Genomic DNA, 288,358 nt, shown 5'->3' with positions numbered 1-288,358 from the left:
CTTTCCAGGAAGGGGGAGATAGATAGATAGATAGATAGATAGATAGATAGATAGATAGATAGATTAGTGTGGGTACGTGAAACCATAGATGTCAAACCTAGGGATGTACTTTATAAAGTGTGCTATCCATGCATTTCTCTGTAAAATTAATATATTACTGTATTCTCTGCATTCATAAATTATACAATGCATAAGTTTGTGTTTTTATAACGGGTCCACACCCTAAAACACGAGATTGCTTTAGCATCTCATTTAGTCAATATAAAATTAAAGGTTTTCCAATCCTCAAGTGGGGAATCTTGTTTATAATAAGGATCAATATCCATTGTCTATGAAAGACAAGCTTTCTGGTCCCCAATCATAGAATTGTACAGTTGGAAGAGACTACAAAGGCCATCCAGCTCAGCCCTATTCTGCAATGCAGGGAGACACCATTAAATCACTCCTGACAGATGGCCATCCAGCCTCTGTTTAAAATCTTAATGGTTGATCTTAAGCTATGAAACTCCCTCACAAGGATGGTTCTGTTGTCCTCTTTCAGCTGGCAGGCAGCCCCCGGTGGTGCAGTGGGTTAAAGCCCTGTGCCGGCAGGACTGAAGACCGACAGGTCACAGGTTCAAATCTGGGGAGAGGCGGATGAGCTCCCTCTATCAGCTCCAGCTCCTCATGAGAGAAGCCTCCCACAAGGATGATAAAACATCAAAAATCATCTGGGCGTCCCCTGGGCAACGTCCTTGCAGACGGCCAATTCTCTCACAACAGGATGCTCCTGACACGACAAAAAAAAAAAAAGCGGCAGGCAAAGAGTTTCTTATTTAAATAGGAATTAACCTGAAGCCACTTTGAGTCCTCTTTGGGGAAGATAAAAAGGGTATAAATAAATAAATGAATACATAAATAATACTTTATTTGTATTCCGCCCTATCTCCCCAAAGGGACTCATGGCGGATTCCAGCATACACAAACACAATGCCTAGAAACAACCAAGACACAGATAATACAGATAAAGGTAAAGGCTTCCCCTTCCAGCTCTGAGGGGTGGTGCTCATCTCTGGCTCCGGGGGTGGTTCTCATCTCCATTTCTAAGCCAAAGAGCTGGCGTTGTCCGTAGACACCTCCGAGGCCATGTGGCCAGCATGACTGGATGGTGATCTGTTTCCTTCCCACCGGAGCAATACTTATTGATCTATTCACATTTGCATGTTTTCAAACTGCTAGGTTGGCAGGAGCTGGGCCTAGCAGCGGGAACTCACCCCACTCCACAGATTCGAACCGCCAACCTTCCATTCAGCAAGTCCAGCAGCTCAGTGGTTTAAGACAGACTTGCTTCTCCCAGGGAATTAGAAATAAGGAGCAGGAGGAAAGGTGCAGGCAAAATGATCTCATGGGAGGGTCGGCTGCTGTCTTCACCTTGTTGCCTTGTTTTTTACTCGTGTTCTATTTTGAAATGGTCATATGACTGATCAAATAAATAAATATTATTATGATTTCATGGGAGGGATTCTGGCTTTCAAAAAAGTGGTTCATGCTGGTACAATCCTTGTGAGAGCAATGTTGCATTCAGGTGAAGAGCTCTCAGTTTCTTGGGGCCTACGTTCTTGGAATTCGTGTATTCAATTTTCAAGCTGTTCCTGCTTTAATAATAATAATAATAATAATAATAATAATAATAATAAACAACTAGTAGGGGCAGAGAGAGATGCCATTGGGGTGCTGATATTTAAAAATGTAATATGTGACCATGGCTCTATCAGTCACAAAGAAAATACATAGCCAAGTCCCCTGTGAACAAATCTCGTCAAGAAAACCTTATAATTGAATCCAGACAAGACAGAGGTACTCCTGGTTAGTCACAAGGCCGAACAGGGTATAGGGTTACAGCCTGTGTTAGACGGGGTCGCACTCCCCCTGAAGACGCAGGTTCGCAGTTTGGGTGTGATCCTGGACTCATCGCTGAGCCTGGAGCCCCAGGTTTCGGCGGTGACGAGGGGAGCATTCGCACAGTTAAAACTTGTTTGCCAACTGCGACCGTACCTTGGGAAGTCTGACTTGGCCACGGTAGTCCACGCTCTGGTTACATCCCGTCTAGACTACTGCAACGCTCTCTACGTGGGGTTGCCTTTGAAGACAGCCCGGAAGCTCCAATTAGTCCAACGGGCGGCAGCCATGATACTAACAGGAGCGGGGCGCAGGGAGCATACAACTCCTCTGCTGCACCAGCTCCACTGGCTGCCGATCTGCTACCGGGCTCAATTCAAAGTGCTGGCGTTGGCCTTTAAAGCCCTAAACGGTTCTGGCCCAACTTATCTATCCGAACGTATCTCAACCTATCAGCCCACCAGGACCCTAACATCTTCTGGGGAGTCCCTGCTCTCTATCCCGCCGGCTTCACAAGTGCAGCTGGCGGGAACGAGAGACAGGGCCTTTTCTGTGGTGGCCCCTCGGCTTTGGAACACCCTCCCCATAGAGGTAAGATCAGCCCCCTCGCTGATGGTGTTTCGGAAAAGATTGAAGACATGGATGTTTAAACAAGCATTCGGTTAATCCGTTGCAACGAATTATGATGACTAAAGGACTGGTAATCATGGACGATGAATTTGGATTGCGACTCCAGTTACGAGATGTATTGGATGGTTATTGGTGGCCCAATAATTTGTATTGTATATGTGTTTTATGCTTTTAAACTGAATATTGTTGTTTTTTAAGTGTTGTAAACCGCAATGAGTCGCCGATTTAGGCTGAGATATTAGCGGTATACAAGCACATTAATAAATAAATTAATAAATAATAATTGGATTGCTGTAAGTCAGAAACTATTTAAAGGCACACCAACATATGTTCTACATTCTTTTCAGATACTATCGTCAAAGTTGTGTTTTGAATGGATTGTGTTGTGAGTCAGCTTTCTGAGACCTTACCTACTACTGATAGTAGAAGGAGAAGAAGGAGTGAGACAGAATCAGAGGAGAATCAGCGCCAGCTGAAACGTATTCGAGACATCTTTCTGGCTTCCTCTGATGAAGAAAGCTTCGCAGGGTTCAGGCCAGAGGAGGCTTTGCAAGTAGATTACAGGGGAATGAAGAGAGTGGCTAGTGACTCTGGCAGTGAGAGTGACACCATGTCCAAAAGACTTAGGGACACAGCAGATAACTCCAGTGACAGTGAGGATGAGATGGAGGAGGCTGTGGACTGGACCTTAGTGCAGAACATCAGAGACATCTGTAATGAAGCAACATCAAGCGATGACTTTGAAGGTTTCAGGGATAATGGGAATGAGGGTACTGACTGGCAGGATCAGGCACTAGATCAAAGGTGGCAGGCTTGGCGTGGTATAGATGCTGCAGCTGCGGAAGCAGAATCAGATGCGAGCAATGAATCTCATTGTTCTGACAGTGAATAAAATAAGCACTCTGGGACTTACTCCTTGCAGACGACAAAGCGTTGTTTGGGTGTTCTTGTCTGCCGTTAATCTTGTTTTGGATTCCAGTATCCTGCTTCCCTGCCGTGCCTCGGACCTTGGAACCTTCGTGAGTGTACTTCTGGCTTCTCGACCATCTGGACTGATTGACTACGCGTTTGTATTCCTGGATTCAACTTCATGCCTTGCAACGTTTAAAGAGACTGTTTGTTTTGTGTTTTGCTTCTTGCTCATCGCATTTTCTGTTATTTTTTGGCTCAACTCAAGCCTGCTAATCTAGTGTTTTGTGTTCCTGTTTAATTACGCTCCTTGAACTGTTTGCACTGACTTTTAAGTGCCATATTTAGTTTGTTTTACATTAAAATACCTTGAGTTTGCCCTTCAACTGCTGTTAAAGACTTTTTGTGTGCTGTGGGTCACGACAGATTGGCTGAGTAAAGCTTTCTTTAAAAATAGTATCTCTTTCCATCTGAGTTGTTTTGCTTTTACTAATATTTGTAAGTCTCTTTGTAACTTCATTTGGGAGCGAAAGTAGGATATAAAACAAATAAACACCGATAAAAATAATCTCCAAAAAGAGGGATTCCACCATTATCTGGGTGCACCTACATTATAAAATGAATGTAGTTTTACACCAGTTTAATAGGTAGAATAATAGGAGTTGCAATTTTACAAAGGTTTTTGCCTTCTCTGGCACCTCACCAAACTGCAACTGGTGGCAAGTTGTGAGCTCAGAATGCAAGGCCAAGGAAACGACTGCAAACAGCTGAGCAAGCACAATGCAAAGAGGACAATTATTCCTATTGATCCCTTCCATGCCATGGGGCTTTATCTCAGAGCCAAACTCTTTGAGGATTGCGAAAGTCTCGCTGGCACCAATTCTGTCCCCCGCCCTCCCTAAATGCACAATCTCTTTCCACCTTGTAGTCATATCAGCCACTTGCCCCATACTCCCTTACTCCGCAGCAGCCACATCATGGTTGCCAAACGCCGCACTGGGTGGATCGCTGCTCCTTAGACAAGAGACAGTAATCATCTCAGATCCAGCCGCCAGCAGATAAGGAGATGTCTGAACAACTGGGAGTAGGAGACCAGGCCGAGGGGAGCATTTGGGGGCCTAATTGACTTCCCCATATGGATAAGAAGAATTTTGTGGGCTTGATTATTAATGGATTTGACATATTACTAGGTCCTCCAGTCCTTCTGGAAGACCCTTGTATCGGAACCTCTAGGTCCTCCAATACGATTCTGTGTAAAAGTTTCCCCAGACATTAAGTCTAGTTGTGACTAACTCTGGGGGTTAGTGCTCATCTCCATTTCTAAGCTGAAGAGCCAGCGTTGTCCATAGACACCTCCAAGGTTATGTGGCCAGCATGACTGCACGGAGCGCCATTACCTTCCCGCCTATTAATCTACTCACATTTGCATGTTTTCAACCTGCTAGAAGCTGGGGCTAACAGCTGGAGCTCACAGTGCTTCCTGGAATAGTACTGTTTAGCAATATTGAGTTTATATTTTAGATTTCCAATACATAGAAATATTTTGATTTTCTATCTTCAGATCATAACTTTTGGCATCAATGTGATACGAGCCTTATAAATTATATGCTCAAATTTAAGGCAGACTTTTAAGGTTATTACGAATTATTCCTGACCTTTTATAGGTTCCAATAAATAAATAAATAACAAGCTATTATGGAAGCAAAGATTACTATTGAAGGGGAAAATACTGCAAACCAACTTCTGGCTGTCATCCTTGGTGTTTTTTCCTCAAATGAACTGTATTAGAAGTATTGTTGAAGGCTTTCACAGACAAAATCACAAAATACAGCAAAAGCAAAGTATTGATGTCTTCCAATTAGGTAAAGGTTTCCTCTGACATTAATTCTAGTAGTTATGTTTGACTCTTGGGGGGGATGGGTGCTCATCTCTATTTCAAGGCAAAGAGCCAACGTTGTCCAGAGACACCTCCAAGGTCATGTGGCCGGCATGACTGCATGGAATGTCTTTACCTTCCCGCAGAAGCTGTACCTATTAATCTACTCACATTTGCATGTTTTTGAACTTCTAGGTTGGCAGAAGCTGGGGCCAACAGTGGGAGCTCACTCTGCTCCCTGGATTTGAACCACTAACTTTTCAGTCAGCAAGTTCAGCAGCTCAGCAGTTTAATCTGCTGTACCACCGGGGCTCCAATTAAAATTGTGTAATTTCTTTGTATACTATAATATTAAATTTTAAAAAATACCATTCCAGCTGCATGCAGAAAAATAAGCTGAGCATCAATGCTCGGGGGAAGACCGCCCATAGCAACACTCATTGTTCTATGTCACTGAAACAAATGATAATAATAATAATAATAATAACACTTTATTTGTACCCCGCTACCATCTCCCCAAGGGACTCGGTGCGGCTTACATGAGGCCGAGCCCAAACACAACAATACAAGCAATAATAACAACAATACAAGCAATTAAAAATAAAAACATAGACAATAAGATATGCAACATTAACAATATGACAACACACAATTATAACTGTGGGAAGGCCAAATGTAAAATTAAAACTTAAAGTAATGCTGGTACATGGGCGAAAAGGTGATACTGGCGTTTGTGAAAAACATACAAGCAGACCTAAAAATGTAAAGTGCTTTGGAGGACAAAGTGCTATGGGATCATTATTCTGGGAAGGCACACTGGAACAACCACGTCTTCAAGCTCCTCCTAAAGACTGCCAGAGTTGGGGCCTGCCTGATGTCCTTAGGAAGGGAGTTCCAGAGTCGAGGGGCCACCACTCTTGTCCCCACCAATCACGCCTGCGATGCAGGTGGGATCGAGAGCAGGGCCTCTCCAGATGATCGAAGAGACTGCGTGGGTTCGTATACAGAGACGCAGTCACGCAGGTAGGCGGGTCCCAAACCGTTCAGGGCTTTGTAGGTAAGCACCTGCACCTTGAATTGGGTCCGGAAAATGAATGGCAACCAGTGGAGCTCCTTGAACAGGAGGGTTGACCGTTCCCTGTAAAGAGCCCCAGTTAACAACCTGGCTGCCAGCCGTTTTCAAGGGCAGCCCCACGTAGAGTGCATTACAGTAATCCAGTCTAGAGGTGACTAAGGCGTGGACCACCTTGGCCAGATCCGCCTTCCCGAGGTACATTCATAGTTGGCGCACAAGTCTTAATTGTGCAAAGGCCCTCCTGGCCACCAACGACGCCTAAGCTTCAAACGTAAGTGAAGAATCCAGGAGGACACCCAAACTGCGGACCTGTGACTTCAGGGGGAGTGTAACCCCATCCAGCACAGGTTGCCACCCTATACCCTGATCCGGTTTACGATCGACCAGGAGGACCTCCGTCTTGTCGGGATTAATCCTCAGCTTGTTCGTCCTCATCCAGGCAGCCACAGCGGTCAGGCACCCGTCCAGCACCCGAGGGGCTTCCTTGGAGTTAGGTGGGAAAGAGTAGTAGAATTGTGTGTCATCTGCATAGAGATGGCACCCAACTCCAAAACTCCGGATGACTCTCCCAGCGGTTTCATGTAGATGTTAAAAAGCATGGGAGACAAAATGGAGCCTTGTGGGACCCCACAGGTCAAAGGCCAGGGGTCCGAGCAGGCGTCTCCCAGCTTCACCATCTGCGATCGACCCTCCAGGAAGGACCGGAGCCACGACAAAGCCATACCTCCAAGGCCCATCCTGGAGAGTCGTCCCAGAAGGATACAATGATCGATGGTATCGAAAGCCACTGAGATGTCCAAGAGAACCAACAGGGTCACACTCCCTCTGTCCAGCTCCCTACGGAGATCATCCACCTAGGCGACCAAAGCCGTCTCGGTGCCATGGCCGGGTCTGAAGCCAGACTGTGACTGATCCAGATAGTTGATGTCATCCAGGAAGCCCTGGAGCCGAGCAGCAACCACCCGCTCCAACACCTTGCCCAGAAAAGGGAGGTTTGAGATTGGTCTATAGTTATTCAAGACCGTGGAATCAAGGGAAGTCTTTTTCAGGAGTGGTCTGACCACTGCCTGTTTTAAGCCTGATGGAAAAATTCCTTGCTCCAACGATACATTGATGATTAACATAAACCAGTCAATCAGACCATCCTTGGCCGATTTAATTAGCCAAGACGGGCAGGGGTCCAGAGCTGACGTAGTAGCTCTCACTATAGTAGCTCTCACCAAGGGCCACCTCCACGTCCTCAGGACGAACAAGCCAGAAGGAATCCCACAAAACCAGACAAGCAGATGCGTCTGGTGATAAAACGATGGATCCCATTCCTTGTGTAGGGTTAGGGTTAGGGTTAGGGTTTCTCCCATTTCCAAGAGTATCAGGAGATCAGAAGACGGTTTGTCCCCAGCTCCTCTTTCCCCTGTTTCTCAAGACAGTTACGCAATTGTAAGATATCACCACTTTGCTATCGCTGTATTTTGTGATCTTGACCGTGCAAACCTTCAACAATACTTCTAATACAGTTCATTGACAAAACACCAAGGATGAAAGCCAGAAGTTGGTTTGTGTCATGTGAAGGACTCTGACATTTCATAAGAAGTGTGTAGACGTGGTTGCGGGGATGTGTTTGATGAAGTCCAAAATATCACAGCTTCCTCCCAACACTGGATTCAAGACAGTTTACAATCTTTTAGAAACACAGCACAGCTCACAATCAATATATAAGTTAAAGAGCAGGCATGATATCAAGCTTTGACTGTTGGAATATGACGTTGGCTTTAATCTTAGGCAAGTCACACTCTCTCAGTTTCAGAGGCAGGCAATGACAAATCACACCTGAATACATCTCAGAAAATGCTGTGATAGGGTCATGACTTGAAGCATTTTCAGCTTATGGCTTGAAGCATTTTCAACATATGGCAGAACAACAGTAAACATGAATCAAGAAATACAAGTCAAAAGCAGTTTTAAAAATAAAATAGAAATAGAGTAAATATACAGATTGCAATCTCCATTTTAATGGAAAGGAGGAGTGTCACGCAGGATCAGAACTTCAGCAAAAGGTAAAATGAGTGTCATATATTGAGGGTTATGTAATTCCATAATGATAATTACGGTACTTTCCCCTTTGCTATAGGAGAAAACCAATATTGCTCCACAGTACTATCCTCTTTATTAAAACTTCCCAAAGTGCTGTTGAGGAATGATTCCACACATAAAAGCATGTGGCGCAATAACTCTGTGCAAAAATTCATGCCCAGGTCTTTTGTGTTAAGAAAGCCATATGTTTCTGTGCATAATTATTCTCCTCAACAGATGGCAGTACTGGTATGCGGCAGGTACTGGCTTGTTCAGTAGACTCTCCTCTACAGTTCTATTTTGGCGGAAAGCCTTAGCATCGAAAAGTTGTGTTGTTAAAGTGCAAAGTATGGAACCCTGCACAGATGGTCGGTCGATGCAACTTAAGCAACGTGTAGTCATTGAATTTTTGACAGCATAAGGTGTCACCCCAAAGGAGATTAATCAGAGAATGCAAGCTATTTATAGCTATTGTGTTGATGTGACTACTGTGTGTCATTGGGCAAGAAAGTTTAAAGATGTTGAGGTGGGAACATCTGACTTGCGTGACAAACAAAGAGTTGGATGTCCTGTGACAACAACCACTGAGTTTCACAAGCAAAAGGTTGACAGATTGATTCAGGACAATTGTCTTATCACTCAGAGAGAAATTTCAAGCATAATGGGCATTTCACAAGAACACATTATTGCTTTGTTTGACTATCAGAAGATCTGTGCATGATGGGTACCCAGGATGAGAAAACTGTGAGACGCTGGTTGTGGAAACAGAGTGTCGACTTCTTTCATGACGGCTTCAGAAAACTTGTTCATCGTTGGCATAAATGTATCCAATTGTCTGGTGATTATGTGGAAAAGTGAATAGTGGTAGTTAAAGCGCACATTCTAAAGATTATTTCTGCGTTTGATTTATTAAAATATTCCCATCCAAACCCAAGTAACGAAAATAGAGGCATTACTTTTCATTCAACCCTCGTATATTAAATTACCCTTCCAAGCTTTGGAAAACTCACCCAACATTTCCCAATTGATATCTCCAAGCTCATTGTTTCAGGAGGAAATTGAAGAAATGTTGACCAGGGACACCTACCACTGGGCTGCTTGTACAAAGTCTTTTTGAAATGCTTCCAGAGTAAACCAAGATGTTTGCTGGCTGATTTAAGCCTGTCCTTCAAATACAGATGAGTGTACTGTATGCAGATCTAATAAAAGGTCAGATTAAATATTGGCTTGTATTTTCCATGAGTTTGCTAGCTTTGTTTGCTTTTCTAGCAACCCAATTCATTTCAGCTGAAGTTAATGGTTCAGTAAATACAATTTTCAGAAGTGCTCCATCCATGTTGCCTGGAATTGGCGAGGGTATATGTTTGGGCCCAGATTTTTCAATAAGTATCCTTCTACAGCAGTGCTTCTCAACCTTCCTAATGCCGTGACCCCTTAATACAGTCCCTCATGTTGTGGTGACCCCCAACCATAACATTGTTTTTGTTGCTACTTCATAACAGTCATTTTCCTACTGTTATAAATCATAATATAAATATCAGATATGCAAGATGTATTTTCATTCACTGGACCAAACTGGGCACAAAAACCCAATGCTCCCACATGTAAATGCTAGTGGAGTTAGGGGAGGATTGATTTTGTAATTTGGGAGTTGTCGTTGCTGGGATTTATAGTTCACCTATAATCAAAGAGCATTCTCAACTCCACTGAAGCAGGCTTTTTCTTTCCCCCGAGCAATTGCTCAAAGGCTCAGCCAAAAATGCTCCGTTTCAGTTCAATTGCGGACGCAGATGAGTCAGGAAAGACGGCCAACTGGGTTCAGCAAGAATATCAAAGTTTATTTATAGCAGCTGCTAGAGGCTTTCCGACACAACAATGGTGTCTCCGGGGAAAACCTACCAGCATCAAAGGGTAGTGTTCTTTTATACATCAAAAGGGGTTCGGCTTTAAGAGCCGCCCCGAAGATTAAATCATTGGTTAAAAAAAGCTGTCAATATTATAATTATATTAAGCAATTAGCTCATATATTTTTAAGTTTCGCTTCGCAATAAGCCAGCCCCTTCTTGGAAACATCTCAAGACGCTGACATGCAAAATACAGCCGAAAACATCTGCTGACCTTGGCAAGTTCCAACTTTAGCCTCGGCTACTTCCTTTCTGCAGAGTTGGCAAGTCTCATGACCGATTTTTCACCCTTTCACAAAAACTCATCTTGTGTCTCCCATATATGGTGAAGTCCATCCGTTCTCTTTTCTACACGTACCCCTGCAGCTTTAGTAAAACTAAAGCTGTGCTTTTTGCCTTTTCTATAGCTGTACCTTTCTGTATACCTTTCTGCCTTATTCCCACATGTTTTTGTTTTGCGAAGCGATTTTACAAAAGCGAGAGCAAATCAGCAAAGGTTAGATATTACGGATCTCTCCAATTACGCCCTTTAATGAGAGCTATCTTTTCTACCGAAGCTGTCTGATGCATATATCTCTGGCAAACTTGAAGCAAAATTGGAAAACAGCACATTAGCAACAAAAAGACAAACCCGCATAACATAATCACAAGTATTATTTCTCTAAGCCATGATGCTGAAGGAAGCAAAGACGTCAACCATGAAAAAGGTTGCCATCCATCTTCTTTTACGTTATGATTTATTAACTCTTGCAATTTTTCCAAATCATCTTCAATTGTTTGGTTCAGATTATGAAACTGGACCACGCACTGGCCCTTTATTATAGAACAGAATCCTCCTTTTGTTGCCAACAAATAATCTAGGGCTAGCTTGTGTTGCATTGCCATTTGGCTTAGTTCTTCAATTTCTGATTGTAATTGTCTAACTATTTTTCCTGTGGCATTTATGCTTTTTTCTAATCTACATGTGAGTCCCATGATACTCTTTCTGTTTTCTTGGGCCATTATTCCAGGATAGGACCCGAGAGTTAGGAGCCCTGTTATTAATCCTCCTCCTATCCTTGAGCCTCCAGTTTCGGACAGTTGTGAGTCTATAATCACTTCGTCTGAGCACTCAGGTCCTAGGGGTGCTATGGCTTTTAAAGATCTCTGAAGCCTCCTAGGATGTTTAAGGACTCGTACAGGGAACGTCAGGTATCCTACCCCAACACACTGGTTTTTTCCTGGATGAAAATTGGTTGCCCATTTATCAAAGAAAAACCACATATTGGGATCTCTAATATGCCATCCTGAACAAATACTGCCTCCATTTCTCAGGGATGTGTAATTTGACTCAAACAGTGGGTATTCAGGGTACAGTTCTTTCCAGTCCGTGTCGGCCAGATTTTGTTTGTTAACATATGTAGAGTTATAGGTCCCATATAAATAAAACTTGTCCTGACAGTGAGTGTAATTTGTCAACCTTGTTAGGAAGGCTTTTCTGTGTTCCCAGCCTTTCCATTTTTGATTCCATGTACCCTTGTTTGCACAACAAAAACACATTCCCCTCGTGGTGGCAGTATATCTTATTCGTCTAAATTTAATGTGTTTTAATCTATCGGGGACCTGAGAAAATATGGTGGGATTTTGAATAGTTCCTTGTAACCCCCCGAGCACCACCTGGGGGTCAGCTATTAGGGAAGGGAGGAAAGAGAAGTCACCTACTTTCTCTGGATGTTCATATAGGAGTGTCACATCTTTTCCATGCTGATCAAACATGAATCTAGCATGTTCTTTTAGCCAATTTCCCTGTATCATAGTGATCATGTTTATAAGCATCATATATCCAAAAACCGTTCGAACTCCTATTGGTTTTCTAGGGCATCTTTCCCTCCTCCCCATTATAATCTCTATCCACCACTTCCAAGATAGGGCTTTCGTTGGGCCACACTGCGTCATATTTGACCTGCGACGATCTGTTGTTCCCGAAGAGGTCAGCTTCATGGCCTTGTTGACCCCTCAGGGAGTTGCCGGACGATCCTGAGTCTCAGGTCACTCTGATCTGCCTTTTTTATCTCCCACATGGGGGGTGCCAGCTTGGCACGGGTGTAATGTATCCAAGGTTTAACTTCCTTCACTTTAATGGCAGTAGGGGTTGATATCAGCACAGTATAGGGCCCTCTCCACTTAGGTCCTAGTGGGTCAATCTTCCACTCTTTCACAAGCACCTCGTCACCTGGCGAAAAACAATGCAAAGGTGTGGTAGGATAGGGTGGATTTAACTCTGAAGTATATTGTGCAATTTGTTTTATCTGTCCAGCCAGGGCTTGCACTTGTTGAATGGTTTGTTTATCTCCAATCACATGTTGGTCTCCCCCTTTGTCCAGTATCGACCTCAAATTTAATGGTGGTCTGCCATATAGTCTCTCATAGGGGGTCAGACCTGTTCTTTTGTGAGGGGTACACCTTACTCTCAATAGTACCATGGGCAGTATTACAGTCCAACCCAGCCCTGTCTCTTGACAGATTTTGACATAGCAGTCTTTAGAGTCCGATTCATTCTCTCAACTTTAGCTGAGGACTGGGGCCTATAAGCGCAATGCAATTTCCATTTTGTGCCCAATATTTGACTCAGTCCTTGAATCACCTTGTGTACATAAGCTGGACCGTTGTCAGACCCTATTTCTAATGGTATTCCAAATCTGGGGATTATGTCTTTCAAAAGTGCTCTTGAAACTTCTACTGCCTTTTCAGTTCGGGTTGGGTATGCCTCTACCCACCCGGTGTAGGTGTCCACAAAGACAAGCAGATATTTGTAGCCCTTTTGCGGGGGCATCTCAGTAAAATCAGTCAAAATTGCCTCGAATGGGACGTTGCCTATGTGTTGAATTCCTGGTGGCTTTAAGGGTCCTTCTCGAGGATTATTCTTGGCGCATGTCCAGCATCTGTGCGCTGCTGCTGCTGTCAGGCTATGGAGTCTATCAATGTACATTTGCCGTTCTAGCAGCTTAGCTAGGGCTGTCTTACCCAGGTGTGTGTTGGAGTGCATATGTCGGACTATGTGCCACGCCATATCCTTAGGGACATAAACGCGGTTATCTGGCATCACAATGACCTCTCCCTTCCATTCTCCTTTTTCCCCCAAAGCCCAATTCTCCTCTTCTTTTGTGTATGTAAACTTTTCTAATGGGGGATCTCCTATTATCGTCACAGCCAACAGGTGCTGCTCATTGTGGGGGTGCTTAGCTGCCTCTCTTGCGGCCAAATCAGCTAATCTATTACCCTGTGTCACTGGGTCTTCTCCCCTTTGGTGTCCTTTGCAATGCATTACAGCCACTTTGTCCGGGTCCCAGACCGCCTCCAGGAGGGCCACAATCCCAGTTGCATTTTTAACGCCCTTTCCAGCCGACGTAAGGAGTCCCCGCTCCTTGTACAAAGCTCCATGGGCATGGAGTGTAGTAAAGGCGTACTTTGAGTCCGTGTAGACATTGACCCGTTTTCCCTTTGCCAACTGCAGTGCTCTGGTGAGGGCTATCAATTCAGCCCGTTGAGCGGAGGTTCCCGGAGGGAGCGACTCTGCTTCCAGAATCTCTCCCCCCCCCTGTACCACCGCATATCCTGCACGCCTCTCACCATTTTCCATGAAGCTACTGCCATCTGTGAACAGGGTCATGTCTGCCTTGGACATTGGTACGTCTTTTAAGTCAGGTCGGCTGGAATATACCTGTTCCATCACTTGAATGCACTGGTGGACTGTTTCCTCTCCTGGGGCAGGCAACAAGGTGGCCGGATTTAAGGTGGCACAAGTTTCTAGGGTCACCATCGGGTTATCACATAACACCCCCTCATATTTTGTCAGTCTCTCATTTGTGAGCCAGCGCGGTCCCTTGGTGTCTAACAACGCCTTTACATGGTGTGGTACTTTGACGGCCAGTGGCTGTCCTATGGTCAATTTACTTGCTTCTTTTATCAAATCTACTGCTGCTGCCACTGCACGAAGACAGGGCGGCATTCCCTGTGCTACCGTGTCTAACTGTTTTGACAGATAAGCCACTGGTCTCTGCCATGATCCTAATGTCTGGGTAAGCACCCCTATAGCCACTCCTTCCTTTTCAGACACGAACAAGTCGAACGGTTTTTCCAAGTCTGGGAGCCTGATCCTCCATTCTTCTTTCATGGGTATTGTCAATTTCATTTGGCCATTGTCTAAAAATTGGATTTGTGCTCTTAATTTTGACAAAATGTCTCTTCCTAATAATGACACTGGGCAATCAGGGTGATATAGTAATTTATGACTCACATTATGGCCTGTCAGATTACATGTTCGTTCTTGTAGAAAAGGGCATTTCTGAATTTTTCCTGACAGCCCCACCACTTTGGTGACTTCTGTGTTGGTAGGACCAATAAGTTTGTTCACCACTGATCGTTCTACCCCAGTGTCCACTAAAAAGTCAACTTGCTGGTCCCCTACTTCTATAGTGACCATCGGCTCCCCGGGGTCCAGCAAAACGAGAGCCTGGTCGGTTCATTCTTCTTCCTCTGCATCCTCCCATTCTTCTTCTGCTATTGCAGCCACTACTGCTTCCCTCTTCTGGTGTGGAGTATAACCTCCACTGCCTCTTCCACATCCTCTATCTCTTTCTCTGCCTCTGTCTTGACCTCGTCCTTCGCCTCCTTCTTCTCCTGACACCTTCTCTGTACATTCTCTCTTTTAGTGCCCATAGCCACTGTTAGCGGGGGCGCATTGGGAATTGCATATCACTGCCCCCGGTAACTATGTTCTTCCACCGGCTCTTCTTCCTGGGCAAGGACCTTAACCTTGACTTTCTTTTCTTTCTTCCTTATCATCATACACTGCACTTTTACACTTCCGGACCCAATCAGGATTTTGGGTCACCACGTTGTCCCAGGCATCAATATAAATATATTGATCCAGATGATGGTTAGCACAATTTTTCCTACCTGCCTAATCTTCTTTAGGTCCCATGACCCCTCTGCAGGCCACCCAAAAGGAAAGGTGGGCCATTCTCCTGTGCACAGATTCCTTAATCTGTAGTCCTTAAAATCTCCTGGATCTCCCTGACTCGATGCAGCTACAAACTTGTCAAAGTTGTCTAGCATACACTGAAGTGGAGACACTGCCTTTGAGTTCCTCCCACCCATGGCCTCTAGTGGGGAGCAAAACCTTGACCTAGACGCCCGGACACTCGACGGCACGTTTTAGGAACTGCAAGGTTTGCCCCGTCCTCCCACTACCCCACGGGATACTTAGTGGTCCCCCTTTCCCCCCAGCGCTGGTGTGTGTGTTACCTAGTGTCTTACTTGACCACTTATACTTGCCGGGCCTCTGTAGACGTTGGAACAACCTTCGTCCCCCGGACTTTCCTCCTTTTGGATCCTTCTTATCACTCCTCCACTCCCAGTTGATTTCTTGAGAACCCGAAGAGTTGCGATTTACCTTGATCAAGCAGCACTGACAGAAGAGGGGAGTGTCGCAGCCGGATATCAGTCGGGGGCCCCCTTTGGTCTCGGCTCACGGCAATCGCCTCTCGCGCCCCTGATGCTGATCAAAAATCGTCTTGCCAACAAGATCCGTCTCCCCCGACTCTGGCCCGTCTGAATGAAATCTCGGTGGAACCTCCAAAAATGAAGCAGGCTTTTTCTTTCCCCCGAGCAATTGCTCAAAGGCTCAGCCAAAAATGCTCCGTTTCAGTTCAATTGCGGACGCAGATGAGTCAGGAAAGACGGCCAACTGGGTTCAGCAAGAATATCAAAGTTTATTTATAGCAGCTGCTAGAGGCTTTCCGACACAACAATGGTGTCTCCGGGGAAAACCTACCAGCATCAAAGGGTAGTGTTCTTTTATACATCAAAAGGGGTTCGGCTTTAAGAGCCGCCCCGAAGATTAAATCATTGGTTAAAAAAAGCTGTCAATATTATAATTATATTAAGCAATTAGCTCATATATTTTTAAGTTTCGCTTCGCAATAAGCCAGCCCCTTCTTGGAAACATCTCAAGACGCTGACATGCAAAATACAGCCGAAAACATCTGCTGACCTTGGCAAGTTCCAACTTTAGCCTCGGCTACTTCCTTTCTGCAGAGTTGGCAAGTCTCATGACCGATTTTTCACCCTTTCACAAAAACTCATCTTGTGTCTCCCATATATGGTGAAGTCCATCCGTTCTCTTTTCTACACGTACCCCTGCAGCTTTAGTAAAACTAAAGCTGTGCTTTTTGCCTTTTCTATAGCTGTACCTTTCTGTATACCTTTCTGCCTTACCACCAGTGATGATTTTGAACCTAATTTGCCACACAGAACTGCCATGACCAACGGAAAACTCTGGAAGGGTTTGGTGGGCATTGACCTTGAGTTTGGGAGTTGTAGTTCACCTATATTCACAGAGCACTGTGGACTCACGCAATGGTGGATCTCGACCAAACTTGGCACAAATACTCAATATGCATAAATGTGAACACTGGTGGAGTATGGGGAAAATAGACCTTGACTTTTGGGAATTGTAGTTGCTGGGATTTATAGTTCACTACAGTCAAAGAACATTCTGAACTCCACCAACGATAGAATTGGCTCAAACTTCCCACATGGAATCCCCATGACCAGCAGAAAATACTGTGTTTTCTGATTGTCTTTGGCGACCCCTCCGACACCCCTTCACGACCCCCTCAGGGGTCCCGACCCCCAGGTTGAGAAACACTGTTCTACAGGTTGCCATGCTGGTCATGCTGGCCGAGGGTCTCTTTCACACTACATAATTGTAGCACTTTAATACCACTTGAAGAACCACATGGAATCCTGGGATTTGTTGTTTAGGCAAGGTTATTCAATATCCTTAGCCAGAGAACTCTAATGCCTCAGCAAACTACAGGTACCAGGGTTCTCCAGGATACAGTTGTAGCAGTTGAAGTGTGTTGGAGTTCAGCCTGTGATTGTGTTTCAAGATTACTGTGCTTTGGATGTGGGGAATGATGTCAATGAGGTTCAAGATGGTAATGGTTTGGTCAATGATATTGATACAGAGAATGACATAGAGACACCGGTTCAAAGTTTCCCATGAGAATGTTCCTACAGGGTATAGGGATGATGGTTTACTCCCTGAATTGCTCCCAGAGAGTTCTCAGGATTTGAGGCTTGAAAACAACTTGGCACCTGCAGAAACGAATGAGCATGTAGACAGGCGGGTGGAAATTAGCCAAAGCAGACAGCTCAACCAAGGATGAGAGGCATTCAGGGAAAACAAAACCAATTTCTGAGTGCTTGGAATGGCTTAACGAGGGGATATAAAGTTCCAAGCGTGGGAAATATAGTCAGATGAAGCATCGTTTTAGAATCCTGCTAAGTTCTGGTTCTTGCCTCGTGGAAGTTTTGCCTGGGAGATTCATGTTTAAGGATTTCTTGTTTTGTCCTTTGATGCAGCACCAGTACTCTTTAGCAAAGAAGGCTAAAAGCCTTGCAAAATAAAAATTCCCATGTTTCCATAACATTGAGCTATGGCAGTTGAAGTGATGTCAAACTGGATTAATTCGACAGTGTAGATCAGGGGTCCTCAAACTTTTTAAACATAGGGCCAGGTCACAATCCCTCAAACTGTTGGAGGGCTGGATTATAATTTGAAAAAAAAATGAATGAATTCCTATGCACACTGCAATATCTTACATGTAGTGCAAAAAAACACCTAAAAACAATACATTAATTAAAATGAAAAACAATTTTAACAAATATAAACTTCTTAGTATTTCAATGGGAAGTGTGGGCCTGCTGATGAGATAGGATTGTTGTTGTTGTTGTGTGCTTTGAAGTCATTTCAGACAAGTTGACCCTGAGTAAGGGCCGGGCAAATGACCTTGGAGGGCCGTATCCGGCCCCCGGGCCTTAGTTTGAGGACCCCTGGTGTAGATGCTACCTTGGTTCCAAAGCAATTCATTCTATAGTGTACATTTACTTGCACTGCTATAGCTGAGTGCACTTAATATACATATGTATTCTACTGTTCTTTAAAAAAAAACCTTCAAAAATGCTTCGAAAATTCAAAGTATAATTACATTTTGGTTGGATGTCAGTCCCAGGCAGCATGAGATGGGTAAGTTCGTGTTCCAATTTCTCCTACCTTCCTAGAAGAAAGTCAAAATCCCACATTTCTTAGAAAGCCCGAGAGATCACAAAATGGTCCCTAACAACATATAATGGACATTATTACATAGCATTGAACCACGGCAATTATATTGCACATTACCCCCTCCTTTCTCCTAATTTCCAGTTATTGGCCGTTCTGCTTGCCTTTTCATGCCCCCACCCTGTTCTCCCCAAGCGATGGCAGAGAGTCCTTCTTTTTCTCTCTCTTTGGCAGCTGAGTGCCTTCTAATGTTTGGTGTCAAATTGTTCCCCATCTATAATTTCTAAAAACGTCTGTATTCACCATAGGAGTGAAATCTCTTTCTTCCTGTGGAAGTTGGCAGTGGAGTTGTGCTGGAGGATTTAGAGCAGCATTTCTCAACTTGGGGGTCGGGACCCCTGGGGAGGGGTCATGAGGGTGTTTCAGAGGGGTCACCAAAGACCATCAGAAAACATATTTCTGATGGTCTTAAGAACGGCTTTGAGAGAAGATCTCGCCTTCTGTCCTTCTCTTCCTTTTTGGAAACAGACGCCGAATCCTCCCACCAAAATCCCTCTTCCACTGTGATTGGCCGGCCTCACAGCCAAGTGGAGGGCTGTTTTTGAGACTCCATGCAGGGAGAGCAGACATGCTTGGCTCATAGCAGTGTGGTGAGCATGTATGGGTGAGGGAGAGCATGCAAGGCTGGAGGGAGATTTGCGCCAGGTAATCCCTTCAAGGCATGGTGGTTCTGTGTGGGAAGTTTGGCCCAATTCTGTCATTGGTGGGGTTCAGAATGCTCTTTGATTGTAGGTGAACTCTAAATCCCAACAACAACAACTCCCAAATGTCAAGGTCAATTTCCTCCAAACCCTACCAGTGTTCACATTTGGGCCTATGAGTATTTGTGCCAAGTTTGATCCAGATCCATCATTGTTTGAGTCCACAGTGCTCTCTGGATGTAGGTGAACTACAACTCCAAAACTCAAGGCCAGTGCCCACCAAATCCTTCCAGTATTTTCTGTTGGTCATGAGAGTTCTGTGTGCCAAATTTGGCCCAATTCTATCGTTGGTGGAGTTCGGAATGCTCTTTGATTGTAGGTGAATCTCAGCAACTGCAATTCCCAAATGACAAAATCAATCCTCCCTCAACCCCACCAGTATTCAAATTTGGGTGAATCTGGTATTTGTGCCAAGTATGGTCTAGTGAATGAAAATACAGCCTGCATATCAGATATTTACATTACGATTCATAACTGTGAGTACCTTGGACTCAAACAGTGATAGATTTGGACCAAAGTTGGCAATGAATACTCCATATGCCAACTGTGAACACTGGTGGAGTTTGGGGGAAATAGACCTTGACATTTGGGAGTTGTAATTGCTGGGATTTATAGTTCACCTACAATCAAAGAGCATTCTGAACTCCACCAATGATGGCATTGAACCAAACTTGGCACACAGAACTCCCATGACCAACAGAAAATACTGGAAGCATTTGGTGGGCATTGAGTTTTGGAGTTGTAGTTCACCTCCATCCAGAGAGCACTGTGGACTCAAACAATGATGGATCTGGACCAAACCTGGCACAAATACTCAATATGCCCAAATGTGAACACTGGTCAGTTTGAGGGGAAATAGACCGTGACATTTGGGAGTTGTAGTTGCTGGAATTTATAGTTCACCTACAATCAAAGAGCATTCTGAACTCCACCTATGATGATATTGAACCAAACTTGGCATACGGAACTCCCATGACCAACAGAAATACTGGAAGGGTTTGGTGGACATTGAGTTTTGGAGTTGTAGTTCACCAATATCTAGAGAGCACTGTGGATTCAAACAATGATGGATCTGGACCAAACCTGGCACGGATACTCAATAAGCCCAAATGTGAACACTGGTGGAGTTTGGGGGAAATAAACCTTGACATTTGGGAGTTGTAGATGCTGGGATTTATAGCTCGCCTACAATCAAAGAGCATTATGAACCCAATGGATAGAATTGGGTCAAACTTCCCACATCGAAGCCCCATGACCAACAGAAAATATTGTGTTTTCAGATGGTTTTTGGTGACCCCTCTGACACCCCCTCACGACCCCCCTAGGGGTCCCCACCCCCAAGTTGAGAAACGCTGCCTTAGATCAAACATAAGTTTGGACCATTATCATTCTCTACTGGTTTGAGGGTTACTCTGCATTCCATGCATCTATAGAGAAATTTGTGACATCTAAGAGGGATGATTTGGGGCACGCTTAACCTACAACCCAAGGCCTGTAGGTGGTTAACCTCACGCCTTGCGTCTTGCTGACTTCTAATCAAGCGTCAGGAGCGGGTGTGGGTGCCCTTCTTAATAGGAAGAGGTCTTAATTGAACTCCATGGGAGGAGGCTCCAGCGTCTTCCGAGCCTTTTTCTCGGCTCCCTGAAGGTTTAGCATACATGACGTTGGCCTGGAGGAAAGTCGCTTGTCCGGTTTTCCTTGGCCGTTTCCTGCTGCGCTGGTGTCTTTTTGGAGTGTCTGCCCAGTTGTGTCAAGACCATTGATTTCCCACTCGCTTGTTGTGGACAAGAAAGCCTTGCGTAATGCGTATGCTTCTGAAAGAAGCACATTGCAGACTAGGCACCCTTTCACTTGGATTAAGCTCGGCATGAATTAGGGATGGGTTTTAGCTCCAGGCTGGTTGGCCTCCGCTGGTGTCTTTCGTTTGATACCAAAGTGTGTGTCTGAGAGCTATTTTTGTCTTTTGCACAGAGAAACCGACCTATTTATTTATGCTTCGTTGCAGTACTTTAACTCAATGGTCCAAGGAGACAAGGGTTCAAGCCACCTTTGGAGTTCATTGGGTGTCCTTGGGGCACTCTTCCAATGTGACACCACTTGAGCTCAATGCTAGAGAATCGTGGAAGATGTAGTTTTTCAAGGTTTTTAACCTTCTTCACTAAATAGCACCGGTACCTTGCTAAACTACCAATCCTAGCTTTCCATAATATTGACTCATGGTGGTTAAAGTGGTGTCAAACTGCATTAATTCTACAGTGCAGATCAGGCATGGGCAAACTTAGACCCTCCAGGTGTTTTGGACTTCAACTCCTACAATTCCTCACAGCCGACTGGCTTTGAGGAACTGTGGGCACCAGGCCTGTAGCGAGGGAGTGGTTTTAGGGGTTCAACCCCCCCCCCCGAAATGTTTCAGATTTTTTTTAAAAAACCTGGTTTACTCATGAATTTTAACTGGTTAACCAAATCCCCATGTTAAGTCTATAAGATGCAAAAAATTAAGAGTCCCTCCAGAACTGTAAGCACTACCTCAAGCAAATATTGACAATTTATTCACACTGTCATTACTTGCAGCAATAGCCGATGTAGTGAAGCAACCAAGTTGGGTGTGTGTGTTGAATTCTCTCATTAAGGAGGCCAGACTTGGTGGAGGTGATTGACAGGGGTGGAGCTGCAGGCTATGGAAGATTGCTCTGCCCCCTGCTGTGCTCTTTGTTTCAGCGTGAGCTAGGGGCAGGTTTCAACCCCCACCCGAAATTTTCTAACCCCCCCCGAAATTGTCACCCCCCCTCGAAATTGTCAACCCCCCCCCCTCGAAATTGTCAACCCTCCCCGAAATTTTTTTCTGGCTACGGCCCTGGTGGGCGCTGAAGTCCAAAACACCTGGAAGGCCAAAGTTTGCCTATGCCTGGTGTAGACCCACCTCTCTACACTGCCATCTAATTCGGTTTGAACTGCATTACATGGTCAATGTAGACTCATAATGCAGACTGAACTTCATTGAACTGGATTATATGAGTCTACACAGCATTTATCCGGATGCCTGACCACCGTCTCCCAAATCAGTTGCTCTACTCCGAGCTCAGGAATGGAAAGCGGAATGTTGGTGGGCAGGAAAAGGGATTTAAAGATGGGCTCAAAGCCAACCTTAAAAACTCTGGCATAGACACTGAGAACTGGGGAGCCCTGGCCCTTGAGTGCTCCAGCTGGAGGTCAGCTGTGACCAGCAGTGCTGTAGAATTTAAAGAGGCACGAATGGAGGGCAAAAGAGAGAAACGTGCCAAGAGGAAGGCCCATCAAGCCAACCCCGACCGGGACTGCCTTCCACCTGGAAACCAATGCCCTCACTGTGGGAGAGGATGCAGATCAAGAATAGGGCTCCACAGTCACCCACAGACCCACCGCCAGTACACTGATCCTGGAAGACTATCCTACTTGGACAACGAGGGATCGCCTAAGTAAGTATATGGGTCTACACAGGAGCCAGGCTTAGCACAGCAAATTAAACCGCTAAGCTGCAGAAAATCCTGCCAATCGAAAGGTTGGCAGTTCAAGCCCGGGTTGAGGTGAGCACCCACCATCTGACCCAGCTTCTGCTCACCTAGTAGATCAAAAACAGAAATTTAAGTAGATAAATAGGTACTGCTTTAAGCAATGAGGTAATAAAATACACCCTTAAGGACATGCCCGCAATTCAATCGGGAGGATTTCTGCCGACGATAAAGCTCCTCAGCATGGAAGATGGAGCAACAGCACCCCCTGTGGCCAGAGTCGAGCACAGCCTCCAGATGCTGAAAATGACAGTGTAGAGGGGCCTCAGCTAATGTTGTCACAATCCATTGGATTAGTTTTGAAATGAAGATTCACTATGCAGTCATTATTTCCCAAAGTAATTCACTACTGGTAACTGCAGTAATTTGACCATCACTTTTCAACTCTGAATTACTTCCAGAATTTCTATGTGGCTTTTTTCCTACCTTGGACAAAAGGGGGACTAAATATATGATAGAACCAGAATAAGAATGATATGGTTTAAAAGGACACATATAGAGTAATGTTCTTCGTGGTGTACCTATGGTCCAAAGGGATTCTTTTTCTGACATCTCTTTTCTGTCTGAAGTCACAAGTCCGCAGTCTGGGTGTCCTCCTGGACTCATCACTTATGCTCAGGTGTCGGCGGTGGCCGGGAGGGCCTTTGCACAATTAAGACTCGTGTGCCAGCTGCAACCGTACTTCGTGAAGTCGGATCTGGCCAAGGTGGTCCATGCCTTAGTCACCTCCAGATTGGATTACTGTAATGCACTCTACGTGGGGCTGCCCTTGAAAACAGCCCGGAAATTTCAATTGGTACAATGGGCGGCAGCCAGGTTACTAACTCGGGCGACTTACAGGGAGAGGTCAACCCCCCTGTTTAAGGAGCACCACTGGCTGCCATTCATTTTCCGATCCCAATTCAAGGTGCAGGTTCTTACCTACAAAGCCCTGAATGGTTTAGGACCTGCCTACCTGCGTGACCGCATTTCTGTGTACGAACCCACATGATCTCTTCAATCATCTGGAGAGGCCCTGCTCACGCTCCCATCTCCTTCACAGGCGCGATTGGTGGGTATGAGGGAGAGGGCCTTCTCAGTGGTGGCCCCCCGACTCTGGAACTCACTTCCCAGGGACATTAGACATGCCCCAACGTTGGCAGTCTTTAGGAGGAGCCTGAAAACGTTGTTGTTCCAGTGTGCCTTCCCAGAATAAGGAGAACTCTCAGAAATATGTCCTCACAATGCACATTAATACTGACTTAGGATGGACTGTGCTCCCTCATCCTATCCAAAAAATCCTATCCTAGTTATATTTTACCTTGTTCATGTCAGCATATTTTCAATGTTAATCTATTACATTTGGCCAGGCTATTTTAAAAATTGTTTATGTCACTATTGATTGTTTTTTGTTTATGTGATTTATATGATTTGTATTTTATTGATTGTTTATTGATGTTGTGTTTATTGATGTTTTGTTTGATGTACTTTGGGCTTGGCCTCATGTAAGCCGCACCGAGTCCTTTGGAGAGATGGTAGCAGGGTACAAATAAAGTTTATATTATTATTATTATTATTATTATTATTATTATTATTATTATTATAGGAGCCCCCGGTGGCACAGTGGGTTAAACCCCTGTGCCGGCAGGACTGAAGACTGACAGGTCGCAGGTTCGAATCCAGGGAGAGATTCGAAGAGCATTCTGAAAGTTAGAATTGGGCCAAACTTCCCACACAGAACCCCCATGACCAACAGAAAATACTGTGTTTTCTGTTGGTCTTTGGCGACACCCCCTCGAGACCCCCCCCCAGGGGTCCCGACCCCCAGGTTGAGAAACGCTGAGTTAAATCCTTGTGCCAGCAGGACTGAAGACCAACAAGTCGGAAGTTTGAATCCAGTGAGAGTGCGGATGAGCTCCCTCTATCAGCTCCAGCTCCTCATGCGGGGACATGGGAGAAGCCTTCCACAAGGATGATAAAACATCAAATCATCTGGGTGTCCCCTGGGCAACGTCCTTGCGACGGCCAATTCTCTCACACCAGAAGCGACTTGCAGTTTCTCAGGTCGCTAGTGACACGACAAATTATTATTATTATTATTATTATTATTATTATTCTGTCTTCACCCCTGAGAGGGCATGCAATGGGCAGTTATGGAAACAGGCTGGCGTCCAATGCAAAGAAACAAGACCATTAACAAAAAGTTAGCAATGAACTTTTGGCTTGGTCTCTGATTCTGAATACCTGCCAGGAAAAATGCCCTTCTATACAATGAACAAGGACAGAAATGCAATGATAGCTATGAAAATGCTGCTCCTTTGACCTTGGTCCCTAAAACAGTTAAGCCACGAAGATAGTTTCCATTCCAGGATCTCCTTACGGACAACTGTAAGCCTTTCCCCAGTGCCAACAAAACAGACAAGAATTGGGTCCCTGTGTTCTGAACCTGGAAGGGAAATTGAGGTCAGGAGAGGAAAAAAACACCAGCATTTTCATAGCTGTCATTGCAACATCCAGTTGTTCTTGGCAAAGACAGAAAAAGCATTGGCAAAACTGGAAATGAGAACTCTCAGCCTGCTCCCTCAAATTAAATCTGGGAGAAGCCTCCATTGAATCAGGTGTATTTATAGCAGAAGACTTGTGTTTCTTTGGAGAGACTGTTGTCTTTGGGCTGAGCGAGTCAACCTTGGGAACGGAATGGAGTGCTAATGCTCACTTGTCTATTAATGCCCATCGAATTCTGTTGTTGTTGCATATCTTCAAGTTGCTTCTATTTTATGGGGACCCCAAAATGACCATACCACATTCACACCTAGCTCTAGCAGAGAACAGCTCTTTGCCCCACCCCAGCCATTCCACAGATATATAAACCCATTGTCCTATTTCCAACAGATCTCACTACCTCTGAGGATGCTTGCCATAGATGCAGGCGAAACGTCAGGAGAAATGCCTCTAGAACATGGCCCTATAGCCCGAAAAAACCCACAAGAACCTAGTGACCATATCATACCTTTTTCTATGGAGCCTCTGATAGCTCAATGGGTTAAATCAGTGTTTCTCCACCTTCCTAATGCCAAGACCCCTTAATAAAGTTGTTCATTTTCTGGTGACCCCCAACCATAAAATTATTTTCGTTGCTACTTAATAACTGTAATATAAATACCTGATATGCAGGATGTATTTTCATTCATTGGACCAAATTTGGCACAAACACCCGATATGTCCACATCTGAATACTGGTGGGGTTGGGGGAGGATTGATTTTTGTCATTGGGAAATAGTAGTTGCTGGGATTTATAGTTCATCTACAGTCAAAGAGCATTCTGAACTCCACCAACAATGGAATTGAAGAAAACTTCGCACACAGGACTCCCATGGCCAACAGAAAATACTGGAATTATTTTATGGGCATTGACTTTGAGTTTGGGAGTTGTAGTTCACCTACTTCCAGAGAGCACTGTGGACTCAAACAATTAAGGATCTGGACCAAACTTGGCACGAATACTCAATATGCGCAAATGTGAACACTGGTAGCATTTGGGGGAAAAAGACCTAAACATTTGGGAGTTGTTATTGCTGGGATTTATAGTTCACCTACACTCAAAGAGCATTCTGAAAGTTAGAATTGGGCCAAACTTCCCACACAGAACCCCCATGACCAACAGAAAATACTGTGTTTTCTGTTGGTCTTTGGCGACACCCCCTCGAGACCCCCCCCCAGGGGTCCCGACCCCCAGGTTGAGAAACGCTGAGTTAAATCCTTGTGCCAGCAGGACTGAAGACCAACAAGTCGGAAGTTTGAATCCAGTGAGAGTACGGATGAGCTCCCTCTGTTAGCTCCAGCTCCCCTTGCGGGGACATGACTGAAGTCTCCCACAAGGATGGTAAAACATCAAAAACATCCTGCTGTTGCTGAGTTGGTTCTATTGACTGTTCACACCAAAGCCATTGGGCTTGTGGAGTAAGGTCTAAAGCAGTGGTCCCCAACCTGTGGGCTGCGACCCACTGGTGGACCACAAGACCTAAAATACGGTTCGCGCCTCTAGATTATTAAATATGTTTTTTTGTCTGGCCAAATATTCTGTATCAGAAACTAGAGATGATGTGGCCTATCCAATGCAGTTTTCTGAATCAGCACCCCAAATCACAAAAGCAAATCTAATGTTGACCAAAAACGGATTTGTAACCTTTTTTGGTATTAATGTTGGAGAGTGGTCCCTGATCAAAGTGGTCCCTGGTCAAAGTGTTCCCTGATCAAGTAGTTCCTGTTCAAGTGGTCCCTAGTCAAGTAATCCCTGGTCAAAGTGGTCCCTGATCAAAGTGGTCCCTGGTCAAGTAGTCCCTGGTCAAAGTGGTTTCTGGTCAAAGAGGTTCCTGGTCAAGTAGTCCCTGGTCATGTGGTCCCTGGTCAAAGTGGTCCCTGGTCAAAGTGATCTCTGGTCAAGTGGTCCCTGATCAAAAGATAGTTGGGAACCACTGGTGTAGATGCATCTCTAGTCTCTGGAGCAGTAGCTCCCTCTTCAATTTGACACTCTTTCAAATATTTGAAATCAGCTCTCATGTTACCTCTGAACTTTTTGTCCTGCTTCCCAAGATGCCCCTTCGAGGGATTCATGGCTTCCAGACTTTTGACTATTTTAGTCGCTGTTCACTGTGCACATATCCTTCCTGAAGTTCTGTTGTGCCCTGTACTGGAGACAGTATTCCAGGTAATATGTGTTTATTTGGTAATTATCATGGCTTTCTCCCAAAATGGGACACAAGGTCATCCATGGATTGTGTTGGTGATCATGGGGAGTGGAAGGAAAGCACCACGTCTACCATCTTGAGCAGTCATAATTAAACAAAGCAAGGAATAAAATAATTAACAACAAGGAGGGAAGAAATTATACACATAAACAACTCAAAGGTGAAAATAATATATTAGTCAGTTCTTGATTACAGAGAGTATGATCGTAGACATGTCTATTAAAAAATCCAAAGCAATGCGGATTGGTAACACCCAGCGGAAGGAATGTAGAGAAGAGACAAAGTCCCAAAGTGTCAGGACCCAGAAGCCTTAAACAACGCCAGACACAGATAAAAGGTTCAAGCACAGCTTTATTGAAAATAGAAGGACCTACAAAGCACTTAACTTCAGTGCTAAGGCCCGCTGGAGCAATTTGACACCAAAATAAAGTCAATAGGAGTAACGAAAATATAATCCAGATTATAGTGCTGCCTAATAATCCAGATTAAACCAAAGATGAAGCGAATTGCTTAAAAATCAAAATAGGACAAAAGCACAGTCTCTGAAGCTGGAAAAGCGTAGTTTCAAAACTCAAAGTTGTTAAAGTCACAAAGATATTAGCAAACAAAGTCGAGAAGTCCAAAAGCGAAGTCAAACCGGTCCGTAGTCAATTCCGTTGAGAAGCAAGGCTGGAACGCTGGAGTCACTGAGGAAACAGGAGCACAGGAACACACAAAGCTATAACCCAGGACCCAAGGTGGAAAGTTGGCAGGTACAAAGAATTATGTCCCATAAAGACACTTTGCCTTCTGCGACTTGTAGTCCAAACTGAACCCCCTTTTATCTCAAAGTTCTTCCTCAGAGCTTGATGAACTCCTCACCATATCGTCATCACTCTCAGCTGCTCCCAAACCTGCAGCTGAATGCCCATCCCTCCACCTCTGCCAACGATTTTCAGGGTTCAGATCCTGCCAAGAGTCCCCTGGCTGCCAATCCCCAGTAAACCCCTCAAATTCCTCACTAGAGGTGGGCTGGTTACAAATATCCCTTATGTTTTGCACACGGGTCCAATCTAACTCCTCTTCCTCTTCCATATCACTCCCAGTCCCAGAACTCCTTTCAAACCCAAGGAAATCTTCATCCTCTGTTGGTGCACAAAGTATTTCCCGAATACGCTACCTTTGTAATTCCCCTTCAGACTCTGGCTCACGAGCAGCCCTCTTTACACCTCTGCTCACTTCCCCATCCCCCATCTCACAATCGGAGAAACCTAGGAACGTGTCAGTATCGCTTGGAGCCATAATGATTTCTCTAATGTGCTGACACTGCTGTTCTCCTTCCGACTCTAAAGTAGACCCGTTCTCCCTGCTACTAGGAGTAGCAACTCGAGCAACACGCTGAACTACAACACAGTGTTGAAAAAGATGGTTTTGTTTTTTATTTTTCCAAGTGGCCCAATGCATTTCAGCCTATTAATACTGAATAGCCTTCTTGAAGGGTTGATAAAAAAAATACAAGGAAAATGTCCTCCTACTTCTCAAACTAGCGATTTCTAGACATAATGTTGAAAAATTGTGATGGGAGTTAGATTTTGGTCTTGTGTGAATTTATCTGGATTCGTGGGTGTTTTTTAAAATATATATACAATTTTGATATAAGATACATATAACTGGGACTTCAATTGTAACTTGTCTCTTTTTATAATTTTAGTCATGGCGGTATTGTCTCCTTTCTTTTGTTTTGTATCCATTCCTGAAGAAGGCCATTCAATATTACAAGGCAGAAATACACTGGGCAAAGTGAAAACATTAAACAAAAATTCGACATCTATTCCAGCGTTAGTCAACCTGGGGGTCGGGACCCTTGGGGGTTTCAGAGGTATCACCAAAGACCACGAGAAAATATATTTCTGATGATCCTAGGAACCCCTTTGGCAGAGAAGGTTGAAGATCTCTCCATCTGTCCTTCTCTTCCATTTTGGAAACAGACAGCGAATTGTCCCACCAAAACCCCTCCTCCGCTGTGATTGGCCAGCCTCTCAGCCAAGGGGAGGGGTTTTCTGAGACTCCAAGCAGGGGAGGGGAGAGCAGGCGTGCTCGGCACACGGCAATGTGGTGCGCTTGTGTGCATGATGGAGAGTGTTTGAGGTTGGATGGAGGCTCACACCAGCAAGTCCCTTCAAGGCATGGGGGTTCTTTGTATGAAATTTGGCCCAATTCTATTGTTGGTGGGGTTCAGAATGCTCTTTGATTGAAAGTGAACTATAAATCCCAGCAACTACAATTCCCAAATGTCAAGGTCTATTTTTCCCAGCTGGAGCTGACAGAAGGGGCTCATCCGCACTCTCACCGGATTCAAACCTCCAACCTGTTGGTATTCAGTCCTGCTGGCGCAAGGATTTAACCCAGCGTTTCTCAACCTGAGGGTTGGGACCCCTGGGGGGGGGGTCTCGAGGGGGTGTCAGAGAGGTCACCGAAGACCACCAGAAAACACAGTATTTTCTATTGGTCATGGGGGTTCTGTGTGGGAAGTGCGGTCCAATTCTAACGTTCAGAATGCTCTTTGATTGCAGGTGAACTATAAATCCCAGCAACTACAACTCCCAAATGACAAAAAAACCCAATCCTCTCCCAACCCCACCAGTATTCAGATTTGGGCGTATTGGGTATTTGTGCCAAATATTTGAATGAAAATACATTCTTTTTGATTGTAGGTAAAGGTAAAGGTAAAGGTAGTCCCCTGACATTAAGTCCAGTCATGTCTGACTCTGGGGTGTGGTGCTCATCTCCAGTTCTAAGCCGAAGAGCCAGCGTTGTCCGTAGACACCTCCAAGGTCATGTGGCCGGCATGACTGCATGGAGCGCCGTTACCTTCCCGCTGGAGCAGTACCTATTGATCTACTCACATTTGCATGTTTTTGAACTGCTAGGTTGGCAGAAGCTAGGACTGACAGCGGAAGCTCACGCCGCTCCCCGGAATCGAACCTGTGACCTTTCGATTAACAAGCTCAGCAGCTCAGTGCTTTAACCCACTGCGCGACCGGGGTTTTGATTGTAGCTGAACTATAAATACCAGCAATAACAACTCCCAAATATCAAGGTCTATTTTCCCCAAACTCCACCAGTGTTCACATTTGGGCATGTTGAGTATTCGTGCCAAGTTTGGTCCAGATCCATCATTGTTTGAATCCAGAGTGCTCTCTGGATGTAGGTGAACTACACCTCCCAAAATCAAGGTCAATGCCTACCAAACCCTTCCAGTGTTTTCTGTTGGTCATGGGAGTTCTGCGTGTCAAGTCCGGTTCAATTCCATCGTTGGTAGAGTTCAGAATGCACTTTGATTGTAGGTGAACTATAAATGCCAGCAACTACAACTCCCAAATGACAAAATCAGTCCCCCACAACCCCACCAGTATTCAAATTTGGGTGTATTGGGTATTGGTGCCAAATTTGGTCCTGTGAATGAAAATACATCCTACATATCAGATATTGACATTCTGATTCGTATCAGTAGCAATATTACAGTTGTGAAGTAGCAATGAAAATAATTTTATGGTTGCGTGTCACCACAACATGAGCAACTGTATTAAGGGGTTACGGCATTAGGAAGGTTGAGAACCACTGATGTATTCAAACATAAGCTTACTTGCTTGTTCTATCTGTATGTCTGTCTATCCATCTATCTCAGTGGTTCTCAACCTTCCTAATGCCATGACCCCTTAATACAGTTCCTCATGTTGTGGTGACCCCCAATCATAACATTGTTTTCGTTGCTACTTCATAACAGTCATTTTACTACTGCTATAAATCATAATGTAAATATCAGGTATGCAAGATGTATTTTCATTCACTGGACCAAACTGGGCACAAATACCCAATGCACCCACATGTAAATGCTACTGGAGTTGGGGAGGACTGATTTTGTAATTTGGGAGTTGTAGTTGCTGGGATTTATAGTTCACCTGTAATCAAAGAGCATTCTGAACTCCACCAGCGATGGATTTGAACCTAATTTGCCACACAGAACTCCCATGACCAAAGGAAAACACTGGAAGGGTTTGGTGGGCATTGACCTTGAGTTTGGGAGTTGTAGTTCACCTATATCCAGAGAGCACTGTGGACTCACGCAATGGTGGATCTGGACCAAACTTGGCACAAATACTCAATATGTGCAAATGTGAACACTGGTGGAGTCTGGGGAAAATAGACTTTGACTTTTGGGAGTTGTAGTTGCTGGGATTTATAGTTCACTACAATCAAAGAACATTCTGAACTCCACCAACGACAGAATTGGCTCAAACTTCCCACATGGAATCCACATGGCCATCAGAAAATACTGTGTTTTCTGATGGTCTTTGGCGACCCCTCTGACACCCCTTCGCGACCCCCCCAGGGGTCCCGACCCCCAGGTTGAGAAACACTGATCTATCTATTTCTAACACATATATAGTCCTGAGTAAGGCTTACTCTCAGCTAAGTGAATGTAATCCTAGATGTAACTCTATCAACAGGTTCATGCAAATACGATATTCCTCAAAGTAGCAAACATGGCCATTATTTTCATTTAACTGGGAGATAATTTCATGCAGAGACACATCATAATAACCGGCATAATTCCCCATGCAAAGGCAGACTAAGATAAATATGCTGGCAGCTGTAGAGCTCTTCCTCAATAATTCTGTTAATTTAAGTCTTGCGTTTGACTCCTTCTGCCTCGGTTATCCTATCTGTACAATGATTCCAGGAGGCCTCCCTGTGTCAAAGAATCTGCTAATTTAAAAGTGACATAAAGTAGTCAGAGGATGAGGGACATAAGTAGGACAGCTTGGAAGTGAATGGAAGTATTTTATTAAAAGCAGTTGCCCACATCCCTAAAGTGTAAGTCAGTGTTTCTCAACCTGGGGGTCGGGACCCCTGCGGGGGTCGCAAGGTGGTGTCAAAGGGGTCGCAAAAGACCATCAGAGAAAAAAGTGTTTTCTGTTGGTCATGGGAGTTCTGTGTGGGAAGTTTGGTCCAATTCTATCGTTGGTAGGGCTCAGATTGCTCTTTGATTGTAGGTAAACTATAAATCCCAGCAACTACAACTCCCAAATGTCAAGGTCTATTTCCCCCAAACTCTACCAGTGTTCGCATTTGGGCATGTTGAGTATTCATGCCAGGTTTGGCCCATATCCATCATTGTTTGAGTCCACAGTGCTCTCTGGATGTAGGTGAACTACAACTCCAAAACTCAAGGTCAATGCCCACCAAACCCTTCCAGTACTTTCTATTAGTCATGGGAATTCTGTGTGTCAGGTTTGATTCAATGCCATCATTGGTAGAGTTCAGGATACTCTTTGATTGTAGGTGAACTATAAATCCCAGCAACTACAGCTACCAAAAGTCAAGGTCTATTTTCCGCAAACACTAACAGTGTTCGCATTTGGGCATGTTGGGTATTCATGCCAGGTTTGGCCCATATCCATCATTGTTTGAGTTCACAGTGCTCTCTGGATGTAGGTGAACTATAACTCCAAAACTCAAGGTCAATGCCCACCAAACCCTTCCAGTAATTTCTGTTAGTCATGGGAATTCTGTGTGTCAAGTTTGATTCAATGCCATCATTGGTAGAGTTCAGGATACTCTTTGATTGTAGGTGAACTATAAATCCCAGCAACTACAGCTACCAAAAGTCAAGGTCTATTTTCCGCAAACTCTAACAGTGTTCGCATTTGGGCATGTTGGGTATTCATGCCAGGTTTGGCCCATATCCATCATTGTTTGAGTCCACAGTGCTTTCTGGATGTAGGTGAACTACAACTCCAAAACTCAAGGTCAATGCCCACCAAACCCTTCCAGTATTTTCTATTAGTCATGGGAATTCTGTGTGTCAAGTTTGATTCAATGCCATCATTGGTAGAGTTCAGGATACTCTTTGATTGTAGGTGAACTATAAATCCCAGCAACTACAACTCCCAAATGACAAAATCAACCCCCTCAACTCCATTTGGGTGTATTGGGTATTTGTGCCAAATTTGGTCCAGTGAATGAAAATACATCCTGCAGATCAGATATTTACATTACGATTCATAACAATAGCAAAATTACAGTCATGAATTAGCAACAAAAATAATTTATGGTTAGGGGTCACCTCAACATGAGAAACTGTATTAGGGGGTCGTGGCATTAGGAAGATTGAGAACCACTGGTGTAAGTGGTTGATATTGTCACAAGGAATTTAATATGCAGATTTGATAAATGTGGATTTGATATATGGTGTGAATGAATTGAATGAAAGAAATGAATGAATGAGAGCTAACAATTCTGGAGACACCATTCTAAATGATTAAGGCCTGCAATGACTAACTACCTGCTTGCTGAGACTGTTATTAAAAGTTGCTAATGAGAACTGAAATGGTAAACTGTGATAAGAACTATGAGTGATAAGAGAAATGTTTACATTGTTAAGAAGGAAGTCAACACAAGGCTAACACCAATCAAGAAAAGTCAACATCCGGCCAGGAAACTGAGATGGAGCCAGGATGGAAGACATCTGTCATCAATTTGGACCAGGTTGTGGTGCAGGAGATTGGGAGTCAACTAAAATCACTACTGACTGAAAGGTCATAAGTTCGAAACCAGCCTGGGTCAGAGTAAGCTCCCGACCAACTGTCTAGCTTGCTGTCAACCTTTGCAGCCCAAAAGACAGTTGCATCTATCAAGTAGGAAATTTAGGTACCGCTTATGCAGGGAGGCTAATTTAATGAATTTACCACGCCATAAGAATCTCCAGCAGCGTGCAAAAGAATGAGGAAGTACTCCATCGGTGTCACAAGTGGATGGTGAAGCAACAGCTCCCCCAGTGGCTGGAATTCAAAGCATACCCTCATGAAGCTGGAAAGTTAAATAGCCTCTGTGTGTCTGTCTATTTATGTTGTGTGTCTATGACTCTGAATGTTTGCCATGTATATTTGCATTGCAATCCGCCCTGAGTCCCCTGCAGGGTGAGAAAGGTGGACTATAAAAACTGTAAATCTATATAAATAAAAATGTAATGTTCGTTTGTGGGATTGACATAACTCAAAAACCACTGGACGAATTGACACCAAATTTGGACGGCATACACCTAACAACCCAATGTATGTCCTTCACTCAAAATGTTCTGATTTTGATATTTGGGAGTTGTAGTTCTTGGGATTTATAGTTCACCTACAATCCAAGAGCATTCTGAACCCCACCAGTGATGGAATTGAACCAAACTTGGACTTTCATGGCCAACAGAAAACACTAGAAGGGTTGGGTGGGCATTGATGTTGAGTTTGGGAGTTGTAGTTCACCTACATACAGAGAACACTGTGAACACAAACAATGATGGATCTGGACCAAACACTACATGAATACTCAATATGCCAAATGTGAACATTGGTGGATTTTTGGGGAAAATAGAATCTTGACATTTGGGAGGTGCAGTTGCTGGGATTTATAGTTCACCTAGAATCACAGAGCATTCTGAACCCCACCAATGATATAATTGGGCCAAATATCCCACACAGAACCCTCATGACCACCAGAGTGGGCCACAGCAACACATGGCAGGGGACGGCTAGTCTATATAAATAAAAATGTAATGTACGTTTGTGGGATTGACATAATCCAAAAACCACTGGATGAATTGACACCAAATTTGGACACAATACACCTCTCAGACCAATGAGTGACCATCACCTATAAAAATACTGGAAAACACAGCAGAAGGGACTTAAAAAGACAAAAAATAAAATAAATAATAAGAAAAGCAGCACTGCAAAGCTAGGCTACTGTTCCTGAGCATGCGCAGAGGGTCATAGAAATATAATAATAATAACAGAATAATAAATATATAATAATATAAATAATACAATAATAAAATAATAATAATAGAATAATAATAGAATCTATATAAATAAAATGTAATGTTAGTTTGTGAGATGAACATAACTAAAAAACCACTGGACAAATTGACACCAAATTTGGACACAAGACACCTCTCAGGCAAATGAGTGGCCAACGCCCATAAAAACAATAAAAAACACAGCAGCAGAGACTTTAAAAACAAAACAAAAAAATTACAACACATGCACAAAACCACATATATATACACACAAATATACATATATACAGAAATATATACACACACATACACATATATACACATGCAAAACACACATACACAGACTGGGCCACAGCAACGCATGGCAGGGGACAGCTAGTACATGATAAATAAATTTACAACTTTAGGACCACATCAGCAGAATATGCTTATAAGAGACTCAATCTAATAATTTCAAATTGTGACAGACAGCAGAGCTGTTGTTTACCCGCTATGCTCTACTCCATTGGGAAGGAGATAGTGTATATATCCATGATGGCAAACCTATGACACGTGTGTAGCCATTTTCGATGACACACAACCGCATGCAGCTGCATACAGAGAAGATGGGGCTGCATCCCAAGGAGGACATTTCATCCTCGGCTCCTACACCATCATTTTTCTATAATGCTGAGATATATGGCATTATAGAAAAAGTAGGTAAGTTAAATAATTAGTTTTTGGTTTATTAAATACAGTTATATATTACAATAATATATTTTTGTTATTAAACTATAAGTATCATGAAATTATGGGTTTTTTCTCGAAGTGACACCCCACTCGAGTTATGCTCGGTTTTTTGGCGAGTATTGACACACCAAACTCAAAAGTTTGCCCATCATTGGTATATATGGAGAGTGTCAGGTCTGCTATGGGAAAGCCAGATTCTGTACACTTTGGGGCTTCTACAACTCCCAAATGATAAAATCAACCCCCCACAACCGCACCAATATTCAAATTTGGGCATATCTGGTATTTGTGCCAAATTTGATCCAGTGAATGAAAATACATCCGGCATATCAGATATTTATATTATGATTCATGACAGTAGGAAAATTACAGTTACGAAGTAGCAACGAAAATAATGTTATGTTTAGGGGTCACCACAACATGAAGAACTGTGATAAGGGGTCGTGGCATTAGGAAGATTGAGACCCACTGGTCTAGGAGAAGGTAAATGATAGGCCGGAAGGGACTTGAACGCCCACAACGTCAATAAAGTGTAGTTCTGCATGCAGAATTACTATGTTTTGCATAGCCATGCAGAATTGCAGCATTTGACTTTTACATCCATTTGCAAAATTAACTTCCAAATTTCCCCAGTATTTCTGATCAGCTTGACCTGTATAAATACTTAAAGGCACCAGACCCTGTTGAATCTTGGAAGCTCGGCAGGGTCAGCCCTGTCTGGTATGACCTGGCAGGATTCCTTGCCAAAGAAAACCCTATGAAATTCATGGGGCTGCAAGCCGACAGTCAGCCTGAAGGCACATACTGTATACACACACACACCCAGTTTACCATCTTTAAAACATTCCAACATTAATCTTTATTGAAACGTCAGCACTCAGATATTTATAAAAGTGCCAGATATGACAGCTACAGATTGGCAATTTTATTCAGTGTATTCATTCATTGTTTTGCTTGCCGTTTGAGTGTGTGGATAATATCAATTGTTCCAGGCTAACTTCTCATCTTTTGGCTAATTGCTCATGACATCACTAGTACTAGCCAATGTTTGCTGGCAAAATATCCTGTCTGGAGCGTGAAGCAGAACTGGGAAGTGTTGTCTTTTGGATTGGGAGTTGTCATCCAAAAAGGCAAATTTTCCACTTTTAGAATTGCAGTGCCATAAGCAGGGTTCTGTCCTGGGCCCGGTCCTTTTCAACATCTTGATTAATGCCTTAGATCAGGTTGGGACCCCGGGGGGGGGGGGTCGTGAAGGGGTTTCAGAGAGGTCACCAATGACCAACAGTAAACACATATTTCTGATGGTCTTAGGAACCCTTTGGCACAGTCGTTTGGGTTCACAGTGCTCTCCGGATGCAGATGAACATCTCCCCTAAAAAACTGTCAATTCATCCCGTTGTTGTTCATTCGTTCAGTCGTCTCCGACTCTTCGTGACCTCATGGACCAGCCCACGCCAGAGCTCCCTGTCAGCCGTCACCACCCCCAGCTCCTTCAAGGTCAGTCCAGTCACTTCAAGGATGCCATCCATCCATCTTGCCAATTCATCCCAACTCCCTCAAGTATCAAGAACCCCCATGATCAACAGAAAATACTTGAGGGAGTTGGCAATTCATCCCAACTCCCTCAAGTATTTTCTGTTGATCATGGGGTTCTGTGTAGGAAGTTTGGCCCAATACTATCGTTGGTGGGGTTCTAAATAATAATAATAATAATAATAATAATAATAATAATAATAATAAATTTTATTTGTACCCCGCTCCATCTCCCCAATGGCTTACATGAGGCCAAGCCCAAAACAACAATTACATGAAATAAAACAAAACCAACAATGCAAATAATAAACAATAATAATGCAATTACATAAAACAAAAGACAACATAGCAATATAAAATTACAATAAACACAATCACGGAAACATGGGTGAGCTACATGTAATGGATAAAAGAAAATTGGGTAGAAACTAGGCTTGGGTAACCACGGAAAAATTTGGTTCTAAACTCGTTTTGTTTTTAGGGGGCCCTTGCGTTTCGTTTTTTTAAATAATTCCGAAATTTTCCTTTTAAAAATTTCGAAATATACGAAATTTCGTATAATTACGAATCGATTCGTTAATGGCGGACGCGATTGCGCAATATGCTAAAAAACCCTCCAAATGGGACAGGGGGAACTTCTGAAGCTTCCCTCTCCCTCTGTTGTTGACTGTTGGTGTGATAAAACAAACAACAACAATAAAACTTGCACCAGAGATGCGAAAATAATTACGAAATAATTACAAAATAATTACGAAATAATTACAAAATAATTACAAAATAATTACAAAATAATTACGAAATAAATTGAAAAAATTGTTTCGAATCTAATTTACTCCTCACACTATTCCTGCATGGCTCAATATTGGATAGTAAGCTAATTTAAATACGAATTAATAACGAATTACGAAATTAACGAACGAAACCGCCCAAGCCTAGTAGAAACATTAAAAACTCAGGCGAGATAAACACGAGATAAACAAGGACAGATTATTTGCGGAGGAGAGCTCGTTTTAGTGGAGGTTGTGGAGCAAAACTTTCCTATGGGGGGAATGCACTCCAATAACAAAAATCATTAAACTAAACACTAGTATGAGGATGTAGATCTACTCATCAAATGCGCAGCGAATGAGCCAGGTTTTGAGGTTCTTTTTAAAAGTTTCTAGGGTAGGGGCTTTCCTAATCTCTCCAGGGAGTGAGTTCCAGAGTCGGGGAGCCACAGAGGAAAAAGCTCCCTCCCTTGTACTCACCAAGCGAGTCTGGGAGACTGGCGGGGGCGAAAGAAGGGCTCTATGATTGTCAGTGAGCTATAAATCCCAGCAACTACAACTCCCAAATATCAAGGTCTATTTTCCCCAAACCCCACCAGTGTTCACATTTGGGCATATTGAGTATTTGTGCCAAGTTTGGTCCAGATCCCTCATTGTTTGTGTCCACAGTGTTCTCTGGATGTAGGTGAACTACAACTCCAAAACTCAAGGCCAATGCCCACCAAACCCTTCCAGTATTTTCTGTTGGTCATGGGAGTTTGGTATGCCAAGTGTGGTTCAATTCCATCGTTGGTAAAATTCTGAATGCTCTTTGATTGTAGGTGAACTATAAATCCCAAATGACAAAATCAACACCCACCCCCCTCAACCCCACCAGTATTCAGAGTTGGGTGTATCGGGTATTTATGCCAAATTTGGTCCAGTGAATAAAAATACATCTTGCATATCAGATATTTACATTACAGTAGCAAAATTACGTTGGAACATGTAAAAATCAGTTGGTGAGTGTCTTAACTGAAAAAATGCAAAGCACGAAACTCATTGGTTGGGCTACACCTGGGATGCTAGCTGAGCCTGGGAGTTTTGGTAACAGTTACATATTTAGGTTTTCTGTGCAGGAGCTTGCCAAGACAAGTTAGTATATATTTTCTGCTTCTGAGCTGCTGGAAGAAGATCCTTCACATGGACACCCAAGGAACATTTGAATCTCTCTCAAAGGACATTGCGTGATTCAATGCAACTGTTCACATGACTTTATATATGTTGCTCTGCATAACAAAGAGTAAACACCTTATTCTTTACTGAACATCTGTGTGGCATATATTTCTCCAGCAAGACAGTGCGTAGATTGGTAAAAATGTGAACTACGCATGATTTTCATTCTGCCACAAATTACAGTTATGAAATAGCAACGAAAATAATGTTGTTGTAGGTTTTTTTGGGCTATATGGCCATGGTCTAGAGGCATTCTCTCCTGACGTTTTGCCTGCATCTATGGCAAGCATCCTCAGAAGTACCTCACTACCTCTGAGGATGCTTGCCATAGATGCAGGCAAAACGTCAGGAGAGAATGCCTCTAGACCATGGCCATATAGCCCAAAAAAACCTACAACAAAACAGTGATTCCGGCCATGAAAGCCTTCGACAATACAACAAAAATAATGTTATGGTTGAGGGTCATCACAACATGAGGAAGTGTATTAAAGGGTTGTGGTATTAGGAAGGTTGATAATCACTAGACTAGAACATGGAGCAGTGGCGTCAAACTACAGCTAAAAATCTGGAAGAACTTCCTGACAGTAATTTATTATTTATTTATTTCGGGCACTTCTACCTCGCCCTTCTCAACCCACTAAGGGGGACTCAGGGCAGCTTACAACCAGCACAATTCGATGCCAACAATTCAACAGATAAAATATATAACAACAATAACCACAATAGTTAAAACATTCAATTAATACAATAACAACTAAAAAGACAATCTAGTGGCCAATGTTCACCGAGTTCTAAAATCCGTAAGTCCATTCAGCATTACCATAGTCCTTTCCAAATTCTGGTCGTCATTATCTTGTCAAACTGCCAGATTACCCAAAAGCCTGGTCCCATATCCATGTTTTCAGCTTCCTTCTGAAGGAGAGGAGGGATGTTGATGACCTAATTACCCCGGGGAGTGAGTTCCACAGGCGAGGGGCCACCACTGAGAAGGCCCTGCCCCTCATCCCTACCAGCCTCACTTGTGATAGAGGTGGGACTGAGAGCAGGGCCTCCCCAGAAGATCTTAAACTCCAAGATGGGACATAGAAGGAGATACGTTCGGACAGGTACACTAGGCTGGAGTTGTATAGGGTTTTATAGGTCAAAACCAGCACTTTGAATTGTGCTCAGAACTGGATCGTAAGAGCTGTTCTATAATGGAATGCACTGCCTGTGAGTGTGAGGGAGTCTCCTTTTCTGGAGGCTTGTAAATGGAGACTGGATGGTCACCTTGTAGGAGTGCTTGGATTGTGTCTTCTTGCCTGGCAGAATGGGGGTCTCTTCTAGCTCTAAGATTTTACCAACCTAAGTGTTTTTTCGAACCTGGTTTACATCTCTATCCCTTTGCTCTGCCTTATATTAATTTGGGGATTGCTTAAACATGTTGGTTGCTCAAAAGACTTGGTGCCTTCTTCCTTGCTCAGCAAAAGAGTAATCCCTTTCAGATGAATGCAGCTAAAACTAACAAGCCCCAGGGCGCAACAATGTCCAAATGTACCCTGCATGAATTCTAAATTAATTTTTGTGTGTCTATACAAGTCTGTTGACTAATGGATTGGCAAGGAAGGAGGGAAAGTTGGTTCAGAAATACTTTTTTTGCAAGTCTATCTATGCAAGAACATTCCTTGTCAGGATAACTGCAGTGGACTCAAGCCATCGCTTCTATGGCATTCCCACCTCCAAGCGTTTTATGCAGCCTGATCCAACGTCTATACAGTAGCACTGAAGCACAAGATTGCAATTCTTGCAATCTCAAGCACATGATTTCCAACCAAAGCACTATATAAGCTCCCCAACTTGTTCTCCAGGCTGGTTTAGTGGTGCACGAAACCTCATCAGCAATATTATGCAAACACTGTTTCCCTCTTCTTTTCTGCTTTTAGTGCTGATCTTTCAAGAGGTCTCCTGGAAAACCCATTTGAGGGAGCCAATAGTAGGAAAAACCCACGACGAAGTGAATAAGAATTGAATAAATTCTATAAGTTTTATTCACTAGTTAAAATTGGAGGGCATGAACAAGGCAGAAGGTAATATCTGTCAGAGGATTGTGCCTGTTTTTCAGTAAATTATAGGCAGTCCCCAAGTTACATACATCTGACTTACAAATGACTCACAGTTAAGAACGGGAGTGTTGTACTCCAGAGCAGGAACACCTCTGACCTTAAACACGACACCAGCTTGGTAAAATCAACAAGCAGATTATTGAAGACTATGACTGGACTGACCTTGAAGGAGCTGGGGGTGGTGACGGACAACAGGGAGCTCTGGCGTGGACTGGTCCATGAGGTCACAAAGAGTCGGAGACGACTGAACGAATGAACAACAACATATGTAGGCAAAGCAGTATAGTCCCAAGATAAAGGATAGTCCATGAGCTTCAAGGCACAAGGCAAAACACAAGATTCAAAGGCACTGTTGCACCTCAGCAGGAGTTCACCTTGCTCACCACACTCACCAGGAAACCAGGTAATAAACAGTATTTTGATAAAACACATATAAAAAAGGGCCAAAGGCACCATAAGTAAATAATAGGGTAAAAATCCAAGTGTTAATAAAGAAAGCAAGTCCCAAAGGCAATAGGTAAATCCAAAAAACAAGTGTTAAAACATGAACATTAATCCAAGAAACAAGGAACAAAACAAGAATGTGAATCCATAGGTAAATCCATAAAGCCAGAAGCAAAACTTGACCAGGAATCTTGGGCCTTGAGCTAAAGCATGAACCAGGAACAAGACAGGAGTTTCTCACTCCAGTAGCAACGTTGCTTGATCTGAAATCCTACCAGCTTTCTCCCTAATTTAAGGGCTGCAAAATATTAACGTATTCCTTTGTCCTTGAGATGCTCACTTCTGCCTCTCTTTCTCATGGCTTTTCTTGCACCTGAATTTCTGCCCCCTCAGAAGCAGTCTGGTATCTCTGTCTAAGTTAGCTGCTTCTTCAGATGAACCAATGTTATCCTCTCCTCCCTGCCTGTTGGCTTCCAAATCAGTTTCACTCTCACACTTTGACTTAGCCACAGCATCTTGCTCCAAACCCCCCTCCATTCTTTCAGCTGGAAAACCGTCTTTCTCTAAGACCCCCTCTGTCTGGGCACCCACAGAACCATCAGGCCCTGAACCCCCAACCCCTCATCTTCAGCAGCTGGCTGAACCACAACAGGTACAAAATCTACAGAACGAGGCAGCAAGTTTTGCCAGGCTCCAATACACAGATCAGGAGCCTAGCAAAACTTGGTACACGAAACTAGGAACACTAGGAAACAAGTTCCAGCATTGATGAGACTGAGGCAACTATTTCCCATGAATCCATATAAAGCTTTTCCTGACCCCAGAACCGAAAGGAAAGCATTTCTCTTGCCCTTACAACCAGACAAGGGTTTCTTATCTCTTTTCCTCTTTTCCTGCAAACCAATTGACTTTCATTGCACCTGAGAACTTTGTCTCTGTTTACAAAAGATTTGCTTTGTGTCTTCACTCCCCTTAAATTCTGCACCTGACAAATCATCTTCAGAAGACAGTTTCTCAGAGAAAGACTGTCGAGGGCCTCTCCCAGAAATGTGATCTTGTGAATCTTCATGAAACACCTCAGGTCTCTCGTCTGGGCTTAACTCGGGCTCAGGCAAACCCTCATCCCCAGTGCCAACAGGCCCAGGCCCAGAAAACCCTTCATCCCCATTCCCACCATGAACATCAGACACAGTCACAGGCTGAACTACAACAGGGGGTGAGACAACAAGAAGTGAGAGAAATCTACCTCTCGGAAGGGGAATTAGCCCCTGGAAGAATTATTATCAGGGGGGAAGGGGGTCTCCACTGAAGCTTTATTCCCAATTCTTGTTTCCACAACCGGCCATTTTTTTTTTTTCAAAATTCAGTTCTCATAGGGACAGAAAGTAAGGTGAAATTTTCTGAACACGGGCACAAACAGCGAAACAATCAGGACAGGAGTATTCACCCTTCCCTGTGCTTTCCAAAGATTATATATAGGGGGGGGGGGGAGTTACACTTAAAAATATACCTGTTCTGACTTACAAACAAATTCAGCTTAAGAACAAAACTACAGAACCTATTTTGTTCTTAACTTGGAGACTATTTGCATTACCTTCTGATGTCATCTTCTAGTTTGTTTGTATCAGGGTGCATTGAAAGTTAGAAGATGGAGAGCAAAGGGATTCTGGAAGTTGTAGTCCAAAATTAACTTTTCCCAGCCCTTTCCCTGCCATGGACTCAATCCATTTGGTCAACAGTCTTGTCGTGTGTGTCATAGCAGCCTGAGCAAGTTACTAGAATGTATGAGGGTTATCTGGAAAGTAAAGTTACAATTTTTTTTAAAAATATACAAAGAATGAGTATATTTTAATAAAACTTACATGGATTGTAGCCTAGGTATTACATTATTTTTCCACATCGTCACCATTCAGTTCAATACATTTTATCATCCGTGGGACGAGCTTTTGATACTGTGTCATAGAAGTTTCCCTCTGCCTTTTTCAGCTAGTTCGTGACTTTGATTTTCACCTCATTTTCCACCCAGGTGTTTCTTCAATTTAGTAAACAGATAACAGTCTCTGGGTGTGAGATCGAGACTGTGAAAGGGGTGGCTTGAAACATCCCAACCAAAGGAAGTCAACAACTCTTGTGTTGCATGAGTGGTGTGTGGATACGCATCATCATGAAAGAGACAGACTCCCGCTGTCAGCATCCCACCAAGTTTGTTTTCGATGGCTCTGCGAAGTTTCTTCATGGTTTCACAATATATTCCGTCCCATTTTGTCACATGCTGTCTTGACATTATGTCCTCTCCATAAACTGAAACGATTTCATGATGAATCACAGCGGCGTTCACGCCCTTCGCATTTAGGTAGAGTCTTACAGTGCGAACTTCACAATTGAAAATGGAATGAGGACGCTCATCTCTAACCTTCACCACAATGCCAGTGGATGAGCTACTGACAACTGGCACTGTTCATTAGCTCCTTCTGGCTTCCCGCTACATGGCAGTGATACCAACTTCCCCTGCGAAAATTCCCCTTGAGAGCTACATGCCTTGTAAACTTACTTTCCGGACAACCCTTGTATATCATACTAGCTATCCACTGTCACGCGTTGCTGTGGCCCAGTCTGTTGATCTGGAAAATAAAGTAATGAGAAAGTGTTGGTTTCTAATATATATAATTTTTATGCTTGTGGGTAAACGTTATTTCTTGCTGTTTCTTTGTCAGTGTTGATGTGGAGAGTGTCTGGTTTGACCACCCTGGAACATGCAACATATCATTGTCCTTCTTTAGGGGTCCCTTTCAAATCTATGATACTATATCTGTGTGTGTGTGTGTGTGTGTGTGTGAATCATATCTATCTATATCTACGGCTGGATGGCTCTTTGTCAGGAGGTCTTTGATTATGTTTTCTTGCCCTGGTGAAGGGAGTTAGATTGGATGGTCTTCAGTATTTTCTGTTGGTCATGGGGGTTCTGTGTGGGAAGTTTGCCCCGATTTTGTCGTTCGTGAGGTTCGGAATGCTCTTTGATTGTAGGTGAACTGTGAATCCCAGTGACTACAACTCCCAAATGTCAAGGTCTATTTCCTCCAAACTCCATCTGTGTTCATATTTGGGCATATTGAGTGCTTGTGCCAAAAGTGGTCCAGATTGATCATTGTTTGAGTCCAAAGTGCTCTCTGGATCTAGGTGAACTACAACTCCCAAATTCAAGGTCAATGCCCACCAAACCCTTCCAATATTTTCTGTTGGTCATGGGAGTTCTGTGTGCCAAGTTTGGTTCAATTCCATCGTTGATGGAGTTCAGAATGCTCTTTGATTGTAGGTGAACTATAAATCCCAGCGACTACAACTCCCAAATGACAAAATCATAATTTTTCGAGTGATGGTCTCTCCTTGTGTTGTGATACATTTTCTTGCCAAATTTGGTGTAATTTTGTTCATTGGTTCTTTTGTTTTTAAGGTACTCATTATGCACAGAGCATTTTTATATATATAGACGGTATGCTGGCCTAGGGATCCATAGTTTCCAGACCTTTGATCATTTTGGATTCTGTTTCTGGTTGAGATGAACCCGTGAGTTTCCACAGCCCTCCGTTCTGGGGCTACCGGTTCCCAACATCTCTGCTCGGGGTTTTGGCTTTTCCTCCTTGCACTATTATTGCAGAAGAGCAGACTTTCCTGCAAAGTGCTGTGCTCTTGCACATCACAGCCATTGTGTCATGGTCACACTGTTGATATGCTTGGGTATTGGCCCCAGTGGTGCAGCTATAGCAATGCTCCCTTCCTGGAAATATAGTCAGTTTGCAATGCTGCAACTTTTAATGATTTATAAGTTGGTTTATGATGTTGTAAATCCGTAGAAGGGTGCCAGCCATTATGCTATTAACTTTTTAAAAATGTTAATGAAGGTGCAAATGAGCTAGATAGATGAATTCACTTTAGAGTTGCTCAGTCGCCATCATCTTTGTCATGACTGGGATAATGGGATAGAGGGCATACCTATCAAATTTGCAGATGACACCAAAAAAGGAAGAGTAGCTAATACCGCAGGGGACAGGATCAGAATCCAAAAATGAACTTAATAGCAATGGAGCAAACCTAGCAAAACGAATCTCAACAGGAAGAAATGTAATATGAATTTATCAAAAACAAGTCAAGCCAGACTAATCTGATCTTTTTTCGATAGAGTTACGAGCAGTGTAGATGCGGGGAATGCCATGGATATAGCGTACCTGGATTTCAGTAAGGCCTTCGACAAGGTCCCCCATGACCTTCTGGCAAACAAACTAGTCCAACGTGGGCTAGGCAAAACTACGGTGAGGTGGATCTGTAATTGGTTAAATGGACGAACCCAGAGGGTGCTCCCCAATGTTTCCTCTTCATCCTGGAAAGAAGTGACAAGTGGAGTGCCACAGGGTTCCGTCCTGGGCCCAGTCCTGTTCAACATCTTTATTAATGACTTAGATGAAGGGTTAGAAGGAAGGATCATCAAGTTTGCAGACGACACCAAATTGGGAGGGATAGCCAATACTCCAAAGGACAGGAGCAGGATTCAAAACGATCTTGACAGATTAGAGAGATGGGTCAAAACTAACAAAATGAAGTTCAACAGTGACAAATGCAAGATACTCCACTTAGGCAGAAAAAACGAAATGCAAAGATACAGAATGGGGGACAATGCCTGGCTTGAGAGCAGTACATGTGAAAAGATCTTGGAGTCCTCATGGACAACAAGTTAAACATGAGCCAACAATGTGATGTGGCGGCAAAAAAGCCAATGGGATTTTGGCCTGCATCAATAGGAGCATAGTGTCTAGATCTAGGGAAGTAATGCTACCCCTCTATTCTGCTTTGGTTAGACCACACCTGGAATATTGCGTCCAATTCTGGGCACCACATTTGAAGAGAGATATTGACAAGCTGGAATGTGTCCAGAAGAGGGCAACTAAAATGATCAAGGGTCTGGAGAACAAGCTCTATGAGGAGCGGCTTAAGGAGCTGGGCATGTTTAGCCTGAAGAAGAGAAGGCTGAGAAGAGATATGATAGCCATGTATAAATATGTGAGAGGAAGTCACAGGGAGGAGGGAGCAAGCTTGTTTTCTGCTTCCCTGGACTAGGACGCGGAACAATGGCTTCAAACTACAAGAAAGGAGATTCCATCTGAACATGAGGAAGAACTTCTTGACTGTGAGAGCCGTTCAGCAGTGGAACTCTCTGCCCCGGAGTATGGTGGAGGCTCCTTCTTTGGAAGCTTTTAAACAGAGGCTGGATGGCCATCTGTCAGGAGTGATTTGAATGCATATTCCTGCTTCTTGGCAGGGGGTTGGACTGGATGGCCCATGCGGTCTATGATTCTATAAGATACTACACTTAGGCAGAAAAAAAGAGAAATGTCCAGATACAGAATTAGAGAATTAGCTTCCAAACAGTCCATGTGAAAGGATCCAAAGTGTCTGGATCGAGGGAAGTCAAAGTCCTATTCCATTCTGCTATGGTCAGGCCTCACTTGGAATGATGCCTTGTAGTTCTGGGAACTACAATTAAGGAAGATATGGACATGCTGGAGTGTCCAGAAAAAGGTGACCAAAATGGTCCAAGGTCTAAAAACCATTAATATCTCTAAGGAGCTGCTGTGGGAGCTTGGTATGTTTACCTTTGTGAGAAAAGCGGAGAGGGGATATGATAGTAGCGTTTACATATTTGAAAGGCTACCACATTGAAGATGGAACAAGCTTGTTTTCTTCTCATCCAGACATAAGGACATGGAGGAATGGAGTCAAACTAGAGCAGTGTTTCTCAAGCTTCCTAATGCTGTGACCCCTTAATACACTTCCTCGTGTTGTGGTGACCCCCAACCATAAAATTATTTTCGTTGCTACTTTGTAATTGTAATGTTGCTACTGTTATGAATCGTAATGTAAATATCTGAAATGCAAGATGCATTTTCATTCACTGGACCAAATTTGGAACAAATAACCCATACGCTCAAATTTGAATGCTGTTGGGGTTTGAGGGGAATTGATTTTGACATTTGGGAGTTGTAGTTGCTGGGATTTATAGTTCACCTACAATCAAAGAGCATTCTGAACTCCACCAATGATGAAATCAAACCAAACTTGGCACACAGAACTCCCATCACCAACAGAAATACTGGAAGGGTTTGGTGGACATTGAATTTTGGTGTTGTAATTCACCTACATCCAGCCAGCACTGTGGACTCAAACAATGATGGATCTAGACCAAACTTGGCACAAATACTCAATAGGCCCAAATGTGAACACTGTTGGAGTTTGGGGGGAATAAATCTTGATATTTGGGAGATGTAGTTGCTGGGATTTATAATTCACCTACAACCAAAGACCATTCTGAATGCCACCAATGCTAGCATTGAGCCAAACTTCCCACACAGAACCCCCATGACCAACAGAAAATACTGTGTCTTTGGTGAGTCCTCTGACATTCTCTCTTGACCCCCGCCCCCCAGGAGTCCTGACCCCCAGATTGAGAAACGTTGTCCTAAAGCGACCATATCACAGGGATATGGTAGAGAAACACTGCCCTAGGCTAAGGGACCTGGCTATGCTTAGCCTGGAGAAGAGAATGCGAATAGGAGACATACTAGCCATGCTGAAATATTCGAAAGGACGTCACATTGGAGATAGAACCAGTTTGTTTTTTGCTGCTTCAAAGACAAAGATGTGGAGCAACAGATTCGAATTGCAGGGAAGAAGATTCCAACTAAATATTCGAATCGCCAGAGCTGTTTGATAGTAGACTACACTCCCTAGAAGTGTGACAGAGTCTTCTTCTTTGGAGGTTTGTAAACAGAGGCTGGATGTCAATCTGTCAGGAGTGCTTTGACTGTGTCTTCCTCCCTGGCCGAATGGGGTTGGACTGCATGGCCCCTAGGGTCTCTTCCAACATTATTTGCTCACCTTTTGAAAGTGTCCCATTGGGCAGTGGGCCCCTGTTTCATGGCAGGCACTCTATTGCTTGAGAACACAGTCGTCTGAAGTGGTTGCACATTGTTTTGTTGACAGAGTTCCATTATCATAAAGCGATTCTCCACAGCCCATAATGCATGAGCAGTGGCAACACCTTTAAATGCATGAGCTCTGGCGACATCTTTATTAGGACCAACCAAAAAGTTATGGCTTGGATTCAGCATGTTGCTGACAACAGCATCTAAATGTGGGGGTTATCCACCCTCAACCCCCTCCAGCACACACACATGCTCCAGAGTGGTTTCTGGCTCTGTGGAATACATTGTAGGAGAGCTTGAGGAATGTGCAGTAGTAGGAAATTGTGATTGAGTGCCACCATCCTTTTGTTCAAGTCTTTACCAATCCACACACTGTCTTGCTAGAGAAAAGAGATGCCACACAGATGATCAATAAAGAATAAGGTGTTTACTCTTTGTTATGCAGAGCAACATATATACAGTCATGTGAACAGTTGCATTGAATCACACAATGTCCTTTGAGAGAGATTCAAATTATCCTTAGGCGTCCATGTGAAAGATCTTCTTCCAGCAGTCCAGAAGCAGAGATAGAAACTATCTTGGCAAGCTGCTGTACAGAAAATCTAAAAATGTAACTGTTGCCAAAACTCCCAGGCTCAGCTAGCTTCTCGGGTGTAGCCCAACCAATGAGCTTCGTGCTTTGCATTTTCCAGTTAAGACACTCATCAACTGATTTTTACATGCTCCAACATATTTCACTGGGTGTGGTGAAGGTTATAGAAAAGCAGAAGCTTATTTATGTATCTCCTAGCTTTGGTCGTGTCAGGAGCGACTTGAGAAACTGCAAGTCACTTCTGATGCCAGCCCTTCTTATTCCCAAAGGATGAACATTCAGGCTTGATTTCTCTACAGTTGTTTTTTGGCAGTCCTTGGTATCACTAGATCTCTCTCCCAGCACCACATTGCAGCTGACGAGATCATCCGGAGTTTTGGAGTTGGATGCCATCTCTATGCAGATGACGCCCAACTCTACTATTCTTTTCCACCTAATTCCAAGGAAGCCGCTCGGGTATTGGACAAGTGCCTGGCTGCTGTGGCTGTCTGGATGAGGAGGAATAAGCTAAAGATCAATCCTGACAAGACAGAGGTCCTCCTGGTCGATCATAAGCCAGATCGGGATATAGGGTGGCAACCTGTGCTTGATGGGGTTGCACTCCCTCTGAAGTCACAGGTCCACAGCTTGGGTGTCCTCCTAGACACATCGCTAATTCTTGAAGCTCAGGCATCAGTGGTAGCTGGGAGGGCCTTCGCACAATTAAGACTCATGTGTCAGCTGCGACCATACCTTGTGAAGTCAGATCTGGCCAAGCTGGTCCATGCCTTTGTCACCTCCAGATTGGATTACGTGAAACAGTGGCTTCAAACTACAAGAAAGGAGATTCCATCTGAACATGAGGAAGAACTTCCTGATTGTGAGAGCCGTTCAGCAGTGGAACTCTCTGCCCCGGAGTGTGGTGGAGGCTCCTTCTTTGGAAGCTTTTAAACAGAGGCTGGATGGCCATCTGTCAGGGGTGGTTTGAATGCAATATTCCTGCTTCTTGGCAGGGGGTTGGACTGGATGGCCCATGAGGTCTCTTCCAACTCTTTGATTGTATGATTCTATGACTAACTCAACCTACTGGAGGGGTTTGAGGGGACTGACTCACCGTAGTAGGAGTTGTAGTTTACCCTGCAGTCAGAGAACACACTGAACCCCACGGATGATGCAGCTAGAGCCCAACATAACAAACTTCAAGTACTGATGGAGATTTTTGGGGTTAATCTAGCATGATATGAGTTGTAGCGGATCTGGCCAGAGTGGTCCATGCCTTGGTCACCTCCAGATTGGACTACTGCAGTGCACTCTACGTGGTGCTACCCTTGAAGACGGCTCGGAAGCTCCAACTGGTCCAACGATCAGCAGCCAGGATGCTAACTGGAGCCCCTTACAGAGAGAGGTCAACCCTCCTGTTCAAGGAGCTCCACTGGCTGCCGTTTATATTCCGAGCCCAATTTAAGGTGCAGGTGCTTACCTACAAAGCCCTGAACGGTTTGGGAGCAGCCTACCTGCGTGACCGCATTTCCATCTACGAACCCACGTGTTCACTTCGGTCATCTGGGGAGGCCCTGCTCGTGATCCCACCGGCATCGCAAGCGCGCTTGGTGGGGATGCGGGACAGGGCCTTTTCCATGGTGTCCCCCCAACTCTGGAACACCCTCCCCAAAGACCTTAGACAGGCCCCTACATTGGCTGTCTTCAGAAAGAACTTGAAGACCTGGCTTTTCCGATGCGCATTCCCAGATTAGGAAATCTCCACTACCAAGTCCCATAAGCACTTTATCAGAACCAATGATTGCTGCACATCGCACATCGCACTTGCCCTAGAAGCCCTTTATACACCTCCTGTCACATCAGCACTTTTAATCTTGTACCCACCTTCCGGCCCGGCCCAGTTTTATTGTGTTTAGTGTATTGTGCTTGTTGTTTATTTTGCTTTATTCTGTTTTAATTGTTTGATTTGCTTAGATTGTATTGTTATGTTGTGTTGTTGAGGCCTCGGCCTGTGTAAGCCGCATCGAATCCTTCCAGAGATACTAGCGGGGTACAAATAAAGTTTAATAATAATAATAATAATAATAATAATAATAATAATAGTTCACCCACAACCTTATGCATTTTGTCAAATTAAAAAATGACTTTGTCAAATAATCCAGACAACGCCGGCTACCCAAACTAGTATAATATAAAACGTAACACAATTCTTCTCAGGGTGTTTCAAAAGGTAAGTAAATGTCCCTTTGGCAGACTGAGAGCAAACAGCAAGGGCTAGCAGGGCATTTGTTTCCGTTGTGTGCCACCTGCATGGCATGTCGGCAAAGGGGCATCGATTTCCAGTGGCCTCAGCAAATTTTCCATGGAAAGGAAACATAAGGGAAAATGCTTGTTCCAGAAACAGAGAGTAATTCACCTTGAGTTAGCAGTGTTATCCTTGGCTACAAGCAAAGTTCCAAATCTGTAATCTCTGCATAAGACCTTTAAAAAGTGACTAAACTACATAATAAGAACCTTTCTCCCCCCCCCCCCCCCCCCCAACACACACACACTTTTGCTTCTTCTATCTTTTTTTCCTGCTGCAGGTCACAGCACTCTCTCTGGAAATCTTGGAAACCTTGTAAGAGAAACCAAATGTCAAGATAGGACAAATGCCAACAAATTTGAAAATCATAAACATAAATCTGATAAGATGCCGTCCAAGTTTCCCTTCAGATAAAGCCTGAAAGGTCTTCCAGATAAGCAATTAGAATGGGTTGGGAATGTTCTCCTTCTCCGATTTATCTTTGTGAGTTTGTTCCAGGCTACCTGAGTTCATTCGCTCACATGGCATCCAATACCCTTCTCCATCTGTTCAATCTGGCAAGAGAGATGTTGGCCTTGCCAGTCCTTCTTAACCGGGTGGCTGCTCATTGCTGGGAAGTAGAAGACTCTCTTCATCAAGGGCAGCGCTAAAAGGCATTGAGGCAAGGCAGTTGACTTCAGGAGCCCTTCCACACGACTTAATTATAGTGCCACTAATCTATATATATATAAATGCTCTGTGCATAATGAGTACCTTAAAAACAAAAGAACCAATGAACGAAATCACACCAAATTTGGCAGCAAAACATCTCACAAGACAAGGAGTGACCATCACTCAAAAATTATGATTTTGTCATTTGGGAGTTGTAGTTTCTGGGATTTATAGTTCACCTACAATCAAAGAGCATTCTGAACTCCATCAATGATGGAATTGAACCAAACTTGGCACACAGAACTCCCATGCCCAACAGAAAATACTGGAAGGGTTTGGTGGACATTGATCTTGAGTTTGGGAGTTGTTCACCTACATCCAGAGAGCACTGTGGACTCAAACAATGATGGATCTGGACCAAACTTGGCACAAGCACTCAATACGCCCAAATATGAACACGGATGGAGTTTGGAGGAAATAGAACTTGACATTTGGGAGTTGTAGTCACTGAGATTCACAGTTCATCTACAATCAAAGAGCATTCTGAACCCCATGAATGACAGAATCGGGGCAAACTTCCCACACGGGACCCCCATGACCAATAGAAAATACTTAAGGCCATCCAATCCAACTCTCTTCATCAGGGCACGAAACTGTAATCAAAGTCCTCCTGACAAAGAGCCATCCAGCCATCGAGCTAGATAGATAGATAGATAGATAGATAGATAGATAGATAGGAGTCACACACACAGAGAAACAGTATCACAGATTTGAAAGGGACCCTTAAAGAAGGACAATGATATGTTGCATGTTCCAGGGTGGGCAAACCAGACACTCTCCACATCAACACTGACAAAGAAACAGCAAGAAATACTCTTTACCCATAAGCATAAAGAAATTACATATATTAGAAACCAACACTTTCTCATTACTTTATTTTCCAGAACAACAGACTGGGCCACAGCAACGCGTGGCAGGGGACAGCTAGTATATAGATATATATAACATCTATACTCGAGTATAAGCCAACCCGAATATAAGCTGAAGTACCTAATTTTACTGCAGAAAAAACTGGCAAAACATACTGACTTGAGTATGAACTGAGTGTAGGAAATGCAGCAGCTGCTGGTGAAATTTCAAAATAAGGGCAAAAAGCCACTATAAACCAGAAAGTAATACAGTTATATAATCATAAGAATGCATATCAGTCTATGCTCGTAGTACTACAAGACTCAATGTACTAGCAGCTTCTACAAAGTATACTAATGCAACTCTCTAAACAAAAAAAAAATTCCTTATGTGGGATAAACAACTGTTTATTGTTGTTGTTGTTGTTTGTTTGTTTGTTTATTTATTTAACTTGTATACCACTACTCCCAATTTGGCTCAGAGCAGTTTACAGAAGCAGATTAAATCAATACAATTAGCTTTAAAAATAACAATAACAAAACAATAGGCGGCGAGAGCAGGCATAGTCCGAGTTGTTCACCCGTCAAAAGCTTGCCGGAAAAGAAAAGTTTTACAGGCTTTCCGAAAAGCGAGTAGGTCTTGGATGGTTCAAGTTTCAACCAGCAAGGCATTCCATAAATAAGGGGCCACGATCGAGAAAACTCTATGCCTAGTAGATGACAAATGATAAGTCCGGATGTTGGGGACTGCAAGCAAATTTTGGTCTTCAGATCGGAGTAATCTCTGGGGTTGGTAGGGGGATAAGCGGGCCCTCAGGTACTCCGGCCCCAGACCATGTAAGGCTTTAAAGGTTAGTACCAGCACCTTGAAAGTGGTCCAGTACTCAATCGGAAGCCAGTCCAGCTGTTGGAGGATTGGGGTGATACGACACCTCACTGGCACTCCGGCGAGAAGACGAGTCGCTGCATTTTGCACCAGCTTCAGTTTCCGGATCACTGACAAAGGAAGGCCAATGTAGAGGGCGCTACAGTAAAGCAGGCATCCTCAAACTGTGGCCCTCCAGCTGTTTCAGCCTCCAACTCCCAGAATTCCTGGCCATTGAACAAGCTGGCAAAGGCTTCTGGGAGTTGGAGGCCAAAACAGCTGGAGGGCCACAGTTTGAGGATGCCTGTAGTAAAGCCTCGAGATGACCGTTGCCTGGATCACTGTAGCCAGGTCGTTTATTACAGCAAAATGCACAAGTTTGTAAGTTCTTTTTGAAAACCAAAAGTTCATCAATAACAAGTTTGTAAGTCTTTTTTGCAAGTCTCTTAATCCAAAAGTTCCTAATGTGGGACAAACAGCAGATTCTTACAGCAGAATACACAAGTTTATAAGTCCTTTTTTAAACCAAAGTTTGTCAACAGCAAATCTAAGTTTTTCAGTCCTTTTTTGGAATCCACAGTATATAAATCACAACTTGTTTCAACTGTGTAGAGTCTTCTCCAGGTAGGAGTTGATACAAGTGTAGAAATCCACAAATAGTCAGTTTTGCAAAGTGGAGAGTTCTTAAAGTAGAGTCAATATAAAAATGTTAACAATGACGTCGACCTTCAGGGAACACATATGAGTGGCTAAAAAACATAGTATAGGAAAGAAATGACCAAATGTAATGAAAGCATACATGACAGGAACCAAAAATACTCACATAAGTTCTCCTACAAAGGTGCTCTGCTATTAGTTTGATTCTATGGTAAATACAGGAGAGGCAAGTAGAAATTCCAGTATATAGAGAGAAATTTAAAGTGTATGAAGAAAAATTTAAAGCTATCAGTATGGCTGTATCTCAGTCATCCATTGCAAATTACTCATGTTTAAGGAGGCATGAAACATTGAAATGAAATGGAATCATTTAGACCCTTAGGATGCACAGTTTTAAGTGTAAAAATCCAGGAGGCTTCATGTTGTTGTAGTCTAGTGAATAAATCTGTGTTTGAGGAGGATGTAACCTCCTCTAAAACTAAGACCTAGAATGATTCAGGAGGAGGATGTAACCTCCTCCTGAATCAGGAAGATCTAACCACCTCTAAAACTAAGACCCAGAATGATTCAGGGCTATGGTTCCTGACATTGAAATGTTTATATAGGCTAGAGTCAATGGCCTGATTCCTAATTTTACTCTTGTGTTCGATTACACAGAGTTTAATTTGTCTACTGGTCTGCCCGACGTACATCAGGGAACAAGGACATATAATGACATAAATGATACCTTTAGTGGTGCACGTAGCAAAATGTTGCAGTTGATAAATATTCTTAGTATGGGCATTTTGAAAAACCTTGGTCCGATGTGTGATCAAATACAAAAACTAGCATAGTGATCTTGTTTGCTGTGTACTAATCTTGTTGTGTTTCAAATAATAATAATAATAATAATAATAATAATAATAATAGAATAAAATAATAAATGTAATAATAACAATAATAAATAGAGTAAAAAATAAATGTAGTAATAATAATAGTGTAAAATAATAAATCATAGAATCATAGAATCAAAGAGCTGGAAGAGACCTCATGGGCCATCCAGTCCAACCCCCTGCCAAGAAGCAGGAATATTGCATTCAAATCACCCCTGACAGATGGCCATCCAGCCTCTGTTTAAAAGCTTCCAAATAAGGAGCCTCCACCACACTCCGGGGCAGAGTTCCGCTGCTGAACGGCTCTCACAGTCAGAAAGTTCTTCCTCATGTTCAGATGGAATCTCCCTTCTTGTAATTTGAAGCCATTGTTTCACATCTCCAGGGAAGCAGAAAACAAGCTTGCTCCCTCCTCCCTGTGGCTTCCTCTCACATATTCCTTTTGTCAAGTACAAAAGGAATATAATTAAAGGGTGGTATAAAGGGGGGCAGAGAGTTCCACTGCTGAACGGCTCTCACAGTCAGGAAGTTCTTCCTCATGTAATAAATAATAATAGAGCAAAATAATAAACAACTTTGACTCAAGTATAAGCTGAGGGGACTTTTTATAGCCTAAAAAAGGTCTGAAAAACTCAGCTTATACTTGAATATATACAATATATATATCCAGTGCTGCCCAGGTGTTGTTGGGAACCCCGCCTGCCTACTTTCTCCCTTCTTCAGCTCTGAGAAGACCTACAACATGACAATATGGCTCTCCTTGTGGCTCTTTCCTTCCTTCCTCTCTCCCTTCTCCTCCTACACGCATCCATTGCTGCCCAGGTGTTGTTGGGAACCCTGCCTGCCTACTTTCTCCCTTCTCCAGCTCTGAGAAGACCTACAACATGACAATATGGCTCTCCTTGTGGCTCTTTCCTTCCTTCCTCTCTCCCTTCTCCTCCTACACGCATCCATTGCTGCCCAGGTGTTGTTGGGAACCCTGCCTGCCTACTTTCTCCCTTCTCCAGCTCTGAGAAGACCTACAACATGACAGTATGGCTCTCCTTGTGGCTCTTTCCTTCCTCTCTCCCTTCTCCTCCTACACGCATCACCTTTCTTCTCCCAGTGACATTGCAGGAGGTTACTTCACCCAGCAACAGTCAATCCAATAACATCACAGAGGGCCACTTCACCTAGCAACAGCCTTTGTGATACAAACAAACAAGCAGCCATGTATACATACTTTGATGTTTATTATATAGATAAGTGTTTCTACTTTAACTGCCATGACTGCATCCTATGGAATCCAAGGGTTTGCAGTATAGGAACTCTCTGGCTGAGCTTGTAATGGAGGCATGGGCAAACTTGGGCCCTCCAGGTGTTTTGGACTTTGACTCCCAGAAGTCCTAACAGCCTCAGGCCCCTTCCTTTTCCTTTTCCCTTTCCTTTTCCACATAGTCGGCTGAGGGGGGAAAGGAAGGAGCCTGAGGCTGTTAGGAATTCTGGGAGTTGAAGTCCAAAACACCTGGAGGACCCAAGTTTGTCCATGCTTGCTATAATGCAAACTCCAGGATTCCTTAGGATGCAGCCATGGCAATTAAAAACAGAGGCTTAGGATCAACATTTCCTGATCCGATGCCTTCAGATGTGTTGCAGTATGTTGCCTGGGAGATTCTGGGAGTTGTGATCCAACACATCTGAAAGACACTGAATTGGGAAAGACTGGTTAATAGTATGATTCATATCCAAAATGCATGAGGTCATGGGTTCACACCTCGAACAACCTCTGCCTAGGGATTCATATGAATATATATTTGTTGTATGTATTCTTCTACCACCCTTTAATTATATTCCCTTTGTACTTGACAAAAGAAAAAAATGCAATAAAAATACAAATAAAGACAAAAAGCCAAGAGGAGCACAGTCACCCTATTTTGGGTAGCTATAAAAAGAGAGATAAAGCAGGTGAGCTATTAAAAAATACTAGCTCAGTGGGAGAGTCCGAGGTTTATTTCCTGGATATATTATACTAGCTGCCCCCTGCCAAGTGTCTGTTGATCTGGAAAATACAGTAATGAGAAAGTGTTGGCTTCTAATATATGTAATTTTTTATGCTTGTGGGTAAACAGTATTTCTTGCTGTTTCTTTGTCAGTGTTGATGTGGAAAGTGTCTGGTTTGCCCACCCTGGAACAGGCAACATATCATTGTCCTTCTTTAAGGGTCCCTATCAAATCTATGATGTTATATCTCTCTCTGTGTGAATCTATGATACTATATCTGTGTATGTGTGAATCATATCTATCTATCTATCTATCTATCTATCTATCTATCTAATCTATGGCTGGATGGCTTTGTCAGGAAGACTTTGTTTACGTTTTCTTGCCCTGATGAAGGGAGTTGGATTAGATGGCCTTAAGTATTTTCTGTTGGTCATGGGGGTTCTGTGTGGGAAGTTTGTTGTTCGTGGGGTTCAGAATGCTCTTTGATTGTAGGTGAACCGTGAATCCCAGCAACTACAACTCCCAAATGTCAAGGTCTATTTCCCCCAAATTCTACCAGCATTCATATTTGGGCATATTGAGTGCTTGTGCCAAGTTTGGTCCAGATCCATCATTGTTTGAGTCCACAGTGCTCTCTGGATGAAGGTGAACTACAACTCTCAAACTCAAGGTCAATGCCCACCAGGCCCGTAGCCAGGATTTCGTTTTGGGGGGGGGGGGGTGTGAATTTTTTTAGGGGGGGTTTCGGGGGGGGCTGAGTTTCAGGGGGGGGGCTGAGTCTGAGTGAAAGAGGGTCTACCCTAGCAAACCTTTTGTATCATTACCCCAATACCCCCATGCATATGGGATATATTGAGTATGGTGATCAGATCATGACATGAATAAACATAACAGCTTAAATAATGCACCAGTAAGGCCTTTTCGCGAACCCCCCCCCCCCCCCCCCCCCCGTCTACATGCCTGATGCCCACCAAACCCTTCCAGTATTTTCTGTTGGTCATGGGAGTTCTGTGTACCAAGTTTGGTTCAATTCAATCATAGGTGGAGTTCAGAATGCTCTTTGATTGTAAGTAAACTATAATGATGGAATTGAACCAGTCTTGGCACACAGAACATGACCAACATAAGATACTGGAAGGGTTTGGTGGGCATTGATCTTGAGTTTGGGAGTTGTAGTTCACCTACATCCAGAGAGCACTGTAAACTCAGACAATGATGGATCTGGACCAAACTTCGCACAAATACTCAATATGCCCAAATGTGAACACTGGTGGAGTTTGGGGAAAATAGACCTTGACATTTGGGAGTTGTAGTTGCTGGAATTTATAGTTCACCTACAATCAAAGAGCATTCTGAACCCTACCAACGATTGAACTGGGCCAAACTTCCCACACAGAACCTCCATGACCAACAGAAAATACTGTGTTTTCTGGTGGTCTTTGGTGACCCCTCTAACACCCCCTGGCAACCCCTCCAGGGGTCCCAACCCCCAGGTTGAGAAACACTGTTCTAGATACACTACATTACGTATCTCACCTAGAATTTTTAAACATTTTAATTTTTGCTACCGGCCCTGCCCATCGTTTTCGATTATTGTGATTTTATATTGTATTGTATACCTATTTGGTACTGTTTTTATTATTTATATTATGTTGTATATTTGCTTTGTTGTGATTGTTGGGCCTCATGTAAGCCACCCCGAGTCCACTTGGGGAGATGGTGGTGGGGTATAAATAAAGTATTATTATTATTATTATTATTATTATTATTATTATTATTTGAAACACAACATGATGAGTCCACAGCAGACACTCTGCTGGCTGTTGTATTGGATCACACGTCGGACACTTCCCAAGTGTCTAGGACTATGCCGTCGCTGCCGGGGGGCTATAGTTCTTAGTGAAAGAAACATGGACGTGACATCTTTTCCCCAGGGGATTGCTTCTTGCCTTCCTTTAGAGAACTGGAACTCTCAAGGATCAAGACACTATAGATAACTCGAAACAGGCTTTATTGTTCACAAAGAGTTATCTTTCTAAGGCACAAACTTGATGTTCCAAAAGGGGTAAAGAAAATATACATTACAGTCTCTGGTTGCCTTTGGGTCCAAGGAGTTTTCCAGCTGAGTAGCTTCCAAGTTCCCTCTAGCTCAATGGCTATGAAGTTGGAACATTCACAACCCCAGTCAAACGGCCTGTATTGAAGGCACAAAGTCTTCCTCTTGATGCCAAAGGACTGGTTTGAAGGTGCCTAAGATTCCTCAACGTCGTCCAGATGAGCTGGGCATGAAGTATGAATCTTAAGAGTATAAACTTAAGAATTGGTGATAAGAGATGACTTGACTAATGGCTTAGAGCCAAGCCTTTCTCATGTCCATCTGTTGAGTTGTTTGGTGGAAGAATGAAAAAGAAAGCACTGCCCTCCTCCTTAGGAAGGAGTGGAGTCTAGGCTTGGGTAACCACGGAAAAAATTGGTTCTAAACTAGTTTCGTTTTTAGGGGGCCCTTGCGTTTTGTTTTTTTTAATAATTCCGAAATTTTCCTTTTAAAAATTTCAAAATTTACGAAATTTCGTAAAATTACGAATCGATTCGTTAATGGCGGACGAGATTGTGCAATATGCTAAAAAAACCTCCAAATGGGACAGGAGGAACTTCTGAAGCTTCCCTCTCCCTCTGTTGTTGACTGTTGGTGTGATAAAACAAACAACAACTATAAAACTTGCACCAGACATGCAAAAATAATTACGAAATAATTTCGAAATAATTTCGAAATAATTACAAAATAATTACAAAATAAATTGAAAAAAATGTTTCAAATCTTAATTACTCCTCACACTATTCCTGCATGGCTCAATATTGGATCGTAAGCTAATTTAAATACGAATTAATAACGAATTACGAAATTAACGAACGAAACCGCCCAAGCCTAGTGGAGTCAAACAATTGAGCTGGGGGAGCAAGCCAATTGATGTAAAACAACATTGATAGACAGCTGTAAATAACCAAACAATTCAACTATATATTTACATACAAGTGGTGCCAGACGCGCCGTCACAAGGACTATTATTGTTATTATTATTAATATTTATCATTATTATTATTAATAGGATTATTATTATTATTATTTAAAAACCAACTTAACCCTTTGTGCTACTAATATATTTTAAAACTACACTCCCCATCCTAGAATCCCACTCACACCATTCCCAGCAGCCCAACTCTCATCGTTCCATAAATGTTCAAGGATAAAGGGATGTTGGAAGGTTTGGAAATGATGTTGCATTGCTTCCGGTGCGTGCAAAAGGCAATAATGTGGTCCATGGGGTGGGAACGGAGATGAAGCGTGACCTTCATCCAATTGAAGTGCTGCCCAACCAACCCAATTGAAGGGATGTAGGAGATCCTGTCTTGCATGTAGATAGTTATCCTGACCTGCACCAGGCTGCCATTCTCTGCCCTCCAGCATCTGCTGCGTAAGGTTGCTCTTTTAACTCTGCTTAATAGTTGGGCTGGTCTCATTTGAGCCCTGTTTAAAACCCTCACGAAAACAAATAAAACAAATTACAAAAGACATTACACAAGAACGACAGGGAGGCTGCAGGAAACACAGCAGCAACGATACACGTCTCCCAGAAACCCTTCCGTCCTGAAAAACCATGCCTTCTGCATTATGCAGCAAGATGCCATCAGGGCCGGAGTCAGGTGAGCTTCCTCCGGGAAGACATTCCCCAGCTGATGGTGCGTAGACCAAAACAACCCATTTCTCCCAGCTGGAAAGGCACTTCCAAAGCGGAAATGTATCATCAAAAAAGGAAAACACAGATGGGCATTGAATTTGCAAAGGCTTCTGTATAGGTCAGGAGCCCCCGGTGGTGCAGCGGGTTAAACCGCTGAGCTGCTGAACTTACTGAACAGTGAGCTCCCGCTGTTAGCCTCGGCTTCTGCCAACGTATCAGTTCAAAAACATGCAAATGTGAGTAGATCAATAGGTACCGGTAAAAAAAGGTAAAGGTAAAGGTAGTCCCCTGATATTAAGTCCAGTCATGTCTGACTCTGGGGTGTGGTGCTCATCTCCATTTCTAAGCCGAAGAGCCAGTGTTGTCCGTAGACACCTCCAAGGTCATGTGGCCGGCATGACTGCATGGAGCGCTGTTAATCAATAGGTAATAATTCCCATTATTGATGAATGGTTAGACAAGATTAAAGAAATAAGAGACATGGACGAACTTACTTTTTTGTTGGAAAAAAAATACCGGGAAATCTGTAAAAAGGACAGATTGGACCCTTTTTTATGACTATGAAAAAATAGAAAAATAGTACAGACTAAGAAGATATAAATAAGATGAAGAAATAACTGAAGAAGATCCTGGGATTTGAGTGGAAGTCATTTCAGCTTAGATTTTGTTATTATTATTATTATTATTATTATTATTATTATTATTATTATTATTATTTTGGTGCATCTTTTTTTTTGCACCTTTTTTTTGGGCTTTTTTTTTCTTTTTCTTCTTTTTCCCTTCTTCTCTTTGGTGGTGGATATATTTCCTACTTTTCTATCCCCTTGTTAAATGTTCCCCCTCTTTCCATGTGTTTGTATTTAAAATGTTCAATAAAAATTTATATATAAAAAAAAAATAGGTACCACTCCGGTGGGAAGGCAATGGCTCTCCATGCAGTCATGCTGGCCCCATGACCTTGGAAGTGTCTATGGACAACGCCGGCTCGTTGACTTAGAAATGGAGATGAGCATCACCTCCCAGAGTTGGACACGACTAGACTTAATGTCAAGGGGAAACCTTTGCCTTTGCCTTTACTATATGTAGTTGCAGGGGTGGCTCATCCATTACGCGAAGTAAGCGGTCGCAGAACACTTTTTTTTGCCAGGGGCGCAAAGGCGCCTCTGTAAATGCCCCTCGACCGCCACTTGAGGAGCGTCCCCTCAGCTCACAACAGCCCTAGCAGTCTGGAGGGAGCCTCGGCTTTCTTGCCTTGCTGCCAGGCGATCCTCTTCCCAGAGGGGCCGGGTCCTTGAGCCTCGCCTCACCCCTCTTGTTCCTGCTCCACCCAGCTACCGGGTGCATGAGCAGAGCCAGCCCTCAATCGTTCTCTGCGTTCGATCCCTTCCCCATGACCGGCTCCATTTCCCGATCCCCCAGCACTCCACCCGCCTCCTCTCCTCTCCCCAATCCGTGGGTGGGTCACCTCTTCTCCTGACTTTCTCTTCAGCCATTGGGACCAAGAGAGAGAGAGAGAGAGAGAGAGAGAGAGAGAGAGAGAGCCTCCGGCTGGAGGTATCTCCCACCTCCGCTCCCTCCTTTGTTTTTGCGCCTACCTTCAGGAAAGGTGGGCATCTCCACCTCTCTCTCTCTTGGTCCCAATGTCTGAGGAGAAAGTCAGGAGAAGAGGTGACTTTTGGTGCACACACTGGGGTCTTCAGGCACGCCTCCGGACCCAAAGCGGGCCAGGCAAGGGAGCAAGTGCGGCAAGTGTAGTTACTGGGATGTATAGTTCACCTACAATCAAAGAGCATTCTGAACTCCACCAATGATGGAACTGAACCAAATATGGCACACAGAACTCCCACGACGAACAGAAAATATATATCAATGATTGGTTGGGGGGGTGGGCACCAAAATACTGTTTGCTTACTGTTGAAAATTACCTAGGGCCGCCTCTGTGTAGGTGTTAAGAGCCAGTGTGGTGTAGTGGTTTGAGCGCAAATCTAGACCAGGATTGGATTTCTCACTTGGCCCAGATAGATCCTTTGGGTACGTTGCACTCTCTCAGCCCCAATGGAAGACAATGGCAAATCTCTGGATATTTCAGATTTTGAAATTCTGGATAAGAGAAGCACGACACATACTTGGCAAGCAAGCTCTCATTAGGGTTTACATAGGAGCCCATCAATGGGTTGCTATTCTGCTTAGATTGCAAGGGCCAATCTCTTTTTCTCCCTTTGCTCCACCCAAGAACGAGCAAGTCAGGGCATCTTCAGAAGTGATGTACAATGGGAAAGCCAGAGAATTTGGGGGTGTGCTGGGCCTCCAACCAAAAGAAAGAGAGAGACAAAAATCCCAAGGTGGCAAAGAAGAGAGGAATGAAGTGGGTGAGTCAACCGCACCCTAAAGAGAGGAATGGAACGTACAAATGGCAGTTGATCCCACACTCAGAGCTGCATTCCATAACCAATATATTTATTATTTATTTTTGCCTTGCCGTTGTTCTCTTTGCTGAAGCCTGTGGGAATTGTTTTGGCTCAGTTCAAAAACAAGAAGACTGCGCCAGATATGATTGATTTAAAATTTATGTTCCATGTAGCAGAGTAAATCGCCCCCAAATACAGGTCATGCCCAGTGTGATTTCCTCCTCTTGCAAGTGCCATTTTTCCTAGTTTTTGTTGCTTTCCCTGGTTTTAGCTTTAGAAAAAAATAGGAAAAAAATTAAAAATTAAAATCATGGTTTTGGGACCAGGCCTTCGGGCAGTAGAAGTAAATGTATGCAACATTTTGGAAATGTTCCGTCTCCCAGAAGCCTGATTTGCCTTACTTTGCAGTTGCTTGAGGTTGCTCCCTCTTGCATTTTCTCCCAGGGCTGCTGCAGCTTTGCAAGAGCCTTGAAAGTTAATAGCATCAGAGTCTGCAAAGCCAGTCTGCAGGCCTCCTTTGCAGCTATTGGTTCAGAAAGGTATATCTTTGGGTCTAGGGACCGCCTTTTCTCCCAGGGAAGAGATCTCCATTTTGGACTCTCCCCTGCCTTTTCAGTTTAGAGCAGTGGTTCTCAACCTGGGGTCCCCAGATGTTTTAGGCCTACAACTCCCAGAAATCCCAGCCAGTTGACCAGCTGTTAGGATTTCTGGGAGTTGAAGGCCAAAAACATATGGGGACCCCAGGGTGAGAATCACTGGTTTAGAGGAAAGACTTCAGACGTGCTGATGGTTAGGCAGGTAGCTCTGGGAAAACCATTGCAAAAACTATACATTATATATTGAGTGTTAAGCTATCTATGAGGCTTGGGCAATCCATGGTTCTAAATGGTTCTAAAGTACTTACAAAACTAAAGTTCTGGTGGTGAAAATTTCAGAACTCTAACAAAACTTTCAAAATTTAATTATTATTTCATTATTGGTGATTTTAATGACAGAACCAATTAGGAACTGCCATTTATTATGAAATTTTGAGAGTTTTGTTAGAGTTCTGAAATTTTCACCACCAGAACTTTAGTTTTGTAAGTACTTTAGAACCATTTGGAACCATGGATTGCCCAAGCCGACTATCTATATATATAAAAATGCTCTGTGCATAATGAGTACCTTAAAAACAAAAGAACCAATGAACAAAATCACACCAAATTTGGCAACAAAACGTCTCACAACACAAGGAGTGACCATCACTCAAAAAATTATGATTTTGTCATTTGGGAGTTGTAATTGCTGGGATTTATAGTTTACTTACAATCGAAGAGTATTCTGAACTCTGTCAATGTTGGAATTGAACCAATCTTGGCACACAGAACTCCCATGACCAACTGAAAAAACTGGAAGGGTTTGGTGGGCATTGGCCTTGAGTTTGGGAGTTGTAGTTCACCCTACATCCAGACAGCACTATGGACTCAAACATGATGGATCTGGACCAATCTTGGCACAAGCACTCAATATGCCCAAATATGAACACAGAAGGAGTTTGGGGGAAATAGATCTTGAGAATTGGGAGTTGTAGTCACTGGGATTCACAGTTCACCTACAATCAAAGAGCATTCTGAACCCCACGGACAGAATTGGGGCAAACTTCCCACACAGAACCCCCATGACCATCAGAAAATACTTAAGGCCATCCAACCCAACTCCCTTCATCAGGGCAAGAAAATATAATCAAAGCCCTCCTGACAAAGAGCCATACAGCCATAGATATAGATATGATTCACACAGAGAGAAATATAGCATCATAGATTTGAAAAGGACCCCTAAAGAAGGACAATAATATGTTGCATGTTCCAGAGTAGGCAAACCAGACAATCTCCACATCAACACTGACAAAGAAACAAGAAATACTGTTTACACACAAGCATAAAGACATTACATATATTAGAAATCAACCACCTTCTCATTATTTTCCAAATCACCAGATCGGGCCACAGCAACGCGTGGCAGGGGACAGCTAGTACATTATATATTGTGTATTGTATATTAAGCTATATTAAGTTAATATAGATACTAGTATATTGTATATTGAGCTATATAGAGAAATTATAGATAGATTAATAGAAAAGCTATTGAGAAAGTATTCAGTATTGAGTTTATTGAGAAAGAGTTAGATAGATAGCATTGAGTATTTGCCTCCAAAGCTAACTTTTAGCAATAGATAGGGAAAAAACCTGCTTTTTTCTGACCATTGGAGCTCAGGGTTAGGGTAAGAGATTCCAGAATTCCTTTTACTTTTTGGAGGAAAGGAAAACTCATCTTTATGCTTTACCAATTGACTGTAACTTTGATGAATTGTGCCAAGTCTGCAAGGACTTTGTGTAAATAAATATCCTTTTTGATGTTTAAAACCAGCAATAGCCTCAGTTGCTGAGTATCTCAAGCTTCTCAAGAAAGGCACCCGCAGTTCGCTCAGACATAGAGAGAAGCACGTCACAGTCTGGGTGGACGGCACAGGAAAGACAATGACGGACAAGACTGTTTTATTGTTTTATTGCTCGTGCATTTTTTAAAAATTGATTTATGTCTAATTGTAGTGTATGATTGTAATTATTTGTACTGGCATTGAATTTTTGCCATTACTTATGTGTAAACTGCTTTGAGTCCCACTCGGGGTGAGAAAAGCGGTATACAAATACTGTACATAATAAATAATAATACCCACCTTTAAGCCCAGTGGTTCTCAACCTTTCTAATGCCGCGACCCCTTAATGCAGTTCCTCATGTTGTGGTGACCCACAACATTAAAATTATTTTCATTGCTACTTCATCACTGTAATTTTCCTACTGTTATGGATCGTAATGTAAATATCTGCTGTGAAGGATGTATTTTCATTCACTGGACCAAATTTGGCACCAATACCCAGTATGCCCAAATTTGAATACAGGTTGGGTTGGGGGGGGGGGGGTTGATTTTGTCATTTGGGAGTTGTAGTTGCTGGGATTTATAGCTCACCTACAGTGAAAGAGCATTCTGAACTCCACCAACGGAATTGAATCAAACTTGGCACACAGAACTACCATGACCAACAGAAAACACTAGAATGGTTTGGGCATTAATCTTGACTTTGGGAGTTGTAGTTCACCTACATCTAGAGAGCATTGTGGACTCAAACAATGATGGATCTGGAGCAAACTTGGCACAAATATTCCATATGCCCAAATATGAACACAGATGGAATTTGGGGGAAATCGACCTTGACATTCGGGAGTTGTAGTTGCTAGGATTTATAGTTCACCTACAATCAAAGAGCATTCTGAACCCCACTAATGGTAGAATTGGCCCAAGCTTCCCACACCAAAGCCCTATGACTAATGGAAACTACTGTGTTTTCTGATGTTTTGGGGGAACTCTCTGACGCCCCCTCGTGACACCCCCAGGTTGAGAAACACTGCTGTAGCCATATCCTCCCACATTTCATTGTCAAAAATTGAGATATATGTGGGCAAGCATGGTCAAGATGGCAGAAATTATTAATGAGAAAGAATAGACAAGCTAGGAGAGGATTTAGCACAGTGGGTAAACCGCCAGCTGCAGAAAATCTTGCTGATCAAAACATCAACTGATCAAGCTTCTGCTCACCTAGCAGTTCAAAAACAACAATGTGAGTAGATAAATAGGTACTGCTTTGGCGGGTAGTAATAAAAAGTGCCCATGTGGACATGCCAGCGATTTGATCAGGAGAGCGTCTAAAGACAACAAAGCTCTTCAGCATCGAAGACTGAGCAACAGCACCCCTGTGGCCGAGTCAAGCACAGCCTCCAGATGCCGGAGATGGAAAAAGATGGGAAGCCTTTACTTCTGTTTATGTACTGTCTGTCTTTGTTAATTGTATAACTGCATTGAATGTTTGCCATACACGTGTACTGCAATCCGCCCATTTGCTTTGACCAGGAGAAGAGGCCATTCTTACATCCCTCTTCCGTTGAGTTGAGTGCAAAAGAGTTTTGCACTTCAGTTTGTAACAACTGAAGTGAAGAGGGGAAATGGGAGAACAAGAGAAAAACCTGGACATTTTAAATCTGAGATGACATAAGATTAATCGAAACTCTCCCTACCAAACCAGAACAATTGGAGATGTTGCACTGTAATTAGTATATTTATCAGGTTGCCACAATCTATAGCAGGCATGGGCTGACTTGGACCCTCCAGGGGTTTTGGACTTCAACTCCCACAATTCCTAATAGCCTCAGGCCCTTTCCTTTCCCCCCTCAGCCGCTTAAGCGGGGAAAAGGAAGGGACCTGAGGCTGTTAGAAATTGTGGGAGTTGAAGTCCAAAACCCCTGGAGATCCCATGTTTGCCTATGCCTGATCTATAGGATTAAATACTAATACGAACCAATGACGTAGAGAACAAGGGTGAAGTAGAACAGCATCAAAACAACTTATATGTGAAACACTGCTGAGAATGTGTGACATTCTTCCAACAAGGACAACCTGGGGATCACAACCAGACACAGTGAAGACATCTGCCCTTGCTCTATGCTACTCTGCTGCTGAAGATGCATGGCCAGTGTGGAACACATCTCGCCACATTAAAACAGTAGATGTGGCTCTTAATGAAATATGCTGCATCATCACGGGATGTCTGCGCCCTACACCACTGGAGGAATTACACTGTCTAGCTGGTATTGCACCACCTGACATCCGCCGGGAAGTAACAACCAATAGTGAAAGGACCAAGGCAGTGACATCTCCAGCTCATCCCGTTTGGGTATCAGCCAGCATGTCAACGACTTAAATCAAGAAATAGTTTTCTAAGATCTACAGAGACACTTGCTGGAACACCTCAGCAAGCGAGAGTCCAAAAGTGGCAGGCTCAAACCCAGAAAATCAATCAATGGCTGATTATCAAATGAGAGACTCCCCCCTCTGCACACAGAAAACTGGGCAGCTTGGAAGGCGCTGAACAGACTGTGCTCTGGCACCACGAGATGCAGAGCCAACCTTAAGAAATGGGGCTACAAAGTGGAATCCACGACTTGCGAGTGTGGAGAAGAGCAAACTACAGACCACCTGCTGCAATGCAACCTGAGCCCTGCCACATGCACAATGGGGGACCTTCTTGCAGCAACACCAGAGGCACTCCAAGTGGCCAGATACTGGTCAAAGGACATTTGATCAACTACCAAGTTTGCAAACTTTGTGTTTTGTTTGTTTGTTTGTTTGTTTAAAAAATGCAGTGCAAATTTCTGGTCTGCCCCTGACACGATAAATAAAATAAAATAACAAGGACAAGTGACAAAGCATGCCTTTACTTTTGTTGTTAGCAACAGGGCCGCTAAAGGTACTTTGATAAAGGTAGATGTGACACAGAGTCAAAACTGCTTGCGTGAGATGTACACTTGCCACATAGATGCATCCCTATAGGTTGGCAAACGCAAATCAAGCAGAGGGTGGCTGACTCCAGCATTACGTGATAGACTTTTATGATTAATTTTCTCCAAGTCACTGAGGTTGATTGGCATCTTGAACACGGGCAACGCAAGGAGAACATCAATTAATTTGTGTTAAGTGGTTCTCCTGTGTAGGAGGCACTTCGCTGAACAAGATTAGGTTTGCCCCATTTGGAACGCTGTGCCAGAATTTCACCCAAGCGCTGGCCTTGACTCATCCAGCAGAGCATCCAGTATCTGATCCTGTACCTGGACTATCTTATTGTCACCTAGCAAAGTAGCTCTTTTTTACATTCATAATTGATTCATGTGTTTATTTAATGGACCTCACAACCTCTGAGGATGCCTGCCATAGATGCAGGCGAAACGTCAGGAGAGAATGCTTCTAGAACAGTGGTTCTCAACCTTCCTAATGCCGTGACCCCTTAATACAGTTCCTCATGTTGTGGTGACCCCCAACCATAACATTGTTTTCATTGCTACTTCACAACTGTCATTTTACTACTGTTATAAATCATAATGTAAATATCCGATATGCAGATGTATTTTCATTCACTGGTCCAAAATGGGCACAAATACCCAATACGCCCAAATGTGAATGCTACTGGGGTTGGGGGAGGATTGATTTTGTAATTTGGGAGTTGTAGTTGCTGGGATTTATAGTTCACCTACAATCAAAGAGCATTCTGAACTCCACCAATGATTGATTTGAACCAAACTTGGCACACAAAACTCCCAGGACCAATGGAAAACACTGGAAGGGTTTGGTGGGCATTGACCTTGAGTTTGGGAGTTGTAGTTCACCTATATCCAGAGAGCACTGTGGAGTCATGCAATGATGGATCTGGACCCAACTTCGCACGAATATTCAATATGCCCAAATGTGAACACTGGTAGAGTCTGGGGAAAATAGACCTTGACATTTGGGAGTTGTAGTTGCTGGGATTTATAGTTCATTACAATCAAAGAACATTCTGAACTCCACCAATGATAGAATTGGCTCAAACTTCCCACACGGAATCCCCATGACCAACCAAAATACTGTTTTCTGATGGTCCTTAGCGACCCCTCTGACACCCCCTCACGACCCCCTCAGCGGTCCCGAACCCCAGGTTGAGAAACACTGTTCTAGAACATGGCCATACAGCCCGAAAAACCTACAATCCATTTAATGGAAAGTTTGTGTGTTAGGACAAGGGAGAGAGAGCTTGGAAGAAACCAACTGTAAATAATGAGGTATTTACAAAGATATATTACATTACGACTGCATCTTCGTAAGGCATCACCACTTCTGAAGCTTTCAATTTGCCCCCTCCCCCAAGCTACTGGGGGAAACTGCAAGTCGCTTCTGGTGTGAGAGAATTGGCTGTCTGCAAGGACATTGCCAAGGGGACGCTCAGATGTTTTACCATCCTTGTGGGAGGCTTCTCTCATGTCCCCGCATAGGAAGCTGGTGCTGACAGAGGAAGCTCAATCCGCTCTCCCCAAATTGTGTCAGTCAGTGGTTCTGCCGACACAAGAGTTTAACCCATTGTGCCAATGGGGGCTCCCTGGATATAGGCTTACTCCCAGATAATGAAAAGATTGATGCTTGCTTACATTTTCAAAGAACGGACAGCATCATATGGGGTCTACAGAAGATTTAAGAAAAATGTGCATCCAATGCAGCAACGTCTTTGTGAAAAGGTGCAAATGCTTCTAGATCTTTCAAGGTGAGAGGTGTAAAATTCCTTCTTGGGAATAGGAGCATAGTGTCTAGATCTAGGGAAGTCATGCTACCCCTCTATTCCGCTTTGGTTAGACCACACCTGGAATATTGTGTCCAATTCTGGGCACCACAAATCAAGAGAGATATTGACAAGCTGGAATGTGTCCAGAGGAGGGCGACTAAAATGATCAAGCGTCTGGAGAACAAGCCCTATGAGGAGCGGCTTAAGGAGCTGGGCATGTTTAGCCTGAAGAAGAGAAGGCTGAGAGGGGATATGATAGCCATGTATAAATATGTGAGAGGAAGCCACAGGGAGGAGGGAGCAAGCTTGTTTTCTGCTTCCTTGGAGACTAGGACGCGAAACAATGGCTTCAGACTACAAGAGAGGAGATTCCATCTGAACATGAGGAAGAACTTCCTGACTGTGAGAGCCGTTCAGCAGTGGAACTCTCTGCTTTGGAGTGTGGTGGAGGCTCCTTCTTTGGAAACTTTTAAACAGAGGCTGGATGGCCATCTGTCAGGGGTGATTTGAATGCAATACTCCTGCTTCTTGGCAGGGGGTTGGACTGGATGGCCCATGAGGTCTCTTCTAACTCTTTGATTCTATGATTTTGGGTGTGTAGGAAGGTTTATTGTCGCTCTGAAAGCATAGTCGAGGATGGAGAAAGATTTCCACCTAGTGTTCATATCATATATGACCAATTCATTGGATACGATTGGGGTAGCAGCTTATAAATGATTATTCCTGTTAAACAACACTTGCTAGCCTTGAGTTCTCCATACATGGCCTACTCCATGGACTGGGATAATGGGAGTTGTAGTCCAACACCACCAAGGAAACCAAGACTGGAAAGGGCTGTTGTAAACTATCAAGATGATTTCAATTGATGGTGACCCCATTAATGAATGGCCTCCAAGTCACCCTGTCCTCAACAGCCCTGCTCTGGTTGCAAACTCAGGGCTGTGACTTCCTTGATTGTGTCTCCATCTGGAATGTGGCTTCGCTCTTTTCCTACTGCCTTCCACCTTACCAGGCACAATGGCCTTTCCAAGTACCGTATATACTCAAGTCAAGTTTTTCAGCCCTTTTTTAAGGCTGAACCCCCCCCCCCCCCCCCGCCTCGGCTTATACTCGAGTCAAGGTTATTTATTATTTTACTCTGTTGTCAATATTAGATTTATTATTTTACTCTATTTACTATTATTATTACATTTATATTATTTTACTCTATTATTATTATTACATTTATTAATCACTATTATTATTACATTTATTCTTTTACTCTATTTACTATTATTATTGCAATTATTATTATATTTACATTATTTTACTCTATTATTTCTTTTATTACTTTATTATTATATTTATTATTTTACTTATTACATTTATTTTACTCTATTATTGTTATTATTAAATTTCCATTATTTTACCCTATTTATTATTATTACATTTATTCATTTACTCTATTTATCATTGTAATTATTGCATTTTCGATGTGCTTTTGGAGAGTAGCCATATTATCATACACAGTTGCTCCCCCTCAACGGTTTTTGTCCCCAGAATATATTCCCCACCTGTATGAAGGTCTATATTTATGACCCAGTTCCTTTACGAGTTTCTTCCCCCACAAACAATCTGCTCCATCCCTATCTCATCCTGATTTTAGTATCTTAGTTTTTATCTTGAACATGCAGCCCGCTCATTGTTATGTTATTTTATTTTACTGTGTATGATTTTGCTTTATTGTCTTTGTACTCATATGTTGTATGTATTTTACTGTGTTTGTTATTGTGTTTTGGTTTTACTTTATTGTAATATGCTGTTGGGCTTGGCCTCATGTAAGCCGCCCCGAGGCCCCATTGGGGAGATGGTGGCGGGGTATTAAATAAAATTATTATTATTATTATTATTATTATTATTATTATACTTTTTATTATTACATGTTTTTACTTTATTATTACATTTATTCTTTTACTCTCTTTATTATTACTACATTTATTTTACTCTATTATTACTGTTATTATTACATTTCCATTATTTTACTCTATTATTATATTTATTATTTTACTCTCTTTATTATTATTAGAAGGATATGTCAGCACATTGACATTGAAGAAGTTTAGAATAATGGTTGAATCAGAGTTGGACAGTCTAATCTTAAATTACAGTTTTATGTAAATGTTCCAAAACATTGAACCTACTGATGCCTCAAATATATAATATATTGTATATACATATAATATGTATAATATTATAATGTAATGCAATATAATAATAATAATATATTCTAATTATATATTTATATTACATGTAATATTACTAATAATATTACGATATAGTGGTATGGTGCAATATAGCAAATGTTTAATGCTGGTATTGTACTATGCTAATAATATAATATATTGTATGTATTATATACCTTGTATAATATCACAAAGGACTACCACCTCACCCGCCTCATAGGAAACCTGCTACAAAACAGGAGCTTCTTTGTTGAGTTCCAGGACCAGAGAAGCAGATGGCGGAAACAGAAGAACGGCCTGCCTCAGGGGAGCGTGCTTGCTCCATCCATGTTCAACATTTACACAAATGACCAGCCACTGCCAGAAGGGACAGAGAGTTTCATCTATGCTGATGATCGTGCCATTACCGCTCAAGCAGGGAGCTTTGAGATGGTTGAACAGAAGCTCTCTGAAGCTCTAGGTGCTCTTACCTCCTATTACAGGGAAAACCAGCTGATCCCTAATCCATCTAAAACACAGACATTTGCCTTTCACCTTAAGAACAGACAAGCATCCCGAACTCTGAGGATTACCTGGGAAGGAATCCCACTGGAGTCACGCTGGACCGTGCTCTGACCTACAAGAAGCACTGCCTGAATATCAAGCAAAAGGTGGGTGCTAGAAACAATATCATATGAAAGCTCACTGGCACAACCTGAAGATTACAACCAGACACAGTGAAGACATCTGCCCTTGCGCTATGCTACTCTGCTGTTGAGTATGCATGCCCAGTGTGGAACACATCTCACCACACTAAAACAGTGGATGTGGCTCTTAATGAGACATGCCACGTTATCATGGAGCGTCTGTGCCCTACACCACTGGAGAAATTGCACTGTCTAGCCGGTATTGCACCACCTGACATCCGCCAGGAAGTAGCAGCCAATAGTGAAAGGACCAAGGCAGTGACATCTCCAGCCCACCCCCTGTTTGGGTATCAGCCAGCACGTCAACGACTTAAATCAAGACATAGTTTTCTAAGATCTACAGAAACACTCGCTGGAACACCCCAGCAAGCGAGAGTCCAAAAGTGGCAGGCTCAAACCCAGAACTTCAATCAATGGCCGATACCAAATGAGAGACTCCCCCCTGGGCACACAGAAAACTGGGCGACTTGGAAGGCGCTGAACAGACTGTGCTCTGGCACCACGAGATGCAGAGCCAATCTTAAGAAATGGGGCTACAAAGTGGAATCCACGACATGCGAGTGTGAAGAAGAGCAAACCACTGGCCACCTGCTGCAATGCAACCTGAGCCCTGCCACATGCACAATGGAGGATGTCCTTGCGGCAACACCAGACGCACTCCAAGTGGCCAGATACTGGTCAAAGGACATTTAATCAACTACCAAACTCGCAAATTTTGTATTTTGTCTGTTTGTTTGTTTTGTTCTGTTAGAAATGTAATACAATTGACTGGTTGCCCTGACATGACAAATAAATTGAGAAAAGCAAAAAAAGCTGGGTTGAGATGTGCCAAACCTTTCAGTCTCGATTTTGTTGTCTGTGTCCCATCCACAATTCCCTCTCAACTGTAGCTTCGTTTTATAGTTTATCAAGTTTTGAAACTGTGTGGATATTTTCAATATTTTTTCCTGGTCAAAGAACATTTAATCAACTACCAAGCTTGCAAACTTTGTGTTTTGACTGTTTGTTTGTTTTTGTTAAAAATGTAGTACAAATGTCTGGTTGCTGCTGACACGATAAATAAATAAAAATAAATATACCTTGTAAGCCGCTATGAGTCCCCTTCGGGGTGAGAAGGGCGGCATATAAATGTTATAAATAAATAAATGTAATTTTATTGGTAACTATTTTTATTTTGAAATTTACCAGTAGCTGCTGCATTTCCCACCCTCAGTTTATACTCAAGTCAATAGGTTTTCCCAGTTTTTTTGTGGCAAAATTAGATGTCTCGGCTTATATTTGGTTCGGCTCATATTCCAGTATATATGGCAAGTCCCTCACAGATGGCACACGGCATGGTCCCCAGGTGGCATGAACAGCAGACCTGGAATAAACGTCACAGCCATGAAAAATTTAAACATTCATTTATTAGAATATTTATGTAAAAAGACTCTCTTTACACATTTTATTTATACAACGGTTTTCATTGCTTGAACGGCTCCTCGCTGGAGACAAGAGCAGGAAAGCACATACAGGCAACTGGCCTCTACTCAGGCTGAAGCCGCGAGCGAGCGCCAGAGAAGCCCACCTTGGGCAGAGGGACATAGAGTTGTGGATGGGGAGGGGGCCAGCCAGGTGGAGCCCCCTCCTGCCGCTCACCTCCCCTTACCTGTGCCGCTTGCAGCCCCTCCCCACTGCCAGCGAGGGCAGGTGTGCTGGAGGAGGGGTGGGTTGGTTGGTTTTGGGTGGCAGGACGGACAGGTGCACACAGAGCGATGGACAGGCCTAGGCTTAGCCCTCTGGGCTGGACGAAGAGAGCGGCAAATTCACAACACCGTTTTGCGCAGGCAGACACTGTATGGCTAAAAAAGGCACGGCGCAAGGGGAAAGAGATGGGGGAAGGTCCCTTTCAGGGTAGGGTTGGGAGGAGGCCTAAGACCTACTTGGGCAGAAGGGGGTCAGCAGGCACCAGCATGGCACAGTCCTTGAAGAGAAGTCTGGGGGACAGAGTCACGTCTAAAGTGCAAAACCAGCAACAGATCTATGCACCCACCCTTCCTTCCTTCCTGACTCTCCACAGCCATGCATACAAGGTACACTCATCCTTACTCTGAAAAAGAAAACCTACCTAAATGCTGAGAAAATAAATAAATGTGATCAACCAACTTTGGAATTCTGATGTAGGAAAAGAAACAGGGTCCTACTCCCCTTTGGAAAGCCAACCTGTGACACTCTGTGAAGCTGGAAAAGGGCAAATTCTGGAGATCTTGGTGTCGTGACTCCTTCCCCGTGATCCAAAAGAGGCAATTCTACCCCACAGGACTGAAAATGACCCCTTTTTTAGACGAGGATTGAATGTGTTTTGAAGAAGAGTCACTGGATATTCCCAGGAGTGGAGATTCTAAGCCCAAGGTTTGGAAAAGCAGAGGACTTCCAACACCCTGGACAACATGGTCAAGGGGTGAGAAATTTTTGGGAACTGCAGTCCAAAACAACAGGAGAGCCTGAGGTTCTCCGCATCTGCTGTCAAAGCAACCTCACTGGACCAGTCCCCCTTCCAGACTTTTCTTTCTTCAAGCGCCCGGAAGTAATGGGGAACCCCTGCAATGTCAAAACATCTTTGGCTGAGGTCTTCTCCTATGCAAAATGCACATGGTATAGTTAAATGGTTTGTGGATTATGCCTGGATAATGGCGTGGCTGAATGCTTGTCTGCAAATGAGGAGGACTTTCAAACTGAACACAAGCACAGTATGGTTCGAGCCTCTCCAGCAGCAAGCAATGTGTCTTGGGCTCTCTCTATCGCTTGCAATGTGGATTTACACAGAATTGTAGAATAATCAACAGCACAACTCCTTAATACACTAAAATCTCGCTTATCCAATCTTCGCTCATCCAACGTTCTGTATTATCCAATGTATTATCCTGCCCAGATCCACAGTTGTTTCCTCTAGGCCAGGGGTTCTCAAAATAAGGGCCGTAGGTCATTTACCCGGCCCTCGCTCAGAGTCAACCTAAGTCTGAAACAACTTGGGAAGTCTGACTTGGCCACGATAGTCCACGCTCTGGTTACATCCCGTATAGACTACTGCAACGCTCTCTACATGGGGTTGCCTTTGAAGGCTGCTCGGAAGCTTCAAATGGTCCAGCGCTCGGCAGCCAGGTTGCTAACAGGAGCGGCACTCAGGGAGCATACTACTCCTCTGTTGCGCCAGCTCCACTGGCTGCCAGTTTGCTACCGGGCACAATTCAAAGTGCTGGCGTTAGCCTATAAAGCCCTAAACGGTTCTGGCTCTACTTACCTCTCCGAACACATCTCCTCCTATGAACCGACTAGGACACTAAGATCATCTGGGGAGGCCCTGCTCTCTGTCCCGCCTGCATCACCGGCGTGCTTGGCGGGGACGAGAGACAGGGCCTTCTCAGTGGTGGCCCCTCGGCTGTGGAACGCCCTAATTGCAGATATCAGATCAGCCCCCTCCCTGCTGGCGTTTCGGAGGAAAGTGAAGACCTGGCTGTTCGAACAAGCATTTGATTAAACAGTGTAATTGAACATAGGAATACGGAATAATTGATGATGAGACTGGATTCTGATTTTACTGTTGAGGCGATAATGATTGTTATACGGATGTTAACAAGTTATGTTATAATTGTTTTTAATTGCCCTATACTGCTTTGTGATGTTTTGTATTGATGTTGTTCACCGCTTTGAGTCGCCTGAGGGCTGAGAAAAGCGGTATAGAAATAAAGTAAATAAATAAAATAAAATAAATTGAAAGCACACAACAACAACAACAAAAATCCTATCTCATCAGCCAAAAGTAGGCCCACATTTCCCATCGAAGTATTAATATTTGTTAACATTGTTCTTCATTCTAATTATTGTATTGTTGTAAGTGTTTTTTGCACTACAAATAAGATATCTGCAGTGTGCATAGGAATTCATTCATTTTTTTTCCACATTATAATCCGGCCCTCCAACAGTTTGAGGGACTGTGACCTGGCCCTCTGTTTAAAAAGTGTGAGGACCTCTGCTCTAGGCAATGTTTTCAATACATTGCAATGTTTGGGTGCTAAATTGGTAAATACAATAATTACTACATAACGTTACCCTGTATTGAACTGCTTTTTCTGTCAATTTGTTGTAAAACATGATGTTTTGGTGCTTAATTTGTAAAATCATAACGTAATTTGACATTTAATAGGTTTTTCCTTAATTACTCTTTATTAGCCAACATTTTCGCTTACTCAATGTTCTGCCAGCCCGTTTATGTTGGATAAGCGAGACTCTACTGTATATAAAACTGATTGGCAAGGATGATGAGAGTGTTTTATATGCATCCCGGGATAATATAAGAATGGGATTCGCAGAAATGTGGGATGGTAGATATGCAAAAGATGTGGAGAAAGGGAAAGCTAAGCTGGGAGAACCATAGGGAAGTCTACCACCTTCTGGGATAGGCCTTCCATATATTGTGTGCCGTTTGTGAGGTTGGCTGGCCAAAACATCTGGAGGGATGAAGCGTACTCAGTCCTTTCCTACAGAAAGGTAATGACTATAGTGGAGAAAAGGTAGGTATAATGCTATGGAGCAGTGCTTCTCAACCTGTGGGTCCCATTGGTGTTTTGGTCTACAACTCCCAGAAATCCCAGCCCGTTTGCCAACTGTTAGGATTTCTGGGAGTTGAAGGCCAAAACATCTGGGGACCCACAGGTTGAAAACAACTGCTATGTAGGCTGGCAGGCAAGAGAAGAATGGAGCTGAGAAGTGTTTGTAAAGGAACAATGTGTGAGAAGCCAGTTGCAAATACAGTACAGTCTCGCTTATTCGACATAAACAGGCCGGTAGAACGGAAATGTCGGATAATTCAGAGACTCCTACTGTTACCCGTTTGACGAGGTGCTAGGCACCTAGAACACTAACAACTGGGACTCAAAGAGTTAAAGCAAGGCAACGTCTTGTGGCTGGAACGGCCCAGCAGGAAGTGCCCAGATGCGGAAGAGGAGCATGGAAATCACAGAGGAAAGGAGGGAGGACGCTTCCGCTTTTGGTCCTGCCTTCCCCCCCCCCCCCTTTCCTCCCTCCTCCTTGTGTTGCCTTTTTCATTTATTGGGAATGGAGAGAGAGAGTTGGGGAGCAGTTCTTTAATTGAAGGAGAAATGCTGGAGAAAAAGAGGAACGTCGGATAAGACGGAATGTCGGATAAGTGAAGGTTGGATAAGCGAGACTCTACTGTATGCTCTTTTGGGGACAGGAAGAGAGCTTGAGAAAGTTACTTTTTGGACGATTACTCTTTGAATCCCCCATTGCTCCTGTTGTTTGGGCAATACTGGGAGCTGAAGACCAGAAAGTAACTCTTCCCGATTGGGGACGGGTATGTGACAAAGCAAACTAGTTGAGAATAACATCTTCCCCGGGTCAGGTATTGCTAAAAGGCTAAGGGACCCAAGTACTTAATCTGAGGCTTCAAAAAAAAGGGGAGAAAAAAGATTAAAGCTTTTGGTTACAGAGAGATAGAGAACTTAGTATTTCTTTCCTGAGCTAGAGCAGGGGACAGTGAGTTCCTTTAATAGTATCCCATTGCCCTTTTGCAGAATCGTTTATCGCCTCTTCTTACAAAAGAGATACCCTGTCTTTTTAAAAATAATAATAATAAAGCGAAAATTCCATTATGTACAACCATGTATTCATCTTTGGTCAACAAAATGCTCTTTTGAGTGCCTTAATAAAAGGTTATTTAAATCATGAGAAGAGAGTCTGGATAATTCCAGGAAAGAAGAACAAGTGGAGTGATCAGCAAGAGAACACATAATCTGTTGATTTAGACAAGTGCCAGCGGCTGAATGTGAACCTAGATCAAGCATGGGCAGCTTGGCCCTCCAAGTGTTTTGGACTTCCACCATTCCTAACAGCTTCATGCCCCTTCCTTTCCCCCCTCAGCCGCTTAAGCGAAAAGGAAAAGGAACGGCCTGAGGCTGGTAGGAATGGTGGGAGTTGGAAGTCCAAAACACCTTGAAGGCCCAAGTTTGCCCATGCCTGACCTAGATGGTCTTGTGAAAGAGAAAGAGGCATGCACTTTAGGGATAGTGAGACCTGTCGCCCAAAGCAGCAACTTTTCCAAGCTGTGCTCCAAGCAGCGTCCAATTTAGAAAGTTGCGTCGGATAGTACGGCATTTCCGATGGAGCGATCGGTTACAATCCCAAACTCTTTACAAGCTGGACATGCTATTTAAAAACACAGCTACGGATATCCACTGGGCTTGAAGCCTCAGTGATGCAGATATTCCAAAAATCATTTTTGGGGAGGAGCTTGGAAGCCTCTTACTCCCAACATGAACGCTGGCAGATGGTACACTAAAGTAGAGTAGGTGAGCTGAAGCCAAACTTGGTCTCTCTTAGAAATCCAGTTTCATGACTTGCCTTGGACATGTCTGCTCAGCAATAATCAATCCACAGGAAAGCAGAAGAGGGATTGGTCCAACAATCTAGCCATAATCTTGGCTAAATCCAGATGTTAGCAACCTTTCTTCAGCTTTCCTGATGTGATATGTTGTCGTTAGAAATCCAGTTTCATGACTTGCCTTGGACATGTCTGCCCAGCAATAATCAATCCACAGGAAAGCAGAAGAGGGATTGGTCCAACAATCTAGCCATAATCTTGGCTAAATCCAGATGTTAGCAACCTTTCTTCAGCTTTCCTGGTGTGATATGTTGTCGAAGGTTTTCTGGGTTGCTATGAGTTTTCTGGACTGTATGGCCATGTTCCAGAAGCATTCTCTCCTGATGTTTTGCCCACAGCTATGGAAGGCATCCTCAGAGGTTGTGAGGTCTGTTGGAAACTAGGCAAGCAGGGTTTATCTATCTATGGAATAACATCCAGAGTGGGGGAAACAACGTTTGTCTGCTTCAGGCAAGTGTGATTGCTCCAACTTGACTAGCATTGAAAAGCTTTGAAGCTTCAAGGCTTGGTTGCTTCCTGCCTGGGGGAATCCTTTGTTGGGAGAGATTAGCTGGTCGTGATTGTTTCTTGTCAAGTGGGAATGCTGCACTTGATCACCTTGATTAGCATTGGAAAGCCTCCCCCAGGCAGGAAGCAACCAAGCCTTGAAGCTGCAAGGCTATTCAACGCTAATCAAGATGGCCAATTGCAACATTCACACTTGCCTCCAACAGACAAGAGTTCTTTCTCCCACCCTGGACATCATTCCATAGATATATAAAACCCACTTGCCTAGTCTCCAACAGACCTCTGACGATGATTACCATAAATGTGGGTGAAGAATGCTTCTGGAACATGGCCACACAGTCTGGAAAACTCACAGCACCCCAATAATGCCTCCCCTTCGCAACTAAGTTAGACTGAGAAGTAGTGACTGGTCTAATATAAATCATTGTGTGATTTACAGTAACCCATTTTCTGGTATGTCTTGGACAAATGGGGAAAAACAGCAATAACCAACAAACCACGGTCAAAACTGGCTCTCTGAAGTGCAAATGGACAAGAGGTTTCACTCACGCAAAAAGAAAAAAAAACGCAGTTCCTTTGGCACTGCAGAAGACAACGTTAACAGAGTAAAACATGCCTAATCCTGAGCAAGACACTCTTTCAATGAGAGGAGACTGGCTTTTCTTTCTTTTTTTCCCCCAGGAGAAGGCTACTGTGACAAATTCCTGCCTTCACAAACCTACCCACTTGGGGGCGCTCTCTCACTACTGCACAAAGCTTCCAAAATGAAAGCCAAAACCCCCCCCCAAAAACCCAGAAGCAGAGAGAGAATGATCGATGGAGAGACACTGAGTGAGAGAAGAGAAAGCAAGAGAGAAGAGGAAAGAGTCTGTGATGGATATGTACGAGAGAGTTGTCTGTGTTTGTGTGAACGTGCAGGAACCTCCCCCTACAAGTCCCATCTAGTAGTGCATTTCGGGGCTCACTGCCCTTTGGGGATGAAGGGCTCCCCCTCCTCAGGATCGGGCCTTGGCCCAGGGTCACTCAGGCACCGCATGATCCGCTGGTTGCTGGGGCTGTCCCCAGTCCCGGGCGTGAAGACGTCATCGGTGCCCGGAGAGGAAGGCTCCTTGGCTCTCATCACCAGCCCGGTCTCGTCTTCGTCCTCCTCCGGGGATGGCGGGAGGCGGTTCATCCCCTTCAGCGCTTCGTTCACCAGGTCGACAGACTCCGGAGACTGCGGGGAGGCCGGGTCGATGGTGATGATGGGGAGGTTCTCTGAACCCGGCTTGGGGTCATAAGCAAGAGGGTCTGGAGAAGGAGAGAGAAGGCCATCAACAATGGAGAGAAGAGCAGTCAAAAAAACAATGCTATGTGCACATATTTTTAAAAGTTGACATTTGACTGTTGAGAGTAATAACACAAGCCAACCAATATTTTTCATCAGATATCATTTTAGGTCCGTGATGGTGAACCTATGACATGCGTGTCAGCACTGACACGCGTAGCCATTTTTGATGACACGTGGCCGCATACAGAGAAGTATGGGGCCGCATGCCGAGAAGCACGTTTCATCATCGGCTCCTGCACCGCGAGGTGCAGGAACTGAGGATGAAACATTTGCTGTAGCAGGATGAAACATTTGCTGTAGCAGGATGAAACATTTGCTGTAGCAGGATGAAACATTTGCTGTAGTAGGATGAAACATTTGCTGTAGCAGGATGAAACATTTGCTGTAGCAGAATGAAACATTTGCTGTAGCAGGATGAAACATTTGCTGTAGCAGGATGAAACATTTGCTGTAGCAGGATGAAACATTTGCTGTAGCAGGATGAAACATTTGCTGTAGCAGGATGAAACATTTGCTGTAGCAGGATGAAACATTTGCTGTAGCAGGATGAAACATTTGCTGTAGCGTAGTGTAGACACTTTGTGCCAGAGGTCTGTAGGCCAAATCAACAGAACTCCAGCACAGAGCGTCTAGTTCTGGGACTTCCGGTAAGGCCGTTAGGGTATCTTTGACCTCATTTCTGACCGGTGGAGCAGGGAGCAGCAGAATTCCGCTGGGAATGCATCTCTGGAACAGTGGATTAGATGATGGTTGCACCCCAGAACAGTGGATTAGATGATGGTTGCACCCCAGAACAGTGGATTAGATGATGGTTGCACCCCAGAACAGTGGATTAGATGATGGTTGCACCCCAGAACAGTGGATTAGATGATGGTTGCTGTGGTTATGTGGTTGCTGGTAAGGGCCTCCAGAGGCTAATTGAATTAATGCATTTACACAATGGTATCAATAGAATCTGATATCAGTGCGTAAATGTATTATTCGATTGGCCTTGTCGCAAAAACTATACACGATAGAGAAAAAAATAAACAGAGATCAGAATTCTGTGCAAAAAACTCTATAAGAATGACCTAAAATTATATCTGATTAAAAAGACTTGTTGACTTGTGGTTAATTCGATTCTATTCATATTAGTGCGTAAATGCATTAATTATGTGATTAGCCTCATTGCAAAAACTACACGTGATAGAGAAAAAATAAACACAGATTTGAATTCAGTGCAAAAAAAACTCAATAAGAACGACCTAAAGTTATATTTGATGAAACATAATTGTTGGCTTGTGTTACACTAATATGGTGTTTCTCAGCCTTCCTAATGCCGCAACCCCTTAATACGGTTCCTCATGTTGTGCTGACCCCCAACCATAACATTATTTTTGTTGCTACTTCATAAGTATTATTTTGCGACTGTTAAGAATTGTATTGTAAATATCTGATATGGAGGATGTATTCACTTGACCAAATTTGGCACAAATACCTACGATATGCCCAAATTTGAATACTGGTGGGGTTGGGGGGAGGGATTTATTTTGTCATTTGGGAGTTGTAGTTGCTGGGGTTTATAGTTCACCTACAATAAAAGAGCATTCTGAACTCCACCAACGATGAAACTGAACCAATCTTGGCATACAGAACTCCAATGACCAAGAGAAAATACTGGAACGGTTTGGTGGGCACTGAGCTTGAGTTTTGGATTTGTAGTTCACCTATACCCAGAGAGCACTGTGGACTCAAGCAATAATGGATCTGGACCAAACTTGGCACAAATACTCAATATGCCAAAATGTGAACAGTGATGGAGTTTGGGGAAAATAGATCTTGACATTTGGGAGATGTAGTTGCTGGGATTTATAGTTCACCTACGATCAAAGAGCATTCTGAACCCCACCAACGACAGAATTGGGCCAAACTTCCTACGAAGAACCCCCATGACCAACAGAAAATATTGTGTTTTCTGATGGTCTTTGGCGAGCCCTCTGACACCCCCTTGCGACCCCCCCAAACGTCTTGATTCGCAGGCTGAGAAACGCTGATCTGATTGATATCAGTGTGCAAATGTATTAATTATTAGATTAGCCTCATTGCAAAAACTATACGTGACAGAGAAAAAAAATGAATACAGATCTGAATTCAATGAAAAAGAAATCTATAAGAATGACCTAAAATCATATCTGATGAGAAATAGTTGTTTCCTTGTGGTTAATTAGATTCTATTGATATCAGTGAGTAAATGCATCAATTATTCAATTAGCCTCATTGCAAAAACTACACGTGATAGAGAAAAAAATTAACAGAGATTTAAATTCAGTGCAAAAATAAAAACTTTAGAAGAATGACCTAAAATCATATTTGATGAAAAATATTTGTTGGCTTGCGTTAAACTAATATGATGTGAAATGTACCATTCATCATATTTTAAAAAGTTGACATGATGGGAAAAAAATAAAGATATTTAAAATCAGCATTAAAATTGATTTAAATTGTGCTACTCGAATTTCTAATGATAACAAAAAGTTTGATTTTGTCGGATCTTCAGAGGATATGGGTTTTTCTCCATTTCCCTCCACCAGAACCTGGGGAGCATTTGAATTTATGAATAACGTGAAGGTAATGGTGAGACCCGTCAAATTTGACTCATGGTCAAGAGATATATCATATGAGTAAATATGAAATAAATGTATCTTATGCATTTTTATTGGATTTCAGTGTTAAGCAGAGTTTCAAAACTGGGTTCTGAAAACACCAGCTGCAGAAAATCTTGCTGATTAAACGATTGAAAGTTGAAGCCTGAGTTGAGGTGAGTTCCCAATCGTCGGCCCAGCTTTTGCTCACCTAGAAGTTCAAAAACTGTAATGTGAGTAGATAAATAGGTACCACCTTGGCGGGGAGGTAATGAAAAAGGCGCCCATGTCGATATGCCGGCGATTCAATTGGGAGAGTCCAACGACGGCATGGAAAATGGAGCAACAGCACCCCCTTGTGGTCAGAGTCAAGCACAGCCTCCCGATGCCGGAGATGGAAAAAGATGGGAAAGCCTTTCCCTCTGTTTATGTACCGTCTGTCTTAGAATCATAGAATCAAAGAGTTGGAAGAGACCTCATGGGCCATCCAGTCCAACCCCCTGCCAAGAAGCAGGAATATTGCATTCAAAGCACCCCTGACAGATGGCCATCCAGCCTCTGTTTAAAAGCTTCCAAAGAAGGAGCCTCCACCACACTCCGGGGCAGAGAGTTCCACTGCTGAACGGCTCTCACAGTCAGGAAGTTCTTCCTCATGTTCAGATGGAATCTCCTCTCTTGTAGTTTGAAGCCATTGTTTCGTGTCATAGTCTCCAGGGAAGCAGAAAACAAGCTTGTGCCCTCCTCCCTGTGGCTTCCTCTCGCATATTTATACATGGCTATCATATCTCCTCTCAGCCTTCTCTTCTTCAGGCTAAACATGCCCAGCTCCTTAAGCCGCTTCTCATAGGGCTTGTTCTCCAGACCCTTGATCATTTTAGTCACCCTCCTCTGGACACATTCCAGCTTGTCAATATCTCTCTTGAATTGTGGTGCCCAGAATTGGACACAATATTCCAGGTGTGGTCTAACCAAGCGGAATAGAGGGGTAGCATGACTTCCCTTGATCTAGACACTATGCTCCTATTGATGCAGGCCAAAATCCCATTGGCTTTTTTTGCCGCCACATCACATTGTTGGCTCATGTTGTCCACGAGGACTCCAAGATCTTTTTCACACGTACTGCTCTCGAGCCAGGCATTGTCCCCCATTCTGTATCTTTGCATTTCGTTTTTCCTGCCTAAGTGGAGTATCTTGCATTTGTCACTGTTGAACTTCATTTTGTTAGTTTTGGCCCATCTCTCTAATCTGTCAAGATCGTTTTAAATTCTGCTCCTGTCCTCTCCCTCCCAATTTGGTGTCGTCTGCAAACTTGATGATCCTGCCTTCTAGCCCTTCCTCTAAGTCATTAATAAAGATGTTGAACAGGACCGGGCCCAGGACGGAGCTCTGCGGCACTCCATTCGTCACTTCTTTCCAAGATGAAGAGGAAGCATTAGTGAGCACCCTCTGGGTTCGTCCATTTAACCAATTACTGATCCACCTCACTGTAGTTTTGCCTAGCCCACATTGGACTAGTTTGTTTGTAAGAAGGTCATGGGGGACCTTGTCAAAGGCCGTACTGAAATCCAGGTACGCTACATCCACGGCATTCCCCGCATCCATCTTTGTCAATTGCATAAGAGCATTGAATGTTTGCCATATATGTGTACTGCAATCTGCCCTAAGTTCCCTCAGGGAGATAGAGTGGAATATAAATAAAGATTATTATTATTATTATTATTATTATTATTATTTTCTTGAATGGATATTGCTGTAAGTTTCAATATTTGTTCATTTAATCAGGCAAATGAAAACTCTCATAGAAAGGAAACACTCTTCTGTCTTGTGGAGAAACCAAACGAACAACTGAACTATTTTGTTCCATTCCATGAAACACTGAACCAAGATGACATTGGAATTGTTCAGATTCTCTATAAGAAAATGAGAAGTAGATCTTGGAAAGGGGTAGATTTGGAGACAGGAAGGGGCGGACTACCCTATTTTCCCCACATTTCTGCATGAATTTAACTGGACATGCTTCCTTCCATTCAGCAGCTCAAGTGAAGCACTTTACCTATCCGATGGAGTGATGTCCCCACATTATCCTCTAAAATCCCCGTTTAGACATACTTTATTTCTGTTCAAGCTAGTGTTTAAAATTTTTTTTAATCAATTACATCTGGCTCTGCCCGCAGTGTTTCTCATTTTTGTGTGTTATTGCTTATAGGTTATTTATTATATTGTATTGTGTTTTAGTTGCTTAATTGCTTTGTTGTTTTATTGATGTATTTGTTGGGCTTGGCTTCATGTAAGCCGCCCCGGGTTCCTTGGGGAGATGGTGGCAGGGTATAAATAAAGTTTTATATTATTATTATTATTATTATTATTATTATTCAGAGAAGCAACAGGCAGATACTGTATATACTTGAGTATAAGCCAAGTTTTTCAGTTTGGGTCAAAGTTATTTATTATTTTACTTTGCTGTTATTATTTTTATTAAGTTTATTATTTTATTTATTTATTTCATATATTTATATCCTGCCCTTCTCCCCACAAGAAGGACTCTTGTTTTATTTAATTATTATTATTTATTTACAGCTTTTATATTCCGCCCTTCCTACCCCGCAGGGGACTCAGGGTGGATTACAGTGTACACATATATGGCAAACATTCAATGCCAATTTTGACATACAACATATACATAGACAGAGGCTATTTAACTTTTTCTGGCCGCCAGGGGAGCTGTCGCTTTCATCGTCCATCTGCGACGCTGATGAAGCACTTCCGCATTCTCCGCATGCTTCCCTGCTGGAATGCTTTGCTGGAGTCTTCTTTATGGCCTCATAAATCAGTTAATTTAGCCTCCCCACACTTTAAGGTGGTACCTTATTTTCCTACTTGACAGATGCAACTGTCTTTCGGGTTGCAAAGGTCGACAACTGGCTACACAATTGGTCGGAAACCCACTCCAACCTGGGCTGGCTTTGAACACATGACCTTTTGGTCAGAGTGATCTTAATGCAGCTGACACTCATTATTATTATTATTATTATTATTATTATTATTATTATTATCATTACATTTATTATTTTACTCTTTTTATTATTATTGGAAGGCTACGTAAGCACATTTACATTGAAGAAGGTTAGAATAATGGTTTAATCAGAGTTGAACAGTCTTAATCTTAAATTACAGTTTTATGTAAATATTCAAAACCATTTAACCTACGAATGCCTCAATTAATGTAATTTTATTGGTATCTATTTTTATTTTGAAATTTACCAGTAGCTGCTAAATTTCCTACCCTTGGCTCATACTCGAGTCAATACGTTTTCCTAGTTTTTTGTGGAAAAATTGGGTGCCTTAGTTTATATTCAGATCGCCTTATACTCGAGTATATACAGTATTTCATGCCAACTTGCCCAGTAATGTTTTACCGTCATACAGAAAGCTTTACAGATAGGTATAGTGCAATCTCCTTATCCATGGCCTCAATATTCTCTGTTTCACTTAACTAAGCCCAAAAAAATATTCCCACCAAAAGTGGGCCTCTCTAGGTCCCCCAGTGTATTCTAGGATATGCTTTTGACTCAAGTATTGTTAAAATATAGGGTTTGCTATCTATGCCACAAGAAAGGTGTGTGTCTTAGAACATAATCCTTGTGAATATGGAGGTTGTACTGCATACAAACAAACTTTTCAATGGAAAACAATTTTGTTTTTCTTGACTAATTTATTTTCTTTTCAAAAACAATGCCTCTTTTGGGGAAGGTGGCTTTGTATTAGAAACAGTTTGATCACTGCAGTCACCACAGTCTGATGAAGGACACTTAGCTATGCGCAAATGAACTCAGGAACATCCATGGCCAGAGCAATGGATTGTGAATTTAACGAACACCTTCCTTGAGTCTGCCGGGCCGAGCTTTGGCACAGCAGGGAAATCACCAGCAATAAGATCTACCAACCAAAAGGTTGCCAGTTTGAACCCCAGGTCAGCGTGAGCAACCGACTGCCAGCCTAGCTCACTGTTTACCTAAGCAGTTTGAAAACAGCTTAGAGGTGTAAATAGAGAAATTAGGTACCACTAAAAAGGGAGGGAGGTATTTTATGACACCGTAAAAGAAAAAGATCAAAACAAAAAGGAAGGAGGAAGTCCTGATGGCTCTTCGTCATAGAGGATGGAGCGACAACACCCACCTGCAGCTGGATATGAACACAATCTCAAAAGGTGCCGAAAAAAGCTGGACGTTGACACAACGTACCTTCTGTCTGGCTGTTTCTGTCCTGTCTGTCCAAACGGCATTGAATGTTTGCCGTGTGTGTGTACTGTAATCCGCCCTGAGTCCCTTGGGCGATAGGGCGGGATATAAATAAAGTGTTGTTATTAGGTTCTTGTGGGGTTTTTCGGGCTCTATGGCCATGTTCTAGAGGCATTTCTCCTGACGTTTCGCCTGCATCTATGGCAAGCATCTTCAGAGGTAGTGAGGTCTGTTGGAATTAGGATAGTGGGTTTATATATCTGTGGAATGGCTGGGGTGGGGCAAAGAGCTCTTCTCTGCTGGAGCTGGGTGTGAATGTTTCAACTGACCACCTTCATTAGCATTTGAAGGCCTGGCTGAGCCTGGGAAAATCTTTTGTTGAGAGGTGTTAAGATGTGCCTGGTTGTTTCCTTTCTGCTGTTTTGCTGTTGTAATTTTAGAGTTTTTTATACTGGTAGTCAAAATTTTGTTCATTTTCATGGTCTCTTCCTTTCTGTGTAGTCTGAGTGTTGTTGTTATTATTACTTTGTTGTTATTATTATTACTTAGTTGTTATTAAAGTGCTGTTATTATTACTTTGTGTATTTTGGTATGAATGCATAAAGAGACTTCTCAAAATGTATCCAGATAGTTCACAACCAGATGATATCTTGCACGCTGAGCACGTGCCCATCTGAATCACAGCTGGCATCACTTTGAAGAGATTCTTGCATCCTAAAGATCCCAATTCCCGAAACATTGTGGTTCATGTTCCCAAGCAAGGAAAAAACATTCATTGGGAATATGTGACTATAATTCTTCTGGTGTTTTTGGACTGCAGCTCCCATGCCTCACCATTGTCTATGCTGGGCAGGGTGTATGGCAGTTGTATGACTATGTACAGGTCAGGTTTGGTAGAGCTTTGGGGGCTCATTACCTTTTGGAGGTTGTGCTGGTATGGCTGTACCAGGAGCTCCAACTTCTTTTCCTTTCTATTGAGTGTTTGCATGTATTCCAAAGTTCCATGCATTTTGCAATAAGGTGGCTTCCCTTGGTTTGCAATCATAGGGCCAATGACCCATCAATTATCATTATGGTCTTTAGTTCCGCCCCTTTTTCTGGGTTAAGGAGGGGAAAAGGGGACCTCTAGTTCAGGTCACACAGAGAAGCCTTTCGTACAGGACGTGAATCAGTTCCACCTGTAGAAAGCTTCGTCTTTTACAGCTTTGCTGGGGGGAATTCAGTCCCACAGCTCTACAGAGAACTACAGCATAGCCTTTGTTGGGGAATTTAGTTCCACAACTCTCCAGCCAGCTCTTTGCTGGAGAAATACAGCTCCGCTGTTTTACAGCCAGCCTTCACTGGGAATTGAAAGCCTTCTTTCCTCTTGAAAATCTACTAAAGGACTCTGTTTGGTAAGGACCACTCGCGGCAGCCATAAAGCAATTTGAACCGGGTGTAGGGGCCCATGCCAGCAGAGCTTAAGCCAGATTGCCCAGGGAGGGGTCAAGGATTTCTTTTGTAGAAGGAAAAAACAGTTTATGAAGAAGGTTGCCTGTCCCTTGTGGACAAGATTTAAGCAAGCCACCAGTTGATTCAAAGCCTTGAAGTATTTGTTTGATTTATTGAAGATTTAAGCAACAATAAAAACTTTGTTGAACTTTCTAAGTCTTTAAAAAAACTTTGTGTGGGGAAATCCGAAAGGCCTCTCAGCCGAGGCACCCCGGCGTCCCGTTGGGCATTCGAAAACAAGTCCTGTCTACAAACTCTTTCACAGGCCCAGCGCCTGACAGCACAGAGATAAAGGGCTCTCCTCTTCGGGTTCGGCGAATGCAGCATTTTCAGATACCTACCGCAATATACATCAGCATATGGATATATACTGTGTAGGGTATAATTTTCATGTTTTGTTTTTGCAGACTGCATGTCAACCAGGGTAGCATCCAGCATGCAAGTTGCCAATGAAGAGGCGGGGCTCACTGGTGGGCAGAGGATGTTCTCGGAAGTCCTTTTACAAGCTACGCCTGGATATCAATGGCTGGGCATGACTTCCCTGGGCGAGCAACGTAGGAGCCCTTAAGTGTATTCATGTTTCTTGCCCACAAGAAACTCTCAGTAGCAAGCCGGTCAGCTCATTCAGCACACCATCTGGGAGGTTACAGCGCTAGACTAATACAAAGGGACACAGGATCTCACACTGTGTTCGGAATGAAGGGTGATCGAGGGGAGAGAAGGAATAGGAAACTAAATAGGTAGAGAAGCTACGTTGGGATGCAGCTAGGATTCATTCTTGGTTGAAGGAAAGAGTGGGTGGGTAAGCTTGTACGGACCACAGCAGGGATGGCTGGGTTAGATTGCATTACCTGCTAAGGAGAGGAGCAGCAGTCCTATTTAGAGGCAAGGGTCTGGTTAAAAGAAAGAAGAGAGAGCTAGCAGGAGAACCCATCCGTTGCAGAGCTCGACTAGGTATACTATATCCCTTGTGTCTGTGTTTGTGTTCACTCTCAGGATCTACAATATGATACTGCAGGTTAAAAATGAGTCAACCAGATCCAACTGGTTGGAGACATTTGAGCCAGGCTTTAGCACAGCGGGTTACACTGCCAGATGCAGAAAATCTTGCCGACAGTTCAAGCCCGGGTTGGGGTGAGCTCCCAACCATCAGCCCAGCTTCTGCTCACGTAGCAGTTCGAAAACAGCAATGTGAGTAGATAAATAGGTACCGCTTCGGCAGTAATAAAAGGCGCCCATGCAGACATGCTACTGATTCAATTGGGAAAGCATCTAAGTTCAACAAAGCTCCTCGGCATGGAAGATAGAGTGACAGCACACCCCCCCTTGTGGTCGGAGTCGAGCACAGCCTCCAGATGCCGGAGATGGAAAAAGATGGGAAGCCTTTACCTCTGTCTATGTACTGTCTGTCTTTGTTAATTGTATAATGGTATTGATTGTTTGCCATATATGTTTTTTCTAAATTAATTTCTTCATACAGAGAACAAAACAATACAATACGAACCTTAGCCATCTAAAAGATAATATCCAAAACCGTTTACAATTTTTATGGCTAGGATACAGGTTCCAATTGTTTTTCCCTTTGCTATATATATCAATTATTTACCCCTTTAAACCCCCCACCCCACCCAACATATATGTGTACTGTAATACAGCCTGAGTCCCCTCGGAGAGATAGGGCAGAATATAAATAAAGCGTAGTATTATTATTATTATTATTATTATTATTATTATTATTATTATTATTATTGGGCTTGGTTTCTTTTCTTTCCCAAGATGCTTTCCTCTGCTATGACACAATATTTTGGTACTCCTTCCATCAACTTTAAACCCCCCACCACACCCACCATATATGTGTACTGTAATCCACCCTGAGTCCCCTCGGAGAGATAGGGCAGAATATAAATAAAGTGTATTGTATTATTATTATTATTATTATTATTATTATTATTATTATTATTATTATTAGGTTTGGTTTCTTTCCTTTCCCAAGATTCTTTCCTCTGCTATGGCACAATATTTTGCCACTCCTTCCATCCACTTACAATTTATTGCAGCATGGGTTCTGAACATTGTGGTGGCCCATCTCTCCGGATAATTCACAAGCCACACTCACACCCACAGAAAGCCCAAATATCTCTATTTCCTTCTGCAGTCCCCCTCAACATGGTGGTAGGAAGTGACATTTGTATCCCTTTCTGTCACTATTTTGAAAGGTGCTACAATGAGAAATTGGAATTATTTGGGAACAGGATAGGTGTGCTTGTGAGGGTAAGAGTATTTTCTGTGTTTTTACGTGCTACAGGGGCTTTTCGTATCTTTTGGAGGTAAAAATAGGTGTAAAATCACGTCAATTTTTAATAAAATGGTAGTTGGGAGTCTTTGGAGGACTGGTAGTAAATTTAAAGTTATCCCCTGACATTAAGTCTAGTCGTGTCCGACTCTGGATGTTGGTGCTCATCTCTATCTCTAAGCTGAAGAGCCGGCGTTGTCTGTACACACCTCTTAGGTTATGTGGCCAGCATGACTGCATAGAGCGCCGTTACCTTCTCGCATAAGCGGTACCTATTGATCTACACATATTTGTATGTTTTCAAACTGCTAGGTTGGCAGAAGCTGGGCCTAACAGTGGGAGCTCACCCCACTTCTCGGATTTGAACCATCAATCTTTTGGTCAGCAACTTCAGCAGCTCAGCGGTTTAACCTGCTGCACCACCAGGGGCCCATTGGAGGACTGGTGGAAGGCCACAAAAATAGAAGCCAGGAGCATCTTGCAGGCCACACTATGCTCTCTCCTCTTTTACATCATAAACACTACCAATACTTTTCTAACCCATTTCAAATTGCTGCTGAATTTTTAAAAAAGTATATAACACTGTGTAACAAAATGTGGAAAAAAAATATGTTCCTGGTTTGAAAATATTATTTCCTGTTTAATTGTACTTTGAACACTGTTGTTCTATTCCAGAAACTTTGTTTTTGTGGCTGCCACAAACTAGGTTGATTGGATTGTTGAACGCTTTCATGGCCGGAATCACTGGGTTGTTGTAGGTTTTTCAGGCTATATTGCCATGTTCCAGAAGCATTCTCTCTTGACATTTCGCCTGCATCTATGGTGGGCATCCTCAGAGGTTGTGAGGTCTATTGGAAACTAGGAACATTGAGTTTATATATCTGTGGAACGTCCAGGATGAGAAATAACTCTTGTCTGTTGGAGGTAGGTGTGAATGTTCCAATTGGCCAGCTTGATTAGCATTTGACAGCCTGACAGTTTTTAGGTGTGGCTTGTTACTGCCTGGGGGAATCCCTTGTTGAGAGGTAATTAATGTAATATAATATATTGTATATACATAAAATATTTATAATATTATAATGTAATGCAATATAATACTAATAATGATATGATATTATAATTATATATTTATATTGCGTGTAATATTACTAATAATATTACAATATAATGGTATAGTACAATAATAATGATAATAATATACCAGAAGTGACTTGCAGTTTCTCAAGTCGCTCCTGACACAAATAATAATAATAATAATAATAATAATAATAATAATAATAATCTTTATTTAATACCCCGCCACCATCTCCCCAATGGGGACACGGGGAGGCTTACATGAGGCCAAGCCCAACAACACATTACAATCAAGTAAAACCAAAACACAATAACAACACAGTAAAATACATACAACATATGAGTACAAAAACGATAAAGCAAAATCATACACAGTAAAATAAAATAACATAACAATGAACGGGCCACATGTGCAAAATAAAACTAAAAATACTAAAATCACAAATATTACAATATAGTAATATTTAATACTGATATTGCACTATGCTAATAACATAATATATTGTATGTATATATATATCTTGTAAGCCGCTCTGAGTCCCCTTCGGGGTGAGAAGGGCAGCATATAAATGTCGTAAAAAAGTAAATAAATAAATAAGCTGGCCTTGATAGTTTCCTGTCTGGAATTCCCCTGTTTTTTTAGTGTTACTCTTTATTTACTGATTTTAGAGTTTTTAAATACTGGTAGCCCGATTTTGTTCGTTTTCATGGTTTCAGGGGAATTGCAGACATGAAACATTCAGGGCCTGCTAACACCTCCCAACAAATCCCCCCCAGGCAGTAAGCAGCCAAGCTTTGAAGCTGCAAATCTATTCAATGCTAATCAAGATGGCCAATTGCAACATTCACACTTGCCTCAAGCAGATAAGCGTTCCTTCTCCCACCATGGACATTATTCCATATATATATGGAAGGAAGGCTGAGCGAAGGAAGATAGATGCTTTTGAGCTGTGGTGTTGGAGGAAAGTTCTGAGAGTGCCTTGGACTGCGAGAAGATCCAACCAGTCCATCCTCCAGGAAATAAAGCCTGACTGCTCATTGGAGGGAAGGATACTAGAGAGTTGAAGTACTTTGGCCACAGCAAAGCCTAGAGAAGACAATTATGCTGGGGAAAGTGGAAGGCAAAAGGAAGAGGGGCCGACCAAGGGCAAGATGGATGGATGGCATCCTTGAAGTGACTGGACTGACCTTGAAGGAGCTGGGGGTGGTGACGGCTGACAGGGAGCTCTGGTGTGGGCTGGTCCATGAGGTCACGAAGAGTTGGAGACAACTGAACGAATGAACAACATATATATATATATATATATATATATATATATATATATATATATATATAAAAACCCCATTTTCCTAGTTTCCAACAGACCTCACAACCTCTGAGGATGCCTTCTTTAGATGTGGGCAAAAAGTCAGGAGAGAATGCTTCTGGAACATGGTGAGACAGCCCAGAAAAATCACCGCAACCAAGCAATTCTGGCCATGAAAGCCTTCAAGAACACACCTTCTCAGTGTGGTCTACACTGCTGAGTTTAGGTTAAGAATCTTGCAGTCTGCATGAAAGGGTTCAATGTAACTTGTGAAGTCTTCTGTATCTCAAATTTCTGAACCTTTGGCATGCAACATGTTTCAGCTGGGAAAATCTATTGTTCAGCCCCAGAAACATCACTCTATTGCCAAATCGCTTTGAGTCCCCCCAGGGGTGAGAAAGGAGGAATATAAGTACTGTAAATAAATGAATAAATAAATTGTGAAAAGCTGCAGCAGCATGGTATAGGCCAGGCATGGGCAAACCTTGGCCCTCCAGGTGTTTTGGACTTCAACTCCCACAATTCCTAATAGCCTCAGGCCCCTTCCTTTCCCCCCTCAGTTGCTTAAAGATGGCATATAGATGGCATCTGACACCACAAAAAATTGGAAAGTATTACAAAAAAGCAAACAAAAAATGTTGGAAATACAAGGAAATAGTGGGTTCATACTTCCATATGTGGTGGACGTGCAATAAAACCAAAAATTATTGGGAAAAAATCAGAAAAATATTCAAGAAATTTTACATATAAAAATTCCATTAAGACCGGAAAACTTTCTACTGGGGATACATGAACAAAAAATAGATACAAACAAAGATAAATTACCGTATATACTCAAGTATAAGCCGACCCAACTATAAGCCGAGGCTCCTAACTTTACGACAAAAACTGGGAAAACCTATTGACTCAAGTATAAGCCGAGGGTGGGAAACGCAGCCACTACTGGTAAATTTCAAAATAAAAATAGATACCAATAAAATTACATTAATTGAGGTATCAGGAGGTGAAATGTTTTTGAATATTTAAATAAAACTAATTTGAGATAAGACTGCCCAACTCTGATTAAATCATTATTCTAACCTTCTTCAATGTAAATGTACTTACGTATCCTTCCAACAATAATAGAGTAAAATAATAAACGTAATAATAATAATAATAATAATAATAAAGTAAAATAATGGAAATGTAATAATAACAGTAATAATAGAGTAAAATATTAAATGTAATAATAGAGTAAAATGATAAATGCAATACTAATAAAGTAAAATAATAAATATAATAATCATCATAAATAGTGTAAAATAATAATAATAATCGAGTAACATACTGTAAATGTAATAATAATAGAGTAAAATAATACATGAAATAAAAATAATACTAATAACAGAGTAAAATAATAAATAACCTTGACTCGAGTATAAGCCCCTTAATACAGTTCCTCATGTTGTGGTGACCTCCAACCATAAAATTACTTTTGTTGCTACTTCGCAACTATAATTTTGCTATTGTTATGAATCGTAATGTAAATATCTGATATGCAAGGTGTATTTTCATTCACTGGACCAAATTTGGCACCAATACACAATATGCCCAAATTTGAATACTGGTGGAGTTGGGGGGATTGATACTGTCATTTGGGAGTTGTAGGTGCTGGGATTTATACTTCACCTAGAATCAAAGAGCATTCTGAACTCTACCAGTGATGGAACTGAATCAAACTTGGCACACAATTCCCATGACCAAGAGAAAATACTGGGAAGGTCTGGTGGACATTGACCTTGAGTTTTTCAAGTTGTAGTTCACCTACATCCAGAGAACACTGTGGACTCGAGCAATGATGGATCTGGATCAAACTTGGCACAAATACTCAATATGCTCAAATGTGAGCACTGGTAGAGTTTGGAGAAAATAGACCTTGCCATTTGGGAGTTGTAGTTGTTGGGATTTATAGTTTACCCACAATGAAATAGCATTCTGAACCCCACTGATAGAATTGGACCAAACTTTCCTCACAGAACCCCCATGACCAACAGAAAATACTATGTTTTCTGATGGTCTTTGGTGACCCCTTTGACACCCCCTCGTGACCCCCACAGAGGTCCCGACCCCCAGGTTGAGAAACACTGATGTAACCAAAGGGCAAACAAAGGGAGGAAAGAAACAGGTAGAGATGGAAGAAAGAAGAAGATAAATAGGAAGGGAAAGAAAAAGAGGAAAGGAAGGAGAGAAAGAGGGAGGGAAGGTTGGCCACAGCAACGCGTGGCGGGTACAGCTAGTATATATATAAATATATATATTCGTTTATATCTCTCTTTCTCCTACTTTTTCTATCTTTTCTTAATTGCTCTTAATTGTTTTTATGGAAAATTCTCAATAAAGATTTAAAAAAAAAAAAAAGCGGCCAAGCGGGGAAAGGAAGGGGCCTAAGGCTGTTAGGAATTCTGGGAGTTAAAATCCAATACACCAGGAGGGCCAAAGTTGGCCCATGCCTGGTATAGCCCATGCGGAGTTGGATGGTGTCCGAAAACAGCCCAGCTCCAGAACAAACCCATTCCCACATGAAAGCACTGGTTCCCAAATGATCTGTGATGGAAATAATTTCTAATAATAGTCCTTCTTCTCACCTGAGCCAATGCGAGCCCTGGACATGGTCGGCGAGTCTATTTTGTGTGCTGGTACCGTCAGATAGTTGTTGATCTGGAATCAGAAACAAGTCCGGCATTTACAAAAGGCTCTTCAACATCCATGCAATGCAGCTGTTTGCTCTGCGGTTTCCCAAATTCGGACTACATTCCCCAAAGCTATCCGCATTCTTTTTGATCTAAGTCCGAGACTTCTCGTCGCCCACCTTCTGTTCCAGCTGCCGCGCCTTTTGCCTCCTCAGCAACATCTGGTTCCAGGCTTCCTCATAAGGATCCGCCACTAAGGTGTGCCGGTTATATGACCGTAACTAGAACGAAACACAAATAGATTAGACGTGCATGGCAAGCGCAAACACATACATATGCACAAAAACTCACCTGCCATTTAAGGCCGATCTCAAGGGAGTGAAATGCAAATAACATCTGGAAAAGCAGCAACAATGACTTGGAAAAAGGAGGCAGGTATAATAGATGCAATGTTCAAACCCTCCAGATGTTGGGAGATTCAAATTCTTATTATATATATTATATGTAGTGTTATATTATATTATATTACATGTAGGTAAAGGTAAAGGTAGTCCCCTGACATTAAGTCCAGTCATGTCTGACTCTGGGGTGTGGTGCTCATCTCCATTTCTAAGCCGAAGAGCCAGCGTTGTCCGTAGACACCTCCAAGGTCATGTGGCTGGCATGACTGCATGGAGCGCCGTTACCTTCCCGCCGGAGCGGTACCTATTGATCTACTCACATTTGCATGTTTTCGAACTGCTAGGTTGGCAGAAGCTAGGGCTGACAGCGGAAGCTCACGCCACTCCCCGGAATCGAACCTGCGACCTTTCGATCAACAAGCTCAGCAGCTCAGCCCTTTAACCCACTGCGCTACCGGGGGCTCCATATTACATGTAATATTACTAATAATATTCCAGTATAGTGGTATAGTACAATATAATAATATTTAATACTAATATTTTACTATGGTAACAATATAATATATTGTATGTATATATATTGATCATAATAATGTAATACTAATAATAATAAATAGAATCATATATTATATATCACATGTAATATTACTAATAACTGTATAGTATACTATATCTATATAAATATTGTATAGTATAATATCTATATAAATAAAAATGTAATGTTCGTTTGTGGGATTAACAGAACTCAAAAACCACTGGACAAATTGACACCAAATTTGGACACAATACACCTATCAGGCCAACGAGTGACCACCACTCATAAAAACACTGAAAAACACAGTGAAAGAGGCTTAAAAACCACAAAAAATAAAAAATACATTACAATGCATGCACAAACCCACATATATACATATACACAAATATATACATACACATGTATGCATATATACACACACACGAACACATATACACAGACTGGGCCACAGCAACACGTGGCAGGGGATGGCTAGTCTATATAAATACCATAGGAGTAATGAGCTCCTTGCCTTACCCTCTGCCTAGTTTTCTGCAAATTGGTGCGCAGGATCTTCCTGATCTCTTCCTCCTTGTCCTTCGAGAGAGCTGGCAAGATGCGCTCCACAGGCAAGGTTTTGGGGCTGATATTCCTGCAAGATTCAGAGAACAGCAGCAGGTCACATTAGACAATAAGTTTAAGAAGAGCCAGAATACCCATCTTCTATATTCTTGGTACTCACTGCATGGAGACTGTGGAGACGGCAGAGGGAATCTTGCCCATTCCCCCACTTTCCACCAACTCTATGGCTTGTTTCATCTCCATCTTGTGATAAAAGGCAATTAGTTGGGGCTCTTTTGATCTTTCCCCGGCAATGAGGCACTTCTTCACGTACTTCTTATTGAAGCGGTTCAACCTTTGTAAAAGGAAGATGATGGTGGGGGAGCAAAAATTTGGCATTAATATTATCATGGTTCTTAGTACAGTAGAGTCTCACTTATCCAACCTTCGCTCATCCAACATTCTGTATTATCCAACACAGTGTGCCACTCACCCAGATCCACAGCTGTTTCAATATATTGTGATGTTTTGGTGCTGAATTCGTAAATACAATAATTACTACATAACGTTACAGTGTATTGAACTGCTTTTTGTGTCGATTTGTTGTAAAACATGATGTTTTGGTGCTTAATTTGTAAAATCATAACGTAATTTGATGTTTAATAGTCTTTTCCTTAATCCCTCCTTATTATCCAACATTTTCGCTTACCCAACATTCTTGGATAAGCGAGACTCTACTGTACTACTTCTACAGATGTCCCTGTGCAGTTTGAGGATATTGCCCCCCCTCTATATACGAGGGGTATTTTTTAAGTAAGGTCCGTTTTGTTGTAGACACTAGTAGTTCGCGCACATACCGCAACGAGCGTGTGCGTCGTGTACAGGCATGCCTCGGGAACAACTGTGCTCAGTTTCCACTCTGTAGCTAACCTGTACAGTTCTGTTCTGTGCTTTAAAAATGTTTAAGACTATCAACTTACCCTCCGCATGTGCGGTTCGATCAGTGATACGGTTTTTGTCAGCAAGGAACCTGCCTGCTGCAGAAATTCATCGACAGATTTGTGAAGTGTACGGTGATACTGTTATGAGTGAAAGCAAAGTGCGTAAGTGGGTGCGACAATTCAAAGATGGCCGTGACAACGTCCATGATGAGGACCGCTCCGGTCGCCCTTCTTTGATTACAGTGAACTCTTGGTTATCGGAGCAGACGGCAAGTTTTTAAGAAGAGGGTATTTTAAAATTGGTTCAGAGGTATGATAAGTGTTTGAACAAACTTGGCAACTATGTCGAAAAATAGAGTGAAGTATGTACTTTCTGAAAATAAATGTACCTTTTTTGAAATAAACTTTCGTTGTGTACTTATGTTCAAACGGACCTTACTTAAAAAATACCCCTCGTATATATAATGTTTATTAAGTTATTAAGTGTACATGAATAATAAAGGAAAAAAAGAAAAAGAAATACAAAATATAACAAATAACAAAGATAATAATAAAAAAAGAAAAAACTTGACCCAACCAAATATTTTCTTTAGGAATTGCTAGTATGACTCTATGGTCACCTTCTAGTGGAAGTTGACCATAGAATCATGCTGGAGATACCTAGAAATTCTTAGAAAATTGCACTAATTAAAAAAAAACCTATTTCTATGCATGGATTTTTCACTTTTGCAGGGGTCCTACACTACAAATCCCAGCTAAGATGAAGGGTTGATTCATTATAATCATTATCATATTCTTTATTTATATTCTCTCTCTCTCTCTCTCTTTCTCTCTCTCTCTCTATATATAATGTTTATTAAGTTTTTAAGTGTACATGAATACTAAAGAAAAAAAGAAAAGGAAACACAAAATATAACAAATAACAGAGATAATGAGAAAAAAAGAAACTTGACCCAACCAAATATTTTCTTTAGGAATTGCTAGTATGACTCTATGGTCACCTTCTAGTGGAAATTGACCATAGAATCATGCTGGAGATACCTAGACATTCTTAGAAAATTGCACTAATTAGAATCATAGAATCATAGAATCTAAGAGTTGGAAGAGACCTCATGGGCCATCCAGTCCAACCCCCTGCCAAGAAGCAGGAATATTGCATTCAAATCACCCCTGACAGATGGCCATCCAGCCTCTGCTTAAAAGCTTCCAAAAAATAAATGTATTTCTATGCATGGATTTTTCACTTTTGCAGGGGTCCTACACTACTAATCCCAGCTAAGATGAAGGGTTGACTCATTATAATCATTATCATCATCTTTATTTATATTCTCCCCCCCCCCCTCTATATATATAATGTTTATTAAGTTTTTAAGTGTACATGAATAATAAAGAAAAAAAAGAAAAAAGAAAGAAAAAGAAACACAAAGTATAACAAATAAAGATAATGGGGGGGGGGGGGGGAGAAAAAACTAGACCCAACCAAGTATTTTCTTTAGGAATTGCTAGTATGACTCTATGGTCACCTTCTAGTGGAAGTTGACCATAGAATCATGTTGGAAATACCTAGAAATTCTTAGAAAACTGCACTCATTTTAAAAAACCTATTTCTATTCATGGATTTTGCACTTTTGCAGGGGTCCTACACCACTAATCCCAGCTAAAATGAAGGGTAATGATAATATAATCATTATCACCATCTTTATTTATATTCTGCTTTTTCCCAAAACTGGAGTTGAATGTTACACATTAAAAAGAGGGCCAGGCTGTAACATAGCTGGTTAATCACCAGCTACAAAAGATCATTGCTGACCAGAAAGTGGCACGTTTGAAGCCCGAGTCAGATTGAGCACCTAACAGTTAAGCCTAGCTTACTGTCCACCTAAGCAGTTCGAAAACAGCTGAGCTGTGAGTAAAGAAATTAAGGACCCCTTAAAGCGTGAAGGTATTTCACGACACCATAAAAATGCTGGTGAGCAAGGAGGAAATATGATCAAAAATGACATGGTGGATGAAGCAACAGCACCCTCCGTGGCCAGAATCAAGCATAACCTCCAAGCGTCGAAGTTGAAATGCCAAAAATACCTCAGTCTGTCTGCCTGTCTGTCTGTATATTTAAAAACAGCATTGAATGTTTGCAGTGTATGTGTGCATTGTGACCCACCCTGAGTCCTCTTCGGGGTGAGAAGGGCAGAATATAAATACTGTAACTAAATAAATAAAAGAGAAGAATAAAAAATATACAAAAAGTCAATATTCAGACCGAATTGAACTATTAACCATGTTAAAAATACACACATTATAAAAATGATTTCTAAAATATAGTTCAATTTGAAATCAATACAACTCTTTTGTTAAAAGACTGTAAAGGTTTAGCTGAATAAAAAAAAACATCTTTGTCTGCTGACCGAGACTAGGAAAAGGACAGCAAGGAAAGGAGACATATTCTTACTTGTCTTTCCAGTGATGGTGACCATAGTGGCCACATATATCTTCAATCCCAGTTAGAAGGTGATCCAAGAACTATTTAAATAGAAGAAATGTACATTTACTAGACGCATTCAGAAGAAGACCTAGAAGCCATTCTAAACACCTTTGCAGAAGCCTACAAGAAGCTCGGCCTCTCATTAAACATCAAGAAAACCAAAGTGCTCTTCCAGCAGTCACCAGTCAATCCCTCTGCAATGCCAGAAATACAGCTTAAAGGTGTAACGTTAGAAAATGTTGACTATTTCTGCTACATTGGCAGCCACCTCTCCACAAAAGTCAGCATTGACACTGAAACACAACACCGCCTGAGCTCTGCAAGTGCAGCATTCTTCCGAATGAAGCAGAGAGTGTTTGGGGATTGGGACATCCGTAGGGAGACCAAGGTACTTGTTTATAAAGCTACTAGCTGTACCCACCATGCGTTGCTGTGGCCAACCTTCCCTCCCTCTTTGTCTCCTTCTTTCTTTGGGGGGAGATGTAGTGCGTGCACACACACAAACACGCATACACATATGGGTGTGGATAATATGGTAATGTCTATGTTGAAAGGAAGTTGTGGACAATACCTACATGGATATTAATTTTACTATATTTCCCCTCAAATACACACAGCCATGCAGGAAATAAGTGGCTCTGCTGGAGTGCATGTCTTGAGGGGTTATTGTGGGGATGATCTTGCATGCGCATTAATTCCACTATCTTTTCACAACTCCACACTCACTGTTGCTCTGCCAACATGTTTATGTTGCCAAGTTATAAAATATAGATAGACAGAATGATTTTCAATTCACATAGCAGTTCAAAAACATGCAAATGTGAGTAGAGCATTAGGTACCACTCTGGCAGGAAGGTAAGGGCGCTCCATGCAGTCATGCCAGTGGCCACATGACTTTGGAGGTGTCTATAGACAACGCCGGCTCTTCAGCTAAAAAATGGAGATGAGCACCAGAGTCCCAGAGTTGGACATGACTGGATTTAATGTCAGGGGGAAACCTTTAGCTTTATACACGCACACACACAGTGTGGATATGCTATTGTGTGTTTTGTTTTGTGAACAAATGGTGGGACTATAGATATCGGATGCTACCTTCCCAACTGTCCTCCCTCCCTGACAGGGGCAGACCCCCCTCATTGGTCGGACTCTGTGCCCCCCCCCCCAGCAGAGAGAAGAAAAGGGAGAGAGAGAGAAGGCAGGGAGAGAAGGAAAGAGAAGGAAAGAGGCAGGAGAAGGAGGAATGAGAAGGAGAGGAAGCTGCTGGGAGGAAGGAGGAGGGCTTGCAAGGATTGCGGGGAGATTCCTTCCCTACCCGCCTCTCTCACACACAACCGTCAGGGCAAAATGCCTCTTTTGCGCTTGCTTGCCTCACCTTTAAAAGAAAAAGCAAAGGGCAAGGGGAAGGCGAAGTTGTGTGTATGTGTGTGGCCATGTGTGCGGGATAGGCTCCCGAGTAGGCTGCCGTGAGGGAGGAAGCTTGGTGCCGCTCACTGTGCCAGTTGTTTGTATGGCCATGCATGCGCACGCTCTTGGCTCTCAATGCTATAAGGGCCGCTCTTCCCTTGTGTGGATTTTTGGGGTTTCTGCTGTTTCTTTGGGGGGTTTTTTGAGTGGAGAACATAAATTGGACTGTTAGGTGTCTTGTGTCCAAATTTGGTGTCAATTCCCCCAGTGGTTTTTGAGTTCTGATGGTAGCACAAATGAACATTACATTTTTATTTATATAGATTGTCCTCCCAACCCTGCTATACACCAGCAAAACGTGGACTGTCTACAGATGTCACACTGAACTCCTTGGAACAATTCTATCAGTGTTGCCTCCAAAAGATCCTGCAATCTCTTGGGAAGACAGGTGGACAAAGGTCAGCATGCTGGAAGAAGCAAAGACCACCAGAATTGAAGCGATGCTACAACGACATCAACTCCGCTGGACTGGCCATGTTGTCTGAATGCCTGATCACCATCTCCCAAAGCAGTTACTATACTCCCAACTCAAGAACAGAAAACATAACGTTGGTGGACAGGAAAAGAAATTTAAAGATGGGCTTAAAGCCAACCTTAAAAACTGTGGCATAGACACCGAGAACTGGGAAGCCATGGCCCTTGAGCGTTCTAACTGGAGATCAGCTGTGACCAGCAGTGCTGCAGAATGTGAAGAGGCACAAATGGAGGAAGAAAGGGAGAAATGTGCCAAGAGAACGACACATCAAGCCAACCCTGACCGGGACCGTCTTACATCTGGAAACTGATGTCCTCACTGCCGAAGAACAGGAGGATCAAGAATAGGTTTCCACAGCCACCTACGTATCCACCGCCAAGACACTAAACTTGGAGAGCCATCATCCTTGGGCTACAAGGGATTGCCTTGTAACACTCAGCTGTGATCTAGAAGCGAGATGTTGGTGTTTCCCACCTGATAGGCATTTCCATGTAGCTAACAGTCAAAGAAACTGTAGTTTTTTACTTTTAAAAAATTATTATTATTATTATTTTAAATAAATCAAACCATACAATTTACCATTTTGGACACAAAGTGGCAGGAAAGGCATAACAAATGCATATACAATGACTCAGGCATGTAGCCCCCCCCCCCCCCGAAATTCTCTTGGTGGTTTGCGAAAAGGCCTTACTGGTGCATTATTTAAACTGTTATGCTTATTCATATCATGATCTGATCACCATACTCAATATATCTCATATGCATGGGGGTATTGGGGTAATGATACAAAAGGTTTGCTAGGGTAGACCCTCTTTCACTCAGACCCCCCACCCCGAAACTCAGCCCCCCCAACCCCCCCTGAAAAAAACCCAGACCCCCCCCCCCCCCAAATCGAAATCCTGGCTACGGGCCTGCAATGACTCCACTAAGGCTGAAAAATCCACTAATTTGAAGACCACTGTGAAGTTATTGCATGAATTACAATGGAGTTTTTACCGGGACCAATAGTTAAGGCTATTTTTCTTTCTTTCTAATGATTACAAGGAAAGTGTCGCCTTTTATCATTAACAAACAATGATACTAAGATTTTTTGATATTTTAAAACACATTTCTTGAAAAATATATATGTATGAATGAATGAATACATTTTGTATTAGGCTTTGCATTCATGTATGCTTTCCGGAATGGCTTCCAAGCATCACAACATTCAAAAACATGCAATCTGGAGCATTTCAACCCACCATGTGAAAATGAATGATCACTGCCCAACAATCTGCACGTGTCTTCCTGCATTCCCAGCTGTACTGTGTCTCTTTTTCAAATCTCAATCCCATCTAAACATTCCATATCCAGAAAAGGGACTATAGTTTGTAGTTCAGTGTAGTGCCAATGTAGGCCCAATGGTGGCACACGAGCCTTGTTTCAAAGACTATTGTATTGAAAGCAATCATTATGTCTTTGGAATATAACAGAGATGTACACTTATGTGTAAAACTTCAGGCTGCTATTAACTGTTATCTTTCTTTTTACAACCCCTTTATAAATTATTTCCAACACTCTGATGTATGTCTCATGATTGCTCTTTTGTGTCTTCCAGCTGACTCAGACTTATGGAGAGTTTGTTCACTGAGGACTGCAGTGAAGCGGTGCAAACGTGCATGTGCAAGAACTGAGAGGCAGAGAAAGAGGTACGGTAATAGGAAAATTACCATATTGAAATCAAATCTGATGTTTTAAAAAAATGTTATGCCATAGCAGAGCACCTGATGAACCAGCCTGGACACAGCATATTATTTGAGAACACAGAAATGCTGGACCACACCAACAACCACCATGTCAGACTACACAGAGAAGCCATTGAAATCCACAAGCATGTGGACAATTTCAACAGAAAGGAAGAGACCATGAAAATGAACAAAATCTGGCTACCAGTATTAAAAAACTCTAAAATTATAACAGCTAAACAACAGAGAGGAAAAAACCAGGCACAGATTAACACCTCCCAGCAACAGATTTTCCCAGGCTCAGGCAGGCCTTCAAATGCTAATGAAGGTGATCAGCTGAACATTCACGCCTAACTGCAGCAGGGAAGAGCTCCTTGCCCCACCCCAGCCATTCCACAGATATATATAAACCCCTTGTCCTAATTCCAACAGACCTCTACCTCTGAGGATGCTTGCCATAGATGCAGGCGAAACGTCAGGAGAAATGCCTCTAGAACATGGCTCTATAGCCCGAAAAAACCCACAAGAACCTAATGTTATTTGGTGTTCATTGGAAGAGGAATAGTCTTATACGGCGAGTATATCCCAAACGCTACATTTTAACTGGAAAAGTTGGGGGTCATCTTATACGCCCAATCGTCTTATACACTGGAAAATACAGTAATTATCTATCTATCCACCCACCCACCCATCCTTTTTTTAAAAAAATTATTGAGTTTTCTTACAATCGTATGATTAAAAGAAGGGGGTTTTAGGATTGAAGGTAGGGTAAAATAGGGGAGGGGAGTAGGGAAGACGGGGTAAAAGGGGTCCGGTCCAGGACTAGTGTTGGATGTGAAAGGGATTGCTTGGGTTAGGAAAAGAAGAAGGGGATCTGGGGAGGGAGGGAAAGGAGGGGTGTGAAGATTTTGAAAAAGGTTTTTGACTTCCTCAATCTTCTTCTCTCTGGTTCCATATTTTTACATCTTTCTTTCTTCTGGAATTGCTTTTTCCTCTTCTTTTGTGTCTTGTCTAGCTTTGTGTACTGAGAGATATTCCTCACATAGCTTCCAGTCTGTTTTTTTCATTGGTCTTCCATATGAGTCCTTTAGTGCAAAGGTTAGTTTATCCATATCTTTGATTTCAATAATTTTGTTTAACCATTCTTCCTTAGTGGCTACTTCTCTCTGTTTCCACTTTTTTGCCCAAACTATTCTTGCTGCGGTGATACAATAATTAAACAAAATGTCATTATTCTGGTCGAGTTCCATTTCTTCATCTATTATCCCCAATAGAAAATATTCCGGTTTCATCTGAATTTTTATTTTTAAGATCTTCTCACATTCTTGTTGTATCATTTTCCAAAATGTGCTAACCACTGGGCAGGTCCACCATGCATGATAGAAAGTTACTATTTGTGATTCGCATTTCCAGCATTTGTTTCTGACATTGCCATACATTATACCTCGTTTTTGTGGCGTCATATACCACCTATAAAATATTTTAAACCAATTTTCTTGTAAGTCCGTCGAATAAGTGTATTTGATCTTTTTAGTCCAAATTTGTTCTCATTCTTTATATTGTATCTGTCTGCCGATATTTTTTGCCCATTTTATCATGCACTCTTTTATTACTTCTGTTTCAGTAGTCCACTCTAATAGCTTATTATAAATTATTGTTATATATTTTTCTTTTTTCTCAGAATTTGATCCCATATGTCTTCTTTTCCCATAAAGCCTAATTTTATATCTAAGTCAGGGGTCCTCAAACTAAGGCCCGGGGGCCGGATGCGGCCCTCCAAGGTCATTTACCCGGCCCTCGCTCAGGGTCAACCTAAGTCTGAAACGACTTGAAAGCACATAACAACAACAACAATCCTATCTCATCAACCAAAAGCAGGCCCACATTTCCCATTGAAATACTAATAAGTTTATATTTGTTAAAATTGTTCTTCATTTTAATTATTGTATTGTTTTTAAGTGTTTTTTGCACTACAAATAAGATATGTGCAGCGTGCATAGGAATTCATGTTTTATTTTTCAAATTATAATCCGGCCCTCCAACAGTTTGAGGGACTGTGACCTGGCCCTCTGCTTAAAAAGTTTGTGGACCCCTGATCTAAGTTATAGTATTCTTTAAGTTGCAGATATTGATACCACGATACATTTGCAAATTGATTATTTATCTCTTCTCTTGTCTTCAGTTGTAATTCGTTACCTTTCTTCAATAATACCTCTTTGTATGTCAGCCATTTAGACCATCCTAATAATCTTCTTTGCCTTGCTTCTAATGGTGATGCCCATAATGGTGTCTTTGGATACATATTTGTTCTATATTTGTTCCAAATTTTTATTAATGCTGCCCTAATGAAATGATTATTGCAGTTTTTTTTTCTTTTAAGGTTTGGTTGTATCAAAGGTACGAATGCCAGCCGAGTCTCAAATCAAAGCCTTCTAATGTACCCACCCATCCTTCTTATTTGGAGGCCCCCACCCCTCCCCCCGAAGAGATCAAAAACCATTTGGTAAAATGTTTCAAAACTTTTTTTGCCCTGAAATGCTCTAAATGTCCACTAGGAAGCATGGGGTCGCATAAGCAGTCACTCACCACCAAAGTGAACAGATGCCTCACCTGAGTGTGGATTTCCTCATTGATGGACCGCTTGGTCTCTTGCTTTTTTTTCACGGCTAGAAGGTCCACCAAAGGACGGATGGTCATGCCCTGCGAAAAGATACGCCTGGTTACATTCAGCAGGCCCTTTAATGCCCAAAGACCTGTGTTTGGATGGGACTCCTTACAGGGAGCGGTAAACCCTCCTGTTCAAGGAGCTCCACTGGTTGCCATTCATTTTCCGAACCCAATTCAAGGTGCAGGTTCTTACCTACAAAGCCCTGAATGGTTTGGGACCCGCCTACCTTCGTGACCGCATCTCTGTATACGAACCCACACTATCTCTTCGATCATCTGGAGAGGCCCTGCTCACGCTCCCACCTGCATCGCAAGCGCGATTGGTGGGGATGAGAGAGAGGGCCTTTTCAGTGGTGGCCCCTCAACTCTGGAACTCACTTCCTAAGAACATCAGGCATGCCCCAACTTTGGCAGTCTTTAAGAAGAGCTTGAAGACGTGGTTGTTCCAGTGTGCCTTCCCAGAATAATGATCCCATAGCACTTTGTCCTCCAAAGCACTTTATATATTTAGGTCTGCTCGTATGTTCCCACAAACTGCCCTATCACTTTTTCGTCCATGTCCAGCATTATTTTTTAATCTTTTAATTTTAAATACATTTGGCCTACCCATAGATTTTAAAGTGTGTTGTCCTATTGATAATGCATGTGTTATTGTGTTATTGTTTTGTTATTTTAAATTACTTGTATTGTTATTGTTATTGCTTGTATTGTTGTATTTTGGGTTCGGCCTCATGTAAGCCGCACCGAGTCCCTTGGGGAGATGGTAGCGGGGTATAAATAAAGTGTTATTATTATTATATTATTATGCATCCTGAGTCCTCCTCCAGCTGCACTTGAGACGGCATCCTTTCTGATTTCTTTTCCCCGATCCTCAGAAAGCCAGCAAAATGGCTGAGCTCGACAATTAATAAGGTCTCGGGGTGAGAATGGGACTCACTGCCTACTTCATTTCCCCATTTCTAGGCATTAACGACGCCACCAGATAAATCAATAGGAGAAATATCCAAGAAAAGTAAATAATAATATTGCATACATAAGCAGGGCTGCAAGACTGAAAATATAATGGTGTAAATATAATGGTTGCATGGAAGTGAGAGTTTCAATCAATGATGCTTGTCACACCACTAGCTAATCCCCATGTCACACAACTATTAAGGGGACAGACGGCATCTCAGTTTTCTTGCTGGTAACCCTATACATCAGTGCTTCTCAACCTTGGGTCCCCAGATGTTTTTGGCCTACAACTCCCAGAAATCCCAGCCAGTTTACCAGCTGTTAGGATTTCTGGGAATTGTAGACCAAAAACATCTGGGGACCCCAGGTTGAGAACCACTGCTATACATAAACCTCTATCTATCTTAATGTCCACCCATATGACATAAAAGGCAATTGCTGCAAAACAACAGGCTGATGTGACCGAGTCTTTAGCCCAGGTATGGGCAAACTTCAGCCCTCCAGGTGTTTTGGACCCCCAACTCCCACAATTCCTAACAGCCTTAGGAATTGTGGGAGTTGAAGTCCAAAACACCCGAAGGGCTGAAGTTTGCCCATGCCTGCCTTAGCACAACCGTTGTCTCCTGCCTTCTCCATTCCTGTCCAAGAGAGAGGCCCTGAAGTCCCACCTGCACAAAGACTGTGAAGAAGATGACCGTAATGATGGCCGTGAGAAACATCTCCCTCATGGGGAAATGCTCGTATTCAAGGAGGTAGCCCAGGGAGAAGGCGATGGCTCCTCTCAGGCCGCCATAGGCAATGATGAACTGGTCCTTCGGGGTCAACTTCACGATGCGGAATTTGTTGATGAACCAGGTCAGCCCCAGGACACCTGAAACATATGGAAAGGATGGTGTAAAGATGAAGAGTGTTGGGAATTCCCTAGATGCCAAGACTACATAGAAAGCAACACTTGCTGTTGGCCTTCCACATTTACAGATTTGATTTTCTGTTTATTTACAGATTTGATTAAAACATTATCTCTGGGAATATCTAGGTCCCCCAGATTCAACATTATGATCAACTTCCATTGCAGGTTGATCACAGTTATGGCAGAGTGTCTGGAAATTCATTCTCTATGAATTTCCAGGTGCTTTCTCTGAGAGCACCTCTCTAGAATCACTAGGTCCTCATGGAATCAAAGAGTTGGAAGAGACCTCCTGGGCCATCCAGTCCAACCCCCTGCCAAGAAGCAGGAATATTGCATTCAAATCACCCCTGACAGATAGCCATCCAGCCTCTGTTTAAAAGCTTCCAAAGAAGGAGCCTCCACCACACTCCGGGGCAGAGAGTTCCACTGCTGAACGGCTCTCACAGTCAGGAAGTTCTTCCTCGTGTTCAGATGGAATCTCCTCTCTTGTAGTTTGAAGCCACTGTTCCACGTCCTAGTCTCCAGGGAAGCAGAAAACAAGCTTGCTCCCTCCTCCTTGTGGCTTCCTCTCACATATTAATACATGGCTATCATTATATCCTCTAGTGTATATAATGGTCAACATCCAGCAAAATGATGACAGAGCCATGCTGGAGAACTTAGGGTCCTAGACTCCTCCCTCAGGTAAGGAAAAAAACTTTAATAATGGTTTTTCACTTTCACAGGGGTCGTATGTCTTCAATCCCAGTGGATTCAAAATGGCGAAATTTCACCTAGACAAACAAGAAAGCACCACTAGATGTGGGAAGATGCTGCCATTTTGTTCCTATAGTACAGGTATGGGCAAACCCAGACCCAGAGGCTAGTTGCGGCCCTTTGGGCTCATTTCTCAGGTCCTCTTTTCTCACCATCCTATCCTTCCTTTTTTCTCTTTCCTTCCTCCTCCCTTCCTTTTTCCTTCCCTTCCACCCTTTCGTCCTTCCTCCCTTCCTTCCCTTTTGTCTTCTTTCCCTCTTTCCTCCCTCCTTCCCTCTTTTCTCTTTCTCCATCCTTCCCTTCCACTCTTTCATCCATCCATCCTTCCCTCTTTCCTCCCTCTCCCTTTCTCCTTACTTCCTCCCACCCCTTTTGTCTTTCCTTTCTCCCCCTTCCATCTCTTCCTTTCTCCTTCCATCCTTCTCTCCCCCCTTTCATCCTTCCCTTTCCTACCTCTCTCCCTTTCTACTCCCTCCTTTTTTGTCTTTTCTTCCTTCCCTCTCTTCCTCTTTCTCCTTCCATCCTTCTCTTTTCCCCTTTCATCATTCCTTCCCTCTTTCCTCCCCCTTCCCTCTCTTCCTCTTCCTCCTTTCATCCTTCTCTTTCCCCCTTTCTTCCTTCCTTCTCTCCCTCTTTCCTCCCTCTCTCCCTTTCTCCTCCCCTTTTGTCTTTCCTTCTTTCCTTCCTTCCCTCTTTCCTCCTCCCTTCCCTCTCTTCCTCTTTCTCCTTCCATCCTTCCCTTCCTCCCTTTTGTCTTTCCCTTCTTCTCTCTTTCCTTCCTCCTTCCTTCCTTCCATCACCAAGCAGCCAGTCCTCCTAGCAGTGAGTGCTAGTATGCGGCCCCAAAGTTAGAAAGTTTGCCCAGGCCTGCTATAGTGTGACGGCACACTTCTGACACCATGTTGTCAAAACCATGAGAAGCTCCTTTTAAACAGACTGCTGTAGGCTGTTTTGAATAAAAGGCAGAGACTAGATATAACATCTCTCAATTTTACTTTAGTTAACATTTCTCCAAATCAATTCCCCACCTTTGTTTTGTATCTGGTTGAAAGACTCTGGGCTCCCACCCACCTCACTCTGAAACTCACATGCATTTTTAATGTACTTTTGTTTGCCTAATGCACAGTTATTTGTGTGTTTGACCTAAGATGGCATTTTTTCCTTCGTTGACGAAAGCGTGTTTGCGCATACCGAAGTCAGCTGTATCCATTTTTAGCCATTCGCGCGCATGTAATTCGGCTTTCAAAGCTTCCTGCAAATTCTCAAAGCGAGAGGCAATGAAGAGCTGCGAAAAGGTTACTGTTATCAGAGCCCTTGAACCCAAGGCAATTACAAGGGTCATTCATTAAAGATCTCCCCTGACCACTTCCTGTGGATTGACAGCAATAAAACTTGGCACAATTATGAGTCCTTCTCTCCATAAGGGACACACACTTCTACCATCTTTTTAAGCAACTGTAAACATCTTGGGGTTGTTGTAGGTTTTTTCGGGCTATATGGCCATATTCTAGAGGCATTCTCTCCTGACGTTTCCCCTGCATCTATGGCAAGCATCCTCAGAGGTAGTGAGGTCACTACCTCTGAGGATGCTTGCCATAGATGCAGGTGAAATGTCAGGAGAGAATGCCTCTAGAACATGGCCATATAGCCCAAAAAAACCTACAACAACCCAGTGATTCCAGCCATGAACGCCTTCGACAATACATGTAAACACCTTATTTGTAGAAGTCGACAGGTTGCTCCAATTTCCACATTGTGACTTCGGAAATCAGAGTCTCATCATCTGAGAAATGCCTGCATTTCAAAAATAACATCATTGTTGGAAAGAAGGGGAAGTCCGATGGTGCAAGGTCTGGTGAATAAGGGGGATGTGGTAGAATTTCAAAGCCACAGGAGCATGCTTCTTCCGTTTGGGAAACAGGTGAGTTGTGAACTGGTGCATTGTCTTGCAAAAGGCGGACATCTTTGGTGAGCAGGCCACATTGTCTCTTGGTTTTGATGGCCTCTCGCTATTTACGCAGCTGTGAAACCAAGTATCCTCCAGCGATCATGGTCCCCTTTGCTAGGAAATCCATCAATACTACTCTGTGCTGGTCCCAAAATACTGTGAGCATGACATTGCCTGCGAGAGTTGGGCATGTGCCATCTTTGGAGGCGGTGAGTCATGATGCTTCCATTGCATCGACTGGACTTTAGTCTCAGGATCATAGTGATGGATCCAGCTTTCACCCTGTGGGATCAGTCTGTTGAAAAAGTCCTCCTGGTTTCCATGGCACATCATTGTCAATACAGCCCAAGAGCATTCGACTCGTTCCTGCTTCTGGAAAGATGTGAGCAGCGGAGAGACCCAGTGAGCGGGTACCATATATATGTGAAGATGGTCTTGGAAGGTTTTTTCCATGGACCCCACAAAAATCTTAACATTTTGGGCTAGGTGGCGAATGGTGATGCAGAGATTTTCCAAAATGGCGACCTCCACTTGCTGGATGGTGTGTTCATCAATAGCAGAGTGGGGTCGCCCTGGAATTGGAGCTGATTGCACCAAAGTCCAACCACATTTGAACTCATGATGCCAGTCCTTGACTACATCATATGATGGGGGATCATCACCATAAACCTCTTTCATCTCATCAAACATCTCCTTTGGTGTGTGGCCTTTCAAGCAAAGGAACTTGATGGCTGCTCTGGATTCCACTGGGTCCATTCTCAAACCTCACACCACTTCAGCATCTGTACAATCAAGACCATTCTCAGTTCTGAGTTGTAAATTGGCACGTAATCTATAGAGACTTAGATCATTACACATGTGCAGTTTCAGCGTCCTGTGATAAATAGAAGTGGAATTTACACTTCAGCTGACTGTCCGCAATTAGCCCTGCCTTTAAATCCTCCCTTCTGTGTAACTGCATTGCTCTCTATCGAAAACCTAATTGTAGGGCCAGCTTCATACTGGAGATAATGTAAGTAATAATATGCATGTAATATATCTTATTGGAATGTATATAATTACTTTATCATTATTGAATGTATGCTTTGGGTGCCTTTTTGGCATATCTATTATGCGGCAAAAAAGGCCAATGGGATTTTGGCCTGCATCAATAGGAGCATAGTGTCTAGATCTAGGGAAGTCATGTTACCTCTCTATTCTGCCTTGGTTAGACCGTACCTGGAATATTGTGTCCAATTCTGGGCACCACAATTCAAGAGAGATATTGACAAGCTGGAATGTGTCAAGAGGAGGGCGACTAAAATGATCAAGGGTCTGGAAAACAAGCCCTATGAAGAGCGGCTTAAGGAGCTGGGCATGTTTAGCAGGAAGAAGAGAAGGCTGAGAGGAGATATGATAACCATGTGTAAATATGTGAGAGGAAGTCACAGGGAGGAGGGAGCAAGCTTGTTTTCTGCTTCCCTGGAGACTAGGACGCAAAACAATGGCTTCAAACTACAAGAGAGGAGATTCCATCTGAACATTAGGAAGAACTTCCTGACTGTGAGAGCCGTTCAGTAGTGGAACTCTCTGCCTCGGAGTGTGGTGGAGGCTCCTTCTTTGAAAGCTTTTAAACAGAGGCTGGATGGTCATCTGTCAGGGGTGCTTTGAACGCAATATTCCTGCTTCTAGGCAGGGGGTTGGACTGGATGGCCCATGAGGTCTCTTCCAACTCTATGATTCTATGATGTTGTTTGTTATCACCCATTTAGGGATCTATTGTGAATCACACTCTCTTATGAAGAAGTTATAGAAATCCTGAAGAAGGGGAAGTCCCCCGAAACAAGGCATCTCAACCCGGGGATCCTTGTCGGACAGTATTTTGAACTATATGGACATTATTTCGGACTTCAGTTTACTTTCTCAAGGACTATTCCAGTGTTTAATTCATCACTTCAAAGACTGTGTAAATAATACTTATCATTTATTGTGAGATTTCAAACAAAAGAGTGAAGATACTCACCGCCATCATGAGTAAAAGGAATATATATCATTTGGGAGAGTGAATTTATAACTCTCAAGCCTCGAGAAAACTCTAGAGGGAAATTACTGAGTAGCATTTAGATTTATACCCTATGCATTTTCTTTGTTGTATTTATGTGCAGTTTAAACCAATTTACACAGTTGATGTTAACATAGCTCTGTGTTGATAATAGTTTACAACTCTTTGATAAATAGAAGTGGGTCTGGGGGATCTTTAATGGACGCCCCTTGTATTTCCCATTCCTACCTAAAACCCGGGCGATCAAGCAGAAAATCAGGGTGCCGATGACAAACGTCCAGTTCCAGTGATGTTTCCCAGCGACAGTGGAGACACCAAGGAAAATAAAGATGAGCGTCTCGCTGACGCTGCTCCACATCTTCAGGAAATATTTGATGGTCGTGTGGGATTTGTGAGAGATGTTGGCCTCCACATACGGGCGCATCACCACCCCGGCAGCAATGAGCCTGCAAAGGAAGACAAAATGCACTGCAGAAAGCCACAGAAACCACAAAACAGATCATTAATTTATTTCTGCAAAGCTATAGAAATCCACATTCCTCAGCCACCATTACCAACTGAGATTAGAACAGAAAGCAAAGGGCTAAAAGCTTCAGAGAAGATCACAGGATGGGTGCAGGCCAAAAACACCTAAATATGCTTCCTGATAAGTTTTTATTATTATTGTATAATTGCTCTCGACTCCAGGAATGGATGAAGACCTTTAGAAGCCCTCGGCACTTAAAAAAGATTTTGGCGTTTCCATTTATATCTACCGGTAATTGAAATAGAAACAATAATATATATATATAAAAATTAATCAACACTAAAGAGGAAATATAATATTTATTTTTGTATATTTCCACTGTATTTATACCTTATTTCTCCTACTTTTTCGAATTGCAAAATATTTTATTGTGGGAAACTTGGGCTGTATCGACATGGCCATATAATCCAGTTTCTAAATCCAAATTATCTGTGTTGAACTGGATAAAATCCTGCAAATCTCTTGCGAAGACAGGCAGACAAATGTCAACATGTTGGAAGAAGCAAAGACCACCAGCTTTGAAGCGATGCTCCAATGCCATCAACTCTGCTGGACTGGCCACGTTGTCCGAAAGCCCAAAGATCACCATCTCCTAAAGCAGTTACACTACTCCCAACTCAAGAATGGGAAATGTAATGTCGGTGGACAAGAAAAGAGATTTAAAGATGGGTTGAAAGCCAACCTTAAAAACTGTGGCATAGACACCGAGAACTGGGAAGCCGTGGCCCTTGAGCACTCTAACTGGAGGTCAGCTGTGACCAGCAGTGCTGCAGAATTCAAAAAGGCACAAATGGAGGGAGAAAGGGAGAAATGTGCCAAGAGGAAGGCATGTCAAGCAAACCCTGACCGGGACCGCCTTCCACCTGGAAACCAATGTTGTTATTGTGGCAGAACATGCGGATCAAGAATAGGGCTCCACAGCCACCTACGGACCCACCACCAAGATACTGCATTTGGAGAACCATCATTCTCAGACTACAAGGGATCACCTAATTAAGTAATGACTCAATACTGTCATATAATCCACTTCAAAGCAGGTAATATGGATTCAGAAACTGGATTATATGGCAGTGTAGATGGTGCCTTGGTTAAACTGCACCATTCGGAGTTTGGACCATGCGGTTCACGATAAATCTGGCAAAGGAAAATGTCTGTGATGCTCTCCTTTCCTTGATGACCTAAGCATTGGTTTATAACACATGGAAACAGTGTAGCCGGGTTACTAACTGGTGCTTCTTACAGAGAGCGGTCAACCCTCCTGTTTAAGGAGCTCCACTGACTGCCGTTCATTTTCCAGTCCCAATTCAAGGTGCAGGTTCTTACCTACAAAGCCCTGAACGGTTTGGAACCCGCCTACCTGCGTGACCGCATTTCTGTGTACGAACCCACACGATCCCTTTGATCATCTGGAGAGGCCCTGCTCGCGCTCCCACCTCCTCCGCAGGCGCGATTGGTAGGGACGAGTGAGAGGGCCTTCCCGGTGGTGGCCCCCCAACTCTGGAACTCACTTCCCAAGGACATCAGACATGCCCCAACTCTGGCAGTCTTTAGGAGGAGCCTGAAAACGTGGCTGTTCCAGTGTGCCTTCCCAGAATAAGGAAAACTCTCAGCAATATGCCTTCAAAATGCACTTTACCACTGATTTAGGACTGACTGCGTTTCCCTCATCTCTCTTTGAAAAACCCTAGTTATAGCCTATCTTGTTCATGCCCAGCATTATTTTTTTAAATTTTAAATTATCACATTTGGCCCGGCCATAGATTTTTAAATGCTTGTGTGTTACTGCTATTGTTTATTTTTTGTTTATGTGATTTATATTAATTGTTTTGTATTGATTGTTTTTGTTATTGCCTTTGTTTACTAATGTAAGCCGCACCGAGTCCCTTGGGGAGATGGTAGGTAAAGGTAAAGGTAGCCCCCTGACATTAAGTCCAGTCATGACTGACTCTGGGGTGTGGTGCTCATCTCCATTTCTAAGCCGAAGAGCCAGCGTTGTCCGTAGACACCTCCAAGGTCATGTGGCCGGCATGACTGCATGAAGCGTCGTTACCTTCCCGCCGGAGCGGTACCTATTGATCTACTCACATTTGCATGTTTTCGAACTGCTAGGTTGGCAGAAGCTAGGGCTGACAGCGGAAGCTCACACCGCTCCCCGGAATTGAACCTGCGACCTTTCGATCAACAAGCTCAGCAGCTCAGTGCTTTAATCCACTGAGCCACCGGGGGCTCCAAATAGATGGGGAGATGGTAGCGGGGTATAAATAAAGATGATGATGATTATTATTATTATTATTATTATTATTATTATTATTATTAAAGTTGGACTGGCGTTAGGAGGATTGAGATTCAAGCCTCCATTGAGCATGCCCTTAGGACAGTCCCAGTCCCTCATTCAGGCTAACCTACCTTGCAGGAGTATTTACATGACGGATTACATAGAGAGCTTTGCATGCCACTTTATAGCACAGAAAACGTGGGATATAAAGATGAGTACATAGAAAACAAAACAGAGAGCCAGCTTGGTGCACTGCTTTGCGTGTTGGGGTATGATTTGACCATGAAACCACCTACATGACCTTGGTCAAATCAAACGAAATTGGGCATGGGCAAACTTTGGGAGTTGAAGTCCAAAACACCCGAAGGGTCAAAGTTTACCCATGCCTGCACTAAATCCTGACTCACTCTAAGGAACTAACTCTGACCTCTCACTCTTCATCCAAACTAAGGACAGAGGAAAGTCTCCATTTCATCCTCTGTGCTCAGCACAGAAACACAATTATTGTCCTTCATTAAGAGCATGATATAGGGACTTATTCAGAAGATTGAGTACCAGTATTGCTTATTCAAAAGGTTTGAGGCCATAAGCCTACTGGATCCCCCCAGATTTTGGAATTTTGGCATCTGCAGAAAGAGTTGTCTTGGGAGCCAAGTCTAAATGTTTATTTTCTACTAGCCGCCCCCTGCCACGCGTTCCTGTGGCCCACTCTGGTGGTCATGGGGGTTCTGTGTGGGAGGTTTGGCCAAATTCGATTGTTGGTGGGATTCAGAATGCTCTGAGATTGTAGGTGAACTACAAATCCCAGCAACTAGATCTAGGGAAGTAATGCTACCCCTCTATTCTGCTTTGGTTAGACCACACCTGGAATATTGTGTCCAATTCTGGGCACCACAATTCAAGAGAGATATTGACAAGCTGGAATGTGTCCATAGGAGGGCGACTAAAATGATCAAGGGTCTGGAGAACAAGCCCTATGAGGAGCGGCATAAGGAGCTGGGTATGTTTAGCCTGAAGAAGAGAAGGCTGAGAGGAGATATGATAGCCATATATAAATATGTGAGAGGAAGCCACAGGGAGGAGGGAGCAAGCTTGTTTTCTGCTTCCCTGGGGACTAAGACGCGAAACAATGGCTTCAAACTACAAGAAAGGAGATTCTATCTGAACATGAGGAAGAACTTCCTGACTGTGAGAGCCGTTCAGCAGTGGAACTCTCTGCCCCGGAGTGTGGTGGAGGCTCCTTCTTTGGAAGCTTTTAAACAGAGGCTGGATGGCCATCTGTCAGGGGTGATTTGAATGCAATATTCCTGCTTCTTGGCAGGGGGTTGGACTGGATGGCCCATGAGGTCTCTTCCAACTCTAGGATTCTATGATTCTATGATTCTAACTACAACTCCCAAATGTCATGATTCTATTTTCCCCAAACTCCATCAGTGTTCACATTTGGGTATATTGGGTATTCGTGTAGAGTTTGGTCCAGATTGAGTCCACAGTGCTCTCTGGATATAGGTGAACTACAACTCCGAAACCAAAGGACACTGCCCACCAAACCCCTCCAGTATTTTCTGTTGGTCATGGGAGAACTGTGTGCCAATTTTGGTTCAATTCCATCGTTGGTGGAGTTCAGAATGCTCTTTGATTGTAGGTGAACTATAAATCCCAGCAACTACAACTCCCAAATGACAAAATCATTTTTTTTTTTTTGAGTGAAGGACATACATTGGGATGTTAGGTATCATGTGGCCAAATTTGGTGTCAATTCATCCAGTGGTTTTTGAGTTCTGTTAATCCCACAAACGAACATTACATTTTTATTTATATAGATTATCTGTCCCCTGCCACGCGTTGCTGTGGCCCACATGGGGGTTCTGTGTGGCAGGTTTGGCCCAATTCTATCATTGGTGGGGTTCAGAATGCTCTGTGATTGTAGGCGAACTACAAATCCCAGCAACTACAACTCCCAAATGTCATGATTCTATTTTCCCCAAACTCCACCAGTGTTCACATTTGGGTATATTGTGTATTCGTGTAGAGTTTGGTCCAGATTGAGTCCACAGTGCTCTTTGGATATAGGTGAACTACAACTCCAAAACCAAAAGACACTGCCCATCAAACCCTTCGAGTATTTTCTGTTGGTCTTGGGAGAACTGTGTGCCAAGTTTGGTTCAATCCCATCGCTGGTGGAGTTCAGAATGCTCTTTGATTGTAGGTGAACTATAAATCCCAGCAACTACAACTCCCAAATGACAAAATTATTTTTTTTAGTGAAGGACATACACTGGGTTGTTAGGTATCTTGTGTCCAAATTTGGTGTCAATTCATCCAGCTACTTCATCTAGTAACACCCAATCCAGTGACATAACAGACAGCTACTTCACTTAGTAACACCCAATCCAGTGACATAACAGACAGCTACTTCACTTAGTAGCAGTGACATAACAGACAGCTACTTCACTTAGTAACACCCAATCCAGTGACATAACAGACAGCTACTTCACTTAGTAGCAGTGACATAACAGACAGCTACTTCACTTAGTAACACCCAATCCAGTGACATAACAGACAGCTACTTCACTTAGTAACACCCAATCCAGTGACATAACAGACAGCTACTTCACTTAGTAACACCCAATCCAGTGACATAACAGACAGCTACTTCACTTAGTAACACCCAATCCAGTGACATAACAGATAGCTACTTCACTTAGTAACACCCAATCCAGTGACATAACAGACAGCTACTTCACTTAGTAACACCCAATCCAGTGACATAACAGACAGCTACTTCACTTAGTAACACCCAATCCAGTGATATAACAGACAGCCACTTCACTTAGTACCACCCAATCCAGTGACATAACAGACAGCCACTTCACCTAGTAACACCCAATCCAGTGACATAACAGACAGCCACTTCACTTAGTACCACCCAATCCAGTGACATAACAGACAGCCACTTCACCTAGTAACACCCAATCCAGTGACATAACAGACAGCCACTTCATTTAGTAACACCCAATCCAGTGACATAACAGGCAGCTACTTCACCTAGTAACACCCAATCCCGTAACATCACCGAGGGCCACTTCACCTAGTAACACCCAATCCAGTGACATAACAGGCAGCTACTTCACCTAGTAACACCCAATCCCGTAACATCACCGAGGGCCACTTCACCTAGTAACACCCAATCCAGTGACATAACAGACTGCTACTTCATCTAGTAACACCCAATCCAGTGACATAACAGGCAGCTACTTCACCTAGTAACACCCAATCCCGTAACATCACCGAGGGCCACTTCACCTAGTAACACCCAATCCAGTGACATAACAGGCAGCTACTTCACCTAGTAACACCCAATCCCGTAACATCACCGAGGGCCACTTCACCTAGTAACAGCCAATCCAGTGATATAACAGACAGCTACTTCACCTAGCAACAGCCTTGGTGGTACAACCATACATACATGCTTTCTCTCTCATATACACATATGGGTTTGTGGGATTAACAGAACTCAAAAACCACTGGACGAATGGACACCAAATTTGGACACAAGAACCTATCAGGCCAACAAGTGACCATCACTCATAAAAACACGGAAAAACACAGCGGAAGAGACTTTAAATGCCAAAAAACAAAAATTACATTACAACGCAGGCACAAAACCACATATATATACATATACACATACATACAAACGCAAAACACATATACACAGAGTGGGCCACAGCAACGCGTGTCAGGGGACGGCTAGTATATAATAATTTTGTGCGTGAAGCCAAGTTTGTGTACAATGAACCATCAGAGAGCAAAATGTGTCACTATCCCAACTACCCATGTGGATAACATTGGACTATTTTAGATTTTGGAAACCCACCAAAACAACAGGATATACATTTAACCCACTTTCAGGTGGGACTCAGGATCTCCTGAATGCTTAGTTTTGTGTTTCTCTTACTGTTTATTCCATCTGGAATGAACTTCGCCTTCTTTCCCTGCAGGCTCCAAAACATGCAGGTAGGGGACATTGTTTCCTTCCTATCCGATTTTTGCTGACAATCCCGGCCTCACTAGCAACCAAGCCCAATGATGACTCACTCATCAGGCTTAGCAGGGATCTGTTGCTATGTCAGACCCAAAGAAAACAGGGTTACAAAACAGGAAGAGAGACCATATGTATGTGGACGTGAACCAACAGAATGCCGTTTTCTTACTAAAGCACATACAACGTTTATATAGGAAAAGAAATGTGGCTTCTTGGCTTTTGGAGCACTTCATTTCTCCTCTGATGAGACCCACCGCCACTGAAGAGCAAAAAGAGACCTCAATACAGTTAGAAATGCTTAGGAAAGGACTTGGAAAATGTATTGTTTTGGTATACAATCCCCGTAATCTTCATTTATACTTGTGGAGGGACGGCTTATGAGAGTTGCTGTTTATGTTTTTATGTGCTTTCGAGTAATTTTTGAATTATGGTGAACCTAGGGCCACCTAGTAGCACAGCAGATTAAACCGCTGAGCTGCTGAATTTGCTGACTGAAAGGTTGGCAGTTTGAATCTGGGGAGCGGGGCGAGCTCCCACTGTTAGCCCCACCTTCTGCCAACCTAGCAGTTCGAAAACATGCGGGAAGGTAACGGTGCTCCATGCAGTCATGATGGACACATGTCCTTGGAGGAATCTACAGATAACGTCGGCTCTTCGGCTTAGAAATGGAGATGAGCACCACCTTACAGAGTTGGGCACAACTAGACTTAATGCTCCCGCTGTTAGCCCCAGCTTCTGCCAACCTAGCAGTTTGAAAAGATGCAAGTGTGAGAAGAGCAGTAGGTACTGCTTCTGCGGGAAGGTAACGGTGCTCCATGCAGTCATGCTGGCCACATGACCTTGGAGGAATCTACAGATAACGTCGGCTCTTCGGCTTAGAAATGGAGATGAGCACCACCTTACAGAGTTGGGCACAACTAGACTTAATGCTCCTGCTGTCAGCCCCAGCTTCTGCCAACCTAGCAGTTCGAAAACATGCAAGTGTGAGTAGATCAATAGGTACTGCTTCTGCGGGAAGGTAACGGTGCCCCATGCAGTCATGATGGACACATGACCTTGGAGGAATCTACAGATAACGTCGGCTCTTCGGCTTAGAAATGGAGATGAGTACCACCTTCCAGAGTTGGACATGACTAGACACAACTAGACTTAATGCTCCCGCTGTTAGCCCCAGCTTCTGCCAACCTAGCAGTTCGAAAACATGCAAATTTGAATAAATCAATAGGTACCGCTCTGGCAGGAAGGTAATGGCGCTCCATGCAGTTATGCTTGGAGATGTCTACGGACAATGCTGGTTCTTTGGCTTAGAAATGGAGATGAGCACCACCTTCCAGAGTTGGATACAACTAGACACAACTAGACTTAATGCTCCCCCTGTTAGCCCCAGCTTCTGCCAACCTAGCAGTTCAAAAACATGCAAATTTGAGTAGATCAATAGGTACCGCTCTGGCAGGAAGGTAATGGCGCTCCATGCAGTCATGCCAGCCACATGACCTTGTGGGAGTCTCTGGACAACGCTGGTTCTTTGGCTTAGAAATGGAGATGAGCACCACCTTCCAGAGTTGGACACGACTAGACTTAATGCTCCCCCTGTTAGGCCCAGCTTCTGCCGACCTAGCAGTTCGAAAACATGCAAATTTGAATAGATCAATAGGTACTGCTCTGGCAGGAAGGTAATGGCGCTCCATACAGTCATGCCAGCCACATGACCTTGGAGGTGTCTACGGACAACACTGGTTCTTTGGCTTAGAAATGGAGATGAGCAGAGTCGGACATGACTGGACTTAATGTTAGGGGAAAACCTCTACCTTTACCTATGGGAGACAAACAAACGCTCAGCATCCCTGTTTTCACTTTTCCCTAATGATGTGTGAAGCCCATTTTGCGACCCACAAAATCTCAGCCACAGATGCAGAAGAGGGGTATGGAGGCACCCCAGTGGGTGAGTGATATCACAACCTGAAATGTTTCTTCGTGTCATGAGAAAATCCAATATAAAGATTCAATTCTTGTTGGTGTCCCTGTGTCAGTCACAACTCTTTGTCCCGGAAGAGCTTGCCGTACAGAAACACATAAATCCATTAACCACTACTGGTAGTTATGAGGATTGCTTGACGGTGAAGTAAATATATTCATGTTGAAGAATTAATGTTATAATAATGAATTAATCAGAGTTGCACATTCTATCTTAAATTTATTTATTTATTGAATATATTTATATCCCGCCCTTCTCCCCACAAGGGGGACTCAGCGTGGCCTCACATGAGCATCAGAGGATGCTAACAGCATAAATACCATAAAAATTACAATTCACAATCAAATCTTTTTAAAACATTGTCCATCATCGGTAAAATTTAACAATAAATTAATAGATTAACGTGCCAGTAAAAACCAAGCTGAGCCGGGAGAATCCATGTTGCAAAATCCAAATTTCCTTTTCCTATTGCCGCTGGCCTCTAATCGAATGCCTGGTCCCAGAGCCAGGTGTTCGGTTGTCTTCTAAAGGACAGCAGGGAGGTGGCCAACCTGATATCCTTAGGGAGATATTTCCACCGACAGGGGGCCACTGCCGAGAAGGCCCTGTCTCTTGTCCCCACCAACCACGTTTGCTAGAGTGGTGGGATCAAGAGCAGGGCCTCTCCTGATGATCTTAAGCTTCATAGCAGGAGATACGTTCGGACAGGTAATCTGGGCCAGAACGTTCAGGATTTAAAGGTTAAAACCAGCACTTTGAATTGTGCCCGGAAGCTAATCGGCAGCCAGTGGAGCTGGCGCAACAGAGGAGTGGTATGGCCGCTCCAGTTAACAACCTGGCCGCCGACCGCTGGACTAACTGGAGCTTCCGAGAAGTTTTCAAAGGCAGCCCCACGTAGAGAGCGTTGCAGTAGTCTATTCGAGATGTAACCAGAGCATGGACCACCGTGGCCAAGTCAGGCTTCCCAATGAACGGGCGAAGCTGGCGCACAAGCTTTAATTGTGCAAAAGCTCCACTGACCACCGCCGAGACCTGGGGTTCCAGGCTCAGCGATGAGTCCAGGATCACTCCCAAACTGCGAACCTGTGTCTTCAGGGGGAGTGTAATCCCGTCCAACACAGGCTGTAACCCTATCCTCTGTTCGGCCTTTCGACTGACCAGGAGTACCTCTGTCTTGTCTGGATTAAGTTTCAATCTGTTTGCCCTCATCCAGGCCGACACAGCAGCCAAGGACCGGTTCAGGACCTGCACAGCCTCCTTAGTAACAGGTGGGAAGGAATGATAGAGCTGAACATCATCTGCGTACAGATGACATCTGACCCCAAAACTCCAGATGATCTCTCCCAGCGGCTTCATGTAAATGTTAAACAACATGGGGGGCAGTATAGAACCCTGCGGGACCCCACAAGTCAATGGTTGTGGGGACGAGCAGGTGTCCCCCAGTAACACCTTCTGGGACCGACGCTCCAGGAAGGACTGGAGCCACTTCAGAACAGTACCCCCAAGTCCCATATCCCTGAGGCGTCCCAGAAGGATACCGTGGTTGACGGTATCAAAGGCCACTGAGAGGTCCAGCAGAACCAACAGGGACACACTCCCCCTGTTTATTATTAAATGTTTATGTTAGGTATTTGAGTTGTTGTGCAGCTTTACACCTCTTGCATTGTTGAAGCTCCACTTGAGTTTTCTCTTGTCATTTTGCAATAATTCTCTCCTATCAAGTTCAGGTTGTTTACATTTTGGGGACACCCCATATACTCAGCAGACTGTGACATGGGTGTTGTCATACCTAACAACTGATCACATCCACTACAGCAGTCAAGATTAACCTTTCCCCTTTGTTTGTTTCAGGTCCCGCCTCTGCCTTTGGAGCACCACCCCATCATAGAATCATAGAATCAAAGAATTGGAAGAGACCTCATGGGCCATCCAGTCCAACCCCCTGCTAAGAAGCAGGAATATTGCATTCAAATCACCCCTGACAGAAGGCCATCCAGCCTCTGTTTAAAAGCTTCCAAAGAAGGAGCCTCCACCACACTCCGGGGCAGAGAGTTCCACTGCTGAACGGCTCTCACAGTCAGGAAGTTCTTCCTCATGTTCAGATGGAATCTCCTCTCATGTAGTTTGAAGCCATTGTTCCGCGTCCTAGTCTCTAAGGAAGCAGTAAACAAGCTTGCTCCCTCCTCCCTGTGGCTTCCTCTCACATATTTATACATGGCTATTATATCTCCTCTCAGCCTTCTCTTCTTCAACTAAACATGCCCAGCTCCTTAAGCCGCTCCTCATAAGGCTTGTTCTCCAGACCCTTGATCATTTTAGTCGCCCTCCTCTGGACACATTCCAGCTTGTCAATATTTCTCTTGAATTGTGGTGCCCAGAATTGGACACAATATTCCAGGTGTGGTCTAACCAAAGCGCAATAGAGGGGTAGCATTACTTCCCTAGATCTAGACACTATGCTCCTATTGATGCAGGCCAAAATCCCATTGGCTTTTTTTGCAGCCACATGACATTGTTGGCTCATGTTTAACTTGTTCACGAGGACCAAGATCTTTGTCACACGTACTGCTCTCGAGCCAGGCGTCCCCCATTCTGTATCTTTGCATTTCGTTTTTTCTGCCTAAGTGGAATATCTTGCATTTGTCACTTTTGAACTTCGTTTTGTTAGTTTTGGCCCATTTCTCTAATCTGTCAAGATCGTTTTGAATTCTGCTCCTGTATTTAACAATACTATTTAAATACTATTTAACAAAGTATTTAACAATATTTTCAAGATGCAGATGGTTGAATCAGTAGGTGCAGAATCTGTAGATATGGAGGATCGATGCAGGCCAAAATCCCATTGGCTTTTTTTGCCGCCACATCACATTGTTGGCTCATGTTTAACTTGTTGTCCACGAGGACTCCAAGATCTTTTTCACACGTACTGCTCTCGAGCCAGGCATTGTCCCCCCATCAGTCATACACAACTAGATTTAATGTCAGGGGAAACGTTTACCTTTACTATTTTTCCCCACTGACATTAAAGCCAGTCGTGTCCGACTCTGGGGTGTGGTGCTCATATCCATTTCTAAGCCGAAGAGCCAGCGTTGTCCCTAGACACCTCCAAGGTCATGTGGCCAGCATTACCTTTACTATATTCCACTTCAAATGCCTTGCCTTCACTCTATGAAATCTGGGAATCTGAACTTTAATGCAGCCCTTAGAATTCAACTTTAATGTTGTAGTTTAGGGGGTTGTAGTGGAGACGCACCAGTAAAAATGGGATCAAACTGCTATAATTTTGCAATCTCAATCTCTTCTGAATTTTAGGTTGGAATGTACATCACCAACAGAATTCAGAGCCAAGTAGCCAAAGCTCTTGATGTGCTATTATTAGGTTTAAATGTGACACAAGTTTTCACAACCAGACAGACGAATCAGACTGCGCCGTGGAGCAGAGTGAAAGGTTGTCAAATTCACCCAGAATGAATAAATTGTGCAAAAAATGCTTTAAAACAACGCTTTGACTTTCTTAATCTGACCATTGTATTCTGTAGGCAGAACAGACTTCTTGTTACTACAGAAATTACAATACTTTGTGTGTGTTGTTGTTTTTTGCAGTCACGTGTAGCCTCTTCCCTGCCAGCAGGGCCACATTTAAGGGATCGAAGGAAGAGTAACATAGCTTAGTGTCAGAGCACTTCCAGAGCAAGAGAAAAGGTGCCTTTTGGGACTGTGGCTCCCATAATTCCGGATTCTGGGAACAGCAGGACTTCGGAGACAAGGGTTCAAGCCGCCTTTGGAGTTCATTGGGTGTCCTTGGGGCAGTCATTGCCTCTTCCAGTTTAAACCTCTGATGTGTCAACACTATAGAATGAATGCAGTGTGACACCACTTGAGCTCAATGCTAGAGAATCATGGAAGATGTAGTTTTTCAAGGTCTTTAACCTTCTTCACTAAATAGCACCAGTACCTTGCTAAACTACCAATCCTTGTATTGTCGAAGGCTTTCATGGCCGGAATCACTGGGTTGTTGTAGGTTTTTCCGGGGTATATGGCTATGTTCTAGAGGCATTTTCTCCTGACGTTTCGCCTGCATCTATGGCAAGCATCCTCAGAGGTAGTCACCTCACTACCTCTGAGGATGCTTGCCATAGATGCAGGCGAAACGTCAGGAGAAAATGCCTCTAGAACATGGCCATATACCCCGGAAAAACCTACAACAACCCATCTCTAAGGATTCCTTGCCTAAGCAAATACTATGAATTCCATGGAATCACCATAAGACAACATGTAACTTGAAGGCACATGTATACTCACAGACTATGAAAAATGCAAAGCTGGGCAGATCAAAAATCTTGGTATAAAACAGATTTGCGTGCAGCAATACCATTTAAAAGTATTTAAAAGTTAACTCTAAACTGTCTATTTAGAGCATGTATGAGCATCTTCCACCTATCCTACAACTCACTGTCATTATGTTTGGTTTACTGGGTTTTTTTTCCCATTGTGGTCACATGTTCTGTATTTTTCTGTGATGTTGTTTATTTTATTGTAACTTGTATCTTATTTTATTGTAATTTGTTGTATGGGCTTGGTCTCATATAAGCCGCCCCGAGTCCCCATTGGGGAGATGGTGGCAGGTTATAAATAAAGATTATTATTATTATTATTATTATTATTATTATTATTATTATTATATAGAATCATAGAATCAAAGAGTTGGAAGAGACCTCGTGGGCCATCCAGTCCAACCCCCTGCCAAGAAGCAGGAATATTGCATTCAAAGCACCCCTGACAGATGGCCATCCAGCCTCTGTTTAAAAGCTTCCAAAGAAGGAGCCTCCACCACACTCCGGGGCAGAGAGTTCCACTGCTGAACGGCTCTCACAGTCAGGAAGTTCTTCCTAATGTTCAGATGGAATCTCCTTTCTTGTAGTTTGTTATTATTATTCTTGTAGTTTATTATTATTATTATTATTATTATTATTATTATTATTTGTAGGACTTCCACTTGTTCCACTGCTGGCAATCTCAATTGTGGAAGCTTATAGGAACTAATAGGAACCCCCTCCTGTCCCATCGCTATGGCATCATAGAATCATAGAGTTGGAAGAGACCTCATGGGCCATCCAGTCCAACCCCCTGCCAAGAAGCAGGAAAATTGCATTCAAAGCACCCCCAACAGATGGCCATCCAGCCTCTGTTTAAAAGCTTCCAAAGAAGGAGCCTCCACCACACTCCGGGGCAGAGAGTTCCACTGCTGAACGGCTCTCAAAGTCAGGAAGTTCTTCCTCATGTTCAGATGGAATCTCCTTTCTTGTAGTTTGAAGCCATCAGATGTGGGGACCTTTAAGAAGCCTCCTTCCATCACTGCCATTCATCTAATTCGGTGTTTCTCAACCTTCCTAATGCCACAACCCCTTAATAAAATTCCTCATGTTGTGATGACCCCAACCATAAAGTTATTTCCTTTGCTACTTCATAACTGTCATTTTGCTACTGTTATGAATCATAATGTAAATATCTGATATGTAGGATGCATTTTCATTCACTGGACCACATTTGGCACAAATACCTGATATGCCCAATTTTGAATACTGGTGGGGTTGGAGGGGTTGATTTTGTCATTTGGGAGTTGCAATTGCTGGGATTTATAGTTCACCTACAATCAAAGAGCATTCTGAACTCCACCAATGATGGAATAGAACCAGATTTGGCACACTCTGAAATAATCCTTAGAATGTGCTCTTTAACTACCACTATTCACTTTCCACATAATCACCAGACAATTGGATACATTTCTGCCAATGATGAACAAGAACTCCCATGACCAACAGAAATACTGGAAGGGTTTGGTGGGCATTGACTTTGAGTTTTGCAATTGTAGTTCACCTACATCCAGACAGCCCTGTGGACTCAAATAATGATGGATTTGAATCAAACTTGGCACGAATACTCAATATGACCAAATGTGAACACTGGTGGTGTTTGGGGAAATAGACCTTGACATTTGGGAGTTGTAGTTGCTGGGATTGATAGTTCACCTACAATCAAAGAGCATTCTGAACCCCACTAATGATAGAATTGGGTCAAACTTCCCACACACAACCCCCATGACCAACGGAAAATACTGTGTTTTCTGGTGGTATTTGGTGACCCCTCTGACACCCTCCCATGAACCCCAGTAGTCCTGACCCCTCAGGTTGAGAAAGTTTGATGTGCATCCTAGTTGAGAAACGCTGCTTTGGGGATTTATAGGCTAAAGCCAGCGCTTTGAATTGTGCTCGGTAGCAAACTGGCAGCCAGTTGAGCTCATGTAACAGGAGAGTTGTGCACTCCCTGTACCCCACTCCAGTGAGAAATCTGACTGCCACTCGTTGGACCATTTGAAACTTCTGAACAGTCTTCAAAGGCAACCCCACGTAGAACACATTGCAGTAATCTATTCCCGATGTAACATGAGCATGGACCACCGTGGCCATATCCAAGTCCAACTAATCTCTGTCTCTGACCCTGAGTAATGTTCGTAATATTTTTTTTCCTATTTTCCATCTCTCCTATTACTACCTAGTCAACTGAAGTCCAGCTAATCCCTACTTGGAACCCTGACTAACTCTCATAACATCTATAGTTAATATTCCTAACTCCCGTCCCTCTTAATCCAAACTAACCAATGAGACTCCTTCTTTGACCCCAACTCTCCTAAAATCTCTATCCAACTGTCCCATATCAGCTATTGAAAATCCTGTTAAAGTACTTAATTAATTAATTAATTAATTAATGCAGTTTGATAGCACTTTAGTTCAATAATGTGGAATCCTGGTCTTTGTAGTTTGGCGAAGCATTGGCACTGTTTGGAACAGAAAGTTAATGACTTCATAAAATGACAACTGCTATAATTCCATAGCACTGAGCCACACAGTTAAAGTGGTATCGAACTGTGTTAATTTTGTGGTGTAGATGCACTCTCAACAAAGTCAACATCGACACCGAAATACAACACCGCCTGAGCTCTACGAGTGCAGCATTTTCCCGAATGAAGCAGAGAGTGTTTGAGGACTGGGACATCCGTAGGGATACCAAGGTGCTTGTCTATAAAGATATTCTCCTCCCAACCCTGCTCTATGCCTGCAAAACGTGGACTGTCTACAGACGTCACATGCAACTCCTGGAACGATTCCATCAGCGCTGCCTCCGGAAAATCCAGCAAATATCTTCGGAAGACAAGCGGACAAACATCAGCGTGCTGGAAGAAGCAAAGACCACCAGCATTGAAGCGATGGTCCTCTGCCATCAACTCCGCTGGACCGGCCATGTTGTCTGGATGCCTCACCATTGTCTCCCAAAGCAGTTGCTCTACTCTGAACTTAAGAACGGAAAACGTAATGTTGGTGGGCAGGAAAAGAGATTTAAAGATGACCTCAAAGCGAACCTTAAAAACTCTGGCATAGACACTGAGAACTGGGAAGCCTTGGCCCTTGACCGCTCCAGCTGGAGGTCAGCTGTGACCAGCAGTGCTGCAGAATTTGAGGAGGCACGAGTGGAGGGTGAAAGAGAGAAACGTGCCAGGAGGAAGGCACGTCAAGCCAACCCCAACCGGGACCGCCTTCCACCTGGAAACCAATGCCTTCACTGTGGGAGAAGATGCGGGTCAAGAATAGGGCACCACAGCCACCTACAAACCCATAAAAATAGTCATCAAGGAAGACCATCTTACTCGTCCAACGAGGGATCGCCTAAGTAAGTAAGATGCACTCTCGGTCAATTAACAGTCACTTCCAACATTACAAAGTGTTTCCCCTTTCAGTGGCGCTACCCACGCAACTCTGTGCCCAATACTTACGACATGATGCCTGAAAGATGGAAGAGCTCCGCCGACAGATAAGCCATGTAGCTGTAGAGGAAAACGAAGAGGGGCTCGATGACGCGGATGTGGGATGTGAAGCGGGAGGTGAAGGCCCCAATGACCCCATAGACAACGCCGATAAAGACGCCCCCCAGGGAGACCACAAAGAAGCTCAGGAACCCCAGGATAATGTCCGTTACGGTGATTTGGTCAAATTTGGCAAACTCGTCGAAAAGGTGGTAGAGAACCTGGAGGGAGAAGAAGGGAAGAGAAACAGAAACGATCTCAGCCCGTGGAAGCACTGATCAGAGATGGCCAGCAGGCATGCTGAGATGAAAGAGGCAGGAAATTAGTATCACATAAAGGAAAGAAGGAAAAATGGATTAAATGGTAGGATTAAAATCAGCACAGCATTCATCCTGTGGAGCACAGACCCTGTTAAAAATCACTACCTTCAAATCCTCAAGGAAAATACAGATTGAATATTTTATATGAGTATCTGAAATGCTTGGGACCAGGAATGTTCTGTGTTTCAGACTCTTTTGGGTTTGGACAACTTGCATATACAAGAGATGGAACCCAAGTCTAAACAGGAAATTGAGTATACACCTTATGCTCAAAGACTGGAGGCAATTGTACACCCAATATTTGTAATATTCAGTGCTTGTGTCCACTGAACCACCAGAAAACAGAAGTGTCACTGTTTCTGCCACCTGTGCGGAAAATTTTGGAGTATTTTAGAATTTGGAAGAATGGATTCTCAGCCTATACAGACTGTAAGCTACTTTCCTCTGTTATTTTATTTATTTATTTATTTACAGCTTTTATATTCCGCCCTTCTCACCCCGCAGGGGACTCAGGGCGGATTACAGTGTATACATATATGACAAACATTCAATGCCACTTTTTGACATACAAACATATACAGACATACACAGAGGCTATTTAACTTTTTCTGGCCGCCAGGGGAGCTATCGCTTTCATCGTCCATCTGCAACGCTGATGATGCACTTCCGCATTCCCCGCATGCTTCCCCGCTGGAATGCTGTTATACTGCAAGAACCTGACTCAGCATATAGAATATGGCTTTGAAAGACAACAGTTTATAGGTGCCGTCTTCATAGACCTGTAGCAGCTTATGATACCGTAAATCATTACCTGCTCCTGAGAAAAATGTATAATATCACAAAGGATTACCACTTCACCCACTTCATAGGAAATCTGCTTCAAAACAGGAGCTTTTTTGTTGAGTTCCAGGGTCAGAGAAGCAGATGGCAAAAACAGAAGAACTGCCTGCCTCAGCGGAGCGTGCTTGCTCCATCAGTGTTTAACATTTACACAAATGATCAGCCACTGCCAGAAGGGTCAGAGAGTTTCATCTATGCTGATGATCGTGCCATCACCGCTCAAGCAGGGAGCTTTGAAATGGTTGAACAGAAGCACTCTGAAGTTTTAGGTGCTATAACTGCCTAATACAGGGAAAACCAGCTGATTCCTAATCCATCTAAAATGCAGGCGTGTGCTTTTCATCTCGAGCTCTGAGGATTACCTGGGAAGGAATCCCCCTGGAGCATTGCAGCACACTCAAATACCTGGGAGACACTCTGGACCATGATCTGACTTACAAGAAGCACTGGTTGACTATCAAGAAAAAGTGAGTGATAGAAAAAACATCATAGTAAGCTGAATGGCACAACCTGGGGATCACAACCAGATACAGTGAAGACATCTGCCCTTGCGCTTTGCTACTCTGCTGCTGAGCATGCATGCCCAGTATGGAATGTTAAAACAGTGGATGTGGCTCAATGAGACATGCCGCATCATGACAGGAGTTGTCTAGACAGCTTTGCACCACCTAATATCCACCGGGAAGTAGCAGCCAAGAATGAAAGGACCAAGGCATTGATATATCCGGGCCATCCTCTGTTCAGATATCAGCCAGCATGCCAATGACTTAAATCAAGAAACAGCTTCCTAAGATCTACAGAGATACTCACAGGAACACCTCAGCAAGCGAGAGTCCAAAAGTGGCAGGCTCAAACCCGAAACCTCAAGCAGTGGCTGATACTGCATAAGAGGCTTCCTCCTGGGCACACAGAAGACTGGTCAACTTGGAAGGCACTGAACAGACTGCACTCTGGGACTACGAGATGCAGAGCCAATAGTAAGAAATGGGGCTACAAAGTGGAGTCCACTACATGCGAGTGTGAGAAGAGCAAATCACAGACCACTTACTACAATGTGGTCTGAGCCCTGCCACGTGCACAATGGAGGACCGTCTTATAGCAACACCAGAGACACTCCAAGTGGCCAGCTTTTGATCAAAGGAAATTTAGTATAATGCCAAGTTTTTAACTTTGCATGTGTTTTGTAATACATTATACCTGTATTCTCAATTTGCTTCTGACATGATGAACAAATAAATTCTGTTATACATCTGATATACATCAACAAAGGAATTCAGGTAATGTAGCCCCATCCTAAAAGACAGTGAAATGACCATTCAAAGTATGACATTTGGGACATTAATGGAAAGGCATCCATTCAGTTACAGCATTTTTTACAGCCAAGATGTCATAAACATGGTATCTCTCGGAATCTCTAGGTCTTCTAGTGCAATGGAAGTGGACCATAGAATCGCAGTAGATGATCTAAAGATCCCTTAAGAGGTGTTCTTTCAGGTTACCAAAAAGTGTTTTCCGTTGCATTTTCCCCCTTTTGTGATGCCCTTAACCATGAAAGTTGAGGACCTATAATACATACAACATAATGAGAATTCCAGCAGGCCATAAACACACAGCCGCAATACAACAACTATGTATTATTTCAACCTATTTTATATTGTTTTTAGCAATCCTTGATCAGGAAGCCTACAATAAACATGCAACGCAGTGTTCCAGAAAAATAACTGTTCTTAGTAACCGGTGTGTATGTATTATTCACAAATGCATATTTAATATTGTTAACAGTTACTTTTTATTGTTGATTTTCCTAATGAAGGATATGATTAAAAGGATTTGAAATGCAGCAAAACATAAATATTTGCTGTCAATCACCTCCATGTTTGTTTTTCTTATTATCTACATAAATAATACAGTGGTCGGGAATACCACACACACGCTCCAGAATTTTGAAACCCAATGAACATTGCAGCAATAGATCCCTCCCTTTCTCCTTAGAATATTTCCTGCTTCTGGTGGTATATCATTAAAATTTAGTTGAATGTGTTGTACGCATCTGATTTCAATGGCTAGTTTTGATCTGGGAGTCTTATTAGTTTGAGGCATGAACATTTATACATTGTCTTGGAAAAACTTCTGTTTTAACTCCAAAATGAAAATACCACACATTACCTTGCAGAGAACTAGAAAGAATTGTGGTTTTCAGAAAGGTCTGCAACAAAATGGTGCCACATTCGCTAAAGCATCATTTCACAACCTGGGGGTCTAGATCCCTGGGAAGGGGTCACAAGGGAGTGTCAGAGGAGTCACCAAAGACGTCAGAAAACACAGTGTTTTCTGTTGGTCATGAGGGTTCTGTGTGGGAAGTTTGGTTCAATTCCATCGTTGGTGGGGTTCAGAATGCTCTTTAATTGTAGATGAACTATAAATCCCAGCAACTACAACTCCCAAATGTCTATTTTCCCCAAACATCACCACATTTGGGCATACTGAGTATTTGTGCCAAGTTTTGTCCAGATCCATCATTGTTTGTGTCCACAGTACTCACTGGATGTAGGTGAACTACAACTCCAAAACTCAAGGTCAATGTCCACCAAACCCTTCCAGTATCTTTTGTGGGTCATGTGACTTCTATGTGCCAAATTTGGTTCAGTTCCATCATTGGTGGAATTCAAAATGTTCTTTGATTGTAGGGGAACTATAAATGCCAACAACTACAACTCCCAAATGACAAAATAAATCCCCCCCACCCAACCCCACCGGTACTCAAATTTGGACGTAACAGGTATTTGTGCCCAATTTGGTCCAGTGAATGAAAATACATCCTGCATATCAGATATTTACATTACGATTCATAACAGTAGCAAAATTACAGTTATGAAGTAGCAATGAAAATAATTTTATGGTTGTGGGTCATCACAACATGAGGAACTGTATTAAGGGCTTGCGGCATTAGGAAGGTTGAGAACCACTGCCCTGAAGACATACCAGTCATTCCTGTTCCATGCTATTACTCTTGAAAGAAAACAATTTCATGTAGAGCAGAGCACTATGTTTATTTTTAGCGACCCTTTTATATTTAGCTATTTATTCTTGGAATCATTTAGGTCAGTGGGAACACAATCAAAGTCTGTTCCACCAGTATCAAAATACTAACAATCAACCATGTGATTGTCAGGACAAGAGTCCTGATCCTCCTTTGTTGATTGATCTTCTTTTGATTTAGTTAGGGTTTGGGAAAATTATTTTTGGAGATACAACTCCCAGTATCCACCCCCCCAGGCCAGTATTTCGCTAGAACAAACTTTTTTTGACTGGGAACCACTTGACCAGTGACCACTCTCCAACATTAGTACCAAAATAATTACGAATCACTTTTTGGACATATTTAGATTCAGTTTGGCTATCAACTGAGATGGTGAGAAGTTCATTGGGAGGGACAACTGACATTGGAACCAAAAAGACCTTTTGAACTATTTGCCCGAAAATAGAGGCTGTGGGAGTCATTTCACTATGTTTTTTCACCTTCTCTTTCCCATTTCTGGCCCAGAACCTTTCCCAACAGGCCAGAGGGTATCAGGTTCACCATGATGCTGAAACAAGACTAGACAGGCTGATGCTTTCACAATGTTGTCAACCTGAAAATGTGGAAATACTGCCACCATGGGTAGTAGTCATGGGTTCAAGGGAGTTGACTATCCAAATGAGTCATTAAAAAATCTATTCTAGACCTGGAAAGAGAATGGATTTGTCACTATTAAGTTGGCTATACTGAAAACTGGAGAGGGCTCCTGTACCTTTAATGCAGTTTTTCTCAACCTTCCTAATGCCACGACCCCTTAATACAGTTCTTCATGTTGTGGTGACCCTCAACCATAAAATTATTTTCGTTGCTACTTCATAACTGTAATGTTGTTACTGTTATGAATTGTCATGTAAATATTCGATATGCAGGATGTATTTTCATTCACTGGACCAAATTTGGAACAAATACCCAAAACGCCCAAATTTGAATACTAGTGGGGTTGGGGGGGGGGGGGTGATTTTGTCATTTGGGGGTTGTAATTGCTGGGATTTATCATTCACCTGCAATCAAAGAGCATTCTGAACTCCACCAATGATGGAATTGAACCAAATTTGGCACACAGAACTCCCATGACCAACAGAAAATACTTGTGGGCATTGGCCTTGAGTTTTGGAGAGCACTGCGGACTCAAACAATGATGGATCTGAACCAGGCCCGTAGCCAGGATTTCGTTTCGGGGGGGGGGGGGGCTGAGACTGAGTGAAAGAGGGTTTACCCTAGCAAACCTTTTGTATCATTACCCCAATACCCCCATGCATATGGGATATATTGAGTATGGTGATCAGATCATGGTATGAATAAACATAACAGTTTAAATAATGCACCAGTAAGGCCTTTTCGCAAACCACCATGAGAATTTCGGGGGGGGGGGGGGGGCTGAAGCCCCTCAAGCCCCCCCCCCCCCCCCCCCGGCCACATGCCTGATCTGAACCAAACTTACCATGAGTATTCGATATCCCAAATGTGAACACAGATGGGGTTTAAGGAAATAGACCTTGACATTTAGGAGTTGTAGCAGCTGGGATTTATAGTTCACCTACAATCAAAGATAATTCTGAACTCCATCAATGATAGAATAGGGCCAAACTTCCCACACAGAACCCTCATGCCTTGAACAGACTCGCTAGCACGAGCCTTCCTCCACCTTGACATGCTCTCCCTCACCTGCACAAAGATCCGGATCCAGTTGGTAGCCTCAGTTTTGCCCACTGAATCAACTGATGAATAGAAAGTACAGAAGGTTGTTATGAGTTTTCCAGGCTGTATGGCCATGTTCCAGAAGCATTCTCTCCTGACTTTTCATCCACATCTATGGCAGGCATCCTCAGGGGTTGTGAGATCTGTTGTACACTTATATAAATGCCATTAATTCAGTTGGGATTCAAGTCCAAGGCTGGACTTCGTGGTTGCAACTTTCCCACCCTAGAGATTCCTAAAGAGAACACTTTAATCAAAACTACAGATGTGGAGGGACAATCATAATAAATATTCCCTAGTTGAACATTTGCATAAATCACGAGTATGATTCTAGCTAATATATTGTCTTAAGTAGTGAAACCCCAAATGCACAGCTCTCTGCCAAAGCTGCTTTCCACTCACCACAGTGACGGCATCATTCAGCAAAGATTCTCCAAACACCAATATGTGCAGCAGCTCGTTGATGTGGATCTCCTCGAACACGGCCAGCACCGCAACGGGATCCACCGCTGAGATAATGCTGCCAAAAATCAGGTTAGCCAGGAGGCCGATGTCGGTCAAGCCCGTGCCTCCGATCTGGCACACGCCATACAGCAGGGAGCCCACAAAGAAAGCGTTCCAGAGGGTGCCCACCACCGCAAAGATCAAGATGGTGCCCAGGTTCTCTGTGAACTGGCGCAAAGGTAGGAAATAGCCAGCGTCCAAGATAATGGGCGGGAGGAGGAAGAGGAAGAAGACGTCCGAATTCAGGATCGGGGGGTCCTCCCCCACGGCCTTGATTAGCCCCCCAACCAGCAGCCCCACGACGATGAGTAAGCAGCTCTCCGGGACAATGCTGGAGATGGTGGGAATCACATGGAAACCTGGAAAGAGAACAAAGAGGGAAAGGGTAAGCTTCCTTTCAACTGTGTGTGGCCCCAAAATACAATTCTCCTAGAACTGTAAGTTTAAAAAGAAGAAGTGAGCGACCATGATCAAAGACTGAGACAAAGAAGTTGCTGAACAGTTCTGCCTTCTCTGAGTTCTTTGTTAAAAAGCTTTTGCTCTCTAAAGAAATACAGAAAAACAGTAATTTCAGCTCCACATTAACTTGATTCTGAAGGAGAAAAATATAAATCACTAGCTTAGGCACCTGAGATTGCATTTTGTATTGGTATTTATTAGTAAATATCATTTGATTTTATTATTTATTTATTTATTTATTTAAAGCATTTATATTCCACCCTTCTCACCCCGAAAGGGACTCAGGGCAGAGCACAACATATAAACGGCAAACATTCAATGCCTAAACATATTAGACCATACACATACAAAAGCATTAAAATAACTTATCTTGACGTTAAAATCCACTAGTTAAAACTGTCTCAACAACCATATCGAATTTGGTTGGCATACTAAGGGTTACTATCATTGCCTCATTGCACAGTCCCAAAAGCTCGGTCCCACAGCCACGTTTTTATCATCCTTCTAAAGGACAAGAGGGAGGGGGGCTGACCTGATTTCATTAGGAAGGGAGTTCCATAGCCGAGGGGCAATTACTGAGAAGGCCCTGTCTCTCGTCCCTGCCAAACGTGCCTGTGATGGTGGTGGGACCGAGAGCAGGGCCTCCCCAGAAGATCTTAATATCCGTGGTGGTTCATAGGGGGAGATGCGTTCATACAGGTAAATTGTGATATTACTCTGTCTCCAGACTTAAGCACAAAGCAGTACTTCTCTGTCCCTCAAGTAGTGAGCACACCTAGTCAATATAGGTCTCCATGGAAAACCTCTACTGCAGTGGTTCTCAACCTGTGGGTCCCCAGATGTTTTAGCCTTCAACTTCCAGAAATTCTTATAGCTAGTAAACTTGCTGGGATTTTTGGAAGTTGTAGGCCAAAACACCTGGAGACCCACAGGTTGAGAACCACTGCTCTAGTGGCTTCTTGGAGTCACAGCTGGCTCTTTTCCACACATTTCTAAGTTATCACTCACACTGCTCAGTTGTCTCACATGCACACAGTAATTGTACTGCATTTGCTTTTGGAGTGACTTGTCCCATAGGTTTTTTAAAAGGTATTCCACAGTCCCCTGACTTGATTAAATAAGCAAATGTATTCACACTGAAACACAAAGCAGTAGCTTCTCTGTCCCTCAGGTACTGACCACCCCCCTAGGGATATAGGCTTCTATGACAACACCCTAGTGCAGTGTTTCTCAACCTGTAGATCCCCAGATGTTTTGGCATTCAACTCCCAGAAATCCTAACAGCTCGTAAACTGGCTGGGATTTCTGGGAGTTGTAGGCCAAAACACCTGGAGATCCACGGGTTGAGAACCATTTCCCTTGTGGTTCTACTGCCCTCTTGCATTGGGTTCTGACCAAATGTGTTATGGGGACAGAGCATTTTTATTGTGGGGATGTCTTCTCTAGCTGCAGCAATAGGAGGGTAGTGTCTAGATCAGTGGTTCCCAACCTTTGGCCTTCCAGGTGTTTTGGACTTCAACTCCCAGAAATCCCAGCCAGCTTAACAGCTTTTAGGAAATGTGGAAGCTGAAGTCCAAAAAACCTGGAGGTCCAAAGATTGGGAACCACTGGTCTAGATCAGGGGTCCTCAAACTAAGGTCTGGGGGCCGGATACGGCCCTCTAGGGTCATTTACCTGGCCCTCGCTCAGGGTCAACCTAAGTCTGAAATGACTTGAAAGCACACAACAACAACAACAATCCTATCTCATCAGCCAAAAGCAGGCCTACACTTCTCATTGAAATACCAATAAGTTTATATTTGTTAAAATTGTTCTTCATTTTAATTATTGTATTGTTTTTAAGTGTTTTTTGCACTACAAATAAGATATGTGCGGTATGCATAGGAATTCATTCATGTTTTTTTCAAATTATAATTCGGCCCTCCAACAGTTTGAGGGACTGTGACCTGGCCCTCTGTTTAAAAAGTTTGAGGATACCTGGTCTAGATTAAGGGAAGTCATACTCCAACTCTATTCTGCTATGGTCAGAATTCAGCTGGAATAAAACTGCGTACAATTCACGAAGGATACAGACAAACCAGAGAAGGGCAACCAAAATGGCCAAAGATTTGTTTTCCAAGCCTTATGGAGATCAGTTTAGGGAGCTGGGTATGTTTAGCTTGGAGAAGAGAAGTGTAAGAGTATGTGATAGGCATGTTTAAATATTTGAAAGAATGTCATATTAAAGATTGGTCAAGGGTATTTTCTGCTTGTTTAGAGATTCAAACTACAGGAAAAGAAATTCTACCTAAACCTTAGGTAGAACTTCCCAGCAATGGATATCACACTGGGTGACCATCTGTCACGAATGCTTCCACTGTATATTCCTGCGTGGAATAATTTCTTCCAACTTTATGAATGTATTATTCTTCAAGTAGGTTGTCATTGTGCTATGAGATGTTTCTGAGTTATGGTTATAATAAATCTATGATGAGGTTTTCAAGATGAGTTCAGAGGGGTTTTGCCATTGCCTTCCTCTGAGCCTGAGTGAGTAAGACTTTCCCCAAGGCCACCCAGTGAATTTCCATAGCTGAGCGGGAATTCAAGTCTTGGCATTCCGAGTAATAGTCCAACACTCCAACTACTACACCACTCTGGCTCACCTTGTAGCAAGGCTATAGAAATTTCCAAAGGGCCCTGGAGAGTTTCTTGTTCCCAATGAGTAAACCCAGACTAAAGTGTGCAACTGCAAATTTGCCTAGTTGGCACAATGTACGAGGGGTATTTTTTAAGTAAGGTCCATTGGAACGTAAGTACACAACGAAAGTTTATTTCAAAAAAGTAAATTTATTTTCAGAAAGTACATACTTCACTCTATTTTTCGACATAGTTGCCAAGTTTGTTCAAACACTTATCATACCTCTGAACCAATTTTAAAATACCCTCTTCATAAATCCTCGCTTCAACTGAAGCCACCAAATGGTCTGTAATCAAAGAAGGGCGACCGGAGTGGGTCCTCATCATGGACGTTGTCACGGCCATTTTTGAATTGTCGTACCCACTTACGCACTTTGCTTTCACTCGTAACAGTATCACCATACACTTCACAAATCTGTCGATGAATTTCTGCAGCAGGCAGGTTCCTTGCTGACAAAAACCGTATCACTGAACGAACCTCACATGCGGAGGGTGAGTTGATAGTCTTAAACATTTTTAAAGCACAGAACAGAACCGTACAGGTTAGCTACAGAGCGGAAACTGAGCACAGTTGTTCCCGAGGCATGCTGGTACACGACGCACACGCTCGTTGCGGTATGTGCGCGAACTACTAGTGTCTACAACAAAACGGACCTTACTTAAAAAATACCCCTCATACACAGTTCACAGAATTCACCGTCCCAATGTATGCCCATAATATGTTTGAGCAAAGAGCGCAGGTCACGGAGACCAGCTGTTGTAATGCAAGTGTTCTGTATACAGCAGGAACAAAAGAACCAAGACCTGGAATGATAAAGGCTTCACACAGATCAGGCTGCTCTACTTGGATGCAGCAGAAACTCCTAAACTTGGCTCCTTTGCAATGACATCTCAACTGTTATCTCTTCCCTCCACCTCTCATCCCAAACATAAGAGACAACATTCAGTAGAGTCATCCAAGGACAAGCAAGCAGTGGTGAGTCAGCCGTTTGAGAAAGATAATGTACACTCAGGGACATTTAAAAAAAACTAAATAAGATCAACGCCAGAAGATGTGTCATATATTTAGATATTACTATTACTACTGCGGGTGCTGCTAATATCATCGTCATATGATCACCACTATCATGTCTTTATCTTTCAGTCCACTCCCAAGGTGATGAAGAACAGAGTAAAAAAGTGATTGAAAACAATGTCTGCAAACAGATTAAAATAAACTATAAAACTGGGTTGTTGTGGGTTTTTTCAGGCTATATGGCCATGTTCTAGAGCAGTGTTTCTCAACCAGGGGGTCGGGACCCCTGGGGGGGTCGTGAAGGGGTGTCAAAGGGGTCGCCAAAGACCATCAGAAAACACAGTATTTTCTGTTGGTCATGGGGGTTCTGTGTGGGAAGTCTGGCCCAATTCTATCATTGGTGGGGTTCAGAACGCTCTTTGATTGTAGGTGAACTATAAATCCCAGCAAATACAACTACCAAATGTCAAAGTCTATTTTCCCCAAACCCCATCAGTGTTCACGTTTGAGCATATTGGGTATCCATGTCAAGTTTGATCCAGATCCATCATTGTTTGAATCCACAGTGCTCTCTGGATGTAGGTGAACTACAACTCCCAAACTCAAGGTCAATGCCCACCAAACCCTTCCAGTGTTTTCTGTTGGTCATGGGAGTTCTCTGTGCCAACTTTGGTTCAATTCCATTATTGGTGGGGTTCAGAATGCTCTTTGTTTACATGTTAACTATAAATCCAAGCAACCACAACTCCCAAATGACAAAATCAATCCCCCCGCCAACCCCACCAGTATTCAAATTTGGGCATACCGGGTGTTTGTGCCAAATTTGCTCCAGTGAATGAAAATACATCCTGAAGATCATTATTTACATGGCGATTCATAATGTTAGGGTTATGGTTGGGGGTCACCACATCATGAGGAACTGTATTAAGGGGTCGCGGCATTAGGAAGGCTGAGAACCACTGTTCTAGAGGTATTCTCTCCTGATGTTTCGCCTGCATCTATGGCAAGCATCCTCAGAGGTAGTGAGGTCTGTTGGAACTAGGAAAAAGGGTTTATATATCGTATTGTCAAAGGCTTTCATGGCCGGAATCACTGGGTTGTTATATCTGTTTATATATCTGTGGAATGACCAGGGTGGGATCAAGGACTCTTGTCTGCTGGAGCTAGGTGTGAATGTTTCAACTGACCACCTTGATTAGCATTTGATGACCAGGGTGGGACCAAGGACTCTTGTCTGCTGGACCTAACCAGCAGACAAGAGTTCTTGATCCCACCCTGGTCATCAAATCCCACGCTGGACATCGAATGCTAATCAAGGTGGTCAGTTGAAACATTCACACCTAGCTCCAGCAGACAAGAGTCCTTGATCCCACCCTGGTCATTCCACAGATATATAAACCCTTTTTCCTAGTTCCAACAGACCTCACTACCTCTGAGGATGCTTGCCTAGTGATTCCGGCCATGAAAGCCTTCGACAAAACTATAAACTATAAAACATTTTTAAATTACAAGGGTTATCCGAAAGGTAAGGTTCCATTTTTTTTAAAAAAATACGAGGAATGAATATATTTTAATAAAACAAAAATGGATTGTAGCATAGGTATTAGGAGCCCCCGGTGGCACAGTGGGTTAAACTGCTGAGCTGCTAAACTTGCTGACAAAAAGGTCAGCAGTTCAAAACCGGGGAGCGGGGTGAGCTCCCACTATTAGTCCCAGTTTCTGCCAACCTAGCAGTTCAAAAACATCACATGTAAGTAGATCAATAGGTACCGCTCCGGTGGGAAGGTAACGGCGCTCCATGCAGTCATGCCAACCACATGACCTTGGAGGCATCTATGGACAACAACAGCTCTTTGGCTAAGAAATGGAAATGAGCACACACACCCCGAGTCAAACACGACTAAACTTAATGTCAAAGGGAACCCTTTCCTTTTACATTTTAGCATAGGTATTACATTATTTTTCCACATAATCACCATTCAGTTCAATACATTTTGTCACCCGTGGGACGGGTTTTTGATGCCTGTGTCATAGAAGTCTCCCTCCATCTTTTTCAGCCAGTTCGTCACTTTCCACCCAGGTATTCCTTCACTTTGGTGAAAAGATGATAGTCACTGGGTGCAAGATCGAGGCTTTGAGAGGGGTGGCTTAAAACATCCCAACCAAATGAAGTCAAGAATTCTTGTGTTGCGTAAGTGGTGTGTGGACACGCATTGTCATGAAGGAGACGGACTCCACTGTCAACAGCCCACAAACTTTGTTTTGGATGGCTCTGCAAAGTTTCTTCATGGTCTCACAATATATTCTGCACCCATTTTGTCACATGCTGTCTTGACATTACGTCTCTCCATAAACTGAAATGATTTCACAATGAATTGCAGCAGTGTTCATGCTCTTAGCATTTAGGTAGCGTATTACAGCGCAAACTTGCACTTGGAGGGAAACGGAATAAGGACGCTCATCTCTAACCTTCACCACAATGCCAGTTGATGAGCTACTGACGACTGGCACTGCCCGTTTGCTTCTGTTGGCTTCCTGCTACACGGGAGTGATACCAACTTCCCTCGAGAAAATTCCCCACAAGAGCTACGTGCCTTGTAACCTCAGTTTCCTGATAACCCTCGTATATTGTCAAAATCCAGTTTCCTCATACTTTGCATCATAACTACAGAGGTTTTCACATTCTTGCTTGCAGAATTCATGTGAAAAATCCCATGCTAGATAGTGATACTGATCTCCCTGATACTATGTCTAATAAATTGGTGCTGGACAGAGAAAAATCCCAAATCCTGGGGACTGAATATTTTTCTAAGGAAAGTAAGTCAGAGATGGGGAATGTATGGCCTTTCAAGATGATTGACTTTTTTGCTCTTTCTCATCATGGAAAAATTGTAACACTAAGACACAATTTAACTGCCGTGGCAATATCAGATGAAATCTTCCTTTGTACTTTGGTGAAGCACTAAAGTACTCTGGGAAAGAACACTAAATCTCACCCCCTAAACTACAAATGCCAGGATTCCATGGAATAGAACCACAGTTGCTATGGATTATCTGTTCCATAGGAAGCTTTTCTTTATAGCAAAATAATATGTTTACACTATTTACAAGAACAAGGTTTCCATGACACAAATAATGTTCAGCCTTCACACTGGAACTTCACACATGAGGCCTTCTCATAACGAGGCTTACCTCATAGACCAAGTCTTTTCTCCCACTGAGGTTTACCTCAGACTGAGGCTTCTCAAAGACTAAATCCTTTCTCCCACTGAGGTTTACCTCAGACTGACAGCTACCAAGCTACAGGCAGACCTGCTTATATTGAACTGCAGCATTTGCTGAGTCATTTATTTATTTATTTATTTATTTACTTCATTTATATACCGTTTTTCTCAGCCCTTAGGCAACTCAAAGCGGTTAACAACAGCAATTTCAATACACACATTACAAAACCATTGGAGCATTTAAAAACAATAGCATAACAACAATTAAACATCAATATGACAAATCATTCACGTCTCATCAATAGAATCAGAATCTAATCTCATCATCCGTTATTCCTATAATCAATTACACTGCCTAATCGAATGCCTGTTCAAACAACCAGGTCTTCACTTTCCTCCGAAATGCCAATAAGGAGGGGGCCGATCTGATATCTGTAGGAAGGGCGTTCCACAGCCAAGGGGCCACCACTGAGAAGGCCCTGTCTCCCATCCCCGCCAGGCGTGCCTGTGATACCGGCGGGACCGAGAGCAGGGCCTCCCCAGATGATCTTACGGTACTAGCTGGTTCATAGGAGGAGATGCGTTCGGACAGGTAAGTCGGGCCAGAACCGTTTAGGGCTTTATAGGCTAACGCCAGCACTTTGAATTGTGCCCGGTAGCAAACTGGCAGCCAGTGGAGCTGGCGGAACAGAGGAGTCGTATGCTCCCTGAGTGCCACTCCTGTTAGCATCCTGGCTGCCGAGCGTTGGGCCATTTGAAGCTTCCAAACAGTCTTCAAAGGCAACCCCACGTAGAGAGCGTTGCAGTAGTCTATAATCATTGCATCCATTTAACCCTTACAGTGCTTGACTCACAACTGGGACACAAAGCAATGGATTCAAACTGCAGAAAAAAAAATTCTACCTAATTATTAGGAAGAACTTCCTGATGGTCAGAGCTGTTTAGCAGTGGATTATGAGTCTGCCTTGGAGTCCAGTGGAGTCTGGAGGTTTTTAAGCAGAAGCTGGGTGGCCATCTACCAGGAGTCCATTGATTGTGTCTCCCTGCATAGCAGAATGAAGTTGGATTGGATGATCCTTATGGTCTATTCCAACTCTATGATTCTGTAAAAGGTTGGCCAATTGGCTTCTGAGGCGAGGGAGAGAGACTATTTCCTCTTTAAAATCTCTTTGCTGCCTTATACTGATTCAGTTTCTTCTTTTATATTGGCTAGGACTTTCTGTGTGCTGTTAAACCTTTGTACTTTATATCGCAGGCAATGAAACACTCTTGTGTATAACCAAGTAACACAGTTTATTTATAACTTCTGGCTCCAACGCTTGTGGTTACATTTGTGTTTTGTTGCAATCTTGAGGCTTACAGTCAGTATCATTTACTTGGTTAACTTTTCTGAATAAACTATCAATGTTTCACATTCACAAGCATGTTACTTGCTTTACACACTCTTGGCTGAATTATATTCTGAACTAATGCAACACTAGCCTTCTTTATGTTCCTTAAAACTCAAGCTCTATTTACCTAACTGCTTCTCTATATCAGAAGTCTTTAACACATCTTCATAACAACTTATTTCTATCAGGCACTCAAAAACCAACTCTCCTCTTCACACACAGATTCCTAACTGTCATTTTCAAACTCCCTCACTCTAACTGCCTCTTTCAGAACCTTGGCTCCGCACCTTTGGAATGTTCAGCTCTGCTCTCCCCAACTGTCATTTTGGCCTAGCGGCCTTTTCAAATCCTGGGCCTACACTAATCTGCACATGACCAATCGGCTTCATATATGCAAATGAATCCTATCTCTGCTGCGACCCTGTCTGTGCCTATTCTTCCCCATCTGCCATATGTAAACATAGAGCTATACACCAAAACTTTAACATAGAGTAGCAATTTCACTACAGCTTCTAACTCTCAGCTGTGGAGATCTTCAATCCACACAGCTCTTTTCAGCCTAACACAGACAAACCTCCTCCTTGTCTGTGGCCACAGTAGTAGACCAACTTCCTTTGCTTTCTGATGCAAGAGAAGACATACTGCTGCTGTCATCTCCTCCTACTCTTCCTTTTCTAATTTCTCCCTTCCTCCTGCCACCTACAAGGTAGTTTCCTCTTTTCTCCTTCTCTTGGTCTAGCTTCCCGAGCCTCCTCCTCCCTTTTCAATATTACATCTTGTCTCCCCACCATTGCTGCCTCCTCACCAGTTCTCCAATGAAATAAGCAACCGTTTTGTGTGGGCGATGCTTTTTTATGCAGAGGACAAGCAATATTGGTAAAAACCTGTGGCAGCCCACAAGGGATCCAAGGGAGTGAGGAAGTGGTGGAAGGAAGGTGAGGCAGAAGGAAATAACACAGGCATGGGCAAACTTTCTAACTTGGGGGCTGCATGGCAGGTCGGAGCTAAGTGGGTGGGCCAGTAGGGAGGGTCTTCTCCCCAAGCCCCCTCTCAGGCCCGTAGCCAGGATTTCGATTCGGGGGGGGGGGCTGAGTTTTTTTCAGGGGGGGGGGTTCGGGGGGGGCTGTTTCGGGGGGCTGAGTCTGAGTGAAAGAGGGTCTACCCTAGCAAACCTTTTGTATCGTTACTCCAATACCCCCATGCATATGGGATATATTGAGTATGGTGATCAGATCATGATATGAATAAACATAACAGTTTAAATAATGCACCAATAAGGTCTTTTCGCGAACCACCATGAGAATTTCGGGGGGGGGGGCTGAAGCCCCTCAAGCCCCCCCCCCCCCCCGGCTACATGCCTGCCCCCTCTCTACCCTTTCCTCCCCTTCCTCTTCTTTTTTTTGGAGGCAGAAAGTGAAGGAAAGATGGGAAACATTTGAATGTCAAAAGAGTTTGTCTTGGTCAGGATGAAATGGTGGACAGGAGAGAAAATGTGTATCTTTTAGATCCCATATTGCCTACTCCTCATATAGAATCCTAAAGTTGGAAGATACCTCCAGTCCAACCCAATGCCATGCAAGAAGGCACAACCAAAGCGCTCCCAATAGACAGCCTCTGCGGAAAAACCTCCAGAGAAGGAGACTCCACAACATTCTGAGGCAGCGTATGCTACTCTCCAGGAAGTTCTTCCTACTTTTTCAGCCGAATATTTATTTTGAACATTTTTTACCCCGTCCTTCTCAACCCCTAGGGGGACTCAGGGTGGCTTTCCCTGCCATTTGAACCCATTGTTCCCTTGTGTCCTGGTCTCTAGAACAGCAGAAAATTAGTTTTCCTCCTCCTTTTTAAATCTTGAAACATGGTTCTCATGTTCCCTCTCTACCTTCTCTTCTCCCAGCTAAACATCCTCCAGGAGGAAAGAAAAGAGAAGAGGGGAGGGGACAGGAAGGGACGGGACGGGACGGGACAGGATGGGATGGGACAGGAAGGGAAGTGACGGGAAGGGAAGGGACGGGACGGGTCAGGAAGGGACGGGAAGGGAAGGGACGGGAAGGGACGGGACGGGAAGGGACAGGAAGGGAAGGGACGGGACGGGAAGGGACGGGACGGGACAGGAAGGGACGGGAAGGGATGGGGCGGGAAGGGACAGGACGGGAAGGGACAGGAAGGGAAGGGACGGGAAGGGAAGGGACAGGACGGGAAGGGACGGGAAAGGACGGGAAGGGACGGGAAGGGACAGGACGGGAAGGGACGGGACGGGACAGGAAGGGAAAGACATAAAGGAAGGAAGGAAGGAAGGAAGGAAGGAAGGAAGGAAGGAAGGAAGGAAGAAGAGAGACAGGGAAGGAGGGAGGAAAGACAGAAGAAAGGATGAAAGGGTGGAAGGGAAGGAAGGAGGGAGGGAGAAAGAGGGAGGTAAGTGAGGGAGGGAGGAAATGAGGGAGGAAAGAGAGAAGGAAAGAAGGGTAAGATTGTGTGAGAGAGGAGGGCCTGAGAAAAGAGCCCAAGGAGCCACATCCAACTCACGGGCCTTGGTTTGCCCATACCAGAAATAAAGGAAGACACCAATGGGGAAATGCAGAGAAGGAGAGAATGAGGTGAAGCTGATGGAGAATGGTGGAATCAAGAGGCAATTTGGCATGGCCAACCCCCTGGTAGCCACATTAGAAACATAGAATCATAGAATCAAAGAGTTGGAAGAGACCTCATGGGCCATCCAGTCCAACCCCCTGCCAAGAAGCAGGAATATTGCATTCAAATCACCCCTGACAAATGGCCATCCAGCCTCTGCTTAAAAGCTTCCAAAGAAGGAGCCTCCACCACACTCCGGGGCAGAGAGTTCCACTGCTGAACGGCTCTCACAGTCAGGAAGTTCTTCCTAATGTTCAGATGGAATCTCCTCTCTTGTAGTTTGAAGCCATTGTTCCGCGTCCTAGTCTCCAAGGAAGCAGAAAACAAGCTTGCTCCCTCCTCCCTGTGGCTTCCTCTCACATATTTATACATGGCTATCATATCTCCTCTCAGCCTTCTCTTCTTCAGGCTAAACATGCCCAGTTCCCTAAGCCACTCCTCATAGGGCTTGTTCTCCAGACCCTTGATCATTTTAGTCGCCCTCCTCTGGACACATTCCAGCTTGTCAATATCTCTCTTGAATTGTGGTGCCCAGAATTGGACACAATATTCCAGATGTGGTCTAACCAAAGCAGAATAGAGGGGTAGCTATTACTATGCATTATATGAAAGGGCTGGATTTGACGAGTTCCACGCCACCAACGGTGCTACTTCCTTATTCAATAGCATTCCTAGTTCTTTCAAAAAGTAAATGCAACGAAGACAGCTGGAAGTCGGCAACTAATATTAAGATCCCTTCAGCTGCACAGAGCTGTTCACGTCGCTGCAGACTGCCGCGAAACCACTTTTCCCTGACAAAAGGCATGGAGTCAAGTGCGAATTAAAGACTCAAATCTCGCAATTATCACCGTCTCCCACTTTGTCCCCATGGGCTGTCAAGATTGCTTTAGGATGGAGCATGCCTGAGTTAATGAGAATGAAGGATTCGGAGCCTTTTCCTTTCCTCTCTCGCTCTCTTTTGCGCAAAGTTCTAAAAATACATGTACTTCCATTGTGTCGTTTTTTGATCTCGGTGAAAGGCAGAACACCCATTTGCTTTGCACCTCCCATCCTTTTAAAAAAGGGGAGCGCCTGGCTTTTGCGTTTTTGTTTCGAGCCGCTGGTGAGCAGTTGCACATAATAGGCAACCAAAGCGAGATAACAGAGAGGCACACAGAAAGGAAAACACGCACAACAAGCAAGGCATTTCGACTCCAAGAGCTGTAACTAAAAATCAGGCTAATACATTGCTACTTGTTTGGTCTGCTGGAGGGTGTTGCATTCTTTACAACCAATAGACCATGAACACCTAATATTTGCCAGGCAGGGCGCCTATTAAGCCAAAAGGCATAAACTACAGATGGGCAACTTCTGAAGGTTATCAGACCACAATGGACCTCCTTCAGTCCTACTGGATGCTCTGCTCCTGCCAAAACAGGTTAACAACTATGGTGGAATACAATAGGTGAGTACACTCAGCCTTCCACATTCACAGGGTCACAAATAAAATAGAAAACCCACAAATAGCTATTTTTTACCTTGACAAAACACCTTTCTTAGAATCTATGTCCTCCAGTGCAATTTCCAGTGGACCTTGACTACAGAGTTGCACTGCAGGACCTAAACAATTCTAGAGAGGGCATATTAATAAAATCCAGAAATAATCAAAACCTTTAAAATGGGGAATGAGACCTGGAAAGTTTCTATTACAATAATAATTATGTGTTCCTGGTGCTATAGCACAGCTTTAGCACAGCTGGTAAATCATCAGCTATGATAAGATCTACTAACCAAAACGTTGCTAGTTCCAAGCCCCGAGCTCCTGACTGTCAGTCCAGCTTACTGTTTATCTACGCAGTGCGAAAACAGCTTGAGCTGTGTTCTGTCGCACGCTGGGCCTGTAAATAATTGTCTTTAGAACATGATGTGCAACCTTTGCCCAGCGGGAAGCCAGGGGGCCTAAAGAGAAGTTCTCAGAGGTTTCCACCACAAACAGTCTTTAGATGGCTTGAGAAGTACAACAAAGTCTTTTATTAATGAACAATCAAACAGAAACTTCTCTTGTCTTCAGTAAAGTTAAGCAAATGATTCCAAGCTTTTAGGCAACTGGTGAATTCCTAATCTTGCACACGAAGGACAGGCAACTGTCTTCAATAACTTCTTCTTTAAAGGACTTCTCCCAGGCTGACTGTAATCTAACCCTTACTGATGTGGGCTCAGCTACCGGGTCGAACTGCGTCTCGAATGCTAAGTGGACCTACCAGCAAGGCAGTAGATGTTCTCCAGCTGGAGTTCTTTGGTCTTTAGGGCTGTTTTCCTGGAAATTCTTAAAGGTTGAAGCTTTTGTACAGGGGAAGCTTGCACATCCTATACATAAGCTTACCTTGCTGAGACTAACTAAAAATGGCTCCTTTCCCTTCCCAATTGCCCTGAGCAAGGGGCCAAAACTTAATGATGATGGACAGGTGGCTTGCCCTATGACCGCAGCCAAAAGAAGCCACCTATCTCCAGAGTCCCTGAAACCTAGAGCTGCAACCAAACATTTACTACAAAGCAAATAAAGTTGGAGCTCCTGGTACAGCTGTACCAGAACAAGCAGATAAATTAGGTACCACTAAAAAACAAGCGGGGGAGGTATTTTAAGACACCATAAAGAAAAAGATCAAAAATGTCCAGCAACCAAAATGAAGGAGGAAGTCCTGGTGGCTCCTCATAATAGAAGATGGAGCAACAGCACCCCCCTGTGGCTGGATCTGAGCACAACCTCTAAAGCACCAAAAAGCTGGACATCGACACAACATACCTCTGTATTGTCGAAGGCTTTCATGGCTGGAATCACTAGGTTCTTGTGGGTTTTTTCGGGCTATAGAGCCATGTTCTAGAGGCATTTCTCCTGACGTTTCGCCTGCATCTATGGCAAGCATCCTCAGAGGTAGAGGTCTGTTGGAATTAGGACAAGGAGTTTATATATATCTGTGGAATGGCTGGGGTGGGGCAAGGAGCTCTTCCCTGCTGCAGTTAGGTGTGAATGTTCAGCTGATCACCTTCATTAGCATTTGAAGGCCTGTCTGCGCTTGGGAAAATCTGTTGCTGGGAGGTGTTAATCTGTGCCTGGTTTTTTCCTCTCTGTTGTTTAGCTGTTATAATTTTAGAGTTTTTTAATACTGGTAGCCAGATTTTGTTCATTTTCATGGTCTCTTCCTTTCTGTTGAAATTGTCCAACAAATGCTACGTTCAGCAAAGGACAAGAGGGATCCTCTCACCTCTGCAGGAGTCTACCGTATACCATGCAGCTGTGGACAAGTCTACATAGGGACCACCAAACGCAGCACCCAGACACGTATCAAGGAACATGAAAGGCACTGCAGACTACTTCAACCAGAGAAGTCAGCCATAGCAGAGCACCTGATGAACCAGCCTGGACACAGCATATTATTTGAGAACACAGAAATGCTGGACCACACCAACAACCACCATGTCAGACTACACAGAGAAGCCATTGAAATCCACAAGCATGTGGACAATTTCAACAGAAAGGAAGAGACCATGAAAATGAACAAAATCTGGCTACCAGTATTAAAAAACTCTAAAATTATAACAGCTAAACAACAGAGAGGAAAAAACCAGGCACAGATTGACACCTCCCAGCAACAGATTTTCCCAGGCGCAGACAGGCCTTCAAATGCTAATGAAGGTGATCAGCTGAACATTCACACCTAACTGCAGCAGGGAAGAGCTCCTTGCCCCACCCCAGCCATTCCACAGATATATATAAACTCCTTGTCCTAATTCCAACAGACCTCTACCTCTGAGGATGCTTGCCATAGATGCAGGCGAAACGTCAGGAGAAATGCCTCTAGAACATGGCTCTATAGCCCGAAAAAACCCACAAGAACAACATACCTCCTTTGTGTTCTGTTTTTGTCCTGTCTATCCAGGACAAAAAGCAGTGAATGTTTGCTGTGTATACGTATGTGATCTCTCCTAAGTCCCCTTAGAGAGATAGGGAGGAATATAAATAAAGTGTTCTTGTTGTTATTGTTGTTGTCTTGGAATCTCTATGTCCTCCAGTGCAACCCTATGTGCCACTTCCAGTAGAGAGTTTTCAGAGTCATCACACATATTATCAGAGATTTAATATCAAAGTCAATAAACTCATTTGCATGATTTGCTCATTGCTGTAACCAAGGAAACTCTTCTATTGACGGAAGTTCTCATAACGTTCCAGAGCTTTTTCTTCATTCCTCGCAGTCTAAAGGGGTGGGAACACAAAACATATTTCTAGCATACCACCAGGAGGGTCGGATCCTGCTGATAAATATCCCAGGTTTGGGGGCAATTTTATTTTCAGATCAAAACTGAGACCATAAGTATGCAAAAGGTGTGCTACACTATGGAATTAATGAAATTTAACACCACTTTAACTGCCATGGCTGAATGCTATGGAATCTTGGGATATTTATTTATTATTTACTATATTTATATAGGAGCCCCCGGTGGCGCAGTGGGTTAAAGCACTGAGCTGCTGAGCTTGTTGATCGAAAGGTCGCAGGTTCAATTCCGGGGAGCGGCGTGAGCTTCCGCTGTCAGCCCTAGCTTCTGCCAACCTAGCAGTTCGAAAACATGCAAATGTGAGTAGATCAATAGGTACCGCTCCGGGGGGAAGGTAACAGCGCTCCATGCAGTCATGCCGGCCACATGACCTTGGAGGTGTCTACGGACAACGCTGGCTCTTCGGCTTAGAAATGGAGATGAGCACCACACCCCAGAGTCAGACATGACTGGACTTAATGTCAGGGGACTACCTTTACCTATATTTATATACCGTCCCCCTCACTGCGCAGGCGACTCGAGGCGGTTCACAGTAGGTACCAAGACCATAAAATACAATTAAGAACATTAAAATATTATAAAACTGTAGCAAAGTCAATAACAAACATATATCATTAGCGTCTCCTTACTGAAAACATTTGCCAATCACATCGTCTAATTATTCCATTTTCCTATGTCAGTTACACTGTACTTGGCTTTCCTCCAGAATGTTAAAAGGGAGGGGGTCGATCTAATATCCCTTTTAACATTCTGTTAATATCCCTAGATATTAGATCCTTAGAGGGTGTTCCATAGCCTAGGGGCCACCACTGAGAAGGCCCTGTCTCTCATCCCTGCCTTGTGACAAGGGTGGGATCAAGAGCAGGGCCTCCCCAGACAATCTTATAGTCCTGGAAGGTTCATAAGGGGAGATACATAAGGACAGGTAAGTTGGGTCAGAACCGAGAGACAGGGCCTTCTCAGTGGTGGCCCCTAGTCTATGGAACACCCTCTAGGGATCTAATATCTAGGGATATTAGGGCTTTATAGGGTGAAGCCAGCACTTTGAATAGTGCCCAGTAGCAAATTGGCAGCCAGTTGTATGCTCTCTGAGCACCACTCCTGTTAGTAATCTGGCTGCCATTCATTGGACCATTTGAAGGTTCAGGACAGTCTTCAAAGGCAACCCCACTTAGAGTGCGTTGCAGTAGTCTATACGGGATGTAACCAGAGCGTGGACTACCATGGCCAAGTCAGACTTCCCAAGGATATGTAGTTTGGTGATGTACCAGTACTCTGGCAGAGAAGGATAAAACTACAATTCCTGGGATTCCATAGCATTGAGAAATGGCCATTTAAGTGGTGTCAATGTGCATTAATTCTACAGTGGAGATGCACCATCTATCTATATAAATAAAAATGTAATGTTCGTTTGTGGGATTAACAGAACTCAAAAACCACTGGACGAATTGGCACCAAATTTGGACACGATACACCTAACAACCCAATGTATGTCTTTCACTCAAAAAATTGATTTTGTCATTTGGGAGTTGTAGTTGCTGGGATTTATAGTTCACTTACAATCAAAGAGCATTCTGAACTCCACCAATGATGGAATTGAACTCAAGGTAACACACAGGACTCCCATGATCAACACAAAACACTAGAAGGGTTTGGTGGCCATTGACCTTGAGTTTGGGAGTTGTAGTTCACCTACATCTAGAGACTACTGTGGACTCAAACAATGATGGATCTGGACCAAACTTGGCACAAATACTCAATATGCCCAAATATGAACACAGATAGAGTTTGGGGGAAGTAGACATTCACATTTGGGAGTTGTAGTTACTGGGATTTATAGTTCACCTACAATCAAAGAGCATTCTGAACCCCACAAACGACAGAATTGGGTCAAACCTCCCACACAGAACCCCCATGACCACCAGAGTGGGCCACAGCAACGCGTGGCAGGGGACGGCTAGTATATAAATAAAATTGTAATGTTCGTTTGTGGGATTAACAACTCAAAAACCACTGGACGAATTGACACCAAATTTGGACACAAAACACCTAACAACCCAATGTATGTCCTTCACTCAAAAAAATTGATTTTGCCATTTGGGAATTGTAGTTGCTGGGATTTATAGTTCACCTACAATCAAAGAGAATTCTGAACCCCACCAACGATGGAACTGAACCAAACTTGGCACACAGTTCTCCCATGACCAACAGAAAATAAGGGAAGGGTTTTGTGGGCAGTGTCCTTTGGTAGTGGAGTTGTAGTTCACCTACATCCAGAGATCACTATGGACTCAATGATGGATCTGGACCAAACTCTACACGAATACTCAATATGGTGGAGTCTGTGGAAAATAGAATCTTGACATTTGGGAGTTGTAATTGCTGGGATTTATAGTTCACCTACAATCACAGAGCATTCTAAACCCCACCAACGATAGAATTGGGCCAAACCTCCCACACAGAACCCCCATGTGGGCCACAGCAACGTGTGACAGGGGATGGCTAGTCAATCTACAAAAGCTTGCGATGTAACTTCTTTCCCTAAGTTCATCTACATTAAGATCCCTTTGACGGGAGTACACATCCTCCCAAAACAGTATCAATATTCACCTTCCCACTCCCACACTCCCATCATGCTTGTTGCATATTGTTTCTCCTGACTGCTATTGCTTTCTTCTCTTTCAGGAATGTGTCCCATTAATGGACCCAAGCAAGCAATCCGACTGCAGTGAACGGGATGAAATCATGGCTGTACAGAACCATATTATAATAGTATCATAGAGCACAAATGAGACCAACAGGAAGGGTGGGGTCTTAAGAAAAATTAGTCTTAAGTGGTCCCACCCAATCAGGGATCACAAAGTCAAGCAAGAGCATGTTGCACTCTTATTACAATAAATGGGATGTAAGTGGATTCTTCTCTTTCCCGAAACACTGAGGTGGTGGTTCAAGCCACAAAAATATAATTTTCAAATTCTGGTATACCACTGGCATAGCTTGCAGCATGTTGGCAATGCACACCAAAAGAAAATGTCAATTTTTCAATGCTATAACGTAAGGACTGTTCTTGTGTGCTTCCAAGTCATTTCCAATCTATGGCAACCCTACATGACCCCAACAAGGGATTTTTCTGAGGCTAAGAATGTGTGATTTGTTCAGGAAATGTTGTTGGCCAACTAGGGATATGAACCCTGTTCTCCATGGGTTATTGAGGGTTGCAGTTTAACAACTGAAACCACCAAGTGAATAGGAAATTGTTGAGGTGGACAGCCTTCTGGATTTAACAAAGTTTCAGGATAGGTATTGTCGAAGGCTTTCATGGTCGGAATCACTGGGTTGTTGTACGTTTTTTCAGGCTATATGGCCATGTTCTAGAGCAGTGGTTCTCAACCTGGGGGTCGCAACCACTGGCGGGGTCATTAGGCCCTTTTCAGGGGGTCGCCAAGGTGCCACCTCCAAAATTACTGCCGACCCCCTGAGCCACAGCCACATGGCACTCCTGGCAGGTTCTTCCTCCTGCTCTTCCCACAGAAATGTGGGTAGTCACATTTGGAGGAGCTTTGGAGGCAAAGGGAACGGGGGAAGAAGACTCACCCTTTGTTTAGGCCACAAGGTGAGTAAACCTCATCTTGCCGTCCTCATGCCTGGCCACCCGTGGAGCCTTCACTGCCCGGCCTTTGCCTCCTTCCGAGCTCAGAAGGGAGTGAGGGATGGGTGGAGGGAGTTCTCTGTGCCAAGTTTGAGTGCACTGCATGGCGGCATGAGTTCAGAATGCTTTTGGATGGGAGAGGACTATATATCCCAGCAGCTCCAAAATGCCAAGGTACCCCAATCCTCTCTAGTAATTTCTGTTGGTTATGGGAGTTCTGTATGCCAAGCTTCTTCAATTCCATTTTTGTTGGAGTTCAGAATGCTCTTTGATGGCTGAGGAACTATAAATCCCAGCAACGACAACACCCAAATGTCAAGATCCATTTCCCCCAAATTCCATCATTTTTCAAATTTGGGCGTATTGAGTATTCATGCCAAGTTTGGTCCAGATCCATAGTCATTTGGGTTCTCAGTGCTTTCCGGATGTAGGTGGACTACATCTCCCATAAATCACTGTCAATTCCTCCCAAACTCCTCCAGTATTTTCTGTTGGTCATGGGAGTTCTATGTGCCAAGTTTGGTCCAGGTCTATAATTCGTGGGGATCACAGTGGTCTGTGGAAGTCAGAGCTGAATTGGTTGAAGGTACTGCAAATCCCATCATCAATTATCCATACGCCCCTAAACATATTGTTTTTGTGATTAATCACTTTGCTTTAATTATGTTCAATTTATAACAATGAAAATACATCCTGCATATTAGATATTTGCATTAGAATTCATAAGAGTAGCAAAATTATTTATGAAGTAGCAACGAAAATATAGTTGGGGGTCACCAGAACACGAGGAACTTTATTTGGGGGTCACCGCATTAGAAAGGTTGAGAACCACTGTTCTAGAGGCATTCTCTCCTGACGTTTCGCCTGCATCTATGGCAAGCATCCTCAGAAGTATTGAGGTCTGTTGGAACTAGGAAAATGGGTTGATATATCTGAGGAATGACCAGGGTGGAACAAAGAACTCTTGTCTGCTGGAGCTAGGTGTGAATGTTTCAACTGACCACCTTGATTAGCATTTGATGGCCTGGCAATTGTTTATTTATTTATTTATTTTATTTGGTATGCTTGTATACCGCTAATATCTCAGCCTGTGCGGCGACTCATTGCGGTTTACAACATGTTAAAATATACAATTCACTTTAAGCATATAAGATTAAAATTAGGAATACATACAAAAACATACATAGTATTGGGCCACCAATACAGATCGGGACATCTCATAGTTAAAATCGTAATCCAATTCGTTATCCTTGATTGCTAATCCATGGTCAGACAAACATCACGTCGAAGATCAATTGAAGACTTGGTGTGGCTTGTTAGTGCCTGGGGCAATCTATTGTTGAGAGGTGGTTAGATGTCCCTGATTGTTTCCTCTCTGTTGTTTTGCTGTTGTAATTTTAGAGTTTTTTAATACTGGTAGCCAGATTTTGTTCATTTTCATGGTTTCCTCCTTTGGGTTGAAATTGTCCGCATGCTTGTGGATTTCAATGGCTTCTCTGTGTAGTCTGACATGGTGGTTGTGAGAGCGGTCCAGCATTTCTGTGTTCTCAAAAAATATGCTGTGTCCAGGTTGGTTCATCAGGTGCTCTGCTATTTATTTGTTTGTTTGTTTGTTTGTTTATTTGGGGTTCTTTTACCCCGCCCTTCTCACCCCAAAGGGGACCCAGGGCGGCTTACAACAGCAAAGGCAAGATTAGATGCCTGCATCACAAAACAATCATCACAAAACTACAACAAATTCACCATTATCAACAATTCATGCATTATCCCAATAAAATCAATAAAACCAATAAAAACCAATACAAACCCAATTCCTCCTCCTACACTGTCAGTGTTGGCTATCTCATAGATCTGTTTTTTGATTCCACTTTGTCAATCCTGCTGGTCTTACTCGTCTGATTGTCTTATTTAATTGCCTGTTTGCCCAAAGGCCTGGTCCCATAACCATGTCTTCACCCTCCTCCTGAAGGAGAGGAGGGATGATGATGCTCTGATTTCCCCCGGGAGTGAGTTCCACAGGTGAGGGGCTACCACTGAGAAAGCCCTGCTCCTCGTCCCCACCAGCCTCACTTGTGACAGTGGTGAGGTCGAGAGCAGGGCCTCCCCCGATGATCTCAAACTCCAGGGTGGGACGTAGCGGGAGATACATTCAGATAGATACACTGGACCGGAACCGTACAGGGTTTTGTAGGTCAAGACCAGCACCTTGAATTGTGCTCGGAACTGAACTGGCAGCCAGTGGAGCTGGCACAGCAGGGGGTGGTGTGCTCCCTGTATGACGCTCCGGTGAGTAATCTGGCTGCCGCTCGCTGGACTAGTTGAAGTTCATAGAATCATAGAATCATAGAATCAAAGAGTTGGAAGAGACCTCATGGGCCATCCAGTCCAACCCCCTGCCAAGAAGCAGGAATATTGCATTCAAATCACCCCTGACAAATGGCCATCCAGCCTCTGCTTAAAAGCTTCCAAAGAAGGAGCCTCCACCACACTCCGGGGCAGAGAGTTCCACTGCTGAACGGCTCTCACAGTCAGGAAGTTCTTCCTAATGTTCAGATGGAATCTCCTCTCTTGTAGTTTGAAGCCATTGTTCCGCGTCCTAGTCTCCAAGGAAGCAGAAAACAAGCTTGCTCCCTCCTCCCTGTGGCTTCCTCTCACATATTTATACATGGCTATGATATCTCCTCTCAGCCTTCTCTTCTTCAGGCTAAACATGCCCAGCTCCCCAAGCCGCTCCTCATAGGGCTTGTTCTCCAGACCCTTGATCATTTTAGTCGCCCTCCTCTGGACACATTCCAGCTTGTCAATATCTCTCTTGAATTGTGGTGCCCAGAGTTGGACACAATATTCCAGATGTGGTCTAACCAAAGCAGAATAGAGGGGTAGCATTACTTCCTTAGATCTAGACACTATGCTCCTATTGATGCAGGCCAAAATCCCATTGGCTTTGTTTGCCGCCACATCACATTTTTGGCTCATGTTTAACTTGTTGTCCACGAGGACTCCAAGATCTTTTTCACACGTACTGCTCTCGAGCCAGGCATTGTCCCCCATTCTGTATCTTTGCATTTCATTTTTTCTGCCAAAGTGGAGTATCTTGCATTTGTCACTGTTGAACTTCATTTTGTTAGTTTTGGCCCATCTCTCTAATCTGTCAAGATTGTTTTGAATCCTGCTCCTGTCCTCTGGACTATTGGCTATCCCTCCCAATTTGGTGTCGTCTACAAACTTGATGATCCTGTCTTCTAGCCCTTCATCTAAGTCATTAATAAAGATGTTGAACAGGACCGGGCCCAGGACGGAACCCTGCAGCACTCCACTTGTCACTTCTTTCCAAGATGAAGAGGAAGCATTAGTGAGCACTCTCTGGGTTCGTCCACTTAAGTTTCCGAACAGTCTTCAAGGGCAACCCCACGTAGAAAGCGTTGCAGTAGTCTATTCGGGATGTAACAAGAGCGTGGACCACTATGGCCAGATCAGACTTCCCAAGGTACGGGTGCAACTGGTGCACAAGTTTTAATTGCGCAAAAGCTCTCCCGGCCACCACTGAAACCTGGGGTTCCAGGCTCAGCGATGAGTCCAGGATCACTCCCAAGCTGCTATCTGGCTACCAGTATTTAAAAAACTCTAAAATTACATCTGGGGACTAGACATCTTATTCTTCTCTCATCTTCAGGTCAGCCCTGACCTGGAAGCCTGATATTTTATATGGTTGGTTTGCTTTTAAAAAATCTATTCACGTTGATAAGGGCAAGTGGATTTATTGAAGCTAGAGCCTTCCATCTGGAGCACAGCAAAGTCTCCTGTGCACTCTCATCCTGCGCTCATTTACCTGCAAGTAAGCTCCACTAAACACAGCAAAGAACGCAAGAGAGGAAAAAACCCAGCTGGCTGTTCTCTCATTTGGAACAGCGTGACTCATTCCTTGTGCATGAGGCCCATATATAACCTTTAGCGCTAATACTGCACAAATTCAAACACCAACCCGGCATGCTTAGGACTCGTTCTTTAGAACAGCTGCCAGGACGCAGCCAATGCGAGGCACATCACAAAGCCCAGCCTGGCTGGTTGTATTTGCTATTAATCTGTCTGTCACACAGACATTATTAATTGCTTCAGCAGTTGACAGAATCAGGGTGCTTGTGAAATATATAGTTTTAAGACAGATGGGAGGGAGGGAAAGAGGGAGGAAGTTAGTCAAACACAGCCTATCACACTCACTGGAGTTAGAGATACAGGGCCCCTATGAAAGTGAAAAACCACAATTTAAAAAATTGATAATTTTTTTTAACCTGAAAGAACATTTCTCTAGGAATCTCTTGCATGAGTCTATAGTCAACGTCTCGCAGAAATTGATTCCAGAATCACATTGGACAATGTTGTGTCGATGCTAAAATACATTGCTATGCTGCCCAAAAGTTGACCACAGTCACCCTTGAGGACCTTGAGCAGTGGTTCTCAATCTGTGGGTCTCCAGGTGTTTTGGCCTACAACTCCCAGAAATCCCAGCTAGAAATCCCAGAGTTGAAGGCCAAAACATCTGGGGGCCCACAGGTTGGAAACCACTGACCTTACGTGAGAACACTTCTCTGACAGGGTTGTTGTAGGTTTTTTTGGGCTATATGGCCATGGTCTAGAGGCATTCTCCCCTGATGTTTCACCTGCATCTATGGCAAGCATCCTCAGAGGTAGTGAGGTCTGTTGGAACTGGGAAAGTGGGTTTATATATCTGTGGAACCAGGGTGAGACAAAGGACTCTTGTCTGCTGGAGCTAGGTGTGAATGTTTCAACTGACCACCTTAGAATCATAGAATCATAGAATCAAAGAGTTGGAAGAGACCTCGTGGGCCATCCAGTCCAACCCCCTGCCAAGGAGCAGGAATATTGCATTCAAATCATTGCATTCAAACAGACGACGAATTTGGATTGTGATTCCAGTTACGAGATGCATTTGGATTGTTATTGGTGGCCCAATAATTCTGTATTTTATATGTGTTTTTATGTTTTTAAATTGAATATTGTTGTTTTAGATGTTGTAAACCGCAATGAGTCGCCGACTTAGGCTGAGATATTAGCGGTATACAAGTGTAATAATAAATAAATAATAAATAAATCACCCCTGACAGATGGCCATCCAGCCTCTGTTTAAAAGCTTCCAAAGAAGGAGCCCCCACCACACTCCAGGGCAGAGAGTTCCACTGCTGAACGGCTCTCACAGTCAGGACGTTCTTCCTAATGTTCAGATGGAATCTCCTCTCTTGTAGTTTGAAGCCATTGCTCCGCGTCCTAGTCTCCAAGGAAGCAGAAAACAAGCTTGCTCCCTCCTCCCTGTGGCTTCCTCTCACATATTTATACATGGCTATCATATCTCCTCTCAGCCTTCTCTTCTTCAGGCTAAACATGCCCAGTTCCCTAAGCCGCTCCTCATAGGGCTTGTTCTCCAGACCCTTGATCATTTTAGTCGCCCTCCTCTGGACACATTCCAGCTTGTCAATATCACATAACAACAAAAGACAATAACATCAGTTAACAAAACAACAATTCTGGCAATAACACAATTAACAGAAACAATTATTATTATAGGCAAAACAACCATAAAACCAACAAGAGCAATAAAACCAGTACAAACCTCGTTGACGGTCAGCGTTTCACAATCTCATAGTCAAATTCCAATTCCACAATTGTCAGTCCTTTCAGTCCTATCCATCTGGCTGCCATGTCTAAATGTCAGATTGCCCAAAGGACTGGTCCCACAACCACGTCTTTACCTACCTCCTGAAGGAGAGGAGGGATGTTGATACCCTAATTTCCCCCGGGAGTGAGTTCCACAGGTGGGGGGCCAACACTGAGAAGGCCCTGCTCCTTGTCCCCACCGGCCTCACTTGTGATAGCGGTGGGGTTGAGAGCAGGGCCTCCCCAGATGATCGCAACTTCCGGGGTGGGATATAGAGGGAGATACGTTCGGACAGATACACTGGACCGGAACCGTAAAGGGTTTTGAAGGTCAAAACCAGCACCTGGAAAGAAGTGACGAGCGGAGTGCCGCAGGGTTCTGTCCTGGGCCCGGTCCTGTTCAACATCTTTATTAATGACATAGATGAAGGGCTAGAAGGCATGATCATCAAGTTTGCAGACGACACCAAATTGGGAAGGATAGCCAATACTCCAGAGGACAGGAGCAGGATTCAAAACGATCTTGACAGATTAGAGAGATGTGTCAAAACTAGCAAAATGAAATTCAACAGGGTCAAATGCAAGACACTCCACTTTGCCTGGCTCGAGAGCAGTACGTGTGAAAAAGATCTTGGAGTCCTCGTGGACAACAAGTTAAACATGAGCCAACAATGTGATGTGGCAGCAAAAACCGCCAATGGGATTTTGGCCTGCATCAATAGGAGCATAGTGTCTAGATCTAGGGAAGTCATGCTACCCCTCTAGTCCGCTTTGGTTAGACCACACCTGCAATATTGTGTCCAATTCTGGGCACCACAATTCAAGAGAGATATTGACAAGCTGGACAATTTGTCCAGAAGAGGGCAACTAAAATGATCAAGGGCCTGGAGAACAAGCCCTATGAAGAGCGGCTTAAGGAGCTGGGCATGTTTAGCCTGAAGAAGAGAAGGCTGAGAGGAGATATGATAACCATGTATAAATATGTGAGAGGAAGTCACAGGGAGGAGGGAGCAAGCTTGTTTTCTGCTTCCCTGGAGACTAGGACACAAAACAATCGCTTCAAACTACAAGAAAGGAGATTCCATCTGAACACGAGGAAGAACTTCCTGACTGTGAGCGCCGTTCAGCAGTGTGGTGGAAGCTTCCTCTTTGGAAGCTTTTAAACAGGGGCTGGAGGGCCATCTGTCAGGGGTACTTTGAATGCAATATTCCTGCTTCTTGGCAGGGGGTTGGACTGGATGGGCCATGAGGTCTCTTCCAACTCTATGATTCTATGATTCTATGAAAGAACATTTCTCTAGAAACCTCTGGCATGAGTCTATAGTCAACGTCTGGCAGAAATTGACTATAGAATCACATTGGACAAGGTTGTGCCAATGCTATAATACATCGCTATGCTGCCCAAAAGTTGACTGCAGTCACCCTGGAGGACCTAGAGCAGTGGTTCTCAACCTGTGGGTCCCCAGGTGTTTTGGCCTACAACTCCCAGAAATCCCAGCCAGTTTACCACCTGCTAGGATTTCTGGGAGTTGTTTACCACCTGCTAGGATTTCTGGGAGTTGAAGGCCAAAACATCTGGGGACCCACAGGTTGAGAACCACTGACCTAAAGGTTCTTACAAGAGAACACTTCTCTGACAATTTCTAGGTCTTCCAGGGTGACTCTATAGTCAACTTTTATTATTTATTTATTTATTATTTATTTACTGTGCTTATATACCGCTGTTCTCAGCCCAACTTTTGCACATCATCATGTATGATAGCAGTTGTTCGCAACCTTTCTAATGCCTCAACCTCTTTAATATACTTCCTCATGTTGTGGTGACCCTCAACCATAAAATTATTTTCATGGCTACTTCATAACTGTCATTTTGCTACTGTTATGAATCGTTATGTAAATATCTGATATGCAGGATGTATTTTCATTCACTGGACCAAATTTGGCACAAATAACCAATATGCCCAAATTTGAATAGTGGTGGGGTTGGGAAGGGATTGATTTTGTCATTTGGGAGTTGCAATTGCTGGAATTTATAGTTCACCTACAATCAAAGAGCATTCTGAACTCCACCAGCAATGGAACAGAACCAGACTTGGCACACAGAACTCCCATGACCAACAGAAAATGCTGGAAGGGTTTGGTGGACATTGACTTTGAGTTTTGGAGTTGTAGTTCACCTACATCCAGAAAGCACTGTGGACTCAATCAGTAATGGAACTGGACCAAACTTGGCACAAATAGTCAGTGTGTCCAAATGTGAACACTGGTAGAGTTTGGGGGAAATAGACCTTGATTTATTTATTTTTATTTATTTATTTAGTTAGTTTTATTGATTATTTATTTATTTATTTATTTTAATTTATTTAGTTTTATTGATGTGTTGGGCCTTGGCCTCTTGTAAGCCGCACCAAATCCTTCGGGAGATGTTAGCGGGGTATAAATAAAGAATTATTATTATTATTATTATTATTGACATTTGGGAGTTGTAGTTTCTGGTATTTGTAGTTCACCTACAATTAAAGAGCATTCTGAACCCCACCAATGACAGAATTGGGCTAAACTTCCCATACGGAACCCCCTTGACCAACAGAAAATACTGTGTTTTCTGATGATCTTTGGTGACCCCATTGACACCCCCTTGTGACCCCCTCAGAAGTCACAACCCCCAGGTTGAGAAACGTTGTGTTAAGGCTTATTTGCCGGTTAGGTCTTATTCTGAGGAAAATAGGGTAGCACAGTTCACTTGGCTGCCAGATGAAATAATAGGGTTCACTATTGCTAGAAGGCCTGTTTACATTTCCTACACAAGAATGCTGTCTCTTAAGCTCTTAAGGAATGCAGAGAATCAGGAAGGAGGCAGTTATGAAACCTTGGCCAAGATATAAACCTCGGCCACTTTTCAAATTTGCTGTTGTTGTCTCTCATCCAATAAAACGAACTCAGGAATTATCGGAATGGGCAGAAATGAAGCTGAATACATTGTGCCGTTCAATTGACTCTGAATGGTCTGTTTAGTTCTGAAACCAGAGATGAAAAGAATTTACCTGCTCTGTTCTGCATCAAAAGAAAACCTGCAAACGGTTGCAGTCACTGCAACAGGAAAACTAAAAATAGGCATGGGTTGTTGTAGGTTTTTCCGGGCTATATGGCCATGTTCTGGAGGCAATTTTTCTCCTGACGTTTCGCCTGCATCTATGGCAAGCATCCTCAGAGGTAATGAGGTCTGAGGATGCTTGCCATAGATGCAGGCGAAACGTCAGGAGAAAAACTGCCTCCAGAACATGGCCATATAGCCCGGAAAAACCTACAACAACCCAAGGATTCCGGCCATGAAAGCCTTCGACAATACATTAAAAATAGGCAGTTCCTGAGTGTGAGAGGGGAAAGAAGAAGATGTATGAACTAGGCATTTTTAAAATATTTCAATTAAATTGTTAACAGAAAATAACACAAATAAAAACAACAAACTGAATAACACTACAGTTGTGCTGGTACGTCTGTACCAGGAGCTCCAACTTTATTTTCTTTCTATTAAGTGTTTGCATGCATTCCAAAGTTTCAGGGATTCTGCAAAAAGGTGGCTTCCTTTGGTTTGCAGTCATAGGGCAAGCCACCTGTCTATCATTGTTAAGTTTGGATCCCCCCCCCCCTTCTCCCAGGGAGATGGGAAGGGAAGAGGGGACCATTTTTAGTTTGTCTTAGTGAGGAAAGCTAAGTTAGAGGACGTAGACAAGCTTCACCTGCAGAAAAACTTCATTTCTCAAGACATTCCAGGGGAAAATTCCCAAAGCTCTGGCTGGGAGCTTGCAGCCTCTCAGCCTTTCAGCATCTGAGGGAAACAGCCCTAAAGTCTTAAAGAAATTCCTTTGAAGACTGTTCAGAAAGTGAAGTTAGTGCAAAGGTTGGCTGCCAGAGTACTAACTGGGGCTAGCTATAGGGAACATACTATGTCCCTACTAAAACAGATCCACTGGTTTCTAACAAGTTTGGCTCAATAGACCAAAGCCAGGACTTTGAATTGTACCCGGTAGCAAACAGGCAGCCAGTGGACCTAATGTAACATGGGAGTTGTGTGCTCCCTGTATGCCGGCCCAGTTATTAACCTGACTGCCTCTCGTTGAACTATCTGAAGCTTCTGAACCGTCTTCAAAGGCAACCCCCTTGTAAAGTGCCTTGCAGTAGTCTATCCTGCATGTAACGCAAGCATGGACAACCATGAGTCCAGGTGGACTCCCAAGCTGTGAGCCTGCACCTTCAAGGGGAGTGTAACCCCATCCAGCACAGGCTGTAAACCTATACCCTGTTCAGCCTTGTGACTGACCAGGAGGACCTCTGTCTTGTCAGGATTCAACTTCAATTTGTTTGCCCTCATCCAGACTGTCACAGTAGTCAGGTACTGGTTCACGCCCTGGACAGTCTCCTTAGCATCTGGTGGAAATGAATGATAGAGTCAGACGTCATCTGAGTACAGATAGCATCGAACTCCAAAACTCTAGATCAGGGGTCCTCAAACTTTTTAAACAGAGGGCCAGGTCACAGTCCCTGTATATTTGTTGGAGGGCTAGATTATAATTTGGGGAAAAAAACCATGAATGAAATCGTGTGGGAGTGTCAGAGGGGTCACCAAAGACCATCAAAAAACAATATTTTCTGTTGGTCATGGGGGTTCTATGTGGGATATTTGGCCCAATTCTGTCGGTGGGGTTCAGAGCTCTTTGGTTGTAGGTAAACTATAAATCCCAGGAACTGCAACTCCCAAATGTCAAGGTCTATTTTCCCCAAACTCCACCAGTGTTCACATTTGGGCATATTGACTTTTCACACCAAATTTGGTCCAGATCTATCATTGTTTGAGTCCACAATGATCTCTGGATGTAGGTGAACTACAACTCCCAAACTCAAAGTCAGTTGAGGATTCGTGCCAAGTTTGGTCCAGATCCATTATTGTTTGAATCCACAGTTTGGGAGTTGAACTACAACTCCCAAACTCAAGATCAATGCCCATCAAACCCTTCCAGTAATTTCTGTTGGTCATGGGAGTTCTGTGTGCCAAGTTTGGTTCCATTCCATCGTTGGTGGAGTTCAGAATGCTCTTTGATTGTAGGTGAACTATAAATCCCAGCAACTACAACTCCCAAATGTCAAATTCTGTTTTCCCCAAACTCCACCACTGTTCACATTTGGGCATATTGAGCATTCGTGCCAAGTTTGATCCAAATCCATTGGAGTTTGGATTCACAGTGCTTGCTGGATGTAGGTGAACTACAACTCCAGAACCCAAGGTCAATGCCCACCAAACACTTCCAGTATTTTCTTTTGGTCATGGGAGTTCTGTGTGCCAAGTTTGGTTCAATTTCATCATTGGTGGAGTTCAGAATGCTCTTTGATTGTAGGTGAACTAGAAATCCCAGCAGTTACAACTCCCAAATGACAAAATCAATTTCCCCCCCCCCCCCCCCCAATCCCACCAGTATTCAAATTTGGGCATATCGTGTATTTGTGCCAAATTTGGTCCAGTGAATGAAAATAGACCTGCGTATTAAGATATTTGCATGATGATTCATAACAGTAGCCCAATTACAGTTATGAAGTAGCAACGAAAGTAATGTTATGGTTGGTGGTCACCACAACATGAGGAACTGTATGAAGGGGTCGTGGCATTAGGAAGGTTGAGAACCACTGTCCTACAGGGACCTCCAGTGCCAATTTCCGCATCGTCCTATGAAGACACTCTGGTTTGGAAGCTATAAGTCATATCCTGACACTCTGGTTTGGAAGCTAAAAGTCATATCCTGAAGCCCACAAATTCAAGATCCTTTTAGAAGCCAAGAGAAGGGCTTCTTTAGAAGGACAATTAGTCACTAGCAAGAATGCTCCCTTCTTTAGATATATTATTATACAGGATGCAACAGATCTAAAAACACTTTCAAGGGATTCCGTGGCAAGCAGGCACAGCACATGCTAAAATCTGAAGCTCCGGAGGAAGAATCTGCCAAAATGTTGCTCATATATTTTCCCACTCAGACACTCTAATTATACCTCTCCGGGGCTTCCACGAGAACCCTTGCAATCGTGCTAATGAACATTTTGTTTTTAAAGTGGCTATAAAATATGAAATGATGAAGGAGATAAAGCACAGATCAGGAAATTTCTGGTCTTCTGGTGCACACCGCACCAGAAAAGACCACTGGAGACTAAAAGCCACAAGACACATCTGCAGGCTCCAGAACAGTTTTCTGTAGATGCAATCACAGCTGAGTAACCAATACTTTGCCTCCTTTTTTGAACAATGTGACCCAGAAAATGGCCTGCCATTGTCCCAGATACTGAATGCCAAGCTAGAAGTGGCTGCTAATAGCTGAGACATTAGATTTATATATAAAGAGGAAGAAAAAGGATTCAGTCCTTGTGGGGCTGCCCTTCCCGAAGGACATCACAGCTAGATTGTTCCAATTAGAGAGAGTCAAAAATATTCTACTCTCTTCAATAAGTAACACGACTAGCATTGGAGTCACTCGGTGCAATAACGTTGGAGTGCTAGTAGTGCAATAACTCATAGTTAATTTGACTGACATTGTCCAAATTTTATGCCATTTTCTGAAAAGTCTCAATGACATTTTGCTAAATGATTGGAAATACAACCAGTAACATGTCAAGTTAATATTAGAAGTTACATTGTAAAAAAAAAACAAAACACTACAACCAGAAATGGCAATAAATCAATTTCCAAACACTATAATAGGTGTATTGTCGAAGGCTTTCATGGCTGGAATCACTAGGTTCTTGTAGGTTTTTTCGGGCTATAGGGCCATGTTCTAGAGGCATTTCTCCTGACGTTTCGCCTGCATCTATGTTCTAGAGGCATTTCTCCTGACGTTTCGCCTGCATCTATGGCAAGCATCCTCAGAGGTAGTGAGGTCTGTTCCTATTTCCAACAGACCTCACTACCTCTGAGGATGCTTGCCATAGATGCAGGCGAAACGTCAGGAGAAATGCCTCTAGAACATAGATGCAGGCGAAACGTCAGGAGAAATGCCTCTAGAACATAGATGCAGGCGAAACGTCAGGAGAAATGCCTCTAGAACATAGATGCAGGCGAAACGTCAGGAGAAATGCCTCTAGAACATGGCCCTATAGCCCGAAAAAACCTACAAGAACCTACTATAATAGGTGTTGCATCCCATAGCAGGAACATTTCTGTCCTTAAACAACACACCAGTATAGTAAAATCAGCAAGCAGTTTATTTAAGGATATATGTAAACAAAGCTATAAAAATGATAGAAACAATATAGTCCAAAACAGTATTTTCCAAAAAGTACAGATAGTTGATGAACTTGAGGGTACAAAGGTAAAAACGCAAGATCCAAAGATGCAAAACCTGAAGGAACAAGGCAGCATGGAGATCCAGAACAGGAACCTGGCAAAACTTGAAACATGAAACCAGAAGTCTACTTGGAAACAAGACCATCATGAAACTCCAGTGTTGATGAGACTGAGCTAGAATCCTTTCATTGTATCATATAAAGCAGGGGTCCTCAAACTAAGGCCCGGGGGCCAGATACGGCCCTCCAAGATCATTTACCCGGCCCTCACTCAGGGTCAACCTAAGTCTGAAACGACTTGAAAGCACACAACAACAACAACAACAACAACAACTCTATCTCATCAACCAAATCAGGCCTACACTTCCCACTGAAATACTAATAAGTTTATATTTGTTAAAATTGTTCTTCATTTTAATAATTGTATTGTTTTAAAGTGTTCTTTGCACTACAAATAAGATATGTGCAGTGTGCACAGGAATTCATTCGTATTTTTTCAAATTATAATCCGGCCCTCCAACAGTTTGAGAGACTGTGGCCTGGCCCTCTGTTTAAAAAGTTTGAGGACCCCTGATAAAAAGCTTTTCCTTTCCCATGAACCGAAAGGAAAGCATTCTGTTTGCCCTTACAACCAGATAAGGATTTCTTACCTCTCTTTTCTAGCAGATGGACTGACCTCCACCCGTCTTGAGAACTTTGCCTTAGTTGACAAAAGTCTTGTTTACTATCTTCAAACACATTAAATTCTGTACCGGACAAATCATGCTCAGAAGACAGTTTCTCAGAGAAAGACTGCTGTGGGCCTCTCCCAGGAATTTGACCTTGGGAATGTACAGGAGAAACACTCCATTCATGAGAAACTTTGGGCCTCTCAGCAAGGCCGGAACTTGACTCAGGCACAGAAAAACCATCAGGAACATCATCCCCATTCCCATCATGAGCATCAGCATATATATTGGACACAATCACAGGCTGAACAGGCAGTCATACAACACTGGGTCACGTGGCTGCTAACAAGTTACTTTGCTGTACATGTATGGGGAGGGGCTTCTGTTAATAAGCCCACTCATATTAATCAAAATTAGATACCAACTTCACTGCCAGGATTAGTAGAACCTGTACCATTTATCCTGACACTCAACCTTAGGGAACCTGGAGCCAAGTGACTTAAAACGAGAGAAAAGTTTCTCTAAATGTTACATAAACCCTCTTTCTAATGAGTAAAGGTAACCAGGAAGAAGTAAAAGTACTAGTACATTTTATACAAAAGCAAAATGTGAGTCAGGAGTGTGATACAGAGCTTAAAAGGTAAATGCAATTCTGGACCGTATCAATAGAAATACCACATTCAGGTGATGAGACTTGAAAGTATCACTGGCCACATGGAGAAAATGGGAGTAGAACCCAGTTCTTCTGGAAAACAGAAAGCTTGGAATGGTTGCTTTACTATATTGCAGAAGGACTGAAAGTATTAACTAGCTTAAGTAAAATATAAATCAAGATTTTGTGCTATAAATATTCAAAGACTGTGAAATCCCATAGGAGCCAAGTATTCATCTCTAGAAATCAAATAGAAAAGATGTTATGCCTCCGCGGGCTCTAAAATTAGATCCACAATGAGCAAATCCAACCAATTTCATGACCTACTGCCAGTCACAAAGGGCAGACTTGTTCCAAATCTACCCAGTTTTGCAAATACTAAGTGCATGATTCTTCTTCCAGGCTTATTTCAGAGTCTGTCACATTGAAGTCGCAATGACGGAAGCAAAGAGCTGATTGTAAGGGGAGGGAACGGTGAGATGGATGTGGAGCCACGTTGTCCTTATCTCTCCACTTCCTTCCACCAACCTACACTTATCTGGGGCACTCAGATCCCAGAAAGGGCAGGGAAAGGAGGAAAGTCAACCCGGGTCAAGTTACTCAGCAGAATGAACGGTTCATAACATCTCACGGACCTTCAAAAAAGGAGCAGTATTAAAAAACACAGTCCAATATTGTAATCCGGAGCCATTCCAGTTGTCATCGCACATATTCATATCCATTTTTTGCACTATATTGCTATCCGAAAGCTTGGTCCCACAGCCATGTCTTACATGCTTTGTAAAGGTCCAGAGGGAGGGGACCGATCTAATTCTGCTGGGGAGGGAATTCCACAGCCAGGGGTCCACCACTGAGAAGGCCCTGTCTCTCGTCCCCTCCAAGATATAGATATAAATAAAAATGTAATGTTTGTTTGTGGGATTAACACAACTCAAAAAACACTGGACGAATTGACACCAAATTTGGACACAATACACCTACCAGGCCAACGAGTGACCATCACTCAAAAAAACCCTGAAAAACACAGTGGAAGAGATTTCAAATGCCAAAAATCAAAAATCACATTACAATGCATGCTCAAAACCACATATATATACGCAAACACACATATACACATATACACAAATATATAAGCACTAGGGCTGGGCGGTTTCGTTTCGTTAATTCGTAATTCGTTAATAATTCGTTAATTTTTTTAATTACAAAACGATAACGAACCATTCTGGAGCAATTTTTTAAAAAAACGAATTTTTAAATAGTTTTGTAAATGCTTCGTATTTCGTTATTGTATTCGTTTCGTTATTGTTTTGAGGTCGTTTCGTTATTATTTCCGCATGTGTGGGGCAAGTTTTATGGTTGTTTTTTGTTTAATTAGTAAAAAAAATTATAATATCACACCAACAGTCAACAACAGAGGGAGAGGGAAGCTTCAGAAGTTTTTGGAGGTTTTTTAGCATATTTCGCGGTCGCGTCCGCCATTAACGAATCGATTCGTTATTGTTTCGGAAATCGATTCGTTAATGTTTTGTAATTTTTTTCACGTTTACGAAATTTCGTAAATATCGAACTTTTTAAAAGGAAAATTTTGTAATTATTTTAAATAACGAAACGCAAAAAACCCCAAAAAACGAATCAATTTTAGAAACAAATTTTTCCGTTGTTACCCAGGCCTAATAAGCACATATACACACATAAAACATATACACAGACTGGGCCACAGCAATGCATGGCAGGGGACGGCTAGAATAGAATAGAATAGAATAGAATAGAATAGAATAGAATATATAAACATTTCTTGGGGCTCCACAAGAAACTTTTGCTTAAAAAAAGGCTCCGCAGCGGGAAAATGTTCTTCTGGTCTAAAGCATGGGTTAACCCAGGGGTCCTCAAACTAAGGCCCAGGGGCCGGATACGGCCCTCCAAGGGCATTTACCTGGCCCTCGCTCAGGTCAACCTATGTCTGAAATGACTTGAAAGCTCACAACAACAACAATCCTATCTCATCAGCCAAAAGCAGGCCCAGACTTCCCATTAAAATACTAGAAAGTTTATATTTGTTAAAATTATTCTTCATTTTAAGTATTGTATTCTTTTAAAGTGTGTGTGTGTGTGTGTTTTTGGGGGTTTTTTGCAACACAAATATGCAACACTGTGCATAGGGATTCATTCATGTTTATTCAAATTATAATCCGGCCCTCCAACAGTTTGTGGGTCTGTGACCTGGCCCTCTGTTTACAAAGTTTGAGGACCCCTGGGTTAACCGGTAGATATTCTTAGACTGAAATTGCTGCAATTCCTCAGCACTGCTATGCGGGCTAGAAATGGTGGGAATTACAGTTCAACCACACTGTGATTCCCATCATACCTAACCTGCATAGCAGTGCTAAGGGATTGCAGCAATTTCAGTCTCTGAATGCAATGCTCTGGAGTATTTCAGACATGAATAGTGGATCTCCATGAAATGCCAAATGATTTAGATCAAGTGCTCAGACAATGGGCAGTGCATATTGTTGGAGCATGCAATGAATCTCTCTGTGTGTGTGTCAACTGCAAAATAAGATGCATGAAGCTGATTTTACAATGCCCGGGGAGATAGCTGAGCCTGGGTCTTTTGGATACTGTTACATTTTTGTTCAGGCTTGAGTTATGCAGGTGCACAGAGAAACAGTTTAGAAGAGAGAAGCGGAGCAAAACCAAGTTTGGAGTGTGCTCTCATTCATGAGCTGCTGAGGGAGTTTATCTACACGGACAGAGAAAGATCATAGAATCATAGAATCAAAGAGTTGGAAGAGACCTCATGGGCCATCCAGTCCAACCCCCTTCCAAGAAGCAGGAATATTGCATTCAAATCACCCCTGACAAATGGCCATCCAGCCTCTGCTTAAAAGCTTCCAAAGAAGGAGCCTCCACCACACTCCGGGGCAGAGAGTTCCACTGCTGAACGGCTCTCACAGTCAGGAAGTTCTTCCTAATGTTCAGATGGAATCTCCTCTCTTGTAGTTTGAAGCCATTGTTCCGCGTCCTAGTCTCCAAGGAAGCAGAAAACAAGCTTGCTCCCTCCTCCCTGGTCATTTTAAATCTCGCATAAATGGACATTATGTGTTGATGCAACTGATCATGTTGTACATATGTTGTTCTGAACTACAAAGAGTGAACTACTTGTTCTTTACTGTTCACCTACATGGCATATTTTTCTTTCTCTGGCAAGGCAGTGTGTCAAGTGATCAAACGTGAACAACATGTGGTTTATTTTGCATTACTCCACAAATGTTGCCATTAATGAAGGATGGACAAGTTATTTTTAATTCACAAGAAAAAGTTGACAAAAATAGTTTTCAGTGAAAATGCATGCAAATATGTATGCATGTGCTTTTTCTAATGCACATATTTTTAACAGAAGTATATGTAACATAATCACTCCTCCCCCCAAAAAATGCTGATTTGTGGGTTTTGTCCATTAATGTATACATCTGGGTGCACGCTTCCCTTTTATGTATGCAATTTTCTGTTGGAAAACTGTCTCGAAATTTTGTGAAGTGTCAACGCCAAAGGATAATTGTATTTTAAAGTTAATTGTATTGTTTTAATCTACTGCTGTAAATCGCTCCAAGCCAAATTGGGAGTAGCGGTATACAATTCAAATAAATAAATAAAATAATATATTCTGGTTTGCCTATTTTTCAGGAAGTGCTAACTTGGTGAGTTCTTAGCAAGACATGAAATGAACAAAACTCTTCCCCAATCCCGACCACAAGTTTTGCAATTGCATTTGCTCTCCCAACTATGTACACAAAAAGAGAATGATTCCATTTTCTCAGAAAAAGCTATGTTCTTTTTTTAAAATGCACAACAGCTCTACTTTCCAAGGGCCTAGCAACTGTGTGTACATTTCCAAAAACCCAACTCAAGTACATTAAAAAAAATTCTCCCAGGTAACAGTAACTAGGCCTATCTATCTATTTATCTATCCCAGCATTTCTCAACCTGGGGGTTGGGACTCGGGGGGGGGGGGGGGGGGTGGCGAGGGAAGTGTCAGAGGAATTGCTAATGATGATCAAAAAACAAGGTATTATCTGTTGATCATGGGGGTTCAGTGTGTGAAGTTTGGCCCAATTTGGGAGCATACAACTCCTCTGCTGCACCAGCTCCACTGGCTGCCGATCTGCTACCGGGCTCAATTCAAAGTGCTGGCGTTGGCCTTTAAAGCCCTAAACGGTTCTGGCCCAACCTACCTATCCGAACGTATCTCGGCCTATCAGCCCACCAGGTCCCTAAGATCTTCTGGGGAGACCCTGCTCTCTATCCCGCCTGCTTCACAGGTGCGGCTGGCGGGGACGAGAGACAGGGCCTTTTCTGTGGTGGCCCCTCGGCTTTGGAACGCCCTTCCCATGGAGGTAAGATCAGCCCCCTCGCTGATGATGTTCCGAAGAAGATTAAAAACCTGGATGTTCGAACAGGCATTTGGTTAATTCGGTGCAATGAATGTAATGATTAAAGGATTGGTAATATGGACGACGAAACTGGATCACGATTTTAGTTAGGAGATGCATTGGATTGTTATTGATATGCGAATATTGTGTATTATGCTTTTATGGTTTTAAATTGTATACTGTTGATTGTTGTATTTTGTTGTAAACCGCGTTGAGTCGCCGGCTAGGCTGAGAAACAGCGGTATACAAGTATAGCAAATAAATAAATAAATAAATAAATAAATTTTATCATTGGTGGGGTTCAGAATGCGCTTTGATTGTAGGTGAACTATACATCCCAGCAACTACAACTCCCAACTGTCAAGATCTATTTTCCCCAAACTCCACCAGTGTTCACATTTGGGCATATTGAGTATTCGTGCCACGTTTGGTCCAGATCCATCATTTTTTGGGTCCACAGTTCTTTCTAGATCAGTGTTTCTAGATCAGGGTTGCGAGGGGGTGTCAGAGGGGTCCCCGAAGACCATCAGAATATACAATATTTTCTGTTAGTCATGGAGGTTCTGTGTGGGAAGTTTGGCCTAATTCTATCATTGGTGCGGTTCAGAATGCTCTTTGATTGTAGGTGAACTATAAATCCCAGCAACTACAACTCCCAAATGTCAAGGTCTATTTTACCCAAACTCCACCAGAGTCCACATTTGGACATATTGAGTGTTCGTGCCAAGTTTGGTCCAGATTGATCAGTTTGAGTCCACAGTGCTCTCTGGATTTAGGTGAACTACAACACTCAAACTCAAGGTCAATGCCCACCAAGCCATTCTAGCATTTTCTGTTGGTCTTGGGATTTCTGTGTGGCCACGTCTGATTCAATTCCATCATTGATGGAGTTCAGAAAGCTCTTTGATTGTAGGCGAACTATAAATCCCAGAAACTACAACTCTCAAATGACAACATCAATCTCCTCCAACCCCACCAGTATTCAAATTTGGGCGTATCGGGTATTTGTGCCAAATTTGGTCCAGTGAATGAAAATCCATCCTGCATATCAGATATTTACATTACGATTCATAACACTAGCAAAATTACAGTTATGAAGTAGCAATGAAAATAATGTTATGGTTGGGGGTCACCACAACATGAGGAACTGGATTAAGGGGTCACGGCATTAGGAAGGTTGAGAACCACCAATGTATCCCAATGAGATAGATTCTCTAGTGGAGTGCAAACCACAGTGGGCGACATCATCAGAGTATACTATACAAAGCATTTGGGGAAAAAACTTAAAAGATTTATAATACAACACAAAATTAACTTTTAAATACTGGAAATAAAATTATAGCTGGTAATTTTAAAAAATGAAGCATGAATGCACCTGGAACTAGAGAGGAAATGCACAAAATAATGTAAATATCTGGCACTCAGGAGAAGTCTCTTTACGGTGTTTTTTGTGGGTTTCTTTCATGTCAGGAGTGACTTGAGAAACTGCAAGTCGCTTCTGGTGTGAGAGAATTGGCCGTCTGCAAGGACATTGCCCAGGGGACGCCCGGATGTTTTGATGTTTTACCATCCTTGTGGGAGGCTTCACTCATGTCCCTGCATGGGGAGCTGGAGCTGACAAAAGGAGCTCATCAGCACTCTCCCCGGATTCAAACCTCCAACCTGTCGGTCTTCAGTCCTGTGGCACTGATAGAGTATGAAAGCAGAAGAAAGTCAAACGAAGGGCACGTGAAATGATTCGAAACTCCTGCTTTTAGGTCCAAGCTTCTTCATTCTCAGAGAAAAAAATGCCGGTAGAAGAAGAAAGGAAAGGAAAGGCAGAAACATTACACAAAAGTAACCCTGCCTTTTGTCAACAGAAGTTTCCCTTTTGAATTTTGACCACACCTGTAGATAAGAAATCAGAAAATCAAAGCCTTGCTACGTGTCCATTCGATAAAGGAAGCTGGTGCCAACCTGCAAGCGTAACTATCTGTGATTCACCATGTCACCGGTTACACAAAAGGCAAATATTTTATAATAAATCAGCCATTCTGCCACCATGGCTCTCTATGTATAGAGGTACTGCATCTGTTCGTTAGCAGTAGATGTTGTTGTGTGCCTCCAGGAGGTTTCCGACATATGGCAGCCCTAATGTGAGCCTAAAAAGAAGGGCTTTCTGGGGCTGAGATCGTGTGACTTCCTCATGGTCACCTAATGGACTCGAATCCTGGTCTCCATAGTCATCGTTCCACACTCAAACCACTACACGACAGCAGACGTAATGATAGTAAATAGAATTTTTATATAGTGGAACTTCAAATTAAGAATGTCCCAACTTAAGAGCATTTCGAGTTAAGAGCTGTCACTCAGCCCAGGTTTTGCTTTGACATGCAAGCAGCATTTTGAGATAAGAGCTACCACCAGAGGGAGCGCTAGCGCAAGAGTACAAAGCTTCAAGGGAGCAGGCTCCGTGCCTTGTGCCTCACACTTTCGTCCACTTTGGGAGATTGCTGTCTGTGCGCTTTGCTCCTGTCTACTTTGAGGAACTTTTATTTATTATTTATTTGGAGTGCTTCTACCCCGCCCTTCTCAACCCCCTAGGGGGGACTCAGGGTAGCTTACAAAAGGCACAATTCGATGCCCAACAGTTCACTTAATACAATATACAAAATACAATATAATGACAACAGTTATAACTAGTTAAAACAATCAAATTAATACAAGAGCAGCAATAAAATCATCTTGTGGCCAACGTTCGCCAATTCATAAATCCATAATCCATCCAGCATTGTCATTGTCCTTTCCTACTCTGGTCGTCATTGTCTTTTATCCATCTGCCAGCTTACACAAAGGCCTGGTCCCATATCGAGGTTTTTAACTTCCTTCTGAAAGAGAGGAGGGATGTTGATGACCTAATTTCCCCAGGGAGTGCATTCCACAGGCGAGGGGCCACCACCGAGAAGGCCCTGTCCCTTGTCCCTACCAGTCTCACTTGTGATAAAGGTGGGGCCGAGAGCAGGGCCTCCCCAGAAGATCTTAAACTCCGAGGTGGGACGTAGAAGGAGATACGTTCGGACAGGTACGCTGGGCCGGAGCCGTATAGGGTTTTGTAGATCAAAAACAGCACTTTGAATTGTGCTCAGAACTGGATCGGCAGCCAGTGGAGCTGACATAACAGGGGGGTGGTATGCTCCCTGTATGATGCTCCAGTGAGTAATCTAGCTGCTGCCCGTTGGACTAATTGAAGTTTCCAAACAGTCTTCAAAGGCAACCCCACGTAGAGCGCGTTGCAGTAATCTATTCGAGATGTAACAAGTACAGTAGGAAGAAAAGGATGCTCTTCCACCTCTCTTGTTAGTCTCTATATGGAGACAGAGGTATATCTGAAGAGGATTGAGCATCCCCTCAATAGATCTAGAACCCTGCGGAATAAGGGTTCTAGATTACACTGACAGCATCCACACAGCAGGTGGAGGGTGGATTGTGCTCTGTTGAGGAACCCTGCTCTGTATTTGACACGTTTCCACATAAACGGAGAACATGGGCTGGAAATTCCCTACATATTTGTCAATATAGAAGGCTTGAAATGAGTATTTTTTTCCAGACACTGTGACTATTTTGAAAAAATATATATCCAGGAAATGGGATTTGAAAGTAAATGCCTGTTGCACTCCAGGCCTGGGAACACCTATGACCACTGCACCACACAATAGTCCAGCAAAACAAGCAAACAGTTTATTGTAAAACACATAAAAGCAGGAATAAGAAAGGAAGATATATAATCCAAAAAAGGTTTTGCAACAGGTGATAGCCAAACAGTAATCTAAATGTCTCATAAATTTACAGAGGGGACAAAGTCCAGGAACAGCCAGGAATCACAGGAACAGCATAAATCCACAAGCAAGAAGGTATAACTAGTAAAAACTTGAACAGGAATACATGAACAGGAACATTGAATACTTTCAGGATATATTAAATCCAAAACTTGGCTTGACTCGAACCAAGAACCAGAGAACTCAGGCTTAGCTTCTCACTCCAATGCGACATTGCCTGAACTACTCTTAGGGTAAACAACTTGTTGTTTAATAGACACCCATGAAAGCATTACGTCTCCCGTGAATTTTCTTCACAACTTTCCCACATAATCTCTCTGAACTATGCTATCCATTTTCAGGATATATTAAATCCAAAACCAAGGCTAGACTTGAACCAAGAACCAGAGAACTCAGGCTTAGCTTCTCGCTCCAATGTGACGTTGCCTGAACTACCCTTAGGGTAAACAACTTGTTGTTTAATAGATACCCATGAAAGCATTACGTCTCCCGTGAATTTTCTTCACAACTTTCCCACATAATCTCTCTGAACTATGCTAACTATTTTCAGCTCTGATTTGTAAACAAAGACTTTTACTGATCTCTGTAACTACAGGTGGTTTCTCCTGAGAACCCTCAGTATCACTCAGCTCTTCAATCAGTTCCTTATCTGCTATTGGTACTTCCGGCTCCCCTGATTGAAGCCCTGTAATTTCCAAGCCTGTTTCATCACAGAGAGAACCATCATTTACCAGATCTGAATTTTCCAGACTTGAGGGCCTATCGCTTTGTGCCACAGGAAAGTTCACAAAGTTCTCTAACTCTTCAGTTAAACCATCAGACTCTGGTTGATCTGCAACAATGCCCTTTCATACTGCAGAATTAATTTCCATGGTGAAGCCTTGGTTTGTAGATTGGGGAAGCATTAGAATTTAGGGGCCCTAAACTGCAAGTCCCAGAACTACAGGCTCTTTCATGCAAAACAATTACTACATCATTACTGGTATCATTTTAACTGCCAGGGCTGCATCTTATGGCATCCTGAGTTGGCAATTGTGTGAAGGACCAGAGCTCCCCAGATTCCAGAGGATTAAACATGCCAGTTTAAGTGAAATGATAGTGCTATAATGGTGAAGCCTCAAAACCTGAATCCAGAATAATAGTAAGATTGGTGCATCTGCGAGGGATACATTTCTGGCTAGACCATAGTTATGTGAAACTGTGGATGCAACCAAATGGCACTAAATCAGTGTTTCTCAACCTTCCTAATGCCCACCAAGGGCAAGATGGATGGATGGCATCCTTGAAGTGACTGGACTGACCTTGAGGGAGCTGGGGGTGGTGACAGCCGACAGGGAGCTCTGGCGTGGGCTGGTCCATGAGGTCACGAAGAATCAGAGACGACTGAACGAATGAACAATGTTGTGGTGCCCATAACATTTTTTTTGCTACTTCACAACTGTAATTTTGCTACTGTTATAAATTAGAATATAAATATCTGATACGCAGGATGCATTTTCATTCACAAATTTGGCACAATGATCCAATACGCCCAAATTTGAATACTGGTAGGGTTGGCGGGAACTGATTTTGTCATTTGGGAGTTGTAGTTGCTGGGATTTATAGTTCAGCTACAATCAAAGAGCATTCAGAGCACCACCAACAATGGTATTGAACCAAACTTGGCACACAAAACTCCCATGACCAAGAGAAAATATTGGAAGGGTTTGGTGGGCATTGACCTTGAGTTTTGGAGTTGTAGTTCACCTATATCCAGAGAGCACTGTGGACTCAAACAATGATAGATCTAGACCAGTGGTTCTCAACCTGGGGTCCCCAGATGTTTTTGGCCTACAACTCAAAGAAATCCCAGCCAGTTTTCCAGCTGTTAGGGCTTCTGGGAGTTGTAGGCCAAAAACATCTGGGGACCCAGGTTGAGAACCACTAATCTAGACCAAATTCGGCAAGAATACTCAATATTCCCAAATGTGAACAGAGGTGGAGTTTGGGGAAAACAGACCTTGACATTTGGGAGTTGTAGTTGTTGGAATTTATAGTTCGCCTACAATCAAAGATCATTCTGAACCCCACCAACGATATAATTGGGCCAAACTTCCCACAGAGAACCCCCATGACCAACAGAAAATACTGTGTTTTCTGATGGTCTTTGGCGACCCCTCTGACACCCCCTCCCCCCGGATCCTGACCCCCAGGTTGAGAAACACTGTACTAAATAGTTCACACAGACGACAGAGTTGCACTGGAGGACCTAAAGATTCTTAGAGGCTATAATCTTCGAGACTGGAATCTTGGAAAGAAGATTTTAACTTGGTCATGCAAATACTGTTTCATATGAATTATGGCCAAAGAGAAAATAGCCAGTGCTTCAAAATCAGCTAAGGTGAAGATGATGATGTCATGGCCGGGCTGCATACTTCTTAATATTCTCCACACAATGCAGTCTAAAGAATTGCAGATGCCACGGTGAAAATGAGAAATGGCCATGGAATTGGCTATAACAAGGGAGAGCAGATGCGAGTCTTTAAAGAACTGTTTTTCTCCCTGCAAACAAAAGACAAGGATTGAGCTGGATAAGAGACCTAATAATAGAGGAGGAGGAGGAGATGAGGGAGATCTGCAGGGCATTATTCCGCAAATGCTTCCGTTTCTTCAGAAACAGGCATTAAGATAACTCCTGGAGTGTTGGTTGCAGATGATTAATATCTTTAAAAAGTCATTGCTCCTTGAGAAATAACTCAGAGGAAAATAAAACACCTCTGTAGCTTAATGGAAGCAAGATAAAAACAAATAGCAAGATGGGGTTAAAGAAACCCTGGATTACAATTCCCATAGTCAATGTATTGTTGAAGGCTTTCATGGCCGGAATCACTGGATTGTTGTTTTTTTCCGGACTGTATGGCCATGTTCCAGAAGCATTCTTTCCTGACATTTTGTCTGCATCTATGACAGGCATCCTCAGGTTCGCAGCTTGGGAGTGAAACCCTGTACGGTTCCGGTCCAGTGTATCTGTCCGAACGTATCTCCCTCTACGTCCCACCACAGAATTTAAGATCATCTGAGGGGGCCCTGCTCTCGACCCCACCGCTTTCCCAAGTGAGGCTGGTGGGGACGAGGAGCAGTGGCCCCTCACCTGTGGAACTCACTCCCGGCGGATATCAGGACATCGACATCACTCCTGTCCTTCAAGAGGAAGATAACTCATCGCTGAGCCTGGAAACACAGGTTTCAGCGGTGGCCGGGAGAGCTTTTGCACAATTAAAACTTGTGCACCAGCTGCGCCCATACCTTGGGAAATCTGATCTGGCCACAGTGGTCCACGCTCTTGTCACATCCCGGATAGACTACTGCAACGCACTCTACGTGGGGTTGCCCTTGAAGACGGTTCGGAAACTTCAACTGGTCCAGCGAGCGGCAGCCAGGCTGCTCACTGGAGCAACATACAGAGAGCATACCACCCCTGTGCTGTGTCAGCTCCACTGGCTGCCAGTTCAGTTCCGAGCACAATTCAAGGTGCTGGTTTTGACCTACAAAACCCTGTACGGTTCCGGTCCAGTGTATCTGTCTGAACGTATCTCCCTCTACGTCCCACCACGGAATTTAAGATCATCTGAGGGGGCCCTGCTCTCGACCCCACCGCTTTCCCAAGTGAGGCTGGTGGGGACGAGGAGAAAGGCCTTCTCAGTGGTGGCCCCTCACCTGTGGAACTCACTCCCGGCGGATATCAGAACATCGACATCACTCCTGTCCATCAGGAGGAAGATAAAGACATGGTTGTGGGACCAGGCCTTCGGGCAATGTGCCAACTAAGTAAGGACAACCAGACAAATAGGACCGGCAGGACTGATAACTGTGGAATGAACTCTGAACTATGAGATAGCGAATATTGACCGGCAATAAGGAGTAATTGGTTTGTATCGGTTTGTATGAAATATTTTATGGGTTTTATTGGTTTTATCGGGTATGGATATGATGTACTGTTGTTGTTTGCTATTTCGTGCTATTGTGTTTTTATCATTGTTGTATGTTACGGGCATCGAATTGGGCCTTGGATATGTAAGCCGCCCTGAGTCCCCTTCGGGGTGAGAAGGGCGGGGTAAAAGTAAACCAAATAAATAAATTGTGAGGTCTTCTCATCTCTGCAGGAGTCTATCGTATACCATGTAGCTGTGAACAAGTCTACATAGGAACCATCAAATACAGCAGTGCCCAAACACGAATCAAGGAACATAAAAGGAACTGCAGACTACTTCAACCAGAGAAGTCAGTGTTCCGTCTCCCAGGAGCCTGATTTGCCTTACTATATAGTCATGAATACTAGGCCTGGGCGGTTTCGTTCATTAATTTTGTAATTCGTTAAATATTCGTTAATTTTAGCAATTACAAAACGATTACAAAACTTATTTTTAAACCCGGAAGTGTTTTTAAATATCGAAACGGCAGGCGCCAAAAAATTTTGTATTTCCGTCCATTTCGGAAATACGCAAGATGGCCTGGCGATGCTTGCTGGGAGCTCTCCTCTCTCTCCTCTCTTAGCCAGTCAGAGGCAGAGCCTGAAAGAGGAGGAGGAGGAGGAGGAGGAGGAGAGGGCGGGGAAGGCGCCGGCTGAGCAAGCGAGCGAGAGGGCGAGCGAGAGGGCGAGCGAGAGGGCGAGCGACCCTCAGCGGGAAGGCGGCCCGTCCCTCCTTCCTTTGCGGTGGGTGTGCTTCATTCTCCCAATTCCTTAGCGGAGGGCTGTGCTTCGTTCTCCCAATTCCTTAGCGGAGGGCTGGGCTAGATGGCCTTTGGGGAGCCCTTCTCCCAATTTCGCATTGCTTCGGAGGAGCCGGGCCCGACTCGGCGGCAGCGCTTGAGGGCCCGCCAGAGTGAGTGCCTGCCTTCCCTCCTTAATAATAATTTCTCCTCCCTATTCTACTAAATTAATAATTAAATTAAAAAAATATTTAAAAAATATTGGAAAAAAAGGGCGCCATCTTTACAAAATGTTTTGTAAATATTAATGAAATTTCGTAAATACCGAACTTTTTTAAGGGAAAATTTTGTAATTATTTTAAATATCAAAACAAAAAAAAACCCCAAATACAAATCGATTTTAGAAACAAATTTTTGCGTTGTTACCCAGGTCTAATGAATACCCGTTGGTCACTTTGAGCAAGCCAAAGACAAACCATCCCTGAATGAATCTTTCCAAGAAAACCCCATGATAAGTTTGCCCTGGAGTCACCAGCACTCAGAAACTATTTGAAGACATGCAACAAATTTATGAAAGAATGCAAATCCAAAACAAGGAAATCCATCAAGGAAAAACTAGATGGTTGCAATGCATATTTTAACATATCAATGTTTACATCAAAGAAGGATTATAGTGTATACAGGAAAGGAATGTGGGGATGTTGAAAACATTTGTTTGCAGAAGTTACATGCCAGAGAAACCCAGAAAAAAGGGGGGAAGATATACACAGAACAAATGGTTCATGAGTGCATCTCAACTGAAATTCGAGGAAAGAAAAAGTGGAGAGAAACAGTATAGACACAAAAGCCTGAATGGCTCACTGGGGTTCTATAACTATGTACTTTAAACTTCATCCTGTTAAAATGGCTTAGAAGATTCTAATAATAAAACCAATTCTCCAACAGTAAAATAATGTTCTGTCCTCTCTCTGTACCACGTAGGTCAAAGGCTCTAGATCTTACTTGACGGTAAAAGCTGGTATCAGGAGGTTTCAAGAGACTCGTCTTGCTGGAGGAATTAATTGTCCTCTGGGCACGGAAAGTGTTCGGGACACTTTGAGCCTCTTTTATCCCCGCCAGCTCTTCCACCACAATAAAAGACGTCCCCAAGAGACTAGGACATTTCCTGCAGAAATGAAAATTGCTCTTGCATATAGTAAGGCAGAACTGGGAAAAGTTATGTTTAAGGAATAACAACTCCCAGAATCCCATATGAAGCATACTGCCTGGGAGAATCTGGAAGTTGTAATCTCTAGATGATCTTTCCAAGTGTCGCTCTAATGTGGGGCAGGAGGTAGCTTTCAGTCGCACGGCACCAGTATTAGACTTGGAAAAACTATTTTTGGACAACGGCTGCCAGAATCAAAAAGCCACTTTGCTGCTGCGGAGCTCCGAGAGTTGTAGTCCAAGAAAGTAACTTTTCTGTGCTGTAAGTAGTTGGCCATATTTACCTCATGTTGGCCAAGTGGGCTTATTAACAAACGACCCTCCTCATAAATGTATAACAGAGTAACTTAGCAGCAGCAGCGTGACCCAGCACTGTAGCCAAAAGTGATACAAAGCACAAAAACATACAGACCAATGTCATCTCTTCCATAGAAGGCTTTTCTTTGTAATAAATTAATAAAGCTGCACTATTTAAAACAACAACAACAAGGTCTCCATAACACAAATAAACAAATACACACAGGGGCGGCTCGTCCATTACGCGAAGTAAGCGGTAGCAGAACACTTTTTTTTACCAGGGGCGCAGAGGCGCCTCTGTAAATGCCCCTCGACCACCACTTGAGGAGCGCCCCCTCAGCTCACAATAGCCCTAGCCGTCCGGGGGGGAGCCTCGGCTTTCTTGCCTCGCTGCCGGGTGATCCTCTTCCCAAAGGGGCCGGACCCTTGAGCCTCGTCTAGCCCCTCTTGTTCCTGCTCCACCTGGCCACTGGGTGCTTGAGCAGAGCCAACGCTCAATCGTTCTCCGCGTTCGATCCCTTCCCCATGACCGGCTCCCTTTCCCGATCCCCCGGCGCTCCACTCGCCTCCTCTCCTCTCCCCAATCCGCGGGTGGGCCAAGGGGTGGAGTCGCCGTGCCTGGCCCGCTTCGGGTCCGGAGGCGTGTCTGAAGACCCCAGCATGCGCACCAAAAGTCGCCTCTTCTCCTGACTTTCTCTTCAGCCATTGGGACCAAGAGAGAGAGAGAGAGAGCCCCTCCGGCTGGAGGTATCTCCCACGTCCGCCCCCTCCTTTGTTTTTGCGCCTACCTTCAGGAAAGGTGGGGATCTCCACCTCTCTCTCTCTCTCGGTCCCAATGGCTGAGGAGAAAGTCAGGAGAAGAGGTGACTTTTGGTGCACACGCCGGGGTCTTCAGGCACGCCTCTGGACCCAAAGCGGGCCAGGCAAGGGAGCAAGTGCGGCAAGTGTAGTTACTGGGATGTATAGTTCACCTACAATCAAAGAGCATTCTGAACTCCACCAATGATGGAATTGAACCAAATATGGCACACAGAACTCCCACGACGAACAGAAATATATATCAATGATTGGTTGGGGGGGGGGCCAAAATACTGTTTGCTTACCGTTGAAAATTACCTAGGGCCACCTCTGAATACACAGTAGCTTTACACATAGCAGCCTTCAGATTGGAGCTTTCTTACAAGAAGCTTCTCTCACACAGAGGTTTATCTCACATACCTCAGAACAACACTAGCTTTGGCCCACTAACTCTACCAGGCTTCAACCTACTCACTCTCCTCAGGACGACACTAGCTTTGGCCCACTGACTCAAATAGGCTTTGATCTACTAACTAAGAGAGAAACGTGCCAAGAGGAAGGCGCATCAAGCCAACCCTGACCGGGACTGCCTTCCACTTGGAAACCAATGCCCTTACTGTGGGAGAAGATGCATATCAAGAATAGGGCTCCACAGTGACCTATGGACCCACCGCCAGTACACTGATCCTGGAAGACTATCCTACTCGGACAAGTAAGTAATAGGCTTGGGCGGTTTCGTTCCTTAATTTCGTAATTCGTTATTAATTCATATTTAAATTAGCTTACGATCCAATATTGAGCCATGCAGGAATACTGTGAGGAGCAATTAAGATTCGAAACAATTTTTTCAATTTTTTTGTACTTATTTCGTAATTATTTCGTAATTATTTTCGCATGTCTGGTGCAAGTTTTATAGTTGTTGTTTGTTTTATCACACCAACAGTCAACAACAGAGGGAGAGGGAAGCTTCAGAAGTTCCTCCTGTCCCATTTGGAGGGTTTTTTAGCATATTGCGCAATCTCGTCCGCCATTAACAAATCGATTCGTAATTTTACGAAACTTCGTAAATTTTGAAAAATTTTAAAGGAAAATTTCAGAATTATTAAAAAAAACGAAACGCAAGGGCCCCCTAAAAACAAAACGAGTTTAGAACCAAATTTTTCCGTGGTTACCCAAGCCTAGTAAGTAAGTTAACTTTTACACAAAGAACTAGTCACTGCCAGAAGAGACAAAGAGTTTCATCTATGCTGATGATCATGCCATCCCCCCCCCCCCCCCCCCAAGCAGGAAACTTTGAAATAGCTGAACAGTCCTGTCGGCACAAGGGTTTAACCCATTACACCACCAGGGGCTCCTTTCCGAATAACCCTCATAGTTTTCCTGTTAAACTTGCCCTGCTAGATTGCATGATAGTGGTGATGTTGAAATAATGACTCTTATAAGACATCAGACATAAAAAAAATAGAGGTGAGGCCCTTGCTTAGTGTTTAGACATCTGTTTTGCATGATAAAGGGAAACTATAATATAAGCTCAGTCTTTTGCTCCACCATCGTCAGACTAACACATCCCTCCTTGGAGGAAGCCAAGGGTTCCTGTGTTGAAACTGAGATCTGTCATAGCAAGTGCCAGAAAGAGCCTATTTCTGGAGTGCTGGGTTTGAAAGACACTTCTGCTCAGCCAGATATTTTCTCTCCCACACAGAGTTTCTTCTGTTTATAAAATGTCATCCTACCCTTGGTCTTTTTGGTGAGAGGGGGAGGATGGGAAGGAAAATCAACCCAGAAGGATATGGGGATGATATAAGTGTCTTTTTCACATGAAGCAATGGATTCAAACTGCAAGGAAAGAGATTTCACCTAACCACGAGTAAGAACTTAGAGACAGTGAGAGCTCTTTCAATGGTGGAATGCGCATCTGCAGACTATGTCAGAGTCTCCTTCTCTTGAGGTTTTTAAATGGAGGCATGATGGTCTTCTGTTGGGAGTGATTGGCTTGTATCTTCCTGCATGGCAGAAGGAAATTGGACTAGATGACCTTTGGGTCTCTCCCAACTCTACAATGCTATGTTTCTAACCCTGGTGTAGCAAATTTGTTGATCTATGTTAAATTTTTGATGTACAGCTCTATGTTGCAATGTGGCAGAATTGGCAGAAATAGGGTAGCAATAGTAGAGACAAGATTAATTTGCATATGTGCAGCCGATTGGTCGTATGCAGATGAGTATAGGCCAGGATTTGAAAGGGCCACTGAGCCAGAATGGCAGTTGGGGAGAAGAGAGCTAGGGCGGAGTTAAGCTTAAAAATAGGCAGTTAGAGAGTCAAAAAGTTTCAGCTAGGGATTCCTGTTTGTGAAGGACAGTTAGGAACTTCTGTAAGAGAAAAGCAGTTAGGAAAATGGAGCTTAAGTTTTAAGGAAAATAAAGAAGTGCCAGTGTGGTTTAAGACAGAATATAGTTCTGTCAAGAATGTATGAAAAAGTAACATATTTGTTGATGTGAAACAGTTGAAGTTTGATAAGAAAAGTTAACTAAGTGAATGATATTGAATGTAAGACTCAAGACTGTAACAGAACACACAAATGTAACCATAAGCGTTGGAGCCAGAAGCTATAAATAAACTTTGTTACTTCGTTTACTACAAGAGTGTCTCAAGCCTGTAATATAAAAGCCTCAAGGAAAAAGCTCACAAGAAAGCCCCAGCCAATTTAAAAAGGAGAAAATACATCAATACAAGGCAGTAAAAAGATTTAAAAGAAAATATTCCCCCCCCCCACACACACACACACACACATCGTCACACAGTAAAAGACACCTAAAAAAGGGCCGAAGTAGTGAAAGGTCGGCCCACCTGGCTACTCCAGCAACCGAAAAAATGCAAACATGGCTTGAAAAAGTCCATGTGAAAGGGATCTAGGAGACTCAGTAAACCACAAGCTAAACATGAGTCAACAGCGTGACACGGCACCTATAAAAGCCAATACGATTCTACGCTGCATCAATAGGAATACAGTGTGTAAACTGAGGAAGTTATAGTTCAGCTCTATTTTGCTTTGATCAAACCTCACCTGGAAAAGCCCTGTGTGCAGTTCTGGGCAGAGCACTTCTAGAAGGAGATGGACAAGATGGAAAGTGTACAGAGAAGGTTGACCAAAATAGTCAAAAGATTGGAAATCAAGCCTTATGAGGAACAGCTTAGAGAGCTGGGTATTTTTTTAAAGGTAAAGGTTTCCCCTGACATTAAGTCTAGTCATGTCCGACTATGGGGGGGGGGGGGGTGGTATTCATCTTATTTGATAATGTTTATGTTATTGTTTTACTGTTTTGTTGTTTTAAATTGCTTGTATTGTTATTGTTATTGCTTGTATTGTTGTATTTTGGGTTCGGCCTCATGTAAGCCTTGGGGAGATGGTAGTGGGGTATAAATAAAGTGTTACTATTATTATTATTATTATTATTATCTCCATTTCTAAGCCAAAGCACCAGCGCTGTCCATAGACATCTCCAAGGTCGTGTGGCCGGCATGACTGCATGGAGCGCCGTGAAGAGCAGAGTGTGCATCTGCAGTAATCTTCGCACCTAGAAATACAAAGTCTGTCACTGCCTCTACGTTTTCTCCCTCTATTTGCCAGTTATCAGTCAGTCTGGTTGCCATAATCTTGGGGTTTTTTATGTTTAACTGCAACCCAGCTTTTGCACTTTCTTCTTTCACCTTGGTTAGAAGGCTCCTCAGCTCCTCCTCACTTTCGGTCATCAAAGTGGTATCATCTGCATATATAAGGTTGTTAATGTTTCTTTCAACCATTTTAACTCCAGCTTTGGATTCGTCAAGCCCCACACGTCGCATGATGTGTTCTGCATACAAGGTGAATAGTTTGGGTGAGAGTATACAACCCTGCCGTACGCCTTTCCCAATCTTGAACCAGTCGGTTGTTCCGTGGCCTGTTCTTACTGTTGCTACTTGGTTGTTATACAGATTACTTAGGAGACAGACAGGATGACTTGGTATCCCCATACCACCAAGAACTTGCCACAATTTATTATGATCTACACAGTCAAAGGCTTTAGAATAGTCAATAAAACAGAAATAGGTATTTTTCTGAAACTCCCTGCCTTTCTCCATTATCCAGTGGATATTGGCAATTTGGTCTCTCATTCCTCTGCCTTGTACATCCGGCAACTCTCTCTCCATGTATTGCTGGAGTCTACCTTGCAGGATCTTGAGCATTACCTTACCAGGCAGGTGGATATCCCAAAACTCAGAACAGGAACTTGACAAGACAAGAACTAAAACACTAGAGATCCACTTGGAACAGGAACCATGAAACTAATCCAACGTTGACCCAACTGAAGCACAAATCTTTCCCTATTCTCTTATAAAGGCTTTCCTGACTCATGCAATGAAAAGAACACATTCCGTTTCACTTTCCCACCAGGTAAAACCTTATTTTCCCTTTTCTCTTGGAGACGAGCTGATCTTCGAGGGACCTGTGAATTCTCCCTTTGTTTATGAAAGTCTTGCCTTCTATCTTCAAGCTCATTAAAATCTGCACCTGACAAATCATACTTAGAAGACCAATTCTCAGGGAATACCTGCTGAGGACCTCTCTCACAAATTTGGCCTTGAGCATCCACATTCTGCTACAAAGAAACGTCAAGCCTCTCAGAACCGAGCCTGTCAGGAAAACCATCATTCCCATTATTATCAGACACAGGCTCAGAAACCTCAGCATAAGGAAAACCATCATTCCCATTATCATCAGACATACGCCCAGAAACCCTAGCATCCCCACCAGACACAATCACGGGTATCATTGTGATTGCGTCTATTGTAATTTTATATTGTTATGTATTTACATGTTTTATTTTATTATGATATTGTTGTTTATTGTTTGCGTTTTCTGTTGTGTTTTGGTTTTATTTTATTGTAATTTGTTGTTTGGGCTTGGCCTCATGTAAGCTGTTCCGAGTCCCCTTTGGGGAGATGGTGGTGGGGTATAAATAAAGATTATTATTATTATTATTATTATTATTATTATTATTATTAGGTTCTTGTGGGTTTTTTCGGGCTATAGGGCCATGTTCTAGAGGCATTTCGCCTGACGTTTCTCCTGCATCTATGGCAAGCATCCTCAGAGGTAGTGAGGTCACTACCTCTGAGGATGCTTGCCATAGATGCAGGCGAAACGTCAGGAGAAAATGCCTCTAGAATATGGCCCTATAGCCCGAAAAAACCCACAAGAACCTAGTGATTCCAGCCATGAAAGCCTTCGACAATACATTATTATTATTATTATTATTATTATTATTATGCTATCCAACCTATCTGATGGAGCCCCCAGTGGCGCAGTGGGTTAAACCCCTGTGCCAGCACGACTGAAGACCGACAGGTCGCAGGTTCGAATCCGGGGAGAGGCGGATAAGCTCCCTCTATCAGCTCCAGCTCCTCATGCAGGGACATGAGAGAAGCCTCCCACAAGCATGATAAAAACATCAAATCATCCGGGCGTCCCCTGGGCAACGTCCTTGCAGACGGCCAATTCTCTCACACCAGAAGCGACTTGCAGTTTCTCAAGTCGCTCCTGACACGACAAAAAAACAAAAACAAACCTATTTGATCAACATCAGCTTGGAAAAGATTGGCTTCGGAAAAATTAGAGTGGAAGGATTCTGGTATTTGGGTGTTTTCAGAAATAAATCCCTGAGGCTTGGCATTCTGTAGTTCTCATCCTGTATCTTGTGCACCAGAATGCAGCAGCTGCTGGATCTTACTGGTTTCAGATAAACAGGAAAGCAGATCCCACACCACTGGAAATCTGCCCATCTCTAAGAGGCAGGCAGTAGCTCATTGAGGAATTTTAAGAGAGACCTTCCTGCCATCGGCTCGTTTCCATTTTTCTCCTCTTCCCACTGTCACCACTCATACTGCATGGAAAATATACAGGAAAACACATGTGAAAGCCAGCAATAGAGGGATGAGAGTGCAAAGATCTCCCTATCGAACCAGATTCAATTCTTAAAGGGGAGAAAAATCCCTACCATCTGCTGCCAGCTATTTTTAGAAACACCAAAGAGTGTTTCCACTTTACTCTAGAAATCAGGTCCATTAAGGCATTTACCTGCTCCTGGCTTAAATGTGGTTGAATGAGCAATTTAACAATCACACAGAAAGCCAAGGGGCAGTCTGAACCATTCATGTATACTCGACGCCCAAGACCAAAATGATGGGGAACAAATTGAAATAATTAGGGAATTAGAAGAAATCATTGCCTTGTCCCCTTGCTGCAGGTGGAGAAAAAAACAGGGTGCTTGCATAGACTTGTACTGAGCAGCAGCTTACTCGCAAACCCTATACGGCACCGGCGCAGCGTACCTGTCCGAACGTATCACCTTCTACATCCCGCCTAGGAATTTAAGATCTTCTGGAGGGGCCCTGATCTCAGACCTGCCCTTGTCACGGATGAGATTGGCAGGGACGAGGGACAGGGCCTTCTCGGTGGTGGCCCCCTGCCTGTGGAATTCATTCCCCGGGGAAATTAGATCATCATCATCCCTCCTCTCTTTCAGAAGGAAATTAAAAACATGGATATGGGACCAGGCCTTTGGGTAATCTGGCAGACTGACAAGGACAATGACGACTAAAGCTTTGGAAATGGACTATGATAAGCAGAATGAATTTATTAATGACGGACTTGGAGAAACGATGGCCACCAGGCTGGCTTTTTATTGTATTGATGTAATGTTTTAACGGTTTATAATTATTAGGCTTGTTTGATCGTGTTCGTTAGTTTTTAAAGTCGTTATTAATTTGTATTTAAATTAGCGTACGATCCAATATCGAGCCGTGCAGGAATAGTGTGAAGAGTAATTAAGAATCGAAACAATTTTTCCAAATTTTCGTAATTATTTCGTCATTATTTTGTAATTATTAAGACGGGAAAGAAGGAGAGAAAGTGTGTCAGCGTTGCCTTTCCTCCCCATCCTCCTCCTCCTCCTCCTCCTGGAGATATTTTATTATCTTATTACTTATTTTATTATTTTATTATTTTATTAATTTTAAGTGATTTTAATTTGTATTTTTACTAGCTTAATGTATTTTAATTTCGTCCTGAATTTCAGAAGTTCCCCCTGTCCCGTTTGGAGGTGTTTTTAGCGCATTGCGCAATCGCGTCCGCCATTAACGAATCGATTCGTAATTAACGAAATTTCGTAAATTTCGAAATTTTGAAATCTTAAATTTCAGAAGTCCTCAGAAATTTGAAACGCTGGCGCCCCCTGGAAACGAAGCGAGTTTAGAACCAATTTTTTTCTTGATCAAACAAGCCTAATAATTATTGTTACTATGTATGTTATTGTGTTGAGTCCACCTTAGGAGGTTGAGAAAGGTGGGGTAGAAGTACCCGAAATAAATAAATAACAATAAACAAAAGGTACCCTGCTGACATCCTACGGCCCAAGCCTTCTCCATTTTTCCTCTATGAAGAGAGGAAAAACTCTAGCCTTCATGACTCTGGAAATGTATCTGAGATTCTGTGATATGAATATGAACCAAAGTAGGTTAGTGGGTTAAGCATTGAGCTACGCCGCTGGAGATTCATGCTTTCTGATATCAGAATCATAGAGTTGGAAGATCTTATGGGCCATCCAGTCCAACCCCATTCTACCAAAAAGCAGGAAAATCGCATTCAAAGCACCCCTGACAGATGGCCATCCAGCCCCTGTTTAAAAGACTCCAAAGAAGGTTCCCTCTATGAACCGGCACAGAGACTAAGATCCACCGGGGAGGCCTTCCTCTCACTCCCACTACCACCCGGTTGGTGGGGAAAAGGGAGAGGGCCTTCTCGGTGGTGGCCCCCTGCCTGTGAAATGCTCTCCCCAAAGAGATAAGGCTGGCCCTATCCTTCACCTCCTTCTGTAAGAACTTGAAGACTTCGTGGTTTCATCAGGCCTTCGATAATGACTAGTCTCAAGTCTCAAGCCCTTGGTCCAACAGTTAGGGCTTGGCCTTGTACCCCATCCATTCCCCAGTTCCCTGTCATCTGAGGGCACCTTTTCTTCCAGCCCAGACCCTTTTTATAGTCCTTTAATTGGCCCTGGAATTGAGTGGCCCCGGTCCCCTAATAGGGCCATTGCTGAGACCGATCCTTGCACTGTAGCATTCAGCCAGGCCCATTTTTCCCTTCTCCTTGCACCAGCCCCTTATTGAAATCTTGGCCCCTGTACGAAGAAGAGAGCAGAACTGGTTTTTAATTGATTTTAACGTATATGTTGTGCTAACAGTTTATTCCCATGTTTTTGTTTTGTATTTTACGTTTTTGTATTATTTTGGATATGTGGAAACTGTTCTGAGTCCAACAGTTCCAACCGAGGATGCTTGCCATAGATGCAGGCGAAACGTCAGGAGAGAATGCCTCTAGACCATGGCCATACAGCCCGAAAAAACCTACAACAACCCAGTGATTCCGGCCATGAAAGCTTTCGACAATACATTGTTCTGAGTCCCCTTGGGGAGATAGGGTGGTATATAAATAAAGTTATTATTATTATTATTATTATTATTATTATTATAACGGCACTCCATGCAGTCATGCCAGCCACATGACCTTGGAGGTGTCTACGGACAACGCTGGCTCTCCGGCTTAGAAATGGAGATGTGCACCACACCCCAGAGTCAGACATGACTGGACTTAATGTCAGGGGACTACCTTTACCTTTACCTATTATTATTATTATTATTATTATTATTATTATTATAGTTGCCTGCCTTCATTTTTTCTTTAGCTATCACATGCTGAATGTAGAGAAAGAGGCCACACAATCATATCACATGTTTTGCATTACATGACTCACATGATAAGAGGACAGAAGTAGAAGAAATAACTGTCAATCTGAAGTGGGAGAAAAGTGTCTAAAACAGTGGTTCTCAACCTGGGGTCCCCAGATGTTTTTGGCCTACAACTCCCAGAAATCCTAGCAAGTACACCAGCTGTTAGGATTTCTGGGATTTGGAGGCCAAAAACATCTGGGGACCCCAGGTTGAGAACCACTGGTCTAAAAGATATAAATGTCTTGGTCCCCCCAACCAAATCTCTGAGTCTTCAAATGGACCGCAGAGTTGCACTAGAGGACCTAAAGATTCCTATTTGTTTATTTATTTATTTACTGCATTTATTGACCGCCGTTCTCAGCCCTAGGGCGACTCACGGCGGTGTACAACATATAAAAACAGTTTACAATAAGGCAATATCACAACAGAATATCAACATAACTATCAATACTACAATTACACTAAATCATCCGCGCCGTCTCATCGTAGAATCATAAACCAATCTCGTTATCCATATTCCGTTCCAATCATCATTGCCAATTGTTGTAGCACTTAGTCAAACGCCTTCTCAAATAACCATGTCTTTAGGCTCTTGCGGAATGTCATAAGGGAGGGCGCCTGTCTGATGTCTACAGGGAGGGTGTTCCACAGCCGGGGGGCCACCACCGAGAAGGCCCTATCCCTCGTCCCCGCCAGACGTGCCTGTGAGGCAGGCGGGATCGAGAGAAGGGCCTCCCCAGACGATCTCAAGGTCCTCGTGGGCTCATAGGCCGAGATGCGGTCAGAAAGGTATTTTGGGCCGGAACCGTTTAGGGCTTTGTAGGCCAGCACCAGCACCTTGAATTGGGCCCAGTAGCAGATCGGCAGCCAGTGGAGCTGGAACAACAAGGGCGCTGTGTGCTCCCTGCGTCCCGCTCCTGTTAGTAACATGGCTGCCGCGCGCTGGACTAGCTGAAGCTTCCGGGCCGTCTTCAAGGGCAGCCCCACGTAGAGAGCGTTGCAGTAGTCCTAGGAAGAACATATTAATCAACACAAATTTCCAAATCTGCAAATGTTAAACCTAAAAATGTGGAGTACTTTAAATCTAAAATGGCATACAACTAGACTGTTTCCAAATAGTCCCCAAGGGAGTTTTTATTATAATTCCCGTCCTTTCAAATAAATGCAGATCCTAAAGCACAATCTTCATGTAGAAAATCTCTGTACCCTTTAAGCAGAAATGCAAAAACAAGGTTGCCATTTCCCTCATTCCACTTTGCCCTTTCCTTCTAAAAAGTAAGAGGAAACGAGTATTTAAGTGCGTCTGGAGGAACCTGATAAAGGCAAAGCGAGCTGAGAGATAGACACAAGCAGTAGCACAGACAGACACGAAAGACAAACATGTGATCTCCGTCATCTGACATGCAGAAAGGAACATGTGTTTGGGGGAGACAAGTGGCACTTATGACACTTAGCCAGAGCAACTCCCATTGACACAGAAAACTGAGGCACGATGCTTTAGAAGACAAAGCTTAAAGACGCTTGGCTGTCATACACCAGAGTAGGAACACCTCTGATCTTAAACACCACACCAGCTTGGTAAAATCAGCAAGCAGTTTATTGTAGAAGATATGTAGGCAAAGCAGTAAAAAATAGTGAAACGGTAAGGATGCAAATTCCAAATAGTTCCTAAGCTTCAAAAGGAAACAAGATCCATGAGTACATTTGTTGGTCATGTCAGGAGTGACTTGAGAAACTGCAAGTCGCTTCTGGTGTGAGAGAATTGGCCGTCTGCAATGACGTTGCCCAGGGGACGCCCAGATGATTTGATGTTTTTATCATCCTTGTGGGAGGCTTCTCTCATGTCCCTGCATGAGGAGCTGGAGCTGATAGAGGGAGCTCATCCGCCTCTCCCTGGATTCGAACCTGCGACCTGTCGGTCTTCAGTCCTGCCGGCACAGGGGTTTAACCCACTGCGCCACCGGGGGCTCCTATGAGTACATAGAAATCCATGAAACAAGGAACTTGAAACCATGAAACAAAACAGCAGGAAAATCCCGTAGGCAAACTTAAGCTTGGCAAAAACTTGGTACATGAAACTCAGAGCACTTGAAAGCAAGACTGTGATAAAACAGCAACATTGACTCAACTGAGGCAACTTTCTCCCATGAATCATTATAAACCTTTTTCCAGATTCCAAAACTGAAAGCATTTTTCTTGACCTTCCCACCAAATAATAATTTGTTATCTCTCTTTTGCTGTAGCTGAACTGATCACCTCAGACTCTGAAAGATCTGCCTGTTAACTAAAATTGTGCTTTCTGTCCAAGGTTTCACTAACCTCTCCCTCATTAACTCCTGCACCTGGCAAATCAATCTCTGCATCATTTTCAGACAGTTGCTCTGAGAAAATCAATGAGAGGCCTCTCTCATGAATGTGGCCTTGTGAATCTTCCTGACACAGTTCAGGACTCTCTTCTGATCTTAACTCAGGCCCAAGCAACCCCTCATCCCCAATGCCAGCAGACCCCAGCCCAGCAAATGGACCATCATCCCCATTCCCATCAAGAGCATTCCCATCATGAACATCAGCATGAACATCTGACACAATAACAGGCTCCATAGGCTGAAATACAACACTGCCTTCCAATGGGATCTGTCTCATTGCTCTCACAACACGCAAAATGGGGACACATCTTATATTCAGACCATTGCCTCACCTATATAACTGGATGCTAATTCAATACTGTGCACCCTTATTTATTTTATTTATTTATTCACAATATTTATATTCTGCCCTTTTCACCCTGAAGGGGACTCAAGACGGATCAGGGCATGTGCTCTGAATACAGATTCAATCCCTTGCTTTTTCAGATGCTTTTAAAACACGCCAGTGTCCCTCTCCTCCCTTTGTGCTCAGCTTCTTTCAACTGATGCAAACTGAATAGGTGGAGTTTTTCCAGAGGGTTTAAAAGAGGCAGTGGTCTCTCCCTTGCTGAAGAAACCAGACTTAGATTGTTCGGTTCCCTCCAGTTACCGCCCAGTTTCGAATCTCTCGTTCCTGGGCAAGGTGATTGAGAGGGTAGCAGCGGAGCAGTTGCAGCAATTCCTAGAAGACACAGCCAGACTAGATCCCTTCCAGTCCGGTTTCCGTGCAAGGCACGGGACAGAGACTGTGCTGGTCTCCATCACGGATCACCTTCGATGCCAGCTTGACCAGGGCGGGTCAGCGCTGCTTGTGTTATTAGATCTCACAGCAGCATTTGACACAGTTGACCACAATCTTTTGACCCACCGCCTTGCTGCTGTTGGAGTCAGGGGGACAGCTTTAAATTGGCTGTCCTCCTTTCTTCACAACCGTGGACAGCAAGTGGAGAGGGGAGGCCTGGTCTCTGAGAGGTCCCCCTCTATCTTGTGGGGTTCCTCAGGGGGCCATTCTCTCCCCTCTGTTGTTTAACATCTATATGCGACCACTTACTCAGCTGGTTCGAGGTTTTGGGCTTGAGTGTTATCAGTACGCTGATGACACTCAGCTTGTGCTGAAGATGGAAGGCCGACCAGACTCTGTACCCGATTCTTTCCATCAGTGCCTCGAGGTCGTTACTGGATGGCTGCGTGCCAGCAGGTTGAGGGTGAATCCAGCAAAGACGGAGATCCTATGGTTGGGTCAACCGAGCAGTGAGGATATCCAGCTGCCTACCCTGGATGGGGAGGCGCTACGCCCGTCATCATTGGTAAAGAGTCTGGGAGTCCTTTTGGACCCTCTGCTGACGATGGAGGACCAGGTCTCCGCCGTTAGCAGAACCGCCTTTTTTCATCTGCGGCAGGGTAGACGGCTGGCCCCCTACCTGTCCAGGGACGACCTAGCTACAGTGATCCAGGCTACGGTCATCTCAAGACTGGACTACTGTAACGCCATCTACATTGGCCTTCCCCTTTCGGTGATCCGGAAGCTCAAGTTGGTACAAAATGCAGCTGCTCGGCTTCTTGCGGGAATTCCGATGAGATGCCACATAACCCCAATCTTACTACAGCTGCATTGGTTACCAATTGAGCACCGATTCACTTTCAAAGTGATGGTATTCACCTTTAAGGCCTTGCATGGTCTGGGGCCGATGTACCTGAGGGACCGCCTCACCCCCTACCAACCCCAGAGATCCCTCCGTTCTGAGGACCAAGATCTATTGGAAATTCCCAGTGTCAAGACCTTGCGTCTAACAGCAACCAGATGCAGAGCCTTTACAGCAGTGGCACCATCACTCTGGAATACTCTGCCACCTGAAGTCCGTGCCTTGCGGGACTTATCAGCTTTCTGCAGGGCATGTAAGACATACCTGTTTCGACAGGACTTTGATTTTTGATATTGCTGTTTTTAAATTGTTTTAAATTGTTTTTAAATTGTGTTAGATTTTAGTCATTCTTGTAAGCCGCTCCGAGCCCCAGGGGAGTGGCGGCATATAAGTTCAAATAATAAATAAATAAATAAATAAATAAATAAATAAAATAGGCTGGAGAAGAGAGGATGGGGCTGAACTTTGTCCTTCCCTGTAGGCTTAGCCAAAAGTAATGCTACCTCTCTATTCTGCTTTGGTTAGACCACACCTGGAATATTGTGTCCAATTCTGGGCACCACAATTCAAGAGAGATATTGACAAGCTGGAATGTGTCCAGAGGAGAGTGACTAAAATGATAAAAAGTCTGGAGAACAAGCCCTATGAGGAGCGGCTTAAGGAGCTGGGCATGTTTAGCCTGAAGAAGAGAAGGCTGAGAGGGGATATGATAGCCATGTATAAATATGTGAGAGGAAGCCACAGGGAGGAGGGAGCAAGCTTGTTTTCTGCTTCCCTGGAGACTAGGACGCAATGAAACAATGGCTTCAAACTACAAGAGAGGAGATTCCATCTGAACATGAGGAAGAACTTCCTGATTGTGAGAGCCATTCAGCAGTGGAACTCTCTGCCCCGGAGTGTGGTGGAGGCTCCTTCTTTGGAATCTTTTAAATAGAGGCTGGATGGCCATTTGTCAGGGGTGATTTGAATGCAATATTCCTGTTTCTTGGCAGGGGGTTGGACTGGATGGCCCATGAGGTCTCTTCCAACTCTATGATTCTATGATTCTATAATTCTATATCAAACTAGAAAATGTTGAGCTAGTTCTAACTATTTGAAATAGTTAGAAATGGTTTGGGTCCAGGCTATTTGTCTAATTGCATCTCCCCTTACAGACCATCCTAGGCACTGTGGTCAATGGAAGAGGCCCTCCTCTCGGTCCCACCCCTGTCACAAGCTCAGTTGGTGGGAACGAGAGAGGGGGCCTTCTCTGTGATCGCTCCCCATCTCTGGAACTTCCTTCCTAAAGAAATAAAAATGGCCCCTGCCCTCCTCTCCTTTAAGACACTTCTAAAAACACATTTCTGCACTTTAGTGTACGGAGATGAGGAGGAGTGAAACATGTTACCCATTTGGAATACTAGCCAACTCCACTTCCACTATATAGCTGCCACGATACATCTTGTAGTTGCTGGGATTTATAGTTCATCAAAGAGCATTCTGAACCCCACCAATGATGGAATTGACCCAATCTTGGCACACAAAACTCCCATGACCAACAGAAAATACTGGAAGGGTTTGGTGGGCATTGTCCTTGAGTTTTGGAGACTAGGACGCAATGAAACAATGGCTTCAAACTACAAGAGAGGAGATTCCATCTGAACATGAGGAAGAACTTCCTGACTGTGAGAGCCGTTCAGCAGTGGAACTCTCTGCCCCGGAGTGTGGTGGAGGCTCCTTCTTTGGAAGCTTTTAAACAGGGGCTGGATGGCCATCTGTCAGGGGTGATTTGAATGCAATATTCCTGCTTCTTGGCAGGGGGTTGGACTGGATGGCCCATGAGGTCTCTTCCAACTGTTTGATTCTATGATTCTATGATTCTATTGAAAGGAAAACGCCTCTCCTAGCTTGTCTGTTCTTCCTCATTAAAATACTTTTCATTGTAACCATTGCTTGAACACACATGTCCTCATTTTCATCTGTAAATGTTGGCGGGTATAGGACATGTGTCCCAAGCATGCCCCAGGGCTGCACTCTTCTTCTCCATGGAAGTCTACCTGTTCCCTGAGACAACTGCCTCAGGCACCAGATACTAAAGAGTACAAACTGACAAAGATTTAGTGGAACAGTGTGAGCTTGGCAGCCTGTTCTGTGTCTCCTACGTTGGCCATCCTCATGTGTGGGTGGAACACATTCCCCTAAGAACATTGAGGAAGATGCTTTAGCACATGGAATGGGGTGGGACCATCTTATCTTCGGCTTCAGGCAGCAACGTGTCTTAGGTGGCTGTGGATCATCTACTCATCCAAAATAGAGCAAGCCTCTTTAGTGGACTATACTTATAATAATTATGGATGTTGTAATTTTTCCAAAACTGGATAGAAAACAAGTAAAGACAAGACTTGCATTATTACTCAGATCAACAGCCAGACATAGGATGTACTCCTCAGTTGAGCAAGGAACTCCAAGGGGAATTCAGTTCTGGCACAATTTATGGCCTCCAACCATCAACATAAGTGCACTGATTCAATGAGATCATCAATGAATGCCTTCTATCACACGTCCACAGCACATCCTTTATCCTCCTCAGTTGCTTGAGGATGGAAGAGGTCAAAAACCCTGCCCTTCCTCATTTACAGTCATTCTAATATACACATGAAGATGTCTTATTCCAAGTCTGTCCCAAAATCTCTTTCAATTTGGCATCTCCTTTGATTTGCACTAACTTGCAAGAGCAGAGTTGTTTTTTTGGTCATGTCAGGAGTGACTTGAGAAACTGCAAGTCGCTTCTGGTGTGAGAGAATTGGCCGTCTGCAAGGACATTGCCCAGGGGACGTCTGGATGTTTTGATGTTTTATCATCCTTGTGGGAGGCTTCTCTCATGTCCCCGCATGAGGAGCTGGAGATGATAAAGGGAGCACATCCGCGCTCTCCCCGGATTCGAACCTGCGACCTGTTGGTCTTCAGTCCTACCAGCACAGGGGTTTAGCAGAGTTGATAAGTCAGTGATTTTGGATTTATTTATCGTGTCAGGGGCAGACCAAACAGTTGCATTGCATTAAAAACAAACAAGCAAACAAAAACACGAAGTTTGCAGCCTTGGTAGTTGATTAAATGTCCTTTGACCAGTATCTGGCCACTTGGAGTGCTTCTGGTGTTGCTGCAAGAAGGTCCTCCATTGTGCATGTGGCAGGGCTCAGGTTGCATTGCAGCAGGTGGTCTGTAGTTTGCTCTTCTCCACACTCGCATGTTGTGGATTCCACTTTGTAGACACATTTCTTAAGGTTGGCTCTGCATCTCGTGGTGCCGGAGTGCAGTCTGTTCAGCAGCTTCCAAGTCGCCCAGTTTTCTGTGTGCCCCGGAGGGAGTCTCTCATTTGGTATCAGCCATTGACTGAGGTTCTGGGTTTGAGCCTGCCACTTTTGGACTCTTGCTTGCTGAGGTGTTCCAGCGAATTTCTCTGTAGATCTTAGAAAATTATTTCTTGATTTAAGTCGTTGACGTGCTGGCTGATACCCAAACGGGGGAGGGCTGGAGATGTAACTGCCTTGATCCTTTCACTATTGGCTGCTACTTCCCAGCAGATGTCAGGTGGAGCAATACCGGCTAGACAGTGTAATTTATCCAGTGGTGTAGGGCGCAGAAACCCTGTGATAATGTGGCATGTCTCATTAAGAGCCACATCTACTGTTTTAGCATGGTGAGATGTGTTCCACACTGGGCATGCATACTCAGCAGCAGTGTAGCATAGGGCAAGGGCAGATGTCTTCACTGTATCTGGTTGTGATCCCCAGGTTGTGCCAGTCAGCTTTCGTATGATATTGTTCCTAGTGCTTACTTTTTGCTTGATATTCAGGCAATGCTTCTTGTAGGTCAGGGCACGGTCTAGAGTGTCTCCCAGGTATTTGGGTGTGCTGCAATGCTCCAGTGGGATTCCTTCCCAGGTGATCCTCAGAGCTCGGGATGCTTGTCTGTTCTTAAGGTGAAAGGCACATGTCTGTGTTTTTGATGGATTAGGGATCAGCTAGTTTTCCCTGTAATAGGCAGTAAGAGCACCTAGAGCTTCGGAGAGCTTCTGTTCAACCATCTCAAAGCTCCCTGCTTGAGTGGTAATGGCATGATCATCAGCATAGATGAAACTCTCTGTCCTTTCTGGCAGTGGCTGGTCATTTGTGTAAATGTTGAACATTGATGGGGCAAGCACACTCCACTTCTTCTGTTTCCGCCATCTGCTTCTCTGGCCCTGGAACTCAACAAAAAAGCTCCTGTTTTGTAGCAGGTTTCCTATGAGGCAGGTGAGGTGGTAGTCCTTTGTGATATTATACATTTTTCTCAGTGAAAAGCGCACGTCTGCATTTTAGATGGATTGTGAATCAGCTAGTTTTCCCTGTAATAGGCAATAAGCACACCTAAAGCTTCAGAGAGCTTCTGTTCAACTATTTCAAAGTTTCCTGTTTGGGGGGTGATGGCATGATCATCAGCATAGATGAAACTCTTTGTCTCTTCTGGCAGTGACTAGTTATTTGTGTAAAAGTTAACTTACTTACTTGTCCGAGTAGGATAGTCTTCCAGGATCAGTGTACTGGTGGGTCCGTAGGTCACTGTGGAGCCCTATTCTTGATGTGCATCTTCTCCCACAGTGAGGGCACAGTGAGGGGAGTCTCTCATTTGGTATTAGCCATTGATTGAGGTTCTGGGTTTGAGCTGATTTTGGATGTTTTCTCCATACAAATTCAATCCATTGTATCCATGGTCAGATAGTTAAGCTGAAGAGGAGAGAGGAGGATCTGCCTAGAAAGGTGTGCCATTCAGAGTAGAAAGTTCTGGCTTGGTCCAAGAGAGCTTCTCTAAGGCCTTAGGCCAGGGTTGAGGAACGTCAAGTCTCTCCAAAGGCTTAGCAACCAGCAGTAAGGCTTTGGAATTAAAATGTGCTGCCACTTTTGATCCTGCTTCATTGGAACGAAGCTACCTATGGCTACGTCCTTGGGCCATAAAAATTCCCTGTTCTTGCCTTTAATGGAGGTCATTCTTAGAGATGCTACCCTCCTTCCTAGGACTGTCAAGGAACTTGCATCTCCAAAGGACAGAGACCAAGACCCTGGTCAGGGTGGTCCATGCCTTGGTCACCTCCAGACTGGACTACTGTAATGCACTCTATGTGGGGCTGCCCTTGAAAACGGCCCGGAAATTCCAACTGGTCCAACGGGCGGCGGCCAGGCTGTTAACTGGTGCTCCTTACAGAGAGAGGTCAACCCTCCTGTTTAAGGAGCTCCATTGGCTGCCGTTCATTTTCCGGTCCCAATTCAAGGTGCAGGTGCTTACCTACAAAGCCCTAAAAGGTTTGGAACCCGCCTACCTGCGTGACCGCATCTCCGTATACGAACCCACACGATCTCTCCTTTCATCTGGAGAGGCCCTGCTCACGATCCCACCTGCGTCGCAAGCGCGTTTGGTGGGGATGAGGGACAGGGCCTTCTCTGTGGTGGCCCCCCGACTCTGGAACTCTCTCCCCAAGGACATCAGACAAGCCCCAACATTGGCAGTCTTTAGGAAGAGCTTGAAGACGTTCCAGTGTGCCTTCCCAGAATAGGAAACTCCCAGCATAATGTCCCAAATGCACTTTACTAGAGATTTAAGACTGCCTGCACACTGCACCTACCTCTAAAAACCTATACATTTCACCTGTCATGTCCAGCATTTTTAAATTTTATTCATTACATTTGGCCCGGCCTTAGTTTAAATGCGCCGTGGTGTTATTGTCTAATGTTTATTGCTATTGTTTTAATGTTTATTGCTTGTTTTATGAGTTATTTATTGTTGTATTATTATGCTGTTGTTTTATTGATGTGTTGGGCCTTGGCCTCTTGTAAGCCGCACCGAGTCCTTCGGGAGATGTTAGCGGGGTATAAATAAAGTTAATAATAATAATAATAATAATAATAATAATAATACCCATATAGTTTGCTTTCATCATATGCTTTGAGTTCCTCCAGAGTACAAACTGAAGCACCTGGAACTCAAAGGGATGTGTCCTCATTTGAACAACACTGAACATCTCCTGACCTATCACGCAAAGCTAGCGGTAATGTCAACGAACAGTGCTTCCCATCAGGGACTACTGGAGTTTCATAATGCATCAAATATAAATGAACATTCAAAAGGAAGGCACACATGCATCTTGTAAAGTGGGTCATAACCAATTCTATGAATCAAACCAACAAAATGTATGCTTCTGCTAAGTCAATGTACTTTATACGCAAAAGAAAAAGGCTTCTTTAGGCCAGACTGGTGCAAAGAAACATGACTTCTCATAATACAGCTCTTTTGGTTTTGCCAGGTTTTAGTGGTTGTTGACATTTTGTCATTTTTTGGGAGGGTTGCTTGTTGCAATTCTTGGCTACACATTATTATTATTATTATTATTATTATTATTATTATTATTATTAATAATAATAATAATAATAATAAAACTTTATTTATACCCCACCACCATCTGCCCAAGGGGACTCGGGGCGGCTTACATGAGGCCACGGCCATCAATACAGTAAACATTAGAACTTTTGCAAAGTTTTGTGGATTTTTAAAACAGAGTATCTATATGTGGCAATATAGTTTAAAGGTATATACTAGGGGTCCCCAAACTTTTTGAACAGAGGGCTGGGTCACAGTCCCGCAAACTGTTGGAGGGCCAGATTATAATTTGAAAAAAAAAATGAATGAATTCCTATGCACTCTGCACATATATTATTTGCAGTGCAAAAAAAAACCCCAAAAAACATAAAACAAAAACCCACACTTCTATATAAATAAAAATGTAATGTTCGTTTGTGGGATTAACAGAACTCAAAAACCACTGGACGAATTGACACCAAATTTGAACACAAGACACCTAACAACCCAATGTATGTCCTTCACTCAAAAAATTGATTTTGTCATTTTGGAGTTGTAGTTGCTGGGATTTGAAGTTCATCTACAATCAAAGACAATTCTGAACCCCACCAATGATGGAATTGAACCAAACTTGGCACACATTTCTCCCATGACCAACTGAAAATACTGGAAGGGTTTGGTGGGCAGTGTCCTTTCATTTTGGAGTTGTAGTTCATCTACATTCAGAGATCATTGTGGACTCAAACAATGATGGATTGGGATCAAACTTGGCACAAATACTCAATATGCCCAAATTTGAACACTGGTGAAGTTTGGGGAAAATAGAATCTTGACATTTGGGAGTTGTAGTTGCTGGGATTTCTAGTTCATCTACAATCAAAGAGCATTCTGAACCCCATCAACAATAGAATTGACCCAAACTTGGCACACAGTTCTCCCATGACCAACTGAAAATACTGGGTTTGGTGGGCAGTGTCCTTTGGGTTTGGAGTTGTAGTTCACCTGCCTCCATAAATCACTGCGGACTCAATGATAGATCTGGACCAAACTTGGTACTGATACTCAATATGTCCAAATGTGAACACTGGTGACATTTGAGGGTTGTATTTGCTGGGATTTATAGTTCACCTGCAATCAAAGAGCATTCTGAACTCCACCAATGATAGAATTGAACCAGTCTTGGTACACAGAACTCCCATGAACAACAGAAAATACTGGGTTTAGTGGGCATTGACCTTGAGTTTTGGAGTTGTAGTTCACCTGCGGCGCTGCGGGGGCTTGTTCTCCCGGCACGGCTGGGAGTGGAGCAGGAGGCGCCTCGTGGCCGCAGAGAGCAGAGCGGCCGGAGCAGAGGGTGTCCGTCTGCAGAGGACCCACCTGGGAGGCTTCTCCCTCCTACACAGGTAGAGCGGCCGGAGCAGAGGATTTCCGCAATTGGCGGAGCAGCGCCGGGTGGGTGTGGCCAGGGAACGCCGGCGTTCCCTGGCCATGCCCACCCAGTGCCGCTCTGCTCTGCAGAGGACCCACCTGGGAGGCAGAACGGCCGGAGCAGAGGATTTCCGTGATTGGCGGAGTGGTGCCGGGTGGGCGTGGCGAGGCCAGACCAGACCAGGCCGCACGAGCCGGAGAAATGGCCTCGGCGGGCCGCATACGGCCCACGGGCCGTAGTTTGGGGACCCCTGGTATATACAGTGGGTACCTAAAGGGTTCCGGCCCAGCTTATCTATCCGTATGCATCTCTCCCTATGAACCTTCTAGGAAGTTGAGATCGTCTGACGAGGCCCTCCTCTCGATCCCGCCTCGATCCCTCCTCACATGCACATCTGGCGAGGACGAGAGACAGGGTCTTATCTGTGGTGACCCCTCGGCTGTGGAACTCCCTGCCCAGGGATATTAGATTGGCTCTATTCCTCCTGACTTTTCGGAAAAGAGTAAAAACATGGCTCTTTGAACAAGCGTTTGGAACTTCAGCATGACCAGATAAACTCAAGTTGGAATATGAAAACGGAACGGCTAAGACGATGCAAACGGATGAGGAATTGAATTAAAAGACATTGTTTTATAGATTTTTATTGTTTTTATTGCTTCTATGGTTTTTATATGTATTATGTGATTTAACTGCGTTTAACTGATATATATGTATTATATATGGCATGTTGCTGGTCTGTATGCTACCCTGAGTCGCCTTCGGGCTGAAATGGGTGGGATAAAAATGATGTTAACTAATTAATTAATTAATTAATTAATATTTGGTTCTAGGATGATCTGTGGATACCAAAATCTGTGGATGCTCAAGCCCCATATACAATAGTGTAGTAAAATGGCGTTTCTTACATAGGTAAAGGTTCCCCCTGACATTAAGTCTAGTTGTGTCCGACTCTGGGGGGTGGTGCTCATCTCCATTTCTAAGCCGAAGAGCCAGCGTTGTCCATAGACATCTCCAAGGTCATGTAGCTAGCATGACTGCATGGAACACCGTTACTTTCCCACCAAGGTGGTTACTCTTTATCTATTCATATTTGCATGTTTTTGAACTGCTAATTTGGCAGTCCCCCGGATTCGAACCACCAGTGGGAGGAAGGCCTCCGTGTGAGGTATGCCTCAGTGTGAGAAGGCCTGGTGTGAGAAGCTTTGCTGAGAGGAAGCCTCAGGTTGAAGGCCATTGTGTGTGAAGCTTCAGTGTGAAGGCTGCTGTGTGTAAAAAGCTGCTGTGTGAAACTCCTGTGTAACTTCGGTGTGAGAAGAGGCTCTGTGAGAGCGAAGCTGTTTATCTGCATGAGAAAGAAGACCAGCGTGGAAGCAAAGAAGGAAGTATAAAGAACTTTGTTTGTGTGATGGAAACCTTGTTGTTGTAAATAGTGCAAACATATTATTTTACTACAAAGAGATAACATCGGTCTGTGTGTTTTTGTTCTTTTTATCACTTTGGACTAGTGGTGCTGGGTCACACTGCTGCTAATAAGTTACTTTGCTGTACATTTGTGGAGAGGGTCTTTTGTTAGAAAGTCCACTCGCCCAACAATCTCCACAATCCCTGGTCAGGCTGGCTAAATTATTCTGAGAGTTTTCCACAATCTAGTATTGTGCAACTGCCTTCTATTAAAAGGGACTCCACTTTCTCATGGCTTCAAACACAGTATTTAAATACTGAGATTTATTTATTTATTGAGAAACAGTCTTGTTTTGGAAACCAGCCTAGAAATACAATTTCCCACCCACTCCAACATGCATACAGAGCTCAGTTTCCTTATAGATAGTTATTAAATTGAACTCAATATCATCTGGGTCTTTGGGTATTTTCCCCCCAATCATTTCACGGTAACTGATGGATTGTAACACACCACCATTTCCACCCAGTATAGGCATACTACAAACCAAGATCTAAGAATTCTAAACCAGATTTAACTATAACCACAACTCCCACAATTCCTAACAGTCTCAGGCTCCTTCCTGTAAGGAATTGTGGGAGTTGAAGTCCAAAACATCTGGAGGTCTAATATTGATCTAATATTGCCAGGAAGGGAGTTCCATAACCAGGGGGCAATCACTGAGAAGGCCCTGTCTCTCATCCCTGCCAAATGTGCCTGTGATGGTGGTGGGAGCGAGAGCAGGGTCTCCCCAGAAGATCTTAGTTTTTGTAGAGGTTCGTAAAGCGAGATGCATTCAGACAAGTAAACTGGGCTGGGGCCATTTAGGGCTTTATAGGCCAAAGCCAGCACTTTGAATTGCGCCCAGTAGCAAACAGGCAGCCAGTAGAGCTGACGTAACATGGGAGTTGTGTGCTCCCTGTATGCCGCCCCAGTTATTAACCTGGCTGCCTCTCGTTGAAGCTGCCGAACCGTCCTCAAAGGCAACCCCACATAGAGCACGTTGCAGTAGTCTATCCTAGATGGCAAACAAGGTCCACCAACTTCACAGATGTTTGCTCAACTGCTCTTGAAATGTCAATGGTAGTGGCCACTACTATAAATATCCTGGACGAAGGAAATCTACAAATGTGGGAGCAAAACTAAGAAAACCCCATCCTTGTTGTTTATTATTTACTTATTTGTGACATTAATATGCCGCCCTTCTCACCCCGAAGGGGACTCAGAGCCGCTTACAAGTCAAATGTACATACATTATTAGCATAGTACAATATTAGTATTATATATTACTATATTGTACAGTACGACTATACGGTAGTATTATTAGTAATATCACATGTAATATAAAATATATAATTATTATATCATATTATTAGTATTATATTGTATTACAATATTATATTGTTATCAATATTATATGTATATATAATAAAATGTATATACATATAGTATTGATAATAATATTATAATCCAATACTTAATTACTTTACTTAGGCGATTCCTTATAGTCCGAGGATGATTGTCCTCCAAGTGTAGTGTCCTGGCGGTGGGTCCGTAGGTGACTGTGGAGCCCACAGTGAGGGCATTGCTCTCCAGACGGAAGGTGGTTCCTCTTGGCATGTTTCGCTCTTTCGCCCTCCACTCATGCCTCTTCATATTCTACAGCACTGCTGGTCACAGCTGACCTCCAACTGGAGCACTCAAGGGCCAGGGCTTCCCAGTTCTCAGTGTCTATGCCAGAGTTTTTAAGGTTGGCTTTGAGCCCATCTTTAAATCTCTTTTCCTGCCCACCAACATTCCGTTTTCTGTTCTTGAGTTCAAAATAGAGCAACTGCTTTGGGAGATGGTGGTCGGGCATCCGGACAACGTGCCCAGTCTAGCGGAGTTGATGGCGGAGGACCATTGCTTCAATGCTGGTGGTCTTTGCTTCTTCCAGCACGCTGACATTTGTCTGCTTGTCTTCCCAAGAGATTTGCAGGATTTTTCGGAGGCAGCACTGATGGAATTATTCCAGGAGTTGCATGTGACATCTGTAGACTGTCCATGTCTCGCAGGCGTATAGCAGGGTTGGAAGAACAATAGCTTTATAAACAAGCACCTTGGTATCCCTACAGATTTCCCAGTCCTCCAACACTCTTTGCTTCATTCGAAAATATGCTACACTCGCAGAGCTCCAGCGGTGTTGACTATTGTGGAGAGGTGGCTACCAAGGTGGCAGAAATTGTCAACATTTTCTAATGTTACACCATTAAGTTGTATTTCTGGCATTGGAGAGGGATTGGCTGGTGACTGCTGGAAGAGCACTTTGGTTTTCTCGATGTTTAATGACAGGCCAAGCTTCTGTGAAGGTGTTTAGAGTGGCTTGTAGGTCTTCTGAATGTGCACAGATGATGTCGTCATCAGCATACTGGAGTTCTATAACATATGTTGTTGTAACCTTGGTTTTGGCTTTCGATCTGCTGAGGTTAAATAGCTTGCCATCTGTCCGATAATGCACTACAATATAATACTAATAATATATTATATCATAGATTATAATATACTATATATATTATATTATATTATATTATATTATATTATTATTATAAGCACAGCACATTATATTATGTGTCAATCTAAAGTCTCTGCATTCTTAACATCTGACTGGTCAAACATGTCAAGGGATTACCAGAGTTAACAAATTAGGCTTCCCAAACTCTGGGTTAATCCTCCAAGAATTCAAAACTCTCCTTGAACTGAAGGCTAGGACGTTACTGGTCACAAATGAGGGATTCGTTCCACTGTTTGAAAAATTTAAGGCATCCGTTTTGCAGGAACTCGTTTTGTGCACTGGTGAACACAAAATGCAAAACCAGTATTCCAATACCAGAAAGTGGGACGAGTATGTAAAAGGGAGAAAGAGAATTTTCCTAAATGTTCAGATATGCCACTCCACAGACAATCCATTATACAAGCTTTCCCCTATTCAGTATCCTCCAGATATGATGGACAACAGTTCCCATGATCCTCAGCCAGCACCTTATGTGGAGTGTTGGGAATTGCAGTCCGCCTGGAGGGCATTGAAGTGGGGAAGCGGTCTTAGCCATTTATGATATTAACAAGAAAGAGTTGGTGATACAGATAGTTATGTAGTGGTATGAGTTTTGAACTAAGGGTGCATCTAAATTGATGACTTAATTCAGTTTGACACCACTTTAACAGTCCTGTGAATCCTATGGAATCATGGGATTTGTAGTTTGATGAGGTAGTTGGACGAACCCAGACGGTGGTCACTCACTCTTCATCCTGGAAAGAAGTGACAAGTGGAGTGCCTCAGGGTTCTGTCCTGGGCCCGGTCCTGTTCAACATCTTTATTAATGACTTAGATGAAGGGTTAGAAGGCAGGATCATCAAGTTTGCAGACAACACCAAATTGGGAGGGATAGCCAATACTCCAGAGGACAGGAGCAGAAATCAAAACGATCTTAACAGATTAAAGAGATGCGCCAAAACTAACAAAATGAAGTTCAAGAGTGACAAATGCAAGATACTCCACTTTGGCAGGAAAAATGAAATGCAAAGATACAGAATATGGGACGATGCCTGGCTCGAGAGCAGTACGTGTGAAAAAGATCTTGGAGTCCTCGTGGACAACAAGTTAAACATGAGCCAACAATGTGATGTGGCGGCAAAAAAAGTCAATGGGATTTTGACCTGCAACAATAGGAGCATAGTGTCTAGATCTAAGGAAGTAATGCTACCCCTCTATTCCGCTTTGGTTAGACCATACCTGGAATATTGTGTCCAATTCTAGGCACCACAATTGAAGAGAGATATTGACAAGCTGGAATGTGTCCAGAGGAGGGCAACTAAAATGATCAAGGGTCTGGAGAACAAGCCCTATGAGGAGCGGCTTAAGGAGCTGGGCATGTTTAGCCTGAAGAAAGGAAGGCTGAGAGGAGATATGATAGCCATGTATAAATATGTGAGAGGAAGCCACAGGGAGGAGGGAGCAAGCTTGTTTTCTGCTTCCCTGGAGACTAGGATGAGAAACAATGGCTTCAAACTTCAAGAGAGGAGATTCCATCTGAACATTAGGAAGAACTTCCTGACTGTGAGAGCCGTTCAGCAATGGAACTCTCTGCCCCGGAGTGTGGTGGAGGCTCCTTCTTTGGAAGCTTTTAAACAGAGGCTGGATGGCCATCTGTCAGGGGTGATTTGAATGCAATATTCCTGCTTCTTGTCAGGGGGTTGGACTGGATGGCCCATGAGGTCTCTTCCAACTCTTTGATTCTTTGATTCTATGAGGTCCCACCATTCTTTGTTGGAGAGGGCTAAAGACCTTGTAAAAGCACAACTCCCAAAAATCCGTAATCATTGAACCATAGCAGTTAATATGGTGTCAAACTGCTTTAGTTCTACAGGGTAGATGCACCGTAAGAAACTGAGAGACCAGGGTTTGAATCCCCGTCCAGTCATGGAAGCCCATTACGCCAGTCACACACTCTCAGCCTCAGAGGAAGACAAAGGCAAAAACCACGGTGAACAAATTCTGTCAAGGAAAATACTGCAAGGCACACAACTACATCTGCTAAGGAATAGCACATGCTGGGAGTTGATAAAACTCTCCAAAGTTCACTTCATTCAAAAAGGAAGGATATAATTGATAGAGCCTTCCTGTGCCACGGAAGGATGAATTAATCATTCTGACATTATTTAAATGCTGTTGATGAATTCTACTTCTGTTATAAAAAAGCGATTAAGTTGGCTTCAAAGACAAGGTCTAAAATTATTCAATATGATCAACTCTAACACTCTACTAGGTTTTTTTTCTTCCAAATATCTTCCTGTTGCCGATGACTTTGCTAATGTTTGATAGTACTTTCACTCTCTCTTAACTTTCATGAACTGCCAGGCAAGATTAATGTTGCACCCCAGGCCTACCGATAACCACAGCACCACACAAAAGTCCAGAATATAAGCAGTTTATTGTAAAAACATATTACAAAGTATATGAAAAAATCAGGAATAATGAAAGAAGATGTATAATCCAAAAAGGTTTAGCAACAGGCGATAACCAATCAGTAATCCAAATGCCCCATAAAGATCCAAAGGTAACACTGTCCAGGAAGAGCCAAAAATCACAAGTACAGCATAAGTCCATGAGCAAAAAGGTATATTTAGTAAAACTTGAGCAGGAATACAAAAACAAGAATATAGAAAACATCCAGGATACTTAAATCCAACATCAAGGCTTGACTTGAAACCAGAGAACGGAGGTCTAGCTTCTGACTCAAACGCTATGTTACCTAAACTAATTTGCTATTTAATAGGTACCCATGAAATCTGTTGCAACTCAGGGTAGTTTTCACCTTGCACCAGACACCACCACACCAAGGCTGTTGGTTTTTGTAGTTTATTGAGAAAAGCAAAATCAAAACAAAGAAATAGAAATGCAATAGTTCCCTATGCAAAACAGAGACTTAAATGTAAAAGCAAAGTTCCCAAGATCCATAGGCAAAAACATGAAGCATAATCCTTTAGCAATGGTCGAACAAAAGTCCATGGTGAAACAGTTGAAAACAAGATCCAAATCCCCGACTCAGAAAGCCAAAAGCGTGCTGCGAAAAGCCAAGACAAATCCCAGAAGCTAACATGAAAAGAGCAATGTTGGACTGACAACTGCCTGTCAGCTACAAGACTAAATACCCTTTGTGAACATGAAAGCATTGCGTTGACCTTGTTTGGCTTCTCGCTTGCTGGCCAAGCGAGTGCTTTTCCAAAGCCTTAATTGCAAACGATCTTGTCTGCTCATTAATTCATTATCTGCAAGGCTATGCAACCCCTTATCTGGGTCCAGCTGGGACGGATCCTCCACCTGGCCGTGTGGGATTTCACTGTCGCTATCAGTCTCTCTAACTGCAGGAATATTCCTTTCCCCAGGAAACTGACTTGTTGTTTCTCCTTCAGCAGCCATACTATCAGCCCCATCTGAACCAAGTACAGGAATCTGTAACCCATCAGCCTCCTCGTCATCCTGCATGAAATCAGGCTCAGAAAGGCCAAAATCAGGCTCAGAAGGCCCAAACACTTCAGCTTCAGAGTCAAGCTGAGTCACAACAAAATCATTATTATCCCCATGAATTTTCTCCACCACTTTCCCACGTAATCTCTCAGACCAATGCTACCTATTTTCTGCTCTAACCTGTAAATGAAGACTTTTGTTGATCTCCGTATCTCCAGGTGTTTTTCCCTGAGAACCTTCCATATCACTTAGCTCTTCGCCTGACTCCTTATCTAATATTGTTGGTTCTGGCTCCTCTGACGGACCTTAAAGCCCTGCACTTTCCGAGCCAGCTTTCTCACAGAGAGAACCATCACTTCCCTGACTTGAATCTTCTTCACTTTGTGCCCCAGGCAATCCCACAGTAAATCCCACAATCCTCTCTAAATCATCAGTGAGCCCATCAGCTTCTGACTGATCTACCACAATTACATCCTTTCCCCCGCTAGTATAATATCTATAACTCAGAGGTCTGGCACCTTACAAAGTACACATCTTTTCCCTCTGATGGGATTTCAAGCATTTTTGTTGAAGCAAATTAAACCTTGGGGAGCAGAAAGAACAAAAAGTGTTTACAAGGCGGCTTGGGCAACTCATTCGCTCATTATTATTGACATTCATTTGAAAAGACCTTTCCCTCCCCCAGCGCATTCAAGCTATTCAATGGAGGATTTGGGCAAGGAAAATGTCAACAAACACTTTACGCAGCTGTGAAGACTAACGGAAAGCTGGTCATAGGAAACTGATAGAATTAAAGCAATAATATGGCCACAATAACTTAGTAATTGTGATATTTGCAGATATATACTGTCTTGAGGGTGTTGTGGCCTCTTAATCCATTCTTTTCCAGATCCCTGTATTGCCCTTTTTTCCAGCCAAAAGAAGATAAGTTATAAATAAAGATAATAATTGCTTTGAGACGGTAGAACAGAAGCTCTCCGAAGCTCTAGGTGCTCTTACTGCCTACTACAGGGAAAACCAGCTGATCCCTAACCCATCTAAAACACAGACATGTGCCTTCCATCTCAAGAACAGAGAAGCATCCCGAGCTCTGAAGATCACCTGGGAAGGAATCCCACTGGAGCATTGCAGAGCACCCAAATACCTGGGAGTCACTCTGGACCGTGCTCTTACCTACAAGAAGCACTGCCTGAACATCAAGCAAAAAGTGGGTGCCAGAAACAATATCATATGAAAGCTGACTGGCACAACCTGGGGATCACAACCAGATACAGTGAAGACATCTGCCCTTGCGCTGTGCTACTCTGCTGCTGAGTATGCATGCCCAGTGTGGAACACATCTCACCACACTAAAACAGTGGATGTGGCTCTTAATGAGACATGCCGCATTATCACGGGGTGTCTGCGCCCTACACCACTGGAGAAATTACACTGCTTAGCCGGTATTGCACCACCTGACATCCGCCGGGAAGTAGCAGCCAATAGTGAAAGGACCAAGGCAGAGACATCTCCAGCTTATCCCCTGTTTGGGTATCAGCCAGCACATCAACAACTTAAATCTAGACATAGTTTTCTAAGATCCACAGAGACACTCGCTAGAACACCTCAGCAAGCGAGAGTCCAAAAGTGGCAGACTCAAACCCCAGCACCTCAACCAATGGCTGATACCAAATGAGAGACTCCCCCCTGGGCACACAGAAAACTGGGTGACTTGGAAGGCACTGAACAGACTGCGCTCTGGCACCACGAGATGCAGAACCAACCTTCAGAAATGGGGCTACAAAGTGGAATCCTCGACATGCGAGTGTGGAGAAGAGCAAACCACTGACCACCTGCTGCAATGCAACCTGAGCCCTGCTACATGCACAATGGAGGACCTTCTTGCAGCAACACCGGAAGCACTCCACCGAGGCTGCCAGCCGCTCAGATAGTTGGTCCACTTGTACAGCACCCCCTCCATGGTGACAAGGGCCAGTGGCCAGATACTGGTCAAAGGACATTTAACCAACTACCAAACTCACAAATTTTGTATTTTTCTATTTGTTTGCTTTGTTCTGTTAGAAATGTAATATAATGGACTGGTTGCTCTGTCATGTCAAATAAATACATAAATAAATAAATAAATAAATAAATAATTAATAATAATAATAATAATATCTTCTAGCAAGTTTTCGGGAGGAAAAGAAAAGCACGTACCAAACAATCAATCTTAATCTTCCCAGTTTAACATTTTGCTACTAAACCCAGTTTTCTTGTAGCACATCATCCTGTTCTTTGTCCCATCCACTTCTTCATTTATTAGTGTCATAGTCTTGATGCAGCCCATTAATTTAAGATTTCCTGTCGAGACACTCAATTGGTTTTCATCTCTCCCAATAACTCTCTAAAATATGGGATTGTGCTGGATGTCATATTATATTTTAATGGAAGTGCTCCAGAATCAAGTGAAGCCATGACTTTCCCTTGAATAACGTAGTTATGGCCAATGATCACTTGATGCTTTTGAAGCCAGCCTTGGAATGTTGTGTCAGAGCAGATGGGGCTTTAGCCTGTACCTACACTGTAGAATTAATCCGGTTTGGTACCCCTTGAATGTCATGTATCATGTTCTGCAGTTGATATTGGTTGGTGGTGGTAGGCCTAGCAGTTAGTGATGGAAGGGTTAATGTAAGTCTTAGTTCTAAATGGTTGAGTAACCTGTAAGTAAGGGTTCATGGGTGAAAGCAATTAAGGGTGGAGGTATGCAAGAGATAGGTTGCAGCTGGGTGTTTCTGGATATAATGAGTTAGCCTTGGGACTGATCTTTGGGAGAAAAGTATTAGTCTTATTTTGGTGGTAGATGCTGCTGGTTTTCCCCCAGGTTTGTGGATTTTTGGTATCCTGATCTGTCTCCTGTACTCTTGGAACCTTGAATCTCTGGACTGGCTTTTGACTACGGTATAGACTCTTGATCCTTGGACTTGCTCATTGAACTCTTGGCATTTGACCACTGAACCTTTTGACTACGGTGTTATCTTGAACCTGCAACAGTGTTTGCTGTCAGTTTTTGTTTTATATTCTGTGGCTGAGTGCTATCTTTATGTTTTATATTTTGACTATTAAAACAGCCAGAAAAGAAGTGCTGCTTTAATTAAATTGTTTAGCACAAACGGGGAGTTTGTTTGGTTCATCTCTACCTGAATACGGCAGAGCCCTGGCATTGTGACATTGAAAAGCCATGGCTCAATGCTATGGAATCCTATGAGCTGTCTTTTGGAGAAGCACCAGCTTTCTTAATGACTTAGATGAAGGGTTAGAAAGCATGATCATCAAGTTTGCAGACGACACCAAATTGGGAGGGATAGCCAATACTCCAGAGGACAGGAGCAGGATTCAAAACGATCTTGACAGATTAGAGAGATGAATGGCCAAAACTAACAAAATGAAGTTCAACAGTGACAAATGCAAGATACTCCACTTTGGCAGGAAAAACGAAATGCAACGATACAGAATGGGGGAGGCCTGGCTTGAGAGTAGTACGTGTGAAAAAGATCTTGGAGTCCTCGTGGACAACAAGTTAAACATGAGCTAACAATGTCATGTGGCGGCAAAAAAAGCCAATGGGATTTTGGCCTGCATCAATAGGAGCATAGTGTCTAGATCTAAGGAAGTAATGCTACCCCTCTATTCCACTTTGGTTAGACCACACCTGGAATATTGTGTCCAATTCTGGGCACCACAATTCAAGAGAGATAATTGACAAGCTGGAATGTGTCCAGAGGAGGATGACTAAAATGATCAAGGGTCTGGAGAACAAGCCCTACGAGGAGCGGCTTAAGGAGTTGGGCATGTTTAGCCTGAAGAAGAGAAGGCTGAGAGGAGATATGATAGCCATGTATAAATATGTGAGAGGAAGCCACAGAGAGGAGGGAGCAACCTTGTTTTCTGTTTCCTTGCAGACTAGGACACGGAGCAATGGCTTCAAACTGCAGGAGAGGAGATTCCATCTGAACATTAGGAGGAACTTCCTGACTGTGAGAGCCATTTGGCAGTGGAACTCTCTGCCCCGGAGTGTGGTAGAGGCTCCTTCCTTGGAAGCTTTTAAGCAGAGGCTGGATGGCCACCTGTCAGGGGTGATTTGAATGCAATATTCCTGCTTCTTGGCAGGGGGTTGGACTGGATGGCCCATGAGGTCTCTTCCGATTCTATGATCAGATGACCATGTAAAACTACAACATCCATGACTCCATAGAATTGAGCCATGACAGTTAAAGCACTTCAAACTGCATGAAATCTACTATATATAGATGTACCCCAAGAGGGTGTGTGGTTTCGCACCCCCATTGATGATTGAAAACAATCTACGCCATATTTGGATGAATGGCACTGGGAATAAAACAGCTCAATCCAGATTGTAGCCATATAAGGAGACTGAATTTTCTGCTTGGCAGGAAACTAAAGAAACTTGTACTGCTCAAAGGTGAAGCACTTTGCTTTTCAGAGGAATCTGGTGCTTCTTTCAATGCTAGCCTGATGCATATGTAAACAGCACTTTCCACTTCATCACATTTACTAAATTCCACTGAGTGCTACACTTAAAACCAACCTAATGTGATGAACACAGTGGCTTGTGGACTTGACGTCCAAAACACCTGGAGAGCCCAAGTTTGCCCATACCTGCTGTAGACTCTCAGTTAACTGGCACCCATGGGGATAAATGAAGTTTGGGGTTGCTTGAGAGTTACTTTTTTTTTTTTTTGTCTTGTCGTGTCAGGAGCAACTTGAGAAACTGCAAGTCGCTTCTGGTGTGAGAAAATTGGCCGTCTGCAAGGACGTTGCCCAGAGGACGCCCGGATGTTTTGATGTGTTACCATCCTTGTGGGAGGCTTCTCTCATGTCCCCGAATGGAGGGCGAAAGGGAGAAGCGTGCCAAGAGGAAGGCGCATCAATCCAACCTCGACCGAGACCACCTTCCACCTGGAAACCAATGCCCTCACTGCGGAAGAAGATGCAGAGCAAGAATAGGGCTCCACAGCCACATACGGACCCACAAGAATACTGGAAGACAATCGTCCTCGGAAAACGAGGGATCGCCTAAGTAAGTATGATTCCTAGGCAACATCACACATTTTCAATCACAGAACACTTTGTAATAGGATCGCCTTAGGGTTGCCATAAGCCGGGAACAACTTGAGGGCAGACAATATCAAAAACATAAGCCTCTTTTAATGGAGTCCCTCACCCCTTGACCTTTCATACAGGAGTGTCATGAGGATAAAACAGGAGACAAGCCCTGCATTCAGTCTTGAGCTTGCCATAGGAAAGAGAAATTAGAAATCTGAGAAATATACAGTCAGATTACTCAGCTTCCATGCATGGCATGGTAAAGACAGTAATATTATCTTCTCCCACCTTGGACAGCAAAATATATTGGGATGACCAAGAAAGCACACAACCCACCCTTTCATCCCAGCTAAGAGCATCAGTGACTCACAGCTAATCCTCCAGAATCACATAAAGATGAAATCCTGTGTGGTAAAGTGCTTACAAAGGATGCACCGAGTATTATAGCACATTAATTGCCATCGTATGATCCGGTCTATCACTCTATGATCCGGCGACGGCTCTCCTTATGTTCTAATGCTGGCAATCTGAGAGCAGCAGGAAAAGCAAAGGATGTATGGAAAGAGAGCTATAAACAGAAATAGCAGAGATTACTGGAATGGCAGGACCAGAGAACAAGGGTTCAATAAAGCAGACGGGAGCGCCTGGGAGCAGAAACATAGACTCCCACGGAGGACATCACTCTGGGGTGGGATTGCGCCACGCCTCTGTTCCCAAGGGAGCAACGTTGCCGTTCAAAACCAAGATGCCATTGCAAGAAGTGGCCCGAGTGAGCCAATGACATTACAAAAATAGCACATTGAGTCGAGGAACCCGTGTGCAAAAGCGGGTGGGACAATGACATACCCCAACTGAGGTTGAATATTGTAATGCGTGGCTCATCCCATCACTCGAAGGAGTCTGTCTGGCCGACAGGACAATATGTCTGGCTGCATGGAAAAAAGAAGGTTCTGCACACTGTCGGTTTCCAGCCATTGTAATAAAATATCTGAAAGTGTATCATTTCCCAGATAATCTTTGTTGCCCAAAATTATACATAGGCACGCAGCCACCCCTTCCCCATAAATATTGGTTGATGGCAGGTGGCTATTAAGAGCAGGTTGCCGCACACCAGACTAAACCCATTAGCTAGTCCTGACCCAGACGTATGACAAAATCCAAGGGCTGCAGGGAAACAAGGGGAAGGAGGAGGGGAACGCTGCAATGACTCACGCATTACAGCAAGGCCAGCTAAGCAGAAGAGCCGCATCAGCTGCTGGTCTTACATCATAGGCAGCTTAGCAGAGCAGCAGACAAGGAGAAAGAAATTGTTGTTGCACCCCAAGTCTGCAGCCACCGATGACCACAGCACCATACAAGAGTCCAGAGTATAAGCAAACAGTTTATTTGTTAAAACACATTAAAAGTATAAGAAAAAAATTAGGATTAAAGAAAGAAGATGTATAATCCCAAAAATTCCCAACCTTTTTAACTCCCAACCTTTTTAACTTGTATGCAGAACACATCATGCGATGTGCGGGGCTTGATGAATGCAAAGCTGGGGTGAAAATTGCTGGAAGAAACATTAACAACCTCAGATATGCAGATGACACCACTCTGATGGCCGAAAGTGAGGAAGAGCTGAGGAGCCTTCTAATCAAAGTGAAAGAAGAAAGCGCAAAAGCTGGGTTGCAGCTAAACATCAAAAAAACCAAGATTATGGCAACAAGAATGACTGACAACTGGAAAATAGAGGGAGAAAATGTGGAGGCCGTGACAGACTTTGTATTTCTAGGTCCAAAGATTACTGCAGATGCAGACTGTGGCCAGGAAATCAGAAGACGCTTACTTCTTGGGAGGAGAGCAATGTCCAGTCTCGATAAAGAGTAGAGACATCAGACTGGCAACAAAGATCCGCCTAGTCAAAGCCATGGTATTCCCTGTAGTAACCTACGGATGTGAGAGCTGGACCATAGGGAAGGCTGAGTGAAGGAAGATCGATGCTTTTGAATTGTGGTGCTGGAGGAAAGTTCTGAGAGTGCCTTGGACTGCGAGAAGATCCAACCAGTCCATCCTCCAGGAAATAAAGCCCGGCTGCTCACTGGAGGGAAGCATACTAGAGACAAAGTTGAAGTACTTTGGCCACATCATGAGGAGACAGCAAAGCCTAGAGAAGACAATTATGCTGGGGAAAGTGGAAGGCAAAAGGAAGAGGGGCCGACCAAGGGCAAGATGGATGGATGGCATCCTTGAAGCGACTGGACTGACCTTGAAGGAGCTGAGGGTGGTGACGGCCGACAGGGAGCTCTGGCGTGGGCTGGTCCATGAGGTTACGCAGTCGGAGACGACTGAACGAATGAACAACAATCCCAAAAAAAAGGTTTAACAATAGATGATAACCAAACAGGAATCCAAGCATCTCATATAGATCCAAAGATAACAGTCCAGGAATAGCCAAAAATCAAAGATGCAGCTTAAGTCCACAAGCAAAAGTTATACTTAGTAAAACTGGAGCAGGAATACAAAAACAAGAACATAGAAAACTTCCAGGATACTTAAACCAAAAATTAAAGCTTGACTTGAAACACGAACCAGAGAACTCAGGCCTATCTATTGTCAAAGGCTTTCATGGCCGGAATCACTGGGTTGTTGTAGGTTTTTTTCGGCCTATATGACCATGTTCTAGAGGCATTCTCTCCTGACGTTTCGCCTGCATCTATGGCAAGCATCCTCAGAGGTTGTTTTTTTTTTTTTTTTTTTGGTCGTGTCAGGAGCGACTTGAGAAACTGCAAGTCGCTTCTGGTATGAGAGAATTGGCCATCTGCAAGGACGTTGCCCAGGGGACGCCCGGATGATTTTGATGTTTTATCATCCTTGTGGGAGGCTTCTCTCATGTCCCCGCATGAGGAGCTGGAGCTGATACAGGGAGCTCATCCGCCTCTCCCTGGATTCGAACCTGTGACCTGTCAGTCTTGAGTCCTGCTGGCACATTGGTTTAACCCACTGCGCCACCGGGGGCTCCACATCCTCAGAGGTAGTGAGACCTCACTACCTCTGAGGATGCTTGCCATAGATGCAGGTGAAATGTCAGGAGAGAATGCCTCTAGAATAGTATTTCTCAACCTGGGGGTCAGGACCCCTGCAGGGATCGTGAAGGGGTGTGGGGGGGGGGGGGGGCAAAGACCATCAGAAAACACAGTATTTTCTGTTGGTCATGAGTGTTCTGTGTGGGCAGTTTGGCCCAATTTTATTGTCTTGGGGTTCAGAATGCTCTTTGATTGTAGGTGAACTATACATCCCAGTAACTACAACTCCAAAATGTCAAGGTCTATTTTTCCCAGCAACTACAACTCCCAAATGTCAAGGTCTATTTCTACCAATGTTCACATTTGGGCATATTGCTGGGATTTATATTCAAACTACAAAGAGCATTCTGAACTCCACCAATGATGGAATTGAATCAAACTTGGCACACAAAACTCCCATGACCAACAGAAAGGTCTGTTTTTCCCAAACTCCACACAGTGGTCACATTTGGGCATATTGAGTATTTGTGCCAAGTTTGGTCCAGATCCATCATTGTCTGAGTCCACAATGCTCTCTGGATGTAGGTGAACTACAACTCCCAAACTCAAGGTCATCCAAACCCTTCCAGTATTTTCTGTTGGTCATGGGAATTCTGTGTGCCGTTTGGTTCATTTCCATCGTTGGTGGAGTTCAGAATGCTCTTTGATGGTAGGGGAACTATCAATCTCAGCAATTGCAACTCCGAAATGACAACATCAATCCCCACCCCAACCCCACCAGTATTCAAACTTGGGCGTATTGGATATTTGTGCCAAATGTGGTCCAGTGAATGAAAATACATCCTGCATATCAGATATTTACATTACAATTCATAACAGGAGCAAAATGACAGTTCTGAAGTAGCAACGAAAATAATTGTATGGTTGGGGGGTCACCATAACATGAGGAACTGTATTAAAGGGTCGCGGCATTAGGAAGGTTAAGAAACCGTGCTCTAGAACATGGCCATATAGCCCGAAAAAACCTACAACAACCCAATTCAGGCCTAGCTTCTCACTCAAACGCTATGTTGCCTGAACTGAATGTAGGGTACACAGTGGCTGTTAATAAACAGACATGAAGTCATTGTGTTTTCCACAGACTTTCTCTATTTGTTTCCCCCCCCCAAATGAAATATTGTTTTTAACTCTTAAACATATACATAAGAAGCACAATGAGGGAAGAAAGACTGACTAGACTCTGGAGTGTCCACAGAAGTTTATCAATGGAGCTTAATTTCTACTAAAGTGTATTAACACAGATTTCTCTTCCTTGCCTTGAGAACCTGGGAAGACGGGCAAGAACACTGCAATCCTGATCTGGGGTGATGACAAAGAATGGGACAACGAATGGGACACAAAGGAAATTTCTTTCCTATAGAATGCCTGGAAGACGTCTCTACCAACTTGGCACCCTTCAACAGTGCTAGACTATGACTTTGATATTTTAACAGTACCAGTATTATAGTCCGGCAGCAAAGGAGCTGCTGTCCAACCCAGCTTGGAAAATGTAGCACTAGAGCTGTTTAAAAAAGGACAAACCAGCTGAATTAGATTTCCAGATTCTGAATACGATGCAGCCATAGAAGGAAAGAAAGACATAGAGAGAAAGAGCTTTTCCCCTGTGTCTGGAACTGCCGAAATGAGAAATCAGAGCTTATTTCAAGGCATAGTGATAAGTCTAATCACTTGGTAGTATCGCTAAATTGGGGCTTAGAAGCAGAAGCCGATAAGAGAGACTTGGCTTTGGATCACGGAACAAAGAGCTTGAAAATTTGTCTTTTGGGGGTGGGAAAAGAGAAGGAACTAAAGACCCCAAAGGCACCAGAACCCGTCTGATTTTGCAAACTAAGCAGGGTCCTTCCTGGTTAGTATTTGAATGAGAGGTAACCAAAAAATGACAAATGTTTTATTGTGCTTTGGTGTATTGTTTATTGCTGTTGTTTTGTTGTTTAATATTGCTTTAACTGTTTTTAATTTGCTTTAGGTTTGTATTGTTATGTTGTGTATTGAGGCCTTGGCCTTTGTAAGCTGCATCGAGTCCTTCGGGAGATGCTAGCGGGGTACAAATAAAGTTAATAATAATAATAAATGTTGGCTATATTTCAAAAGAGGAAACTGGCAAAATCACCTCGGTGTATCTTCTGGGGAGGCCCTGCTCTCGATCCCGCCTGCATCACAGGCACGGCTGGCGGGGACGAGGGACAGGGCCTTTTCTGTGGTGGCCCCTCGGCTGTGGAACGCCCTTCCCATGGACATTAGATCAGCCCCTTTGTTAATGGTGTTTCGAAGAAAACTAAAAACCTGGCTGTTCGAACAGGCGTTCGGTTAAACAATGCAATGTACACGATGAATATAGGAAATGGAATATAGGAAATGGAATTGGATCACGATTCTAGTTACGAGACGTTAATGTGTTGTTATTGATGTGTCATTTTGTATATTATGCTGTTAATGGTTTTTAAATTTTGTATGCTGTTGGATTGACTTTTGCTCTTGTTGTAAACCGCGTTGAGTCGCCTACAAGGCTGAGAAATTGCGGTATACAAGCAAAGTAAATAAATAAATAAATATTCTTTGCCTAAGAAAACCCTATGAAAATCAGGGGTTGCCATAAATCGACAGTCAACTTGAAGACACACAACTTCAAAACTTGGGTTGTGGAGGCTGGAGAATAATGGGATTTATAACTGATAGAATCAAGTTTCCCATGCTTTGAGAGCTGAAAACCCAAACCAGGGAAGTTGTTGAGCCATTGGCTTTATTTCACTCTTGCAGGTTGGGGAGGCAGAAGGGAACATCTGTTAACTTATGAAGTTTTGGTCACTGCCTCCCTTCATGACTGTAAATTTGCACAACAGACCCCCCCAAAGGTGCCACTCAGGATGGGAGGACAATCTCTACTTGTTTCCTGTTTCAATAAGCAAAAGATAATATCATAAGGAGCTTGAGTGACATATTTTGGGAGAGCTTTACATGCATGTAAAGCTCTCCCAAAATATGCTGCTTAAGCTCCCCATGGTAATGCACTCTGCAAAGCCTGTGTAACAACTGCATGGATGTATTGTCGAAGGCTTTCATGGCTGGAATCACTCAGTTCTTGTGTTTTTTTTTCGGGCTATATGGCCATGTTCTAGAGGCATTTCTCCTGACGTTTCGCCTGCATCTATGGCAAGCATCCTCAGAGGTGAGGTCTGCTGGAACCGGGAAAAAAAAGGGGTTTATATATCTGTGGAATGACCAGGACTGGGCTCTCCAGGCCAATGGATACTCCACCTCAGACATCAGAAGAGCTGCAAGACCAAGAACAAGCCACGAGAGTAAAGATGATGATCCACCCAGAGGAAAAGTGTTCCTGCCATACATCAAGGGAACCACTGACCGTATAGGGAAGCTGATGAGGAAACACAACATACAAACAATCTACAAACCCACCAAGAAAATCCAACAAATGCTACGTTCAGCAAAGGACAAGAGGGATCCTCTCACCTCTGCAGAAGTCTACCGTATACCATGCAGCTGTGGACAAGTCTACATAGGGACCACCAAACGCAGCATTGCCCAAACACGCATCAAGGAACATGAAAGGCACTGCAGACTACTCCAACCAGAGAAATCAGCCATAGCAGAGCACCTGATGAACCAACCTGGATACAGCATTTTATTTGAGAACACAAAAATGCTGGACCACTCTCACAACCACCATGTCAGACTACACAGAGAAGCCATTGAAATCCACAAACATGTGGACAATTTCAACAGAAAGGAAGAAACTATGAAAATGAACAAAATCTGGCTACCAGTATTAAAAAATTCTAAAATTGCAACAGCAAAAACAGTAGAGAGAAAAACAGGCAGGGACATCTTATTACCTCTCAACAAAAGTTTGCTCCAGGCACAGTCAGCCGATTGTATGCTAATCAAGGTGGTCAGTTGAAAGATTCACACCTAGCCCAACTTACAAAAGCCTTTTGTCTCACCCTGGTCATTCCACAGATATATAAACCCTTTTTTTCCCAGTTCCAGCAGACCTCACCTCTGAGGATGCTTGCCATAGATGCAGGCGAAACGTCAGGAGAAATGCCTCTAGAACATGGCCATATAGCCCGGAAAAAAACCACAAGAACGAACTGCATGGATGCTTTCATGGGTGCCTCAGCTGAATATAGGATACAACTAAAGATCATCCTTTGGTTAAGCTCCAGCTTTTTTCTTCTCCTTCAGCAGATCGGTTGGGAAGAAAAGTCCTGAGGATCTAGAGCAGTAATTCTCAACCTTCCTAACGCCACGACCCTTTAATCCAGTTCCTTATGTGGTGGTGACCCCCAACCATGAAATTATTTTTGTTGCAACTTCACAACTGTAATTTTGCTGCTGTTATGAATTATAATGTAAATATCTGGTATGCAAGATGTATTTTCATTCACTCAACCAAATTTAGCATAAATACCCAAATTTGAATACTGGTAGGGTTGGGGGGGGGGTTGATTTTGTCATTTGGGAGTTGTAGTTGCTGGGATTCATATTTCACCTACAATCAAAGAGCATTCTGAACTCAACCAATGATTTGGCCGCAAGACACCTACTAACCCAAGGAGTGACCATCACTCAAAAAAAATTGTTTGTCATTTGAAAGGTGTAGTTGCTGGGATTTATAGTTAACTACAATCAAAGACCATTCTGAACTCCACTAATGATGGAATTGAACCAAACTTGGCACACAGAAGTGACCATCACTCAAAAAAATTGTTTGTCATTTGGGAGTTGTAGTTGCTGGGATTTATAGCTAACCTACAATCAAAGACCATTCTGAACTCCACTAATGATGGAATTGAACCAAACTTGGCACACAGAACTCCCATGACCAACAGGGTTTGGTGGGCATTGACCTTGAGTTCTGGAGTTGTAGTTCACCTACATCCAGAGGGCACTGTGGACTCAATCAATGATGGATCTGGACCAAACTTGGCACAAATACTCAGTATGCCCAAATGTGAACACTGATGGAGTTTGGGAAAAATAGACCTTGACATTTGGAGTTGTAGTTCCTGGGATTTATAGTTCACCTACAATCGAAGAGCATTCTGAACCCCAGTAATGAGAGAATTGGGCTAAACATCCCACACAGCATCCCCACGACCAAGAGAAAATACTGTGTTATCTGATGGTCTTTGGCGACCCCTCTGACAGCCCCTTGTGACCCCCCCCCCCAGGGGTCCCGACCCCCAGGTTGAGAAACGCTGATCTAGAGATTTCTGACATGTGTGTTGACATTTGAACAAAGGTCTGGTGTGGCACTGAAAAACTTGACACTTACTATTGTTTTGTTAAAATATTTATGTATATCCTAGCTGATATCCAAAGAATTCAGAGATGCTGACTATAAAATCAATTTAAAACAAACAAATATATCATACCAGAAAACGTTGAAGTATTTCTAACTATTAGAAATAGTTAGAAATGGTTTGGGTCCAGGCTATTTGTCTGATTGCATCTCCCCATACAGACCATCCTAGGCAATATCACACATTTTCAAACACTTTGTAATAGGATCGCCTCAGGGATGCCATAAGCCGGGAACAACTTGAGGGCACACAACATCAAAAACGTATGCCTTTTTTAACTCCCATGACCAATAGAAAATACTGTGTTTTCTAATGGTCTTTGGTGAGCTCTCTGAAACCCCCTTGCGACCCCCCCCCCCCCAGGAGTCCTGACACCCAGGTTGAGAAATACTAGGTAGTGCCATTTTGCCAGGTTGCCTTTTGGTTTGCCCACTCAGCTTCTGAGTCTCTTCAGGGACTTCCATGACACCCATTCTTGGTTTGCTCCTGGAGGCAGACCCTCGGGGGGGGGGGGGGGGCTATGCCAGTTATGGGGTCAAACCCACTATTTACAGGAGGAACAGACCCAACATCACAAATAAAAGGAAACAAAATATGTTGACAAAGGAGGAGTGGAAAAATACAAAAAAGCTAGACAGAAGGTGCCGCCTGGAGTCATGAACACCCATTATTCAAGTTCCTCTGTCTCTAATACTTGGATATTTGACAAAACGTCAAGGAACAGATGGCTTGTGCCTTGCAACTGTCACTGCATTCTCCGAACCTGGTAATATTTCAATCTTCTCACCAGAAGAAAAAAGAATACTTGGTCCAATCAGATATGGATCCATGGAAAAGTGAGTTGAAACCAATACCTAACTCCTAGAGTTGCCATATTACAAGAGATGTTTCCTATTAGAGAATGGTAAAGTCCTTTTTTATATAGACACTAGCTGTCCCCTGCCACGCGTTGCTGTGGCTCACATGGGGGTTCTGTGTGGGAGGTTTGGCCCAATTCTATTGTCAGTGGGGTTCAGAATGCTCTTTGATTGTAGCTGAACTATAAATCCCAGCAAGTACAACTCCCAAATGTCAAGATTCTATTTTCCCCAAACTCCACCAGTGTTCACATTTGGGCATATTAAGTATTTGTGTTGAGTTTGGTCCAGATCCATCATTGTTTGTGTCCACAGTGATCTCTGGATGTAGGTGAACTACAACTCCAAAACCAAAGGACACTGCCCACTAAAACCTTCCAGTATTTTCTGTTGGTCATGGGAGAACTGTGTGCCAAGTTTGGTTCAATTCCATCATTAGTGAGGTTCAGAATGCTCTTTGATTGTAGATGAACTATAAATCCCAGGAACTACAACTCCCAAATGTCAAGATTCTATTTTCCCCAAACTCCACCAGTGTTCACATTTGGGCATATTAAGTATTTGTGTTGAGTTTGGTCCAGATCCATCATTGTTTGTGTCCACAGTGATCTCTGGATGTAGGTGAACTACAACTCCAAAACCAAAGGACACTGCCCACTAAAACCTTCCAGTATTTTCTGTTGGTCATGGGAGAACTGTGTGCCAAGTTTGGTTCAATTCCATCATTAGTGAGGTTCAGAATGCTCTTTGATTGTAGATGAACTATAAATCCCAGCAACTACAACTCCCAAATGACAAAATCATTTTTTTTTTTGAGTGAAGGACATACATTGGGTTGTTAAGTGTCTTGTGTCCAAATTTGGTGCCCAATCACCCAGGGGTTTTTCAGTTCTGTGAATACCACAAACGAACATTACATTTTTATTTATATAGATAAGACGCCAAGAAAGTCAATATTTTCTGACATATACCCCACAACTTAATAACTTTCAGGCAATTTTCAATTTCCCCATTTTGAGCAAAGTCTTGGAACATGTGGTCGCCTCGCAACTCCAGGTGTTCTTGGAAAAAATTGATTATCTGGCTCCGTCGCAGTCTGACTTTAGACCGGTTCATGGAACTGAAACAGCCTTGGTCTCTGTATTGTCGAAGGCTTTTATGGCCAGAATCACTGGGTTGTTGTAGGTTTTTTCGGGCTATATGGCCATGTTCTAGAGGCATTCTCTCCTGACGTTTCACCTGCATCTATGGCAAGCATCCTCAGAGGTAGTGAGGTCTGTTGGAACTAGGAAAATGGGTTTATATATCTGTGGAATGACCAGGGTAGGACAAAGAACTCTTGTCTGCTGGAGCTAGGTGTGAATGTTTCAACTGACCACCTTGATTAGCATTTGATGGCCTGGCAGTGCCTGGGGCACTCTTTTGTTGAGAGGTGATTAGATGTCCCAGATTGTTTTCCCTCTGTTGTTCTGCTGTTGTAATTTTAGAGTTTTTTAATACTGGTAGCCAGATTTTGTTCATTTTCATGATTTCCTCCTTTCTGTTGAAATTGTCCACATGCTTGTGGATTTCAATGGCTTCTCTGTGTAGTCTGACATGGTGGTTGTGAGAGTGGTCCAGCATTTCTGTGTTCTCAGATAATATGCTGTGTCCAGGTTGGTTCATCAGGTGCTCTGCTATGGCTGATTTGTCTGGTTGGAGTAGTCTGCAGTGCCTTTCATGTTCCTTGATTCGTGTTTGGGCAATGCTGAGTTTGGTGGTCCCTATGTAGACTTGTCCACAGCTGCATGGTATACGGTAGACTCCTGCAGAAGTGAGAGGATCCCTCTTGTCCTTCGCTGAACGTAGCATTTGTTGGATTTTCTTGGTGGGTCTGTAGATAGTTTGTATGTTGTGTTTCCTCATCAGCTTCCCACTGACCGCATAGGTTTCTAAGCTTTCAAGAGAGGGAAAACTCAATCCCTACATCTCTCCTGACACACAAGCAGAGAGAGATCTCAAAGCACACAGCACATGCTCTCCATAATAAAGTGTAAGAAGGCAGAAGTCAGATTCAAAAAGCTTGTAGTAGAAAAGTTTAAGCAGCTGAGGGGGGAAAGGAAAGGACCTGAGGCTGTTAGGAATTGTGAGCTCTGCGAGTGCAGCTTTTTTCCAAATGAAGCAGAGAGTGTTTGAGGACCGGGACATCTGTAGGGATACTAAGGTGCTTGTTTGTAAAGCTATTGTCCTCCCAACCCTACTTTACGCCTGCGAGACGTGGACTCTCTACCGAAATCACATGCAATGCCTGGAACGATTCCATCAGCGCCGCCTCCAGAAAATCCTGCAAATCTCTTAGAAAGACAAGCGGACAAATGTCAGTGTGCTGGAAGAAGCAAAGACCACCAGCATTGATGGTCTTCCGCCATCAACTCTTAAATCAAGACCTGGTTTTTCTAAGATCTACAGAGACACTTGCTGGAACACCTCAGCAAGCGAGAGTCCAAAAGTGGCAGGCTCAAACCCAGAACCTCAACCAATGGCTGATACCAAATGAGAGACTCCCCCCTGGACACACAGAAGACTGGGCGACTTGGAAGGCACTGAACAGACTGTGCTCTGGCACCACAAGATGCAGAACCAATCTTCAGAAATGGGGCTACAAAGTGGAATCCACAACATGCGAGTGTGGAGAAGAGCAAACCACTGACCACCTGCTGCAATGCAACCTGAGCCCTGCCACATGCACAATGGAGGACCTTCTTGCGGCAACACCAGAGGCACTCCAAGTGGCCAGATACTGGTCAAAGGACATTTAATCAACTACCAAGCTTGCAAACTTTGTGTTTTGTCTGTTTGTTTGTTTGTTTTGTTCTGTTAGAAATGTAATACAATTGTCTGGTTGCCCCTGACACGATAAATAAATAAAATCAACTCCGCTGGACCGGCCACGTTGTCCGGATGCCCAACCACCATCTCCCAAAGCAGTTGCTCTACTCCGAACTCAAAAACGGAAAACGAAATGTTGGTGGATAGGAAAAGAGATTCAAAGATGGGCTCAAAGCCAACCTTAAAAACTCTGGCATAGACACTGAGAACTGGGAAGCCCTGGCCCTTGAGCGCTCCAGCTGGGGGTCAGCTGTGACCAGCAGTGCTGTGGAATTTGAAGAGGCACTAATGGAGGGCAAAAGAGAGAAACGTGCCAAGAGGAAGGTGCACCAAGTCAACCCCAACCAAGACCGCCTTCTACCTGGAAACCAATGCCCTCACTGCGGGAGAAGATGCAGATCAAGAATAGGGATCCACAGTCACCTACAGACCCACCAGTATACTGATCTTGAAAGACTATCCTACTCGGGCAACGAGGAATCGCCTAAGTAAGTAAGTCAGGAATTGTGGGAGTTGAAGTCCAGAACACCTGGAGAGCCGAAGTTTGCCCATGCCTTTTTGTTGTTGTTCATTCGTTCAGTCGTCTCCGACTCTTCGTGACCTCATGGACCAGCCCACGCCAGAGCTCCCTGTAGGCCGTCACCACCCCCAGCTCCTTCAAGGTCAGTCCAGTCACTTCAAGGATGCCATCCATCCATCTTGCCCTTGGTCGGCCCCTCTTCCTTTTACCTTCCACTTTCCCCAGCATAATTGTCTTCTCTAGGTTTTGCTGTCTCCTCATGATGTGGCCAAAGTACTTCATCTTTGTCTCTAGTATGCTTCCCTCCAATGAGCAGTCGGGCTTTATTTCCTGGAGGATGGACTAGTTGGATCTTCTCGCAGTCCAAGGCACTCTCAGCACTTTCCTCCAACACCACAGTTCAAAAGCATCTATCTTCCTTCGCTCAGCCTTCCCTAAGGTCCAGCTCTCACATCCGTAGGTGACTACAGGGAATACCATGGCTTTGACTATGCGGATCTTTGTTGCCAGTCTGATGTCTCTACTCTTTACTATTTTATCGAGATTGGACATTGCTCTCCTTCCAAGAAGGAAGCGTCTTCTGATTTCCTGGCTACAGTCTGCATCTGCAGTCATTTTTGCACCTAGAAATACAAAGTCTGTCATGGCCTCCATATTTTCTCCCTCTATTTTCCAGTTGTCAATCATTCTTGTTGCCACAATCTTGGTTTTTTTGATGTTTAGCTGCAACCCGGCTTTTGCGCTTTCTTCTTTCACCTTGATTAGAAGGCTCCTCAGCTCCTCCTCGCTTTCGGCCATCAGAGTGGTGTCATCTGCATATCTGAGGTTGTTAATGTTTCTTCCAGCAATTTTCACCCCAGCTTTGCATTCATCAAGCCCCGCACATCCTCACATGATGTGTTCTGCATACAAGTTAAATAGGTTGGGTGAGAGTATGGAGCCTTGCTGTACGCCTTTCCCAATCTTGAACCAGTCTGTTGTTCCGTGGTCAGTTCTTACTGTTGCTACTTGGTCCTTGTACAGATTCCTCAGGAGAGAGACAAGGTGGCTTGGGATGGTTTTGACCTACAAAACCCTATACGGTTCCGGTTCAGTGTATCTGTCCGAACGTATCTCCCTCTATGCCCCACCCCGGAGTCTGAGATCATCTGGGGAGGCCCTGCTCTCGACCCCACCACTGTCACAAGTGAGGCTGGTGGGGACGAGGAGCAGGGCTTTCTCAGTGGTGGCCCCCCACCTGTGGAACTCACTCCCGGGGGAGATTAGGGCATCATCATCCCTCCTCGCCTTCAGGAGGAGGGTGAAAACTTGGTTATGGGACCAGGCCTTTGGGCACTCTGGCAATTAAATCAGTCAATCAGGCAAGTAAGACCAGCAGGATGGATGAATGGAACGAAAAACTAGATCTAGGTGTTAACAAACACTGACCATGTAAGAGGAGAAACTGGGTTTGTATTTGGTTTTAATGATTTTATTGATTTTATGGTTATATTGTATGCATGTCAACTGTGAATTGTTGTAATTTTGTGTATGTGTACCATTGTTTATGATGCAGGCATCAAATTGTGCCTTGCTCCTGTAAGCCGCCCTGAGTCCCCTTCGGGGTGAGAAGGGCGGGGTAAAAGAACCCCCAAATAAATAAATAAATAAATAAATCCCACCAAGAACTTGCCACAATTTATTATGATCCACACAGTCAAAGGCTTTAGAATAGTCAATGAGCAGAAATAGATGTTTTTCTGAAACTCCCTGCCTTTCTCCATTATCCAGCAGATATTGGCAATCTGGTCTCTCGTTCCTCTGCCTTTTCTAAACCCAGCTTGTACATCTGGCAACTCTCGCTCCATGTATTGCTGGAGTCTTCCTTGCAGGATGTGGATCATTACCTTACTGGCATGAGAAATAAGGGCCACTGTACGGAAGTTTGAGCAGTCTTTCGCATTTCCCTTTTTTGGTACGGTGATATAAGTTGATGCCTGCCCTATTGTAATAAACAGTTCTGGACCATTGACTATGAAGGCATGATGAGAGAGGCAGACCAACCTTAACAAGTGGGCTGTGTGTTCAAATACAAGGTTTACGTTAGAGATTAACCAAAAGATCCGTACAAAATTGGTGGGAGAGGCAGGTAATTAAGATAACAACATGTTGCAAACAGTGCAAGACGGAACAAGGTGTTGAAGGCTGCAGACGGAGCCCCGTCACTTCCAAGTCCTCAGTAACTGCCTACCTCGACTTTACAATTAGATGTAAGAAGAATAGTAATTAAACCACTCAGAGGCCGATGTGACGGAAATGGAGGCCAAGACCCCCTTGTTACACTTCACCCACATCATTATGGCGGCAAAAGCATCAGTCCAGTCCACAGTTTTAGCAACCTGTATTTATATGGGAGACACAAGGTAGTTTTTAAAGCCAAATCGTTGGCCTGAACACTGCAATTGAAAGCTCTCAGCTAAGGCCGCAATGCACCCCTTGGTAATTATCCATTTAAGTCTGACCCAACATTATGATGTCTGGAAAATGGCCAGAAGAGAATTAGCTGTTAGATGGGTGTCTGCAGATACCTAGTAACATTTCCGATGAAAAGGCAGCCGTTTCTAACTCCCCGACCTCCCACCTGTTGCTTTCATTCTACTATTAAGACTACCTTGACATTTATCTCCATAGCTACTCAGAGCTTAGAAAGATTTATTTCTTGGTTGACCGTTTCCATAACTGTAGCCTCCAAGCTTCGTAGCTACAGCTTGAGCATCACTTTTCTGGATATCCAAAATACTCCAAGGTTGTCTACCTCAGAGGATGAGATATGACCATCCTTGCTTTATGGTGGTTCAATGTATACATAGTTTAATGTATTGTCGAAGGCTTTCAAGGCCGGAATCCATGGGTTGTTGTAGGTTTTTCCGGGCTATATGGCCATGTTCTGGAGGCAATTTTTCTCCTGACGTTTCGCCTGCATCTATGGCAAGCATCCTCAGAGGTAATGAGAAAAATTGCCTCCAGAACATGGCCATATAGCCCGGAAAAACCTACAACAACCTATACATAGTTTGTTCCAGGCAGAAAATTATTTAAAATATTGCGTAAAATATTCAGACTATGTGCACAAAATGTACACGAAACATACACATATTTCATGTTTAGATTTGGGTATCTGTGATATCTCATTACATGCAGATAAGCCGTATTCCAAGTTCTAAAAAAAATAAATCCCAAAACTAAAACCAATAGACCTAATTAGACATGACACCTATTTCTTTCTCCCCTTGGTTATTTGGTTATTTAGTTGGGTCCTGACAATCTTCGCAGATGCATCTGGTGGGGACGAGAGACAGGGCCTTCTCAGCGGTGGCCTCTCGACTGTGCCTAGACATATAAGATCGGCTCCCTCCCTCCTGGCTTTTCAAAAAAAAGGTGAAAACCTGGCTTTTTGAGCAGGCCTTCCCAAATATGGCATAGCTAAACGGAATTATGGAACTACTTGATAACACAGTGGAATAACGATTTGACATGGAGATGCTCACGATAATGTTTTAAGGCTTTGTACGGTTTTTATATTTTTTTATTTCATATGCTGTTGTTTTTAACAGAATTTCTTGATTGTTTTTACTTGTTATAATTGTTGAGGCATCAAACTGTTGCCAATTTGTGAACCACGCCGAGTCACCTCTGGACTGAGAGGGGCAGTATATAAATATAGTAAATAAATAAATCTTAACTGAAACTCTATATAAGAAAGACAGGAAGCAGCCTGATACGGTTTGGGTATCCCTGATATGACATGCTTGGGACCAAAAGTATTTGGGTTTTTTTTCCAAATTTTGGAACACCTGTATTTGTATTTACATACCACTACGTTCGGACAGGTAATCTGGACCAGAACCGTTCAGGACTTTAAAGGTTAAAACCAGCACTCTGAAACAATGGAACAATGTCATGAGCCAACAGTGTGATGTGGCAGCAAAAAAATCCAATGGGATTTTTGCCTGCACCAATAGGATCATAGTGTCTAGATCTAGGGAAGTCATGCTACCCCTCTATTCCGCTTTGGTTATGCCTGGCTCGAGAGCTGTACGTGTGAAAAAGATCTTGGAGTCCTCATGGACAACGAGTTAAACATGAGCCAACAATGTGATGTGGCGGCAAAAAAATCCAATGGGATTTTGCCCTGCATCAATAGGAGCATAGTGTCTAGATCTAGGGAAGTCATGCTACCCCTCTATTCTGCTTTGGTTAGACCACACCTGGAATATTGTGTCCAATTTTGGGCACCACAATTCAAGAGAGATATTGACAAGCTAGAATGTGTCCAGAGAAGGGCGACTAAAATGATCAAGGGTCTGGAGAACAAGCCCTATGAGGAGCGGCTTAAGGAGCTGGGCATGTTTAGTCTGAAGAAGAGAAGGCTGAGAGGAGATGTGATAGCCATTTATTTATTTATTTACTTTACTTTACTTTACTTTACTTGTATACCGCAGTTTCTCAGCCTAACAGCCATGTATAAATATGTGAGAGGAAGCCACAGGGAGGAGGGAGCAAGCTTGTTTTCTGCTTCCTTGGAGACTAGGACGCGGAACAATGGCTTCAAACTACAAGAGAGGAGATTCCATCTGAACATGAGGAAGAACTTCCTGACTGTGAGAGCCGTTCAGCAGTGGAACTCTCTGCCACGGAGTGTGGTGGAGGCTCTTCTTTGGAAGCTTTTAAACAGAGGCTGAATGGCCATCTGTCAGGGGTGATTTGAATGCAATATTCCTGCTTCTTGGCAGGGGGTTGGACTGGATGGCCCATGAGGTCTCTTCCAACTCTTTGATTCTATGAGCCAAGTTTTAAACTTTGTTTTTGTTTTTAAATACATTACAACTGTACCCTCAATTCACTTCTGACACGACAAATAAATGAAAATATCTGCTGAATAGGAAATGTCAACAAGTCCTGCTTGTCACACAATCAAGTAACACTCAAGACTTGCTGAAATCCTCTTTTCGACACGGGCATTAAAATACAGGAGTTTTCTCTAGATTTCATCCCGGCAAGCCCAATGCACTCACAGAAGGGTGTTTCAAAGTAGAGCAAGATCATTTTAACTGCTTTGCTTTCCGAAGAGTTTCCTCCGCAGGGACATCCTAGCCCCTACCTTGGCAACACCGATGGGAACAGTTCCTTTAAAGGATAAATTCACACCTATTTATCTTTCGACAGACAGCCGCCCTTTGCCAAGGCAGACTATTTCTGCTGCGTCTGGCCCAACCGTCGCACTTCTCGCTGACAGTGATTCTGCAAAATCTCACACCGAAGGACCTCGCCATAACCTCTTATAAATGAGAGATGCCAGGGATTCAAGCCGAGCCCTTCTGAGTCCGAAGGATGCATTTTGCCTGGGAGGTTACACTTAACTCTCTCTGTAGCTGCAAAGAGTTAAAGATGACCATGCAAAGCAGCTGTCATGACAATACACCAATCCGATGCATATTAATCTGCAAGTCCTGCTGTGCTCAGAGGACGCACTCAATAATTCATTCTCATTTGACCCACTCATAAGACTTCCTCCACTGTAAACAAAGAACTTAAGAAGAAGCCAGTGCCCTCTCTGTTGCTCCTGCTGGACCCATCATCCCTGACCACTAACCATGATGCATGAGTCTGATGGGATCTATGTCTTGCTTTGTTCTACTTGTGAGTAAGAATGCACGCTCACAACCAGACTCTGGAATTTATCACACCAGCCTGACGTCTTATAGCAATTGGGTTGTTTCAGCAAATGGAAACATAGTGTTATTGGAATGATTGCTTTCGCATCTTGCTGCAATTGTTCTATACTGATTCTTTGGAACAAATCAAGAACTTTGGTCCAAAAGAAAGCGCTGGCTGCTGGAGCTGATGAACAACTGCACTGCATCCTGTCAGATCCCCAAAATCTGGAGGAAAGCAAGAGTCATCGCCATCTTGAAGCCAGGCAAAGACCGTAATGACCCAAAAAGCTACAGACCAATCTCCCTGTTGTGCCACCTCTACAAAGTTCTGGAGAGACTTATTTTTCATAGAATTACAAAAAAAATAGACCCATGTCTGATCCCACAGCAAGCTGGCTTCGGAAAAGGCAAAAGCTGCACATCGTAAGTGTTGAACCTGACTCAGCACATAGAAGATGGCTTTGAAAGGAAGCAGATCACAGGAGCGGTCTTCATAGACCTGTCAGCAGCCTATGATACTGTGAACCACCACCTCCTTCTGAGAAAAATGTATAATATCACAAAGGACTGCCACCTCACCCGCCTCATAGGAAACCTGCTACAAAACAGGAGCTTTTTTGTTGAGTTCCAGGGCCAGAGAAGCAGATGGCGGAAACAGAAGAACGGCCTGCCTCAGGGGAGCGTGCTTGCTCCATCCATGTTCAACATTTACACAAATGACCAGCCACTGCCAGAAGGGACAGAGAGCTTCATCTATGCCGACGATCGTGCCATTACTGCTCAAGCAGGGAGCTTTGAGATGGTTGAACAGAAGCTCTCCGAAGCTCTAGGTACTCTTACTGCCTATTACAGGGAAAACCAGCTGATCCCTAATCCATCTAAAACACAGACATGTGCCTTTCATCTCAAGAACAGAGAGGCATCCCGAGCTCTGAAGATCACCTGGGAAGGAATCCCACTGGAGCATTGCAGCGCACCCAAATACCTGGGAGTCACTCTGGACCGTGCTTTTACCTACAAGAAGCACTGCCTGAAGATCAAGCAAAAAGTGGGTGCGAGAAACAATATCATACGAAAGCTGACTGGCACAACCTGGGGCTCACAACCAGATACAGTGAAGACATCTACCCTTGTGCTGTGCTACTCTGCTGCTGAGTATGCATGCCCAGTGTGGAACACATCTCACCATGCTAAAACAGTGGATGTGGCTCTTAATGAGACATGCCGCATTATCACAGGGTGTCTACGCCCTACATCACTGGAGAAATTACACTGCTTAGCCGGTATTGCACCACCTGACATCCGCCGGGAAGTAGCAGCCAATTGTGAAAGGACCAAGGCAGAGACATCTCCAGCCCATCCCCTGTTTAGGTATCAGCCAGCATGTCAACGACTTACATCTAGAAATAGTTTCCTAAGATCTACAGAGACACTCGCTGGAACACCTCAGCAAGCGAGAGTCCAAAAGTGGCAGTCTCAAACCCAGAACCTCAACTAATGGCTGATACCAAATGAGAGACTCCCCCCGGGCACACAGAAGACTGGGCGACTTGGAAGGCGCTGAACAGACTGCGCTCTGGCACCACGAGATGCAGAGCCAACCTTCAGAAATGGGGCTACAAAGTGGAATCCTCGACATGCGAGTGTGGAGAAGAGCAAACCACTGACCACCTGCTGCAATGCAACCTGAGCCCTGCTACATGCACAATGGAGGACCTTCTTGCGGCAGCACCAGAGGCACTCCAAGTGGCCAGCTACTGGTCAAAAGACATTTAATCAACTAACAAACTCACAAAGTTTGTATTTTGTCTGTTTGTTTGCTTTGTTTCTGTTAGAAATGTAATATAATTGACTGGTTGCCCTGACATGACAAATAAAATAACTGGTTCTTTGGTTACGTAATTTCCCATAAACCAGTGTTTCTTGACCTTCCTAATGCCGTGACCCCTTAATACAGTTCTTCATGTTGTCCGAATATCATATACAGTATATTCTGTATATGTATACTACTTTTTAACCCAAGAAAATCTTCTCAAAAGTCAGGGGTTGTCTTATACACGGGTGTAGTCTTATGCATGGGAGTCGTCTTAACTCTATATTTTAACTGGAAAAGTTGGGGGTCGTCTTATACACCCAGTCGTCTTATATGCCGGAATATACCATAATTAATTTTCGTTGCTACTTCATAACTGTAATGTTGCTACTGCTATGAATCATAATGTCAATATCTGATATAAGGCCAACTGCCTAATCAATAAACATTGTTGTTGTTGTTGTTGATATGCAGGATGTATTTTCATTCACTGCACCAAATTTCACACCAATACCCAATACCCCCAAATTTGAATACTGGTGGGTTTTAAGGGTGGAGAGGTGATTTTGTCATTTGGAAGTTGTAGTTGATGGGATTTATAGTTCACCTACAATCAAAAAGCATTCTGAACTCCACCAACGATGGAAATGAACCAAACTTGGCACACAGAACTCTCATGACTAACAGAAAATACTTGGTGGGCACTGACCTTGAATTTTGGAGTTGTAGTTCACCTACATTCAGAGAGCACTGTGGTCTCGAACAATGACAGATCTGGACCAAACTTGGCACAAATACTCAATATGTCCAAATGTGAACACTGGTGGAGTTTCGGGAAAATAGACCTTGACATTTGGGAGTTGTGGTTGCTGGGATTTATAGTTCTCCTACAATCAAAGAGCATTCTGAACCCCACCAACAATAGAATTGGTCCAATCTTCCCAAACAGAACGCCCATGACCAACAGAAATACAGGGTTAGTCAAAATGCATAGGCCAATCTGCCATTCAATTGAATGGCAGATTGGCCTATGCATTTTAACTAACCCTGTACTGTGTTTTCTGATAGTCTTTGGCGACCCCTCTGACACCCCCTTGCGACCCCCCCAGGGGTCTTGACCCCCTTGTTGAGAAACACTGCCATAAATGGTGCATCACCGTGACATGTTTGGCACACACACTGCTAATTTTTCCCTATTTCTTTCACTACGTTGTGCAGTTTCTGTGTTTTTGTGAGACTTTCCCCCACTTTGCAATATTGGGAGAGCAGTAGAAGGAAAGTATTACACACAAAGCAGTGGCAGGACAACAGCAACACTGGATTCACTGGTAGGAAAAGCGACAATCCGATCATGATTCAGGCACAATACAACTACAGCACAGTCACAATGTTGTGCAAGAAGTCCCATCCAAAGGATTGTCTATCCCGCACTTGATCAACCTTGTGTAAAAAAGTCCCCATTATCAGCCACTTTGAGACCCATTTGGGGGAGATAAAGCAAGGTATAAATAATAATAATAATAATAATAATAATAATAACCAGCAGTAATGACACTGAACAAAGAGATAACAGTTTGGAAACTACTGTGTATACTCGAGTATAAGCCGACCCAAATATATGCCAAGGAACCTAGTTTTACCACAAAAACTAGGAAAACGTATTGACTTGAGTATAAGCTGAGGGTGGGAAATGCAGCAACTACTGTTAAATTTCAAAGTAAAAATATGTACCAATCAAATTACATTAATTGAATCATCAGTAGGTTAAATGTTTTTGGATATCTACATAAAACTGTAATTTAAGATCAGACTGTTCAATTCTGATTAAACCATTATTCTAATCTTCTTCAGTGTAAATTTGCTTGCGTATCTTTCCAATAATAATAAATAGAGTAAAATAATAAATGTAATAATAATAGAGTAAAATAATAAATGCAATAAAAATAATAATAGAGTAAAATAATATATATGCAATAATAACAATAATAGACTAAAATAATAAATGTAATAATAAAAATAAATAATAATAATAAAGTTGAATAATGTAATAGAGTAAAATAATAAATGTAACAATACAAATTAATAACACTGTTCAACGGAGAAAAAGCTTCGGGCCTGAAAATAGTTGTTCTGTTATGATTTTGGGGTGCTGAAAACGAAAATGACATTTAAAAATGTATATTGGCTCTAGTTTTTATGATATAAGCAATCACGTGATCACGTATGGTTGAAAAAATGCATGTTGCGACTTACACTATGGAAGATTCTAGAATATTCTAGAAAGTTTGATGACGCAGTATTAGTGCTGTGTGCAAAAGCCAGAAAGCCCTATATAAGGCCAGACTTTTGAACAGTGAGGGTCAGTCAGCTGAAGACTGAGACAGTATCGTTAAACATCGTTTTACATTGTTCTTTTTACTGTAGTTATGCCTCGCACGTGCGTAAATAAAGCACTATGGAAAAAAGATATCAAGGCAAATGGACTCCGTCAATGCTGTCAGACTACTGCTGGAGCATTGTAAGAGACAATCCTTTCCTTGAATACAAAAGAAAAGTCAAGAGAAGCAAACAGGATATAAACTAAAGTCACGATTAAAGCGACATTTAAACTTTCAGACGTTTCAACTGCATTATTTATTTATTTACTTACTTTACTTTACTTATATACCGCAGTTCTCAGCCCAGGGGCGACTCACTGCGGCCTACTAATATAGTTTCTTGCTGCACAAACATAAACAATAGACTAATTAAATAAATATTTCTCATGTATAAACTATTGGCAATATAATTTGACTAAAATTTAGCAAATATTCACGGTTTATATTCATGCAGTAAGATTAGGCGCATTATCATAATATTAACGAATTACCTATTGTGGAGAAAATTGAAATAGCTGTTGCATAAAAACCAGAGCCAATTAACACATTTAATTATTATATTTGAATTCAGCATGTTAAATTTATTAAGAAACGGCACATTTCGTTTCCGAAACTGAGAAAAACTGAAAATTTGTAGAACAGTGTAATAATAGAGTAAAATAATATAATAATAGAGTAAAATAATAAATGTAATAATAATAATAGAGTGAAATAATAAATGTAATAATAAAAATAGAGTAAAATATTAAATGTAATAATAAATATAATAATAGCAGAGTAAAATAATAAATAACCTTGACTCCAAGGTTGACTCCTTGGAGACAACCTAGTCTCCAAGGAAGCAGAAAACAAGCTTGCTCCCTCCTCCCTGTGGCTTCCTCTCACATATTTATACATGGCTATCATATCTCCTCTCAGCCTTCTCTTCTTCAGGCTAAACATGCCCAGCTCCTTAAGCTGCTCCTCATAGGGCTTGTTCTCCAGACCCTTGATCATTTTAGGAGGGCGACTAAAATGATCAATTTATTTATTTATTTATTTCTTGCATTTATTAACCGCCGCTCTCAGCCCTAGGGCGACTCGTGGCGGTGTACAGTACATAAAAGACACTTTACAGAGAAATCAGGACAACAGACTAACATCACTAATACACAACATCTAAATTACACTAAAATAATCCGCTCCGTCATATCGTGGAATCATAATCAATCTCGTCGTCGTAATTCATTCCGGTTGTCATTTCCAGTAACATAGCACTCAGTTGAATGCCTGCTCGAAGAGCCACGTCTTCAGGCCCTTACGAAAGGCCATGAGGGAGGGCGCCTGTCTGATGTTAGCAGGGAGGGAGTTCCACAGCCGGGGGGCCACCACCGAGAAGGCCCTCTCTCTCGTCCCCGCCAGACGTGCCTGTGAGGCAGGCGGGATCGAGAGAAGGGCCTCCCCAGATGATCTCAAGGTCCTCGTGGGCTCATAGGCCGAGATGCGGTCCGCAAGGTATTTTGGGCCGGAACCGTTTAGGGCTTTGTAGGATAACACCAGCACCTTAAATTGGGCCCGGTAGCAAATCGGCAGCCAGTGGAGCTGGAACAACAAGGGCGTTGTATGCTCCCTGCGTCCTGCTCCTGTTAACAACATGGCTGCCGCGCGCTGGACTAGCTGAAGCTTCCGGGCCATCTTTAAGGGCAGCCCCACGTAGAGAGTCTGGAGAACAAGCCCTATGAGGAGCGGCTTAGGGAACTGGGCATGTTTAGCCTGAAGAAGAGAAGGCTGAGAGGAGATATGATAGCCATGTATAAATATGTGAGAGGAAGCCACAGGGAGGAGGGAGCAAGCTTGTTTTCTGCTTCCCTGGAGACTAGGACGCGGAACAATGGCTTCAAACTACAAGAGAGGAGATTCCATCTGAATATGAGGAAGAACTTCCTGACTGTGAGAGCCGTTCAGCAGTGGAACTCCCTGCCCCGGAGTGTGGTGGAGGCTCCTTCTTTGGAAGCTTTTAAGCAGAGGCTGGATGGCCATTTGTCAGGGGTGATTTGAATGCAATATTCCTGCTTCTTGGCAGGGGGTTGGACTGGATGGCCCATGAGGTCTCTTCCAACTCTTTGATTCTATGATTCTATATATCTATGATTCTATGACTCAAGTATAAGCCGAGGGGGGCTTTTTTAGCCTTAAAAAAAGGGCTGAAAAAATTCGGCTTACATTCGAGTATATATGGTATAAAAGTAGACTCGGAGCTCAATCACTGCAACCTGCTCAGTTTGGAGTTACAGCCAGAGGAATAAGACATACAACAAGATCAAATCCTCCATTGTGCTTTGGAAGTTCAGGACTGTCAGGTTTCGTCCTCTTGTGCAAATAGCAGCAGCCGTTCAACCTAATATTCACTCTCTGCTAAGAAGTATCTACAGCAGGATTGCAAATCAAGCTGACAAATGAAGATCCTCATGAACAGAGACAGCTACATAAGACGTATTGGAAAGGAAGGAGTCTGTAGTCTATACTCCTACTGTTCTTCCAATATCTCTATGGGATAAATTTGGATCCTTGGATATTCCTCCCTCTCTCTCTCTCTTTTTAAAAAAGCTTTCAGTCTACTTAATGTTCAGAAATATGCAAACAATCTTCAAAATGCAAAACACAAGCTTGGAACTGATGACTTGACTGCTAAAGTTAGCAGCTTTTCCTCTCGCTCTCCATAAACATCTGAAGAGCAGTTTTCCCACTCTCCCATTATTTCCAAAGTCAACGACCATAAGGACACGGCAACTAAGGTCCCATCTGCACTGCCATCTAATGCATTATATGCTCTGTGTAGATGGAGCCTGAGAAAGTATGACTTAACTCATGCGAAGAAAAGGGCACAAATATGAGAATGAGCACACAGGGAATGAGTACACAGTGGGTCAGAGCTCAGAAAAGTTACTTTGGAGATGAGAACTCCAGAAATCTCCAAGAAGCATTATTATTAAACTAATTTGCATCCTATCTTTCCCGACAAACCAGGACTCAAGGTGGTATCCAAATTAAATTGATCACAATGTAGTTAAAAATACATACAAAGGGTCAAAGGAGCGTTAAATTATAAGCAATAATAAAACACTTTACAACAAACATCTAAAAAGGATATAAAGCAGTTGAAAAAAAAGTGCCATCTAAAATAATGTTGATGTGCTGTCGAAGGCTTTCATGGCCAGAATCATTGGGTTGCTGTGGTTTTCCAGTATGTCTGGCCATATTCCAGAAGCATTCTCTCCTGACGTTTTCCCCACATCTATGGCAAGCATCCTAAGAAGTCTGTTGGAAACTGGGCAAGTGGGGATGATACGAGGGGTATTTTTTAAGTAAGGTCTGTTTTGTTGTAGACACTAGTAGTTCGCGCGCATACCACAACAAGTGTGTGCGTCGTGTACCGGCATGCCTTGGGAACAACTGTGCTCAGTTTCCGCTCTGTAGCTAACCTGTACGGTTCTGTTCTGTGCTTCAAAAATGTTTAAGACTATCAACTCACCCGCCGCATGTGAGGTTCGCTCAGTGATACGGTTTTTGTCAGCAAGGAACCTCATTGACGGATTTGTGAAGTGTACGGTGATACTGTTATGAGTGAAAGCAAAGTGCGTAAGTGGGTATGACAATTCAAAGATGGCTGTGATAACGTCCATGATGAGGACCACTCCGGTCGCCCTTTGATTACAGTGAACTCTTGGTTATCGGAGCAGGCGGCAAGTTTTTATGAAGAGGGTATTTTAAAATTGGTTCAGAGGTATGATAAGTGTTTGAACAAACTTGGCAACTATGTCTAAAAATAGAGTGAAGTATGTACTTTCTGAAAATAAATTTATTTTTTGAAATAAACTTTCGTTGTGTACTTATGTTCAAATGGACCTTACTTTAAAAATACCCCTCGTATATCCCTGGAATGTCCATGGTGGGGAAAAGAACTCTTGTCTGTTGGAGCCAAGTGTGAATGTTGCAATTGGCCAGCTGGATTAGCATTCAATAGCCTGGCAGTTTCAAAGCCTGGCTGCTTCCTGCCTGGGGGAATCCTTTGTTGGGAGGTGTTAACTGGCCCTGATTGTTTCGTGTCTGGAATTCCCCTGTTATTAAAAAAAACCTCTAAAATCAGGACAGTAAATAAAGAGCAACACTCAGAAAACAGGGGAATTACAGAAAACAACCAATTGGGGCCAGAAAAGAAGACAGTTGCATTGGTACATTTCCGTTGTGTCTTTTTATCCCAGGATTTGAAAAGAATGTGTGTATAACAGACATGGGCAAACTTGGACGCTCCAGGTGTTTTGGACTTCAACTCCCACAATTTCTAACAGCCTCAGACTCTTTCCTTTTCCTCCTCAACCGCTTAAGCGGAAAAGGAAAGGGAAAAGGAAGGGGCCTGTGGCTATTAGGAATTGTGGAAGTTGAAGTCCAAAACACCTGGAGAGCCAAAGTGTGCCCATGCCTGGTATATGAACATCCTATGAAAACTTTAGCAATTCAAGTTTAGCAAATGAAATGAACAAGAGGCAAGGAGCAAACAAAGTTCATACCACCAGGTAAAGGTTGTGATGAATGTGAACATATACTATAGTTGGCTCGGCTTTGGAGAAAAACAACAATTTTCCATGTGGTTGTGTGTTTGCGGATGTAAACACGCAGAGGCAGTGCCCTGGAGTACAAATCAAGGCATATTCATCTGGAAGAGAGGACTCAGAGCTCGGCCAATTAACAGCTCTGTATTCAATCAACTGGGCCTTTGTGTTCATAGTAGATGGAAGTCTCTAAAGATAAATCATGATTTCACTGCTCCACGTGCAAAACAATCAGTTCAAGCCTTTGGAACTGCTTGTTGCTCCAAAAGCCCCAGAAACAGCAATGAACTACTTCTACCGTTCCCAAATGTTATGGACCAGGTTAAAAAAACATAAGTCTTGTGACCCCTTAAAGAAAAAATATTATTTGAGAAATGATTATGGAACACTAATAGCTGGAAAGTATTGCCCTGTACACAGCAAACACTTACAAATCCATGAATAAATAAATAAATCTTTAAAACAACACATAGTCTCCAAATCCACCGATTCTACCATCCACAGATTTAATATATGTTTTGTAAAAATCCAGAAATCAAAACTTGATTTGGGCATCTATAATGTAACTAGCTGTCCCCTGCCACACGTTGCTGTGGCCCACATGGGGGGGGGGGGGGTTCTGTCTGGGAGGTTTGGCCCAATTCTATCATTGGTGGTGTTCAGAATGCTCTGTGATTGTAGGTGAACTATAAATCCCAGCAACTATAACTCCCAAATGTCAAGATTCTATTTTCCCCAAACTCCACCAGTGTTCACATTTGGACGTATTGAGTGATTGTGTAGAGTTTGGTCCAGATCCATCAGTTTGAGTCCACAGTGTCCTCTGGATGTAGGTGAACTACAACTCCAAAACTCAAGGTCAATGCTCACCAAACCCTTCCAGTATTTTCTGTTGGTCATGGGAGTTTTGTGTGCTAAGTTTGGTTCAATTCCATCGTTGGTGGGGTTCAGAATGCTCTTTGATTGAAGGTGAACTATAAATCCCAGCAACTACAACTCCCAAATGACAAAATCATAATTTTTTGAGTGATGGTCACTCCTTGTGTTCTGAGACGTTTTGTTGCCAAATTTGGTGTGATTTAGTTCATTGGTTCTTTTGTTTTTAAGGTACTCATGCACAGAGCATTTTTATATAGATGTTCGATGTGGGATTAACACAACTCAAAAACCACTGGACAAACTGACACGAAATTTGGACACAAAACACTTAACAGTCCAACAAGTGTCCATCAACCCTAAACACACACACACACACAAAACCCCAGCAGAACAGACTTAAAAACACCAAAAATACACCATATATACATATACAAATACACTCATATACAGATACACATGCAAACATTCATACACACACGTATATATATGTACAAACACACACAAATATACACAAGCATACATATACATACACACATATATACATGCACCCAAATATACACATACATACACATATATACACACAAATATTCATATAGACAAGTACACACATATACACAATATGCACGTACACATATAAATACACAAGTACACATCCACAGATTTAACATGTTTTTTAAAAATTCAGAAATCAAAACTTGATTTTGGCATCTATATAAATAAAAATGTAATGTTCGTTGTGGGATTAACCTAACTCAAAAGCCACTGGACAAACTGACACGAAATTTGGACGCAAAACACTTAACAGTCCAACGAGTGTCCATCAACCCTAAACACACACACACACACACACAAAACCCCAGCAGAACAGACTTAAAAACCCCAAAAATACACCATATATACATATACAAATACACTCATATACATATACACATGCACACATTCATACACACACACGTATATATATGCACAAACACACACAAATATACACAAGCATACATATACATACACACATATATACATGCACCCAAATATACACATACATACACATAGGTAAAGGTAAAGGTAGTCCCCTGACATTAAGTCCAGTCATGTCTGACTCTGGAGTGTGGTGCTCATCTCCATTTCTAAGCCGAAGAGCCAGCGTTGTCCATAGACACCTCCAAGGTCATGTGGCTGGCATGACTGCATGGAGCGCCGTTACCTTCCCGCCGGAGCGGTACCTATTGATCTACTCACATTTGCATGTTTTCGAACTGCTAGGTTGGCAGAAGCTAGGGCTGACAGCGGAAGCTCACGCCGCTCCCCGGAATCGAACCTGCGACCTTTCGATCAACAAGCTCAGCAGCTCAGTGCTTTAACCCACTGCGCCACCGGGGGCTCCAATATACACATACATATACATATATACACACAAATATTCATATAGACAAGTACACACATATACACAATATGCACGTACACATATAAATACACAAATATATACACAAATATTTACACACACATAAACACATATACACAGACTGGGCCACAGCAGCGCATGGCAGGGGGCAGCTAGTATAATAATTTCATAAAATATAATATCATTTTACTACACTTTTATATATAAGGCGACTTGAGCATCCATGGATTTTGGCGTACTGTTTAGTTGTATTTTGTACAAGAAAGAGAGAAATCAATACCTTGGACCATTCATTACACAGAAAACCCACTGGGATCCCCATATCAAAACTACATTCTTAATGGCTGGCCAGAATGCTAAGATAACACACCAAACGGCCCTTTTTCTACATAAAGCAACACAACTGAGAACTGCGTATTTGGAGGCGATTGGGGTAAACTGTAGGGGTGACGCAGATATCCGAAGTATATTGGGATTGTGTAATAGCTGGTCTATTTTAACCTTTGTCCTTAACTTCTGTGGTATGAAGTTAATTAAAAATGATATTTTTAATTATCTTTGACTTTTAACTTAATCAAGTTTTAATGTATGTTCACTATTACAGGAGTTTTAGGACAGTGATTAGTGTCTATTTGTGTATTTTCTTGTTTTTGTCTTTTACTGTTGATATGGTCAGTGGACTAATCAATAAACTTTACACAAGTATTTTGGTATCGGCAGGAGATCCTGGAACTAAACCCAAGTAGATACCAAGGACTCTGGCCCTGAAGATACCAAATCCTATCTGATTTTGGATGCTAAGAAGGGTCCTACTAAAAATACCAAGGATTGTATGCAACATTTCAAAAGATGGAGCTGGCAAAATCATATCTGAGTATTCCTTCCCTAAGAAAACCCTATGAAATTCTTGGAGTCAACACTAGTCAACAAGGACCTTAAAGCAGTGGTTCTCCACCTTCCTAATGCCGCGACCCCTTGATATAGTTGCTCATGTTGTGGTGACCCCCAACCATAACATTTTTGTTGGTACTTTATAACTGTAAGTTTGCTATTGTTATGTAAATATCTGATATGCAGGATGTATTTTCATTCACTGGACCAAATTTGGCACACGTACCCAATATACTGGTGGGATTGGGGGAGGGGGTGATTTTGTCATTTGGGAGTTGTAATTGCTGGGATTTATAGTTAACCTACAATCAAAGAGCATTCTGAACCCCACCAATGATGGAACTGAACCAAACGTGACATACAGAACTCTCATGACCAAACAAAAATACTGGGTTTGGTGGGCGCTAACCTTGAGTTTGGGATTTGTAGGTCACCTACATTCAGAGAGCACTGTGGACTCAAACAATGATGAATCTGGGCCAAACTTGGCATTGAATACTCAATATACCCAAAATGTGAACACTGGTGGAGTTTGGGAAAAATAGACCTTGACATTTGGGAGTTGTAGCTGCTGGGAATTTTAGTTCACCTACAATCAAAGAGCATTCTGAACCCCACCAATGATTGAAATTTCCCACATAGAACCCCCATGACCAACAGACAATACTGTGTTCTCTGATGGTCCTTGGCGACCCCTCTGACACCCCTTCGCGACCCCCACAAGGGTCCCGACCCCCAGGTTGAGAAACACTGCCTTAAAGACACATGAGATATACAAGGATCCCTGAACAGCTTAAAGGCACCAGATTCTTCTGCTCTTGAAAACTAAGCAGGATCAGACCTGGTTAGCAGTTAGATTGGAGACAGCCAAAAAATCCCAGGTGCTGTAGGCTATATTTCAGAAGAAGTTGGTGGCAAAGCCACCTCTGAATATTCCTTGCTGAAGGACACCCTATAAAATTTATGGACATGCCATAAGTCAACAAGCAATGTGAAAGCACATACCCACACACTTGAACAAGAGGCACACAAGACCATTCAAAGCATCATTCCTCACAAAGCACAAGAGGTAAGCCTATATGTTACCTACCAAAGGAGCGTTTCCCAAGGAATAGCCATTGGGTGACCTTGGGAAAGTCTCAGTTTCTAAGTCTTAGAGCAGTGGTTCCCAACCTTGCGAATGCCGTGACCCCTTAATGCCGTTCCCTATGTTGTAGTGACCCCCAACCATAATATTGTTTTCGTTGCTACTTGATCCCTGTCATTTTAGTACGGTTATAAATCGCAATGTAAATATCCGATACGCAGGATGGATTTTCATTCACTGGACTAAATTGAGCACAAATACCCAATATGCCCAAATGTGAATGCTAGTGGGGTTGGGGGGGGGAGGATTGAGTTTGTCATTTGGGAGTTGTAGTTGCTGGGATTTATAGTTCGCCTATAATCAAAGAGCATTCTGAACTCCACCAGCAATGGATTTGAACTGAACTTACCACACAAAACTCCCATGACCAACAGAAAACACAGGAAGGGTTTGGTGGGCATTGACCTTGATTTTGGGAGTTGTAGTTCACCTATATCCAGAGGAGTGTTGTGGATTCATGCAATGATGTATCTGGACCAAACTTGGCATAAATACTCAATATGTCCAAATGTGAACACTGGTGGAGTTTCGGGAGAATAGACATTGACATTTGGGAGTTGTAGTTGTTGGGGTTTATAGTTCACCTACAATCAAAGAGCTTTCTGAACTCCACCAATGATAGAATTGGACCTAACTTTCCACACAGAACCCAGATGACCAAGAGAAAATACTGTGTTTTCGGATGGTCTTTGGCGACCCCTTGAACACCCTCTCGCGACCCCCCCAGGGGTCCCGACCCCCAGGTTGAGGAATAATAATATAATAATAAAACTTTATTTATACTCCGCTACCGTCTCCCCAAGGGACTCGGTGCGGCTTACATGAGGCCGAGCCCATAGAACAACAATAATAAAAGCAATAACAAAACATCAATACAAAACAATCATAATAAATCTCATAAACAAAAAATAAACAGTAGCAGTAACAACAAGCATTTAAAAATCTATGGCTGGGCCAAATGTGATAATTAAAAATTAAAAAATAATGCTGGGCATGAACAAGGTAATATACTGGGACAGAATTTTCGGCAAGAGATGGGGCGAGCAAACGATCCTAAATCACTGGGTTGTTGTAGGTTTTTCCGGGCTATATGGCCATGATCTAGAGGCATTTTCTCCTGATGTTTCACCCACATCTATGGCACATCCATGTTGGGACGCACACACACACACACACACACAAGCTCCTGCTGTCAGCCCCAGCTCCTGCCAACCTAGCAGTTCAAAAACATGCAAATGTGAGTAGATCAACAGGTTTATTTGGTTGTTGTTTTTTTTTGTCGTGTCAGGAGCGACCTGAGAAACTGCAAGTCGCTTCTGGTGTGAGAGAATTGGCTGTCTGCAAGGACGTTGCCCAGGGGACGCCCGGATGATTTGATGTTTTATCATCCTTGTGGGAGGCTTCTCTCATGTCCCCGCATGAGGAGCTGGAGCTGACAGAGGGAGCTCATCCGCCTCTCCCCGGATTCGAACCTGCGACCTGTCCGTCTTCAGTCCTGCCGGCACAGGGGTTTAACCCACTGCACCACCAGGGGCGCAGTGGGTTAATAGGTACCACACCGACAGGATGGTAATGGTGCTCCATGCAGTCATGCCGGCCACGTGACCTGGGAGGTGTTTATGGACAACGCCGGCTCTTCGGCTTAAAAATTGAGATGAGCACCAATGCCCAGAGTCGGACACAACTGGACTTAATGTCAGGAGAAAACCTTTACCTACATAAACATATATATGGATATATGGATGTTTTGGATAGCATAGGGAAAGGATAATACCCCTGTGTTGTTTGTTTTGCTGTCTGTACCCCTATTGGGACATACACACACACATCAACAAGATATCCCATTATGTCCATACAAGCAGGGGTGTCCCAACAGCGGCACAGACAGCAAAACAAACACCATAAGGGTATTATTCCTTTCCTATGCTATCCAAACTGTGTATGTATGTATGTATACACACGCACGCACGCACATATATAAACATATACATGTTTGTATGTATGTATATGCATGCTTTGGATAGCATAGGGAAGGGATAACACCCCTGTGGTGTTTGTTTTGCTGTTAGGACAAACATGCACGCATCTCCAGGGTATCCCAGCTTTGGATAGCACAGGGAAGGGTGAACACCCCTGTGGGGTTTCCTTTGCTGTCTGTGCCCCTGCTCAGACGGTTTCACCCCTCTTTCTCTCCCTGTGAGAACTGGATTTTGAATGTGGCTTGTTGTTGCAAGTTGCAAGTTTATTCGATGCTTAGACCATAGGTCTTTCACATACAAGTCAAGGCAAATAAATAAATACATGAACACCAGATTATCAAATACAATATAAAATACACAATAAAATCCTATAAATCATTAAAATGCTACATATATCGACGGCAAGATGCACCTTTAAAATACTACATAATGTGTAGACCAGTGTTTCTCAACCTGGGGGTCGGCACCCCTGGGGGGGTCGCGAGGGGGTGTCAAAGGGGTCACCAAAGACTATCAAAAACACACAGTATTTTCTGTTGATTATGAGGGTTCTGTGTGATAAGTTTGGCCAAACTGGTGGGCTTCAGAATGCTCTCAGATTGCAGGTGAACTATACATTCCAGCAACTATAACTCCCAAATGTCAAGGTCTATTTTCCCCAAACTCCACCAGTCTTCACATTTGGGCATATTGAGTATTCGTGCCAAGTTTGGTCCAGATACATCATTGTTTGAGTTCACAGTGCTCTCTGGATGTAGGTGAACTACAGCTCCCAAATTCAAGGTCAATGCCCACCAAACCCTTCCAGCATTTTCTGTTGGCCATGAGAGTTATGCTCCTCATGCGGGGACATGAGAGAAGTCTCCCACAAGGATGATAAAAACATCAAATCATCCGGGCATCCCCTGGGCAACGTCCTTGCAGACGGCCAATTCTCTCACACCAGAAGCGACTTGCAGTTTCTCAAGTCACTCCTGACACGACAAAAAAAGAGAGTTATGTGTGCCAAGTCTGGTTCAATTGCTTCGTTTGGTGGAGTTCAGAATGCTCTTTGTATTTAAATGAACTATAAATCCCAGCAACTACAACTCCCAAATGACAAAATCAATCCCCTCACCCAACCCCACCAGTATTCAAATTTGGGCATATTGGGTATTTGTGCCAAATTTGGTCCAGCAATTGAAAATACATCCTGCATATCAAATATTTGCATTATGATTCATAACGTTAGCAAAATTACAGTTATGGAGTCGCAACAAAAATAATGTTGTGGTTGGGGGTCACCACAACATGAGGAACTGCATTAAGGGGTCGCAGCATTAGGAAGGCTGAGAACCACTGGTGTAGACTCATACCTGCGTAATTAAAAACCAAGTAAAAGCAAATAGATACAACATTATTAAAACTACACAAACAGCCACCTGGGAAGGAATCCCACTGGAGCATTGCAGCGCACCCAAATACCTGGGAGTCACTCTGGACCGTGCTCTTACCTAAAAGAAGCACTGCCTGAACATCAAGCAAAAAGGTGGGTGCTAGAAACAATATCATACGAAAGCTGACTGGCACAACCTGGGGATCACAACCAGATACAGTGAAGACATCTGCCCTTGCGCTGTGCTACTCTGCTGCTGAGTATGCATGCCCAGTGTGGAACACATATCACCACACTAAAACAGTGGATGTGGCTCTTAATGAGACATGCCGCATTAACACGGGGTGTCTGCGCCCTACACCACTGGAGAAATTACACTGCTTAGCCGGTATTACACCACCTGACATCCGCCGGGAAGTAGCAGCCAATAGTGAAAGGACCAAGGCAGAGACATCTCCAGCTCATCCCGTTTGGGTATCAGCCAGCACGCCAACGACTTAAATCTAGACATAGTTTTCTAAGATCTACAGAGACACTCGCTGGAACACCTCAGCAAGCGAGAGTCCAAAAGTGGCAGGCTCAAACCCAGCACCTCAACCAATGGCTGATACCAAATGAGAGACTCCCTCCTGGGCACACAGAAGACTGGGCGACTTGGAAGGCATTGAACAGACTGCGCTCTGGCACCACGAGATGCAGAGCCAACCTTCAGAAATGGGGCTACAAAGTAGAATCCACGACATGTGAGTGTGGAGAAGAGCAAACCACTGACCACCTGCTGCAATCCAACCTGAGCCCTGCCACATGCACAATGGAGGACCTTCTTGCAGCAACACCGGAAGCACTCCAAGCAGCCAGATACTGGTCAAAGGACATTTAACCAGCTACCAAAGTCACAAGTTGTGTATTTTTCTGTATGTTTGCTTTGTTCTGTTAGAAATGTAATATAATGGACTGGTTGCTCTGACATGACAAATAAATGAAGTTGAAAGCATCCCCAGCACAGTCAACTGCAATATCAGAGATTAGTTTTGCCCGGATTTTCTGTGCTGCCAGGGCAAAAAGAGACACCTTATGAGTAACCACGGGGTTAGTGTCAGCCAAGAGATAGAAAATCTTTTCGGACACAGTGTTGGTCTGAAGGAGGTGAAGAATAAACCCGAGTATTTTGGTTCTCGGATCAGAATACAAAGGGCAGAAAAGCAAGTAGTGAGGCAGATCCTCAATTTCCGGGGCCCCGCAAACACATAAACGAAGAGCCAGAGGGGTGCCCGTATATCTGCCATCAATCACTGCTGTGGGCATACTTTGAAAACGAAGGGCAGTGAAGGCTTGTCTAAGTTTTGGAAATGTGAGCTTAGTCAGGTAGATAGCCCCATCATGGTCAAGTTTGTTGTTGAAACAAGGATTGGAGAGAAAGCGTCAGTGGAGACCCCTTTCCCTCATGCTAGTAACTCTTCCAGGAATGGATTTCCCTTCCAAGGGGAAGATTTCACTCCCTTTCTGTTGCCTCACCCCCCGTTCTTAACTAGAGGTTGTTTGTAAGTCGGATGTTTGCGATTCGAGGACTGCCTGTAGCAGATTCCCACTGTCAACAGGGCTGGAAAAGTAATTTTCAGACTCACATATAACCAGCAGTCGACCTGATCCACAAAGTCTCACAAATAAGTGTCTTGGGATGACATTTTCCAGAGAAGAGCAAGGTTATAACCTTGGCACACTTTCGGTTTATCCCGACATACCCAAATTACATACCCAGCTTCATGAGGCAGGCCAGCAGGATCCACAGGGCGATCTCAAAGGGGATGCGGACGTGCTTGTACTCGATGCCCACGACGGGGAACGGCTTGCGCGGCTTGCTGTGTTTGGTGGTGGTCGTGTTCTGGGGGTGCGTGGCCCCCGGCTGGGTGTCTTGGGGGACCGGCGGCGGGGCGACGGTGATGCTCTCCATGGCAGCGATGAGGGCCTTGGAGGCGTGGGCCGGCGGGGTCACGATCACCGGGTTGGGCTGCGACCCGCTGCTGTGCAACACGGGCAACAGTCCCAGGAGGGCTGCCACCCCAAAAAGGAAGGGCAAGGCCCGGAAAGAGCAGGGAGCCCCTAGGAAGTTGGCTGCCATGTTGCTGCTGTCCTGGGCAGATCCTAAAAAGGTGTGTGTTCAGGAGAATATCTAGGTGTCATTGGACGAAAGAGGGCAGGGCAGAAGGAGATGCCTTGCGGAAGAAAACCACTCGGAGAGGATGGAGGGGGAAAGCAGGCATAATATCCAGAGGTCCGGCTTTAGATCTGGGGTTTGGGGACTTCAGACCCCTTTTAACCCGACCCTCCCCAAAACACCCCTTTTTTAAATAGTGATGGGGAAAATTAGGTAGCGAAAAGAAAGGGACGGAGGAACTAAAGGGTCCCAAAGACCTTTCTATACTTTGGAAGCTAGGAGGATCTGGAGGGAGATGAAGGGGCTTCAAGGAGGATCTCTAGAGTATAGAGAGAAATATAGGGGTCCTCAAGACCTTTCCCGCATGAAAGGGGATTCCAGGAGGATATCTCTACTGGTTTTGGGGAGAAATATAGAAATCGGGTCCCCAAAAGGTTTGGAAAAGGAAGGGATGGAGAAAACAAAGGGTCCCCAAGACCTTGCTATAGTTTGGAAGCTAGGAAGGTCTGGAGAGAGAGGAAGGGGCTTTAAGGAGAATGTCTAGTATTTTGGAGAGAAATTAAGGGGTCCCCAAGACTTTTCTAGCATGGAAGGGGCTTGCAAGAGGATCTCTAGAGGATGGAGAGAAATATAGGGGTCCCCAAGACCTTTCTAGCATAGAAGGGGCTTCCAGGAGGATCTCTAGAGGATGGAGAGAAGTTAAAGGGTCCTCAAGACCTTCCTAGCATAGAAGGGGCTTCCAAGAGGATCTTTAGAGGATGGAGAGAAGTTAAAGGGTCATCAAAACCTTCCTAGCATAGAAGGAGCTTCCAGGAGGATCTTTAGAGGATGGAGAGAAGTTAAAGGGTTCCTCAAGATCTTCCTAGAATGGGAGGGGCTTCCAGGAGGATATCTCCACTGGTTTGGGGGAGAAATGGGGAAATTGGGTTCTCAAAAAGGTTTGGAAAAGGAAGGGATGGAGAAACCAAAGGGTCTCCAAGACTTTTCTATAGTTTGGAAGCTAGGAGGGTTTGGGGAGAGAGAGAGGAAGGGGCTTCCAGGAGGATGTCTAGAGGATGGAGAGAAAAATAGGGGTCCTCAAGAGCTTTTTAGGGTGGAAGGAGCTTCCAGGAAAATCTCTGGAGTATGGAAAGAAATATAGGGCTCCCCAAGACCTTTCTAGCATGGAAGGGACTTCCAGGTGGATCTCTAGAGGATGGAGAGAAGTTAAGGGTTCCTCAAGAACTTCCTAGAATGGGAGGGGCTTCCAGGAGGATATCTCCACTGGTTTGGGGGAGAAATGGGGAAACTGGGTTCTCAAAAAGGTTTGGAAAAGAAAGGTATGGAGAAACCAAAGGGTCCCCAAGACTTTTCTATAGTTTGGAAGCTAGGAGGGTTCGGAGAGAGAGAGGAAGCTGCTTCCAGGAGGATGTCTAGAGTATGGAGAGAAAAATAGGGGTCCTCAAGACCTTTTTAGGGTTGAAGGGGCTTCCAGGAGGATGGAGAGAAATTAAGGGGTCATCAAGACCTTTCTAGCACGGAAGGGGCTTCAAGAAGGATCTCTAGAGGATGGAGAAAAATTAAGGGGTCACCAAGACTTTTCTAGTATGGAGGGGGCTTCAAGAGGGATCTCTAGAATATGGAGAGAAATGGGGGTCCTCAAGACCTTTTAAGGGTGGAAGGGGCTTCAAGAAGGATCTCTAGAGGATGGAGAAAAATTAAGAGGTCACCAAGACCTTTCTAGTATGGAAGGGGCTTTCAGGGGGATCTCTGGAGAATGGAGAGAAATTAAGGGGTTGTGAACACCTTCCAAGCATGGAAGGGGCTTCCAGGAAGATATCTCCACTGGTTTGGGGGAGAAATAGGGAAATTGGGTTCCCAAAAAGGTTTGGAAAAGAAAGGTATGGAGAAACCAAAGACTTTTCTATAGTTTGGAAGCTAGGAGGGTCTGGAGAGAGAGAGGAAGATGTCTAGCGGAGAGAGATTAAGGGGTCCCCAAGACCTTCCTAAAGGTGGAAGGGGCTTCCAGGAGTATCTCTCACCTAGGCTTGATGAGAAATAGGGACATTCGGGTCCCCAAAAGGTTTGGAAAAGGAAAAGATGGGAAGTGAAGGGTCCTTGAGCCCTTCCTAGGGGTGGAAGGGCTGTCAAGGAGGATCACCCTTCTTTGGGGAGAGAGGAAGACCTTCCTAGCGCGGTGGGGGCTTCAAGGAGGGTCTCCCCACTGGATCTGGAGAGAAATAAGGAAGTGAGGCACCCAAAGGGCTTCCAAAGGGGGTCCCCAAGACCTTTCTAGCGCGGATGCGGCTTCCGGCGGGCCATGGCTCCCAAGGAAGGCTGAGCAAGGAGGCGAAGGGCACGCACAGCCCCGGCAAGGACGGCAGGGAAGCGGGTCGTTCCTGGAGGAGAGAGAGAGAGAGAGAGAGAGCGAGGAGGCAGAGGGAGGAAGCCGAGCCTGTTCCGGATCCTCGTGGAACCGCAGCGTTGCAGCTCCGCCCGGAGGATCCTCCTCCTCCTCCTCTACCCGGGCCCCGCCCTCACCGTGCGCGCTCCCGCCTCCTCCCACGGACGCGCGCGCTCTGCCCAGGCAAAAGGGAAAGGCTCAGCTTCACGGGAGACCTGATGCGGCTTCATAGAATCATAGAATCAAAGAGTTGGAAGAGACCTCCTGGGCCATCCAGTCCAACCCCCTGCCAAGAAGCAGGAATATTGCATTCAAACCACCCCTGACAGATGGCCATCCAGCCTCTGTTTCAAAGCTTCCAAAGAAGGAGCCTCCACCACACTCCGGGGCAGAGAGTTTGGGAATTATAGTTCACCCACATCCAGTGAACTATGGACTCAAACAATGATGGATCTGGACCGAACCTGACACGAATATTCCATATGCCCAAATATGAACACAGATGGAATTTGGAGAATTTGGAGGAGGGCGACTAAAATGATCAAGGGTCTGGAGAACAAGCCCTATGAGGAGCAGCTTAAGGAGCTGGGCATGTTTAGCCTGAAGAAGAGAAGGCTGAGAGGAGATATGATAGCCATGTATAAATATGACAGATGGCCATCCAGCCTCTGTTTCAAAGCTTCCAAAGAAGGAGCCTCCACCACACTCCGGGGCAGAGAGTTTGGGAATTATAGTTCACCCACATCCAGAGAGCACTGTGGACTCAAACAATGATGGATCTGGACCAAACCTGACACGAATATTCCATATGCCCAAATATGAACACAGATGGAATTTGGAGAATTTGGAGGAGGGCGACTAAAATGATCAAGGGTCTGGAGAACAAGCCCTATGACGAGCGGCTTAAGGAGCTGGGCATGTTTAGCCTGAAGAAGAGAAGGCTGAGAGGAGATATGATAGCCATGTATAAACCGACTAGAACATTAAGATCGTCTGGGGAGGCCCTGCTCTCGGTCCTACCTGCGTCCCAGGCGCGCTTGGCGGGGACGAGAGACAGGGCCTTCTCAGTGGTGGCCCCTCGGCTATGGAATGCCTTACCGGCAGACATCAGACAGGCACCTTCGTTGCTGGCGTTTCGGAGAAAGGTTAAGACCTGGCTTTATGAACAAGCGTTTGGTTAAGCAGCGCAACCAATCAAAGGAAGACGGTAAATGGAACATAGGAATGGCACAAGGACTATGAGGACGGATCTGATTTCACTGAGGCGTTATGTGTCGTTATGTGTCGTTTTGTTGACTTGTCTTGTTGTGATTTGTTAATTGTTGTGGATTGAGAGGAGATATGATAGCCATGTATAAATATGTGAGAGGAAGCCACAGGGAGGAGGGAGCAAGCTTGTTTTCTGCTTCCCTGGAGACTAGGACGCAATGGAACAATGGCTTCAAACTACAAGAGAGGAGATTCCATCTGAACATTAGGAAGAACTTCCTGACTGTGAGAGCCGTTCAGCAGTGGAACTCTCTGCCCCGGAGTGTGGTGGAGGCTCCTTCTTTGGAAGCTTTTAAGCAGAGGCTGGATGGCCATCTGTCAGGGGTGATTTGAATGCAATATTCCTGCTTCTTGGCAGGAGGTTGGACTGGATGGCCCATGAGGTCTCTTCCAACTCTTTGATTCTATGATTCTATGATTCTATGATTCTATGATGTTGTTGATCCTGTTTGTTGCATTGTTATGTTTAATTGCACTGACACTGTTTGATAATTTGTACCATGTAAACCGCATTGAGTCGCCTGTTTGGGCTGAAAAATGCGGTATAGAAATAAAGCAAATAAATAAATAAATGTATAAATATGTGCGAGGAAGCCACAGGGAGGAAGGGAGCAAGCTTGTTTTCTGGACCACACCAACAACCACCATGTCAGACTACACAGAGAAGCCATTGAAATCCACAAGCATGTGGACAATTTCAACAGAAAGGAAGAGACCATGAAAATGAACAAAATCTGGCTACCAGTATTAAAAAGCTCTAAAATTATAACAGCTAAACAACAGAGAGGAAAAAACCAGGCACAGATTAACACCTCCCAGCAACAGATTTTCCCAGGCTCAGGCAGGCCTTCAAATGCTAATGAAGGTGATCAGCTAAACATTCACACCTAACTGCAGCAGGGAAGAGCTCCTTGCCCCACCCCAGCCATTCCACAGATATATAAACCCATTTTTCCTACTTCCAACAGACCTCACTACCTCTGAGGATGCTTGCCATAGATGCAGGCGAAACGTCAGGAGAAATGCCTCTAGAACATGGCTCTATAGCCCGAAAAAACCCACAAGAACCAAGCTTGTTTTCTGCTTCCTTGGAGACTAGTACGCGGAACAATGGCTTCAAACTACAAGAAAGGAGATTCCATCTGAACGTGAGGAAGAACTTTCTGACTGTGAGAGCCGTTCAGCAGTGGAACTCTCTGCCCCGGAGTGTGGTGGGGGCTCCTTCTTTGGAAGCTTTTAAACAGAAGCTGGATGGCCATCTGTCAGGAGTGATTTGAATGCAATATTCCTGCTTCTTGGCAGAATGGGGTTGGACTGGATGGCCCATGAGGTCTCTTCCAACTCTTTGATTCTATGATTCTATGAAATTAGACCTTGACATTTGGGATTTGTTCTTACTGGGATTTATAGTTCACCTACAATCAAAGAGCATTCTGAACTCCACCAATGATGGAATTGAACCAAACATGCCATACAGGACTTCCATGACCAACAGAACACACTAGAAAGGTTTGGTGGGCATTGACCTTGAGTTTTGGAGTTGTAGTTCACCTACATCCAGAGAGCACTGTGGACTCAAACAATGATGAGTCTAGACCAAACTTGGCACAAGCACTCAATACGCCCAAATATGAACACAGATGGAGTTTGGGGGAAATAGACCTTGACATTTGGGAGTTGCAGTCACTGGGATTCACAGTTCACCTACAATCAAAGAGCATTCTGAACTCCACAATGATGGAATTCAACCAAACATGGCATACAGGACTTCCATGACCAACAGAACACACTGGAAGGGTTTGGTGGACATTGACCTTGAGTTTGGGAGTTGTAGTTCACCTACATCCAGAGAGCACTTTGGACTCAAACAATGATGGATCTGGACCAAACTTGGCACAAGCACTCAATACACCCAAATATGAACACAGTTGGAGTTTTGGGGAAATAGACATTGGCATTTGGGAGTTGTAGTCACTGGGGTACACAGTTCACCTACAATCAAAGAGCATTCTAAATCCACGAACAACAGAATCGGGGCAAACTTCCCACACAGCACACCCATGACCAACAGAAAATACTTAAGGCCATCCAATCCAACTCCCTTCATCAGGGAAAGAAAACGTAATCAAAGTCCTCGTGACAAAGAGCCATCCAGCCATAGATATAGAGAGATAGATAGATAGATAGATAGGTAGGTAGGTAGAGATAGATAGGGAGTTGTAGTTGCTGGGATTTATAGTTCACCTAAAATCAAAGAGCATGATAGAATTGAACCAACAGGACTTCCATGACCATACAGGACTTCCATGACCAACAGAAAACACTAGAAGGGTTTGGTGAGCATTGACCTTGAGTTTGGGAGTTGTAGTTCACCTACATCCAGAGACTACCATGGACTCAAACAATGATGGATCTGGACCAAACTTGGCATGAATATTCCATATGCCCAAATATAAACATAGACGGAGTTTGGGAGAAATAGACCTTGACATTTGGGAGTTGTAGTGACTGGGATTTATAGTTCACCTATAATCAAAGAGTGTTCTGAACCCCACCAACAACAGAATGGGGCCAAACTTCCCACACAGAACCCCCATGACCAATGGAAAATACTCAAGGCCATCTAGTCGAACTCCCTTCACCAGAGCAAGAAAATGTAATCAAAGCCCTCCTGACAAAGAGCCATCCAGCCATAGATAGAGACAGATATGATTCACACACAGATACAGTATCACAGATTTGAAAGGGACCCTTAAAAAGGACAATGATATCTTGCATGTTCCAGGGTGGGCAAACCAGACACTCTCCACATCAACACTGACAAAGAAACAGCAAGAAATACTGTTTACCCACAAGAATAAAGACGTTACATATATTAGAAACCAACGCTTTCTCATCACTTTATTTTCCAGATCAACAGACTGGGCCTCAGCAACGCGTGGCAGGGGACAGCTAGTATATAAATAAAAATGTAATGTTCGTTTGTGGGATTAACATAACTCAAGAACCACTGGACGAATTGACACGAAATTTGGACACTATACCCCTAACAGACCAACAAGTGACCATCACTCATTTAAAAAAAACCAAAAATGGCAGAAATTTATTTATTTATTTATTTATTTGATGCACTTATTAACCGCCATTCTCAGCCCGGAAGGGCGACTCATGGCGGTGTACAGTACACATAAAAGACAATTACAAAAGGCAATTGGGACTTAAAACCCCAAAAAAGGACTTAAAACCCCAAAAAAGCTAAATGACGAAAAGCTAAATGACAATGCAGAAAAAAGGAAAGGAAGAGAGAGGGAAGGAAGGGGAGAAAGAAAGAAAGAAAGAAGGAAGGATGGAAGCAAAGAGCAAAGGAAGGAAGGAAAGAGGTAGAGAAGGAAGAAAGGAGAGAAAGAAAGAAAGGAAGCGGGAGAGAGGGAGGGAAAGAAAGAATGAGAGAAGGAAAGAGAGAAGGAAGGATGGAAGCAAAGAGCAAAGGAAGGAAGGAAAGAGGTAGAGAAGGAAGAAAGGAGAGAAAGGAAGGAAGGAAGGAAGAGAGAGAGAGGGAGGGAAAGAAAGAGAGAAGGAAAGAGAGAGGGAAGGATGGAAGCAAAGAGCAAAGGAAGGAAGGAAAGAGGTAGAGAAGGAAGAAAGGAGAGGAAGGAAGGAAGAGGGAGAGAGGGAGGGAAAGAAAGAAAGAGAGAAGGAAAGAGAGAAGGAAGGATGGAAGCAAAGAGCAAAGGAAGGAAGGAAAGAGGTAGAGAAGGAAGAAAGGAGAGAAAGAAAGGAAGAGGGAGAGAGGGAGGGAAAGAAAGAAAGGAAGAGAGAGAGAAGGAAAGAGAGAAGGAAGGATGGAAGCAAAGAGCAAAGGAAGGAAGGAAAGAAGTAGAGAAGGAGCAAAGGAGAGAAAGAGGGAGAGAAAGAAAGAAGGAAAGAGAGAAGGAAGAAAGGAAGCAAAGAGCAAAGGAAGAAAGGAAAGAGGTAGAGAAGGAAGAAAGGAGAGAAAGAGGGAGAGAAAGAAGGAAGGAAAAAAAGAAGGAAGGATGGAAGCAAAGAGCAAAGGAAGGAAGAAAAGAGGTAGAGAAGGAGGAAAGGAGAGAAAGAGGGAGAGAAAGAAAGAAGGAAAGAGAAGGAAGAATGGAAGCAAAGAGCAAAGGAAGAAAGGAAAGAGGTAGAGAAGGAAGAACGGAGAGAAAGAGAGGGAAAGAAAGAAGGAAAGAGAGAAGGAAGGAAGCAAAGAGCAATGGATGGAAGGAAAGAGTTAGAGAAGGAAGGAAGAAGAGAAAGAAAGAAAGAAAGGAGAGAAAGAGGGACAGCAAGAAAGAAGGAAAGAGAGAAGGAAGAATGGAAGCAAAGAGCAAAGGAAGGAAGGAAGGAAGGGGAGAAAGCCGTAGGAAAAGAAAAAGGGGGAAGGAAGAAAAGATATAGAAGAGGAAGGAGAGGAAGAAAGAAAAAAGGGAAGGAAGGAAAGATAGAAGGAGTGAAGGAAGGAGAGAAAGGGAGGAAGGAAAAAAGGAGAGAAAGAGGGAGGAAAAGAAAAAGGGGGGAAGGAAGGAAAGAGGCAGAGAAGGAAGGAAGGAGAGAAGGAAAGAAGAAACGGGAAGAAGGAACGAGGGAGCGAAGGAAGGAGGGAAAGAAAGGAGAGAAAGAGGGAGGGAAGGTTGGCAAGGTTCTAGAGCGGGCTGTTGCCTCCCAACTCCAGGGATTCTTGGACAACACCGATTATCTAGATCTATTGCAGTCTGGTTTTAGACCTGGCCATGGTATTGAGATGGCTTTGGTCACCTTGGTGGATGACCTTCGAAGAGAACTTGTCAGGGGGAGTGTTTCCCTGTTGGTTCTCCTGAATATCTCAGCAGCTTTTGATACCATTGACCATGGTATCCTTCTGGGGCAGCTCTCCGGAATGGGTCTTGGGGACATTGCGCTGCAGTGGCTCCACTCCTTCCTGAAGGGTCGCTCCCAGTTGGTGAAGCTGGGGGATACCTGCTGGGGGTTGGACTGGATGGCCGAGGCGGTCTCTTCCAACTCTAGGATTTTATGATTTTATGAGTTGAAATCCAAAAAACCTGAAGGGTCAAATATTGCCCATGCCTGTTATGGACGCATCTTTCTGGCACATTTATACAGTAGATCAATCTGTTTATTGATTAGTCCACTTACCCATATCAACCGTGAAAGACAACAACAGAGATACACAGACAAATTGACAACTAGTCGCTGTCCTAAAACTCCTGTAAAGGTTACCTAAAATCCATGCAAACACAAGAACACTTGATTCAATAGTAAGTTTGATAAAATGGGATTAAACTGTAAAATGAAAGCAGGGGAGGAAAGTGACGAGCATAAAAAAATATCGTCGGAGAATTTAGATAAAAGTTCATCACCATGACAATGAACCCTTCCGGACAGGCCCTATATCACAGGATCTGATCCCAGGTTTTCTGCTTTAGACCGGATTATATGAGTCCACACTGCCAGATTATAATCAGGGATAAATAAAAAACCTGGGATCAGATCCTGGGATATAGGGCCTGTCTGGAAGGACCCGACATAAAATAAAGGCTCCATCTACACTGCCTTATAAAATCCAGATTATCTGCATTGAACTGGATTATTAGGGCAGTGTAGACTCATAATCCAATTCAAATAAGATAATCTGGATTTTATAAGGTCATGTAGATGAGGTCAAAGAGATCTCTCAGGTGGACAGCTTTTCTAATGAATTTGGCTTTGCAGCCGACTTAGGGCCCTTCCACACAGATATATGTCAAGGTGGAGAATCCTACAATATCTGCTTTGAGCTGGGTTATTTGCATCCACACTGCCACATATTCAAGTTCAAAGCAGAAAATGTGGGATTTTATTCAGCTGTGTGGAAGGGGCCAAGGTTTAGATTCTCCCGAGAAAGAAAATAAGAGTTTGGCAATTGGGTCCCAGTTTGTTGTTCTAACAAACAGTATAATGGATGGAGTTTGAACTGCCCTGGCTCAATGCGATGCAATCCTGGCAGTTGTAGTTTGACAAGATATTTCTGTGTCAATGTGTGCTGGAGGCTCCACAAGTTGCAATTCCCGGATTCCATAGCCTTGAGTTAGGGCACTTCAAGCATGTCAAACTGCATTCTTTCTACAGTGTATATGAACCCATAGTTGACCAAAGGTTATGCTACCAACTTGGTTCACTAACATGCAACAAGATCCCTTTAGGTTCTTGTGGGTTTTTTCGGGCTATAGGGCCATGTTCTAGAGGCATTTCTCCTGACATTTCGCCTGCATCTATGGCAAGCATCCTCAGATGTAGTGAGGACAGTGAACCTCACTACCTCTGAGGATGCTTGCCATAGATGCAGGCGAAACGTCAGGAGAAATGCCTCTAGAACATGGCCCTATAGCCCCAAAAAACCCACAAGAACCCAGTGATTCCAGCCATGAAAGCCTTCGACAAGATCCCTTTGCCTACTGATATTCCGGAGTAACATGGGTATGTCTTTGCATTCACTAATTCAAAGGTGGGTTTGCCCATTTCTTCTTCTGAAATATAGAACTTCTTCACATTGAAGCAGGAAAGTGTTTGGTAGAGTCATACTCCATTTTGAAATGAAACAGATTATTTCCCTACTACCTTCATCACACTGTTAAATGTATCCGTGTTACTCAGTTGTACTCAGCATTCTTTCAGTTCATTTGTCATCACACTGAATTCACTAGGCATCACCCACAATTCTGAAAGCAAAGAGGGAGGGAAAGCAGTGATGCCCCCCTCTCTTTCTCCCTCGGCTGCCCCACAGAGAAAGGTGAGGATGTTGGAAAACTATAACTCCCAGGACTGCATAGTATGGAGTTATAGTATTTAGAGTAAAGTGCTGCTGCAGTCATTTCACAATGTAGATGCACATGGACCTTTGGAAACTGCAATGCCCAAGACCATCTCATGGAGACATGGTGCTTAAAGTAAGGTCCAACTGCATTCATTCCACACCCAGATAAGGGTATGGACCTTGGGTAATTATAAATCCCAAAACTGCATAGTATGGAGCTATGGTATTTAAAGTGTGGTACAAGGGTATTCATTCACAAATCTGCTCATGCCCACTTTTTTGGCTATTGTTTGTTTGTTGTGTAGTTTGTTTTATGATGTTCTATATGTTATTAGTTTTATTGTTTTTAATATAGCTGACGGTTTTTTTTTAATTTTGTTACTTTGTAACCTTTGTGCATATTGGGTTTGGTCCCCATGTAAACCACCTCAAGTCCCTTTGGGGAGATGGAGGCGGGATATAAGAATAAAGTTGTTGTTATTATTATTATTATTCCATATTGTAAATGCACCAAGAGAATGATATGGAAACTATGAATCCCAGGACTGCACAGTATGGAGACATGACATAATAATAATAATAATAATAATAATAATAATAATAATAATGGCATTTACAGTGGGTCCCGACTGCATTTATTCTCCAGTGCAGACACACCCAGAGAAGGGTACTTTTGGCTCCTCCCACAATTTCCCCTGCCACAAATTGGGGAAATGTTTTGTTTTAAAGCTGAGAGCAACAATTGCCATCACATTACAGAGTTGGCCAAACATCTGGATCATTAACAAAAATCCACTTCCTCACCACCTCCTGAAAAGTTTGAAAAGAATGCTGGCCCCCACGCTTAAAACATGCAAAGAATGCTCTACCCTACACTTGAAGTCAACCTAATGTGATAAACACAGTGACTTTCCACATTTTAAGTGTAGCACTCAGTAGAATATAGTAAATGTGATGAAGTGGATAACCTACAGCACCTGGACACGCAAAATGTGCTGGTACGACTGTATCGAGTGTTTTTGCTTTGTATCGAGTGTTTACTTGCAGTCCAGGGTTTCAGAGGTTCTGCAGAAAGGTGGCTTCCTTTGGTTGCAGCCGTAGGGCAAGTCACCTGTCCATCATCATTAAGTTTTGGTTCCGCCCCTTGCTCAGGGCAATTGGGAAGGGAGCCATTTTTAGTTAGTCTCAGCAAGGAAAGCTAATGTACAGGACGTGTGCAAGCTTCCCCTGTACAAAAGCTTCAACCCTTAGGACTTTCTGGGAGAGAACAGTCTTAAGAGTCTCCGAAGATTTCCAGGGAAACAGCCCTAAAGACCAAAGAACTCCAGCTGGAGAATCTACTAGCCTTACTGGTAGGTCCACTCGGCGTTCAAGACGCAATTCAACCCAGTAGCGGAGCCCACATCAGTAAGAATTAGATTACAGTCAACCTGGGAGAAGTTTAAAAAGGGGATTTTCCTTTAAAGCAAAGAATTAGTTATTAAAGACAATTGCCTGTCCTTCGTGGACAAGATTAGGAAGCCACCAGTTGCATAAAAGCCTGGAATCATTTGTTTAACTTTCTGAAGACAAGAGAAGTTTCTGTTTGATTGTTCATTAATAAAGGACTTTGTTATACTTCACAAGGCATCTAAAGACCATTTGTGGTGGAAAACCTCTGAGAACTTCTCTTCGGGGGGCCCTGGCTTCCTGCTGGGCTCAAGTCGCATGTCCTATTTAAAGACAATTATTTACAGGCCCAGCGCATGACAGACCACAAAATCTACCAGTTGGGGTTATTATCACTTCACTCGGCCTCGTGGTAGGGCCAGCCCTGGCATTTGGTATCAAGCAATTGATTCAATGCCAGAAGCCTCATTTTTCTGACTATTTTTTTTCTTCCTCCTCCTCTTCTTCCTTATAGAATACAATGGCAAAGATGTACCATGGGAATATCTATGAGACAACTCATTCTATTGCGGTTATATCAGCAACCCTCTAAGGCAATCAGTATAATCCACAGCATGGACTTATTTCCATCCACTTCAACCCATGGAGGGCACAATCAGAAAACCACATAAGCTCCTTTAGACCCAAGAGAATCGGCTTCCTTACCGTCCTCAGTCAGATTCACTGCAACCAAACTAGTGCCTTGATTGCATGTGTCAGCCACCCATGTGGACAATTTTGGAGTATTTAGGCTTTCCGGATAAGCATGGCTCAACTTGCTATATCAATTTGTGTTCGCTAGCACTTCTAGCAGTGCATCTACACTTTAAAGAGCCCCCAGTAGCGCAATGTGTTAAATCCTTGTACCGGTAGAACTGGTCGACCAACAGGTTGGTGGTTCGAATCTGGGGAGCGGGGTAAGCTCACATCTGTCAAGCTCTGGCTTCTCATGTGGGGACATAGAATCATAGTATCAAAGAGTTGGAAGAGACCTCATGGGCCATCCAGTCCAACCCCCTGCCAAGAAGCAGGAATATTGCATTCAAAGCACCCCTGACAGATGGCCATCCAGCCTCTGTTTAAAAGCTTCCAAAGAAGGAGCCTCCACCACACTCCGGGGCAGAGAGTTCCACTGCTGAACGGCTCTCACACTCAAGAAGTTCTTCCTCATGTTCAGATGGAATCTCCTCTCTTGTAGTTTGAAGCCGTTGTTCTGCATCCTAGTCTCCAGGGAAGCAGAAAACAAGCTTGCTCCCTCCTCCCTGTGGCTTCCTCTCACATATTTATGCATGGCTATCATATCCCCTCTCAGCCTTCTCTTCTTCAGGCTAAACATGCCCAGCTCCTTAAGCCGCTCCTCATAGGGCTTGTTCTCCAGACCCTTTATCATTTTAGTCGCTCTCCTCTGGACACATTCCAGCTTGTCAATATCTCTCTTGAATTGTGGTGCCCAGAATTGGACACAATATTCCAGGTGTGATCTAACCAAAGCAGAATAGAGGGGTAGCATGACTTCCCTAGATCTAGACACTATGCTCCTATTGATGCAGGCCAAAATCCCATTGGCTTTTTTTGCCGCCACATCACATTGTTGGCTCATGTTTAACTTGTTGTCCACGAGGACTCCAAGATCTTTTTCACACGTACTGCTCTCGAGCCAGGCATTGTCCCCCATTCTGTATCTTTGCATTTCGTTTTTCCTGCCAAAGTGGAGTATCTTGCATTTGTCACTGTTGTCACATGAGGGAAGCCTTCCACAGGATGATAAAACATCAAACATCCAGGTGTCCCCTGGGCAACATGCTTGCAGACAGCAAATTTTCTCACACCAGAAGCAACTTGTACACTGTAGAATGAACGCTGTTTGGCATCACTTTAACTGCCATGACTCAGGCCCCATCTACAGCATCAGAGTTTCTGAATCCAGATTCTGAATCCGGATTATCTGCTTTGAACTGGATTATATGGCAGTGTAGATCCAGCCTCAGTGCTATGGAATCCTGGGATATATACCATATACAGGGTTAGTCAAAATGAATAGGCCAATAAGAAAATTAATTGTAGCCGAATGTATGTTTACTGTAACCAAACCACAGCTACGTAGCGACAGATAAACTATCAAAGTTTTTTTTGAGCAACACACATGTACGTTAATGCCACTAGGCGTCGCTAGGAGTCGCTGTTTTCAAAATGGCGGAATCAGGCAAAGAGAAGGCGTTTTGTGTGATGACATTTGCTAAAACAATGTCAGTAATTACGGTCCAGCGAGAATTTCGAGCCAAGTATGGCAAGGAACCACCTCATCGACATTCCATTGCGAGGTGGGTAAAGCAATTTGAGGAGACGGGCTGCTTATGCAAGGGTAAAACCACAGGACGACCGCGTGTCTCCGAAGACACAGTGGAATCCATTCGTGCATCCTTTCAACGAAGTCCCCAGAAGTCGACAAATCGTGTTGCCATGGAATTGAACGTTCCGCAAAAAACTGTGTGGCGCGTGTTACGCAGACGTTTGCAGTTCAAGCCGTATAAATTTCAAAGGCTTTGAAAAAAGGTGACTATTCGAAACGACACGATTTTTGCGAATCAATGCAGCGAAGACTAGAGGAGGAAGGCTTTGCCAACAGACTGGTCTTCAGTGACGAGGCAACGTTTCACCTGTGCGGGAAGGTCAATAGGCATAATCTCCGCTTTTGGGGATCTGAAAATCCTCATGCCGTATTGGAACATGTAAGGGATTCGCCGAAGGTAAACGTTTTCTGTGCAATAACCAACCGTCACGTGTTTGGCCCATTCTTTTTCGCGGAGAAAACCGTAACAGGCATAGTGTACACTGACATGTTGTCTGAATGGTTGATGCCACAGTTAGAAGAGAAAGTGCCCGATTTCGTATTCCAACAGGACGGTGCCCCTCCGCATTGGCACAACAGTGTACGCGAGTACCTCAACGAACACCTTCCCAGACGTTGGATTGGCCGTGCTGGAGTGACTGATCTTCCATTCCTCCTGTGGCCCCCCAGGTCCCCCGACCTCACACCATGCGACTTTTCTCTCTGGGGGTATGTGAAAGACACTGTGTTCCGACCTCCATTACCACTGACCTTGGACGACTTAAAACAGCGCATATGTGCTGCAATCGATGCCATTACGTCGGATGTGCTGCAACGGATGTGGAATGAACTGGACTATCGCTTGGACGTCTGCCGTGTCACACGGGGCGCCCATATCGAACATCTCTGAAGGTGAGACAAAACTTTGATAATTTATCTGTCGATACGTAGCTGTAGTTTGGTTACAATAAACATACATTCGTCTAAAATTAATTTTCTTATTGGCCTATTCATTTTGACTAACCCTGTATACTCGAGTATAAGCTGACCTGAATATAAGCCGTTTTACCACAAAAACTGGGGAAATGTATTGACTCGAGTATAAGCCGAGGGTGGGAAATGCAGCGGCTACTTGTAAATTTCAAAATAAAAATAGATACCAATAAAATTATATTAATTTAGGCATTAGTAGGTTAAATGTTTTTGAATATTTACATAAAACTGTAATTCAAGATAAGACTGTCCAACTTTGATTAAAACATTATTCTAACCTTCTTCAATGTAAATATGCTTACATGTCCTCCAATAATAATAAATAGAGTAAATAATAATAATAATAATAATAGAGTAAAATAATAAATGTAACAATACCAATAATAAATAGAGTAAAATAATAAATGTAACAATACCAATAATAAATAGAGTAAAATAATAAATGTAATAACAACAACAATAATAAAATAATAAATGTAATAATAATAATAATAACAACAACAACAACAACAACAACAAAGTAAAATAATAAATAACATTAACTCGAGCATAAGCCGGGGGAGACGTCTCCAGCCTAAAAAAAGGACTGAAAAACTAGGCTTATATTCGAGTATATACATTACTTTGGTGAGGCATCAGTACTCTTTGGTGGAGAAACTACAACTCCCATGATTCCATAGCATTGGCTCAAGGAAGTTTGTGGTGTTGAATTGCATTATTCTACAGTGTAGATTAATGTTCCCAACTTTTAATGATCTGGGATCACTTTGACCATGGACCACTCTCTAACATCAGTAACAAAAGGGTTACGAATCAGTTTTTGGTCAATTTAAGATTCGGTTTGGTTATTTGGGGTGCTGATTCAGAAAATTGCATTGCATAACCGCATCAGCTCTAGTTTCTGATATAGAACATATGCCATCCTGTAGTTGCCATCTGCTCACCCACAAAATAAGCCTCGGCACTATGAGAGGGTTTTGCGAGACTAGTTGCTCTCGTTGCAATGGTGTAGCAGTGGTGAGGCCGTGGATCAGTGTTTCTCAACCTTCCTAATGCCACGACCCTTTAATACAGTTCCTCGTGTTGTGGTGACCCCCAACCTTAAAATTATTTTCATTGTTACTTCAAAACTGTAATTTTGCTACTGTATTTACATTTACTGGACCAAATGTGGCACAAATACCTGGTGAGTTTGCAGGGGGGGGGGGGATGTATTGATGTTACCATTTGGGAGTTGTAGTTGCTAGGATTTATAGTTCGCCTACAATCAAAGGTTTTGGTGGGCATTGACCTTGAGTTTTGGAGTTGTAATTCACCTAAATCCAGAGAGCACTAAGGACTCAAACAATGATGGATCTGGACCAAACTTGGCACAGATCCTCAATATTTCCAAATGTGAACACTGGTGGAGTTTAGGAGAAATAGAGCTTGACATTTGGGAGTTGTAGTTGCTGGGATTTATAGTTCACCTACAATCAAAGAGGATTCTGAGCCCCACCAATGATAGAATTGGGCCAAACTTTCTACACAGAACCCCCATGACCAACAGAAAATAGTGTGTTTTCTGATGGTCTTTGGCGACCCCTCTGACACCCCTTCGTGACCCCTCCAGGGGTCCCGACCCCCAGGTTGAGAATTGCTGCCGTGGACCATATTTAGTTGTTGCAGACCACTGGTGGTCCACATACCACAGGTTGGGAACCACTGGTGTAGATGCATTCTATGATTCTCAGAAGAGGCTTTATTGAGGGAAGGTGACCAAGAAGGAAAGGCCACAAAAAGATTACTTGGCAAGAAATAAACTCTAACCGCAGGAGAATGCTGTGCTAAAACTGTCATAATAACAAAGTCTGGATTAGGCACTGGATTAGGGTGGTCCCCACCCGGTACCACTCTCTGAAATAGGGATAAACCTCACAGAGGTGGAGAACCACACAGCCTGCCTATTGATTCACTATAATTGGAACAAATGACTGGATTTACGCTTTGAGGTTTCCCCATCAATTCTTACTTTTTTTTTTCTTCTGAGAAAAAGAAAAAGACAGAAAGATGGGATTGCTGCACATTGATTTGTATTAGTAAGAGATGAAAGCTGTCCAACTGGATATTTCAAATAGTATTTTGTTTTTCCACCATAAAGGACAAATAATTCAAAATCTGTAAGCATCAATACAAACAAGTCACATGTTTAGAAAGTCTATTACATTGGCCCTTGGTATCTGTTAGGGTTTGGTTCCAAGATCCTGGAAAACTGTGAACGATCAACTCTGGAGAAATTATACTGCTTAGACTACCAAAACTGTGCCTGTTAGAGCAGACCAAAAACCAACATCAGTCCTCTTGACTAGTGCAACTGACAAAATACATTAGGAGTTGTGGACTTCCAATTCTATATCCAAAAATCCTAAAAGAACTAGATCCAAAAATAGTGGCACAACAAATACAGGATATAGAGCAGGGGTCCACAAACTTTTTAAACAGAGGGCCAGGTCACAGTCCCTCAAACTGTTGGAGGGCCGGATTATAATTTGAAAGAAAACATGAATGAATTCCTATGCACACTGCACATATTATTTATTTATTTATGTTATTTGCTTTATTTCTATACCGCATTTTTCAGCCCGATTAGGCGACTCAATGTGGTTTACATAATACAGGTTATCACAACAATATCATAAGCAATTAAAACACATTATACATAACAGACAAAATCAAGAACAATCATTATCGTATCATAACGCCTCAATAGCAAATCAGAATCCGTTCTCATAATCCTTGTACCATTTTCCTATGTTCGATTTTACCGTCTTCCTGTGTTCAGTTGCACTGTTTAGCCAAACACTTGTTCGTAAAGCCAAGTCTCTTTGCCTGGGCGGACCGCGGGGGTCTTTCTTTAGAATCTTGAGATTCCCAGCAACTGAGGCTACTACAGGTTTTGAACACCAAAACAGAATATTTATTTCTCAAAGTCCTTGCAGACTTGGAACAGCTTGTCAAAGTTACAAACAAAACAGTCAATTGGTGAAGCCATAGAGATGATATTTTTTTCCTTTCCTTCAATTACTGAGGTAACTTTTCCCCAAATGGTAGAAAAAAAAATCCTGGGATCTTTTCACCCTAACCCTGAGCTGCTATGGTTAGAAGAAACAGGTTTTTTCCCTATCTATAGCTCAAGGTTAGCTTTGGAGAGGAAGTAATGCTCAATAATATTCAATAACTTTTCTATATCTCAATTGCTATCTATAACTCAATTACTATCTATAATTCAATTAGACCCAATATTACTCAATCTGCCTCTCTATCTATAGTATCTCAATTGCTATTCTATCTATCTATCTCAGTTCTCAATTAGCTACTTTATCTATATATTTCAATCAAGACTCAATTCTCAATTGTACTTACAATGATTTTTTCAGAGCTACCTGCCTAGCCAACAGCACATCTGAAGCTTTCTTTCTCTACACTGAAAGAAGCAGGGAAGATTCCAAAATGGAGACCTCAAACCCTAGGAAAAAGGGCGGTCTCTAAACCCAAAGAGATACTTTCCTAAACCAATAGATGCAAAAGGGCCTGCAGGCTGGCTTTGCAGACTCTGATACTGTTTAACTTCCAGGGTGCTGCTGGGTTGGTAGCAGCCCTGGGGAAATGCAAAAGAACACTATCCCATGCAACTAAAAGGTAATGCAAACTATGCTCCTGGAAGATGGAACAAACTGTATTCTCAATTCGCTTCTGACATGATAAATAAACAATTATATACAATGGTGTAGTGTAATGGCAGCCCTTATATAAGTTTGCTTTTTGGGTGTTTTAATATATATTTGCAACCCATGGATGTAGAATACATGCGTTCTATACACGCAGTCCCCAAGTTACGAACGAGGCGGGTTCTACAGCTTTACTCTTAACTTTAATTTGTATGCAAGTGCGGAAGTGTAACTCCAGCCACACACACAAACACACACACACACATATATGCTTTGTTTAGAATAGGAAGGGTTAACACTCCTGCGGTGTTTCTTTTGCTGTTTGCGTCCCTGTTCAGAAGATTTCGGCTCACTTTCTGTCCCTGTGAGAATTGGATTTTGAAAAATGTAGTTTGTCATGGAAACAAGGATTTGTGAAAAAACTTCAGTGGTAACACCTTTTCCCCAGATTAACTCACCGAGAAGTGACTTTCCCTTTCTAGGGGTAGATTTCTCTCATTTCCTGTTGTCTCACCATTTGTAAATGGATGCTTGGGGGCTGTCTGTATATGGTCAGCCCTCCACATCTGGAGATTTTACTTTTGATTCTGAATAGATTAATTTCCCATATTACATATTTAGTTATTGTATTTGAAAAGTTTGTCCCCATCTTTCCCGTTTTTCTTAAATGTATTAAGTGTCAAAGCAAAGAATCCAAAGGCAACCCAAGAGCAAGATCTTTCGCAACTTTAATAATTCACTCAAACATTTGAAGGGTTTGTTGTACAATATAAGGTGCAGCATTTGCAATATTAATGGCCTTTTGACTCTTATCAAATTCTCATTAATAAGAAAGCTCCTCGGAACTGTGCAAAGTCCTTTTCCATAGTGTTGAACCGATCACGTCATAGACCACACAAAAACTGCCATATAATGCAGTCTGAAACGGTGCAGTGCAGACTCGGTCATGCAGTCAAAAGCACTATATAAGAGTCTACACTGGCCATATAATGCAGTTTCAGTGTAAATGGGGCCACAGCATGTAGCAAAGAATAACCTCATTATATACCAACAAATCAAATCAAATAACAGAACTGTGAGTGTAGAGAAACTTTTGCAGACACTGCCACCCTCTGGAAAAGAAATAATTTCCCAACATATGAGGTTTATCCAGAAAGTAAGGTTACAAGGGGTTTTTTTAAATACAAAGAATGAATATATTTTAATAAACCTTTCATGAATCATAGCATATGTATTGCATAATTTTTCCACATAATCACCATTGTTCAATACATTTTGTCATCTGCGTGATGAGTTTTTTATGCCTGTGTCATAGAAGTTTCCCTCCGCCTTTTTCAGCCAGTTTGTCACTTCGATTTTCACCTAGTTGTTGTCGGAAAAGTGTTTTCCACCCAGGTGTTCCTTCAGTTTAGTGAACAGATGATAGTCACTGGGTTCGAGATCGGGGCTGTGAGAGGAGTGGCTTAAAACATCCCAACCAAATGAAGTCAACAACTCTTGTGTTGCATGAGCGGTGTGCGGACGCACATTGTCATGAAGGAGACAGACTCCCGCCATCAGCATCCTACGACATTTGTTTTGGATGAAGTTTCTTTATAGTTTCACAATATATTCCATATCCATTTTGTCACATGCTGTCTTGACATTGTGTCCTCTCCATAAACTGAAATGATTTCGCAATGAATCGCACTGGAGTTCATGCCCTTAGCATTTAGGTAGCATACGATAGCGCAAACTTTGCACTTGGGAGGAAACAGAATGAGGATGCTCATCTCTAACCTTCACCACAATGCTAGTCGATGAGCTACTGACGACTGGCACTGCTCGTTCGCTTCTGCTGGCTTCCCACTACACGGCATTGATACCAACTTCCCTCGAGAAAATTCCCCATGAGAACTATGTGCCTTGTAACCTTACTTTCCAGACAACCCTCGTATTAATTGAATTGCTCAAGCTGAAAACATCTAAAGCAGCCACAAAAAGGAAGAAACAAGTCAGTAACAAAACAGGACAATGGAAGTCACATTAATATTTATAACAGTAGAATCTACATAGAATTAAGTATTATCATCATGGGAAAGCTGAAGCCAAATGTACATCTGAAGTCGAGCATGTCCCACCCCCCCACCCCCCAATAAGGGATGGTAACTTATAGTTCTGTAAAGGGCAAGGGTACCAGACTACACAATAGGGGTTAAGTCTTGGTCGATTTGCCAAGACACTAACAACAAGGACCCCAGGAGGCTTTCGGGGAGCAGATTGGTCCCTGGGCTCCAGCCCTTGGAAAGAGTTACAGTTTTCCAAGGGCCAAGGACAAGTCTCAACCTCAACGCTGCAGGACTCCCTTGGCTGGCTTAGTGGAATCTTTTGGACCTTTCCTCATGAGTTTCATGCTTTTAATCATTACCCATGGACCCTTTTGTTTCCTTTTCAAAAACATACTTTTATAAGCATATGGTTCCTGCAACATCAACCCTATATATATTTTCCTTTGTGCTAGTGGCCTTCCCTTGACCTTTTTCATTCCCTTCCAAGGACACACACATTTATGAATTTTCCCCGTATGAACTATGGACACATGTTTTCCTGTAATTATTATTCTAATCAATTTCTCCGGCGGGTGGGGGAAGGGGATGCTTGATATGAATTTCTTGTGATTCCTATATTTCCCCATGTATTTTTGCCTCATTTTTGCCCTGGCTCCAAGCCCATTTCCCCACTTCCCCTGTCTTTGGGGAAAATCATCAAGGAAGCTGCCAGTTGTTCTGAAAGGTCAATCAGCAATCACAAAAGAACCCTTATCTTGATACTTGTGTGTGGAACCATAGACTTGAGAGCCTTTGTTTGGTCTCGGATTTGGGCCGCCAGACAAAGAATTTCGCTTGGCAAACTTTTGATCACTTCCCATTGGGGACAAAAGACCCTCGAACAATCTTTTCCCCTGAAACTGTCTTTTGCTTTCAAAACTCGTCACAACGGACATTCACCCCAGTCTCTTCATTGTGTCATATCTCATGGCAACAGGAAAAACTGGATAAAGCAATCATCGCTTATCACAGACCCATCAAAAGACAATAGACTTGGCATCTTTCGCAGGCCGGTTTCTCGGACTCAAGACTCCCAAGGCATGAAATCCTATAATCCACTCATAAATCCATTGTTTCTTCTTCATCCCACCTCCCCTCTTCCTGATTCGCCAGAGCGCTGAGGTGGTAGGAGCTTTCTGATTGGCTACTGCGCAGCAGAGAAGCTCTGTGTTTGGCTGTGGCACAGGGAGGGAGGCCGCGCCTCCTCCCAGCTGTTATCGCATCAGCCAATCCCCTTCAAGCCGGGAGGAGAGCGGAGGGTGGGAATTTTGAAACCTCTAAGCCTGTATTTCCTATAAAAATGCCTCTGATCTCTGTAACCACATGTTTTGTAGGCAAATGATTGCTACATTGCATCCTTTTCAGCTGAATCGCTAATAAAAACACCTCGGTGCCGCTTCTTCAACTTTGGTGAGATTTCTTTTGGATTTTTTAAGAAAATAAAATTGCTGAAATCAGGCTTCTCTGGGCTCGCCAAAGTAGTGATCCCTCTTTGGTGGGGTCCCAGAGTCTCTCCTCCCGGGGCAGACTCTCCTAAAGTTCCTATCGACTTCACATCCCCTCCCTATTTGATGTTGAATGTTTTCCCTATTTGATGGACTTGCTTCCCTCCCCCCCCCCCCCCCGTATTTTCTAGTATTATTATTTTATTTCTTTGTGTGTTGTTTTAATGGCATGAGAAATTCTTAATAAAACGAAATTAAAAATAAATCTAAATACAATTAATTAAGTTGCCATATAATAGTGATAGCAAGAGATCTCATGTTGTGGGGACCCCCAACTGCTACTGTTATTAATCATAATATAAATATAAATCTGATGTGCAGCATGTATTTTCAATCACTGGACCAAATTTTGCACAAATACCTGATACGTCCACATTTGAATACTGCTGGGGTAGGGGAGATTGATTTTGTCATTTGGGAGTTGTAGTTTCTGGGATTTATAGTCAAATTGCAAAGAGCATTCTGAACTCCACCAATGATGGAACTGAATCAAACTTGGTACACAAAACTCCCATGACCAACAGAAAAATACTGGAAGGGTTTGAAGGGCATTGACCTTGAGTTTTGGAGGTGTAGTTCACCTACATCCAGAGAGCACTGTGAACTCTAACAATGATGGATCTGGACTAAACCTGGCATGGATACTCAATATGCCCAAATGTGAACACTGGTGGAGTTTGGGGGAAATAGACCTTGACATTTGGGAGTTGTAGTTGCTGGGATTTATAGTTCGCCTACATTGAAAGAGAATTCTGAACCCCACCAATGATAGAATTGGGCCAAACTTCCCGCACTGAACCTCCATGCCTTGAAGGGACTAGCTTGTGCAGGCCTCTCTTCCACCTCGCATGCTCTCCTCTGCCCACACATGTGCGCCATGTGCCGAGCACACCTGCTCTCCCCTCCCCGCTTGGAGTCTCAGAAACAGCCGTCCCCTTGGCTGAGAGGCCAGCCGATCACAGCAAAGGAGGACTTTTTGGTAGAAGGATTTGCTATGTGTTTCCAAAAAGGAAGAGAAGGACAGGCGGAGAGATCGTCAGTCTTGTCTGCCAAAGAGGTTCCTAAGAGAATCAGAAATATGTTTTCTGATGGCCTTTAGTGACCCGTCTGAAACCCCCTCATGACCCCCCCCCCCCCCAGGCTCCCGATCCCCAGGTTGAGAAACACTGATATAAATGGTAACATTGAGGTGCTCAGTCTGCTCCCAGTGGTGCTTTCTGGTTAATTAAATGAAGAAGGTACTTTACAGCAAAAGCAAAGTATCAATAAACCAGCTTTTTTTTTAAAAGAAATGCTTCTGGGCCACCTATGACTGTATGACTGAACTAGGTTCTTGTGGGTTTTTTCGGGCTATAGGGCCATGTTCTCGAGGCATTTCTCCTGAAGTTTCGCCTGCATCTATGGCAAGCATCCTCAGAGGTAGTGAGGTCTGTTGGAATTAGGACAGTGGGTTTATATATCTGTGGAATGGCTGGGGTGGGGCAAAGAGCTCTTCCCTGCTGGAGCTAGGTGTGAATGTTTCAACTGACCACCTTCATTAGCATTTGAAGGCCTGGCTGAGCCTGGGAAAATCTTTTGTTGAGAGGTGTTAAGATGTGCCTGGTTGTTTCCTCTCTGCTGTTTTGCTGTTGTAATTTTAGAGTTTTTTAATACTGGTAGCCAGATTTTGTTCATTTTCATGGTCTCTTCCTTTTTGTTGAAATTGTCCACATGCTTGTGGATTTCAGTGGCTTCTCTGTGTAGTCTGACATGGTGGTTGTTGGTGCGGTCCAGCATTTCTGTGTTCTCAAATAATATGCTGTGTCCAGGCTGGTTCATCAGGTGCTCTGCTATGGCTGACTTCTCTGGTTGAAGTAGTCTGCAGTGCCTTTCACGTTCCTTGATTCGTGTTTGGGCAATGCTGCGTTTGGTGGTCCCTATGTAGACTTGTCCACAGCTGCATGGTATACGGTAGACTCCTGCAGAGGTGAGAGGATCCCTCTTGTCGTTTGCTGAACGTAGCATTTGTTGGATTTTCTTGGTGGGTTTGTAGATTGTTTGTATGTTGTGTTTCCTCATCAGCTTCCCTATGCGGTTAGTGGTTCCCAAAACAGCAGAGAGGAAACAACCAGGCACATCTTAACACCTCTCAACAAAAGATTTTCCCAGGTTCAGCCAGGCCTTCAAATGCTAATGAAGGAGGTCAGTTGAAACATTCACACCTAGCTTCAGCAGAGAGCTCTTTGCCCCACCCTGGTCATTCCACAGATATATAAACCCACTGTCCTAATTCCAACAGACCTCACTACCTCTGAGGATGCTTGCCGTAGATGCAGGCGAAACGTCAGGAGAAATGCCTCTAGAACATGGCCCTATAGCCCGAAAAAACCCACAAGAACCTAGTGATTCCAGCCATGAAAGCCTTCGACAATACATATGACTGAACTGTTTGGCTTGGGTGTGGTGTCTCTTTTATTTTCAGGTTTGTTCAGGTGCGGTGTATGTTTTACCATTTTATGAGCATGCCTGCTATATTTTCTTTAAAATACAACATGTGCTCATTGGTTTAAAATGTTTCCGAATCTCTGGACTATAGTATCTATCTTTTAAAATTCTCTGTATGTGTATATCTGTGATGGCGAACACAGATCCCCCTGCTTTTAAATTCATATGATCCAGCTGGTCGCAGCAGGGAGTTCCACAGGCTCCAAGACTGACCACAACATGACATTGGCACAGGCCCTTAGCTGAAGCGATCTCAGCAGTACCAGCTCCAACAGAAGTTCCCCTTTCTCTCTTCTGGCTCCCCTCTTGCCCTTTTGTAACAATCTATATAAATAAAAATATAATGTTCGTTTGTGGGATTAACATAACTCAAAAACAACTGGACAAATTGACACCAAATTTCGACACAATACACCTATCAGGCAAATGAGTAACCATAACTCATTAAAACACTGAAAAACACAACAGAAGAGACTTAAAAAACCAAAAAAATAAAAAATACATTACAACACATGCACAAAACCACACATATATACACATATACACAAATATATACACACACAAAACACATATACACAGGCTGGGCCACAGCAACACGTGGCAGTGATGTCGCTAGGAACTTTAGGAGGGTCGTCCCCAGGAGGAGGGACCCTGAGACCCCACCAAAGAGGGATCGCTACTTTCGCGAGCTAGAGAAGCCTGATTTCAGCAATTTTATTAAATTAAAAAATTCAAAATAAATCTCACCAAAGTTGAAGAAGCGGCACCGAGGTGTTTTTATTAGCGATTCAGCTGAAAAGGATGCAATGTAGCAATCATTCGCCTACAAAGCATACCATTACAAAGATCAGAGACATTTTTATAGAGTTTACAGGCTTAGAAGTTTCAAAATTCCCGCCCTCCGCCCAGCTAGCAGGGGATTGGCTGACGCGATAACAGCTGGGAGGAGGCTTAGTCGCCCGCCCTGCATCAGAGCCAATCACAGAGCTTCTCCGCTGCGCAGGAACCAATGAGAGAGCTCCTACCGCCTCAGCGCTCTAGCGAATTAGGAGAAGGAAGGCGGGACAAGGAAGGAACAATGGGTTCATGAATGGATTAATGGATTTCATGCCTTGGGGAATCCTGAGTCTGAGACTCCAGCCTGCAAAGGATGCCCAGTCTATTGTCCTTTGATGGGGGGGGCGATAAATAATGATTACTTAATCCGAGCTTTCCTGTTGCCATTAGATAAGACACAATGAAAAAGGCTGGGGTGGATGTTTGCTGTGTAGAGTCTTGAATGTAAACAGTTTCAGAGGGGCAAAGGCTTTTCGAGGGCCTTTTCGCCCCCCAGTGTGATGTGATCAAACATGCCAAATGAGATTCTTTGTTCAGCAACCCAACTCCGAGACTAAACAAAAGTCCCTCAGGTTATGGTTCCATGCACAAGTATTATGATAAAGGTTCTTTTTGTGATCGCTGATTGCCTTTTCAACACAGCTGGCAGCTTCCTTGATGAGTTTCCCCCAAAGGGAGGGGAAGGGGCGACAAGTTGGGTGCCAGGGCGAAAATAAGGAAAAATACATGGGGAAATATAGGAATCCAGAGAAATTCATATCAAGTATCCCTTCCCACACCCTGCCCGCCAGAGAAATTGATCAAAACAATAATTTTAATAAAACATGTGCCCATAGTTCATACTGGGGAAGTCCAGACGCGAAAATGACTTCTTTAGAGCCAAAAAAAAAAAATTGAAGAAAGTCCAACAGTCACAAAAGGAGCTGGGTGATTTCCACTGAGCCAAGAAATGGATTCCTGCAGCGGCAGGATCGAGTTGGTCTTTGGTCCTTGGGAAACTATAACTCCCTCCAAGGACTGGGACCCCAAGGCCAGGCTCTTCCCTGAAAGCCTCAGCCACAAGGAAAATCATGAAAATATATATCACAAGTCCATAGACTATAATGGGAAGAGTTCATAAATGTGTGTGTCCTTGGAAGGGAATGAAAAAGGTCAAGGGAAGGCCACTAGCACAAAGGAAAATATATATATGGTTGATGTTGCAGGAACCATATGCTTATAATTCATTACAGGAAAGTCCATATAAAAGTATGTTTTTGAAAGGGAAACAAAAGGGTTCATGGGGAAAGATTAAAAGCATTCATGAGGAAAGGTCCAAAAGATTTCACTGAGCCAGTCAAGGGAGTCCTGCAGTGTTGAGGTTGAGACTTGTCCTTGGCCCGTTTGGATATCAGCCATCCCGTTTGGATATCAGCCATCATGTCAACGACTTAAATCAAGAAATAGTTTTTATGTTCTACAGAGACACCCGCTGGAACATCTCAGCAAGCGAGAGTCCAAAAGTAGCAGGCTCAAACCCAGAACCTCAACCTGAAATCGATAGGAACTTTATAAGGGTCTACCCCAGAAGGAGAGACCCTGCGGCCCCACCAAAGAGGGATCGCTACTTTGGTGAGCAAAGAGAAGCCTAATTTTAAGTAATTTATTTTCCCTAAGTTCCCAAAAAGAATCTCACCAAAGTTGAAGAAAGCATCACCGAGGTTTATTAGCAATTCAGCTGAAAAGGATGCAAAGCGGCAACCCAGCTAAGCATGTGGTTACAGAAATAAATGCCATTGTTATAGAAAATACAGAGTTGTGAGTTTCAAAATTCCTGCTCCCCACCCCTCGCCCGGCTCGATGGTGATTGGCGGGCGCGCTAACAGCTGGGAGGAGGCTTGGCCATCCTCCGCGCAACTGGGACAATCACAGGGCTTCTGCGGTGCGCCTGAGCCAATCAGGAGGCTCCTGCCGCCTCGACGCTCCAGCAAATCAGAAGGGAGGGAGGCGGGACGAAGGAAAACAATGCATTCTCGAATGGATTATGGAGTTTTAATGTCCTGGAGGCTTATCGAGTCCGGAACCGGCCTGCCAGAGAAGCCAACTCCATTGTCTTGAGATGGGTCTGCGATAAGCATTGATCACTTAATTTGGGTTTTCCTCTTGCGATCAGATAGGGCACAATAGGGGAAGACTTTAGTGAATGTCTTTAGTGAAGAGATTTGAAAGACAAACGGGTTGGGGGAAAAAGGACTTTCCGAATGCCATCTTTCCCCCATTGTTATATGATTAAAAAGTCTGCCAAGTGAAAATCCTCTTGATGGCCCGACTCCGAAGTCAAGAAAGATTTTTCTTTGTTATTTTCCATGCAAGAAATGTCCTAAGATAAGGGGCTTTCATGATCGCTGATTGCTTTTTCAGAGGCAGGGCAACTTCCTTATACATTTTCCTCAAGGCGATGGCAAGGGGGCAAAAGGGTCAGGGCCAGGTCAAATACATGAAGGGAAATATAGAAATACAGGAGAAAATATGAAAATATAGAAATCATAATACAGAGAGTAAACCCAACTACCCTCCCCCAGTGTCCATAGTTCATATTATCCATAGGAAGGTCCATAGGAATGGAAATATATCCATGTTTGTGAGATGGGGGACCATCAGGAGCCCAGGTGTGTCTTAAATGGAAAAAGTCAAATACTTTTGTGGCATGATTTTCAGTAATAAATTGGTTACTTTCTGCTGTAAACATATGAAAATAGGGCATAAAGCCTTGATTAAATGATACACACCAAATTGACCAAGGCTTAACCCTTATTATCCAGTCTGGTGTCCTTGCCCTTAGCAAAACTATAAGTTACTATCTCTAATGGGGGTGGTGGGGGGGGTCATGTTCAACTTCAAACCAATGGCTGATACCAAATGAGGGACTCCCCACTGGGCACACAGAAAACCGGGCGACTTGGAAGGCAAGATGCAGAGCCAACCTTAAGAAATGGGGCTACAAAGTGGAATCCACGACATGCGAGTGTGGAGAAGAGCAAACCACTGACCACCTGCTGCAATGCAACCTGAGCCCTGCCACATGTAGCAACACCAGAGGCATTCCAAGTGGCCAGATACTGGTCAAAGGACATTTAATCAACTACTAAGTTTGCAAAGTTTGCAAGAGACCTCTTCCAGAAAATTAGAAACATTGGAGGTAAATTTCAGGCAAAAATTGGTACGATAAGAAACAAAGATGGCAGGGACCTAACAGAAGCTGAAGAGATCAAGAGAAGGTGGCGAGACTATACAGAAGATCTGTATAGGAAGGATAATAATATCGAAGATAGTTTTGATGGTGTGGTGAATGAATTAGAACCAGACATCCTGAGGAGTGAGGTTGAATGGGCCTTAAGAAGCATTGCTAACAACAAGGCAGCAGGAGACGACGGGATCCCAGCTGAACTATTCAAAATCTTGAAAGATGATGCTGTCAAGGTGATGCATGCCATATGCCAGCAAATATGGAAAACACAAGAATGGCCATCAGACTGGAAAAATCCACTTATATCCAAAAAAGGGAAACGCGAAAGACTGCTCAAACTTCCGTACAGTGCCCCTCATTTCTCATGCCAGCAAGGTAATGCTCAAGATCCTGCAAGGAAGACTCCAGCAATACATGGAGCGGGAGCTGCCAGATGTTCAAGCTGGGTTTAGAAAAGGCAGAGGAACGAGAGACCAGATTGCCAATATCCGCTGGATAATGGAGAAAGGCAGGGAGTTTCAGAAAAACATCTACTTCTGCTTCATTGACTATTCTAAAGCCTTTGACTGTGTGGATCATAATAAATTGTGGCACGTTCTTGGTGGGATGGGCATCCCAAGCCACCTTGTCTCTCTCCTGAGGAATCTGTACAAGGACCAAGTAGCAACAGTCAGAACTGACCACGAAACAACAGACTGGTTCAAGATTGGGAAAGGCGTACGGCAAGGCTGCATACTCTCACCCAACCTTTTTAACATGTATGCAGAACACACCATGCGATGTGCAGGGCTTGATGAATGCAAAGCTGGGGTGAAAATTGCTGGAAGAAACATTAACAACCTCAGATATACAGATGACACCACTCTGATGGCCGAAAGCGAGGAGGAGCCGAGGAGCCTTCTAATCAAGGTGAAAGAAGAAAGCGCAAAACCTGGGTTGCAGCTAAACATCAAAAAAACCAAGATCATGGCAACAAGAATGATTGACAACTGGGAAATAGAGGGAGAAAATGTGGAGGCCGTGACAGACTTTGTATTTCTAGGCGCAAAGATTACTGCAGATGCAGACTGTGGCCAGGAAATCAGAAGACGCTTCCTTCTTGGGAGGAGAGCAATGTCCAGTCTCGATAAAATAGTAAAGAGTAGAGACATCACACTGGCAACAAAGATCCGCCTAGTCAAAGCCATGGTATTCCCTGT

At 43.4% G+C, this 288,358-nt stretch overlaps 1 protein-coding gene across 3 annotated transcripts; it reads right to left on the bottom strand.

Annotated features, from left to right (window-relative positions):
- Positions 1 to 75,503: 75,503 nt before the first annotated feature.
- Positions 75,504 to 260,608, bottom strand: SLC9A1 (solute carrier family 9 member A1). 3 transcript variants are annotated; one of them, XM_060784526.2, is made up of 13 exons: positions 257,701 to 260,608; positions 138,946 to 139,406; positions 132,577 to 132,827; positions 116,153 to 116,370; positions 110,938 to 111,140; positions 109,259 to 109,348; positions 102,953 to 103,023; positions 99,744 to 99,917; positions 99,539 to 99,653; positions 98,266 to 98,367; positions 98,042 to 98,114; positions 91,595 to 91,636; positions 82,293 to 82,353 (listed from the first exon to the last, which is right to left on the bottom strand). In XM_060784526.2, exons 1-12 carry the CDS (start codon positions 258,062 to 258,064, stop codon positions 91,623 to 91,625), a joined length of 2,136 nt encoding a protein of 711 aa, XP_060640509.2. In that variant the 5' UTR covers positions 258,065 to 260,608; the 3' UTR covers positions 82,293 to 82,353; positions 91,595 to 91,622. The 3 variants fall into 3 exon arrangements, with proteins under 3 accessions (XP_060640508.2, XP_060640509.2, XP_060640510.2); XM_060784525.2 differs by lacking the exon at positions 91,595 to 91,636 and having other exon boundaries at positions 75,504 to 82,353; XM_060784527.2 differs by lacking the exons at positions 82,293 to 82,353; positions 91,595 to 91,636 and adding an exon at positions 90,828 to 91,400.
- Positions 260,609 to 288,358: the final 27,750 nt, after the last annotated feature.

Source organism: Anolis sagrei, chromosome X (assembly GCF_037176765.1).
Source record: "Anolis sagrei isolate rAnoSag1 chromosome X, rAnoSag1.mat, whole genome shotgun sequence".
NCBI lineage: Eukaryota > Metazoa > Chordata > Lepidosauria > Squamata > Dactyloidae > Anolis > Anolis sagrei.
Note: the sequence above shows the minus strand (reverse complement) of the source record. Positions and strands in the feature narration are given on the sequence as shown.

Bases quoted from the DNA above. Each gene is read 5' to 3' on its own strand.
- SLC9A1 (XM_060784525.2), bottom strand. From the start codon at position 258,064: ATGGCAGCCAACTTCCTAGGGGCTCCCTGCTCTTTCCGGGCCTTGCCC. The intron at 116,371-132,576 runs GTAAGTATTGGG...CTTCCTTTGCAG, and splicing joins CATCTTTCAGGCATCATGTC to GCTCATTGCTGCCGGGGTGG. The intron at 82,354-98,041 runs GTGAGAAGAAGG...CTCCTTCTCCAG, and splicing joins CAGGGCTCGCATTGGCTCAG to ACCCTCTTGCTTATGACCCC.